This window comes from Gopherus evgoodei, chromosome 6, assembly GCF_007399415.2.
Source record: "Gopherus evgoodei ecotype Sinaloan lineage chromosome 6, rGopEvg1_v1.p, whole genome shotgun sequence".
NCBI classification, from domain to species: domain Eukaryota; kingdom Metazoa; phylum Chordata; order Testudines; family Testudinidae; genus Gopherus; species Gopherus evgoodei.
The window spans coordinates 50,916,240-51,187,035 of NC_044327.1; the positions used below are offsets into that span (position 1 = coordinate 50,916,240).

The 270,796-nt window shown below is 41.5% G+C and overlaps 2 protein-coding genes across 4 annotated transcripts; one reads left to right on the forward strand and one right to left on the reverse strand.

The window, feature by feature from the left end:
* Window positions 1–75,153: 75,153 nt before the first annotated feature.
* On the reverse strand, window positions 75,154–128,059 carry LOC115653150 (hippocampus abundant transcript-like protein 1). Of its 2 annotated transcripts, XM_030565959.1 has the most exons (12): window positions 127,801–128,059; window positions 106,371–106,466; window positions 101,730–101,792; window positions 99,301–99,428; window positions 98,092–98,206; window positions 93,449–93,667; window positions 92,063–92,176; window positions 86,481–86,552; window positions 84,596–84,708; window positions 82,662–82,759; window positions 80,303–80,460; window positions 75,154–76,832 (listed from the first exon to the last, which is right to left on the reverse strand). In XM_030565959.1, the coding sequence occupies exons 1-12, from the start codon at window positions 127,948–127,950 to the stop codon at window positions 76,635–76,637; spliced, it is 1,524 nt and encodes a 507-aa protein (XP_030421819.1). In that variant the 5' UTR covers window positions 127,951–128,059; the 3' UTR covers window positions 75,154–76,634. The 2 variants fall into 2 exon arrangements, with proteins under 2 accessions (XP_030421819.1, XP_030421820.1); XM_030565960.1 differs by lacking the exon at window positions 80,303–80,460 and having other exon boundaries at window positions 76,653–76,832.
* Window positions 128,060–128,192: 133 nt separating this feature from the next.
* On the forward strand, window positions 128,193–228,663 carry LOC115653151 (host cell factor 2-like). 2 transcript variants are annotated; one of them, XM_030565961.1, is made up of 21 exons: window positions 128,193–128,308; window positions 132,985–133,141; window positions 138,159–138,291; window positions 138,598–138,666; window positions 141,489–141,561; window positions 141,915–141,957; window positions 142,801–142,879; window positions 153,008–153,096; window positions 159,917–160,063; window positions 160,938–160,989; window positions 182,653–182,753; window positions 184,775–184,860; window positions 186,983–187,064; window positions 191,678–191,763; window positions 194,070–194,157; window positions 199,058–199,105; window positions 201,963–202,050; window positions 205,570–205,670; window positions 217,728–217,812; window positions 224,998–225,102; window positions 227,837–228,663. In XM_030565961.1, exons 4-16 carry the CDS (start codon window positions 138,605–138,607, stop codon window positions 199,096–199,098), a joined length of 1,029 nt encoding a protein of 342 aa, XP_030421821.1. In that variant the 5' UTR covers window positions 128,193–128,308; window positions 132,985–133,141; window positions 138,159–138,291; window positions 138,598–138,604; the 3' UTR covers window positions 199,099–199,105; window positions 201,963–202,050; window positions 205,570–205,670; window positions 217,728–217,812; window positions 224,998–225,102; window positions 227,837–228,663. The 2 variants fall into 2 exon arrangements, with proteins under 2 accessions (XP_030421821.1, XP_030421822.1); XM_030565962.1 differs by lacking the exons at window positions 128,193–128,308; window positions 132,985–133,141; window positions 138,159–138,291; window positions 141,489–141,561 and having other exon boundaries at window positions 138,605–138,666.
* Window positions 228,664–270,796: the final 42,133 nt, after the last annotated feature.

Sequence of the window (270,796 nt, forward strand, 5' to 3'; positions counted from 1 at the left end):
AAGCATGGAGCCCACACAGCTCTGCACTATTGTCATGCACATTGCAAAACGCAAGATGAACAATCCTCCTGTATTTGCAGAGCTTCAGGAAGAACTGCTGCAATGGGGCACGAGACTATTTTGTGGACAATAAATTGCTGCAGGACATAGCAAAAACCAATTGTAGATTGTCAGTGACATTCACGGAGCAGCTGCAGATGGTGGAGTGCTGTTTCTGAGCCTGAGAAGCAAGTACTGACTGGTGGATTTGCATTGTAATGAAGACTTGAGATGATAAGCAGTGGCTTCAGAACTTACGGATGTGCAAGGCTACATTCCTGAATCTCTGTACCAAGCTCGCCCCAGCCCTCCAGTGCAGGGATATCAAAATGAGACCTGCACTTACAGTTGAGAAGTGAGTAGCAATCACACTGCAGAAATTTGCAACGCCGGATTGCTACCAATCAGTGGGAAAGCATTTTGGAGTTGGAAAACCCACAGTGGGGACTGTTATCATGAAAGTGTCCAGGGCCATTAATTATGTTCTGCTACATGTGATTCTAGGCAACATGCAGGACATAATGGATGGATTTTCAGTAATGGAGTTCCCAAATTGTGGTCAGGCAATAGACTGCACACACGTCCCTATTTTGGCACCAGACCACCTTGCCATAGGCTGCATCAACAGAATGGGCTACTTGTCTATGGTTAGGGCTCCATGTTTGTCACAGAGGATGCGGAAGTCACAGATTCTGTGACTTTCTGCAATCTCCGGGACTTCTGCGGAGACCAGTGTAGCTGACCCCAGGGCTGCCCAAGCAGCTGGCTCTAGGGACAGCCGTACCAGCCGCTGCTAAAATGGCCCCTGGGCCAGCTGCACCAGCATCTGCTACCCCCAGGGACCGTCCAAGCAGTGGTCCCTGGGTGGCCAGTGCAGCCACTGCCAGCAGCAGTCCCCAGCACGTGGTGCCATGCCCCCCAGCAGCAGCACCCCAGAGCACTGCCCTTCCCCCCCGCCCCCCGCAGCAGTGGCCCCTGCTACACTCCACACCCCAGCAGCATTGCCCTTAAGATTTAGTCAGGGTTAATTATAGTTTAATTCATGGACAGGTCACGGGCCATGAATTTTTGTTTATTGCTCGTGACTTTTACTAAAAATACCTGTGACTAAATCATAGCCTTACCTATGGTTATGCAAGCATTGGTGGATCACAAAGGACACTTCACCGACATCAGTGTTGGCTGGCCAGGGAAGGTGCATGATGTTTGCATCTTTAAGATAGAGGGCTGTTCAGAAATCTGCAAGCAGGGACATTTTTTCCCAATTGGCAGATTACCATTGATAATGTGGAAATGTCAATAGTGATCCTGCAGAATCAAGCCTACCCCTTGCTCCTCACCTCAGGAAGCCCTACACCTTAACAGCACCAAGGAAAGATTCAATTACCAGCTCAGCAGGTGCAGAAGGGCAGCTGAATGTGCTTCTGGGAGATTGGAAGGATGCTGGTGTTGTTTACTCACCAGATTGTATTTCTGTGAGAAAAATATCCCAATGGTTATAGGTATCTATTTTGTCCCACATAATATCTGTGAGACAGAGAGGGAAAAGCTGTCACTGTAGTGGAGGGCAGAGCTGGAGCAGCTATCTACACAGTTTGAACAGCCTGACACAAGGGCTATTAGAAGAGCTCAACATGGAGCTATGCAGCTGAAGGAGGCCTTGAAAGAGCACTTTAACAGTGAGCAACAGTAATGCGGTGTGGTGGACTGTCCTCTATCTGGCCCTAAAGTTTTGGGGGATATGAAAAATTGTGTGGTGGTTGATGTACTTTTATTAATATAACTGTCTGTGAATGCACCTATTAATTTTTGCACTGCTTGCTGTCTATTTATAATGATTACACTGCTTGTCACTATCTTATGAGTTCTGTCACCCTATACAATAACAGGTGGTAGGTGCTTTCAGTAGTGCTAGAATTCTGCAGCTCATGTCGTATGTTGCATATTCATTAATAAAGATGAATTATTTACCAAAAAATAGATTTTTAGTGCTTACCAAAACAGTAGCAAAACAAACAAACAAACAAACAAACAAACAAAAACAATGGCAGTAGAAAACAAGGACAATAAAACCTTCTGAAATATATTAACATAACAAAACTTAAGGGAAAAGAACATTAATGTCCATTTCAGTTCAATTTGGCTACACATACAGCAACCGTTGTTCTAACACATCGTTGTATGTGAAGCTGTGGCTGTCCTTATTGTCCCTTGGCATGAAGTGCTAGGGGCAGATTATGGCAACTAATGTCAAGTGGAATGTTGTGGAGTGTAGGGAGGTGCTAAAATGGAATACTCCATTGGCTGAAAATGGAGGCAACCTGTGATTTTTGAACCTGCAGGTCAACAAGAGACTGCAACATCCATGTTTGCTGCCAGTGAAGCCTTATTATGTCCTAATGCATCATTCTGTCCAACTCCTGAGCCTTTCACCTGTCTGTGCTTTCCCTCTCCATATGATCTGCAGTATTTACCCTCCAGGCTCTCTGTTTACAGTCTGATGCAACACTGGTTTGCAGGATCTTGTAGAAGATATCCTCCCTTGTCCTTTTCTTTCTCCCCCTCATCATGGTAAGGTGATCCATGGATGTGGAGGGGGACCCCTCAAAATGGCAGCAGCAACAGATAACACACAGAAGTATCATATTTACCGTCAAACAGAAAGCAATGGAAACTTCCTTCCATTGCTCCCCAAAAGTTTTAAACAAGACATGCTTATTGACACGTCAGCTTTGGAGCACCTTTGCACAACACCACTGCAGCCCTGGTGATTATGGCCCAGCAGCGGTGTGGGGATTGGAGGAACAGGGGAAAATGAGGACTGGATTGTTCAATTGAATTAAACAATACATTTCAGACCCTAGTTCCATGGGTATGAATACAGGGCAATGGCATTGAGCACTGGAACTATTTTCCACAGGCAGTGGTGACTGTAGCTGATATTTCACTCCTGAGGGTAACAAAGGCACAGAGAGCCCAGTTGCTGCTGGCGTCCTGAACCCAGCTAGGCCCATATGCCACTAGCCGGTTTACTGACATGGTGCCAACCAAAGTCATTGTGGACTGGTGTGGGAAAGTGTCCTACCACAGAGGAAGAAATAAGGCAACCATCCCTGGAAATCTTCAGGAGAGGATTGCAGAGTACCTCCATGAAAGTTTCATCAAGATCTCTCAGAAGGATTTAATGGACATCCTTGTACCTAAACAAGCTGCTTCATGTGCCCCTTAACCCTACAGGGTAATAAAAACAGGTAACAACTCTACTGCTCTGTTGTTCTGCTACTTCTTCTAGTACAAGAAAAGTAGTGAAAAGTTGCTATCTGTGTCCTGCTACACTGGGGTCAGGCACCAGCTGTACATTTACACATAGTAATGGGAAATGCATTCACACATTTACCTGAGGTTCCAATGCAGGGGAAGGATTTGTCAATGCTTGGATGCTGGGACTGACTAGACTGTGGCAGAATCTCAAATAGATCCTGGCTCATGGTATAGCTAGATCCTCTGGTTGCATGTCCTTCTCCTTGCTGTTCACAGCAGAGGTTTGTCTGCTCTGCAGGGTGCTGGTGGGGTCTCCATGGAGCATAGGACACAGCTCATTGTAAAAGTGGCAAGTCTATGGCTCGGCACCAGATTGGTTGTTGGCATCCGTGGCTTTATGGTATGCCTGCTGCAGTTCCCTCACTTTCATGTGGCACTATTGCTAATCCCTATCATACCCCTTAACCTGCATCCCCCGTGCACTCTGCTCAGATATCCACATTTCTATGACTGCTCCGTAACAGTGCCTGCACAGACTCTTCTTCCCAGAGAAGCAAGAGATCCAATACCTCCTGTCTACCACAAGACAGGAATGCATCTGGAGCATGTAGCTGGCATGGTGGTTTGGGAAGTTGCACACAACAAGAGAGAGCTGCTGGGTTTCCTTGCCAAGCTGGAAAATCAGGGAAAGGCATTTCAAAAATACACTGGGTTTTTAAAACAAAAGGGTGATGGCTTCCAGTCTCCATGACCCCTGGGCAATGGAGTTCACAATTGTGACCAGAACAGTCAGAATTGGGCATTGTGGAACAGCTGCTGGAGGGCTGTTAGGGTCAATATAGGTCATGCAGGCTCTAAGCCACTGCATCGTTGTAACAGGGTGCTTATGTCAGCAAGAAACAAATCTGAGTGTAGCTACATGCACAACTGTGTCAATAAAAGGTGACTTATGTCAACTTATGTAGTGTAAACTGGGCCTAACACATTCTTTATACATTTCTGTAGCTGTTCCAACAGCTGCTGAGAAGGGTGTAGACACACTGACCTCTGACACAACATGGAAGTTGTCAGCTAAACTAAACATGGAAGCCGTCAACAAACAACTAAAATCCACCCTCCAAAAAAGAAGACTAAGTAAGAGGCAGCACCATTTTTGCAATCAGCCCTTAGTCAGATATAGATGCAAAGTCAGGCAACAAGAGTACCTGCATCCAACAGATGTAGGTCTCCATGGTGAATAATAAGGATGGGAAAACTATTCTTTTAACATAGGAAGCACTTTTAAAATTTCAAGAAAGGCTCAGTTAAGGGGACATCTTATTCTCTTTAAACACAGCTCTTCATTTTGCTTACATTTCTTCTACACCAACATTCTGTTTCCTCCTTTCAAGACCTCAACTGTTCTCACATCATGTTTATAACATTTTGGGGCAGGAAGTGGAAAATAACTTGTCCACTAGGAATTGTAGGAAGAACATATTTCCCCCAAATGTAACTTGCTCAGGATGCTGGAGTTAGCAAAGCTTCTCACATAAAAGAGTCATAGGATCTTTAATCACCAGACATGGTCAGAGCTTTGATTTTACATCTGATCTAAAAATTGGATACTCTGTGTTTTAACTTTAGGCAACATTAACACTAGACAATAAAATTACTCTTTCAAAGGAGCCCCGTAGCTCAGATGCTTTGTTCTGCAATTCACTCTTTGTCAGTGTAGTCTGCACGCACATTTGTCCTATGAAGCATGCAGGGCTTGACATAGAAATCAAAATCAGTAATAGTAGAACTTAATTGTACCAAACCATGCTAAGATATTGACAAGATGAGACACTTATGCGTCTTTAGCTGGCAATCACTGTGCTATGTTAAACAGAAAAGTAGGAAAGTGACTATACTCTGCTAAAACAACATGGAATCTGGTGGCACCTTAAAGACTAACAGATTTATTTGGGCATAAGCTTTCATGGGTAAAAAAGCCCCTCACTTCTTCAGATGCATGGAGTGAAAATTACAGATGCAGGCATTGTATAATGACACATGAAGAGAAGGGAGTTACCTCACAAGTAGAGAACCAGTGTTGACAAGGCCAATTTGATCAGGGTGGATGTAGTCCACTCCCAATAATAGAGGAGGAGGTGTCAATTCCAGAAGAGGCAAAGCTGCTTTTGTAATGAGCCAGCCACTCCCAGTCCCTATTCAAGCCCAAATTAATGGTGTTAATTTACTGCTGTACCAAATTAACTGCTGTTTCTCAGTTGCTGTGTATGTGAATGTTGCATGCAAGGGTTTTTACATAAATGCCACAGTTGATGTACACTGTTCTCAGAGAGCAGGGAATACCACATGGATTCTGATGTGACAAAACACTTTATAACTTCAAAGTTGGACAACTGATCACAAAAAACACCACAGCAACATGAAATAAAATAAGACATGAATACAAGGCAAAAAAAAAATCTGTGCATATATCCCACATGGGTCATTTATAGAAAAATGATTCAGCTGTCAATGGAGAATCCACTAGATTTGTGTAAACACTTTCTAGAAACCCCAGAGAAGAACACTTCTTATCACACATTGTTTACCAGTGTACTTCAGTTTAACAAATCTGAAATAAAATTCTTATTTTATAATGATATAACTATGAATCATTTATTACCTGATCTTAATGAAAAACTATGCAAAATTCCACATTTAATAGTAATTGTTATTTGCATTGTTTTTATGAAGCCCAATTAATAAATGAGGATCTATTCTATATGAGCATTACACTGAAATTGCTACTAGAACACAATATTATATATTACAAGCGTCTTCCATCTGTATAGGCCTGAACCGTAAGGAAAGAGAATCCCTTAGAAAGCAAATTGAACAATGATCTCTTCCCCACTGGAGCAAGGTATATGATGATAGGGACAAAAGCACTTTTTGGATTATTATTTTTTTTTAATTCAATGGAAATTTTTTCCCCCATTTACACTGCTACACCCTCACTGATTTCAACTGAGAGATTAATCTGGGGTCAATCTTTTGAGAATATGGACAATACGTTTGCATCAGAATGGAATTCTTTGAGGCACCTGAAGGACAGCATTGCTTTGGAGCACAGAAAGAGGAATCTGAGAATAGAAGCTTGAAGAAATTCCCTATTATAATGTAAATTTTCTATTTATTAAAATAAACATTACTTTCCTTAATTAATATTTTTAAATATAAAATGTGGTGCCAAGAAGATCTAGCACTTTAAAAACAAAAAACTTTGTCACTATTTAGAATAAAACACCTTGACTTCTTCTGTTCCTACATTCCAGACTTAGCAAGATAAGTGAACTTTACATTCCCTTTGATTAAACAAGGTATTTGTTAGGAGTTGTTTCTTTTTGGTTCAACTTTCATTTTATTGATTTTAAAATAAAAGTACAGTGCAATTCTTGATGCATGACAGCATAAAAATGCACAAGAGAATATTTCAAAATAAATTTAATAGTACACACCAATTCTGTCAAGTAAAGTCATACTAAAGCTGTGCCTATGGAAAGAATCCTCTTCCACAGAGTAATAAAGACATCTGTCAAAACTTATACTGTAACCACAGTTGGACATGTGTTCCCCCACAGAACAATAAAGAAACAGGAAGACATATGCACAGAGGTAGAAAAATAAAAGATTCTGGAAACAACTCTGTTTTAATAAATGATTTCAAGAGGCCAGTAGTTTTGAGTCAGAGAAAAGATACAAGTATGGATCAGTCATCCTTACGGTTTCTCGCGCTAGTGTCCTTCAGGCAGATAAAACTCTCTCATCCTGCCTTAATTCTTTTCTCTGTTGTTTTATCTCCTCCCATCCATCATGCTTAGTAAATGAGTGACTTATTTTTCATATATCAACTGGTATTATTGTTGATATTATGCCATTGGTGTGCATGGTGAGCTACAGATATTTTCCTTGATGCTTTGAAGGCCATTGTATTCTCATCTTCTCAATACTCTCTCCTTCTTAATCACTTGTGTTTCTGGCACAGATCAATCACCCATCACAACCATCTCTCTGGCCTATGTTTTTCTCCCACCCTGTTGTTTTGCTGAAGGTTTATATATTCAGCAGTATACCAGATTCAGCTTACAGTCAACTCTGTGGAAATGGGAGCTGGTTGTGTTCCCTTTGTTATTCTGGGTTTTCTCTGTGACTTAGGCTTGGTTTCCTCCACCAGGCTACCACGTGGATTGAATTGTGTTATCTTGTACGTATGGTCCAGTTTCTTGCCCTGGTTACACCATTTCCTCCCAGAACATCATAGTTCTGGGAGGAAATGGATCCCAGTCAGTTTCAGGCTGATCATATCTAAAGTTTCTTGGGCTGTATCTCCTGTTCTGAGAGTGGTGGCCTGTGTGAATCCTTAGAATTCTAGTTTCTGCACATGACAGAGCCTTGGGGGAACATAGCTGTGCTGCCTTTGCCACATATTGTGGCACCAGTTATGATTCTGAATCTCTAAGTCTCTAAGTCTTCCCCCGTCTTCGGGGGGAAGGGGGTAGATTTTCACAGAGGGAGTGGGGCATTAGTTCTCTCTCTTCTGTCTCATCTTCCACATCTTTTGAACTAATGTTCAGAATTACAGTCCCTTAGTATGTCACTGTCTGTAAAAATAATTTGACAAGCAGTTTAATGTTTCAGGGCTTATCCTTTTCACGTGATATCTTTTGTGATTATTATCAAATTCCATCTTCTGTGTAGGTATATCCTTGGGGAAGAAAAAACAAACACACACACACACTTAATTGAGTACTAGACACTTTGGGAAATTTGCTTTAGCCTTATGGATCCTCAGAAGTTGTTCAGATCTTTTCATATTCTTAGCCTACCTCGTGTCCATGCTGGGTTCAGCCTCTGTAATATCCCCGCATTATTTTTTCTCCTCTTCTCTTTATCTTGCATAGTAGATCAGCATTATTTCTAGAAAGGAGACATGTTCAGTATTAGCTGTGGCCATATGTAACTTTTTTGCTTTGATTGATTTTCCATGGTACCTTCCTTACTTAAAACTTCAACACTTTAAATTTTACTTGCTATTAGGTAAAAACTTGATTTAAAACACCTACCTTCATTCCAAGCAAACATACAGTTCAGTTACTATAAGAACTTAATAGCTATAGTACAATACTTCAAACCATAATTATTCATTAACAGGGAAGTGTAATGGAGCCAGCACCCACCTTCCGTGTGTGCCCCTTTTCTCTTGGTTATGTGTGAGCCTGCTTTTCTTTTTTGGTCTTACATCAGGGTGGCACCTACGTCTCAAGTACCCCCCAGCCATTGGTTCTCTCAGCTGGACTGCCACAGCTCAACCCTCCAACCGAGCTGCACATGCTGTCCCCACTTCTGAGGCATACAATCCCAAGTTTTTATCACGGCCCTTGTACGGGTCCATAGCTCTTAGGCTTCTTCCTAGAGGCACTGCCTTCTTCAACCACCCAGTGGGGGCCCATCTTGGTACCCGCAGCTGGCGGTGTTTCAGCAGCCCTCACTGGGCTCAGGCTTCAACCAGACCATCAGGGCCCATCTCAGTACCCTCGCTGGCCTGGCCAGGTTCTGTGCTCAGTCCCCCTGGTCTTCAGCCTGCCTGCACTGACGTTCCGCTGGTCCTGCTGCTCTTTCCACCAGCCGGGCACCTAGGCTTCAGCAGCCTTCCCAGGGCTTCAGTCCTATCTGAAGTGAGCTCGTCACAGTGAGCTGCCCGCAGTACTGCTGCTCTTTCACCCAGTCACCCAGTCTTCACTCCTTGAGCTCCACCCAGCCACTGACCTTCTCTGCTCTGCTGCTTGTCTTATATAAGGCCCTTCTGGCCCCAGATTGGTCACCTCAGCAGCCTCACTGATTGGCCACTCTTCTGCAGCCAGTCTAGGCTGCCTGGAGGACTTCTCACTGCTCTATTCTGGGACAGGGTGATGCAGGGCCATAAGGCCTCGAGCAGGAGGTGTCCAGACCTAGTCCAACCTGCCACAGGAAGAAAAAAGGATTTCTCCAGATCCCCAACATCCAGTGTTAAAGAATGAGGGTTCTGGGATCCAAACTAGCATCTTGCACATTCTTCGTGAACTCTGAGGATGGCTGCCTGAAAATCGCAGGAGATCAGTGATAGCAGGTCTCCTTCTTTCCCTCTGAAGGAGGCTGGAAGTGGCTCTTTCTTGTCACCCTTATAAAGGACCATAGATATCAGCCAAAAGTTGCTAGTCCCTCCCTGTCCATTTAAAAGCTTTGCAAGTTGTTCTGCAAGTACTGCGCTTTGTCCAGGGATAGAAGAGTGTGTGTAGAGCCTTCACCTTCAATGCACACTCAAAGCTATAAATTAAATGAAGGTCCACAGAAGGGGACTGGCTGAGACTTGCTTTGAAGTTCAGTAGACATGGGAAGCTAAATTTGCCTTTCCTTTGAACCTAGATCCACTAACACCATCATAGGTAAGAGAAGAACATGTCTGCAAATAGCAACTAATGGGGAAAGTTTTATATAATCACAAATATGGAAGTGATTTAAGTAAAAAATAATCTTTATAAAAAGGCCAAGACTGGTCTTGCCCTCTAGCTGAATTTCCCTAATAGTATATTTTAAAACTATATAAAATAACTTCATTAATAAGGCTTTAAGGGTCTAACATGAAACCACAAAACAATAACATTTTCAGTGAAGGTTGAAAGTTTACTATCTTTAACTCTTCTTCAGTTGTGCCTCTTTATTACATATACATTGCAAGTTGGGGGAAGGTCCTAGCCTATATTCCTTGGAATGATTAATGAGTTATTTAACACTTTAGTAATGAGAAATAAATTGCAGCATGCATAATTTTTAACTAAAATGATTTTTACTATGAGAAACAACCAGTCTTAATAAATAATAAGTAGTTAAGTAGTGCTTTCTATCTTTCAAAGTATTTTATAATCATTATTTTTATAACTATCAACTAATAAAACTTTAACCAAATTAGTACAGCTTTTTAATGTAACCTCATTATGGGACCTTAGCATCTAAATCTATATATAGGCTGCTTAATGAGTGTCTGATTTTCAGAGGTGTTAAGCAATGTAGGATGTATGAGATACATGAATTTATATGCCTAATTGTTGAGTTTGGAAGCTTGGGTCCAAATCTATCTTCCCCCATCCTCCCTAGGGTTACCATCCAGCTGGTATTGACCAGCCTGGACAGGTTTTTTATGGATTTGCCAGTTGCCAGAAAAATAATTTAATCTGCTGGAGGGGGGCTATGTCAGTCTAAAAACTTGCATTATTATAACAATATAGTGGTATATCTAATGTTAAAAGTTTCTGTGTTCAGCTAAAGATGCTGCAGTGTTCCCACTTCCACAGTTTAAGTGATAATGGATCAAACCTGTTGAAAATACAGCAGCTGTCTGTCCACCAACATGCAAGCACACCACATGTCTGTGCGCAAGAGAGAGTTTGAGTCACTGTAAGTGGCCATTGAAGGGCGGGAGCTGCAAAGTTGCCTGGGGGCTGCAGTGGGCTTGTCTTGGGTCGGGGGGGCACTGGGTTGTTTGTATTTCCAATGGTAGTAACTCTACTCCTCTCCCATCTGTAAAATGAGGTTGACAATATTTACCTGTCTTACAGGCTAAATGTTTTTGAAGTGCTTTGAGATCATCAAATAAAAAGTACTAAAGAAGTATAAAGTACTATTATTACAGGTTTAGGGTAGATACATTATTTTAAATGTTAGTGTATTTATGAATTAATAGGAACATTCTTTACACCCCTACTAAGACGCTATGGTTGGTCATCTAGAGATGCAGATGGCAAAGTTTGGAAGATACAGTTTCATAAAAGACATCTGGCTCCTTGCTAGACTTTAGAGACACCATTCATTGAAATTCTGGAGTTGCCTCTGGCTAGGTCACATGCTCAGGATGTTGTTCATTCGGACAGTTTGTACCACTTCCCAGAATGATATTCTTTCTGAATCATGTTATATTATTGAGAATGTGCATCTTCATACTGCATGCATTTGACAATACATTTAAGACAAACTCCTAATGAGATATCAGACCTTTAATATTTTTAAATGAAGGTACATATTTGAATATTTGTATTTATTTGCATGTGTGCTCTCTCCCCTGGAGCTGGAACAACACTAGATCTGAAATACTTATCGTGCTTCTGGTCCTAGATAGTAGCTATAACACAAAACCATCAGATCCTGGTATTTCAGAATCAATAGCTCCCTGAGAAAAAGTCTGATAAAAAAATCAATTATCGAGATATTCAGGTTTATCTGAATACTGAGATAGTTTGGTTCATTCAGATTCCTGTGCAAATCAAATGGACAGCCCATTTACATAACTTTGAATGACTTCATAACTTATCCTACCCTAAAAAGCAAAACTCCTGTCCAAAATAATTTTAGCACAATGGGCCAGTCACCAAAACCCATTTCTCATTTCACAATAGAGTAAAGAACCTTTTCTGACACCTGGATTTCAAAATTTAATGCCTTGTCAAAATGAATTTGTCACAGAAAAATTGTTCATATAAACACCAACATGTAATACGATGTCTTTGTCAACCGTTTTATGGGATCTGTCAAATAAGACCCACCTATTGGACCTGTGGGTATTTTCATCGGGCAAATATGTATCTATCTCACTAGAAGCAGACAGCACTTATCTTGACTATTTTAAATATCCAGAATGTTCACATATTTTTGACTTGAGTTAATTTCTGAGTGACCTCTGAAAGATTCTGAGGAAGTTCAAGGCAAAATGACAGTTTGGTCTAATTTTCTTTTTTTAAACATTCCCAGTCAAGTCCAGTGCTTCATGATGCAAGCTGATTACTATATGATACCAAAAAAAAGATTAATTACCTTCTGTGGGGTGATTTGTTTTTCCTCTTTCTTTGAGGCAGAGGCAGGGTACCAAACTTGACTGGTGCTTAGATGCTTCAGCAATGGGCACAATTATAAAAAGCTGGATAGAACAAATGATATCATAACTTTCTCAGAACTTAGAAAAAAGTATTATAAAATGTAATATAAAAGGATAACCTTTCCATAGAATGTTTAAACAGTTTATAGAATTGTTGCCTTAAAGTGGGGAAAAGGTAACTCTTAGAATAAATCAGGTGTGGTAGAGGGAAAGAAAATGGATACCCCTTTTTCTCATAAGTGCAGGTATGACCCCCTCTGGTATCTAATTACCTACTGGACCAATACTCCAAGTATGGTGTGGTGTATAATGAAGAGGAGACAGGTAAGTAAGGTGAAAAGCAAAGAGATGTGTGTTAGGGATAGGAATATAATTAATAGGGAAGGGGGAAAACCACAAACACAAACCAGTATTACAACCAATAACAATAGTGACAGTGACTTCTTAGCCAAGTACCTTATAACAGAGATTGATTTCTTCCTACTTAATCTAGGTGCTGAATTGTGTGCAGTGGTGGTGCTCAGGACCTCAACTATCAGACTAGTGGAAAGCCATCAAGGAGGAACTCTGAGGAGTCCAACGGATGGATGGTGATCTCTGTGGAAGAGAAGCCCTCTGGAGATGGAATAGCAGGATAAGGTAAGTGTTGAAGGTCTTCTCTGGTGTCTTCAGCATCGGCATCACTCTCGTTGATATGGTCAGAACCACAATGAGACCCATACCGCACTGCACACAGGCTGCTGCTTAGTTGGACAGCTCTGCATCCACACAGAGGTCAGTCTTTTATAGATGTTAAGATGGGAAAAATTGGACTGTTTCAAATAGCAATGCCAAGCAAATCTGAGGTGACAGAACCTTCACGGATTTGGGCGGGAAAACAGATGGAATGTCCAGAGCCCAAAGGCAGGAAAATCAAGTCCTGACCAGTTGGAGCTAGCTCAGAGTCAGTGCCCCTGAGGTAAACAAGGATGGAATTCTGAAGTCACATGTCACAGACTCCATTTTGTATTTTTTATTTCAATTATCCCAACACAATTCTATGGCAAGGCTATAATTCTCTACTTTATAGTTTGGTTTTAAAATTCTATGAGTGATATCATTTTCTATTAAATTCTATAGTTTCTGGATCAGTTTCTCTAGAAATCATTTAACGTCTATGGAACCCTCTTGATACCAACCTTAAATTCTGTAGAATATTTCTATAGGTTGGAATTAGAGAATACTATTTCTTTTTTACTCTTGTTTTTGACGGAGCTTGAAAGAGTCTTTCAAAGGGCTAAGATTTCTCCTTCCTTTATTGTTAGTTTTAGTAACCTTTGAGAACTGGGGTAACAATGAGGAATGGTGGGAATTTCATCTGTCCTCTATCTTGTTCTCTCCTATTCATAAGAGAAGCAAGAGCAACTTTAAACAGATAATTCCTTAAAAGGTGTCAGAGAGGGAGGACAGTGCTGTCATAAAGTGCTATTTATGAGCATAAATACTACAAAACTGGCTAAATTTGTCTTTTTTATATTGGGATAAACAGTCCAGTACCATAAATGAAATGTGAGCTCTCCTTTGCTGTACCATTCATGATCTCAACACTGATTTAAAGGCAATCACACTGTCTTTGAGAAAATAGTACAGCAGTCATGTGTTATTAAATTGACAGTGTAATTACCATGGTTTCCATTAGAGTTAACACTGCTGTAGTTGTTGAATAACGTGTATTACTCAGTAGCTATAGGCAAGGACTATAGTTTTGGTGGCACATTAAAGATAAAATATGCACAGAAAACTCAGTATTATATGGCATGATCCCTCTCTTTATCCAGTCCTGTCAGGATCACATTCTTATTTTATATTATATTAAATTTACTTTACACTGTTCTCAAATCATCAGTTTTTGTAAAGAAACATCCAGACTTTTGTAATAAAATGAATATTTTTATTGTAGACATTATCAAAGAGCAAAGCAAGAACCTTTGGCAGCTCGGAAGAGGTAGTTGGGACGTTTGATACTGGGGAAGGGGTGGATACAGTTTTAGTCCTTGGAAGTTGTTCGGTTTTGTTACATGGCAGAGGAGACTATAAACTTCAGAAAGGTTTGAATTCCTCACTCTCCACCCCAGCAATCATTTGTTCCACAGTATCCTGTCCTAATAGCTTCCATTACATCCAACAGTGATGGAGAAACACACTAATTTGGTTCTTCTAAAAAATGATTAGCAGTGAATTAGTTTGTTGTTTGTATCAATAAAAGTAAGCAGATATATGGAGCCAGATTCTCTCACACCAATTTAAATTATGAAAAATTCTACTCAAGTCAATGAAGCTATGCCAATGAGAGTTCAGAAACTGCTCTGTTACCAAATGGGTCTAGCATTCTCATTGTCCCATGTGGTTAAGTTAAAAGAATCGTTTGGCAAATATACTGAGTACCCACAGAACTTTGTGAATCTATGCTAAGTGGAGATGATGAAAATTCACTAAGTAAAAGTATATTGCCTACAAGAGCAAAATATTAGTATTTTTTAACTGCAAGATTTGCTTACCAGGTAAAATGTAATTGGCTATTAGTTGTAAGTGACATCACAAGAAAAGCAGCATGAGGGGAACATAACTGAGATCTTGCAGGTCTCAAAGGAATGTTGACCACAGATGTGACATCAGCGTAATGTAAAATATTCAAAATGAAATGATTGGTTGAGACTCTTGTTTTGTAGATGTTATAGCGCTATTGTTAAATAGAGGTCAGGTTGTTGGATCTCTTTTGGCTGGAAATTTGAGGCATAGTGGAATTTGTAAAAAGCTGACAAATTGACTTTTGTTAATGATTGGATACCCACCTGATTGGATAATAGGGTGAACAACAGACTGTTACTCTGGATCAGTATGCATTACTTTTCTGTTTGGGCTGTTTAATCTTAGATGCCTAATCTCTGATTAATAAACTGATTGACAAGACTGATGGTCAAGCTTAAATCAATCAAAATGAACCCAATTATTTACAGCTCCAGGAGAGCCAGTAAAATGTGTGGAATAAGGAAAGAAAGATTTATAGAGTAATTTTCCACCATAATCTTACATTAAATTAGCAATGTCATATCATTTCTATTAGGAGCTCCTAATCTCCACTGCAGGCACACAGGTTGTCTTACACTCCTTGCTGGAGTACAGAAACCAAGAGCTCTTCTGCATATATATGATCAGTGTAGAGACTGAGAAGTTGAAAAGCTCCCCTGACATCACTAGATGCACCATGGTGGAAACGATGACTTAAATGTGTGGAAGGTATCAACTTCACACACTCAGGAAGATGGGACTGGAACCTGGGGGCTGTAAATCCTACACATGCCACTAGGCTGCAGGTGAAAACCAATGCCATCACCAATCAAGTGTTGTGGATATCAAAACAGCTGGTGGACAAACAGTATCTCAGAAAGTCCAGCATCAGCTCCAGCAGATGATGTCCCTATGTACTCCTTTGTCCCAGTGGTCTGGCCATGCACAAGTGAGGAGATTGATGTAGCACTTGGTAAAGATGGCTTCTATCCTGAGAACCTATATAACCTAGGTCCACTGGCACAGAGATGGATAATGCAGCATTTTTCACTGACATTCTGGAGACCAATGAAACTCCCAGCATGTGGAGAGAAGCCTATGTCATTGCACTCCTAAAGCCTCGAAAACCTGCAGATGACCCTTCTAGTTCTAGGCCAATCTCCCTCTTCAGCATTGCCTGCAAGGTGATGGAGCATATGTTTCTGAACTGAATGAGGCCCACTGTGGATTTCAGTTTACCCAAAGAGAAAACTGGTTTCTGACCTCACAGAAGTTGTTGTTGTGACCAAGTCCTGTCCCTAACTACAAACATCTAGATAAGATTCAAACAAAAACTCAAGACCAGTACCACTTTAATCAATTACCAGTGGTATGAAGGATGGACTGCTACTGATATTGGCCAAAGTGATCCTTTTCATGCAGATTCTCTGGCTACTGAACACCATGCTTAGTGACCAAAGGATGCACATACACCTTGGAGATCAAACAAACAAACTACACACTTTGAATAATGGACTGTACAAGGATCTGTACTCACTCCATCACACTTCAATATATAAATAAGCAATATGTCTGAAACAAAGTTTGCATATGCTGATAATTTGGCACTGTCAACTCAGGCCCATAGCTTTAAACTTCTCAAAGAAACCCTTACATCTCACCTTAAGATCGTGGAAGAGTACTTCCAAATGTAGCAGCTGAGACCAAATCCAAGTAAACTGATAGTCTCTACTTTCCACCTTGACAACAAAATTGCACTTTAACCGTTGAGTTTTTTAATGAAACTTTGCATCCCCCAAGCCAACATACCTTGATGTCATTCTTGACCACACACTCACCTTTCATGACCATCGCAAGAAAGTATTCAGTAAAGCAAAGATTTACATTGACTTATCCAAAAGTTAGCAGCTGCCCTGCTGCTACAGACATAGTCCTTTACCCTGGTGTACCCTTGTACACTGGTATGGACAAGAAGTTTCCATATCCAACTTGTGGAAAGACAACTGAATAAGACCATACAAATCAACACAACAACTTCAAAATCAATGCCTCTACCATGGCTTTCTGTATTAGCTGGAGGTTCAATGTTTGCTATCTGTCAAGCACAAGAACTTAAACTCACCAAAGACTATCCAGAACTTCCCATCTGGCAGCCTATGGACAACATACCCCAACAATGCCCGAAATCACGAAAACCACCACGGACCACATGCGATCACCTCAAGTCTTTGGATCCATCCAGGGAATGGCAAAGTGTCTGGACTTCATCTACCATTCCAAACAAGCACATTATCATTGACCCAACAAGCTGCCCTCGCAGTTTCAACCTATCATACAGACTTTGGATCACACTGAACCATGTTTAAACAAACCGTGGAAGATGAAGCTACTTGATACAAAAGTGGAAAAAATCAAAGACCCCCCTTTGTGTGACACTGGTGAGAATATCCAGACCATCTAACACATCATAACCCAGTGCCCCAACTATAACCCATAACCCAGTGCCCCAACTATAATTCAAAGGTGAAATGGATGATATCCACAAATGGATTATGCACCTACATTTTCATCTATAGAATGTTGCTCTGTGGATCCCACAGGCGCGAGTGTGTGTGTGAGAGAGAGAGAGAGAGAGAGAGTGTGTGTGTGTGTGTGTGTGTGTGTGTGTGTGTGTGTGTGTGTGAGAGAGAGAGAGAGAGAGAGAGAGAGAGAGAGAGAGAGAAATTTCTATGGTGTGGTCACTGCTTTCTCTAGAACAGTGTTTGTCAATCTATGATCTGTTGACCTTTAGTGGTCTGTGAAGTCCTTTTTGGCACTGCAAAGAGTGAGACATTTTGAAAGCAAACAAATGATGGGTTTGAATTTGGAAGGGGGTGGGACTATGGGAAAAATCTCTTACAAAAATGGTCCACCAAGTGATAAGGTGAGAAAACCACTGCTGATACCTCTTTGGGCTTGACTTGAGCATAGATATCATTCATTGCACGCTTGGGGAAAGTTTAAGTATGAGGTAAGCTGTTTTTCCTTTGTTTTTGATGGTTTCTCATTTGTCAAATTGTCTGTTACTTTGCAAAAAAAAATTTCATAAAGTTTGTTTTGTTTTAAAGAAAAAAACACATTCACACAAAAACAGATACTATTCCATACTGTGCTTTTTTGTTTGGTTTGGGGTTTTTTTTTTGTTTGTTCCCCCAGCTTTCACCTGAATGAGTGTAATCCCCATGCAGTGAACACAGTAAGACTGGGAACTAGCACAGGATATTTTTAAACTAGGAACTGACCCAGATACATCCACCAAAATGATAGCACTTTTGATATTAATTTGATATTGAGCAAAAGATTATTGCAGTCAGTATCAAACACTAAGTGTTCTGACAATGTTATTTAGGGTAATTTACTATGCTGGATAGAAAGACAAGGTGATAAACTGATAGGTTCCATTAAAAAAGGCAGACACAAACACAGTGCCCTGCATGTAGGAGTTTCCATGTATATTCTTTTCTCTGGTATTGCCTTTGAGAAAGGCATTTGACAAGGCTGTGAGACTTTGTCTCACCTAATTTCCTTTGGCAGAGTGAGGCAATTTTTCTACATGATGATTGATCTCTGGGTTATTAGGATATTCTCATTTTAAGCTGCTATTGGGAAGACTTGAATAATTTACAATTTCTGCCATGAACTTGGCAGCACTTTTCAATAGTTGCTGATTTATTACACCTAACAAAGAACTGCTACAGTGGGTCGGTTAGTTGTCTAGTTTACACAAAGGCAACATGTAGTTAAAGAGAATGAATAGGTAGCATGAAGTTTTTAATTAACCAGTCATGAAGTATTCCTTTTAGGCACCTGTGAAGTGGTAACAGCTATAAGAATACAGTAACTCCTTGCTTAACATTGTAGTTATGTTCCTGAAAAATGCAACTTTAAGTGAAATGATATTAAGCAAATCCAATTTCCCCATTAGAATTAATGTAAATGGAGGGGTGGAGGGTTAGGTTCCAGGGAATTTTTTTTCACCAGACAAAAAATTATTTTTATATATTATATACAATATACATACACACATATATACACACAATAAGTTTTAAACAATTTGATAATGTACACAGCAATGATGATTATGAAGCTTGGTTGAGGTGGTGAAGTTAGAGGGTGAAAGAGGGTGTTATATTTCCCAGGGAATGCCTTACTGCTAAGTGATTAACTAGCATTCATTTGAGCCCTCAAGGGTTAACACATTGTTGTTAATGTAGCCTCACACTCTACAAGGCAGCACGAATGGAGGGAGGGGAGACAGCATGGCAGACGGAGACACACACCATGTGTGTGTGTGTGTCTGTGTCTGTGTGAGAGAGAGAGAGACATTGCCCCTTTAAGTACGCTGACCGCACTCTAAGTACCTTGCCTTTTTAGGAAGTTGAGACAGCAGCTGCGGCTAGCGAGCTCCCTCCATCCTGAGTCCTGTCATGTCTCAGTGGGGGGAGGGACAGCTGAACTGCTGGGCGGCTGCCAAACAGGAAACTTAGAGGAGCAGGGAGCTGACAGGGGGAATGCTGGTCCACCCTGGTTCCAAGCCCTCATCAACTAGCTGCAATGGGCTGCTTTTCCTACAAGCAGTGGACAAAGCAGGCAGCTACCAACAACGTTACATGAGAGCATTGCAGAATTTTAAACGAGCATGTTCTCTAATTGATCAGCAACATAACAACATTAACATTAACTTTAAGTGAGGAGTTACTGTATTTTACCTGAACTTTGCCCAAAACTCAAACCAAACTCATTTTCTTTGTTGGTTTTTTTTATTATTTTTATTTCATTAAAGATTCCCATCTCCTTTTCTCCTCTGCACAACCAAATGAATCAAGAGATGAAGAAGACAGAAGGACCCAATTAAAAATGGGGGGGAACCTCTACCCTGAATTAAAACATGCATCAAAATGCAGATCCAGATTTTGAATATCCCAAAATTCATATAAAAATCTGAATCTGGTTCTGAGTCTGGCAGCTTGAGCCAATCTCTGACAGTTCCAATTCGCTTCTCTAGCAGAGAAAGGTCTAAACATGAGCCAATGGCTGGAAGTTAAAGCTATACAAATTCAGAGTGGAAATAAGGAATACATTTTTGACAGTGAGGTAATTAATGATTGGAACAATTTAGCAATGTTTGTGACAGATTCTGTATCACTGAATTTTTAAATCAAAATATGCCCTAGAAATTATTTTGGAGAAGTTCTATGGCCTGAGTTATACAGAAGGTCAGACTAGATGATCACAATGGTCCCCTCCAGCCTTGGAGTCTATGAATCTAAGATTTTTCAATCATTCCAAGCCAGGAACGGTGCACATTGGAATAGATAATATCTAGTTGTGTGCATGGAGCTTGCAGAGGGTAATGCTTATGAAATGGTAGATGATATTGGGCTGGCTGGAGTGAGAAATGGGTGGCTGGGAGGGTGAGAACTTAGTTAAACAAAAGATACTAAAGTCTACGGCTGCACCATGTTTTCCATCCACCTCACCCCAACTTGTGGAAACAGATTACTTTCACTACATATTGTAACTGTCTTAAACACTTATGAATCAGTTACAAATTTCAGAAGGCAAGAATTTGAGCAAGAGATTTTATTACTATTAACTCTACTGAGAGATACATTTTAGTAATAATCTCTCATTCTCTCTGGAATAAGTTTCCATAACTCGTGTGTGCTGACGTTCAGAGCACAAGCACTTGTTTGACTTTGATCACCATTGGTGAGGTTTTTCTTAAAATGAATTGGGTTCGAGTAGTAAAGAGAAAAGATTTGTGCCTGACCGTTCAACTAATCATGTTGTTTGTTTTTAATTTATAATGCCAGACTTCATGGCAAGGGACACACAAATATAAATAAAAATTATTTGGATCATGAACGCTAAACATGATGACATAAGTTAATAATCAAATCTGGTTATCTCTGATGGCTTTTGCCTATATCATTAGTTCATAAACAATGTAATTATGCGTCTCTCTTTTACAACACAAACCAATTTGAATATAACTGGGCAGATATTGTATGTGATACACACACAAAACATTAAAAGATTATTTAGGTTGCAAAATCAAGCACTCAAAAATTAGTAAAATGGCAGAATAACATTTGCCTGTATGTATCTACCATGATGCAGACTTTCATTATGACCATTATATATATATTTAAAAGTATGTGGTCATATAATGAAAGTCAGCATCATGGTTAATGCATCATTAATATATATATTAATACATTTGGACACCATATCACAGCTCCTGAGAGAGAAAAATACGTGGGGAGGGAATCAGGGTTTTTTAATATCTTCAAAAGTTTTGAAGGTTCCACTCAGATAATGCTTCAAAAGCCTGTCTGCTCTATTTGTCTAGGTACCTATGTGGCCCTCATCACTGTGATAACCAAAAGGCTCCTCTGTAAGTATCAGTTCTGACAAGATTTCTACCCAGGTTTCTAATCCAAATTGTTTGGGATATATTTGGGTTAAGTAGACAGACTCTGCCCTTGGCTATGACAAACTCAAACATCTCTCTGGGATTGCAAGTATTTTGAAATGAGTTCTTCTTGCTTGCATGTATATGAAATACAATAACATGTATGTTACCAAATATGATTTTGTAACTATGTGCACTCTGACTCTGTTTGTTAAACTCATTGATAGGTAGAATTTATTGCTTATAATTTTCTAGTTAAAAACTCTGAACAATTTAGCTTCTTCAAAAGATTTTCGTTATTTTGTAGAATGTCTTTTTCCTTTCTTTTTTAATTTAAGCACATGTATACTTGTGTTTGGAACATTAAATTCATTTGAGTCTGCTATTATTTCTAATTTTATTCCTCAGCAGTTGTCTAATCTTTTCTTCTTTTCCCCTGATCTTTGTCCTCAGTTCCTTTTTAAGAACCCACTTTTTTCCCTTGTGTTCTCTCTGTCATTTATGTTTCTTGCTGGCTTTATTTTCCAAGCTCATTTCCCTAATCAGCTTCTTTTCTACCTACCTTGAGACTTTTTCTTTTATGTTGCTCTGCACTTCTTTGCTTCTCTACCTTGGCTTTGTCTTTCTTTCCTTTGATTGACAAACTTCCTGATATTACCAAATCATAAAAGTTAGGAGAAGAGATCCATCATGAGAGGCTAAATCATTTACCCTTTGCTTCACTTTGGTGAGGCACAAAGGAACTGTAAGGCTGGCTTAAACATCCATTTCAGGATTTCCCTAGGGTGGGCAAATCTACCAGCACAGTAGATCCTACCCCAGTGGAGAGCTGGTGAGAGTGCGAGATGTTACAGCAACCATTCCTTATTCTTTTGGGGTGCCATATTCCCCATTGGCAGCACACTGGAAGCAGCCATGCACTTCAAGCTCAAGACCTGCAAGTCTGAACAACCTATATGTGTGTTGCACAGTGAAAGGAAGGCTTATGCATGACTCCCACCACAAAACCAGACAGTGTGCGTTCTTGTCAGCCTCTCCTGTGAGGAATATTCCACTTTATATGCATAATTGTGTATTGGAGCAAGGACATGGACCTGAGTTTCCTACCTCTTGTGTGAGTGCCCTAGCTACTGAGCTATAGAGTCAGTCTGTTTCTTACCCACACAATACTTCATTATCTATATAAAGTGGAAAAATATCAGCAAAAGACATTGAGAAAGACCTACCCCAGAATAGCCACCAGTGCAGTAGTTAGGGCCTTCACCTGAGATGTGGGAGACCCAGGTTCAAGTCCATGGTCCAAACCAGGCAGAACAGGAACTTGAACCTGGATCTCACCCCTCGGGGAAGTGTCCTAATCATCAGACTATTGGCTGTCTTTTGTGAGGGAGAAGCAGTGTCTCTCTTTCCCCACATCCAAAAAAAAGTGGAAGTTGTCAGTTTCAGCCCAATGGAGACTAAGAAAACTTTTTGAGAAATCAAAAATTTTCACAGAACAGGAAAACTATGTCCCACCCAGTTTAGTTTCTTGCACATATCTCTAATTCAAGTAAGTGAGATAACAAGAACCAATCCAAATATTCACCCCCAAACATGAAAGAAAAAATCTTTGGGTGCAGAAGAGTTCTAGAACTTTGTATTGCCACATCATTTTCCCTCTTCCTCTTTCTTCACATATATTCTAACCCAGTTTTGATATCCCAAAGCCTTGGGATGTTCATATAACACTGAATAATCATGCAAACTCTGGGGTGCTCATTCAAAGCAGACATCTCAGCCCATTACTGATCTCTAATCTCTCCTTGACTTTGCCAAACTGATACGGAAGTCAAGTTAATTAACAGTGCTTAAACATGGTTAGATAGTTTAAATGGCTAGCCAGTGTAGAAAAGGCCCAAATGCAACAGAACCATTTATAAAAACTACATAGTCCAGGTTGCAGCTAAAGGCCTGATGTGCTTGACTATTTCCATTCATGACACCTATGACAATTGCTGGGCATCAGATGGTAGGACAGGGTTACGAGCACTCAAGTCCTGGTGAAGCTAATTTGGTCAGCTTTGAGGCTCATTTGATCTACGCCCAACTGAGATGGACTGGCCATGTAATTCAAATGACTGAGACTCATCTTTCAAGACAAGTCTTATCTTCTGTATTAAGCTCAGTAATCATAAGCATGGAGGGCAGATGAAACACTTCAAGATACTCAAACAAAATCAGCACAATATGAACATTTGAGACTCAATCTTTGAGTGATTCCATGCTGCAATGCCATAAGGGTCAGCATCACGACTTTGAGAAGAATCGCATGGTATAGCTGGAAGCACAGTGCCAGGCATAAAAACAGCATGCAGCTCAATCAACACAAATAGGCAAATGGCTCTGCAGCCAGAGCAGTAAATGTAGTTCTTCCTGAATTTGTCTATGGAGTCACATGAAGACCCATTAATACAAATTATGATTGTTGACATCATCCTTAAAATCAAGATGACCACCATTATCAAGGGCCTGATACAACACCTATTTGAGTGAATGAAAAGGCTGCCATTGACCTATGGGTCTAGACTCTAGAGCAAACCACAGTCCCTCAACTCATTCCTTAGGCTGGGAAAGCAGAGGGTTGGCCTCTTTCGATTATTTTCCTGTCTTCAAAGATGCAACTATGATAGGGTGCAGGGGTACTGCCATGTCCCCAGTGCACAAGGGTTATCTCCAGTTTCAATATCCCTTATGCTTGCTCAGGGGAAGAGTTACAAGAGAGTGGCTGTAAAAAGGCAGGGTTCTATAACTGGATGCTGAGGGTGGGGTGATCCTCAGGTTGTGAAATCTTTGTTACAAACTTATGGGGACTTGTTAGATTTATGCTGCTGAGTCACACCTGTCAGTTTAGTGTCATAAGCACATTTAGTGTGTTCTTTACCCACCCCTTCCCACAAGATATGGTATGTTGACTAAAACCACACTCAACACCAATCTCTGCAGCACAGTACCAGACATATATACTTCTAGCCATTTTCAATGTACATCTTGCTTTTTCTGCAGTTCTTCCACTGATTTTCAGTCCATATGACAGTGCTCCTTTCCAGGCCAATTGGAATTAATGATTCAAATATGACAGACATTGAACCAAATGCTTTACTAAAGTTAAACATCTTACATTTACTTCATTTATCTCATCTACTATTTCTACAATTTGATTTAAAAAAAATCAAGTTTATCTGGCTTAATTTGATCTTCAAAAAAAATCAATGCTCTTTATTATTAATGAGTCTGTTATCCTTTATTATTTGTTGAATGCTACTAGGCACAGAAGTTAGATTTGTCAGCTGATAACTGCCAGGAGCACTTTTTTTCCTCCCTTAAAGATCAATACTATATGTGCTATTTTTCCAGGTCTTTGATACCTCCCCAATCTCCATGACTTTTCAAAAATAATTGCCAGTGGCTCAGTAAGATTACCTAACTCCCTTACCAGCATTTTATCAATACATTGACAAGGTCTTCATTGCTTCCTAATCAGCCACACACTTCTCCTTTTTTCCTCGTTAAAACTAATTTTAAAAGAGCAATTCTGTAGCTCAGATATTTTAGTCTCACCAGATACTTTGTCTACTCTCTTTGTATATTAATGAGCCAGCATTCTCTCTCACTCTTCTCTTTTCATTCATAGCCATCCCACCCCAACCTGTGCAAGAGACTTTCTGGAGATGGGCAAGCTTCTAAAGAGTGGATTGCAGGTTCATTTGGAATTTGCATCTAAAAATTCATAGGCTTATCCAAAACTAAGAAAGCTCCAGTTCTTTCCCATTTGCTACTTGAGTGTATGTTTACATACCTAAAGATGTAGCCTGATTTTCCAGAGTACTGATCGTCCAGCAACTCCAAACTGAAACATGAAGTCTGTGGGAGTTGCGGGATATTCAGTACCTTTGAAAATCAGGCCATTCATTTAGGTATCTAAACATGGATTTAAGCTTAGCTTTGGGCACCCATTTATGAAAGTCTTGGTCTAAGAATGTTTTCCTCGTTCATTTAGTTCAGTATCCTGTCTCCATCCACAGCCAGTGCCAGATAGTTATAGAAATGTAAAAACACCAACATTGCAACTGATTTTGCATAGTTATAAATGAGAGAGAAATTATTTCCACCCCACAGAAACAAATCAGTGGTAAAAGAATGGATAGTTCCTATTTTATCCTAATGAGCACAACTGCAGATGTCATACAAGTGATTCACTTGTTTTTTAATCTTGGCAATTGTCAGGGTTCCCTCCCTACTCTGAACCCACATGAAGACCCCCTAAGCTTATTTCTATCATCTTGGGTTAAAAACTCCCCAAGGCACAAATCCTTCCTTGTACCTTGGATTAGGTAATGCTGCCACCACCAAGTGATTTAAACAAACATTTAGGGTGGGCCACTTAGAGCCCTACCTTCCCCAAATATCCCCCCAAACCTCTACACTCCTTTTCCTGGGCAGGCTTGAGAATAATATCCACACCAATTGGTACAGGTGAACACAGACCCAAACCCTTGGATCTTAAACCAATGAAAAATCAATCAGGTTCTTAAAAGAATAATTTTAATTAAAGAAAAGGTAAAAGAATTAGCTCTGTAAAATCGGGATGGTAAGTACTTTGCAGAATAACAAAAGACTCAAAAACACAGAGGATCTTCCCTCTAGGCAAAATCTTAAAGTTACAAAACCAGGTATAACCCTCCCTCTTAGACAAAGGAAATCACAAGCCAAAATAAAATAAGCTAATGCATTTCTTCGCTAGTACTTACTAATTCTAATTGAGTTAGATTGCTTGCTTTCTTGATCTGTCTCCGGCAAGCACACAGAACAGACAAAACAAAGCCTCCCCCCACCCCCTTATTGGTCCTTTTGGTCAGGTGCCAGCAAGGTTACCTGAGCTTCTTAACCCTTTACAGGTAAAAGGATTTTGTGCCTCTGGCCAGGAGGGATTTTATAGTATGGTATACAGGAAAGTTCTTACCCTTCCCTTTATATTTATGACAGCAATCTAATTTGATCTGTCTTGTTTGCCCTTCTTTAGTAAGTCCTCTAGTGAAGAACACTAGAGAAGTAGAAAGTTTTCTTATAAACTATATATTGTACTTGTTCCAGTAATTCAGCCTGGTCTCATGAAGACATCCATATTATTCATCCAATCTCCCAGAAATGTTGAAGTGCTGGGCACATGAGTCATGCATGGGAACGAACAAAGAAACAAGAATATTAGTGTAATTAAAGGAAAAAAATTGTAGTTTCTGAACAGCGTTTTTCATGCATTTAAGCATAAGAGGTCATCAAAAATTCTGTCTTTCAGATAAGTACTATTAAGTAGCTGACTCAAGACCTCACTATCAGTAATACTCAGTATGATTGGAAATAGACTAAACTACCAGGGGAAAAAATCCTACAGATAACTGAAGGAACTATTATTACCTGATGTAACCTTATACTATGCACCAAAGTTATTAACTCTATAGTCTTAATACCAGTTGAACTTTGCCTAAACAATTCATTTTCAATCTAGCTTAAAAAGAACTTGGTAAATAATTTCGTAAAAAAGAAAGGAATCTGACTCTCAACCAACTGAAGTGCAAACTAGAGAAAATTGAAGTTCCTTTAGATTCTTTACAGCAAACAGGAGCATGGCCTACTGCAGATTCTGATCCTTATGGGTGTAATAGTATTCTCCAGGAAAATGAGTGACATTAAAGAGGGTCTGTTGCTATGGCACAAGCAAAGGAAAGTCTAAGCTATCTCCCTCATGTATGAATATATATTCATGTGGAAACATAACAGATTTAAGGTTCCTGATTAACATGAAAAAAGGGGGTGGGGGAGTACTTTTGGAACTTTTACAATGATATTTTCAAAAGCACCCAGCATTGCTCTAACTCTGCTCCCAGTGAAGAAAGTGTGAGTTTTACTGTTGACTCCAGTGAATGCAGAGTTAGGCCAACACCAAGCACTTTTGAAAAATCCCAGTCTTAAACTATGAATGCATTCAAAGAGAGTTCAGTTCAGGATCTCTCTATCTCCATCCAATCCAGTCATGTTGTCTCTCTCTCTCTCTCCTAGACTTTTTATGCTTTTCTGCCTCCCTTCACACACACATACTCTCTCCTTCACCCCCATATCCATCACATACATACATTCGCACCCTGTGTTAACCAAAAATAATAGCTGCCTTAAGAACATATCAGACAATCCTACAGTTTCTAACCTTTCTGCCTGTTCTGATGCATTTATTGCCAAGTCTGGTCTAGATTTAATGTGTAAATGTTAAAATAAAAATCGGGTTCACAAATATCAGTACCTTACCCTGAAATGACTATCTGCAAAATTCAAAGTTTTCTTTACACAGGATTGCCTATAAAACTAAGTAAGTTTATCAAACCTTTGACATAAGCATCCAACGTTATGACAATTAAAATTCAGGTCAAACTCTCTATTGTAGTTCCAACAGCCACTCAGATTTATATTAGCCCCTTATCTCTGTTTGAAATAGATTTGCCAAGCCTGAAACAAATCCAGCTGTTTCTGCCTAATGGTTCAGAACACAATCCTAAAAGCCGCCTGCAGTTGTAGTTCAAAAGGGTTATCCTAACATATTATATCTAACTCAACCATTTCTTGTGCTAAGGGTAAACTTTTTAAAGTTATTTGTATATGTGAGTCATCATAACAACTTCAACCATATATGACATGAGTAATCTTTTGTATTACAGCTATACTGTACAGCAATCCAATAAAGAGAATAATAGTGGTAATGAATCTGTGCTACTGTTTCCCATTCCCTTGTGCATTTTTCCTTTAAAAAATATTTTAAAAACTCAAAGTATACATAAAAATCCAAACTTTTCCTACAACTTGTGACTTGTATGGCCAGGATACAATCACTGTTTCCTAATTCTCATAATGTTTTGGGATCTAACTCACCCCAATGCGCGCAAAAATGTCAAAAATTTTCATGCCAAATACATGTCTCTTCATACAGTATTCACAGACTAGGACAAGGTCATTCTTTCCACATTGTTTTATCATACTACTTGTGGTTTTTGTATAGCAAAAAAAATAAATAAATAAAAGTCACTGTAAAGGTAATGGGGTCACAGTTAGAACCCAAAACAATTATGCAGGTATTCCAGCATCAGATTGTTTTTATTTTGAGACAAATATATGATTATATGAATCTTTCAGCATTGTTTCTAGCATCATAGTTTCAGTGGATTTTGTTTTTAAAAAATGCACAAAAGAGGCCTGGGAGAGGGGGAGGGTCTTGTGAGACGCCAAATAACATTTACTTCATGTATCATTACAATTGTCCAGCAAATTCAGTGTCCTTGTAGATAACACTGTCAAACTGATTTGCTGGGAAGCCTACACTTGGTAGGAAGAGATTCTGGACAAGACAAAACTGACAGATGCATTTTTGACAGATGCTGTTGTTGTGGCAAAGACTCACTGTTGCATTGAACATGCACATTGCATGTCTGAAGTCATACACTGGCTTTTGTTGAACTGTACATGGCATAATAAATCTTTGCATAAGAGACGGGTGTTTCTCAGGGATGTGGGTACAGAAATGGTGAAACCACTGGTACAGAAAAGGAATATTGCAGCCTTGTCTCAGACTTCTAAGGAAGCAGCAACTAGTGTGCTGGGTACTTATCCAAAGCCTACGAAACAGGAAAGATGTAACATATCTGCTCCAGAGAACAAGACAGGTAAAAAAAAACACATCAAAAATGTGTGAAGTGTAAAAACTTAGTACATTCAGAACATGTCACCTATTTGCTCCATTTGTTCACAATAGTAAACCATTTACTGACACTTTGCTGTGTTTGTGCATTTTATATTGTTGCTGTGGCAATCTATTTTCATTGTATAAACATGGGATGAGTTAAACCCCAACACAAGTATGGTGCTTCTGAATCTAGGAAGGTTTTAACTAGTTCACAGTTCACTGGTTATATTAAAGTCAGTTTTAAATGCACCCCATGCCTTTTTTCCCCCAATCTTGACATAGTGAGGGCCTCCAATTCCTCAGTACAGAAATAGTTGGGTGATTTGGGGTCCAATACAAGAGCTAAGCAGACAAATTACAAATTCTCTCTCAAACAGTTAGAAACTTACTTTTTTTCTGCTTAAAAATTGGTTCAAGTGAATATTGTGTGCCCCTGAAATGTGAAAGATTGAATTCCTGTACCAATTCACAAAATAGACACTAACCAAGTTTAGCCACATTGCCTCAGCTCAGACCTAAAAGAACTACTTCCATGACTAAAAGAATGGTTTAAATTTCATCCCCATTCAGTTCTTGGCCTATGTTAAAAGTGCAACAAATTAGTACAACTTGTGGGGATGACTTGTGTGTTGAGGACACATTTCCATTAGTAATTAAACTGAGACTCCTTTCACATAGATCACTTTATAACTTTCAGGTAGGAATAGATTTCAGATTCTTCTTTTATTAAAGAAAATACTTAAAATCTTTAGCTCACATTTTTGGGTATGCCATTCGATCTGGGTTAACCTCCTTAGGTGGAATTTCTGTGACAACTCTCAGCATATTCTGAATTCTGCAAAATCGACAGTGGATAGGAAAACTGAGAGGAAGAAAGTCTTCCTTTTCTTTATTATTCACTTATAACAATCAGCCAAGAAAATTTCAATGAGATATAGCTTGTTTCAGTGAGAATCCTGGCAAAACAACAGTACAGAGGACAAATCAGATTCAGCCAGTGACTTCAGTTAGAAAGTGGACATTGACATTAGTTTTCAGATTACACAGATGGGGTTGATTGTACCTTATTATTTTCCCCCCTCACTGGTCATATCTATTTATTATTCCCTTTTACTACTTAATTCTGAGGGGCAGGGGTTGCAATAATTAGTTAGCCAAGCAAAGCAAGGTCCTACCCTCAACTTGATGGCATTTCTTTGTTTGTTCCAATGTAACAGGATAACTTTTCAATACTGCATGCAAGGGAGGGTGTTAGGGGGTGCAGGGAGTCTCTGAAATAGATGGAGATGGGAGGGTGCCATATAAGGAGCTTGTGGGAGTGCGGGGTAAGGGGAAAAAAAAATCAAGGAGCCCCTGATGTATACACTGAGCTTGGCCTGCAGAAGCAACAAAGTATGTGCCCTGCAAGTAAATATTAATTTAATTTATAAAATAAAAATATGGATTAAAAAGTTAGAAAGAGTTACAAACAAAGGTAAAAGCAGTAAAGAGTCCTGTGGCACCTTATAGACTAACAGACGTATTGGAGCATGAGCTTTCTTGGGTGAATACCCACTTCATTGGCTGGATGTCAAAGGTAAAATATACTTCCAATGACTAAGACCTAATTTAACAAGCACAGTTTTTGTTCATTGTAGGTTCCTTACCAGAGACTTTGATTGAAGTATCCATCTTTCCCAGCTTGCAAGAACTCTGGTCCATTGTGTCTGTCCAGTGATGGATACCATGAAAGTGTCTCTTCTTTCCTTATATTTTCCCAAAACTACTGTTTTGGCCTCAGACTCAGGATGACCTCATGTTGTCCGTCCCTTCCTGGGAACTTCCCACCCCCCTGCTGATTTGTATGTAAATAAGATTTTCCATTAATTTTCATCACACCTTGCTTAACTTCATTGGAGATATGTAGATAACTGTCTTTCCTCCTGTCTGTGAGGGAACCTGTTTCTCTCTGTGTTTGGTCACAGACTTTAAAGCATAATATCATTAAGTATCCCTATTTCTTCATATAGTGTAAACACATTTTTCACAATGATAATAATCACTAGTGTCATTAGCTTACAGAAAAGGCATCAATTGTGTTAGAAAAGTCTATCATTAAATCAACTGTATACAATATTATATTACTTATAATTTGAGGCACAGACCCCCAGTCTTTATAGCCCAGATAAATTTTCTAACTCCTGCTGGGGTGTAGATGCCATGCTGTCTTCTCCTCCGCTTGATAGCTTTATTTACCTTATGTGTATATTGACTTTTACTGTATCTGTCTGACAACCAGGCTGGTCAGAGAAGCAAACACATTCTATTATCTAGGGCTCTGGTACTCTAGCCAGTCGTTTGTAATAATAATCATTAAAATTGGTATTCTAATTGGTAATTAATTTCATAATTGGTACTTGGTATTCTAATTCATAATTGGTAGAGTAATTGGTATAATATAAAATATAATAAAATTTCACAGCCATTTCAAAATGAAAAATTCTGTTCCAGGAAGGTCAAAACATTTCAGCAAAATGCTTCATTTCAAGTTTTTCCTTAACAAAATGTTGAAATCAACACTTCACTGTGGAACATTTCAATTTTGATTAATTGATAATTTCCAATAGAAAAACATTTTGTTAGAAACATTTTAAACTATCTTACTAAGTAGAATTTTAATAGTAAATTGTTCTTGACAGGATATTTTAACTTCAGAAATTCCTCTTATAAAACTTTTAGCGAAGACTCTTGGAAACATTTCAAAGTCCCTAAGATACTGATTAAAAACAAACAAACACACATTTTAACATTCCTTCTAGAGACCAGAAGCATTCATTATACTGTCCCTGACTAATGAGGTAACCATAGTAGTTGGTTATGAACAGTTATAGGAGCTGAAAGTTAAGAGATAACTTGTTACATTACCAAAATCTGAAGAATCTACATGCAAAATCTAAAAGTTATTCCTTTGATTAAACTAGTAACAACCATGTCTAATGCCTTTTGTGATACTGATTTTATTCTAAACTGGCTCTGGAAGGCTGATACTCCTTCCGCTTAAAGAGAATTATCAAAAAGTTATCTCCATTATTATTTTTAGCATGGACATCTGGGGTCTCAATATTAACTTTAATCAGAATGTATGAACCCTAGCATTAAGCTGTAAGGTCCTTCTGGATTGTGGATGTAAAACACAATTAAATGAAAATCCTTCTATTATCTTTTCAGCTAGAGAGTCACATGAAAGATGAGTGCATATCCCTTGATGCCCAGAAACTTACTGACAGAACTTGATAAATAAGCAAAGAGTTTCTGTCTTCACTTTGGACTCATTAAAACCAGCTAGAAAGTGGTAGGATTTTGTTGTTAGGTGTGAAGAATTATGATGTAAAATTATTTTGACACTGCAGATAACATGTTTTAACAAGTAGAAGAGATAAATGTAGCAGCATTTTCATTATTATTACCATTATACATATTTCTGAAATGCCAATTCCTGTAGCACAATGATCCCCAAACTGTGAGGCATGCCCCCTAAAGGGATGCAGAGGAACCTTCAGGGGCACAGTAGGGACCAGGACAGCCCCCACGGGAGTGGGAAGGGAGCACCACCCAATACCTTCCCACCCCAGGTCTGCTCCCACCAGCAGCTGCATCGCCAACCTCACACCTGGCCGCATCCCCAGCCTCTCTGTGGCTCTGCTCCTGGCCCCACCCCCAGCCTTGGCTGTGGCTCTGAATTACATTTGACTTTGAATTACATTTGAAAAAAAATACACAGTTGGAATCAATGATCAAGAAAAAGAGAAAATCCTTTCCCAAGAATTGCTCAGCACACATGTTAACAAAGCATTGCTACACAGGTATCTTATTGGCTTTATTCCCATTGAAAGGCTTGTCTTCTGTGTACTGCTTGCTTATGTATAGACTTAACAAGGAACTAACAAGAAGAACTGGATGCAGGAAACATTTTTCCTGCCCTGTGTGAGATTCTGAATATTTTTCATGTCCTAAACTTGGACAAAAAGTTAAAATCTTCAAAGTTTTCACAGACTGATAATCTGGAAAAAAAATCAGATCAGGTCAAAAAATTTCATTTGGATATTTACTGTAGTGAGTCGGAGTGGCCTTCCTCCAATGCTGACAGGGAAGAACCACTCTCCACCCCTGGAGGGTGAAGCCAGGCTAAGCTCACCCACCTTGCAAGAAGCAGAAGGGCAAAACAGGAAGTATAAGAGGCCGTCTTTTTTGGCAGGGTGTCCTTATTTGGTGAAGGCGGTTTTCAGTGTGTTAAGGCGTATATCCCAGACTTTCTCCTCAGAGCATATTCTATGGTATCCGAGTGGATGGCTGTAGATAACTGATTTCTTGGTGTGTTTGGGGTGGTTACCGGATCTCTGAAGATAGGTGTAGTAAGCCAGGGATTTCTGTATATTGTTGTTTGTAGGGTTCCATTGTTGAAGCAGATTATGAAGTTGATGCTATTGTGGATATGTCTACCTGAGCTGCGAGCAGGGGTGAAAGTAGAAAAAGAGACTTACCGGTATGCAGCTGGGTTGGGGCCAGCTCTGGCCCCTGTAAGGGGCGGGGCCTTGGGCGGAAGGGGCGGGGATGGGGGGTTCAGAGCCAGCCCCGGCCCGCCCTATACCGATAAGTGCTTTCCCCTTCCCCAGCCGGGGTAGCAGCAGCAGCCGGGGGCTCCAGCAGCAGTTTAAAGGGCCCAGCCACCGCTACTGTCCTGGGCCCTTTAAACTGCTGCCGGAGCCCCTGGCTGTTGCTGCTACTCAAGGGCTCTGGCAGCAGGGCTCAGAGGGCTATTTAAAGGGACCAGGACTCCCCTGCTTCTACTGCCCCGGCCCTTTAAATAACCCCTGGAGCCCTAGGGTAGCAGTGGTGGAGTTCTTGTGGCTATTTAAAGGGCCCAGAGCAGTAGAAGCAGCGGGAGCCCCTATCCTTTAAATAACCCCCAGAGCCCCTCCGCTACTCCAGAGCTCCGGCAGCAGGGCTCTGGTAGCAATTTAAAAGGCCTGGGGCTCCAGCTGCTGCTGGGAGGCCCAGACCCTTTAAATTGCTGCCTGGGGAATCCAGGCCACCCCTTGCCAGTACGCCGTACTGGGGCGTACCAGCTTACTTTCACCTCTGGCTGCAAGGCTTGCAGCGTAGATGGACACATGCTAGCTCTGCTCAAGCCAGAGTACAAAAACCAATAGTGTGGACACTGCAGCATGGGCAGCAGCTAAGGGTAGCCACTTGGGTCTAATTTCCCCTACCCTAGGTCTGAGTTTGGTGGCTAACCCAAGCCACCACCCATGCCATGGTGGCAACACTGCTATCTTTAGTGAGCAAGCTCAAGCAGAGGTGGTGAGAGTTGGTGTGGTGGAGCTAAGCTCTGGGCTGCCTTCTCCCTGCCTTTTACATCATCTGGGAGCACCTCTCTCCACACTTCAGGCATGGGGGGAGAACAGGATCCTGGCTGAGAGGAGAAGGAAATAGGCTGAGCCTGGCTCCACTGCCTCATCCCCCCATGGTGCACTGGCACAAAGAGGGGGAGGAATGTTATACCAAGGAGGGGTTGTAGCAAACAGAGTCACAATTTCTCCTATGCTTGTAGTGGAGTGGGGTAGCTATGCACCATCCTTGCACAAGTTGTGGCCAAAAACCCTGAAAGTTTTAGCATTAGTCTGATTTTACATTGCAATGTGTGCATCTGGGAAATGGAACTGGAGACCCGTAATAACATAACCCTAGCCTGCAATGTTCTTTAGTTTTGCATTGAACATACTGAGTGCATGTAAGATCCTTATAACTTCAAGTAGTAATTATATCTTTATATGTTGAATACCATGTGTGGCAAGAACAGTACAAAGAGATGTCTGTTTCCTTTTAGATGCCAATTTTGCAGTTGTTTTCATTTTACATGTTTTCTGTCAGGTTATTTTAATTTACATCATTGTCCTCCATGGCATATTTCCTACTTGGTTAAGATTGTTCAACAACCACACTACAGGATAAAGAAGGGTAACATTTGCAATCAGAAGATTCATATTTTTGGTGATAACTACCCTCTGTGAGGTACAATCCTTTATAGAAAAGATAAATTTGTTTGGTGTAATAACCTTTACTAATATTAACAGGTAAAAGCTCTAGTGCTTATTCCATGTTGGTTTAAGGCTCTGCTTGCAAACATGTTTTGGTATCTTGTAATTTATCCATTTTATATTTAAGTAGGTTTGGTCCTGATCCTGGGATGTGAGGAGCACCTGCAGCTTTCAATAGGTTTGTCTCCACAAGGGAAATGTTATAAGATGTCCCACAGTTGCTAATGCCAACTGCCCATTGTTTAAATCAGACCCTGACAGGATTTGCTCACAGAGTAGAAATGTTTAGTTTAGAGGAAGCTGACTGAGGATTATCTTGGAACTGTGGAGAAAGCACTCAGGACCTTGTATGCACTAATATGGTAATAACTTCTTTGCCCCAACCCTGCTCCTTAACTTGTGGATCTCCCAGGATCCCTAGGAGTCAAGAAGTATTAGCATGGATATTGTTTGCCTCCACACTGCAGTCCAGACCCATTGGTTCCTGCCCAACTTTATAAGTAAAACTCCTGGAGAACCCATGCTGCCAAAGGCTTCACCAGAATAGCTGGTCCTGTAATCTCTAAAACTACATTCCAGAGCAAAGAAGAGGGAGCACTTCGACTGTATTAACATTGCCTCACAGTCTGGGAAAACAAAGAAGCTAGAGAAATCCAGCCAAGCTGCCCAGCCTGTAACCTCCAGGTTTTTGAAGCTAGAACCCCATAGAGCTCCTATGAAGGGGTTAGGGTAAAAGAGAGGCAAGCCACAGAGATGGAACTCCATCTCCCTCCCATGGGTACAGACTGCCTTCTGCCTAGGATGTATAGGGGAATGTGGAGCCCTTAATTTTCCTTTCACCAGAATTTATGTATGGCTCCATGTTTAGTTGATTCTCTCAAACATTTCATGGTGTGGAACAGGGATCAGCACATGGCGCACCAGGGTAAGCATCCTGGCAGGCCGGGCCAGTTTGTTTACCTGCCGCATCCACAGGTTCGGCCAATTGTGGCTCCCACTGGCCGTGGTTCACCTCTCCAGGCCAATGGGGACTGCAGAAAGTGGTGGCCAGCACATTCCTCAGCCCACACCACTTCCCGCAGTGCGCATTGGCCTGGAGCGGCAAACCACTGCCAGTGGGAGCCATCATTGGCCGAACCTGTGGATGCAGCAGGTAAACAAACTGGCCTGGCCATGTGCCAAAGGTTGCCGAGCCCTGGTGTGGAACCTATCTCAGTATAGTGTTCCAGGGACCACCTCCTCTACCATTCACCACTGACTGTACCATTTTCTCTTTCATTAGCAATCAACATCTCTGGAGCAACTACAGCAAGTGCTTACATGGAAATGTAATATTAGGAATATTTCATGTATTTTTAGCTTCTGATGAGATTTAGCAAATGGAAACAAAGAGGAGATCCAGCATCAAGATCTACATGGACCATCAGCAAGTGGGCCATGGGTCAAAGTTTGAGACCACTGCTTTAAACTATATATTATTCTGATTATTCTCAATACATTGGTGACTGAAATCCAGTATGTGGGCTTATTTTCTGACTACCAACAACTCGCACTGAAATTAATAGGAGCTTCAAAGAGTTCAGAAGATTTGAAAAATCAGGCTACTTTATTTAGGTGCCTAAATATGAATTTAAGAGCATAAGTATAGATATCTATTTTTGAAAACCTTGGTCAAGGAATATACTTCAAGTCAAAATTGTTATCAGTGCTTAAAATATTGTTTTCCTTTAAATATACTGCCTTCCCTCTTATGTTTCACTCTTCTGTGATAAGTGAGAATTTAGGAGAATTTTAGGGTCCATTTTTCCTGCAAACGATTTTCAACATGGTCAAAATGATAAATTTCTGGTATTTGGTATTTACAGGGTTTTTTAAAAAATCTAGTCTCAATATTTTGCTTTCATATAGTTAACTTGAATTATAGCAGATTAAATCTAAAACCAGAAACCATATAAACAAATATTATACACAAACGTATACAGACACCTGCATAAACATTCATATGTTAGCCTTCATGTTATCATGAATCTATTTAAATATATCCTAGGGCCATAAATGAGTAGCATCTAAATGCTGCATTATGTATGTTAGGAACAATCTTTTCTGATTTTTTTTAATGAATTTAGCTACCGCAATTGATCCCATTGAAGAAGTGATTTGATTATTACTATACGAGTACATGATAAATATGTGACAACAAATGTTCATGGAACCAATATGATCTCTAACATCACCTGAAGCCAACATCTTGGATAAATACCCTTGAGACAATTTAAAAATGTACATTTTTGTACACTGTAATCCAGAATGACTTCTTCAGAGACGTGGGACTAGGTTTAGAACTGAGTCTGCACTAACTTCCACAAGTACATATCCTGGAGCATGGTCACACCAGTGGACAGTCCACCTGATGGGGAAGTTTTTATGGCAAAGGATAGGCCACTGTTGCCCCAAAGCAAGCAACAGTGGCAGTGAGGGGGTTAACTATCTGCCCCTCTCTGCAACAGAGGCAGAGACTAGCTCTTTAATAGAGTCTAGTAAATATTTTTTTTACAGTATAGCTTATTAACATTTATTAATAAAGATAGAAAAATTGCCCTGTAATGGAGTGTACTCAGATTCATGAGCATCCCCTGGTCAAGTGTGTGCATACCTGCAGTTTTTTCTCAACTTTCTCCACTCACAGTGACCCATTAGCTGCTGTGCTTAACAGGCAGGTCTTTGGTGACTCAGCCCTCTGGCCACGTCACACTCTGCCTATGTGCAAAACAAACAATTCCCTTCCAGGGTACACAGTCCTAAATGTTCCCAATGTCCTGCAGCCCTCCCTGGGATCAGTCTTTAACCAGTCCAACTTGGCCTATTTTGCACCCTCTCTTGGTCTGGCTAGGTTGCAAGGCTCCTGCTCTGCAACTGAGCAACTCCTCAAGGGCTTCTTCCCTGGAAACTCCTTACCTCTACTTGAGTCCTCAGTGATCCCAGACTTCCTGCTGAGTCACCCCTCTTAGACTGAGTTTGTGGACTATAGCTCCCCACTGAGTCAGCCCCAGTGCAGCCCCTTCCCTGGGGTGCCACAGTTCTAATGCCTTTCCTTAGGGCATGGTCACTTCCTCCCAGTGGCTGGTGGGGGGATGGGGGAGATGGGTCCCAGGTCCCACCCACTGTCACAGGTCCCGATCCTTGAAGTATAGCAACCTTGTGCTGCATCCCTTTACTAATTGCTGCTTATGTTTCCCTGGGCCACTTCTCCATAGTCCATCTTAATTGAGTCCCAGCAGCCAGTCAGAAGCTCCTTCCTCACACCTCCAGTCCCTGCCAGTAACTACCTGCTTTTGCCCTGGCAGTCCCTGCAGACACCCAAGAGCACTTCTTGATACCCCAGTCTCTGACAGCAGACTGATCTCATGCTAGCCCTGCAGCTCCTTTTATAGGGCCTGCTGGGCTCTGATTGGCTGCTCCCTGCAGCCATTCTAGCCCACTTGGAGGACCTCTCTATTGCTCCTTTCCCGGGACAGGTGTGGCAGTACTGTGAGGCCTCCAGCTGGTGGCCTCTGGGCCTAATCCATCCCATCACATGGCCTAGGGCAGGTTATAATGTCAGAACAGCAAACAAATGCAGCTGAAACGAAAAATAAGCACTAAACTTAATGCTATGTTTTAAAAAAACAAAACAAAACAAAACAAAAACAAACAAAACCCCCTAACTTTTCACCAGCATGAGTAGTAAAAAATAAATTGTATTTTGAGGCAACAATAAAGTGCAATTAATCCTCCTCACCTGTGATTATTTTGCATATTTAAGAGCCAGTTAGCAAGGAAGAAAATTTCCATTTTTCTGCAACATCTTTTTTGCTTTAAAAATGAGTGCCATTACTCTGTGAAAACATATAAAAAATATACCATTTTGCCTCAGTGGGAGGAGAGTTTTGCTATCTCCTACTAAAAATCTCTGTTCATTTGAAGAAACTATGAGACTTCTTCTTGGATCCAAAGTGCAAATGCTCAGGAACTCAAAAAAAAATTTATTTCTGTGCTCAAGTATATGTACAAAGCCCTAACCTGCTTCCTGGATTATGCAAATTGAGTATCTGTATCTTAATTTACTTTTGGATACAATGGCTAAAATGAGGTTTAGTAGAAATACCTCACTTTCCTACTGAAGTGGCTTTATGGGTGTATTCTTGTACTAATAATGCCTATTAGGAAATGTAGGCTAAGATTTTCAAAAATGAGTGCCCAAAATTCAGTTTTCAAATCCATCCTTAAGCACCTAAATAAGGATTTAGAAGCTTAATTAAATGCTCAGCATTTTTTTAAACTATAGCCAAAATCCTCAGTTTGAGCTCTGGTTTTCCTAAATTTGCTAATTGTTGTCATAGCAGCCATCAGGAGTTTTGAAATAAGTCATCCTGCAATCTATTCCAAGTGTTGCTCTGCAGTAGGTGTGCTACCAAGATAGCATGAAGTTCAGTAGCCTTTGGCTGGTATGCAGATGTGGTACATCCTACAAAGTTCTAGCAAAAACAAAAACCCAGGAAAGAGTTAAACTGCATCTAGATCTTCCTGGCAGCCATGATACTAGAAAATAACCTCAGCAGCACCAAGGGTACCTCACAGAGGTGGAGGAGGGAAACAGTTCCATTTCCTTCTCTTAATTTTTGGCCAGCATCCTAGCCCGTCAGTCAGTGTTGAATATCAGTCCAGATTCTGCAAGTTAAAGCATACAGTACTACACATAAGTGGCAGCACAAAAAACAAACCACAAAAGAAGCAGCTAATTAAATCTAGCACATCTAAGACATTAGCATAGAAAATTCACAAGTATTGAGTAACCAGATGAACACTGCATGCTGGATTGGCTGCCAACTATTTTTTTTAATTGTCTTTAAATTTTTGAAACAAGACACCGGACCTACTGTACAATATAAGGATCTTGTATTATTTTTATACTGAGAGGCCCTATAAAAAGGTGGGCTCCTGTCCACTTCCTTACTGAAGTTTTCTTTCTTTTAATAACTGTCTCCTTCTGTCCTCACACAGAACAGGCTCAGGATGCTGTTTTGTCTGTGCATTTGGGAATGGATGACAGAATTATTTCTCATCTTCACCGTGGTATCTGATCCCTGAGGACAGGGTAGAAATATTTAACCCAATCCATGAGCATGGGAGCCAAGAAAGTAGGGTTCTATAGAAGAACCATGCATCTGACCACTACATGCCTCTTAATCTTCCCTGGATCCACTCTTTTGGCCTTGTGACCCTCACTCCTGTCCATTTTCTCATTTGTTGTTAATCATTTGTCAGCTGGGCTCAGTTATTCCTCCCCCCTCAGTTGAAAAAGTGGGTCCAGGCACCCATCCCAGTGCCCATAATACGTATCTGCCTCTTAATTCTAAAAGCTGTCTCCACCAGCAGAGCTCAATAGCCAGATTCTAATCTCATTTATACTAGTTTAAATACAGAATATCTATTTTATCTAAAGTATTTATATGATCTCCTCCCCCCATTACTGTAATATCTGAGCATCAATATCTCAATCTTCAATGTATGTATCCTCACAACACTCCTGTGAGGTAGGGAAGTCTTGTTATCCCCATTTCACAGATGAGACCCTGAAGCACAGAGAGATCAAATGACACACAAAAAAGTCTGTGACAGAACAGGCGTGTGAACGTGGGTCTCCAAAACTCCCAGGTGAACCACTGAGCCAGCCTTCCTTTGTAAGTGTCATGAGTGAAGTCAACTCAGATGCAGAATCTTCCTTCTACTCCTTAAGCTTCCTTCTACACATAAATATTATCAGAAGCTCAGTGATGGTGAGGGATAGGATGGTAGTTCCCGGGATTTGTCCTACGTGTATCCTTGGATGAACCTGAGCAAACATTATGTACTTCTGAGTAACCTTTTTTTTGTAGTGGTATGATCACCTGCACTTAAACAGTTGCTCATCTGTCACACTCTTTCTAGCTTTTCTCTTGTAGTAACAAGTCGGGAATTACAAAGAGAGGCAAAAGAAGATAAGCAAAAGAAAAACTGTAAATAGTTGGGAGGATGTTAAATAGATTTGGGATCCTCTCTAATTTTGGGGTTTTGTGTGTGTTTTACAAAGTTTTGCTTGATGTATAATAAAATTAGGATTGCAGTACACAGAAGGCCAGTTTTTGAAAAGTATTAAGTCTGCAATTGTGCATGTGAAATGTATATACAATACCACTCCTAATTGTCACATGAAATTACATGTAAAGATAACCAATTCTGGATATAAGAATGTGCAATTTCCCAAATTGCACATTTAGTCAAAGTAAATTGCTCATCTAAGCCTTATGAAAATCTCATGCTATGTAGTGCACTCTACATTGAGATATCTGCCCAAGTGAAGAGAGCGAGATAAGAACCAAATGGCAAGCTCACCCCAACATTTACTTGTGGATCTGTTTGTTGACTGAAGTTGGACAAACACCCCCTTGTGGGTTGCTGTTTTCCAGTGCAAATGTCTGTATTTAATATATCAATATTTACATAAGCAGAAGAGTCATCTGTGAAAATCTTTAGCACCCTCTACTGATAGAATCTATAGCAGCAGACAATATGCATACATCACCTTGCTCAGACAAGACCCAATGAAATGTATGTTTTATAATATTTGTTGCCAATTAAAGGAGTGAACTATTCTTGTATTACTCACTCAAAGTGTAGATTTGTTATAGAAAGATATCAAAAGGTGGCCATCATTTTTCTTCTGATATTTCTACTGTTTACTTGAGACAAAATTAAGTTTAAGGATGGTTTCAGATTCACAGGTAATATATTCCATTGCACTGGAGTGCAAGCAGGAAATGGTCCCTCAGGTCTTTTAAAACAAAGACCTGCAAAGTGCTATCATTCTGCCAACTTTCAGCCCTTTTAAATGTATATCTATGCTGTGAACTTTGTACCCAACATATTGTTTTCTCTCTTTGTATAGAAACCAATGTTGAACATATATAGATAAGAGTAATGATGTGATAAATAGAGATGTCACTTAATAGAGCAAAGCACCTAAAGTCACTTCTCACATATCAAAAACTACCTGCTTTCTAGAAAGAACAAGGCATCCTTGTGGCACCTCAGAGACTAAAATTTATTTGAGCATAAGCTTTTGTGGGCTAGAACCCAATTCATCAAATGCATGGAGTGGAAAATACAGGAGCAGGTATAAATACATGAAGAGATGTGATTTGCCTTACCAACTGTGAGGTCAGTCTAATGAGACAATTCAATTGACAGCAGAATACCAGGGAGGAAAAATAACTTTTGAAGTGGTAATGAGAGTGGCCCATTTCAGACAGTTGACAAGAAGGTGTGAGTAACAGTAGGGGGAAATTAGTATTGGGGAAATTAGGTTTAGGTTTTGTAATGACCCAGCCACTCCCAGTCTTTATTCAGGCCTAATCTGATGGCGTCCAGTTTGCAAATTAATTCCAGTTCTGCAGTTTCACTTTGGAGTCTGTTTTTGAAGTTTTTGTTGTTGAAGAATTGCCACTTTCAGGTCTGTTATTGAATGACCAGGAAGATCGAAGTGTTTTCCTACTGGTTTTTGAATGTTATGATTCCTGATGTCAGATGTGTGTCCATTTATTCTTTTGTGTAGAGACTGTCCAATATGACAAATGTACATGGCAGAGGGGCATTGCTGGCATATGATGCCATATATCACCTTGGTAAATGTGCAAGTGAACGAGCCCCTGATGGTGTGGCTGATGTAGTTAGGTCCTATGATGGTGGCCCTTGAATAGATATGTGGACAGAGTTGGCATCAGGGTTTGTTGCAGGGTTTGGTTCCTGGGTTGGTGTTTTTGTTGTGTGGTTGCTGGTGAGTATTTGCTTCAGGTTGGCTGGCTGTCTGTAAGAGAGGACTGGCCTGTCCCCCAAGCTCTGTAAGAGTGAGGGATCATCCTTCAGGATACGTTGTAGATCCTTGAATAAAGACTGTGAGTGGTCGGGTCATTATAAAACCTAAACCTAATTTCCCCAATACTAATTTCCCCTTACTGTTACTCATCTTCTTGTCAATTGTCTGAAATGGCCACTCTCATTACCACTTCAAAAGTTATTTTTCCTCCCTTGGTATCCTGCTGTCAATTGAATTGTCTTGTTAGACTGACCTCACACTTGGTAAAGCAAATCACATCTTTTCATGTATTTATACCTGCTCCTGTATTTTCCACTCCATGCATTTGATGAAGCGGGTTCTAGCCCATGAAAGCTTATGCTCAAATAAATGTGTTAGTCTCTAAAGGTGCCACAAGGATGCCTCATTATTTTTGCTTATACAGACTAACACGGCTACCACGCTAAAACCTGCTTTCTAGAGATAGCCAGGTCACCAACCAACATCAAACAATCTTGGCACGTGCAGAGTCTAGGTCAGTACCAGCTTCAAATCTCTAAATGAAAGAGCGGTGCTCTTTACTTTGGGGGCCAGGATGTTCTGTGGGGTTCATCAAGAGACTAATCTATCACTTCCAGTGTGAAATAATGTATTGACCTCTACAGCTGCTAAAAGGTAGAAGAGCAGATGCATACAGTCAGCATTTATTTTAAATTTTCAGAAGCTGGGATGCAAAGACTAAGCTCTGTTCTCTGCATTGTTTGAATACAGAAGAGGAGAGATTGCCAGCCATCTAAATTATCTCTGGATGGCTTGACACGTCTGTGATGATAATCAAAAGGAAAGACTATGCAGCAACCACTACTCTGTAACAAGGGATCACGGTGTCCAGTGCCTGTGAAAGCTTTCGCTTTAGCATTTTACTCAAATGCCATGCAGTCCTGGGAAGCAGCAGGCCAGATCAGCAAAAGAGGAAATGGCTGAGAAAGAATCCAGAAAATCATTATAGCTTCAAATATCCTCCAGCCTTTACAAGTAGTTTAAAAGAAATTCCAAATACCATGAAGTTCAATATCAACAGTGGTAATCAGAGAGTTAAACATCTCATTTTAAAGCCTACCAAAGAACTAACCCATTCTACCTGCAAATCTACTTACTTTACTCTCCTGTCAGTTGGATATTTTGAATCAACATAGGAAATATTGATACAAAATTGTAATTTCAACTTGTCAGTATCTTTCACCTTCAAGAGCAATGTAGAGAGATATAGAAATATTATCTGTTTCAGGGTGGTTATTAAAACACTCAGCTCAGGGCAACAGAAAACAAGAAACAATGTACTGTAAACCAAGAAATGAATATACAATGGGTTTTCATCCCTTTCATACTAAAATGTCAGAAAAAAACAAGTACAAAACATGACTGAACTGCAAATAAATATTTGTAGGTTATTTATTATTATTATTTATTTGTATTACAAATTGTAACACTAGCGATCCCAAACAAGATCAAGGCCCCACTGTGCAAAATGATGCAACACTTTCAGTGCACAGAATTCATAGTAATAAAGGGTGTTAAAACACAAGATCTGTTTGAGGTAGGAAAGGAAGTAAATGTGAATCTGAAGCAGCACATATTTCATTATTTAACCATACCTAAAGATTGTGGGACAGATTTTTAAAGATATTTAGGCACTAAAGATGCAGATAGACACCCAGTGGGATTTTTATAAGCAAAATCATTTAAATCTATATCTTTAAGCACCCTAAATACCTTTAAAAATCTGGCCCTGAGATACTGTATCTCAGATAAAATTTCTTATATAGCTTCACAGTAGCCTTTTTGCTGAAATCCCTTGAGAAGGGCAATAAAAGGAAATACTGTAATAAACGTAGCTGACTGTGGAGATGTATTTCAGATGATGCCCTAAAATTCAAGGTTTTGTCTGCCCTTCATGAATATGAGATAATAATGAACACCAGATAATAATGACTGTAGGGATTTTTAGCCCCCTTCACACTTTGCTCTGCATGTGTTGAAATGCTTTCCTGAAAAGAGATGGGATTACTTGGTAAAGTTAAGAACATACTTATGTGCTTTGCTGAATTCAGCCCTTAGTAAGTACATCAGGTGCTGGCAGAAGATTGAGGGCCATGTGAACCTTGCAGAGATTGTTGCTGAAATACTGTGCAGAAGCGGATTTTAAGAAAGAATTTAAAGTTGGTGAGGGTGGATATTCGGCACATGAAAAGAGGCATATTGTTAATGGATAAGTGACACCTGGAAGAAGACTCATGACTGGATTCAGAGAAGGATATAAAAATAGTGATTAGGATAGAAGTTTAGAAGGAATGAGAGGAAGCAGATATATGAACAGGAACAGGGTGTCAAAGGGGAGGCCAAGCAGTTTGAACTTGAAGCACAAGGCTGAGAAAGGGTGTTCAAGGGGAAGAGATCTAAAGAGTGGAGTATTTTACCATCTTCAAAGAATCTTTCAACCCTCAGATAGAATCTGGCCCCCTACACAGAAAACTCCCATTGACTTTAAACCACCATTTCCTGAAAATGTTGACGTAAAGGACCCAGGGTGGGATTTTCAAAAGTCCTAACTCACTTTGGAGCACAAATCCATTGAAAGTCACTGAGGTACTTTAGAAAATCTGAGTTATGCCTATTATGGAGAGTACAAGTTTAAGGCCTTCTGTGTCTCTGTTTTAATTTCTCAGATAATTCAGTTCATGCCTAGTACATATCACAAACTATTCTTCTTAGAAGAAATATGTATATCAAGTGAGTTTTACTACAGAACATGAGAACTCGAGCTAGAATCCAAGCAACAAAGAGTAAATGTAACTGCAGATATTTATTTCATTACAGTCCTGCCCAGATCAGACAATTACATTCAGTATCTCCCTAAATTAGCATTAATTAACTACTAATCTAAATTTCATAAAGGAGATCATTTCTGTTATTTAACAGTTCATATGCAAAATATTGTGCAACAATAGTGATTAAGAATCCTTCAGGATTTGAGACATTTAGAATCTGATTTATTCAGCAACATCTAGAGCAGAAGTGCATGTCATTTTAGACTATAATGCATCAGAGGTAAAGATGGACAAATCAAACACAGATTAGAAGTACAGTTCACGCTACCATGGACAATGGCAGATGAGCCACTGAGCTTCCAAAACGTGAACAGAAATTTCACCAGGTTAGACACTCTCAAAAGATTTCCAGTAGAGCTGAATGGGAAATGTTTTTTCTGTTCTGTGAATATTTTCAAGAGTTCAAAATATTTTCCCATTTCAGACTGGAACAAAAGAGAAAGCTTGAAAATATTTGCAAACCAAAAAATTAATTTCTCTCCTACTTTGGGTCTATCAAAATATTTCATGTCAATTTTGACCATTTTTGAAACTTTGTTTCAGTCTAATTAGCTTAATTTTTAACAGGTTTGTTTTCAATAAAAAACCTGATATTTTTCATTTTGAAAATATTGAAATTTTTTTTAACACCATTTTTTGAGTCTGGGAATTCAACAAACCCAACCCTATTTTGGAAACAGTTTCAGTTTCAATGACAAAAAGGATTCTTCTAAAAATTCCCAGCTAGCTCTAATTTCCAGATTTTGCCCCATGCATACATACTGTGCCTCATGGGTTTTTTAGTGCCTTTGGTTCTGATCAATGAACAAACCAGGAAATGCTGTAAGGAGATGCGTACAAACTTAGGATCTGTTCACTAACAGGAGTAATCGATAAAAACAAATATAAATTGAAGAATAAAGCATAGAAGACATCTCGTGCAACATGCTCTCAAAGAAATCTGTAGTACCATCAGGGATCAATGGTCAGATGGAAATTTGAAGTACATGAAATTTTTGGCCTATGCCATTTTTCTTGGTTGTAGACAGGAAACTGGTGGTAGGAAGGAGCAAATTGAAGATGAGTTTGGGCCTAGACCCTCAGAGAGTTGAGCACTGAGTGTGAGTATTGAGGATCAGAAATGAGGCATGGTATTGGAGAGTTCAAAAACCATTTAGTGAGGAGGGAATTTAGGGAGACAGGAAATTTAAAGACAAAAACAAGAAAAAACATGCAAGCAGTTTAAATGACTCTGTTCGATTTCTATCCATCACAAATGCAAGACAGTCAAACAAGACCACTGTAGTAGAAGTTCAGCTGTTGGACTTTGTTCCTCTAGGTAAGGAAAAAAGAGTCCAGACATCAACACACTAGCATGATAGCAGCATCAACTGTACATGGAAATGGGAAGTACAGAAATGGCACCCGCTGTAAAAGCTGCACCGCCACACAGTAACAAGCTCCATACAGACAGACACACTTTGATATGCAAACTAACTGTGGATGTAAGCTTTCCAGGGCTTGTTAGTAACAAAACTAATTTAAATGTGAAAATGATTTAAACTGTAACACTGTTCTTGCAAATCAAATCTCTCAGAACAGATCTGATCTACATTTCAGACAACTCAAAAAGGTGCCTATGTAAAAAAAAATAAAAAGTCCCTATGTCAAACATTTACTTCAAAATGTGCCTGTGTCATAAACAGATAGTTCAGGGTTAATAAAACAGGAGTACTTCATGTCTCTTTTGCCTGTAAAGAGTTAACAAGTCCAGTGAGCTTGGCTGTCACCTGACCAGAGGACCAATCAGGAGACAGGATACTTTCAAATCTTGAGGGAGGGAAGTTTGTGCGTGTGCTGTTAGTGTTTGATTGTTGTTCTCTCTGGGTTCTGAGAGGGACCAGACGTGCAACCAGGTTTCTCTCCAATCTCTCCGATACAGGCTCTTATAAGTTCAGAATAGTGAGTACTAGGTAGATAAGGGGAGTTAGGCTTATGGTTGTTTTCTTTATTTGCAAATGTGTATTTGGTTGGAAGGAATTCAAATGTGTATTTGGCTGGAAGGATTTTAATTTATACTTGTATACTTAGGCTGGGAGGGTGTCTATAGCTGAAAGACCCTGTACTTATTCCATTTTAAATTTACAAAGATAATTTTTACTGTTTTTTCTTTAATTAAAAGCTTTTCTTGTTTAAGAACCTGATTGTTTTTTTTTATTCTGGTGAGACCTCAGGGGACTGGGTCTGGATCCACCAGGGAATTGGTGGGGAGAAAGGAGGGAAGGGGGAGAGAAAGATTAATTTTCTCTCTGTGTTAGGATTACTTTCTTTCTCAGGGTGAGTCTGGGAGGGGGGGAGAGAAAAGGAGGGGGGAAGGTGAATTTTCCTCTCTGTTTTAAGATTCAAGGAGTTTGAATCACAGTGATCTTCCAGGGTAACCCAGGGAGGGGAAGCCTAGGAGAGGCAACAGTGAGGGAAAGCGTTTACTTTCCTTGTGTCAAGATCCAGAGGGACTGGGTTTTGGGGGTTCCCGGGCAAGGTTTTGGGGGGACCAGAGTGTAGCAGGCACTGGAATTCCTGGGTGGTGGCAGCACTACAAGTACTAAGCTGGTAATTGAGCTTAGAGGAATTCATGCTGGTACCCCATCTTTTGGACGCTAAGGTTCAGAGTGGGGACTTATACCATAAAAGCCTGTGTAATAAATAAATAAATAAATAAATAAATAATTGACACCTCATTGGATCTGACCCTGTGGTTATATAGTCACACCAACTGACTTTGGTGACAAACACTTTACTCCTGTTAGAGTCAAACTTAACTGCAAGAGAGCTAGGTTCTTAAAATTTTTGAAGCACCATCAATAGACGTGTTCACCAAATTCAATTAATTACACCTGTACACCCCATTAAAGACCAGAGGTTTGCTCAGATGTCACTGGGGGCATGAAGAATGTAGGGAGAATGTATATTAATGGTGGCAATGTGCAAGGCAGAAAGAAACAAGCTTGTCTCTCAGAACCCATGATGAATGTTCAGGGCTAGGAGTTAGTGGGGGGGGGAAAGTATTTATATTTGTGAATTGAGAGTATTTGATTTGGAAAAAAAATCACTAAGACGTTAAATATGGGGCCCCAACATGTCACTTTTACAGTCTCTTTTCAGAGTAAAACTGCTCTTTACTTTTTCACATCTTTCTTTTGTACTTAATTTTCCTCCATTTCAAAAATCCTGCCTGTCTTAAATCAGCAGAAGATAACTCTCTATAGAAAGGATCTCATACAGCAGCAGGGGAGGGTTGCACTTGATTGTTCTTCATATCTGATGAGGCCAAATCAACAGAGAAAGGCAGCAATTTTGCCAAACAAAAATGAGATAAAAAATTTTCTATCTTCACTATACTGTTTTGCATCACAAAGAGAAGTTTTTCATTCTTATCTCCAGCATGATGTCTTTTTATATGACAAGATATTTTACACAGATTTTATATACAGTACGTTTAACTCAAAATCTGTTTTCTCTCTATTAAACTTAAAATATATAAATAAATAAATACTCTTGAGTTATAGATGGACGGTCGAAGTCAAGCCTAGCATAAGCAGTCAGGACTCCTTCGGGGTTGTGCCTGCTTACACTAAGGGTTAATTTGGACCTGTCAGGGTCTCTTTCCCACTTTTTGAACTTTAGCGTCCAGTAAGTGGGGACCTGCCTGTTCCCTTTTAAGCTTAATTCCTAGCTTAGATCTTATCAGTCTGCCAAGGGGTGGACAGATAAGGACAGTAGGGTTGCCCAATTATCAGTCTGTCAGTCAAAGGCTAAATTTGCTGGACGTACATCCAATACCAGTTTGTGGTGGATCATGACCACGGACTGCAGTAAATGAGTTTTTAAAAAAGGATTTTAAAAAGGTGGATTTTGGACAGTTTGGTTGTTTGTCTGTATTGATGGATCTTCTGAAGTGAATGATGAGAATCTAAATTGAAAAAAGCATTTGTGATGTCCAACTTGGTGGTATTTTGAGGTAACGCTGTGTAAAAACAATGTGTGCTGGGCTGGGTCACGTTGACTAACAGGAGGTGACATAGAAAATTGCCATACTCATAGACTCATAGACTCATAGACTAATAGGTCAGAAGGGACCAATCTGATCATCTAGTCTGACCTCCTGCACAAGGCAGGCCACAGAACCCCACCCATCCAATTTTATAACAACCCCTATCCCAGGACCGAGTTATTGAAATCCTCAAAATTGGGCAACCCTACTGTCCTTATCTGTCCACCCCTTGGCAGACAAGCCCCCATGAAAATACTAAAACCAAAGCCCTAAACATGTGTTGTTGACAAATAACAGTTGCCACCTCACTGTGCCAACTCAGCAAATTACTTCCTTGTATTTTAGAACATTTGTAAGCAAGGCCCAATTCAACAGGATATTTATTTTGGTAACTTTAAAGGCATCCCACTGGCTGTTCTAACATGCTTAAGGTTATGTACATGTTTAAGCACTTTGCAGAAGCAGGGATTAAAGCATGGCAGTTAAAAGTATCTGAAGATGGTAAACTAAGTGTAGAGCAGTGTGTGGGTTGGGCACACAGTGTCTAGGAGAGGTTTTGGAGCATTTTTCTTTATTGTTTTGTACTGGATAGAAGATCCTTGGTATGTATTGGATTGAGTTTCTTCCACACTGATGAGTGAATGCCTTTTGCTGTTTTGCCCCATGAATAGATTTTAATAGAACATTTTTACACTCCTTTTCAAGTTTGCAAATCTCACAGGGAACTATAAAATTGTTCATTTTCTGGAAATAAAATTAATGAAACATGCTCATTTAAAATCTGCTTTATTTAAGGCAAAAATCATTGCATATATTAGACATGCCCAGATGTTCTGAACTGGTATAGACAACTGCATGTGCAAAAATTAGGGCTGTCAAGCGATTAAAAAAATTAATTGCAAATAATCGCATTTTTAAACAATAATAAAATACCATTTACTCAAATATTTTTGGATGCTTTTTTACATTTCCAAATATATTGATTTTAATTACAACACAGAATACAAAGTGTACAGTGCTCACACAAGACCTAATACAGTCTGCCGAGACAGTGGAATGTCAAAATGGGATTCTGAAAAATAAACCGGCCAAGATTTGTGCTGAGACAAACTTAAAGTGGCCAGATGCCTTCCCATTAGCATTGATGAATATGAGGGCCACTCCTAATCGAAAGACTGGACTCAGCCCTCAGGAGATTGTAACAGGACGCCTGATGCGGCTCCCAGTGGCACCTCCGCTGACCCTTGCCCAGATGGACATTCACTTAATGGATGACACAATGCTTAATTATTGCCAGACACTAATGAAATGTCTTTATACACAGGTGAAAGAAGCACTACCCAAGGATCCTGAGCAATCCTGCCATTCACTGGAACCAGGAGACTGGGTCTACATAAAGGTCCATCAGTGAAAGACCACCCTGGCCCCACGCTGGAAAGGCCCATACCAAGTCCTGTTAACTACCAACACCACTGTGAAGTGCCAAGGACTGACTGCCTAGACCCATGCTTTGCACTGCAAAGACGGCCCTCTCACTGATGAATGGGCTCTCTCTCCTTCTGATGCTGCTGTTCTTTCTGGACAGCAGGAGAAGAGGACAAGGTGAAGTGCTAGTAACCTCTCTCTTGTCCACTGACAGAACTACCATGTATTTGGATTTTGCTGGAAGACCCAAGTTACTACAGAGTGAAGTGCTAGTAACCTCTCCCCTGTATAATGCAAAACAATGATTGTTCCAAGAGAAAAGAAGGAACACTCACTCTGCCAAAACCACCAAGGTCCAGAAGTTCCTGACTACAAAAGACATTAAGAATTGGCCCTGGTGGAGAAGACAGAGTATTGTAAATTGGCAAGGAGGGACTTGTGGGGACCACGCTTAGGAAGGTGGGGTTGAATGGTAGTTTGGACTTCTTCCAGGGGAAAGGCTCTGTGCTTACGGACAAGTACCATTTGGATGCACTACCCTCCCTAATTGGCTTCTGGAGGATGAATACCAAAAACACCTTGCTACCACAAACATTACCCCCACCATCCCCTCCACCTTTGCCACCACCCCTGAAATTTACCCAGATACAGATAATACTGTATATTCTAATGAAACCCAATGGCCCAGACCTTCACATCTTAGCGATTTCCTAAAATTTTGTTCATAAAATTTATTTTTCAAAGTTAAGAATAGTTCTTATGAGCGAACAATTGAGGGGAGAACAAAAGGATCAGTGGAAATAGAAACATATGATATTGCTACAAATGAGCCCCAGGAATCAGAAATTGTGATTGATGGGTCCTATGATGGGACAGATATGATGGTCTTTCCTGGAATTTGCAGTATGTTAGATGAAAGAGGCCCTTGTTGTTATTTGGTCACCCAATTAGTGAATAATCAAACATATACTCAAAGAGTTTGTTCTGCCACTGGAAATTATACCTGTACTGAAATAATTCCAGTAACTAATAATTTAACCTGCACCATATTGCAATATAGCCCTTCCTATGCTATTTATGCTAATGCCTCTCAAAAGTACATAAAAGTATTTAGCCAAGTATTTAGATGTGGTATAGTATTTCACCAAAGAGAGATGTGTTAGGATATCGATGGACTTTGAATTTTATAGTTCCTAGAGTAGTACTAATCACACTGCCCTTATCCAGCTTCCAAGTCACCTCCACACAACCTAATGGCAGCCCCTCTTGAGCAATTAGGGTAGCACAGCAAAGGGCCTGGGTTTCCTCTAGAAAGAAGAGGGATGTGGCCAGACACTTATGGGATGCTGCCAATAGCGCAGTTGGGATTTGGAATATTTATAAAGGCCAACAGCATGAAGAGAAATTAGGCCAATTGGAAAAGACCACAGGCCTTATTACTGGAGCACAGTTAACCCAGGTGCAGGTTGGAGTTGGTGAATTATATGTTATGTCTGCCCTTAGTTCAATGACCCAGAAGCTGTTGACAGAGATGGTATTGAATATCACTGAGTCAGGAAAGGAATTACAGTGGGATCTGGCATGTTCAGAAATTCAGGATTTTCTGAATGACCAGCTCATGGCCATTTGGAGTGATCTTGAGCATCAGGTTTGGCCCACTGCCCTTACTAATGCTTCAGGAATGCCATCTGATCTGTTGCCATGGAGACATACTTGGAGATTTTCAGGGTGGAAGTGCAGATGCTCACAGTGCTCTTTCCAAGCATAAGGGCTGGTTGAAGGGGTGTGGGCTCCTACATACTGAATCCTGTCAGGTCCATGAGGAGGATGCATGTGGGATTGGATAATTCACCATGGTATTTGGGAAATTAAACTACCTGGTATGCCTAACCGATTTATAGTCAGTGCTCCTGGAATAACGTCCGACATTTGGATAGGGATAGGGAGTCAAATGGACACTTTGGCCATTAGAACCCCCACATCTTCAATGTGCACATAAACTGAAGCCCGGGGAGGTTGTCACTGTTTATGACAATGTTTGTTGGGAGGGTAGGGGACAAGGAATTACTCTGAAAGGACACCTGTTTTTCCAAGCTAATAACAGCTGTGTACATTAAGGCCACCACTTTGCAAGACATACATTTTAATTTCACCACTGCTGCAGGCAATTATATTATTTATTGGCCTGTGGATAGAATTTTACAATCAGCCCTTAGGTTCCAGACACCCTTTAATTGGATTGCCTCAGCACCTGATCGATTCCAAAATTTGCTTTTACTCCTACCAGAGGTCCAGAAAATCTCTGAATTACAAGGGCAAATTCATATGCTCCAAAATATATATCAAATTGAAAAATATATTTTCCATACAGCCTATAGAGTGTCTACTTCATGTATTAATTATGATATATTGTATTTTGTGACTAAGGTTATATAACAACACCATCATATTATTATAATAGGAATGTTAATGTTTTATTGTTGTTGTTTAGTTTAGGGTTAGGTTATTGTTGTTGTAAAGGATGTAATAACAACACCACCTTCTATGTTCATACTAACCATGCATTGTTGTTGCATCCAACCAAAACCATGAGGTTGAACCATTTGATCTAGAATCAGAAATACAAGGTTTGATGAACATGGAGGTTGAAGATTGATAGTTGTCTTGGAAGCACAAAAGCTGGGAGTGTGGAAGTAGAGAAAAGGATAAAGGGAATTTGAACGCAGATATTTTAGTTTCTAGGAATAGAGCAAGAGTCAGGCTAAAACTAGCTCTAATAACTCGAGATTTCAAGGCAGGGCCTGGGCAAGTGGAAAGTGAGTGGAAAAAAATGGTAAGAGATACTGTTGTGTTAGATAAGAATGGAATAGACTATAGCAGGAACTGCTGAGAAAAGTAAGATATCAGAAGGAATATGTATTAACAAGATGTGGTTGTTGATCATTATTGTCTGTAACAACAGGTATAAATGCTTGCCCTAATTATTTATCTAATGGAGACCTGCCTTGGGAGGGAGACACTTGCCCGTGTGTACTCTCCTGTGCATATTGCAATTGCTCGAAATAAAACTGCCTCTGGCTTGTTGCTTCAAACTCAGAGTGAGGACTTTGTTTTCCTCCACAGTACTTATATGAGGTGAATTGAATAATACTATTTCTTGTTTATGATTTTTACAGTGCAAATATTTGTAGTCAAAAATAATAATATAAAGTGAGCACTGTACACTTTGTATTCTGTATTGTAATAGAAATCAATATCTTTGAAAATGTAGAAAAAACATCCAAAACTATTTAATACATTTCAATTGGTATACTATTGTTTAACAGTGCAATTAATCATGATTAATTTTTTAATCACATTTAATTTTTTTGAGTCAATTGTGTGAACTAACTGCGATTAATTGATAGCCCTAGCAAAAATGCATACATAATTTGTGTGTGCATTTAGCACAATTGAGGAGGATATGATTACACTAACTGAGCACAATTCTGAAAGTTTGAGCTAGTGTGAAAAGTTGACTCAGCCCATGTTTAATACTATAGCTTTTTACCATATATGTGCATCCCCCTCTTGAGTATATCATGTGGATAAGAGAAAGGAAACTTGCTTTTGTACATCCTTATGTTATCATAGTTCCACATGTAAGAAAAGAATAGGATACATACCAGGAGTACTTCTAATCTCATCTGCCAGTAATAGTTATTGTGAGCTTTGGCCATAAACAGTGCTTTACAGGGAAAATGATAAGCTACTATTTCAATTCATGAGTACTGTATATGAAGAAAATCACAAGCATAGAAAAATTGCCTTTGTGATGGACTGTGGCAACATATTCTGCAGTGCACATTTCTGCTAAAGTGTCAACATAGCAGAAGAAATCAAAGTGGAGCTAGAGAACTCCAGGTGTGATAAGTGGATTTACTGAGATGAGATTGGAGAGCTATAACTGTCAGCTGTGTAGCGATCATCCTATGTATTATAATATAACATATGTGGGAAGTGTAATTTGGTGCATAAAAGACTTGGCTGGGAATCTGGAATATCCTGGAAGTCTGTCAGACTAAGACTGAAGTCACAAAAAGAGATAAAAATTGAAGAGCATTCACATTCATGCATCAAACAAGACATGTAGAAGGGGTTTGAATATTCACACAATCTGCCAAAGGAAGGAAGACCAGACATTTCACACCCAAACTGCTGAAAAAAAATGGATATCATCTGTATCTGTCGTCCTGTAGGTTTTTTCATATGTACTTTTCAGCGAAGACAAAAAAGCAGCATGAAAAGAGATTGTAAGCAACACTAGTGTGGTCATCATAGTATAACCCATTGCATTGAGAAAGTTCAGCATTGACACCATCACACAATAACTCACCCCAGATATTGCATGTATTTCAAGATATTGGGTTCTCTCAATTATCTTTTTGTTTGTCCTGTAAAATAGGATAAACTAATAGGCAGAAAGTTTCAGGGTGTCTATTGAATTGGAGGAGGGCAGGGGTCCAACTTTCCAGTCACTCCAAAAAACAAAGGTTCCCCTCAACTGGTCATTAATGCCCAAGACAGAGCCCTGCTTCACCCCACAGTGGGATGGTGTCAAAAGCCTTACTAAAAGTCAAGATACTGTATATCATGTCTACTGCTTCCCCCATCCACTAGGCCAGTAACACTGCCAAAGAAGCAAATCAGTTTTGTTTGGCATGATTTGTTCTTAAGTAATAGCCAACATGGATTTGTCATCACCCTGTTATTCTCTAGGTGCTTACAGATTAACTATTTAATAATTTATCTCAGTGTCTTTCTAGGTATCAAAGTTAGACTGACTGGTTTATAATTCTTGAGGTCCTCTTTTTCTATCTTTAAAAAGGAGAACAAACATAGTACCTTTGTCCAGTCCTCTGAGATCTCACCTGTCCTCAATTAATTTTCAGAAATAATCTCAAAAATTGATTCCTCTAGTTCCTTTAGTAATTCTTCCATTCTACTCCACTGATTGGACACAATACTTTAGTTGAGGCCTAATTCTGGGCACCACATTTCAGGAAAGATTTGGACAAATTGGAGAAAGTCCAGAGAAGAGCAACAAAAATGATTAAAGGTCTAGAAAGCATGACCTATGAGGGACGATTGAGAGGGGACATGATAACAATTTTCAAGTACGTAAAAGGTTGTTACAAGGAGGAGGGAGGAAAATTGTTCTTCTTAACCTCTGAGGATAGGACAAGAAGCAATGGGCTTAAATTGTAGCGAGGGCAGTTTAGGTTGGACATTAGGAAAAACTTCCTAACTGTCAGAATAGTTAAGCACTGGAATAAATTGCCTAGGGAGGTTGTGGAATCTCCATCACTGGGAATTTTTAAGAGCAGGTTGGACAAACACCTGTCAGGGACGGTCTAAATAATAGTTAGTCCTGCCTTGAGTGCAGGGGAATGGACTAGATGACCTCTTGAGGACTCTTCCAGTTCTATGATTCTATACCTAAGTCTCTTATCAAAACCCCTAAAATATGAGTAACTTCATGAAATATGTTCTCCCATTGTGCCATCTCTCATTCTTGCTCTGTGGAGTGAGGACTTTACTCTTCAGAGCTCCTAATTTGGTAATTTACACAAAGCACTAAATTCAGTTAAAAATAAATTAATTGAAAAGTTCTTACAAGTTTTTAAAAATAGAGGGGGAACGTTAGCAGGTGTTAGAACAAACACAGTCCATTGGCTAGAAAATTATGTTATTCTACTGAAATTTGTATAATAAAGACCCAAGAACTCATTCTTTGCTATAGAGGAGTCTTGATGGATTGGTAAGTTTCCATTAGCCATGCTATAATATGTAGCAGACAGTATTCAAAAAAGCACTCCAGAAAAACTGTGCAAGGAAACTTTTTGCATCTTTATTTGCGGGATCAGATTCAAATGAGTGGTGTTTACTTTTCAGGCCAGATAGTCTTTTCAGGAAATTTATGTTCAACTTATATCTTAGGAAGGTTATTTTAGCTGAGACATTCACGTCCATAAGACATCTGATCTTTCCAAAAAAGGAAAAGGAAAGTAGTAATGATAGAATATAGATCAAACTGAAAGCAAAGTGTAAATAATATGGTTTTCATTGTGTCATATGTTGTAGTTTGGTAAAATTCAAGGCTGGTGTGCTGCCAGGATGTCAGATAGGATGTGTCTACTTACAGAAAGAAAATGAAACCCCTGCATGTCTGTTTGCTTTCATATTTTCAGTCTTTGTTGCAGTGGAATGATTGCTCTTCTTCCCTTCCTCTAAAGCTTTGGCCTGGTTACTACTCTCATCAATGAGAGTGATGTGAGATCCAAGAGAACCAATAATTAAAATAATTGATTTTTCGGTTTGGTGGTCTAACTAAAAAAACTGAAAAAAATATTTTGGTTCAAACAAAACAATTTTTTGTTCAACCAAAACATTTTTTTCCTATTTCATTTTGTTATGTTTCTGGTAGTTTACCTTTTTTATATATTTTTTTTAAATCTAGCTAAATTCCCTAAATGAAATGTCACTTCAAAATGAAAAGTTGAAAACATTGAAACAAACTGTTTTGACATTAAAAAAGAGAGTTCCTTTTTTTTCCAGCCAAAACTATTTGCCACCCCCCTCCCTTGACCTTACTACACAAATAGTTTCATTCAACCAAAAAAATGCATTTTAGATGAGGAATAAACTATTTGCTGTAGGGTGGGGGCGGGAATCACCCATCTGTAATACAGAAGCGTTCCCTAGCCTTAGTTGAAAGAAAATATATAAAAATGTTGCATGGCCCTAAAATTACATATCTAACTGGCTTTATTATTACTAATAAAAGTGCAAGATTTCCAAAGTAATAAATATGGACTCAATATGACATTCTGTTCAGAGTTATTAACTCCCAAAGACTTCTGGGCTTGTCTCACTCCTCTTCATGTCAATTGCAAAATTTTCATTGATTTCAGTGAAAGCAGCACTTCCAAAGGAATTAAGTGTGTTAAACACTTCACAGGATATAGTGCTCTGATTTACCTTCAAGGATATAAATTTATGGACAAGATTCACCAGTACATTCCAGTTAAACTGTGTTTCTGGCTACTTTGTGCTCCCAGAGCCAGGGGCGGCTCCAGGCACCAGCACGCCAAGCGCGTGCATGGGGCAGCAAGCCATGGGGGGCGCTCTGCCGGTCGCCATGAGGGTAGCAGGCAGGTTGCCTTCGGTGGCATGCCTGCGGAGGGTCCGCTGGTCCCAAGGCTTCGGCGGACCTCCCGCAGGCGTGCCGCTGAATCCGTGGGACCGGGGACCTCCCGCAGGCAAGCTGCCGAAGGCAACCTGCCTGCCGTGCTTGGGGCGGTGAAATAACTAGAGCTGCCCCTGCCCAGAGCCAACTAATGAATCTCACCTTAGATTTCTATGATCCCCTGCATGAACTAAAGACATCACAGCCATCCAAAGCAACATATTTTCCTGCACTGCTTTTGGTGTGTGCGTTAGCTACTGTAAGCCAGAGTAGAAGTCAGACAAAAATGATCAAGAAATAATACACTGCAATTCTGGAAGATGGTACGGACAGAGAAGATTGGCAGTTCAGTGTAAGGTTTAGTCTTAAATACATATTGTATTGTTCAGGAATAAGAAAGAGTGACACAGATGATGCCTTTACAGACGACTATGTACGGGGTGTCTATCAGTGAGGAAGAAGGTCACATTGTACCTGACAAACCCAACTGTCTCGCTGTCAGTTAGATATCAAGATATCATTTTCTCTGATACATGAAGGAAATAAAACTAGCTCTTTCTACTTCCTGATATTCTATAGCCTCTGTCTGTGATGGTACAAAGAATAACTTAATAGAAAATTCTAGTCTGGCAGCCTGAAGGAGGCAAATACCTTCTGCAAATTTCCTTGTCTCGTATTAAAATTCAACCCAAGAACATTTGGTAGATATCTCCCTCATAATGCTCAATACAATTTTACTTTACTTTTGTTATTAGAAAACTGAAAAATTTTTCTTCTGATGCATTGTTACATCAGTCAGACTTAACTTGGGTCCCTGTAGGGATCTCAGACAGACCAAAAACCTCTAGGGATAACTGCTTTTCCAAAACTTTTATGATACGCTGGTTTAATAGAGTTTACCTAAATGTAGACAAACCGAGTTCTCAAAGCATCTGTTCCTAAAGGTTGGTATTCCTTCAGCAATACCATGCCAATGCTAGCACAAAATCCACTCTGCAGAAGCAGCATTGCATTTCTTGGAAATACCGACAAAATATCTTTCTTTACTGAAGATGTCTTGAATGCCCCTTTCACTACATAAAGGTCACAACATCAAATCACTAAGGAAAAGAGACATGCTTTTACGAGTGTGCTTACCTTTAAAACTTTGCAGTACAGTGAGACGAATTCATCCCTGACTTCAGTGAAGTGATACAAGGGATGAATTTGATCCCTATATGGGGCTTTGTTTTGTAGTCATCTTCATTCCAAACTGGCACAAATAGATGTAACAATACTACAAAGGATTCATTTTGCCCCAAACTATCAAAAAATCCTACGACAAGATCAAAAGAATAACTGCTGAATGCACAATGAGCAGTTACTATTAAAACAAGATACAAAATGCAGAAGATTAAATTTCTTGTATTCCAGAAACAAAATGCTACATACAGAGAAATCAGCAAAGCTACTTACAGCTGTATTTCAAGCTGAAGTTTACCTTGTTCCCTTTTAACACTTTGCAGGCATTAGTGAGTTCATTGTGTGGTCCACATGTGCATGAAATAAAGAAAGATACATCTTGTGGGGTAAATGTTCTAAAATGCTCATAATTCCCACACCAAAAAATAACTCTGGAAATCTGAAGTCCATTAACATGAGGAAAAAGTTCACTCTACACTATCATCAACACCGATTATCTTCGTAGTAAGACACTACTTTTGTTTACACTCCAGCCTGGGTAGCAGTATGGTTCAATGAAAAGGTCACTCAGCTGGAAGTCAAGCCACCTAGGTTATATTCCTGGCTCTGTCACTGACCTGCTGTGTGACCTTGGCAAGTCATTTCACCGCCCTGTGTTTCATTTTCTTGAGCTCTCAAATAGAGATGTTGATATTTTCCTTCCTTTGTACAGCACTTGAGATCCTTGGATGAACAAACAAACAAACTATTTAAGTGCTAAGTATTATTATTATTATTATAATAATCTTCTATACAAATAGGACCATATTTTGAAAACACAGATACCAAATCATACCCACCAACATAATTGTTTACACCAAACTTACATTTGTGTGAAGTAATTTGAATAATTGATGTGTACATAGTTATCAATGAATATATGCCTGCATCTATCCCAGGCCAATTTGGGACCCAACATTTGAAGAAATTAGCCATGAAGTATTCCAGGCTTAAAAGCAAAAATCACATGCATACAAACACGAAGTGGGATTTTCAGAAAGCACAGAGGATTGGCCAAAGTTAATGGTCATTTTACCATTTACTTCAATGGGACCAGAGTAAGGCACAAGCTGAACACTTTGAAAGTCTCACTTACAGTAGCAACAGCCTTTAAGTAATTGTAGTGAATGTCTCACATTCACAGCAGACTAACAGCACAGCGGTGACACAAGGTATCAGCCAAGGACAATTTGCCTCACTGTGCTCAGAAGCAAGCTTTAAATGGTTTTAAAGATAATAATAAATAATAATAGCATATTTTTTAAAACCACAATTCTAAAGTGCATTGGCTATTTTAATCCAAATTGAAAAAACTACATTAAAAAAACAGTGAAAGCAACATAACAGTAAGGTCTCCCGTCCTGTCCCAAGGGATGCCTTGGATGTGCTACAGCACAGGAATCACGGTCCCAAAAATGCAAGCTCTCAGTAGAAAAGCCCCCGACCCCTGCCCTTTCAAGATCCTACCCCAGGACATACTTGATAATCCTCAATACACTGAATTTTTAGTCTAGATGAATTAGGGAAATATATTTTGAAGGTCTAAATATAACTTTGATGCAGCATCAAAATGAACTAGATTTAATTGGTATTGCCAATACAGAGAAGGATTGGGATATCATACAGGAAGATCTGGATGACCTTGTAAATGGGAGTAATAGTAATAAGATGAAATTTAATAATGAAAAGTGCAAGGTCATGCATTTAGGGATTAATAATAAGAATTTTTGTTATAAGCTGGGGACTCGTCAGTTGGAAGTAACAGAGGAGGAGGAGGACCTAGGAGTATTAGTTGATCACAGGATGACTATGAGCCGCCAATGTGATATGGCCATGAAAAAAGCTAATGTGGTCTTGGGATGCATCAGGCAAGGTATTTCCAGAAGAGATAAGGAGGTGTTAGTACCATTATACAAGCCACTGGTGAAACCTCATCTGGAATACTGTGTGCAGTTCTGGTCTCCCATGTTTAAGGATGAATTCAAACTGGAACAGGTACAGAGAAGGGCTACTAGGATGATCCGAGGAATGGAAAACATTGTCTTATAAAAGGAGACTCAAAGAGCTCGACTTGTTTAGCCTAACCAAAAAAAGGCTGAGGGGAGATATGATTGCTCTCTACAAATATATCAGAGGGATAAATACTAGGGAGGGAGAAGAATTATTTAAGCTCAGGACCAATGTGAACACAAGCACAAATGGATATAAACTGGCTATCAGGAAGCTTAGACTTGAAATTAGACAAAGCTTTCTACCATTGGAGGAGTGAAGTTCTGGAACAGCCTTCCAAGGAGAGCAGTGGGGCAAAAAACATATCTGGCTCTAAGACTAAGCTTGATAAGTTTATAGAGGGGATGGTATGATGGGATAGCCTAACTTTGGCAATTAATTGATCTTTGACTATTAGCGGTAAATATGCCCAATGACCTGTGATGGGATGTTAGATAGGGTGGGATCTGAGTTACTGCCGAGAATTCCTTCATGGTTGTCTGGCCGGGGAGTCTTGCCTACATGCTCAGGGTTTAGCTGCTCACCATATTTGGGGTCGGGAAGGAATTTTCCTCCAAGACAGATTGGCAGAGGCCCTGGGGGGTTTTCGTCTTCCTCTGCAGCGTGGGGCATGGGTCACTTGCTGGAGGATTCTCTGCACCTTTAAGTCTTTAAACCACTATCTGAGGACTTCAATGGCTCAGACATAGGTTAGGGGTTTGTTGCGGGAGTGGGTGGGTAAGATTCTGCGGCCTGCATTGTGCAGGAGGTTAGACTAGATGATCATATTGGTCCCTTCTGACCTTAAAGTCTATGACTCTATACTATACACTATAACCATCTAATAATTTGTTCAGTTTCAAGTCTCAGAGCTAATAACAAAATAAGAAGAAAAAGGGTTAAAAATAGGCTTAGCATTTAGGAAACAAGGGTATGTGCCAACACACTTACTAAGAACAGAATGAATCAGCTATACTTAAAACACCTCTATCATTAACATTATGCAATCCTTGACTTATAATCTGATGCACAGTATGAAGAGTGAAGAAAAAAGAATTAGTCTTGCTGCTTGGAATGTTAAACTGCAGATGTGATCCAGAAAGCAATGTACAGTAGCCAGGAATATAAACTTAAGAAATAATGCACAGCTTTTGGGATGCTATAAAAATAAAATAAAATTACATACCAGGCAAATCTGAAGAAAAGTAATAAAAAACTTCAATAATTTAGTAGCTGGTAGGTTGCTAACCTGAGGCCAAGAGAATTATATTTTCCAACTCCAAGGCTTGCATTTTCAGATTCAGAACAGGAAATTAAAAGAAGACTCTCTCCCTTTTGCCATATGTAAATATATTTTAAGTCCAGCCAGGATTTAAGAAAGAAAGAAAAAGAAAAAGAAAAAACCCAGCAGCTTGATCAAAGCAGTCAGGCATAATACAGGATTGACAAGACCACCTGAACAGTACACATGACTAGTCTTGCACTCTTCATCCGTACATAGCAAACATAGAAGTGCCACAGCTAATATTTATGAAATATTCCTTCTGTCATTTCTAGAGAAACACAGCACTGACGGTGCTTGGATGCTGGATTTTAGCGTTCCTCTCACATCCGTGTAAACTTCTCCATCTGTGTGTGTGTGTTTGTATACACATCAATTGTGCTTTTTTACTCTAAAGCAGCAACTGCATTTTCTGTAGATTGAAAGACTTTATAGTATTTAAAAACAATTACAAATTCTGGAGTTTTGAAGGGTTTCTCGACAGAAATAATCAACACACGTTTAACAAACTTGATTACTACAAATGATTAAAAATAAAGTGCTGGAGACAGAATAGACTGTGAAAATACAAGCAGGCTAATGTTAAGGGCTCCTTTGAGAGTGGGAGATATTAAGGTTTCTTCTGATGTTGATGCTCCTTCAGAAGAACAATGCTCATCACATTATTGGAAAACTGAAGAAATTCCACTCTGCCCAAATAATACTGCCACAGGTGCATAAAAAGCTATTTTTTTATTCCGGTGTATAACATGTTGCCAGGTGCCAAAACAGTAGCTCTGACTCATCATCACAATTTCATCATTTCTATTGGGTCATTTGGCCCTGCTTTTGGCCAAAGGTGACCATGTAGATCCTACTAAAAGCCATTGCATGAGCAGTTCATTCCAATAGCAATATGTGAAAGCACAGGGATTCTTAGGAAACCCTTCCCCTCTTAGGCACCATATCAGTGAAAGAGGGACCTTTGGGATATGAAAGTGGTCAACATTTTATCTGCTATAGTTTATGACTCAATTATTTTCATTGCCAGTTGCAGTGGCTAGAAATTGAGTCAATTTGAAGCCATAAATTACAATGTGGCAATCAGAAGAGGGATAAACCTGCTATTTTCTAGTTACATAAATTTTGTCTCCTGCTTCACCCTGCTCAGCACTTTGAGAACATAAGCTGCCACAACATTGTTTGGCTTGATCTGTATTCACCAGGATGGAAATTTGAGCTTTTCTCACCTTCAGCAAAAGAGTATTTTACATTTAAATTTTTTTAGGACAATGAAATAAGTTATTCGTGTTTAGGGGGAAAATCATTAGGTTTTTATCTTTACTACAGTATTATTTCCCTTGAAATGCTGATAAGACCTCCATGGAAGTCAGGGTACAACTGTTAGACATATATGGCTTTTCTTTACTTCAGTACTATTCTGATGAGCTGGATATATTGTCAGAATAATGTCTTGCAGTTACAATGATTAAGTCCATTTCTGCACACACATTTCCTCAACAAACATGCTTTTCTACTTCGACATATGGACTCACAGACCATCTTAAAAAGAAGGCTTTTGTTAAAGAAAACAACTACAGACACAAACAGGCTTCCACACATCTCAAGTTCCTTTGTTCTCTTTGTTTATCAAGGCCATTGGCTAGAAATTGATCCAGCACACAGATACACAAAACAATATCCCGCAACATATTAATCTTTCTAAAAACAAATAATGCAACTCACCCAGGAAAAGTATGTTTCAGATAAAAGAACAGAAACATCAAAATTAATCTCAAAACATACCACATAATCAAGAGATCTCTCATTTTTCAGACTGGCAAGCATATAGTAATACCACAGAAAACCTATTAGGGAATGTGGTTAGGGTGACCAGATGTCCTGATTTTATAGAGACAGTTCCGGTTTTGGAGTCTTTTTCTTATATAGGCTCCTATTACTCCCTACCCCTTGTCCCAATTTTTCACATTTGCTGTCTGGTCACCCTAACTGTGGTATACATTTATCCAATTCACTTTCCAACACTCCACATTTTGTTAGCCTTGGACTAATGGCCCAACTCCAGTAAGTAAACTGTTGACTGGATGCTATTTTTATTTTTTGCTAGATAAAAGCATGAGACAGCTAAACAAAAGTTGTGGGTATTCACATACCCATTCACTTCAACAGATGGCAATATTTTCAACTAGAGATTCATCCACAGAGGAATAGCTTGCTTTAGCCATATCCACAGCTGCTTTTAGTTCCTCCTGACATTGCTAAGGGCATGCATACAAGTACAATATGATAAATGCCTCCCAGAACTTGTTATAATTAAAGGGTCACTGTTAACTTGAAACATAATCAATTTAAACAATGAGTGAAAAGTAATATCAGGTACTGTACTTGGCTCCTGAAAATATTGTTGGTTTTACAATCACGTTTTCCTGTTTTTCTTGTAATATTATTGTGTGAAAGATCCTTGTCTGAAGAGGGGATGGGAAATAGTGAAACTGACTAAACACAAAGTGCTGTCAAAGGTGTGATATAAATAAAAGGGAAAAATACTTTTTTTTAAAAAAAATTATAGGAATCTTTAATGTTGTAGACCAGTTATTATTAAAACCTTTGTTTTCACATAAACCTGACTTTCTGAAATATTGGGATTTTGTCAGGACAACACAGGCAACATTTTAGTTCAAAATGTTTAAGTTGCATGAGAATGAAAAATCAACCTAAACACTTTTCTCCATAGTTAAAAATAATATATTCTAATCACTTCAGCGAAGCTCAAGACTCCACGCACTCACAAGATGGGGGCCTGATTTCAGACAACATGTAACAAGAGAAGACTATAAACAATTTGAGGTGAAGAGTATCTGGAGGATAAGAGTGACAGTATATGATCATAGCTTGTGCATATTTCCAATACTCAGCATAAAACCATTTCATTTTTAAAAGAATCAAATGTCAGAAATCCACACTCTCCATCCCCTTAGCTGTTATCTGATTGCAAGCAAAAAGAAATGGGAGAGTATGCAATTGGAAATCAAACTATAATGGATAGGGAGGAAGGGGCAGTTGTTAAAAGCCTTGAAGATGAAGACAAGAAACTTGAAGTTGATGCAGTGGAGAGGGAGAAACTAGAGCAAGAATTCCAAAAAGGTGCTTGTTATAATTGAGATGACAGGCAAGTAAAATATTATAGCTTCAGCTTCATTTTGAATGGCTTAGAGGGTGGTGATGTAAGTAGTCTATACATAAAACATATGTTAAAAACCAAGCACAGGAAAAAAAAGAAAACCATAAAAATAATACCATAAACAAGTGTTGTTTTGGAACGCTGTATTTCTATTCACAGCACTTTAATTTACTTGTTAAGTTACACAAGAGCCTTAGTAGTGAAATATTCAAAAATGCCCAGCCCCACAGAAATCTAATTCTAAAAATAGAAAAAAAAAAAGGTCTTGAGTCAAACCATTATATATTATGCAATGAATCTGTAACAAAAAGAGCTGTATAACATTGCCAGCTAGTGGTCAGTTGACTTCAAAACAACTCAAATCCAGCAGTTTCAATATTTTTGAAATGTAATAAAAGCTTTGACTTTGTCGTTTAAGATGATGACAGTAAAAGAAATAAGCATCATTCTGCAGCATATTTGTCATGAGCTAAAATCTATATAGTGTAGCAACATTTGTTATTCTGAACTTTTCACTTCTTTTTAAGTTTTTCAACTCAAGAACACTGGTGTATTTCAAAAACATAAAACCATCAAATGTATAGAATGCATCAACATTTGTTAATGTTTGATTAAGATTAATTATTTCACTACCGGTCCCATTACTGGGCAATAAATTCTTACGCATGTGATTTTAATATGTATTTTTATGACTGTAAGTACTGGAAAAATATTGAATGCAAGGAAAAAATTAACTTCAGTGAACACATTCCAAACTCTGCAACGTAACACAAATGTGGAAAGGATACTAAAAGGAACTGGGAGAAGAATGAAAATACTCACTTCAGAAAGTAGTAAAGACAGATAATTCCTTCCTATTAGCAGTGTGTGTAAACACTATTCTATCAAATGGGGTAAGTAAGTATGTCAACACTGAATAGTATACAGTACAGATGGGCATTAGGGAGTGCGGGAGGCACAGGACAGTTTCCAAAGAATTTATTACAAGCGAATGCTCAGATCCTACAAATGCTTATGAACATGCTTAACTTTACTACTGAACATAGCCCTATTAATTACAATGGGACTTCTTGCTATAGTAAAGTTAAGCACCTTCATCAGTGTTTGCCAGTTCAGGGCCTAAATATTGTACGGCAGGATGTGCCACCTGCTACAAAATTAATATAAAGAAAGTAAATCGTCAGAGATCAACCTACAATCCACACAAAATGTAGAAAAAGCTTGCCTATCATGTGACAGAAGTCCTAACTTGGTCATAGGACTTTTTTTTTTTTTTTTAAGGGCAAACTCCAATTTACACCTAGGCTACCTCTATACTCTATAAGAGGTAGAGTCCAGGGGTGTCATTCCCAGCTCACATAGACATTCATGCTAACTCTTATCTGGGCTAGTGTGCTAAAAACAGTAGTGTAGCCAGGGGCGGCTATGTTTTTTGCTGCCCCAAGCACCGCAGTTAGGCAGCCTTCGGCGGTGTTTCTGGGGAGGTCCACTGGTCACACGGATTAGGCGGTGGTTCTGTGCGTGATCTGCTGGTCCCGCACCTTCAGGGTACTCGCCACTGAAGCCATGGGACCGGCGGACCTCCCGCAGAAACGCCAGCGAAGGTTGCCTGACTGCCTCCCTCACAGCAACCGGCAGGCCACCCCCTCGCGGCTCACGGTCCCAGGCACGCATTTGCTGTGCTGGTGCCTGGAGCCACCCCAAGTGAAGCTGTGGTAGGAAGGACAACTGCAGCAGCAGCATGGGCTAGCCACCCTGAGTACAAACCCATGCAAACTCTGTTGATACACACACTGAGGGCTGCTCATGCTACAGTAACTACACTGTTTTAAGTGTGTTGCATGAGAGCTAACACAAGTGTGTTTGTGCAAGCTGGGAATCACATTCCTACCAAGTAGTGCAGACATAGCCCTACAAGTGTTACTCTGTTAAAGTGGATGCTTCTTTCTTATTATAAAAAGAAAGACATGCTGTGCTAGTTATAATCTTCCATGGAAAATATATTCATACTGCAAATACAACCATCATTTAAAAAGAGGGTTTGGGTTAGTTCAATGAAATGTAAATTTCATCCATGCTCATGCAGATAGGAAACAATACAAGCTTAATAAGGCTATTAGGTGAGAGATACTGATGATATAGAATTTATTACACTCTGTGGGCCCTACTGAGCTAATAGCTCCCTTTGACTAGATGCATGATTTAATGAAACTAACTCATTTCAGATTTTGCAACTAGAACCTTCAAAGACAAACATAAATGCACCATTATTTCTCCCTAAAGTTCCCTCTCTTGAAGGCTACCTTTCAAAGTGTGTATGTGTGCGCACGCACAAGCGCAGAATATGATTATTGAGACAAAGGACATTTACAGCGTTGTAGCACAATAAGGGCATAGTCCCTCCTCACAGAAAAAGGAAGAAAATTCCAGACTTTAATGTCCAAACAAATTTCTGTGACTTTCTAACAAGATCTGAAGATCAGTGCCTCAAGGCATAGTCTAACTCGGTGGTTCTCAAACTGTGGGTTGGGACCCCAAAGTGGGTCACGACCCCATTTTAGAGGGGTTGCCAGGGCTAGCTTAGACTTGTTGGGGCCATGGGCCAAAGCTAACGCCTGAGCCTCTCCACCTGGTGTCAAAGCCTGTGGGCTTCAGCTCTGGGTGGCAGGGCTTGGGTTACAGGCCCCCTGCCTAGGGCTAAAGACCTTGGGCTTCAGTCCCACTCCACCCCACCCAACACGCCACAGGGAAGTGGGTCTTTGGCCCCCCATCCTGGGCCACTGGGGCTCGGGCAGGCTGAGGCTTCGGTCTCCCTGCCTAGGGTCATGTAGTAATTTTTGTGGTCAGAAGGGAGTTGCAGCACAATGAAGTTTGAGAATCCCTGGTCTAATTCCAATAACATGCTGGGTTTTGTTAGGGTTGCCAGCCTTCCACGACTGTCCTTGAATCTCCAGGAATTAAAAGATTAATCTTTAATTAAAGATTATGTCATGTGATGAAACCTCCAGGAATGGGTCCAACCAAATTGGCAAACTAGGTTTTGCAGATGGATGTACCAATTCCTCTGCTAGGATTTTCTCCTCTGATCAATTGTGCTTAGTAATGACTGCTACGATCTTTTTAGAGAGATACTGATGCCTTGAAGTAGTCCTGAGACTGCTGTGCAGGTTTAATGCTATAGTAGCAGAAGTCAGGGTTTCCTATTATTTTAATTGCTAATGCAGGTTTTCCACAGGGCTGCTGTCAAGGGGACTGATCACCTGAACCTTGACTAGTCAAAAAGGCCAGTCGAGGTTGAAATATCAACAGCGTTTTTACATGCTGCTTTAAACATTATGACTTAATAGTGTTTTCCCCAGATATTTAGCTCTTTTTATATGGCATGAAAATAAGCAAATACCATTGAACTTACCTGACTAAATAGATGGCAAAATTCTGGCACTACCACACAGAACTTACTCTCATTTTGAGAGATGAGCATTATATGCACCCTAGAGTTCTTGTCAAAACCTCACCAAGAATGTGCCACATTCTCAGGAATAAGCAAAAAGGAAACCCAGGGGAAACTATATCAAGAGCCAGACTAATAAATAAAAACCTTACTCCAGATGGAAGGAAGGAAGGTGCATCCTGCAACAGTCAGATGCAAAATGGCCACACTATGAATGCAGTAGGTTGGCTTTCCTAGATATAAAGGATCAGCTACCAAAGAACATGCTGAAAAAGGTTCCTGTAAGAGGGTGAATTGAAACTAGAAAGGTCAGTCAAAAGCAACCAATTACAGGAAAAGTTACTGTGGACAAAGGGGCTGGGTTCCCTCTTTTCTGAGAGTTAAGATATGGGATGGAAGGTTTTCAAAGCTGAAACTTGGGGTGTTTGGGATAGTTACATTATTTTCTTTTGATGTGTTACTATAACAAAACATCTAGATATGTTTTAGGCTTAGTTGGGAGTTTACCACTGCTTCACTGTACTCCAAATATTTGCCGAAAGTGCCTGTATTCTTTAAAAGTAAACTATGTTGTGTAAATTAATCTGGCGAATAATAAATCCCCTTCCTCTAGAAATGAGTTTGCATTTAAAAGGTGTGATTTTCCAGTGTTCTGCAACTTGTGTAGGCATTTATGCCAGTCCTAAATAAGAGTAAAATGCTATCTGTTCAGAACATTTAATCTACTTTGCACTGATGTAAATGACTATACAGGCAGCAGGGCAATGGAGAATCAAGCTCAACATGTAGTTCAACTCTGCAAACCATCAGGACATTATTTTTAAAAGTGACTTTTCAGAGAAAAACAAAAAGAAAACCACCACTTTGCAACCAACTTGTCTCTCAGTAACTTCTAGCTGAAATTTGCTCAGCTTTTTTTTTTTTTTTTTTTTTCCCAATCCTGAAAACTCATGGTGGGATATGAAAGTCAAGAGGTGCTCTTGCCTGGTCTCTCAAGTAACCCTGTGTATACCTCAAATGCACTTACTATACCTTAGGTGGATCAGCGCTTCTGATAATTACATGCAAGCTCAAAATAGAATGCAAGAATGACTTGCAAACCTCTCGTTGAGTTTGCAAAGTTAGCCATTGGGGGAAAAAAATCTTTTTACTTCAAAAATTTGCGTTTGATCTAGAGCCAGAAAGACAAACATAGTACCCCACAAGGCCATTTTTACCCCCCCTTTCAAAGTAGAACTACAGTCCAAACTGAATAAAAGCAAGAAAATTTAGAGCTCTTTGAGTTAGATACTTTTTGGCCTTCACAACTCCTTCCACGTATCTCAGAGATTGAGTTTTTACCTTTGTGATTCTCTTACTTAAATGAAAGAACAAGACCTCAGCCAACACTACTCAACACCTACAGCACTTTTTGATAACATCAGTACAAGGGAGTTTTACTTATTTCCACTAACAATGGGACAAACAAGGCAAAAAAGGTTGTTTTATTACCTTCACTTGTCAGGGTGGCACCAATTAGTTCATTCTTCCATGAGCACTTTATCCTGTCTGTGACAATCTTTTCATTCATCTGCTTACTGACATTCTCTGCAAGGCTTGGCTTGATCCATTACCATAAACACCCATTCTTCTTTCCTCACCTTCCTTGAAATCTGACTATAATTGTGTTGAACTGCTATATGTACATATATATAATTTAGTGCTTACTATCAACACCAGAAACTTAAGTCTTCCATTTAGGTATGGACTTGACATTTGATTGGAGCAATGCAAGCTTCCTCATGATGCAACACCTGTATACATTCATTGGGAAAGATCACTGCTGGAGGCAAAAGAGAAATTCAGGCTCAGTGCCAATTAAATCCTTGCCTACTCTACCAAGACTGCAAATTAGCATATTGTGATAGTAGTGGCTTCACTAAGAACATTGGCTTCAAAGAGGCCAAAAAACATTAATCAGGTGAGTCATCTTACGCTAGGGTTACGTTCAGCAGTCAGTGCGTAAAGTGAAAATCGCGTATAGTTAAAATTACATTGAGTGTAATGGTGGAAGAAATTGCTCACACTACAGGTACAGTATTTAAATTAATTTTCTCTTTCTTTGTTTTTGCCCACCGCACAAAGCTGAATTCACGCATGTTAAATACAAGTAAGATGAGACTTAACGTGCATGAAAAGTTCTTTCCCACAGTTCGCTGCAGGCACAAAAATCAAAGGCTATTTCTAAAACTTTTATCCCAATTCAAATAAATATTACAGGCCTGATTTGGCTATCCTTACTCACATTGTGAAGTACTTTAAGCCCAGATCCACAAAAGGATTTAGGTGTTGCAATGTCTTTCAGCTGCCTTGAAAAATCACCAGAATCCACAAAGCCTGCATTAGGTAGCTAAATTCTTCATCCAATGCCTGGGGAGAGTTATGCACTTGAGAATGAGATCTGTAAAAGCCAACATACTAGATAGGGAGCCACTTAAGCTATGCCATAGCAGATACTGCTGAAGTGCTGTGGACTAAGCCCTGACCCCCTTAGGGAATTAGGAGCTTAAGTCTGGACTAGAAGAAGGTGCCTATTCCTACTTGGGATCCACAGCCAAGAATCCTCTTCTAGAGTCAGTAGTCTTAGGCACCTCACAAGAAGGGACTTAGAACAGCAGCAGCACACACTTAATTCCATTGGGGGGGCAGGCAAGAGGCAGCAGACTCCCTTATAACTTTTAGCCCAGGATGTGGGAAGCCCCACTTCACCACCCAGCCTGTCTGGGTTGTGGGATGGAATGCACCTGAAAATTATAAAGTGAGGGGCTCAGCTCAAAAAGTTTGAGAACTGCTTAGGGCACAGACAGGGGAGGTAGCTTGGGGCATAGGCACTGACTACATGGGTGCTTTAGGACAGGACCACCCACAGAAAAAAATTAGTGAGTGCTTAGCACTCTCTACAGCCAACTCCTCCCCCTCTTTCCCCCCAGCACCTCCTGCCTGCACGATCATCTGTTCTGTTGCAGGAGGCGCTGCATGGAAAGGGGAGGCACAGGGATGGGGCATGCTCGGGGAAAGAAGTGGAACTGGGTGGGAAAAGGCAGAATGGGGATGGGAAGAAGCGAGGCAGAGGTAGGGGTCTTGGGGAAAGGGATGGAATGGGGGCAGGGCCTGGGGCTCAGGGAGGGGATAGCTCAGAGCTGTGTGCAGCAAGTCATGCACCTCTGAAAGCAGGCAAGGGGGTAGCTCAGACTGCAGGTACAGGAATAGCTATAGCCTGTGGACCAGGAGCCCAGGAGGGCCCCTCCATCCTATGGTCACTGCTCCCCAGGGTCTCTGCCACCCAGGAGCCGGGTCTCCCTGCCCAGGCAGGTCTTATGGCTGCCTGAGCAATCAAAGGGGGCTGGGAGCTGAGGAGCAGCCATAATCCTGGGCACCAGCAGCAGGAGACGGGGGGCTCCATGACAGTCCAGTCCATGGCACCAGCCAGAGCAGCAGCTGCCCCCTCCCATTGCCTGGCTACAGCTTCCCACCTCGAACCTGGCCAAGTGGGGAGAGGATGTAGAATTTTCCCCAAGATTGTCCCACTCTGGGTAAGGCCAGGGCTTGGGGCTCCAGAATTCAGACCCACAGCTCCCAGCTTTAGCCTCACAGATCTGCCCGCTCCTGGATGAGTTCTCTAACCATTGGGCTAAAAGTTGCATGGAAATTTTTCCCCCCCTGTGGCTGTTTTGTGTGAAGTTAGCACCTAATCCAGTAAGAATGCCAATCTCTACCTCATTTGAGCCTGAGGCTTAGAGGTGAGAGGCATCTGGAGGCAGCCATGCACATGACAAGAGGCAGAAACAAAGGTGCCTAGGGGCCTTTGAAAGCAAAAGTTTAGGGAACAAGTGAGTTTAAGCCCCACAGGGTTAGAATTAAGCTGACCTAGGTGGTTGAGGATGGCATTGGCACCTAAGTGTTTGTGGATCTCAACCTTACTGCAAAGAACCTGAGTGGGTCTTGCTCAGTACAGATACTTCTATCCTTATGTTAAGTAGTATTAGACCTTAATCTGGTGGAGTATCCAAGGATCACAACAAGGAAATCTTGTCATGTGAATTTCCTTATCAAGATTGTCAGACTTTGTTAAACTCCGTATTCTTGTAAAAAGGCAATTTCACATATCTGCATAGGGTATTATAATGCTATTAACTACTTACAATGCTCTAAAATAAAGATAAAATGTTGGTATTCCCCAACTTCAAGTGTTCAGGTAATCAATAAAAAAAAGAACAGGTGCAAGAAACATTCCATATGCCTGACTTTTTATTCATGATTTTTGCGCATGCCCTTGACAGAATTTTTCATGGGGGAAAAAAGTCTTAAAATAAGAAAAGAAAAAACAATCCTCTGAGGCAACAGTTAACAGGGGAAACATAGCTCAGCAAAGGACCAAAGGGGAGCAGCATAATCTCTGCAGTAAGGATGTTACAGTGCAAGAGAATGTAGACAGTTGCAGCTCATACCTACAGAGCACAATATGTTTGGTTTGCCAATGTAATCAGAGTCCAAATCTGTTTAGTCTTGTGTTTCATATTAATAGTATGTAGGACATGAAGATGCCCATATAGTTTTGTTCAATTAGCTGCCTTTCATTGTAATCCAGCAAATACTAATATGGGATAGAAGTCCCAGGTGTTGCAAGAATGATCTCCCATAGCTTTCAAGCCATAACCTAGGAAAAGGAATGACAATCCTGTGATACAAGCTTTAGCACTGGTCATCAGGAGACCTAGTTTCTATTCCTTGGTCCATCAAGCTTCACATGTGAAGTTGGCCAAATGCTGTCTGTTCCTTCAGTCTACATAAATGAGGTATAAACTTCTCAGCTTGGTGCTCATTACTGTAATAACTGACTACCTCACAGAAAGACTTTAAAGCCATAACCTAACACAAGCTTCCCTAAATCCAGCTTGCTGAATAGGATCCCCAAACTCTCAGAAGATACTAGCAAAACAAAAGGATTATGCTCATTAGATCTACATATACTTCACGCACCATTGGGACATGTAGTCAGACTGCATCCAACCACTGCAATCAAGCTCTCTCTCAAAATACAAGTTTGGAATTCAAAGACACCTGGTGTAGAAATTAAACACTCAAGCTAAAATATCGAGTAAACCACGAGGGCATAAAAATGAAAAATTTGAAGACTCAAGGAATAGAAGAATTTAGTATCCAACTAAAAAAATAAATCAAGTCCTGAGTATTTGACAACTCAAACTCATCAGATTAATATTTCACTGGTATCCGTCTTCTCCTACCTACTCTTTCCATATCTCTGCTGCACCCAATCACACCTTGTCAAACCTATATTGTGAGCTTTCTGATGCACAGAGTGTCTTATTACTTGTATGTAGAAAAACAACACTATGGGGCCCTGAAACTTTATATAATTTTGAATGGTAAATCATCTTCAATCTGAAGTAGGGAAAATGAAATGGAAGTAATAACTGCAAGAACACACACTTAAGACATGAAACCTAGAAAGTGTAAGTTGCAGATTTATTATGGAAGCTTAACTTAAAAACCAAACTGCATAGTACAAAAGGTCTGTTATCTCTGCTCAAGGTGGAACAAGTTTCAAAATATATAATTTTTTAAAATTTGTTCAGTCAATACACAATCCTTTACAAAAACTGTATATCTGTCAGTACCCTCACTGCATTTATAAATACAAGATTTACACAGCACCTTCATCTGGAAAAAATTAAAACTCCTTACAAATATCTACATATATTTCATACGTACAAAACATTCATAGGAGTACTTTGTTAAAGTCAGGTTTTGTTTAATGGTTCATTTACACTGCAACAAAATACATATAAATCTGTATAATTTTTCATAAAATGTCTAAAAATTAGCATAACACTTTGTAGACACTGAACTTCTTTAAATCAGCTTTTAGAAAACAACTTAATATGCTTATTTCCTTGAGATTCAGCTGGGGAGACACATTGATATGAAGGCTAGATGAGAATAAATGCACACTAAGTAGCATTTAAGGCAGGGGTGAAATTAGTGGAAGAGTTATTTTATACGGCAGATCAGTGACAAAATGCAATAAATACACACAAGTCTTGATATAAGTTGTCTCAGCATCCAGTTAGCCAGCCCCCACATAAACGAAGAACGTCTACATTTGTGGTGCTATACAGTCAGTCAATCATTAATAACATTTTCTACTAGCAAAGCACTGACATTATCAATGCTCACAGGTGCCAACTGGATTTTCTTTTCAGCCACTTCAGGTCAAACCCTGTTCTGGAATGTGGGTTAAAACTTGAATATGTCCTTCACTCATAGGCAAGTTTTACAGATTCCCTCTGTGAAAAGTAATTGTTTCGTTTTATCAATGCCCTAAGGAGTCTACTGGATTTTTTATTAGTATGATTTTAGAATATGGGTTCAGGAATTTTAATCTGATCTTTAATCATCTGCAATATTTCAGATAATAAAACTATGTAGCTTGGTCCCTCCCAAACCTAGAGGGGTTACACAGGGCCATACATCCAAAGAAAAGGCTTAAAATGCAAAACTTAACCTTTAACTATTTTGGCATGAACTGTAGTCTGCCTCAAACCTGCTTATTTTGTTTATAGTGACTATAGGGAATTGAATGTTCAAAATATTGTATTAAAGTTTATTCTCTGCAAGGTCTGTGTATTTAGGTTTTCAATCCAACATCAGGGCTTGAGATGGCATTTGCAGTTACATATCAGGTACAGGGGAAAAAAGGATTTGACCCTTACCCTGCCCTAGTACACAAAACAAAATACCACAGAAAGTGTTTGATAGTATGAACCCAAACTGGACACCAATATCCACAACAACATGTGATCTTCACTTGCACATGGCTCCATCCTCCCGTAAGAGACCAGAAGCTCACTGCATTCTGTCCTGTTTTCTGGGTTCACAGATCAGTGCATGAATTTTGATTTGCAGCCTCCTTTTTCAAAGCTAGCCCTCAGACACTGCTGTCTTGCAGCAATGGTTCAATGTCCTCATCACTGCCACGATCTGGGTTGTTGCTCTGGGCACTGCTGATGCTGTGCTTCCTGGTACAGCTGACTTTACTGTGCTCAGGAATGAATAAGGCAACCAGAAAAGCTAGAAGAACTGCACATGCTCCAAACAGGAAAGGTGGTCCGGGGATGATAGCTCTCTGCAACAAAACAGGCAAATCAGAAAAATATGAAACTGAAATATCTACTTGATTAAAATATTACATCACTGCATCAGGAGGTAACAGGACAACAATTTTTAAAAGCTGTTTACTAAATGTATATCAAACTGCATGCTCAATTTGTATATGCATTAAAACTAGAGCTGGCTAAAATTTTCAGTGGACACTTCACTCCCTGAATAAAAAGTTTCATTCAACTGAAAACTATTTGTGAATTCATATCAAGTTCAGATAGCTATGACTGAAAGCATTACCCTGAAGCAGTTCAACTAAAAACAAGATTAAAAACATGTTGTTTTCAATTTTGTTTCTTTATGATATATAAAGATGCTAAAGCTATTGTAAAAATACTATACTAAGCCCATCTTTCTTTTTTATTTTTGTAATTAACAGAAGTGTCAGATCTCTCTCTTAACCTGAAGAGTGTCACGTTAAGACGTCACCTCAGCTTCAGCTCTCTGGCCTTCAGCAAAGGGGGCCCTCCAAAGATTCTGAGCAGGTCTTCCAGCAAAGATAGGGAAATGAGGATGTGATTTTAAGCTCAAGTAAAGAAGGAAAAAAACACCATATAGAATTCAAGAGGGCACATTTTTGGTTTTCTTTCTTAGTTTACTCTTTAAAAAAACTGCAAAGGAAAAATCTTCAAACTACTCTGTCTCGTCGACCAAAGAGTCAGTAACAAGCATGTGCTGCATGGTCTGCACTTCACCGGGTTCGCATGTATTCATGTCATTTGAGTAGCCCCATTTGATCACGTTAGTCTTTGATCTACCCGGTTCAAGCATTGCCATGTTCAGCAGTCTGTATCTGCCCCTCGGGGAAGGTCCTCTTAGGGTTCCAAATCTATTTCAGTGCAATTAACAATTTTAAGGGGAGGGATAAAGAATGAAGAGCACCAAGTTTCACATCATAAAACAGTTTTAAGAATTGAATACAAATTGAATTGCAGTGTGGTGGGACGACTGCCATACCCCTACATGAGAGGGGGCTAAAGTAAGCCAGAGCAGCTGCACAGGCCAGCAGCCAATCAGGAAAGGGCTTACTGAGAGCCAATCAAGTCCAAGATTGGAGATAGCCAATCAGGGTTCAGCTTGGCCCTATATAAAGGCTGCCTAGGAGAGGCGCAAGCAGTCTCTTCCAGACCTTCAGAGGGGAAGGTCTGTCTCCTGAGTGAGGAGACCAGCACCTGGGACAGCGCATTGCTGGCTGCTACCTGCCAGGCTGAAGGCCCTGAGGAAAGGGAAAGCAGCCCAGGGAGAGAGGTGCAAAAGGGGACAGGAGGAGGGCAGGAAGGCTGCCAAAGAGTCCCTGGGTCGGGACCCAGTGTAGAGGGTGGGCCTGCCCCACCCACCACTTCCCCCTTTCACAAGCACCCAACCAGTGGATGAGGTGGTGATAGTGGACTGCACCAGACCCCTGACACTAGGGGTTAGACTTTGGGGTGTAGTTGACCTCGGTGGCTGGGGCGCAAAGAAGGACTGCTGATAACACCAGACCCTTGGAAGGGAAGTGTCCTGAAGAGGATGCCACCGAGCAGGAAGCAACGTGGGTCCAGACAACAAAGGAGCAGACGACGGACGGGACACCACCAGCAGCAGATGCCCCACCAAGGACTGAGCTAATTCCCAGAGCAGCCAGCAGGAGGCGCCACCGTGATGAGTCCCAACCCCGTCACAAGGAGGCACACATTTTTGCCACAGTTAACCCTATCAGCAGTGCAAACTGAAGAGAAGTTCACTACTGGGGGGATATGTTGAGCCAAATTATCTTCTTTCTATTCTTTATCTGTAAAGTGGGAGGCTAAGAACCACTGCTGTCAACCAAGTTTCAGTGGGTTCTCTCAGGCTGGCACCATCTTTGCAAGTTTCCAAGTCCTCCAAAGAGCTGCAGATAAATTTTTAAGGAGAAGCTTATATTTGCACAATAAGACTGTTCACAGGCTTCAGCTGACTTCCCTGGAAAGGAAATCTAACTTCTAGGATTAATAACCTGGACAGAAAATTTGATAGGGCTAAGCATCATATCACAAAAAAAAGGTGGTAAAGAAAAGTTCAAGCACTGGAAAAACAGTATTTTAACACAAGAGCAACTCTGTCTTAGATGGGAAAACACAAATGATATTGGAAAACCAAATCTGTCACAGAATGAGTGTATTTGGGGCCCAGTAGAGAAAGCAACCACAAATCTTTTTGATTGTTACTGAAAAGGCAACTTTTTACGGAATTAGACACCATATAATTTTTTTTTTTTTTTTTTTTTTTTTTTTTTTTTTTTTAAAACACACAGAAAAATGTTACAGGTTTCTCAGTCCAATCAGGGGAAATGGTCACTGAGACCAGTGGCACACATGCAGGATCCTAAAAGTATATTCTGCTTTGTGAAATCTTCAGAATGAAAGAAGCTCCACTTAACTAGAACCTTGCTCATCATCACTAATGATTGGAAGCAAACATGATTTTAAAATATTGACAATTCTGCAACAAAGTGCACTTTTAAAATTTATTCTGGCAAGTGTAGCTTAGTTTTATGTATGACATAGTAATGAATGGAATGTGGAATCTTCTATAAAGGAAATGAATTCTTACTAATGTAAGATCTTAATACATCAATCTACTGTTAAATATTTGATTTCAAGTGCACAGAGATCATTAGGCCTCTTGGAAAGACAGGGTTTTCAGGCAAGGCTCGAAAGAAAGAGTGAGGGCTGAATGGGTCAGGGTAAAAGATAGCATAGACAGCCAAGGGAGCAGTAAAAGACAAGTGAGACAGCTAAACAAAGCTTCGAAAAAAGAGTGAAGGGGCAATAAAAACACAAGATAAGCGGGGACACAGGCAAGAGCAAAAAAGCTTAAACTTTACAAGACAGACAAGGGGAAAGACAGCAAAGGCATTTCAAAAGCAACTACTTAGTATTACTGGAGGGAATCAAAAAGGGGTCAAAAGGTATTCATGCAAAACGTCAAAGAGTAGGGGCAAGTCTATTGAAGCATATTTTTCTCAAATGTCTACATTTAAAAAATGGTTGTGTAGAGTATGCTTCTCTTGTTATGATCACTCTAAAAACTACATGCCAAAGCCTTTTCATATTTGCATAATCAGGCCTGTACTGTCATGTTCATGAGGAAACTGGCTGCAATTAAACTGAATTCTTTTAACCTCCCCATCAACAATAAATCAGGCGTATTATTGCATTGAAAATCATAGCTGCACACAAAGTTATTCTTATGTCAAAAGAAGAGTATTAGCTCCACTGTAATAACTAAAAACCAAAGCTATTGCTTTGGCTCTAACATCTGTTATTTCCTTCTCTCTTCAAAGTGCCTCTTATGTAATTAAGAATAAAACTAAAGCATAGGAACAAATACCAGGAGTTGAAAACAAAGATATTTTAGTCATGCAAATTTGATATTTGTGACTGGAAAAAAAATGGAAGGTGGCCATGGATTTACCTCATCACTAGGATCCTGCATGGTGTTATCATCAGAACTCTGGACAGGTGCCAATTCATTGAGCTCCACATGGAAGAGAAAGAATATAAAGCCATAGAGAGCTGGTCCAAGGCCGTTACACAGACCTCTGATTCCAGTTATTATTCCCTGGACAACACCTGTGAAAGGAAAAGGTAACGATAGTGAACGCGGCAGCCTTTTCATGTACCATACATAAAAATAAGGGATGGTTAAACAGCCCAAAATTTCTCTAATTACTGTTTAATTCTATCATGTAATAGATTAACCTTACCTTCCACATGAGAGGGTTTTAATAAATGCCTTCAAGGAAGGTTAGCTGGATTTTAGTTAGCTTCCACATGGGCACAGTTCGCTCAATATATTAATGTGCTGCTAGCAACATTTTCAGTTTTGAAACTGAGGGGTCTGAATTAGAAGTTATCAAAATTTCCCAGCTATAATGGGTGAGCTCAGCCTCCATGCTCTTCCTAACTCAACTTCTCTCCATACTTATTCTGAATAAGAGGCTTAAGATTATATTTGCCTTAGCTAAAAGATAGTTCGTCTTGGTTATAAACAAACAAGTAAATTTCTACCTGCAAAATACTCCCCGTCAAGCTATGGACTAACATTTTGTTTCCCATCAGTAAAATCCTGCTCTTGTCTGATCCTCCTCAGACAAATCTTATTCCTGCTCCAACTCTGGGGTAGCTGAAGTTCAAAGTATTGAATAAATAAAGGTATGCCCACATTTGTAGCAGTTTCTGACGGATACTAATTTATGTATTATTACTTTAACAAGTGCCATTATTAAGCACTGCCTGTGTACGAGGGGATGCTGTATAAGACAAAAGAAGCCACTCTGTCTTGACGAGCTTACAAACTAAAGAGACAGACATGAACAAAACAGATCTTGAGATTGGTGTGAACTATTTTTCAATCACATGGAGACCATTTTTACTGACATAGGTAGTATAAAATCAGGGAAAGAGTGATTCTCATGAGCCGCTGGAACAAAAAGAAAGTAGGGAAGAATCCTTTTGGCTTTAGTGAATGAAAGTCATTTAGTTTTCTTTAGTTTCTGTTCAGTTTGGGTGGAACCATGTGTAATTACAATGGCTGTTTTCTCTCCACTAGATGGCATAACTTCACACTGGAATTTTATAAACCCTTTCATGTACAGCTTTCTAGGTGGCTTTGAATGAACAGTGCACAGCTTTATTTTCCCCTAACTTCCTCAGAACTCTAGGGTGACCAGATATCCTGATTTTTGGATCTTTTTCTTATACAGGCTCCTATTACTTCCCACCCCCGTCCTGATTTTTCACACTTGTTGTCTTGTCACCCTACGGAATTTTTCCCTGCTACTTTTAACTGTTTACTGCTTGAAAAAACTATTCCTTCCACAATACAAAAAACCAACAAGGACAATGCCTCATTTGAAACTTGGTTCACTCTTAGAATGTAATCACTGTAAAGCCTACAGAAAACTACCATCAAATGTATACAAATACCACCTTTCCCAACAGAAGACTGCCTCCTAGGCTGTATCCTTTATTTACTTTCTGTCTTGCCCATTCTACCATGCATTCCTCATTTGTTTGTTCTAGCTTTAGACTGTAAACCCATCAGGGCAGGGATTTGATTGTTAAATTTGCCTTTAAAGCACTACGGCACTATAGAATATAGCTCATTTTACCAGTATTAACTGCTGACTTTCACTTTAAAGCAAGTGCAGGTTTACTTCTTTCCCCAACTTTGGAATAAACATGCATGCACACAACCCACACCTTCTACCATGTCTTCATTATTCCGGCTTCCCTAGAGAGAGAGGTTATGAAGTTTGTCTTTTATATTTTTGAAAGACGCTTAGAGCAAATCGGGCCACCCTCTTTCCCTGGCAAGGAACAAAAAGAAAATGTTTCTTATATACATAAGGTAATAAATCAGACAATAGGAAAATGGGGACTCAGCTGTTAAGAGAAAGATGGTACTACTATACAAGTGCTGGTTGTTCAGAGTCATAGAATGATTTTTAAAAAGTGGAGAGGAAAAACCATGAAAGGTACTGTAACAACTTACTTTTATTTTCTAGCATCTTTAAAGGCAATTATGTAACGAGATGACTGCACTGTTCAGAGCAATGCTTTTCAGGAAATAATGAAAGGCACGTATGCCTGATGTGCATCCATCTCTCTCCACAATACCCAGAGACAAACTTTCATTCCTCCTGACAGAAACTAATTACCTCCTTTGTCATCTTATTTGAAGAGCTAGATAGGTATTATGGTTTAAGAAAGAAAATTGGTCCGAGGAAAAGAATTTTTCAAGCGCATCAAGACAAATTTACTGAACTTACCTTGTTGATCTGGCTCTGCATTTCGCGAAACCAGAGCACTGATTGCTGGAAACGTAATACTTGACATGGCTGCTACAGCTCCTGCTGCCCACATCATCCTGCGTTGATTGAAATACATATTTTGTTCAAAATATAAAGCAGCAATACTTTTAGGTACAAAAGGATTTCCCCAAATAAGCAAGAATACAAACAAAACATTTTCAGGTTCCTCAATTAGGGTCTGTTCTTAAAACTGTCACTAAACCATTCACCATTAAGTACCCAAAGATGTAATTTTTGTAATGGCTACGCATTTACAATTTAGTTATTTTCTTCTCTTACAATTTGTCAAACCTCAGAGTCTCTCCTATTTATGTTTTTCTGTGTTACACTGAGCTCATTGAAATTAATTGATTTGATTCAACCCAAGTTCAGATGAGGTGAACACAATATTATTGATGCTACCTTGTCCTCTGTTAGAAAAAGGTCATACCAAGGAGAAAATTCAGTAAATCTGCTGCATGGATAGGTGCATGCAAGGTTCTGCCAGGCTCCTTCAAAATAGCTACGTTTTATTAAATCCCATCCTGACTGAGTTTATTTAATATCCCTCAAGTTAACTGAATAGGGTCTGAGGTGATATTCACTATACGGTGCAGAGCACATATTAATAGGAGAATATGCATTTTCTAGTGTGGCTTTTGAACAGCTTGTCTTCCTGTTCTTCTACTTCACCATCAAATCCAGTTCCAGAATTCACCTCATGTTTTTGCACAGAGCCTAAAAATCTCTGTTTAGCTGCTACTAGGTAAAGCTGCTCTCTAGCTCATCTCACTTTCTACGAAGAGCTATGGTGAAAAAGTTGGTGAGGCGTTCTTCATTACAGCACAGAAGGGGTTGCTACTCCAAAAAGGAAAGAGCTTTTGCCTCAGTGGCCCTAACTGGTAGAGCTGTTTGGAAATAAGTTATGAAGGGGTTCTATACAGCACCTAAAGCTTAAAAACAAAAACAAAAAACCACCAAACTCCCCTCAAAACAACCTGTCACTGCATGCATCTGACACGGTAGGAGATGGCCAATAACTGGTAGACAAAAGCAACCTAATGAGAATAGCAAGCAGCCTGTGCTCCATAATAAGTTTGTGTGCTGAAACAGTGAGTTGGGCAAGCCAGACTGAACAGTCTTGCTGGTATCCAACTTCAACAGCAAGTTTACCAAAGTAAAAACAGACCAAACTTTTCCTAAAATGATACCTCAAAAACGCTCAATACTTTCTATAAAAGGGAAAGATGGGCAGAGATCAAGCTGGCAGCTCACATCTGCAAACATCCAGAACTGTTAACGGGAATCGAAGGACTAAACTAAATGGGCTGATATGGTAAGAAAACTAACTATTTGGATGACTAGCACTCTTGAATGTTTGTGGAACAGTAAGAGGCAAATAAATAATCAAAAGGATTAATAAATTCAAGTCCTTGCCATACATGACTAATTGCTACAAGCATCTGAAACAACGCTTAAAGGAATAAGTACACTGATTGCTCATCTAACAGACTAATCATCTGTTATCTCTTGTTGCTTCCTTTGGAGAGAGACAGGTTATGAAAGCTACTCTAAAGACTAATTTCAGAATGAATAAATATGATCACCAAAAACTTTTTTTTTTGCACTCTTAGATACACTTGCTTTTTTGTCTTAACTCAAGCAATCTAGCTAGCCTCAGGAAAAAAAAGGTGCTCGTTTTAAAGCACGGTAAGTCATAACTCTAGGAAAAAGTCAAGTGCAACTTAAAAATTAGGAGTCAAGTTATACAACAAATCAATGTAATGTATTTGAAGGACAAGTGTATCATGTTCTGAAAGAAAATAATGTTAAATGTTCAAAGTAGTGGGAGATTTTGGAAAAAAATACTTTAAAGCCCCATGAAATTTGTGCAGCTCAGGAGACATGCTTACCAAGGTTGAGATCCAAAACCATACCAGGTCAGTTGGAGTATTTGGAAGCCAAGGCCAAGGAGGACTGTATTCTTGTTCCCTATTGACCTCATCAGGATACTGAGGAACACGGTCTGTAAAAATAAGGAATGAACTCAGTGAGAAGCATTTTAAACTTGAGATCTTTAATACAGCTTCCACTTTTACAGGAAACAATCCAAGAGAAGCTCCACTATTGCTGTTTACATTCAATTAACTGAACTCTGACTGTTATGACATTTTTGTATTTAATAACCCAAACAGACACCTGATTTGATCCACAATTTGATGCATAGCTAGTACTCAAAGCATAACCAGAAACATTTTTAAATACCTTTTCAAAAAAGATAGCGATTTCCCTTCGTGTTAGTAACTGAGTTTATTACAAAATGTTAAATGTTAAGTATTGAACGCAGAACAGTGATTCTTTGGTTTTCTGGAATACGCAGATATCTAGCATGCAGAGGTTCTTCCTGTCATTTCCTCAAACTAGAGTTCAGTTTTAGTAAGTCTCACAAAAGGATTAGTCAGCCATCCCAGGAAATTTGAGAACAAGTTGACCTTGGAGCAGACGTTTATTTCTAGAGGGTTTTCAAGAATCAAAGATGGCTGCTTTGCTCACTGAAATCCAATGTTAAATCCCATTTTTTCTCCTGTATGCAGAATGAAGGACTGCATTTCACTCTGTGCCTTCTCCTGCCCTACCTCTCAGTTCCACACACACTCTTCCTCACTTCCACTGTGAGGGACACCCTATGGAGCAGGAGTCAACTGTGGGGGCACAGGAGCCTCAGCCAGTGAAGGCCCAGTGGTGATCCCTGTGGGAAGGGAAGCCCACTAATCCAAACCAGGAGACAAGTACTTCCCAATAGAGCTCTCTGCAAGGCAGGTACTGCCAACAGTGCATTGCGCCTGAGAGCAGAAAATATCCAAGACACTACTGGAAACCCATCTTACATACAACACTCCCAACACAGTAGGAGGGAAGCAAATCATATCTGTATTTCTGTAATACACCACAATTTTTCACTCATTATATCATTCTGCTATTGGTCTTTATTTTTATTCATTGTCTCCATATTTAACTGTATTGGTAGACATGAAAATATTTCAGTAGCAAAGTTAGAACTAAATCATATGCCATGTGAGTAGTCTTTGTGCGTGCAGGGCCTCAACATTTTAAGGGGCTAAATTTACCCATTTATATTGAGCTGATGTGCATTTTACAAATAGAAAAGTTAAAGGAATCCATTTCTATATCCCCCTCATTATTTGAAAAAAAAAAAAATTTTTTTTTTGTTAAATTGTGGGAAAGCAGTCAAGAAATAAGTTTTGTATTGTGTTTTGAAAGCAGTTCAGTTAGTTGCCATTTTAATCTCTTGCCGAAATAAGGGCCAAAATCTTGGTCCAGCTGTTGAAAGAATCCCATTTTAATAAGCTTGCACATCTCACATTTCTGAAACTAAGTTCCATTGATCCTGAGGCACACCGTTGTTACCAGAGGTCATAGAGAGAGGCAACCTCTCAGGAGGAATCTGAATGAACAGATATTCCTTTACTGAACAAAAACTATTCTGAGGCTTTAAAGGGTGGAAAGGACCTTACCTATACATAATTGCAACATGTCAAAAATGACACATTGGTAACATTCATCTGATTGGTTATACTCCTACAACTTTGGGGAAATATGTTCAAGAAATGTACCTTATTAGGTTGGACTCATTTAATATGTTTTTTTAGAGGAGTTTCATTATCGTAACTCTAACAGATGTGATTATATATGCATACTGAAATCCCTTAATTTTTCTTCTTTGTTTATCCAAAGAGTCAACAGAATTTCTAAAAAAGCTATTAGGATCACACTTACCTGAGCTATTATAGACAGAATTCCTACTACAGCTATGAATGCTGCTATGGTAGCAGGACCAAAACCTATCATCTGAAAGAAGATAATATACATTTATAAATACAGTAAAACAAATACTAGTTACAGATAATTAGTTAAAACAGTTCCATATAAAGATGGCATTTATAAACACTGGAACACAACTATTTCAGTAAGAACTACTGTATATACTCGTTCATTAGCCCGTTCGTTTATAAGATGACACCCCACCAAGATGGTTAGATAAAAATAGCAAAAACTGCATGACTCTTTCATAAGTCGACCCTGTATTTCAGGGGTTGGAAAACTTTGGCTCTCAGCCCATCAGGATAAGCCGCTGGCAGGTCGGGATGTTTTGTTTACTTGGGGCGACTGCAGGCACAGAGCCCCTCAGCTCCCAGTGTCCACGGTTTGCCATTCCCAGCCAATGGGAGCTGCAGAAAGTGCCTGCAGACGCTTCAAGTAAACAAAACGTCCTGACCCACCAGTGGCTTACCTTGACAGGCCAGGAGCCAAAGTCTGCCAATCCCTGCTATATTTTAAAAGCTGGCATCATAAGAAACACTCAAAAGTTTTGCTAGAATTATTTTAATGTAATCTAATGAAAAAACCTGTTACAATAATAACTGAACAAATATGTATTTGCCTTCGAAATGACAATCAATATACAAAATCAGTAAATGGATATTTAAAACAAGTAACTTAGAACAATAAGACTTTTAAAAGTCTTAAAATCTTTCAAAGTCTGAAACAGTCTCTGATTCACCAAACTGTTCATTAAACTTGGCTTCAGTCACAGTTGCACCTGCATTGTCATAGCAGATGTCGGGATTGTCGTCTTCAGAGTCAGATTCCTTCTTATCATCAGCCTCTGTTGTGTCATCAAATATGGCATCATATTCTGACCCGTCGAGTGCATTGCTGATACAGCATTTCCTAAATGATTTGTCTACCATTTCTGAGAATGGACACCCATGCGTCCTTGATCCACTTGGTGACCAGATTGATTTTGGGCTTCATAAGATTCCTGCCTTTTGTCAACTTCGCCATGCCTGAACACATCCATTCAGATCACATTCTGCATAGCCTGTCTTTAAAGGGTTTGTTCAGGCAGACATCAAGCAGTTGTAGAACTGAAGTTAAGCCTCCAGGCATTACAACCAAAGTAGTTTTCATATTTTTGGCCACATTTTTCACCTCATCAGTCTTGTGTGCCCTGAACATGTCCCAAACGATCATAGCCTGTTTCTTGAAAAGTGCTCCTGGTCTCTTATTCCACACTTTTTCCAGCCATTCAATAGTCCCACTTTCATCCATCCATCCCTTTTCATGTGCACGTACGATGACACCAGCAGGAAATTTCTTGTTTTTAGGCAAGGTTTTTCTTTTAAAAACAATAGGAGGGAGTTTTGATCCATTTGCCAAACATGGTAAAACCACCGTAAAACGGATTGTTTCATGGCCAGTGGTTTTAATTAAAACTGTTTTTTCACCAATACCTGTTACCATTCTGTTGCTCGGGAGATCGAATGTGATTGGTGTTTCATCTATATTTCCTACTTGTGACAGTTCAAATGCATATTCCTTTCAATATTTTATAATAAACCTTTGGAGAGATTGGATTTTTAATTCCAGATCTCTAGGCAGCTTTTGCACTATCTTTGTTCGCTGACAAAGGCAGACCATAACGCTTCATGAAGCGAGTACACCAATCACTGATGCAACAAACATTGACTGCTTTACTGTCTTGTATTTGTCGTCTTTCGACATTTGCAGAGCACGTAGATGAATTCCAATTCTAGTGACAATATACCCATTTTGTCGACACTTAACAACCCAATTATTGAGATCTTTATCTCAGGAAATGAAGTGCACCTCGGACATGTTTTTCTTGCTTCTTGGCATGTCTTTTAGTGGTGTTTTATTTTTTCATCATTCTCTTATTTGCTTCTCATTGATACAGAATTCACGAGCAGCAGTGCGATTATTGTTTGCTTCCGCATATTCAACAACTTTAAGTTTGAATGCTGCATAAAACCTTTTTCTTTTTATTTCATTGTTCATTTTAAATACTAGTATGAAAACAGATTATTATTATTATTATAGTTGTAGATTTTGTAGGACTTTATATGGTAATGTCACCTGCTTTATCACTGTCAAATTATTATTGTTCTTGGTTTATTTTAAAGCAGACCTGTAGATTGGCATGTCTGTAGGGATAACAGGTTATTTCAATTTTATTAAGAGATTCCATTGATTCTGAACGTTATATTTTCATATTGGCTTGAGACTTATGAAGTCTATTTCAAGCCAATCTAAAGTCAATCCACTAAACAAAGCCTTTGCAACTTTAAAAGGCTGCAGTATTGACATCAATAAATAGGTCGGAAAACTCTGGCTCCTGGACTGCCAGGGTAAGCCACTGGCGGGACGTTTTGTTTACCTGGAGCGTCTGCAGGCCTGGAGCCTCTCAGCTCTCTGTGGCCGCAGTTCACTGTTCCCAGCCAATGGGAGCTGCAGGAAATGGCACGCCCACAGCTCCCACTGGCTGGGAACAGCGAATCGAGGCTACAGGAAGCTGAGGGGTGCCAGGCCTTCAGACACTCCAGGTAAACAAAACGACAATGTATTAGATTTTCAATTCAATGATTCCATAGAGTTTAAAATCATCAAATTTTGGTATAGACCCGTTTATAAGCCGAACTCTGCCCTTTTTTACCAAAAATATTCTGCTTCTGAATGATTATATACAGTAGTTCACAGATATTTGTAAAGATACAACAGTTAAACATTTTCCTTAATGTTAGCACAGTATAGCCATATAATCAACACAAAACAAAGGACAGTAAAATGTTATGATTTGGTTGTGTGTGAATTTATTCTCATAAGAGGTATTGATAGCTCTGGAAACAAAGCTCTAGCCACATGTCACAGCTTGAGCTTCTCATAACTAGAGATCACCTCTATGGGCTGAGACACACAATTGAGTTATCTTTCTAATGAGACTGCCAATTAGTGCCATTTATGATGGTTTTTATGGCATGGGCACTTGTCTACTAGCAAATTGACTCAGACCACTAACTCCTTTCACATAAGTCAAAATAATTTCACATTTAGAATCTGGTCTCCACAATCCTGGGCAAATTTTAAACCTGTGGCAGAAACCTATTACCAACTCAACTCCATCCATCCTGCCTCCTAAAATCCTTACCACCTTTGACTCTTATTCATGGTACTCAGTCTGCTTCCCCTCTGCCTCCAAGTACTCCTGCTTCCTGTTATCTTAAAGAAATCCTCACTTGACCCCACTTCTATCTCATCTCCCTTTCCCTTCCCTCTATATCCAAGCTCCTGAGCAGACTATTCGCTGTTCCTTACCAATTTCTCCTCCAGCTCTGTCCTCAATCAAATCTGGCTTTATCCTTCCCACCATGGCAGTTCCCCCACTAAAAGGCAACAATGACTTCTCCAAGTTTCAAGAGTCACTTTACACTGATTCTCCTTCATTCATTTAATTTAATCAGCGAAGCACTTCTTGAGACTATCTTTTCCATGGATTTCTGTGACTGGATTCTCTTCCTGCTTTGCTGACTGCTCCTCTGTTACCCCGAATGGATTCTTTTGCTGCTTCCTCCGCCTCTGCACAATTCTGTCCTCTGGGGCATTTTGTGTTGCCTCCGCATCTTGCAACATAAATTAAGTTTTTGTCATGGATATTTTTAGTAAAAAAGTCAGGGACAGGTCACGGGTAATGAAAATTCATGGGAACTGTGATCTGCCCCTGACTTTTACTAAAAATACCCAAGACAAGATGGGTAGACGAGGGGGAGCTGAGAGCTCCGGGGTCCCATCGCTGCGGCTACAAGCTGCCAGGTCCCCCTGCCACCTCCAGCATCTGGGAGCAGCAAGAGGGACTCGTGGTGGCGGGGATCCCATCTGCCGCCAACAGTAGCTGGTGGCGGCGGGGGCCCCTCTTGTCACCCACAGGGGCTGGAAGTTCTGTGAACCCCCCTGCCGCAAGCGGTGCATGGGAGGAGCAGTGGGGATCCTGCCTGCTGCCTGGGACAGCCATAAGCAGCAGAGATTCCCTCTGCTGCAGGGTCCTCTGCCACCCAGGGTAGTGGGGAGTGTTGCAGGCACACCCTACCGCCCACAGCAGCCTTGAGCAATGGGGATTCCCTCCTATCGCCGGGTCCCCGTCGCCCAGAGGGATGGGGAGTGACATGGGTCTCCCTCTGATGCTCACAGTGGGGGTTCCCCCTGCTGCAGGGTCCCCCACGGCGGTGGGGAACGGTGGATCCCCCCACCACCCATGGGGGCGGGGAGCAGCGGGGGAGCTGCAGATTCTGTGACTTCCGTGTCCTCAGTGACTAAATCGCAGCCTTACCAATCATCTGCCCACCATTCTGACTTTATTACTCCCTTTGTCATCTCCATTTAATACCACTCCCTACGCTTCCAGCATCTTTCTTCCTATGCATTACACTCACTCTCACACCTCTGTGACTTAAAATTTCATTTTACCTCACTTTTCATCATTGACCACCACTTCTATGCCATTTACTCCTCCACTCAACATAAAAGTATCATAATATTACTCACTTTGTTTTTATGTTCTATCACCCATAATTTCTCTACCGTGTTGTCTATCAAATGCAAGAACGTTTGACAAACTGCTTATAAATGCACACAATTACATTCACTTTACAGAAAGGGTGCTTGGCATTCATATTAAATAGACATGATTAGGAAAACCCACGAAATTATGTTGCATGTTTAAGATTTCAGATTTGTGGAAAAAAAGCACACTTGAAAGAAACAGACTGATTATTCTTAAGTGTATAATTGAGTTGTGAACTTTCATCTAATGCACTAGAAAGAGTCATTGTGCTATGTAAAGATTAATAATCATTTCCCTGACTCACCTAGTCCAATTGACTATGTTCTCATATTTTCAGTGCTTTCAGCTTTAAAAGAAAATCTCTGTTCTTGCTGTTTCTCTACTGAAAAAGTAAACTTATACTGAGAGGCAGGCTAGAATATTCAGCCATCCCCAAGCAGCTATGCATAACACTAGGAACATAAATGCACTTTAAGAATAGGATCTTTTATTACTCAAAGAGGAGGGGAAAAGCAACAAAGGAGGAGCAATTCCTTATTTAGCTTCTTTTCATTAAAAACAGTGCTATTCTAGAAGCAAATACAGTAAGCAATGGTTCAATATTAAATTAAAACTAAACTTCAGTAAGACCTTTCCAGCACTACTTCAGAATTAGGCCATGCACTTGAAAAGTTTAGGGAAAAAAAAAAAGTCTTTAGATCACTGAAACCTACAAAAAGTTTTAGCAATAGTTTTACAATAATAGCAAGAATACTTTCCCTCAAGGAAATCTTGTAATTGTTATATACGAAGTACAATGGTTTCATAGTTTATGTACATATGATGCTTTAAAGACATAGTTCCCCAAATGGAATATAAATCTAGAAACAGAACTCTGGCAATCCTGATTGAAGTGTATCTTGACAGACTCTGAAAACATGACATGCATTCTTCAGTTACTTACCTGTCGCAAATAGAGAAAAAAGCTAGAATACTGGCCAGCCTCAGGAAGGTAGGACAGAAATACTGTGATACAGATCAGGAGGACTGTGGAATCTTTTCCAACTTTCTTCAAAGACTATCACAAAGAGAAGAGAAGGAAACATGAGCCAAACTGAACTACTCTGAAAACTCTTTGTACAAAGGGATAAAAACAGTAGTTCCCTTAAATGTTCCATTACTAATCCAAAGTGAACGAAATTCTATAGAACAGTTAAAGGGTCACTATTACAGTAAAAGTTATTTAAAAGCAGGTTTCGTTACTTGTCTAACATATCACGAAAGAATTTTAACTTGATTCTCGTCATTTGTTTGCTTACTTTACACTTTATTCACCACGGGCAACAGGAACAGGCTAGTTAGAGTCACTTTGTCATCCTGCACTAGTATAATATTGCAATGGCTAAGGGAAGGGACTGGCAAAGAAACAGTTAATGTAAATTTAAAAGATTTTCCTTAAATTAAAATATTATGAAAATATTCCCATTATTAGTTTTTCATATAGCCTAATATAAATTTTGGGTCTTATCCATCCATGTTGTCCATTAAATTTCGACACAGAGTCAGACTATCAAACCTTAAAGCTAGTTAATCATACATACACATTATTACTATCGTCATGAATTACTCCAAGTTTAAGCATTTACCACGTGAACGCTATTAAAGGGACTACTGCTAGTGATCAGCACAGATCTTACTTACTATTCTGTAGGTTCAACTTGCCATATCACAAAAGTACTCCTATTTCTTGTATCTTTCTTATACTTGCTCATTTCTGATAATACTGTATCATATTTTGAAAAACTATTAATAAACTGTGGAAACCAAGTCCCCTTGCTGCAGTTTTTCCAAGCATATCACTCATCCCTCAACATTTATAATGCAGTTTCTTTAGAGCAACTCCAGCAGGGTGATTTCATTAAGAACAATTCACTTTTTAAATCAGTAGTGTATGAATTCACCTATAGAAATCAGCATCCTTATGAAAGCAAGAGGCATACAATTAGTGTAAAAAGGTTGCATCAATTTATTTTTTAAAGTGAGTACACAGCAACATAAGAATTCAAACATTTTCCTTTCCATAACAATGTGTTAAATGAGTCCAGAGGGTGGAGATTTCCTTAAGATTTTCTACCTCCACTGTACTACCAGTATATGTAACAGCTTCCAAACGCATGAATATCCAACATGATTATTTTCATTATAGTTTACACCTCTTTTGCAAAAGAGGTGTAAAGATTAATGTGCATTAGGTTAATGACTAATTTACCAATACAATTAAATTATTCCTGTTGATTAAAAAGATGTAATAACAACTATTTTAAAATATTCATAAAAATATGTATCTTACTGCAAAAGGATCTGCTTGTTCCCAAGATATAGGGGCTCCCCATGAAGCAGGTCTCATTTTTTCAGGTAGAGATTCTGGTACAGCTAATAGGATGAAACAGATATCCAGGACAGCCACCACTGTGGCCACTAGTACTACAAGGTTATCTCCTTTGCTGGCAGACAGGTATGCTCCAATGGCAGGACTAGTTACCAAACTTGCTGCAAAGGTGGCGGAAACCTAAGCATAAAAACAATTTTATAAGTTAAATTGATTTTACTACTACAGCATACAATTAAGATTAACAAAGGAATTTTCAGTGGTTTTGAAAATACAGGTACTTCATTTACAAAAAATTACAGCTGGCCAGAAAATGGGTAGGATAAAAAGAATGAAAACCTCCATTTTCTAGAACCAAAACCTGGAAAGTTTCCAGTTGAAAAACTTCGATTTTCATCCAAAAATTCAATTTTCCAATAGAAAAAAAAATCAAAAGTTTTCAAGGAAGATAGACACTTTACACAGGAGTTCTAATTTAACTGAAAATGCAAGGGAAAAAATTGAGCCAGCCCTAGTCAATATGCACAACTTAAACTGCTTTAAAACTTTTTGAAATCAAGCATCCACATTTTGGGATAATTGTGATATCAGAATGTGTTATGCAAGGCCTTGTCTACACTCAGAACTTGTGCTCTTTGTACAGCAGGACTACATGCGCATCACTCTAAACACTAGACAAACAGGGCTCAGGCACTTTCATCGTTTTATGAAAATCTGTTGATGGCTGACAGCACTTAATGGTGCACATGCACCAGCGCTAAAAGATGGGTACCAATTTCTCTAGGGCAGTCACACTAACTCAAACGCAGTAGTTTATATATCTAATTCAAATCCTAAATTAACAAAGTTCATGATTTTAGGCTTACAGTATGTTTACAGTAAAAGTAGTGTTTTTCTTATGCCAATTAAGGGATTTCTTCTGATTAAAAGTTATCAGTTATGATATTTAACACCATGCTGCTTACTCTGTGGCAAGCTGAACCCACAACAAAACCCCTTTATTTCTGTGGCAAACTGGTAGCTCTTTGGTAGGCACAAGAACACTCAAATATTGAAGTTTTCCTTCAATAAAATATGAAAATGAATACAACTAATACCTTGTGCTGTGTTAATACCAATTCTAGAGCATACTGAAAATGAGGCATTGTATAACTGAATTTAACATAACTGTAGAAGCTGGTGCAGCGGGAAGATGAAGACCTGGAAGTTTTGAGAGCTGGGCACTCAGGAAGACAATGCATAGTAGTTATATTTAGAATTGTTACCGTTATAACCATGAGGGCTAGAACCTTAATTTTACATATTCTGGAAGTCACAGAAACATAAAAAACACAACTTACCACACTTATGTACAGTAATAAGATTGATTAGAAAAATGCATTATCCTACTAGAACAATTTATCTCATCTTAGATTCTATTTCTTTCTAGAAAATTGTACTGAGGACTTCTAAGAGGGTTTTATTTTATTTTTTTGACGGCCTAAGAAAGGGAAATGATCCCTGACTTATAACTATATCACATATATTTGCGCAATTTAATAGTATTAGTCCTTTTCAACTATGATTAATAAAATGAGCCAGGAAAGAACCATCAACTTTCTAATCTATTATTTTCTCTCTTTCATTACGCCTGTGCTGATTTTACAGCTAAGTCTTTTGTTCCCATCACTGCCAGATGGACACTTGAGCATTTTTATTCCTGGGACTTCTCGTTTGGTCTTTCTAGCTGATCTTTCAACAGCTGAAAAGTAAGAGAATATGGTACAACATGCCAGGGACTAGAGTCCTGAACTAATATTAACCTTGAAACAGACTCTCTTAGTGTAGGGATGAAGGGAGAAATGATTAAGTTTGAAGGCCCATTATACTCACCTCCAATCTTGAGCTATGCAAGTATCTACCTACACTGGTAGCTTTGAAGGAAATAGACAAATTTTCTCTACTCAGATTCAACTAGTAGAGAGTAGCTGCTTCCAAGTAGCTAAAATAGTTTAAATTCTAGTTGACCAGAAAAGGCTACTGCAAATGAAGTACTAGAAGGCTTCTTGTTATTTGAGAAGGATGACGACAACACTTGTGGCCAACAGCTACATGACCTAAACCCATCTTTAAGGCATATATCATGATGCAGAGATGCAAATAATTGAAAAGAGGTGTCTACCTGCCAAATATATGAAGCTCCAAACTGTTTGCATTCAATTCAGTAAACTAACACAATTTATCTATACAGTTGAATTTCTTGCTCAAGCCATTCACTTTTACCCAATGTCCAAACTACTGAAGAGAACTTCTTTTGCTATGATTTCTACTTTCTTGGAACTTTATGCCAAAATACTGAGAAGATACTTTGTGACATGTTTAAGGAAGTTACTGTTTTTCAGAAGCAGAAGTATACTATTATTATTGAAGGATTTCCTAATGCAAATGCATTAATAAAGTAACAGGAAATAGGTGCTCAGCCCCTCCCTGTACATCTCTGCTCCAATGAGTTACTGTTGCCAAAGAATTAAGCAGCAGCTAATGTTCACTTTCAATTTTAAAAGAGTTACACACTGTTAACCAGACAAGAGAGGGATTGTTTGATGATGTGCCCTCAGAAGAGGTTCCCTATTAAAAAGGGAGAATAGGAAAATGATTCGTTTAAAAAGATTAAGGAAACATACATTTTATCCCCCAAAATAAGCTGCAATGGAAGTTTCCCAGTCAGACCATTCTGTTAGGTCACAAACACAGACAGATTTGTTACAAGGTGCTGCACCACATGAATGTGGATTATACTAGCACTGTCTGGAAAAAAGGCCAATGTTGCCTCCAAAAACAGACTCAATAGTTCAAAGCAGCTAATTGATTTGGGGGTGGGGGGGCGGAGGAGGAATAATGCAGTTTATGGAAGTAGCATTTCTGTAGCTACTTATGCTCTTGAATTCCATGCCAGTTCAATTATTCAAAAAAGACGCTGAACTTACCCTACATCACCTCCATTCCTGAATTTTTTTTTAAATACATGTACAGTTTTTCCTGAACAAATGTGAGGAGGGCAGGGAAATTTTCTTCGTTTAATCATTAAGGTTCTGCTAACAGCTGAAATTACTAGAACATTTCTGATAGATCTGTGGCTTTGCCAGACAGCAACACCAAATTAAACAGAAGCCCACCCACCCTCCAACAAAACCTCAAACAAGTGGCTTTTACAGTATTCTAAGAAAGTAATCAAATTCAGGCTATTTAAGACCAAGGCAGAAGCAAGTTCCAGAATTTGAGGACCCTCAAAGATCACCTGGTCTGCACTCACTCTCTCTCTCTCTCTCTTTAAAAAAAAACAAACCAAAGGCCATTTGGCTTGAGTCCATCGATTGACTGCAGCTGTAGCAGTCATGTCATTAAGCTCTTGATCTACACTCTTGTCCAACTCCAAAATAAGCAGTCTCATTTCACAAGGGAGACTGAATCAAAGCACCTTTCCTTCCTTCCCAAAAAGGCAAAACTCACTTATTGGCTCAAGTGGCACATGATGTTATCCTGAGCAAGATACTTATTAGGAATCTCAATGAAAGACGCTGGCAGCATCACAAAGAAATGGAGGGGAAGAAATTGGTCATGCTCCTGCCCAAGCCACTAGGAATGGGCCCACTGAAAGCTGGATCAGGTTGAAGATTCTTGGCACAGGCACTTGCCTAAATGCATAAGAGGAAGCCTACACTTGGATGCCAAGGCTCCTTTTACACCAAGGAAGAGGATAAACATGGTTAGTCCACGTTAAAAACAGAAAATACAATTATGTCACTGCATGATGCAAACAGTAAGAATTAAGTTTACAGAAACAAAGAAAAATCAACTTGTTTTATAGAATTAATACAGATACCTCATGGTTATGTTAGCCTGCAAAGTTCACTGCAGACATGCGGCTTAGATAGTTTTTACACAGCAAGTTCATGCATTAAATTCTTTTGGTACAGTTCCCATAAAAAGCTTCATGAAGGCAAAGTTAAGAGTGAGCAGTCATGTCAGTAATTAAAGGGTAAAAATCCTTAGTAAAAACAGTTGCCAAGAAATTCAGAGTCAACGTTAACCTTTCAAGCATTAACTTAGTTGGTGAGTTGCTGAGCATTAAAGAAGGGACCATCATTTAGAGATACTCCTAGGAGGAAGCACTGCTATCAACTATTTACCTATAAGTTATATACGTACATACTCCCTATACTGTAGTATCTGAGTGCCTCACAACCTTTAATAGATTCATCCTCACAACACCCCTGTTGAGACGAGTATTAACTTCTTTTTACACAAGGGGCAAAGAGGCTAATTTGACTTGCGCAAAGTCACTGAGGAAGTTGCAGGACCTGAACAGAGATCTTCCAAGTCTATGCTAGTCTAACCACTGTACCACTCTTCACGCTGTAGTAAAAGGGCTGATTCAAATATTTCAAATTTTAATGTCACAAGGAATGGATCAAGAAACATATTTTCTATATATAATTAAATACAAGTTTTCTTCTTGATACAATCTCCCTCAAGGGCCATAGGTTAGAAATCAGTGCCCTAAAAACAGGTCTACTGATAATGCTTTAGTGTACGAGAATTCAAAATTTTTATATACATCTTACCAGTCCATAGGCAGTACTTCTCTCATGTTCTTGTGTTATGTCTGCTACATATGCAAATATTACAGAGAAGGTAACAGAAAAGACTCCAGATACTGAAATCATAGCAAAATACCACCTAAAAAGTGAAAAAGACAGTTAGAAAATACCTTCTATTTATCTTCTACTACAAAAAACACGCTGTTTATGCCATGAAAATATTTGTTAATATTTAGTCTAGAACAACTTTATATATAATTTAAAATATAGGTATCCATAACATTAATCAGTCTATAGATTAACAACATATATTGTAAAATAAGTGCCAACGACGCTGTCAAACATCAAAATATATTGATTTAATGAAAACAGCAGCATTTTCTTTTTCTAGAGAATTATGAAAAGAAACTCCCAATTTCTGACTGACCTCTAATGAAGGATAATGATTCCCATAAAGTTATCAAACTGTCAAGGAAAAGAGCAATATAGGCTATGATGAATTTTGGTTGTGAAGTAGAACTGTAAAAACTTAACAATCCACAGTTGCTCTAAAGTGGAAAAGTTTTTCTGAAAACAAATTACTCTGCAGTCACCTTTCAGTGAGTTAGTGGTAGTTAATCCCCATGTGTTAAAGTTAGACGCTTTCAAAATTGAAAGCATGATTTCAGGCTCTAAAACAGTCAGCAGGTGTAGCAAGTTCTCTTAATATCTTTGCTTCCCCAAAATACAGCAAATAAAGGGAAAGGGAAAACAAGGCAATACAATCAAAATGTCGGAGCTCTATAATCAGATGCAAAAAATGTTCTGCATTTTATACTTCACTCTATGATTCACCCATTTAGAACTACTACCATGAGATATTTATTTGGCTTGTACTAATAACCAACATACTAAATATACTTTACATTTCCATAGAAGTCTCAGAAAGGAAAAATGTAGTAGAGCATAGTGTTGAAAATTGTGTAGTGCAGTTATGTAATGCATTCTAAGCATTTTTAGCAATTACTGCTAGATGTGTGTGTACATAGTCACTAAATCAGTTTACAGGAAACATTGCTTCTTTAACACCCCTATACACAAAATCAATGTTTAGAACATGAACAAAGAAGTGCCAGGATGATTTAATCACATCTTGAGAAGTAAATCATTTTCTTCTTGCCTAATTATCCTTCTTTTCCAAACACCAATCTGCCTGCAATTGAGTTCACCACAGCCCCCTGCTGTACCACTTACCATGGACTTATCCTCATTAATGGAATTGGAACACATGTGAAGAAAACTGTAACAAGAAGAAAAGACTTTCTTCCCCACACATCAGAGAGAGCACCTATTAATGGAGCACTCATAAAGGATAAAAAACCCTGTAAGAGAAAAGAAAAAAAAAAAGGAAAAGAAGATTTGTAAATGTATTTTGAGGCATAAAAAGGTTTTTTGTAAAACTACAATTTAAATGGAACTGATTGAATTTGTGCTTTGATTCATAGCACATAGTTGTAGGAAACTTCACAGCTAATGATCAAGTGGTTTAGGTTTTATTTAATTTATAAGACAGGGATATAAACCTTCAACAAAACCTACATAAAAATAAAGCTTATTGCAGCTACAGACACTTATAAAACTATATTCTTCCACTAATTCTTCTCAACTCAATTATTCAACTCTTTGTGCCATCATAACAAGGTTGGTCTAGTGCCTGGAACTGGTTAGGCAACGGAACAACCTTTCCCCTGGCTTTGTACCAATCTTTATTATTTGCTAGGTGCTTAAACCCCTCAGCTATTTCAGACTAACTGATATTCTAGCTAGGATTCCTTCACTTTACACACAATTGGGTAAAATATCAAATACTTGACAAAGACCTCAGATATACAAACACAGGATTAGCACCTTTGCAACTATCAATAAAACCCTTGATAAAGAAAAAAAGTCTACAGTACTTAAAAGGATTCATTTTCTTCTTCTAATGTTATTTAATTTGGGGAAAATATCCTGGAGTAGGGAGAAAGCACAACAACTAAGAACACCAGTTTTCATTTAGTTCTTATTCAAAACAGTTTAATTTCACTATAAAAACCACATAGGACTAATTTCCTCTTGATTTCTTTGAGATGTCACAGGACAGAAGTGGTGGATTTACTTTTTGAAACACGGCCAATCTGTATTTTGCTACTTGATGTTTTCTGTAGTAGAATACGTTAACAGAATTATGTTTTGTATCTGTAATCTTTTTTCTTTGTCAATTGTTTTGTGTTTTTCTGGGTCTTTTTAAACAAAGGGTAGCGTGTCAGTGCTTTTAGGTCCAAGCATGATTCAATTAATTATATCTTAATGGCAGAAAAATGAATGCACTCTGATATAATACTTTAGAAAGTCTACAATTCAAAAACATGTAATGGAGTCATGGGCATGTGAAAAGTTAGTGTTTGCAAATGGAAAAACTAAACATTTCAGCCTTCTAAAAGAACAAGCGAAAAATTGCACGCTCAAATCTAGAGACAGAAAATCCTGTAGCCGCCTTCGACACCAGGAATTACATTCATTCATGGAAGGTAAGTCCCTCAATGACTATCAGTAGGGCCCTACCGAATTCCTGGGTGTGAAAAAACACATCACGGACCATGAAATCTGGTCTTTTGTGTACTTTTACACTATACTATACAGATTTTATGGGCGGAGACCAGAGTTTCTCAAACTGGGGATCCCAACCCAAAAAGGGTTTGTGTGTGGTGGGGGGGCTACCTAGCTCTGAAGGCAGTGCCACTGCCAGCAGCAGCGCAGAAGTAAGGGTGACAGTACCACAATAACCTTGCGACCCCTCTACCCCCCCTCCCCCCCACACACACAGCCCCTTTTTGGGTCAGGACCCCTACAGTTACAATACTGACATTTCAGATCTAAAGATCTGAAATCATGAAATTTACAATTTTAAAAATCCTATGACTGTGAAATTGACAAAATGGACCATGAATTTGGTAGGGCCCTGGCTATTAGCCAAGATGACTGGGACTCAACCCCAAGCTTTGGGTATCCTTAAGCCTCTGACTGCCAGAAGCTGGGAGTATACAAGAAGGGACAGATCACTCAATAATTGCCCTTTTCTCTTCATTCCTTCTGAATCATCTGGCACTGGCCACTGTCAGAATACAGGATACTGGGCTAGATGGACCATTGGTCTGACCCAATATGGCCATTCTTGTGTACATTTCTTTAAAAAAAAATATGAGATGCTGGTTTACCTGAGACAGAAGAAGTAATAGGGGGGAGAAATGAAAATATCTGTCACATGCTAGCACTGTTTATTAATTCAAGATTTGAAAAATAAGGGCATAGATACTAAGACTGGAAATATGAAAATGGTTCTAGTCAAGATTGTTAAACGTACCACCTCTGTTTGCAAAAAAAACCAAAAACGGTGTTTAAGTTTCCAGAAAATGCTTCAAATGTTAATTAAAAACAAACACAAACACCTTCGAACTGATGCATAAACTTGTAAAAAATATTTACGGATGAGGAAAAAAAACTGGTTTAGACATCTATTTCAATTCCAAGCATTCTAGACGTTACAATAAAAAATGAAGTGAAAAAGGTGACTGAAACATGGACATCTTCGTAACTCATAAGCACAAAAAGATTATGTTCAACTGTCTATTTCAGAGTCTTACCTTAACACCCTGAATAAGACCATTCATTAGAAATGTATGCTGAGGAAATGTTTCATGTAAGACCTAAAGAGAAAGAACATGTTAAAATGTAGGCTGTGTGTGAATTAAGAAACAAAATAAGGGAAAAGAAAAATGATGACAAAAACAATCCTCTCTCACTAACAAGGAGGGGACAAACACAACTTCATCAAGCCTTGTTAAAAGTTTATCAGACTCACAGAGGAACTCATAGGACTTGTCTACAGGAATAAATTGGTGTAAAATAAGATGTGAATTTAAGCTAATACATTTCTAGTCATATAATCCTTGAGCTGTCACCTATTCAAGGATAAAAGTGTTTTTCTTCTATTTAGCTCATGCTGTATGGGAAGGGATTTAAACTACACCAAGGAAAAAAAGCCACTCTTATCCTGGAATAAGTGTGCCCAAATAGGGGTTCACACTAGTATACCAGTATAGTTACACCAAAATACATAGTACAGTTATACCTGAATAATTGGCCAAAGCACTGCTATATAGGTGAACACGATTTTCAGTCTAATTTGATTATAATTATTCTTATTGGCAGGATGACAAACTATTTGAAAGGATGTTGAAAAATTAGTAACTTAGTGAGAAAAACATCTACAATTGTATAGCGAACTATACTGCAATGAGTACAGAGCCTGTTGGGTCTCTAACAGTTATGCAGATAGAAGCTGTTGCTCAAGGGGGAAAAAAAAAATCTAAGGTTACTAGTATAATTATGCATAAACCAATCATTCTTTACATACCAAGTGGATTTTTGTTATAGTCCCTGATTAAAGCACATTAACAATCACATGCCTGCCCTTGAACTAGTCCAGTAAACTCTAATGAGATGTGAAGAAGCTTGTTAGAATATTACCCGTGAGGCATTTTATCAATTGCTGTAACTTAGCTTTGTCTATTAGGAGACAAGTGTATATAAAAGTTTTATGGATTAGTGTTAGGAATAGAACTGAATGTTACTTGTTTAAACCAGCATAATTTTCCAAGATCTTCACAAAATCTCAAATAAAATGTATCCGTATATTTCTATACCAGGGTTGGCAACATCCATAAAAGTTATTTATATGTATATTGAAAACTACTGATATGAAGAAACATGACACACCAAAAAACAGCATTATGCCACAGTTTATGCAACATTAATAGCTTTCTTTCTAGAGATAATTTTGCTGATAGGATTATGTTTTTCATGTGTCTCCTTTTTTATTATCACGGCTATTTAAATCAACTTTTCATCAGTTTCTGATTTTAATTCACAAAACAGAAAATTAGGACTCCAGGTGGACAAGAGGGACAGCAGATCAGCTTTTAAAAAGATCCTAACTTCTTGCAAGTCTCTCTTGTCATAAAAATAAAGGAAGAAGCCCAGCAAAAGTAGAAATCAAATAATTGTCTTTAAACAGAGAATCTCAGCTTTTTTTCCTATGAAGCCATCACCACTCTGATGGAAGTCCCAGGCTTCTGTATCAACTACTTTTCTTATATTTAGTTGGTTTTGGTAGAAAACTGTAGAAAGTAAATTAGATGTTTTAAAAAACACTTTGATTTTACTAAATCTATGGGATTCTTTCTAACATAACTCATGGAGGACGGTTGATGACTGAGAGGACTGGAGGTACAAAGTAGCTATCTTTTAAAAAGGGGGGGGGGGAGAGAACCCAGAGAATTATAACCAGTCAGCCTAAATTTGATATCTGGAAAGATACTGGAACAAATTATTAAGCAATCAATTCATAAGTATCTAGAGGATAAGAAGATTATAAAGAATATCCAGCATAGATTTGTCAGGAAGAAATCATGCCAAACCAATCTCTTTTCACTGACAGAGATATTGGCCTACTGGGGAGGCTGTAGACATGATTTATCTTCATTCTAGTAAGGCTTCTGACAGTCCCACATGACATTCTAGAAAGCAAACTAGGGATATGCAATCTAGATGGAATTACTAAAAGGTGGGTGCATAACTAGTTGAAAGACCACACTCAACAAGCAATTATCATGTTCTGCTGCAACACAGGGAGGGGATACTTAATAGCATCCAGTAGGGGTCTGCAACTTTCAATATTTTCATAAATAACTTGAATAATGGAGTAGAGAGTATTCTTATAAAATCTGCAGATGATCCTAAACTGGGAGGGGTTGCAAACACTTTGGAGTACAGGATTAGAATTCAAACTGACCTTGAGGAATTGGAGAATTGGTCTGACACTAACAAAATTAAATTCAATACAGATAAATGCAAGCACTACAACTCGGAAAGAAACGTCAAATGCACAGCTACAAAATGGGGGATTGCCAGTTAGTAGTATTGCAAAAAAAGATCTTGGGGTTATAGTGGATCACAATATGAGTCAACAATGCAGTTGGGAAAAGGATAATATTCTGGGATGCATTAGTAGGAGTATTATAAAACATGGGAGGTAATTGTCCCACTCTACTTAGCCTCAATAAAGCCTCAGCTGGAGTCCAGTTTTGGGCACCACACTTTAGGAAAGATGTGAACAAATTGGAGAGAGTCCAGTGGAGAACAACAAACATGAGAAAAAAATTAGAAAACCTGAACATGAGGAGAGGTTTAAAAAAAAAAGGGGGGGGAGGGGGGTGTTTAGCCTTGAGAAAAGAAAACTGAGGGAGGGCAATGACAACAGGCTTTAAATATGTTAAGAGCTGTTATAGAGAGGACTGATCAATTATTATCCATGTGCACTGAAGGTAGGACAAGAAGTAATGGGCTTTATTTACATCAGGGGGAATTTAGGTTAGCTGTTAGGAAAAAACTAACTATAAAGGGAGTTAAACTCTGGAATAGGCTTCCAAGGAAGGCTGTGGAATCCCCACCATTGGAGGTGATTAAAAATTGACAGGACAAACAGGTGTCAGGGATGGTGTAGGTCAGCGGGTCTCAAACTTTTTTACTGGCAACCCCTTTCACACAGCAAGCCTCTGAGTGTGACCTCCCTAATAAATTAAACACTTTTAAATATATTTAACACCATTATAAATGCTGGAGAAAAAGTGGGGTTTGGGGTGGAGGCTGACAGCTCACGATCTCCCATGTAATAACCTCACCATCCCCGGAGGGGTCCCGATCCCCTAGTTTACTTGGTCCTGCCTCAGCACAGGCGGCTGGACTTGATGTCCCATCCAGACATAGGTAGCTTTTTGTTGTTAATATCGTTAAAAGTTAATTTAGTTACATTGAGAGTAACAGGACTGGAAACCTAAGCCCTCTATCTAAAGAGCCAGTATAACAAAAGTTATCAAATAAAAAGTTTCATTTCACTGTCATGACAATATGCACCACCACCATTCTTGGGGGGACCCTCCTAGGGAACAAAGTAATGTTGGTTTTCATGCCTCTTTGAATCCTGAATCTGTTGAAAGACGACCAAGATGTTATATGGACACTTCACTGAGAAACAAGACCGAGATACCAGCATCTCTTTGTCACTAAGAGGCCGTTTGATAATTCAGAGCATATCTACATGTAAAACACTACAGTGCATTGCTGTAGCACTTTAGCGTAGACACTCACTACAGCAGGGGTTCTCAAGTTTTTGTACTGGTGACCCCTTTCACATAGCAAGCCTCTCAGTGCGACCCCCCCCCATATAAATTAAAAATACTTTTTTATATTTAACACCATTATAAATGCTGGAGGCAAAGCACGGTTTGAGGTGGAAGCTGGCAGCTCGCGACCCCTTATGTAATAATCTCGCAACCCCCTGATAGGTCCCAACCCCTAGTTTGAGAACCTCTGCACTACAGTCACAAAAGGGTTCTCCCATCACTGTAATTAATCCACCTCCCGGACAGACAGTAGCTAGGTCACAGGAAGAAATGTTCTATCAACATAGCACTGTCTACAGCAGGAGTTAAGTAACAATAGCCACACCACATACCTCAGCATGTGGATTTTTCAGACCCCATCAGAGATAGTAGTTATGCCACTATAAGTCCTCAGTGTAGACCAGCCCTTAGGTGGTCTTAATATGGAATGAATTTACATCTCTAACCTGAAGACTCCATATCCTATTGCCAATCCTTTAAATGATCTAGCCATCTGGAGAGTACCTGCCTTCTATAAGGGTTTAAGCAGCTGTAAAATCTATTTCTAACATGAAGATCTTTAATAAATTTTACTGCAAATTTTATGTTGATAACACAAACAGTCCACATTGCAGCAAAAATTATAATCTTCCCTGCCCATAATTAAATGGTTATAATAGGCAAATAAAGCATACACTCAAGTCTTTATATTTTCAGTTAATTGTTCTTTTAAATACTTTTTGTTCTTATAAAAAATGAGACTCTGACAACACTGACTTAAGATGCAGCACTGTAGGTGCTCTAAATGAATTTCAGATCAAACTTGCAGTCCCTCTGACAGTCCAGCTGTGGTCCCATTTAGCAGAATACCAACTGTACAAATCATGATGGCTTGATATAAGCAAAGAGAGAGACCTCAAACTGCTTTATTAAGACACTGGGGAATAAAATAAAACTCATTTAAAACCAGAGCCCCCAGACAGTATGAATAGGATCTCCAAAGTAAACAAATTGAGCTGTGACATTATTATAGGGAAAGAGAAACAGATTGGCAATACTTACTTTTAGCATGGGAGTTGTCAACAGTCCCCAGGCAAAGAATTCCAGGAATATGACCACGACAGCATGGTACACACTTGGTCGACCAATACCTTGTTGCTAAAAATAAAGGGGTATTTAAATATGAATAATGGATATCTTTTGAAGTGACTCCTCAATTTACATAACATTTTGAAACAGTAATAAGCTTTCAAGGTGACCTACAATTTAAAAAACCCAAACACTTTAAAGGTGATCTGAATGAGCCAAGTAACCAGGGTAAGAGAAATTGATCACATCAACATAAAAAACCTTCCCTCCCAATCACTCAAGCCACCAGCCATTCCCCATTTGATACGCTGCTTTAGCTTTCCAAACCTAACAGCTATAGGCAGTATGAATGATTTGTGGAGCGGAATGAGCAGATCCAACAATGAGGTCTGGGGACAATGCCCTAGGAAGAAGCCAAGCTCCCACCCTCAGAGAAGGAGGAAGTCTCTTAGAGTTGTCTAAGACAGTGGTTCTCAACCTGCGGTCCAGTTGGCATGGCTGCAGCCCATGTGACATCCTCAGGGCCATAGGGGTAGTATTGGATGCGGCCCACATAACACATTGCGGGGCGCGTGGTAAATAGTTTGAGAACCACTGGTCTAAGAGTACTGCCCATGAACCTTCCTCAGGAGTTACTCTTTCATATCTGAAGACCGGCTTCCCCAACCTCCAGCTGATTAGAAGAAACATCTCCCCACTCTTAACCTTCCTCTGAATCAAGAGAAAAGTTTCTACTACTCTATCTCACCTCCAGTCTCCTTTTTTGGAGGGTCTTTCCCTGTGAATAACTCCATCTCCCATCTCTTCTTGTAGGTTACTAAGCAGCAGCAAAATTAATTTCTCCCTTCAGTTTCACCACTGTCCAGTGGTTTTTGTTCTGCCCAAGTGAAACTAATCATTCTTACAAGCTACTTAGGAAAGTTTGAGCAGCAGAGGCACTACAGTAGCCTATCTTCAGAATCAGAAAGGCAACACTGCAGAGCAACACATGCCTAATGGACAGAAAAATGACAAAAATAAATGCAAGCTTAAGTTCTGCCAGAAGTTGATGGCTTCGGCACCCTAAACAAAACAGGCAGAGCTGTCCATCCAAGTAGGTGATTTTTCAAGTCTTGCATATGTTCATAGAAATGACCAACATAGATCTTTATCAGCTGATTTCATCATAAACAGCAACATGACATGCTATATGTAGACCTTTAAATTTCTCTCATATAGTTTTCCTTTTGATATATTCAGCTCCATGGTATTAAAGGCACTAAATTACAACCTGCGCTTTGCTACATATAGAAAGATTACTATATTCCATGTTGAATAAATGCATTGAAGTTCTCAATCTCAACAAATTTGAACATGTGATTTGAGTTTTTTTCTGGCTCACTATTTCGATATATAATTTTTCAACTTGGAACAATTTACCTCATATCTTTAAATAAGCTCCAAAGACGACTCTCTCCAATTTTAATCATATGGTCATAAAAAGGTTTAAAACTCTGTCAAGAGAACTAGAGTCTCAAAGGATTGGAGACCCAGGAACTCATTGCTCTACTGGCTCTGATACAGACTCCTTCCCCTCTGTGGTCCCCCTGCCTTAACTATAACATCTGTAAAACAGTTCAAGTACCTACCACAGAGGGGGTGTTTTAAGGCTTCGTTAACTCATGTTTACAGAGCACTTATGATGAACACACATAATACAGTTATGGACTTACTGTTCCTCCTCAGCTCAATGGCTTTGATATACCAGGGGAACCTTGTGATTGTAAATGTGCTTTAATCAGGGCCTATAACAAGGCATTTTTATTACCATGTTAGTTCACTTAAACATTCTATTCAGAAGAACCATGCCATGGGTGGGATTTTAAAAGAATTCCCTAGAGTAGACACTAAGTATATAAATCTACAGTAATTGCTAACCTGACCATCAGATGTTATTAAATTATTTTTGTTTGCTGCTGCATACCTCTTCTCCCAAAAGCACATATACACAACAAATTAAGTTCTGTATCTGTCAAAACAGATTAATGCAGGCAAAAATCAGACATCCAGCTCTGAAATAAGGTACTCTGATAAATTATATACATAATCCACAACTTTATACTCAGACTTCCCGCAGCCGCAGTCTCTTAAATGCCAATCCTGCAATCGCTGCTGCATATGATTAACTTTACCACCACAAGCACTTCCATTTAAATCAGTGGGACTACTCATGGTAGAACAGTTAAGATGTGCCTAAGTGTTTTCAGGACTGGGTCTTCAAGTGGTTATACTGAAAATGTACACAGTAGTTGTCTGCATTAAGTTAAATATTTTAAGTGTAGTAAAATGAATATGCCACATCACAAAGCATTTCCATTACACAAAGGGAGAAAGTTTTCATCTCTTTCTTGCCACAGTCAAGATACTTCCAAGCCGTGTCTTGGAAATTCCCTACAGGACTCAGAATTGCAATAGTTCAGAGGAACTCCCCCTCCCCGAACATTGAGTTTAACAAGACCTCTAAAAGGAGAACTTCCCCAAAAAGGAGAAGCACCGTAGTAGTACTCAAAATAGTGAAACATATAGCTCTAGTATGTTGCAACAGAATGAGACAATTTGTGTAACCCAGTTTAAAAAATGAGAAGTAGGCTGAGACAGACGTAAGTAGGACAAATGGTTAAGTGCTTCAAAATGTAACAGAGCTTCAGGATTCTTGAAACTGGAAGATAAAAGGACAGGCTCCTCATCTCCAAATTTTGAAGGAAAACCAGAACATTGTGTTTTAGCAGCAGATGAGGAAGAACACATGAACTTAAGTGTGGCACTGGAACAATCAGTGATCTGGATAATCATCTGAACCATAGAGTAGATTATTTTCCTTGTTTCCATCAGAACATTTTTAAGAGTTAACGTTAAAAATTTAATGTTCCTAGTGACATGAAGAAAGTTCAGATATAGTATTTTCCTGCCATATCACGATTCATATTTCTTGTATAAGTTATTGGAATTTATGCAGAGAAAGTTTACGACAAGTGCTATGATAAAGATAAACCAAACCATCTTTCAACAAATTGCATTAGTCAAAGCACATAGCTGCAAAAATCAGTGAAGATGAAAAGTACATGTACATCACACAAAATCCCCCTCTCTCATTAATATCTAACAATGAACCAATTACTAAAGTTATTTGCCAGTCAGCATTGTTGGGCAAAATTAAGAAATCCTAACCTATCAAAGATGTTTAAAATATCAGAAACAAAAGCAAAGCTCCATTCCACCACACTTCTCTCTATGTTCCGTTTCCTCTCTTCTCCAAAGTTAAATTTCTGTCTGTGAAAGAGGACAGTAAATTCACAAAACATTCATTGTAATGTGTTGCCTGTGACCTGAGTGCTGCATTCCAAGAATGCCATCAAAAATATTTTCAACCAGAACATAGCTGTTCAACATGAACAAACCTGTTCCCTAGACTCCCAATGAAATCTTATAGAGGATAAATCTAGCTTGTTAAGACTTATATTGTATAAGAGGAAGAGCATAATTTGTAATTTCAAGAACACGTAGGAGAAGAGAAAGCTCTTTTTATTAGTGGTTCAAATACCATACTTTTAGCCTTTTTGAGGGTTATGTTTTTAGTATTTCTCTGAAAAAGTACTATAGCATGGTAAGTCTGATAACATGCTTCACTTTCTTTAACTCCTCGATCAAAGTTACAGGCTCCCGTTTTGGCAGCATTTGTCCCTCAGACAGCCTCATCGCAACCATTTACACATTAACTCTTTTCGAACCAATTTTCACACATTAAAATTTAACTTTGCAATATAATAACGCAAATTTAAGTATCAATATTGTTAACCATTTTACTTATCTTAATTGAATTGTCTAGCTAATGTGCTTATTCCATTAAAAAAACCTGCCTCTCATGTTTCCCATGCCAAAAGCCTTAAGTGTCCCTTTCCAATGTTATTTCATTTGTATTATGTTAGTGCCAAACGATTCCATCAGGATCAGGGCCCCAGAGTACTAGGTGCTGTACTCCTTCAGTGCACCTTTCCCATGCATGGCATCATTTGATTAGATGCTTTTAGTTCAACCAAAACCATTTTATTTTCATCACACTCGCCACTCAAATGTGGGCATCTATACTGAACAGTAAAAAAACATTAACTGAATTTAGTCTATGGCTTGGTCTACACTACACGTTTAAACCGATTTTAGCAGCGTTAAACCGATTTAACGCTATACCCGTCCACACGAGGCCCTTCATATCGATATAAAGGGCTCTTTAAATCAGTTTCTGTACTCCTCCCCAACAAGAGGAGTAGCGCTAAAATAGGTATTACCATATTGGATTAGGGTTAGTGTGGCCGCAAATCGACGGTACTGGCCTCCAGGCGGTATCCCACAATGCACCACTGTGACCGCTCTGAACAGCACTCTCAACTCGGATGCAGTGGCCAGGGAAACTGGAAAAGCTCCGCAAAATTTTGATTTTCATTTCCTGTTTGCCCAGCGTGGAGCTCTGATCAGCACAGGTGGCAATGCAGTCCCAAATCCAAAAAGAGCTCCAGCATGGACCGTATGGGAGATACTGGATCTGATTGCTGTATGGGGAAACAAACCTGTTCTATCAGAGCTCCGTTACAGAAGACGAAATGCCAAAGCGTTTAAAAAAAAAAAAATCTACAGGCTACACAGTGCTGCATGACAAATGTAACAGGAAGCCAGAGACTCAAATGGACGCTCATGGAGGAAGGGAGGGGGTACTGAGGACTCCAGCTATCTCACAGTCCCCAGTAGTCTCCGAAAAGTATTTGCATTCTTGGCTGAGCTCCCAATGCCTGTAGGTTCAAACACATTGTCCGGCGTGGTTCAGGGAATAGATCGTCAATTTACTCCCCCCTCCCCCATGTGAAAGAAAAGGGAAAGAAATCATTTCTTGACTTCTTTCAATGTCACCCTATGTCTACTGAATGCTGCTGGTAGACGCGATACTGCAGCAGTGAAGAGCAGTATCCGCTCCTCTCCCCTCCCTGGTGGCAGACGGTACAATATGACTGATATCTGTCGTCACCATCAGCCCGTGAGTGCTCCTCGCTTGCCTCAGGTGAGGTCGGCCGGGGGCGCCTGGGTAAAAATAGGAATGATTTCTGGTCATTCCCAGTAGATGGGACAGAATGGCTGGTAACCGTCCTCATCATAGCAACTGGGGGCTGAGCTCCATCAGCCCCCTCCCTTTCCTGTGTAAGGAAAAGATTCTGTACTGCCTGGACTAGCATAGCAGCGGGATCCTGGGCTCCTCTCCTCCGCACCGCTTAATGTCCTGCCTGGACTGTCATAGCACCTGGAGGCTGCCTCCTCCTCATTTTATCTCACTAACAAATCACTGTTTCTTATTTCTGCATTCTTTATAACTTCATGACACAAATGGGGGGGGGGGACACTGCCACGATAGCCCAGGAAAGTTGGGGGGAGAGGGAAGCAACGGGTGGGGTTGTTTCAGGGGCACCACTCCATGAATGGCATGTAGCTCATCATTTCTGCAGGATCTGACACGGAGCAGCTGTGCTCTCTGATACACTGCTTCTCTAGTACACTTGCCCCATATTCTAGGCAGGACTGACTATTTTTAGAAACCATAAAGGAGGGACTGACTCGCGGAGTCATTCCCAGTTTTGCTTTTGCGCCCCCGGCAGATCTCAGCCAGGGGCACCAATGATAGCAGCGGACAGTACAGAAAAACAGATAACCGTCATCTCATTGCCAATTTACACCGGCAGCAGATACAGAACGACTGGTAACCGTCTCTGCTATCAGGCAAAAGCAAATGAATGCTGCTGTGTAGCACTGGAGTATCGCCTCTGTCCGCGGCATCTAGTACACATACGGTGACCGTAAAAAAAAAAAAAAGCTGAACTGGCTCCATGGTTGCCGTGCTATGGCGTCTGCCAGGGCAATCCAGGGAAAAAGAGCCCAAAATGATTGTCTGTCATTGCTTTCCCGGAGGAATGACTGACGACATTTACCCAGAACCACCTGCGACAATGATTTTTGCCCCATCAGCCACTGGGCTCTCAATGCAGAATTCTAAGGGATGGGGTAGACTGCGGGAACTATGGGATAGCTACAGAATAGCTACCCCACAGTGCAATGCTCCGGAAATCGACGCTAGCCTCGGACCATGGATGCACACTGCCGAATTAATGTGCTTAGTGTGGCCGCGTGCACTCGTCTTTATACAATCTGTTTTATAAAACCGGTTTATGTAAAATCGGAATAATCCCATAGTGTAGACTTACCCTATGAATCTTAATTGACATTTGCAGGAACTTAAGTTTTTTTTCCTCCCTCTCCTGAGCATTCTTTCCCAGACAATAATAGAACGTATTGCGACATTTGGTACCAGCTAAGAGTGGTTATATATTTCCACTGATGTAGACATTGTATTCATGCACTATTTGTTATGTCTTTCAAAAGAACACATTGCCTAAATTAAGTGAACTGATAATGTGCTGTTAAGAAAATAAAGCGAGGAATTTGACAGTTAAGGGATTTCTTAAGGTGTAGCTTTTTACCTTTATGGATGATCTCTCACCTCTCCTGTATCCATACTGCTGTAATCATCAGAGTAGCAACTCACAGCACTGCTTCAAATACTCTAATCACCTACTCTGTATTTTTAGTTTCAAGATGCTTTATTTTTTTTTTAACAAATCAAAACACCCAGCTTGTGCTTGTGTCACTAAATCTTACCATTTTAAAGATTTTAATTTTATGCGCCTTCATCCAAATTATTCAGTTAACTAAGCTTTACAAACACTTCCCCGTACCTATTTTGGTACAGAACCAATAGTTGTATATGCAGTTGCTCTAAACAGAAGAGAAACTAGAATTAATACGATATTACCAAAATTCCTAAAGTCAAGATCTCCCACGCTAACTGCCATGTTCCACTTCCTGTTTCATTGCATACACCAACATTAGCTTACATTTAACAAAACAGAAGATACATTTCTAACTTGTCTGTGTATACTACAGGAGAAAACTTCTTGAATACTTAGTTTTGCATCCCTAACAAGAAAGAAACAAGGGGAAGGGGGAGGTCACCTTGAAATTCCCTTTGTTTTAGTTTATTTTAATAAATATCCAGTACTCTTTACAACCTCTTTAGACTTCTTCAGTGGAGTCCAGGCTTCTGCAAAGTTGCCAAAAGCTCCTTAAGCCTGGAGCCATGCAGTTTGACTGCACTTTCAAACCCCAGCATCCCTTGTTCCATGGTTATTATGTCTCTTCAGTTTACAATTTCTTCCTGTTTCAACAGATGAACTTGTGGATTCAGCTAACCAAATAGCTGTGAAGTTAAATATCAATGAATGTATCTCTCTGAGCTGAGTAATTCAGATACTAGAATTTTATCTTATTCCACTGTGCCCTTATATGTGGATCAGAAAAGGGATGGTGTTCCACAAAGAAACTAACATATCTTAACTTAAATCGAGATGAAGGCTCACTTCCACTAAAACACGTATAAGGATTCAGTCAATTATCCACAGCTAAGAAGAGGGGGAATGGGAGTGGCTGGTAATAATTTAATCTGATTAAAAGAAAAAATTTACAGTAACTCCTCACTTAAAATTGTAGTTTGGTTCCTGAAAAATGCTACTTTAAGTGAAATGACGTTAAGCGAATCCAATTTCCCTGTAAGAATTAATGTAAATGGGGGATCGTCCATCACTCTCACAGATCTAGGGAGACAGGCCAGTCCTTGCTTAGACAGCCCCCAAACCTGAAGCAAATACTTGCCAGCAACCACACAACAAAAACACTAACCCAAGAACCTATCCTTGCAACAAAGCCCCATGCCAACTCTGTCCACATATCTATTCAGGGGATACCATCATAGGACCTAATCACACCAGCCACGCCATCACGGGCTCATTCACCTGCGCATCTCCCAATGTGATATAAGCTATCATGTGCCAGCAATGCCCCTCTGCCATGTACATTGGCCAAACCGGACAGTCTCTACGTAAAAGAATAAATGGACACAAATCAGACAGCAAGAATTATAACATTCAAAAACCGGTTGGAGAACACTTCAATCTCCCTGGCCACTCGATTACAAAAGTCGCAATATTACAACAAAAAAATGTCGAAACCAGACTCCAACGAGCGACTGCTGAATTGGATTTAATTTGCAAATTGGACACCATCAAATTAGACCTGAATAAAGACTGGGAACGGATGTGCCATTACACAAAGTAAAACTATTTCCCCCCCTTCCCCCCGCCCCAGTTCCTCACATCTCCTTGTCAATTGCTGGAAATGGGCCATTTTCATTACCACTACAAACAGTTCTTTTTCTCTCCTGCTGATAATAGCCCACCTTAACTGATCACTCTCCTTATAGTGCATATGGTAACATACATTGTTTCGTGTGAGTGTGAGTGTGTGTGTGTGATATATCTATCTTCTTACTGTATTTTCCACTACATGCATCCAATGAAATGGGCTGTAGCCCATGAAAGCTTATGCTCAAATTTGCTAGTCTCTGTGGTGCCACAAGTACTCCTGTTCTTTTTGTGGATACAGACTAACATGGCTGCTACTCTGAAACTTGTCTTTAAGTGAGGAGTTACTGTATAACTATTTCAATATATATTAACTGCATTTCTCTTCCCCATTCTTTGTAGAACACTTCAGTTTTCAGATTATAAACTTTTTAAGGAAGGGACAATATCTTCCGAAAAGTTTGTTCATGTCCTACCATTCGACACTTCTGAAATGCAAAATGTTTAATAAAAATTGCTTATGCTCAGGTCTGCCACTAAACATTCACAACTCATTAAAAACAGATTCCTCGCTCCCATAAACATTATACAGCATGTACCACTCAACTTCATCATTAGTACAGATACAAGATTTTAATGACTCTCCAACATCTCTGCTTAGAAAAGATTTCTTCCATTTTCTTCTATTCAGAAAAAGAAAGCTACTATAAAGGAGTCACATGTGACCTAGAAAGGAAACCAAAGAGGCTAAAGAGTGATGGGAAAAAAGTTGAGTCTTGCTACATATATGGTGACATGTGCATTGGATAATTTGCATTGTCTTTTTTGCTTCCTCAGAAGCTAAACTTTACAGTAAATCATTTTGTAGGATGATCAGAGAGGAAATGCAATAAAATGAGGTGAAATGATATTTTGTTTCAGTAACATCTATTTTTGTGCCCAAGTGCCATCTTCTCTACTCTTAAAAACAGACATTACATGTTTTTCAGTCTCCTTATTTACTGATGTATAATCTGCCAGTCAAAAGATTTTTACAATACATAAATTACAATGGCCTGATAATACCACAATCATAACAATGCAAATCCTGATGATTTTTCTGGATTATTTTAATAAAATGTTCTGCTCCTGAAAAGATACTAGAACCGACGCTCCATAGCCACAAACAGGTACAGTATGGGCAACAACTATGCAAGCTTCCTCAAGTGGTCCTACTAACAACTCTCAACCCTAACCTTCAGGGACTATGTGTAGGGATGCACACAGTACCTCCTCCATGCTTCTTCAAATCCTCAATATCTCTGGAAAACTGACTGAAAGGGAAAAACCTATGATGGTAGTTGCTTCACTTTAGGCATTTCAGAATCCAAGTGAGACAATGAGGCACTGATTTCATGTAGTCTACCAGCCACTCAGAGATCAAAGTCTCTCTGCTCTGCTACTGAAACTGCAAGACATCCAGTCCTCTTTAAGTATTTCAAATTACACTGAACTTATCTACTGTGTGTTATCATTAGAAAGTAAATTTTCTACGTTGGTATAGGTTAGTGTATATTATTTGTAAACCACACACAATACTCAACATCAAATTCAGTGACAGTTACACACTATCATACCACTGTGCATTTTCAAGCACTGAGTTGTTTCAATTATTCCAGGCAAGTTATTTTGCCAGTGACTTCAGATACAATACTGGAACTCTCATTCAGTATACATAGTTTCTAGGCAGCATACCTCAAACATTGCAGGTAGGTGGCAACTGAAGTCTGACGTTTCAGATATCAAATGCTCACAAACAGTAGTTAAGTACTGAGTAGTCATTACTGCAAATTAAATGGCATGTGGATATAGCCATTCCCACTGGACAGAAAGAAATTTCAAGTAAGCTGAGTACCATTGTAATATGTACAACATAAGAAACTTGGACAGAACTGCAGAGCAAAACAAAGAGGGTCCCTAGGTGCTGCTTTATGACCTTGCTCTATTCACAGGGTGGTCAGTCAGCACAAATAAACTCCAGCTTGTACATCACGTGGCAGATTGCCTAGGGTGAAGCAAGCCACAGAGTGCACATCACACCAGTTGTTCACATTGTCCATTTGCTTTGTTGTCCAATTCAAGGTGCTGGTACTCATAATCAATGATTTTGGATCAGACTACCTCAGAGGCCATCCATTAAGACTGTTGTACCGAGTGGGGCCACAGAAAAAGTGTCCAGAGTAAAACTTTGATGAACTGGAGGAACAGCATTTTTTATGTTGGGTTCTAGACTGTAGAACAGGGGTCCAAGTCTTCATTCTTCACTCTAATTTAAGGTTTTGCGTGCCAGGAATACATTTTAATATTTTTTAGAGGGTCTCTCTCTACAAGTCTATATATTATATAACTAAAGTAGTGTTATATTGTAAAACAAACAAGGTTTTCAAAATGTTTAAGAAGTTTCATTTAAAATTAAATTAAAATGTTGATCTTACACCGCCGGCTCACTCAGCTTGCTGCTGGTTTGGGGTTCTGTTCACCTAGGCCAGCAGTGGGCTGAGTGGGGCCTGCGGCCAGGACCCCAACTGGGAAGGGTCTGGCAGCCAGAACCCCAGATAAGCAGTGGGCTGAGTAGGGCCTGCGGCCGGGACTCCAACTGGGAAGGGTCAGCTGCCAGAACCCCAGACAGGCAGTGGGCTGTGCGGGGCCAGCAGCCGGGACCCTAGATTGGCAGTGGGCTGAGTGGCTCAGCCCACTGCCGCTCAGGGGTTCAATCTGCCGGCTCCTGCCAGCCGGGATTCCGGCTGCTGGATCCGCTCAGCCTGCTGCCGGTCTGGGGTCCCAGCCCTGCCCTCATACAGTGGGTACCTACCTTCTCCCTGGCTCTGGCCCATTCTCTTCCTCTCTCTGCACTGAGCTGAGGGTGGGAGTGGACTGAGCAAAGGGCTGGGGGTGAAGGGTCTGGCCAGGAGCTAGAATGACGGAGGGGCCTCAGGGTTGGGGCAGGAAGTTTGGGTTTGGGGGCACTTACCTAGGCAGTTCCCATTTGGTGTGAGGGGTGCAGGTGGGAATGTGAGTGGGGGTGCAGGAGCCCCTTACCATGAGGCTCCCCATTCATCCGGAGCCTTGCTGCCGCACATGCGTGCAGCCCCGCCACTCAGAATGCTGGGCGCGCAGCAGCAGGGCTCCGAATGAGCGGGGAGCGTCTTTCTCTCCCCACGGAGCCAAATGCTAACCCGCAGGAGCACGCAGCCCCAGCCCCCAGAGCGCCGCGTGCGCGACGGCAGGGCTCCACGGGAAGGGGCCGGCGGCTTGCTGCATTCGGCACGGCAGCACGGACCCTGCAGCTTGCCACGTCAGCAGGATTTTTAATGGCACACTGGAGTCCCGGCAGGCCCCAGCGTGCCATTAAAAATTGGCTCACGTGCCATAGGTTGCCGACCCCTGCCTAGAACACTAAGAGAGCTCAAAATGACCCTGTCTGCACATTTTTAGAGCCCAGTATGAAATCTACCTTTCCACCAAAGCCTTTGAAGAACAGCGAGAGGTGGGAAGAAAGAAAACTCAAGTCCGAACAGCTGAATGGCAAAAAACAGACTACTCAGTTAATTTTTATGATTATTGTTTAATAAAATTCACACCCAATTACTGTATAGCAAGGGTTCTCAAACTTGGTTCACGGCTTATTCAGGATGAGCCCCTGGCAGGCCGCGAGACATTTTGTTTACCTGAGCATCCGCAAGCACAGCCACTCGCAGCTCCCAGTGGCCGCAGTTTGCCATTCCTGGCCAATGGGAGCTGCAGGAAGCAGCCAGGCTGTATAGCAACTGTCAATCTATAACCAACAGACAAAAGTTACAGAGATTAGATACTGACTGATATTAAAGATCATTTTTGAAGTACAGTATATACACAACATACAGAAAACAAAAAACAGTACAAAAACATTGGTTATGTTTCATAATTTATCTTTAACCATGACAAAAATGACAGAATTAAAGACAACTGCTAAATCAGTTTTCTGGGTTTACTTACACAGAAGTTTTGTAACAAGTTTCATTCTTTAGAAATAACAAAAATTTAATTCCAAAGTTTGGCAACATCTGTTTTAAAACATTTAATCAAATTTCCAAGGGGCTTAGATTCCCAAACTTTCCACAGCGAAAACTAGATCTTAATAGAAATTCGAGTCTTGGATCACCTTCCCTCAAGTGCATGGACTGATTCCCCACCCTTTTGCAATCAATCTTTGTAGCAACTACAGGAGTTGCTTACATGGAAGTAATATTACAAAAGTATTTACTTACATTCAGTTCTCTTTAATGCAAAAAGTATTTTGTCTTTAAGAGATTAGTCAGAATCTCCTTCTGCTCTTCATTTCATCTTTCCCAATCTCATCTTCCTGACTTCTTTATCCTCAATTCTACATGTGCAGGGAATAATGGGACGGTCTACAACTGCTCACCTTGTATATTAGATAGCACTGGCCTATGATTCTGAACAGATTCAGTACACCACTACCTGCAAAACTGTTCTTCCACTCGTACAAACAGCAACTTATGGTGAAAACTGTAGAGATTCCCACAATTCAGTAGTTGCTAATGAGAATGAGTAGCATAACAAATTATTTCAATAAACCCACTTTCAGTTTTGTACATGTCTCATCACTGAGCTTTATGGATTGGGAATGAAGTAAAAAAGCATTTCTTCAGCAAACAAATCCTGATCAATTTAATTTTTCATTTGCCAAACTGAATTTAAAATTGAAAGTGCATGCTGTACTTTAAAAAAGCAACTTCTACATAGGTTCTAAATATGCACATTCTTGAAATTAATAATGATTTTTAGCTCTTACTCAACTTGTTTCCCCAATCAATCATGCAACTTAGATATTCGCCTATACAAGATTTTTCTAAAAAGCCTGTCACTATAGTATTTAAGTGACAAGGAGAGAATTTTCTTAGGAAAAGACCAGAAGGGACCATTGTGATCATCTAGTTTAACCCCCAGCATAACAAACAGAATTTCATCTCATACTTCCTGAATCAAACTTACAACAGACTAAGAGCATATTTTGTAGAAATACATCTGTGATTTCAAGTGATGGAGAATCCACCATATCCTTTGTCAAGTTCCAATGGTCACACTATTTCAAAAAAGGCACCTTTTTGTATGAAATGGCTCACATCAGTTTCCAGCCACTGAATCTCATATCTGACAGCCACATTAAAGAGTCTTCTAGTACCAAAAAAATCTCCTCTCCATGTAGTGAGCTAATCTCCTCTTAACCTTTCCTCTGATTAAAGAAAATCTAGATAGTCTCAATATACAGCAGGTTTCCAGAGCTCTATTCTAGAAGGGTTCTTATACCATTTTCATTTTCATAGTATTCAAGCATCTTCCACAAACATCTGTCATGTGTGGTTTGTTCTCTCATCTTGCTAAGGGGAGAAGCGAGTGCAGCGGTATAGCATTTTGGTCTGCTTTTTGTGCTGCTGTTAGTTTATTTTTTAAATACGTACATGCTGCTATGTGTCTCTATTAGAGACCACAAGCTTAAAGAAGGGTATCTTGCACTCAGAGCAGAAGGTGGAGAGGCTTATGATAGCCTCTTTTCTCTGCACTTGGTTCCAGTTTCAGAGCAGTCCCTTAGCTGCCTCCAGCAGACTAGCTTTACCTTTTAAGTAGAAAGTATTATTCCGCTCAAGGCCTTGTCCACACTACTACGTTAAGTCGACACAAGTTACGCTACTCCAGCTACGCTTATAACGTAGCTGGAGTCCACATAGCTTAGGTTGACTTACTGCTGTGTCTTCACTGTGCTACATCGACAAGAGACACCTTCTCGTCGACTTACCTTAATTTTCTCGTTTCGGTGGAATACCAAAGTCAATCAGAAAGCGCTCTTCGGTCGATTTAGTGGGTCTTCACTAGACCTGCTAAACTGACCCCTGCTCCATCAATCACAGCATCGATCTGCTCTAAGTGTAGACAAGGCCCAAGATGTGGAGTTGTCAATCACTGTTGTCATCCCTGCATTTCAAGCAATCTGATCTACCCTAAGTCAGGCCCTGGAGTGCAGAGTATAAGAAAACTGACTTTTTTTTAAAAGGTTATTATTTTTATTTAAATTAGTTTCTTTAAATAAACTTCTTTTTAAAAAGAACCTTTTTTAAAATAAAATTTGAAATTATGACAACTTATGTTAAGTCCTAAACTTATTATAATTCACTAAAATCATTTAAATGAATGAAAACATACTGCACCAAGGAGCCCTCAAATTTTAATGAGTGCTGCTTTTTTAACTGTACATACAATCAGGGGGAGGGGGAATATTACTTTTGAGGTCAACTCAAGCTTTACAAGTATGTCACAGTGTCACACTAAGTATCTATATTTTTTTCAGTCTTCTCTTTTCTTCCCCCCGATGTAAGTACTTTCAGTTTGTGTTGTGCAAAAAGCTTTTGCCTCATTTGCTTTTGATTCACTTTAGCTAGCAATTGTACAGACAGTTCTCTTAATTTGGACCAGTTCATTCAAAGCTGAGAAACCAATTAGCTGTTGAAAAAGCGAGAAAGTTTGTTTTCCTCTTGAAGTCTATGAATAAAAACCAGGTGGGAGAGGATGAGATCTACACACGAGAAAGCAAGAATGACAATGGGAATTAAGCACCTAACTTGATTAGGCACTTCTGAAAATCCCACTAGGTATACCTGCATCTTTAGGCACCTAACTACTGATAGGGAACATAACCCCCCCCCCTCCTCCTCCTCCCCCCCCCCCGTTTTGTTAGATAAGCCTTGGTATGGTTCTCGTTAAAGAAGCTTTGCTTTGCCATTATTCTATAGTTAAATGTTTTTACTTTGTGAGCCCCTGTGTGTGGGCTGTGGGATTTAGTTGACAAACTATTAAAAAAAAACGGTTTGGTGAATCCCAGGGCCTGCATATGCGCTTATCAGCATAAAACTAGGTATAAAGAAACAGGGTATGAAGCACTGACAAAAGAGGAACTGGGTGGGGGACATGGGGTCACTCAAGTGCCAGCTCAGTTTTAAGCAAAATATAGCATGATAATTATTGCTTGCTTACAGTAACTGCAAGGTGGAGTTACAGAATGACCAGCTCACCCACTGCCAACATGCATGATAGGCGTTAAAATAGCTTGCTGATTTGCAATATTAATTTACCAGGAAAGGGCAAATAACTTGTGAAATCAATATGATGTTTTGCAGTTTTAACCTTTATAAGCGTGGTGAAAATTGTAAAGGGCAGAGCAGCCTACCTTTTGCATGGGGTTACGCTGTCTCTCCCTGTATGCATACTTGTAATCTTGTTTTATCAATAAAGGTGCCTCCGGCTGTCTGATCCAAAATCAACTGGGTGGTGGTCTTTTCCACAACACTACCTTTGAAAATGCAGCCCATGGTGACCAGAAACAATCAATTCATTAACTGCATTTAATATTTCCTTTGTTTAATAAATCAATCTTAAATGCAAAAGACATTTTGTTAAAACTCCTATGCATCCAGCACATTTAAGATAGTTTTATTTAACTAATAAGAATCTTAAAAGGTTAGCTTTGTGCATTTTTAACAGGAATTCAATTTCCATCTACATGCACCTTGATATAAATCATGAGTAAAAAATTATCTAGTAAGAAAAATACATCATTCACTGTTTTCTAACAGAAATAATGTAAAAAATTACAAGTGTGAATAAGTATGTGTTCAGTTATAACACTGCTTAAATAAATGCACACAGAGAGAGAGAGAGAGAGAGAGAGAGAGAGAGAGAGAGAGAGAGAATGTACCGTCCTGGTTAGCAAATATTAGTATCAAATTTAGTTTAAAATTTGTGCTGGGTTGCAAGTAAACAAGTTTTAATGGTTATACCAACCAATGAGAATAGCAACCAAGAAGCGAAAAAGCAAAACAAAATTAAAATCATTTTAGCAGGTTTCCTGCTTTCTGCTTTAAATAGTTAAAATCAGTTATTTAAATACCTGATTTAAATTAATGCACCCTGACTGCATTGTTGAAGAAAAGGACTGAGACCTTGAACTTGACTTGATAGTCTATGGGAAGCCAGTGCAGAAAATGGAAGACAGGTTTAACAGGCTCATACTAGCTTGTGTTGCTGTGAAGATGCAACGCAACTTTCCATACCAGCTGTCATTTCCTAGTCTGATGGCTTTATGCCCATGTATACCATCCTGCTGTAGTCCAAAACTTCAAGCTTCAAGACATTCTTGTAGCTCTTCTCTGAATCCAAACTAGATCTTTCAACGTTCTTGTTGAAGTGTGGACACAGTATTCCTGTAAAGATCTCATCAACACTGCATATAGATGTACACTCCTACCATTTATACATTCAAGGATTACATCAAACATCATTGCAACATCTGCACTGACCTAGCATAGTGCAACTTTATTAGAGACTAATAGACAGAGTGAGCATTTCCAGTGTAGTCTGATCACAAACTGCCAATAGCCTTGTAGACATCTTTGTAAAAGGGTTGATTGTATCTACTGAACAGAAAATACAAGCAGGTGTGGTTAGCATCAGGGCTTTGGAGCGGAGCCCAGAGCTGGAGCACGGACCAGTAGGTTTTTGCCTGAGCTGGAGCGGAGCAATTCAAAAATGTGACTGCTCCAAATCCCTGCTTAGCATATGGTTGACAGCAGAGCCTGGGATGCGTTACAAAAACCAGTCTCAAGTAAATATTCAAAAGGAGGAGATGGCAACAAAATAGACCCCTGTGGGACTGCATATACAAGAACCTTCAGGGGAATGGGAACAGTCTCAATCACCACATTCTGGGTCCTCTTTGAGAGTACTGACTGAAGCCTTCATATGGATGTGCCATCTACTCAAATGCTGTCACACTGTGTGTTGAAAGCTGAAGTGAAGCAGTAAGAGCACTGACTGGCCTATACCCATGGGACCATCTCCATATCAAGTACCAAACTAAAGACTGACTGCAAAGAGCCCACATAGTGAATTCTAAATGGTGTGGGACTTTGGAGGTCAATCTATAATTATTAGGACTGTCAAGCGATTAATTGCACTGTTAAACAATAATAGAATAACATTTATTTAAATATTTTGGATGTTTTCTACATTTTTAAATATACTGATTTCAATTAACACAGAACACAAGGCGTACAGTGCTCACTTTATAGTTTTATTTACAAATATTTGCACTGTAAAAAGCAAAAGAAATGGTATACTTCAATTCACCTAACACAAGTATTGTAGTGCAATCTCTTTATCATGAACGTCTCAGCTTTTTAATAGCAAAAAAAAATTATTCATTGAAAGAAACAGAGCTTCAGAACAAAGCCAAGAATAAAGCGCTGTTGGAAAGCCCGGAACAAGGACTTAATTTATCATTATGGCTATGTTTTGACGATGGCATTCAAAAACGTCTCACCTCGTGACGGAGCAGCAGCTCCTCATTGGTATGTCAGGGGTTAAAGCTACCCTGGGGAGGCTGCGCGGGAGGCATCCAATAAGGAAAAGGCTTGTAGTGCCAGCCAATTAGGGGAAGATTTATTGGAGGAGCCAATCAGGCCAGGCTGGCCCATATAAGAAGGGGCTGCTGAGCAAAGCAAAGGCAGTTACTTCCTGGAGATTGAGGGAGGAGGCCTGATTGCTTAAAGGGCTGGAGCACCATGGACAGAGCAGTGCTAGCCAGGGTCAGCAGAGTCTGAGCAAGCTCCAAACTGACTGTGGCCAAACTGAAACCCTGACACGAGGGCAGAGGAGGTGTTGGGGTTGCGAGGAGGTGGCCCAGGGAAGAAGATAACGCATTTGGAGGGGGGGGGCAGTACATGGCTGCCGGCTACAAGGTCCCTGGGTCAGTGGCCAAAGCAGCAGATGGGCCCATGCTCTCCCCCCACACCCTGCCACTGAGATGAGTGGCCAATGCATGGACTGCTGTCTGCCACCGAGATGAGTGGCTAGAACCTGGACTGCAGATTGCCACTGAGGCAAGTGGTTGGACTGAAGACTGGCGATTCCCCAGAAGGGGGGAAAGAACCGAGTGGGGCACAGCCTAAGGGCTTTGCCCAGAAGAGGATGACGGGGTCTGGGGAGCAATGCAAGTTTTAGATGTGGGGACAGGAGTGACGATGGGTGTGACATCAAGTAAGGAGTGCACACTGCTAACTTTGAGCTAATTCCCAGGACGGCGAGCAGGAGGCACTGCAGTGGTGAATCGAACCCAGTCACACACCTGTAGAGCCACTTTCTTGTACTCTGCTATTGTACTTGAATAGAATGGCAATATTAGTGATACTACAAGAATAATCTGTAGGTGAAAATGGATAATACGTTTATAGTTTTGTCATAAAACCAGTTTATGTGGAAGCTGTAAAATTTCCGTGTTAGAAAACAAATATCTGAATTATTACTAATTCAGAAAAAGTTACAGGCATATTTCCTCCTCTGCACTTAAATTTGTAAAAGGAAAAACTTTGTTGCAGAATAGATCACAGTAAGTCAGTATTGAATAATAGTTATTTTGCTGTTGGTGTTACTAAAAAAACTTCCTTAGTTGTCAAATGTGTATTATATGAACGTCCTCCATGGTTGCAAAACTTAAATTAATTTACCATGGTATTGATTTTAACTCCGTACCATCAGAAGGTATAGTACTGCCAGCAGGCAATTCTGTAGAAACCAACCCAATGTCCAGCCAAAGTGTCAATTTAATTTTAGAAGACAATTAAAGCTAAAATTATTAAGTTTATAGCGCCAGCATAAATGTATTTAATACCATTAGAATTCACTTAGTTAAATGACTACAGACTTCTCATATTCATTTCAAGGAAAACAAAACTGATTTTGAAAAGGTCACATTCACTGAAAAGTTTGTGTGTGTCTTATTTCTACAATATAAGAGAACAATTAAAACAAACTTCAATGAAGCAAGACTTAAATAGGGAAATTAATTCCTGACACGAAAAACCTATTTTCCAAAATTGAAAAGATTAAGAAACTTGCACAACAAGACATTTACTTCCACATACTCTTCCACTTAGTCAAAACAAATCAGTTTAAAATCCCTTGTCAATTCCTCTGTCCTGCAAGCATGGCATCTACTGAAAAACCAGATCAAGTAGCTGACTAAAACATTCATTTCAAAGTATTTCTTCATTTATCAAATGCCAAAAGGCAAATTTCTGACTTCAGATCAGAACACTGCAATCTTCCTAACCTCAAAAAGCACTTTGCAAGCACACGCTCATAAAGACAAGACTTGGTCCTTATTATTTTATCTTGAATAACCCCATTCAATAAATGCTCATCATACAGAAGTCTAGCAATATGACAATCATATGGCTTTCAGCTGAGATGACCTAAACTGACATGACATAAAATACCGTAGAACCTCAGAGTTATGAATGCCTCTGGAACAGAGGTTGCTCGCAACACTGAAATGTTTGTAACTCTGAACAAAACGTTTTGGTTTTTCTTTCAAAGTTTACAAATGACCATTAACTTAATGCTGCTTTTAAGTACCTTAATTTAAATGAAACAAGCACAGAAACTGTTTCCTTACTTTGTCATTTTTTTAAAGCTTTCCTCTTTTTAGTAGTTTACACTTAACACAGTACTGTACTTGCTTTATTTTTGTTTCTGTGGCTGCCTGATTATGTACTTCCCATTCCAAATGAGCTGTGCGGAAAAATTTCACCCCCTGTACAATGCATGTAGTTAAATTGAGCTAAGCACCAGATCAGACACCACTAGATCAACAGAACTACTCTTCTATGACTTAAATCCACTTCTCAAAGAGGTGGTAGTTATTATATCAACAGAAAAACATTTCCATCCCTGTAATAAGTGTCTACACTATAGATGTGCATCTGTAGACATAGCCAATAGGCTGCATCAGGTTCACAAAGAAACAGGGAAAGAAAGACAACTAGAAAGTGCTGAAACAAAAATGGGCTGAGAGATTCAGGAGCAGATCTATTACCCGGAAGCAACTTTTAAAGAGACTGGATTTCAGTTGACAGTATCTTTTAAAATAGATAATAGATCTATGGGTTCAGCTTGCTAGAAGAGGCAAAGAGAAGTTACCACATATTCACACAAATTAGAAATGCCAAGAATACAAGGATAAACACAGGAAGGGATTAAATATCCCTTATATACTATCTACCCAGGGCTCACCCAAACTGCAACTTCCTTTATCTGAAACACAGTAATAGAAACTCAGACCAAAGTTCCGCAACTCAAGGCTAGTTAGGGAAGAGCAGCAGGACAACTGCAGAAGCCTTCTGTACAACTTTTCAGCCAGTACAACAGATTGTGTTTGACACCAAAGTCACTCAGCACCAACTATTTACAACATTATGATCCACTTGACGAAAAGAGCTGCAAAACCCACTGCAAGTTAAGCAGAGTTTTTACTCCAAACAACTAAACATTTTAACCTACATTTGGTATGTGGAAGTTCATTCACAGTGAAGTGAAAACTACTATAAAAGACGCTGTTAAAGACACTCCCAACTTCAGAAGAGTTTATGCAATACATCCGAAATACAAACTGGATTTTCTCCATGCACGAGGCGTCAGAGGGTTACTTAATTATGCATGCGGTGAGCCATTAACCAATTCTACTACCAAAAATCATTTCTGTGCCTATGTCCTAGAAAGTAAATTCAAATTATTTCCGGTTAGCGCCTTTGTAACCCTCAAAGCCAACTTTTAAGAGTAAGAGGCATAGAAAGTGGCCCCGATTGACTATTTTCTGTTCTCATGACGAGGAAACAAGGAGGCTACTGCCCTGGCTCTAAGTAGGGACCGGCTACTTATTCCCCCCAGGCTGCAGACAATGGAAACACTGAACAAAGTAAGGCTGTTAGGCTGGAGACCTCCGCGCTACAGGGCTGCCCTGCACAGGGGGAGAACGGATCGGCACAAGGAGCCCCACGGTCCCGCTGCCCTAGCACAGTATCACCGCAGCCAGTGCTGCATCCCCGGGCACGGGAGATGCGGTGCGAGCCCCTGGCCAGCGGCACCACTCCTCACCCGCTTTTGAGAACCTGACCCGCCGCCGGGCTGGGCAGCACCCGCCGGGAGGCGGCGGGCAGGATCTCACCCACCTGCCCCGACCACAGGCGCCCGCGCCACGCACTCACCGCGCTGCTGCCGCCCGGTTTCAGGCCGATTCTCTTCACCAGCATGACGCAGATGCCCCGCTTCTCGCCGCCCTCCCCAGCTGCTGCTGCTGCTGCTGGCGCCTCCGCCTCCCCTGCCGGGGCTGGCGGCGGCTCCGGCTCGGGGCTCATTTCGCTCCCATCCTCCAGGTGCAGCCGGGACGGCAGAGCGGCGGGGTCGGCGGCTCGGGGCGTCCTCCCACCGGCACCTTCATCTGCAGCCGCGGAGGGGGAGGGGACAGCACTCCTCTGCCACAGTGACCGCCACTCCCACGTGATTACCACCGCTTCGCTCCAAGCCCCCACCGGAAACTACGTCACTGACCCGCTCCGCAGCGCTTCCGGCCTGCGGCAGAGGAGGGCGGGGCCGGAGCAGCGGAGCGGGTCGTGTGGGTGGGTCCTAGCACCGACCCATCCACCAGCGCGAGAGAGCCGTCCGGTCACGTGATGCCGGCGCCTTTCTGTCTTCCCGCCCCACCCCTGCCGTATGGTTAGTGTTTAACCCTCGCGTTGCCGTAGAGCTGCGTGCCCAGCCAGGTCCGCGCCAGGCAGCCTGCTCGCAGCGCCAGCTGGGGTGGGGAGCATCCATTGCCCAAGGTCACCCAGCCAGCAGGCCAGTGGGGGACCGGGAATAGGACCGAGGTCCCCTGAGTCCCAGCCCAGTGCACGCCCAGCTATTAGACTTTACCCCTTAGACCTGACGTCACCAGTCCCTCTGGGTGACTTGCATTGCACCCCGGGCTGTGACTTGGCAGAGTGGGGTGGCCTTTGGAATGGCCACTAAGACAAACATTCGTGGGACATAAGGTTCCCAACTGTCAAATCACACAAACCAAAACACCCTTCCCATGCACCGTGCCCCCTCCCTTTCCCAAGGCTCCGCCCCACTCCATCCCCCTCCCTCTGTCACTCGCCCGCACCCACTTTAACCAGGCTGGGGCAGCGAGTTGGGGTGCGGGGAGGAGTGCAGGCTCTGAGCTGGGGCTGAGGGGGTTTGGAGTGTGGGACGGGGCTCCAGCCTGAGCCTGGGGCAGGGGGTTGGGTTGCAGAGGGGGTGCATGGTGCGGTCCAGGGCCGTCCTTAGGCATAGGCAGAATAGGCAGCTGCGTAGGGCCTCACACTGCCTGGGGGCACCACTCTCCAGGCAGCCCAGACAGTGTAGAAGCAGGGCTGCTGGGTCCTAGAGAGAGCTGAATGCAGCACAGTCTGAGGAATGGGATTGGCTGCTGGGGTCTCTGAGAAGGGGTGGGGGTAGGGGTTGGGAAAGGAGCTCACCTGTGAGTGTGACTCTTTCCCCCCGGCTGAGGTCAGGTGAGGCTGTGGCTCTGGAACCAGTATCCTTTGTTGTCTCCCATAACATCCATTCTTCTCCCCCCTGCCCCACGGAGCACCCCCTCCTTTCTCCCTCCTCCCCTCTCTCTCTCCTCCCTCCCCTGCCTCAGGGCTGGGTTGAGTGAGGTGCTGGGGGGGAGGGGAGGCTGGCTGGCTGCTTGTTGAGGAATGAAAGTGAAAGTAACTCACTTCCTGGGCAGGCAGCCAGAATTGGAATGTCACACAGGACTTGGCTGGGGTTAGCCAGATGTGTGAAAAATCAGGATAGGGGATTGGGGTACAGCGATCAGATATCCCTATTTTATAAGGACAGTCCCAATTTTGGGGTCTTTTTCTTATATAGGCTCCTTTTACACCCCCACCCCCACCCATCCCTGTCCTGATTTTACACACTTTCTATCTGGTCACTCTAGGTGGGGGTAATTGGTGCCTATGTAAGACAAAGCCCCAAATATCAAAACTGGCCCTATAAAATCAGGACATCTGGATCTGGCCACCCTAGCTGGGGAGCGCCTCTCCCCTAGGCTGGCAGCTGCCAGCGATCCATCTCATCCGGGGGGAGCTGCACAGGGCAGGATGAGCTGCTGTGGCTCCATGGGTGCCCCGTCCCTGAGATCAGATGCTGTGCTAACTTCACCATGGTCCATAAGGCTGGTGGTGGTGCCCATTGGCGTGTGATTGGACCTGCGGGTTTGCTGCTGCTGTTGCAACTCTGCACCCCAAGAGGTGGATTTTGGGATCCTGCAGTTTTCCACCTATCTCCTCCTCTACTGCAGCTGTTGGACCAGCAGGCTGGGGGGTGAGCCAAGCATGAAAGCAGTACTGTGTTGCCATTTAGGTTGTCATTTAACAGCTTTGTTTGCCAAAAATTCTTGCTAACAATCCTGAATCCAATTTCAATATTTTTTTTAAATAATCAATATCTTAGCCAAAAACAGAAAATTAAGTTGTTGACAATTATTAGTGACAGGTTTGGTTTGAGGCAGGGAGTGGGCCAGTTTTCATCAGAGAAATAAAAAATGTTGACTGACTTTCCTATAGCCTGTTACTCCTGATAAGAGCCCTCCAACAACTGTAATATGCTCATCTCCTTACTAGTGTATAAAGCAGGGGTCGGCAACCTACGGCACACGTGTCAAAGGTGGCAGGTGAGCTGATTTTTGATGGTATGCAGCAGCAGGCTGAGCGGCTCAGCCCATCACTGCTCTGGGGTTCTGGCTGCTGCCCTATTGCCAGCTGGGATACCAGCCATCGGCCCCACTCAGCACCTGCTGCTGGCCTGGGGACCCCCAAGGAACCCCAGGCTGGCAGTGGGCTGAGCAGGCCAGCTGAACCACTCAACCTGCTGTCAGCCTGGGGTTCCATTCACTCAGCCGGCAGCGGGCTGAGCGGGCTGGTGGCGGGCTGAGCAGGGCCGGTGGGGGGTTGAGTGGCTCAGTCTGCTGCCAGTCTAGGGTGCCAGCAGCACTCAGCCTACTGCTACTCTGGGGTTCCGGCTGCTGGCCCCTTGCCAGTCAGGAGCTCAGCCGCCAGCCCCACTCTGCCTCCTGCCAGCCTGGGTGAGCAGGAGTTGGTGGTCAGAACCCCAGACCAGCAGCGGGCTGAGAAGGGCCTGGGATCCTTGTCTAGGGTTCCAGCCACCAGCCCCGCTTAGCCCGCTGCCAGTTTGGGGTTTCATTTACTCAGCTGGCAGTGGCCTGAGCAGGACCGGTGGCCAAGACCTCAGATAATAACAATAGTTTATTTATATAATATAGACATAGAGAGAAACCTTCTACAAACATTAAAATGTATTACTGGCACGAGAAACCTTAAATTACAGTGAACTTGGCACACCACTTCTGAAAGGTTGCCAACCCCTGGTATAGAGTGACCATATGTTGTACTAAGATTCTCCTGCTTTTTTTTTCCCTTGTGAGTCAGTATAACTTTTGCCAGCCCAGAAGTTGGGCAGCCAATGTTTTACATTTTCACAATGTTTTCTCCAACTTTCATAAAGTAAATACATAGTTAATATGAGTTAAAAAGGCCAGGGACACTTCTTTGTGAAGAATCTGTACAGCAGATCATGCCCATAGACGATCCAGAAAAGAAATTTGAGGTTGAATTTTTTAATGTTGTGATGGATAAAGCAGTATCTGCTGTTGATGAAGTACACCATGAACAGTTTGGATTTTTGTACGACATAACTAAATTCAACGAAATAGGAAAACAAGAGCAACTAATGACAAAGTGCAAGAATCTAGAGAGCCTCCTGAAGCACAATGATAGTTTTGATTTAAATGGACTTGAACTGTACGAAGAATTGAGTACACTGTCATCAATGTTGCCACATGCAAAATCGGTGATGGACATTGTACAGTTTATTCATACCCGCAAACTTGTTGACATATATCCTAATGTGTACATTGCCACTCGTATTCTGCTGACAATTCCTGTAACAGTAGCATCAGGAGAATGGAGTTTCTCAAAACTAAAGCTCATTAAAAACTATCTCCGTCTACAATGAGTCAGGGACGCTTGACTGGTCTTGCTATTCTTGCGATCGAACAAGACACGACTTTGTCTTTGTCATACGATGACATTATTACTGATTTTGCAGCCAAAAAAGCCAGAAAGGTTGCTTTTAATTAAAAACAAATCTTTGTTTCAATACCTCTTCATATAAATTTCCAATAAAATTTTGATAAATTAAAAAATATATATTATTTACATCATTCTGTCATATCAGAATTTTTTCTATAGTGCTGTTTCTTTAGAGCTAGTCCATCAGCATTACAGTGTGCTTAATTAAGTTAAACTGGTTTTAATAATGTGAATGTGGCAAGTTTTCCAATATTATAAGCTTATGTTTGTGTTGCTAAGAACAGATCAGGCACAGGGCCACCAGTTTAATAATCTCGCCTAGAGCACCATAAACCCTAAGGCCGGCCCTGGTGCGGACTCCGGGCGGTTGACACTTACCTTGGGCAGCTCCTGGTTGGGAGCACAGTGGGGCTAAGGCTACAATGTTTCCATTGTCTGTGCCTGTGGTCGGGGCAGGTGGGTGAGATCCTGCCCGCCGCCTCCCGGCGGGTGCTGCCCAGCCCGGCGGCGGGTCAGGTTCTCAAAAGCGGGTGAGGAGTGGTGCTGCTGGCCAGGGGCTCGCACCGCATCTCCCGTGCCCGGGGATGCAGCACTGGCTGCAGTGATACTGTGCTAGGGCAGCGGGACCGTGGGGCTCCTTGTGCCGATCCGTTCTCCCCCTGTGCAGGGCAGCCCTGTAGCGTGGAGGTCTCCAGCCTAACAGCCTTACTTTGTTCAGTGTTTCCATTGTCTGCTGCCTGAGGGGAATAAGTAGCCAGTCCCTACTTAGAGCCAGGGTAGTAGCCCCTGGCTGCAAGCATTGCCCCGGCAACTCCCATTGGCCACAGTTCCCGGCCAATGGGAGCTGTAGATTCGGTGCTTTCGAGAGGAAGCCTGCCTTAGCCCTGCTGCGTCGCCGGACATTTAGCACCTACAATCTCCTGTTTTGTCCTCAGTAGCCTCCAGGAGATAGAGCCTGATTCCGGGAAAGTCCTGGCAAATTGTAATAGGATGGTGCCCTAATTCAAATGTGGCCCATGATGTGAACAAGTGACAGTGTGAGAGCTGTTGTAAAATGCCACACATCCGACCGGACTCCCCAGGTTGTGTCAGACCTGTAGGGCAATCAAGTTACTGCTGCTTTGATGTTGTAACTTTCCATTACTGGTCTCCTAAGAAAATACTGAACAGACTCTCTGCACCATGCCTTCTGGGTCCCGTAATGGCTTTCTCTGTCCACCTGTGTTTCAGCTGTCTCTCTTCCCTTAGAATCCACAGCATCTCTTCCTTTCTTTTCCTTTCCTGAACCTGTAAGAGAGTGTGCCCTGAGGTGGGTGAGAGAGAGAGAGAAATGGGCCTTTTCTCACAGATTTTTCCTACCACCCTTCTGTCCTGTTTCAAGACCACCCTATCACTCCAAGAGAAGGTGAGGGCCATGAACTTGATTGTGCTTATCTGACTGCTTCTCTTATCCATTTTGCTGAGCAACTTTAAAAAAACAATGTATAAAAAAAAGAAGAAATAAATTACTGCCAAGAAACTAGTGAATGTTTGTCTTATAGGCTAAGAATGTAAGTTGAGTAATTAGGAAAGCATTAAATGCATTCTAAGAAGTTCTTACTACTGCCATCACTATGCCCTCCCACTTTTTACTGGCTTTACGGTGAATGAGGGTGGAAAGAGGGCGAAGAGAAGCGAATGGGGGGTGGGGTCTTAGGGGGAAGAAGCAGTGCGAGGTCAGGGCCTTGGGGAAGGGGCAGCATGGGGACAGGGCCTCGGGGACAAGAGGCAGCATGGGGTGGTCAGGGCCATGGTTTGGGCACCAGTGCCCCCACACACACACTCTTAGAGGGCTTCTGCCATTCCTGCCTCATTTTGTGTGTGTTCATTTTGTTGTGTTCTAAGTAATGGGATCAGACTTTAATAACAACATCAGCAATGACAGATCCAGCTCATCTCTACTAACTTCTCTTTTAATCATAAATGCAATTTTAGCAATCTTCTGACCCACTTGAAGTCAATTGGATGTTTGCTATTGATTTCAGTGGTGCCAAGATTTCACCCCTTATGTTTATTAGCACAAGAACTTCAGGGCACTCATCACTTTTGAAACTCAAGACATTTATTTAGATATGAAATTATGAGTTTAACTTTAGGCACTCTGTTTAGAAAACTTTGGCCACAGATGTCTCTGCCTTCCATTTCAGGTTTATAATTTGTATTGCTTGAAGTCATCAGTGTACTTCAAAATTTTCAGTGTTATCATAGCCTCGCTATGGACATGATCATATACTGAAAGATATGAATGGAAAGATTCTCACTGGCTACCTTCAGTATTTGATCAGCCCCTATGAAAACAGGTCCTAAGCAATTAGATTAATTTCAGAACAACAGTACAGTCCATTCTCTGCACTCAGTCTGGAATTTGAAGTTGTAAGGTTTTTTCCATGTCGAAATGATTTTGGTATCAGAGATTTTGGTGTGTTTTCCTGACCAATTACAGTCTATGGCTCCATCCTGCTAGGAGCTCAGCATTCTGCATGAAATCCTGCCCCATTTAATCAATGGATATTTTGCCATTGACTTCCATGAGGCCAGGACTTCACCAACTAGTTCTAAATGTAGCACAGCACTAAAGCACATGCTAAGCATGTGCTTAAGAGCTTTTCTAGATCAGGGTGAAAGAACTGAGTACCTTGCAGGATTGAGTCCTACCTGTTTATATATGTAAATTTCAAGTTTTCTATAGTGCTTGTAACTAGTATCTAAGCACTACACAAGTAAGTTAGATCTGTATTGTGATGAAGTTTGTAGTGGACTTCATGAAGTACTCTGCTCTTTGCTTATCTCTTCCAAAGTTTTCCAGGAAATTCTATTTAGAAAATATAAAATTATCATTCTGGTTACAGTGGAAAAGCTTTATCCCAAAGGAGGGCCTTTCAGTGTGTTCTAAAAAGTGGTTGGACTCTAGATTGGTCTACTTGTCTTCTGGTAGCTCATTCCCTAGTTGAGCCCCTTCCTCCAAGAATATTTTGTTTCTAGCTTCCATACACTTTGTTCTGGGTTTATTAGCTGCATTTTTCTAGAGGACTATAGCACATGATGGATTTTTGGCTGATTTTTGTTGGCCTTATAAATCTGCACTTTTTTTGCAGACTGCCAGAATAATAATTATTTTTAAAGTCTCTAATCTTTATGGTTGTGAAGATAACCTTTAAAATATAAACCAATTCTGTGATAGCTGGCTAAGTTTGCAGACAGGGAGGTATGATGGCTACTCGTTCATTTCAATGCTGTATTAACGCTATAACCTAAGATGATAATTTACGTCTGCATTGTTAACTATTGTTGCTTATCAAAGCGCAGAAGAAAAGCAAAAAATAATATTAAGACAATCTATACAATCTTCTACAAGATATGTCTTGGTTTAATGTCCCAAGTGGGTCACGCTTCGGACAGCATTAGCACCATTTTCCCCCAGTTCAGCCTTAGAGCACAGCTGTCTTGGCAGGCCATGAATGGAGAAGATATCATTGATTCTCTGAACTGGCAAAAAAACACAGATTGAGAATCCATAGAGGAAGCGAAACAAAGCAGTGATGTACTCAGCTTCAAGTTACAATACTCCAGCCTGGACCTGATGAACATGTCGATCATTGTGGCCTGCTCCTCACTCAAAAGTCTCCTGGCAAAATGAAGTTGGAATTAGAGATCCATCTTTTCTCTTCCACCTTGCAAGAAAAAGAGCAAGGGGAACATAAGAAATGGATACATTTTTTCTTCAACACGGAAAACATGTATGCTACCCTCATGTATATCTGCTCACCTAAGTCTTAACAAAATTTATGTAATCTGAGTATATAAACACATGACGTCTGTGATCTTGGTTGCTTCCACAGGGCAAGAAATATTTATTTCCTTCTCCCAACGCTGATGAAGGTGCTCATAAAGCAAAAATGACCGATTAAATAGCCAGTACTGATTGTATGTATATATAGTGCCTAACACGTTCTGATCCATGATCGGGCTACCACAATGCAAGTAATAATAATAGGAATAAATGTATGTTCTTTGGCCTCCTCTGCTGGTTGAGTTTCAGAAGAATCTCATTGGAGCATGGCCTGGATGTTAATTGATGGAATTTAGATAAACATCTAACGGTATAAAATAGAAATGTAAGATTAGCAAAAAAACCTATTGTAGGTGCATTAAGATTGTTATGAGAACATTTACTTTTGTATTTCCTAACTTGTGATTGTTTAAAATTATAACCTTAATATTATGTGAACATAAGGGAGATTGTTTTTGATATTTAAATGCTGAACCCACTGTGGCTGCTACTGCAGTCTAAATAATAAATAATGTAATTTCCTTGTTTCTTTTTTGTGCGTTTGTTTAAGAATAATGAAAAATAGGTTCATTATCTCACCTAAATTTAGTAAAATTAAATTAAGTTAGGGGTAAATCACTAGTCTGTTTACTTATTTAAAAAAGAAAACAACTGAAAGTCTTATCTTTCACACAGAGAACTGCAAACAGGTTTAAAAAATGCATGAGAATTAAAACTAACCAAATAAGAGATTATAATGTTGTGATTTTTACCAATAATAAGACCCACTGGAAAAAGCAATAATTTTATTTAATACCACCTGTCAAGGCTGAATCCCCACTCTGTCACTCCAAGTGCAGAAGTGGTGGCCCACAAGGATTTTAAAAATTAATACTTGCCACTCCAGGCTTGTATTAAACTCCCAAGGTTACAGCTTCTCTCTGACCTTGGCTTGGTAAACGCTGCCCTCCCCCAAATGCAAAAAAAACCCTTTGAATCCAGGAAGGGGCACTTGGGAATTCCTCCCTGTGGGGGTACCCTCAAGCCCTTTCACCCCCCTCCAGGGAAGATCTGAGAAAGAAAACAAAGGAAATTAGCTGTGGCTATCAGCTAATCAAACAACATGCACAAACCTCTTAGGACACTCAAAATCCTATCCTGTTCTTGAAAAAAGTAAATTTTATTAAAAACAAAAAAGGAAAAAATACATCTGGATCTTAGGCTTTTCGCTAGATCTTAAAAGAAACAAGTACAAAAATTAAGCACCCAAAATAGCTTTCTTCGGGGTTCAGCTTAAAGGTTGCAAGCAAACGTGAGGGGTTAGCACAGAGGAGATCCACACGCCAAAATAAAGAAAATAAACCTGATCTCATCTAGCTAAACATTCTGATCTACTTACACATTTGGAGTTCAGATAAGTAGTTCTAGGCATGATCTAATGATTTATGATCAAACCTGGCTTCAGCTGCTTATAGCATGGCTGTTCTGTCTCTCCAGCCCAGAGAACAACAAACAAAGAGAAAGTTTCTTTCTCCATTTTAAAAAGTTCTAGCCTTCCCATTGGCTCTTTTGGTCAGGAGCCCACTTTTTTTTCTCTTTACCTGGGGGACTTTTTAACCCTTTACAGGTAAAGCAAGTAAAGAACAGCTACCAGGAGGAATTTTACAGTTAACTGGCTGGCTGGGTGTCCATCAAAGGGAGCTATCCCCCCACTTTATTTATCACACCACCTGAGAAATGTCAAAGCTCTATTTTCAGCAAGATACTTAGGCACATGCATTCAGTCTGCAGTCAGTGCATACAAGTCTAATTCAGTATGAATTGTGGGAAACAAGAGCAGTATGTAGCCTTAACAATGCAAATTACAGTACTTGCATTTCCTGATCTCTAAATACACCTATTATAGCTAGGGGTCTCTTTACCATTATCGTTATTTATCTAACATGCTTAACAATTAATCACAGAACTCCCAAATTGCCAATCTCCTTCATATAGAAAAGCAATAGAATGGTTGTATATATTGAAGAATTAATTCTACTGAATTATTTAATTCTACTGAAACAATGAAACAAATAGGATTTTATTTTTAATTTTGTGATCTGGAATGATTTCAGTGAAAATCATAATCACATATCAAAACAGCAACCAATATACAGTGCAATTCATTTTCATGAACTTGGACTGAGTGAAACTGCTTCTAATTTAGTAAAATGAAAGTCCTAACGTTTCAATGTATTACAATTTCATTTATACTGAAACTCTGTATACAAGTCCAGATCTTTTCTATTTTATGCAAGAGTTCAAGATTTGGTGGTAGACTTATTTCACTGTGACAGGTTTCTACTGTTTTATAAGGTACTTCAGACTAACTACTCTCAGAATAAACAAAGAGCAGAGTCTCTGATAAATTAACCAAATACTGTATTAAAAAAATCAGCTGCTGACTACAACTCCGATGGTTCATCACAGTGCAGTACAACATGTGTAACAGATGAATGCAGCATCTGTAAAGTATCTGTTTAACCTGCCATGTGTTTCAGTAACCCGGAAATAATGCTGCATCAGAGAGATAACGTAAGGTATGCATGTCTCTCTGTGTACCTGTGTGTCATAGCAACAGCCACCAAAGTAGGTAAAGAATGAACTGGAGCTGAATAAATTAGACCAGAGATTAATTTCTGGCAGCATACTGAATTTACAGAAAAAGCCATTATCTCCTACACGAGTGCAAGAAACACGCACAACAGGTGAGTGAAATATAGGGTTGCTGATAAGTAGAAGAATAACAAAAGAGGAGTATACTTCTGAATCATTCATTGTCAATATTTAAGCTTTTTCTTATGCCAAGTAGAGTTTTTTAGCTTGGAAAACCTATCAGAACTACTATGCAGTATATGAAATACCATAAACAAATATTACATACAACTGATTAATAAAAAAATACTGGCTATCGGTTTTCTTTTAAATCTATTCTTTTTAAATACCTGTACAAAATCAAGAACATTCATACATTTTGGAATTTTCTTACTGACTATATATATTTTTCTGAATAGTTCAAAGATGGCATTAGCAAGTGGACATTGGATTAGAAAAGAAGTAATTGGAGACTCCCCAAGTCCTAGGTATGTTATAACGGTAAAAACTTACTATTGTCTATCAGTCTCCTTCAAATACCATGTTTTCTGTTTCACTTTTAGACAGTAAAAGTGTGAGTTGGATTTAGTTCATGTTGCTGCACCTAATTTGGCCTATGAATAAGAAAATCTTCTGTTATTCAAACAGTGTTTTACATTGTCTAACTGCCCTTGCAGTTTAACATTAATTAAAAAATCACATATCTTTCAGATGAAATATAAAACTGAGATTCTGATCACTTGTGATTACATAAGATCCCATAATACAATTTTTGCACAGTTAAGGATTTTAACCTGGCTATTTTGGTCAAATTCCAGTTTGGGTAATTATGTTTTATTTCCAAAATATTTACTTCAACAATATGTGGTATTACTGGTACAGAATAGCTGCCATATTGCACACTTCCCTCCTCTGCAGAAGGACTGCATTTAAAAGATATATAGATATAGATATATACACACAAATCATTCATCCACTAGTCACTATTATACAAGCGGTTTGTAAAGTGCTTTGGGATCCTGCTAGATAAGGGCTGTATACGCAAGGTGATTATGATAATGATTATTATTATTTCACTTCACTCATTATAGCAGAGTACCTTAGCTATCCATCACTCACTGAAAACTCTCAATTTCTTTTTAGCTATTAGATATCAGAGCACTTTATTTACCTCCTAAAATTTAAAAAAGTTCATGGCGTTAAGCAGATGTGCTTAATATATTTTAAAATGTGCATATATTGTAGTAGTATAAATACCCATATGCACTTTACTCATTTTTTCTTTCCTTTCTACTAATTAAAACACATAGGAAAAAGCTATACTGTCTTTTTGTTTATGGTGCTGGACACTATATTAACACAATAGACAATCACTGACCAAAACAGTTTATAGGCTAAGGCTCAGTTCTGCAAAAAATTGCACCAATGCTTAGAGTTAAGTGTGTGAATAGTTTCATTAAGCTACTGAAATGCTTAAGTGCTTTATTAGATTGGGGCTATAAAGGTCTCATCAGGGCCGGCTCTAGGGGTTTTGCCGCCCCAAGCAGCCAAACAAACAAAAACAAAAAGCCACGATCACTATCTGCGGCAATTCAGCGGGAGGTCCTTCACTTTAAGCGGGAGCGAGGGACCCTCTGCAGAATTGCCGCAGAATACCTGATAGTGCCGCCTTGCTCCAGAGTTGCCGCCCCAAGCACTTGCTTGATAAGCTGGTGCCTGGAGCCGGCCCTGGTTCTAATATCACTAATGGACTGTGCATGCAAACCCTTACTTCAGCTCAAAATTCCAATAGGATTCTACGTAGAAGATAGGGTCCGTGTGTGCAAATGTGTTTACAGGATTAGGCCTATAGTTTTCAAAGTGGCAAGTAATATTCCAGCAGAAACTGAGGAGGATATCATTCTATCCCTGAACCAACCATTAATTTGTTTGAGAAATATTAATGGGACATATCAATTCTAGATAAAACCAGGAGACGAGTAAGGGAATTGTAAAAAGGAGCTTCTTCAATGACAGGAGGAGAATTTATGGACAGAATGTATAAAATTAATTCTTTTCTTGACGCTAATGGTCCATCACCTTATTTATTGATTTAATAAAACTAACCACACGGGCACTTGGTGAATTTTTTTTTTAAATCTACTGAAATTCTGTGAATATTTTTGTTTGGTCATTAATTTTATAACCTTTGTACTTGGATACTTAACAGTTGAAGCTGTGCTGGGATCTTCTTTATATTTGAACAATTCATCTCTTGAAAATAACTATGTCCTTGGGCTTGGCAACTAAAAGGGCACAATGGTGATAATAATCTCAAGGATTTTTTTTATTTCCTCTTCTTGTCTGCAACAGTGAACAATGCTGCTTCATGTGTTTGAAGTGCCAATATTCCAGTCACACAGCAGAATGTGCTTTCTTCTATTTTTGACAATCATGTTCTCTGTTTACAGTGCTCTCTCCTGGATTGCTTAATACCAGAGAAACTTTTCTTGTATTAGTTTCAGTTTTTCCTTGACATTGGAAAACCCATGGAATAAAACAGTCCTAAGAGCAAGCTATATCTAAGTGTGAATAAATAAGACTGAAAAAATTACAAAGAGCTTCTAGTGTCACTATTAAAGACCTGTGGAGATACTTCTGGAAGTGCTAGGCCAACCACTAGTATTATCTGTAGAAAAGGAAGAGGTAGATTGAACACCAAAGCTTCCCCAAAGTGGAGATGAGAGGGGGATGGAAGACACACTGCTTCTGAGTAAGAAGGGCTTTTGTCCTTACCTATCCATCCTATTATCTTGTTATGAGATTGACCCCCTGCCCTCACTCTGCCAGTGAGAACAGCCTCAGTAGTTCGCATCTCCCAGAATTAATTTCAGGCTCTCTCCCTTACTGTTGCTTGTGTGTCGGAAAAATCTCCACCTTCAGGTTCCTCCTTAAAACTGACCTCTGCTGCTGTGCATACAGAAAACTAGCATTGGATAATGGCTAGGCAGGTGGCAAGCTGTGATTCCTACTACTGATTGGCTATGAATTGTGCCCTATGCTTGTTTGTACCAACATCCTAATATTTGATATCCCATCCTCTTCCTCCTCCCTTTCCTGACATGTATGTAATTTAGGCAATAAACTCTTTAGGACACTGATTCTTGTACAGCATCTAGCACAATCAAGCCCTGACCTGGCTGAGATCTCTTGTTGTTACCACAATATAAATGGCAAATAATCATAATGAAGAGCCCTGATAAAAGAAAAAAATATTGCACAGTCATGTCAACAACTCAGATTATTCACCATTGTTCTGTTTCATTTTTAGGCATGGACATGCACTGACAATGGCAGGCAACATAGCATTTGTATTTGGAGGCTGTTCCATTTATAATACTTTTGTAAGTGTAGCTGGATATCATTGCCATAATTTATTGAACTGTTAACACTGAGCAATTTGTGGTAGAACTGTATTCAGTTACATCATTTAGTGCTTTTTATTTTAAATCTAGTTTTACTGTTTGTTGTTCTGAATTCAGAAATGTTTTCTTAAGAATCGTTGCAGAAGCATTCCATGTAGTGTGTGCTGTGATGTGTTTCAGTACTACATCCACTGCTCCCTGGTAACAATCCATGTATTATTTCTTGTACCAGTCACTGTTCAATTAAAAGAGTTTTCCCTACTTTGGTGGCATTATTAATATCCTGAAAATAAATATATCAACTTCAATTTCTTTCTGTCTCTCTCCCCTAGGATGATCAGCGAACATATTTCAATGACTTCTACATGTTGACAAGTGAGATATTTTTCATCTTTTGTGGCAGACAAAACTCAAAGGTTTATTCCTCTTTTTGGAGTTGCACATATTTCACTGTGATAGGATGATTATTTGTGATACCTATAACGTGTTACCATAAAAATAGTGAAGGGTTACTGCAAAAAGCAGTGAGACCAAGACTAAAATTGCTTAACAATAGTTTAAAAATTATTTCAGGTTTTCTTCCTGTTCTGCTAGATTTGAATAGATGTACTGAAACAAAAGCTGCATAATCATAATTCTCCATAGATTTGAATGTACTTGATATCATCAACCAACATCTCCTCACTTAGAGTGTTACTGAGAGAGCTTGTTTAGATATATTTGCTCTTCTGATGTGATTAATTATTTCTTTATATTTTTGGAATAGTGATATTAGTATAATTTGCAGCTGCCAAATTACTAGCACACAGAATACCCAAATTCATGAATGAAGTTTATCAACTTGAGACTTGTACTTCTTGCAGCCAGACATAGTGCAAAGGAAATGAGTTTGTCTTGGAAGGACAAAGAGGAAGGGTAAGGGACTGGTAGCTCAATGTTTTCTTCTTGCAGCTGGTGGACACTCCATGGCTCACTATGGGCATCAGTTACAGGAAGTAGCACAATCTTTTTCTCAAACAAAAATTAAAAGATTGCAGGGAGAATAAGGCAAGTCTATTTTTAAAAGTGTACTAGTTGTAAATGTGCGTTATGAGAGAATATTATTGAGAATTTGAAGCATAACACTTTTTCAAACTTGCTTTTCAGTGTGTTTATCTAATTACATTTTAGAGAATGATAATGATTTTAATAATTGAACATATCCTTATCTATCAACAGTTACTCCTACTGATTTGACTTGGGAAAGGATACCTCATGATGGACATATTCCTTGTGCCAGAGAAGGTCATACCCTTTGGTAAGCAAAGAATTCAGAACTTTCCTTGCCATCAGTTCGATAAATTTTTAGGTCATTCTCTCACACTTCCTCATTATTTGGACAACATTTTGTTCACTTAAGTAATGAATCCTTGTAGTATTACTCCACATGCTAATCAGCATCTTTTGAAAAATTAAATCACAAGGGAAAAAATCAAATCTTTCCATTTCAAGAGAATTTCTAAAAAGCCTGAATTCTGGTAGTAACTTAAAATTGGAGATCACTTTCAACAATTATTAGAATAAAAAACTAAACAGGTTGTTACAGACAGCTGTCTTTCTATAGACAAAGCTCCCAGAATTCAAAACTGGATATAGCATCAAGCAACACACAGAATCATGAAGAATTAAATAAGGATACACTATTAAAGAAATTAAAATAACAAAAGCTAGTAGTGTCAATAGAAGAATTTACTCATCAGTAAATATATTGGTAACATTCTGGATTGTTCAAGTGCCTAAAAGTTGTGTACTGCAACTTTCACAGGCCAGCCTATTTAGAGGAAAGTTTACTTAATTCTGCATTCCACAGCTGCAGGATGTGGAAGATTTCCCACTCTTGATTAGCAGTTGTGGCAAATTTCAGCTTGATGGGACTGCAAGTTTTCTTCAGCCATAAGAGTGGTTCATCAAAAAATTACTTGATAATTCAAAAGTTTGTGGTTTTGCACAAGATTCACCCATAAGTAAGTAGAGGTCAACTTTAGAAATGTGTGTTTCACATTTTTATTTGATAACTATCAAATTAGATAGTAATTATGCTTCTTTCCTGCAAGAGCCTTTCCTCACTGCATGTAGCTATATACCACAATGTGGACACATCCATCTTTTCACTGTGGCATGTGGCTACACACTCAGGGTCGGCTTTAGCAAGTGCGGGGCCCAATTCGAACAGTTTCGGTGGGGCCCCGGCAGGGATGACTAAAAAACCACCTCTCATTTCTTCCATATATTTACTTTCCATGACTGTATACATAACAAAATTACATACATTACATCATATTGTATATGACTCTTTTCTTACTCCCACTTGGGTACTTTCTACCAATATCTCTTGCCCATATTGATAGAAGTCACAACATTCTAAAAGAATATTCTATGAAAGTGAAAATTTATATTAGAAAAATTTATGTTTCAATAGTTGTACAACTGATTTTCTTCAATAATGTTTATTTTATGCCCCTCCTTTTCCCCCAGCACCGCCCACCTCACAGAAACAAACCCTCCTTCCTCAGCGCCACCCTGTCGAAACAGCTGTGGGCCAAAGAGGAAGGTTTGGGCAGGGGGGGGGGGAAGAAGGGGAGAGAAACTGCACACATAGGCAAAAAGTATTCCATTCTATTCATCCAAGGAAGTGGGCTGTAGCCCATGAAAGATTATGTTGAAATAAATTTGTTTGTCTCTAAGGTGCCACAATTACTCCTGTGCTTTTTGCAGTTACAGACTAACACGGCTGCTACTCTGAAACCTGGCACACACAGGGTGACCAGATCACAGCAGTAAAATAGGACCCACCCCCTCCCCGCTCGGCCCCACCATCACACCCCTCTTCACCCTCTAGTCCCCCACTGACTTGCTGCGTTCCTCCTAGTTCAGTCCCCCACTCACCACCTTTCACTTTCTCCCTCTCCTGCCAGAAACCCCCATGCCTGCCCCTAGAACCCCTGCTGGCTCACTGCTTGCCTCTTTGCCCACCTGCCGCTTGCCCACCTGCTTGCCCCCGACTCGCCGCTGCACCACCCCCCTCCTCCCCCAAGTATATAGCCTCATTCAGAGACCCAGGAGTCACTATATTACTGCACACAGCAGTCAATGCAGTTGTAGATATACAAAAATGCATAATGCAGAGATTTAACTTTTACATGACTTTGTATTGAACCTTGGTAATGTTATAGCGGGCCCCTAAGGTAGTATACAAGGTAAAAGAAAAATGTCCTTTTGCTAGAAGTAGAATAAGATCTTTCTTCCACTTCATAATCAATTGCCCTATTGAATGAATGAGGAAGGTGTGGAAGGCAGGCACCTCCAGACAGCTGCAACCCTTGGAGAGGGGCTGGGAGCCAGACCAAGGAGCTTTGCCCAGGGCTGAGTGGTATGGAATTTGGGTGCTGGGTGCAGGCTCCAGGCTGGGGCATGGGGTGGGGTGCAGAAGGGTGGAGGGGTGCTGGCTCTGGGAGGGAGTGTGGAGGGGTGGGTGCAGGCTTTGGGACAGAGTTTGGGGGCTGGAGGGGGGTGTTGGGGGGAAGGGACTGCCATGTGGGGGATGGAGCTGCCCCTTCCCCAGTGTTTGCAGGAGTGCTGGCTGAGGGGAAACCCAGTCAAACTCTGGTTTTACTCTTTTGCTGATGGGTCACTTAAACCCCTTACAAACTCCTTCCTACCTCTCTCACTCTCCTTTTCTACTGGGCTTGTTTCATCTTTTCGGTGGAGGCAGATGAAAACCACAAACTCCAGTGAGAGCAAAAGGCTGGAAGACTAGACTGAACCCACCACCCAGCCTAGTCCATCCCAGAGCCCAGGACTGAGGGCAATGTCCCCCCACCCCCAAGCCACCTGCTTCCACTCCTGGCCTCTCCCAGCGCTGCCAGTGATTCTGTGTGGCTGCATCGGGTGGGATTTCAAGTGGACCCCTCAACCCCCCACTAAATTTACCCCTGTTTTGCGACCACTCTGCACCAAGAGCACCTTCCTTCCCTGCCCTAGAGCTGCTGGATGGCCAGAAAGCGGAGCTGGGCGTTTGATTGATCTAGATTATCATGCCCCACCCAAAAAACCTTAATATCCACACAGCTTTGGGGGGGGGGGTGTTTGCCACCCCCCCAGCCAGTCTATTTTATTGTGGCAGGGCAAATGAAGGAGCCATAGTTTAATGGAAATATTCAGCCCCTACAGCGGTCTTGCAGCAGGGGAAACAGAGTTGATGGGAAGGAAACTGGTTTGGATAGGAGCCCCAGTCCCCTTCCTTTGCAAAATAATTTGGAGAGGGAATCAGATCATGCTGTGCCTCAGTTTCCCCTTCTGCAGGGAGATGGGAGGAGATAAAAGTCTCAGCCTGCTGTGCCATGTTGCAGACCTTTTGCATTCTCTTCTCTTGCTGTATTTGATTTCCTCCTCCAAACCTCCTTCTTTCTCACCTGGAGTTCACAGCACTAAGTACCGGCTGGGGCGCTTTTTTCCTGGGTTACATTACATGATCCCAACTTTAGTTTTGAAACAGACACAGGCAGGCACAAACTCACCCTCAAACAGCAACACCACAAAAACCACAACACCAACCCAATATTACAAACCTAGGGGGAATGACGGTCAAACACTCACCGTTGGAAGCCCCAGCAGCTGTTCAGGTGGGTGAGGTCCACTGCAGAGATTCCTGTGTCTCCCACCGGACCAGAAGCTCCCTTGGTGTCTCCTCCAGGCGACTGTTGGGGGGAGGGGAGGAAGGCTGCAAGCACATGTGCCTTCTCCCCCTTCCCCTCCTGACCTGCAACACCCAGCGGCTGTCTCTGCCTCAGCCCTCTGCCGGGCAGCATCTCTCTCTGCCTAGTAACAGCTGCTGCTTTCAGGAGATGCAGAACTTTGCTTCCGGGAAGCTGGCCAGCACAGGGCACGATTCAAGGGAATCGGGCAAATCGGCCTAAAGCCGGCCCTGTACACACTGCCACAAGTGTAGACATTGTTACTATTTACTATGTTGGCTATCACTTGGTTTCCAGTGTAGTCCTCTGCTATTTAGTGTGAATGGGAGCAAAACTGCAGAAATCTCATGTGGCTGAGAAGGGAACTATGGGAAAGGCAATTGCATAGTAGCATTTTCCCCTACAGGGTAACCAGCAGCAGCCACTGCATGAGCATTTTAGGAAACTACTCTATACGGCAATTCCATCTTTCAATAAATATGGAAAGGTTCCTTCCCCCCTCTGAACTTTAGGGTACAAATGTGGGGACCTGCATGGACACTTCTAAGCTTAAGTACTAGCTTAGATCTGGTAACTCTGCCACCATCCAGAAATTTCAGTGTCTGGATCACTTCTTGTCCCCCGCAAAACCTTCCCCTCCCTGGGCAGCCTTGAGAGGCTTCACCAATCCCCTGGTGAGTCCAGATCCAATCCCCTTGGATCTTAAAACAAGGAAAAATCAATCAGGTTCTTAAAAAGAAAGCTTTTAATTTAAGTAAAAAAAAATCATCTCTGTAAAATCAGGATGGAAAATACTTTACAGGGTAATCAGATTCGTATAGCCCAGAGGAATTCCCTCTAGCCTTAGGTTCAAAGGTACAGCAAGCAGAGGTAAAATCCTCTCAGCAAAAAAAAAAAAAAAAGGGAACATTTACAGGTTGAGAAAACAAACATAAGACTAATCCGCCTTGCCTGGCTATTACTTACAATTTTGAAACATGAGACTGATTCAGAAAGATTTGGAGAGCCTGGATTGACGTCTGGTCCCTCTTAGTCCTAAGAGCGAACAACCCCCAAAACAAAGAGCACAAACAAAGACTTCCCTCCACCAAGATTTGAAAGTATCTTGCCCCCTTATTGGTCCTCTGGTCAGGTGTCAGACAGGTTTACTGAGCTTCTTAACCCTTCACAGGTAAGAGGCATTAACCCTTAACTATCTGTTTATGACAGCATAGAATGAACTAAAGAGGTTGAGTTAATGTTGCTGGGACCAGCATTATTTCTAATTATATACTCCAGTCGCCCAACAGGAGAACTCATTCAGTGCAGGCAGTGACCAAAAACACTATGAATTCCATATTTTTTTAATAATTAACACACAGGCAAACATTTTCAAACCTGAATGCCTAAAGGTAGACTCTTAGATAAGAGTGGCCTGATTTTCAGAGGTGCTGAGCAACTTCAGTTCCCATTCACATCACTTGTGTTCCCAAGAAAAAGTGTTTGTTCAGTGACCTGTACTTCTCTTGACTTTAGTAGAAGCTGTAGGTGCTCAGCAAGTCTCAAGATAAGGCCTTCGTTTTTAGCTTAAATTTAGGCACCAAGTTTAAAAAAGTTGGGCACAGTATCTCTGTAAAATAAGTGCCAGATATCCTGAACAATGTTTTTATTGGATTAATTTAAATGACAGCTAGCACCCAGAGACCCACATAACATTTGTCTAAGTTATTTAAGAATGAGGACATGAGGGATCACTCAATTTCAATATCAAGAATCATATTGAGTATAGAAATGTAGGGTTAAAGGGACCTTAGAGTTCATCTAGTCTAGGTCCTGCCTCAAAGCAGAGGACAAGTATACGTTGACCATCCCTGACTAGGGTTGCCAACTCCGTAATGTTTATAAAATGGACACTCCAGCAGGAGTGCCGGAACCTCCTCCACTCCTCCTCTTCCCCCCGCCCCCACCCTGCCTCTTCCCCAAGGCCTTGTCCCCCATTCACTCCTCTTCCCTGCCCCCATCACTTGCTGCTCTTCCCCACCCTGGCCCGTGTCATAAGGTACTTGACCGTGGAGCCAGGTCTGGGAGCTGCAGACACCCAATGCAGGTAGGAGGCAGCCCCGACTGAGTAGGGGATGGCACAGGTGATGACTTGGTGCCTCCCTACCTCCCGCAACCTTAATAACCAGACTGTGTGTGTCCGGTCAATAGATACCAGCTATTTCCCTCACAGCTGGATTTCCACTTGAGTCATTCTTGGATTCTCTGTTGTGTGATTATTTGGCTCTCTTATGTATTCCTTTATAATTTGTTTAAAGATAAGAGAAAATTTGTTTATTTTTTTGGTATCTCTGAAGGGATTAAAGGAACAAAACAGCCTCTGAGAAAGAGGGAGTGGCAGCCCAGTGACATTCTTCTGTCCCTCTGAGTAATCAGAAAACCCTCCATGAAGCTCATACCCACGTAGATATTTGGGGATGACATGGGGCAGAAAGGGAGATCAGCTACTTTGCATAGCATGTTCCCCTTAATTACTGGCAAACTCCCATGTGAAAATTCACAGGGTACTTAAATACTGGGCAGACCAATATTAACTCTCTCCTGGGCCTTCTAGGCCCCCTCAAAGAATAGGTAAAGCAAACAGGTAAGGTGAGCCAATGGTAACCTTGGTCCTTAGAGAGGATGGGTCATCACAAACAGTCTGGCTAAGTGTCCAGGGTTGTCCAAGGCTGGCCTGGGTCTGTGCTAGCAGACTCAGAAAATAAAGGAAAAAATGCCCTAAATATATTTTAAACTGTCATTTTAAGGGTCCAAACTCCAATTAGGAACGTTCTCCTTAAAGGAGCTTGCCTGTTTCTGGAGAAGGAAACCCAGGCTTCCATCAGCTGTGGGATGTTTGGAAAGAGTCCACTGGAAAGACCCTAGGAGGCTCCTTTGAGGCCTTTTAAGGAGATAAAAATATCAAACAGCCTTATCTGCAGCCCTCTTCAAGTAGCGATAGAGCAGTCTGCTGTCCAAATAGCAGTAGCTCTGATTCTTTTCCTCCCTAGGCTGTTTAAATAGCTGCCTTACTGAATCCAGGTGGAGATTCTCTCTCTTCCTTGGCAGGCAAAACAGATTGTGTGAGAGGTTCCCCTTCCCCTGTAGGAAATTAACCCCTTCCCTCACTGCTGTAGTGTGCATATGTACAAGCTGTCCGAGAGGAGCTCAGTGATGTGCCTCCTGGATGCCACCACAAGGATTTATGGGATTGGACCCTGGGTTCCTTGCAGCTGGGTGAGATTTGCAGGCTGCACCCCACATCCCTCCCCAAAGCCACAAACCCCTCCTCCCTGAGAGAAGCACAAGGCACTAACTCCAAGTTCTAACTCATGAGACCAGAGCCTTAACTGGCATATCTCCAGCATTAATGTCAGTGCCATTTTACAACAGTGGAGGATGTGGCCCATGGATTTTTTTAGTTATTTTTCCTACCCTGTGTTTTTTCCCCAGGAGAGGAACCCCATACCAGCTGCTAACAGTATTTTCTTTCTTCTGTTTGGAGCTCATCAGTACATTCTGTAGGGGAATTAAGAGTGTGGTGGGGGAGATCCCCAGCCCTGTTTACTTTAAACAAATTTGCACTGGTATAACTACATCAGTGTACAATGGTGCAAGCCCCTAAAGTAAACATACTGCACAGATATGAAAGAGTTTTCACCAGTGCAAATTCTCTGATGTAATTAGGGTCCTAATCTCAATGCCTGACACTTAAGGAAATGCACATCAGTAGAGCAAGCTACACTTTAGTATAGAAAATAATCTCATTGAAATAAAAATCTGGTATCTAAGAAACAGAAACTTGCCATATAAGATATCCCACAGCAAAACTCTATCTGATCACATTTGTTAATCATTTTGGAATCACTAGTAAGGATCTTTAACATTACCCCTGACTTATGTCATTGCCTATAGACTAGGCTATAACGTGCCTTGCCCATTGTGACAAAGTTCCTCCTCTACCTTGGTGGGTCCTGCTCTTCTTGGCAGATTTGCTCACATCAGTGATCTTCCCCTCTTGTGGAACCCACAGTCTGGGTCAATTCCTCCTGTGTCTGATTAGGAGGTTTCGGGGGGGGGGGACGACCCAGGCCCACCCTCTACTCCAGGTTCCAGCCCAGGGCCCTGTGGATTGCAACTGTCTATAGTGCCTCCTGTAACAGCTGCATGACAGCTATAACTCCCTGGGCTACTTCCCCATGGCCTCCTCCAAACACCTGCTTTATCCTCATCACAGGACCTTCCTCCTGGTGTCTGATAATGCTTGTACTCCTTAGTCCTCCAGCAGTACACACTCACTCTCACTCTCACTCTCACTCTCAGCTCCTTGCTCCCAGCTCCTCTCGCACACTCCTCCTCCTCTAGCTCCTCCCTGCCTGACTGGAGTGAGCTCCTTTTTAAACCCACATGCCCTGATTAGCCTGCCTTGATTGGCTGCAGGTGTTCTAATTAAAGTAGCTATCTCCACTGCCTTCTAGAAAGATCTTAATTGGCCCCAGGTGCCTTGATTAACCTGGAGCAACTGCCATTTGGTTACCAGGGTCCTATTGGCATCCAGCGGGGGTGGGCGGGTGAAGCCCGCCCACTTCTAAAGGGCCTCCCCCCAGCCTAAGGGGAGGACCCACAGGTCTGGGACACCAAATAATTACGGGGGACAACTAATGAAAAAAAAACAGGATCGGAATTGAGGTCATAGGGCTAAACGAAGGGAACCCGATGGGGACACCGAGCAGAGAACCCCGGACAACGCCCACTGCTCTGGTTACCAGGGTACTAGGGATTTGTTTAGCCTGGGGCTAACATACCTGTTTCTCAGTACTTTACTGTAGCCATCTGGCCTTGCCCCATCACACCATATAGAGACCATATTAATTCACCACAGAAAAAAATCATTGTCAGAGAAAAATGGAAGTTTTATCCTCTAAAAAATAATAATTCAGGACACTCTGCCCTTCAGAGAATTTCAAAGCTCTTTACAACATCAGTTAATTAAAACTCACAGCATCTTTATGGAGTAAGTTAGTATTATCCCCCTTTTTACAGTGTCTCACTCTTGTTAAGTGGTTTGACAAATCTCTGACTGAGTGAGGAATAGGGCTTAGGAGACTTGCCTCTGAGCACCTTCTTTTGGACCACATTCCCTCCTTTATTCTTTCAGTCTGGGTGTATTTATTTATTTGTCATCACAATATACTTGCAATTTAGGAGTTTGTAGTAAATAAGTACAATTTGCCTTTTCAGAAATGTTTTATTTTGTTGGTTTGGAACTCACTTAATGTGATACGAACATACTACAAACAAACAAAATACCTGAGAGACAAACAATTGTATGGCAGGGAGTCCTCATTGGTAAGAGACAAGTGGAAGTCTGGCTGTGAAGAAAATAACTGACTTCACTGTATTTTAAAATGGTCTCTACTTGAGGCTTACATTTGGCCCCATGTGGGTCATCAAAGTGGACTCTTTAAGTTTGCCTGATCCTGCAAGGTAAATAAACACTGATATCCAAGATACAAAAGACTTGTGATTTGGCTTAAGTTAATTAAACCTGCTGTTCTGAAATACTGTAATTATCAAGATTCTTGGCTCAAGAAATCTAGATTTTCATAATAACATCCATTAATTCATCTTCATGTATGTGAAGTTCGTTAGGGATACTGGAATGCATTGGATGTTAAATACTACCTTGTTTTCCAAGAATGATAATGAAGCATTATAACAAGGTTTGTATCCATACTTTAATCCAATAAGTGACATACATGTCTACCGAAAGTGCTGTTTAGTTGCAATAACCTATATAGAACAGTTGGGAGTATGCAATAGGTAGATAAAAGTGCAGCACAAAATCCTTTTTTAGCAAAACCAATTCTGCAGAAATAACCACTGACTAAAAAGAAATAATTTGCACTTTATTAACATCTTTTATCAGAGCATTATATCTCAAAAGCATTTCAAAACATTAACTATCAAGCACTGGTGTCAATAAGATGATATATGATATTTGTTTGCTGCCACTTTCATATTCTCCATTAATATTAATACAATGTGAAAAAATAGAAGGAAATTGTGGCTGGAATACAAACACTCATATTAGGCAAATCTGAGAAAGAGCCACATGGTACCATTTTAACAGTGATGATGAATAAAATTTCAAATTATTGCATCAACATGCTTTTGCTTTCTAGGTTTTTCATTTGTAGATGAATTTGCTTTAAATCCATAGACATGTTTCCATTTTGGGGTGAAAGGGTACTGCCAACTAATTTCCTCAGTTAAAAAAATACTATCCAATTCGTTTTTAGATGTATCATGAAGCCAAAACAATACTGAATATTTTAGTTATTCAGTGATGGAGTGGGAAGAACTTTTTACTAGATTCTTGGAATCAGAGGACATCTTTTTCTACAACAGTTTTAAAGTCTGTGGACCTAAACAACTTGACGTTGTACCTTTTAGTAAATCTAAACAAACAGCATAGGCACAATTAGTGGGGAGGTAAAAACTTTAATTGGAATCCAGATAAAATTTTATTGCAGCATACAAAATACAGTTTAAATATGTGCATTGCTAACAGGAATTAATCAAAAAATGTGATGGGTTTTCTATGTAATCACTTTTAATAATTCAGGATATGTTTTATGAACCAATTGTAAAATCATTATTTTTTATTACAGTGTAGTAAGAGGGAAGATATATTTATTTGGAGGGTGTTCAACCCCGGATGCCAAAGAATGCCTTCCAGGAGTCTACAGCTTTGACCTTAGTGAGTAGGAATATAAGATTACATTTTGTGCTATTTATAGTCCACTAAGGTAATGACAAGTCTAAGGGACCATTATTCAAATTAAAGCAATATGCTGCTTTCATTATGAAAACTTGCAATGATTATTTTAATGTATTAATAATCAAGACAGCCCCACATATGACTCCTAACACCTCTATCCTCCTCCAGAAATGGCATCCTTATCTTTTCTATGGAAAAGACTGTGCTCTTGCAGATTGAGAGCTGTAATTATCTTAGAATGAGAGGTTTTAGAAGATGAAACCTAAACAATATCTGCTTTAGAATCTGCATTTATAGTCCATCTTTTATTATTGGCAGAAATATTTATTAGACCTAATCCCACAAAAAAATTGAGCTAATTCTGTTGTTTAATAGTCAGTTAACTAAATAAAGATGGTTGTCAATGGATTTACTCTGTTTTTGCTATGTAGCTGTTACTCTAATTCTAGATTTTACTTTCCCATGACCTGTAGAGAAATAAAAGGAATACAGTTCATTTGAGTGTGCCTCTTTGAGGTATTAGAGAGGCAAAGTGGATAAGTAATATCTTTTATTGGACCAATTTCTGTTAGTAAGAAAGATGAGTTTACACAGAACTCTTCTTCAGGTCTTTGAGGTATGTCTTCTTACTTCAATCCCTGAGGCCACGTCCAGACTAGGAATTAAAATCGATTTTAGATACGCAACTTCAGCTACGAGAATAACGTAGCTGAAGTCGAATTTCTAAAATCGAGGTACTCACCAGTCTGGACGGCGCCGCATCGATGTCCGCGGCTCTCCGTGTCGATTCCGGAACTCCGTTCGGATTGATGGAGTTCCGGAATCGATGTAAGCGCGCTCGGGGATCGATACACCGCGTCCAGACTAGACACGATATATCGATCCCCGAGCAATCGATTTTAACCCGCCGATGCCGCGGGTTAGTCTGGACGAGGGCTGAGGCAATGTGATTAGTGGTTGAGATTCCCTGCTGTAAACTTTCCAAGTGAAAGGTTAATTCTGTACCAAATGTCAGTTCATGATGCACTGCATTTCAAGTCAGACTAACTATTCCACAAAGGAACATACTTCTAGGCAGTGAGCTAAACCTGGGCAAGACCCTCTAAAAGTTATAATTTTAAGCATTCATACACAAACAAATAAAACTTTAATGGCTACATTTTGAAAAGTTAATGTAAAAGTCACTTTGCCAGACATGTTGTATAATGTACATTATATATTTGGCTTGGGCGGAAGTGAGTTTTTTCTCCAAAGATTAATGCACATTTTCAGAGTATATTCACATTCCTTAGGCAGAGGCCACTAATATAAACACTATCTATATCACTTTGTACTGTGTGATCATTGGATTATTTATTTTGAAAAGTAAAAAACATTAAATAGTAATCAAAATTCAACAGTAAGGGTCAAACTTTCAAAATATTATGCACAAACGTGCACAAGCACCTCACCTAGATATGCTGATACCCCTGACTTCAGAATATGCATTAGGGTAACTCACACAGATTGCTTTGTATGTGACCCCTAATTTGCCTACACACATTAGGGGATTTGCACAAGATTTTGGAAAGCTTTCTGAATTACTATGTAATTTCGCTCAAAATCAAGAGCAGAAGTCAGTAATTACAAATATATATTACTGATTTGGTCTATAAAAGCATTATTACAATAAACCTGTGTAAGATTGTTTGGTAATACTGTATAAAGTTGCTGGTAACGGAGATGTAACCTATGATATATGTACTCTCTAGAAAAATGATTTAACACTGCAGACATTTTATATGGCTTCTGATGTGTAAATGATATAAACCTTTACCAACCACTCTCATTATTTATTTTTCTTTGTTTTGCTATTCTGCAACAATAACACATTTTTAAAAGTCTTTGGATTTTTTGATAAATAAGCTTTATTTATTATTTTTTTCAAGTAAGTAACAATGGAAATAAAGGAACAGATAATGGACAAGGTGTGTACAAACCAAATTCATGATGTAAATTTACAAAACACTGAAAATAAAAAGTGCAGTCTCAATCAGACAGTTTATCATTATTTGAAAAGATGCGTTTAGCATATAAATACATTTTGTGCTAATGTTTAATAAGTGAGTTAAAGGCCTTATATAAATCTTACTGAAGTCAATGGGATTCTTTCCAATGACTTCAGTGGGCTTTGGATTGACGCCTTGAGAAATAAAAGTAAAGTGAGTATGTGTTGGGTGGGGGAGGGTATAGTGTATTTGTGGGAAGCCACAGAGAGATATGGTAATGGAATATTTTGCATTAAAACAGTTGTGAGGATAGAATAACAAGGGAGGTGATAATGGACAGGAGGAGCCAGTAGGAACCTGTTATGTGTAGGGTGACCATACATCCTGTTTTGGCCAGGACAGTCCCTTTTTTAAGCCCTGTCCTGGCTATCCCAACTGTTTTCCAAAGGGAGGCATTTGTCCCATTTGCTCTTGCTGACTTGATCAGTTGGCAAGAGCAAACAAGACAAATGCCTAGTTTTGTCAAAAGTGGGGTGTGGTGCAGATGCGGCAAGCGGAGATGCCAGCTCCACTGTAGCATGGAGACAAGGCTGGGGGAGTTCCAGCATGTTCCAGCATGCGGCGGGGGGCAGGGGAGCACAGGATTCCAGCAACCAGGCAACAGCCTCCTGAGGGGGCCACCCGCATAGTTCCAGTGACTTGGCAACAGCCTCGGGGTGGAAGGCCAGGGTTCCAGTGATGAGCAACAGCATCGAGGGGTATCCCATTTTCTCTTTGGGAAATATGGTCACCTTAGTTACATGATGTATTTCATAGTTGAGTATGATGGGCTGTACTACTCATCTGGAGTCTGGGAACTTTGAGACTGGGATAAGGGTAACTCCTATAGAGAATGCTTTGGTATGTTTTATTTTGGAGTTGGAGTTGCTTGGTTTCCTTAGAGAAGAAAGGCCACTCACTCACAGAAGGCTTTCCTGGAGCAAGGATGTCTTTCAAGTATCTTCCAGAATAGGGAGAATAAGTCTAGGTTGCTTCTCCTTATCATTAGGATTAAAGATGCAGGTTCTGTTTTCTACTGTGTGAGAGTAAGTAGCATTAAAATCTTTCCAATCGCTACAGCTGATTATGGCATATAAAGTAAGAGGTGTGAGAACACATTTTTCAGATACAGTAACATGGCACTGTGCTCACCAATGCCAAGAAGACAACAATGTGGAGTAGAGCTGGTGAAGTTTAGAGCTTATGCAGAAGTTTGTCCAGGTCAGGGAATTTTTGGCAAAGAATCATATAAATATAGGGCTGGAGGGCACCTGGAGAGGTTACTGAGTTCATCCCTTTGCGCTAAGGCAGGATTAAATAAACCTAACCATCCTTGAAAGAAGTTTGTCTCATCTGTTCTTAAAAACCTCCAAAGACAGAGATTCCACCACATCTCTTGGAAGCCTATTCCAATATTTAATTATTTTTCTAGTTAGAAATTTTTTCCTAATATTTAACCGAACTTTCCCTTGGTGCAGATTAAGCCCATTATTTCTTGTCCTACCTTCAGTGAACGTGGAGAACAACTGAACACTATACTCTTGATAACAACCTTAACATAGTTTAAAACTAATCAATTCCCTTCTCACTCTTCTGTTCCCTTGATTAACCATGCCTAGTTTTTTAACCTTTCCTCATAGGTCAGGTTTTCTAAATCTTTTATCATTTTTGTTACTTTCCTCTGGACTCTCTCCAATTTATCCACATCTCTCTTAAAGTGTGATGCCGAAAACTGGACGTTCCAGCTTTGGCCGAGTGCTAAGTAGAGTGGTACAATTGCCTCTCATGTCTTCCATACAACACTTCTGTTAGTACACTCCAGAATTATATTAGCCTTTTTTTCATCTGTATCACATTATATGCAATCTGTGATCTGTTATAATCCCCAGATCCTTTTCTTCAGTATTACTGCCCAACTAGTTATTCCCCATCTCATAGCTGTGCATTGATTTTTCCTTCCTAAGTGAACTACTTTGCATTTGTCTTTATCAAATTTCATCTTGTTGATTTCAGAGCAATTCTCCAATTTATCAAGCTCATTTTGAATTCTAATCCTGTCCTTCAAAGTACTTGTAACTCATCCTGCAAATTTTATAAGAATACTCTCCACTGCCTTATCTAACTCATTTATGAAAATATTGAATAATATCAAACCTACAACAGACCCCTTCTTCATTCCACAGTGGGACTGTGTCAAAAGCTTTACTAAAAATCAAGATACTATATATCATGTCTACTGCTTCCCCCATCCACTAGGCCAGTAACGCTGCCAAAGAAGCAAATTAGTTTCGTTTGGCATGATTTGTTCTTAAGTAATAGCCAACGTGGATTTGTCATCACCATATTATTCTCTAGGTGCTAACAGATTAACTGTTTAATCATTTATCCCAGTATCTTTCTAGGTATCAAAGTTAGACTGACTGGTTTATAATTCTCCAGATCCTCTGTTCTCCTTTTTAAAGATAGGCAAACATAGTACCTTTCTCCAGTCTTCTGGGATCTCACCTGTTCTCCATGAATTTTCAAAGATAATCTCTAATGGTTCCAAAATTAATTCTGCTAGTTCCTTTAGTACCCTAAAATGAAATTCATCCAGCTTTGCTGACTTGAATCCATTTAACTCATCTAAATATTCTTTAACCCGCTTTGGCTTATGTTCCTTCCCCTTTGTTGTTAATATGAATTGTGTGTCACCATTAACCTATTTAGGGAAAACTAAAGCAAAACAGGCTTTAAACCCTTCAGCCTTCTTGATGTTATACATTATTAGCTCTCTATTCCCACTAAGTAGTGGACTTACACTTGATTTCATCTTTCTCTTGCTCCTAATGTATTTATAGAACCTCTTCTTATTGCTTTTTATGCTCCTTGCTAGATGAAACTCATTTTGTCTTAGCCTTTCTGATTTTATCCCCACATGCTTGTGCACCTCTTTTGTGCTCATCCTTAGCATTGTCCATGTTTCCACTTTGTATAGATTATTTTTTAATTTTCCAATTATTAAAGAGCTCTTGATACAGCTATATTGGCCTCTATTTTTCTCTCCTTCCTTTCCATCAGGATTGTTGGCTGTTGTGTCTTAAATATTGTCTCTCAGAAATTGTCATTTCCCCTGAACTTCTTTTTTTCCAGTAGATTTTTTTTAGTTCTCTAAGCTTGCAAAAGTCTCCTTTTTGAAGCCTTATTCTGCTGCTCCTTCCTTTCCTTAGAATCATAAAATATATCACTTTCACCCACATTGCCTCCAGATTCACAACCAATTTCTCCATTAGTCAGAATCAATCTAAAATGGCTGCACTCCCTCAGTAATTCCTCCACCTTCTGAAACAAGACGTTTTCCCCAACACATTCCAATAATTTATCGGACATTTTGCATTTTGCTGAATTACTTTTCCTACAGATGCCTGGTTAGTTAAAGTCCCCAATTACTACCAGGTCTTATGTTTTTGCTATTTCTGTTATTTATTCTAAAAATGCCTCATTCATCTCCTCCTAGTGATTTTGTGCTCTGTAATAGGACCTCTACCATCAGGTCAGTCCGTTTTTCTTTCTCCTTTTATCTTCAACACACACTCTCCCCATCTTAGTATGACTATAGACTTTCCACTGGTCTGTATGACAGTGAAACAGGAAAATGGTCAAACCTCCAGCAGATTGTATAATCTGTGTGTTTGTCTATCTGTAGTTTGCTAGTCTCCAATATAATCTGCTCGGTACTGTGTTTTGAATGAGGAATAGGTGGGCTGAAAGGTGGAAATTTTATGTTCTGCAATTCATCCCCTAATGAGTTGTAAATATAGTCAGAGAACTTAAATATATTATCTGTCTCCTTCCCCCCCCCCGCCCCCCCCGCCCCCGCTCCTCCAGTCTGTGAGTGTCACTTGTTTTCTCCGGATCTTTCTGATCCTGCAATCAGATCACATGGCTGGACCCCAGCACCTGAGCAGAGTCTCCTTTCACTTGCACGATTTCTGATGCAGGATCAGGACAAATGTTCATCTCAGAATCTTCAAATATCTCTTCCTCTCCTGCTGATTTTTGTAGAAGCAAAGTTCTGTTTCTTCCCTAGTTTTAAGACTAGACATCTGCCTCCACAAATAGCTTCTTTGCCAAAACATAATCTTGCCATAGTTTTATAAGGCAGATATATCATCTGAATATTTACCTATTTTAGAGTTTGAAACAATAATTCACTGCGTGCTTGATTGTAGAGAGCAAGACACACACCTTACTATATGTACACACACACACACCTGCACAGTCTTCACAGACTTTGATACCAGCCATGCAGGAATGAGTGTGCACTACACAGCTGCTAGTCTGCCTTCAAAGCAGGTGCACAGAAAGTGAACAGAGCATTAGCTACCCACCAATGTGTCAGCCAGTGATGCTGAGCCAGCATGGAGAAAGTGGATAAAAAATTCAAAATATTCCATTCTTTTGGAAGCAGAGGTTTTGTTCCTAGAGGAATTAGGCTATTGAGACACATACAAGTCACCAGATCCAGGGAGTGGAATTGGAAAAAATCTAAAAAACTTATATTTAGAAAAGGGCTAAAAATCATCATAGTCCTGCAGAGACTCAAGGAGCATATCTGCTCTGTAGCCCTCACATGTGAAAAATGTTGACAAAGTTGATGGTTTTTGTCATAGAGCTGCTGTGCTGAGGAGAATTTGTATTGTGTGTAGAAACTAAAATGGAAAATGTTTGTTTCCCTTTCTACTTAGTGAAAGTAGAGGAAGATTCTCTAAAATTTTGGTTTGTTGTTTTAGGTTCTTTAACATGGCAGAAGGTAAAAACTAATGGCATTGCACCTCAGACCCTCAGACACAGTTCAGCAGTAATAGGGGAAAATATCTATGTCTATGGTGGAGTTCATTACGGAAAAGCTGTTGATGACCTATATATGTTCAGTACTGGTAAGTAAATCTACTCTGTTATAAAAAATCATCACTCAGATTCTAGGAAAATATCTTTGAGTCCCACTCTTGCAAAATCACAGATAGAATATTTTTTGCACAAAACAATGCAGTTTCCAGACCAATGAAGAATTCCTGCATTAAAAATCTAAACATTTTACCAGAATAAGGACAGTGGGTTCTATATATCATAAACTTGACCAGCTAAAGACAGTTTACAAATTAGTTTGAAGACTTACATTCATTCCTCGTACTAAGATTTCCAAAAAAGGCTTCAACTTAGCCTTCATTTCTCTGGGCTCATGCAGGTACATAGATGTCTAAATGATAGTATCTGCACCCACAATTAATTGCAGGTACAATTTTTGTGAACCTAAATTTGTGCCTTCAAAAATGGACGCCAGCCTCAAAATCAGGTCCTTTCATTTTTTATTTATTTATTTTTGCATATGCCCTATGAACAATTTCTTAATCATCAGTAGCTTGCTTGTTGTATTTCGTATTATGCACAGGAGGTGAGACCCAAGAATGAGCATATAGGCCAACATTTTTCAACTTGGGCACTTAATTTTTTTTTAAACGTTGGCCATATTGCAAGTAAAATACATACTACTTTCCTATAGCGGACTACAAAACTACAAAATCTCTCTTACACCTCACATTCTATTCATGTGAATTACTGTGCTCTGAAAACTAAGCGGCCATACTGTGCCAGCAATTTTTAAGCAGGACTCATGACTGCAGTCCAGAAAAAACAATTATATGTTAAATCAATTGGATTTTATGTATTACTGTTAGTTCAGCATATTAGTAATGACTTGTTTGCATTGCTGTTACTATATCCTGTCATTTAAAATTCTATATTATGTTTCAGTATCTCTCAGCTGGACCCCAGTCAAAACCACTGGTTCAGCACCTGGTGCCAGGTTAGTGATTTTCTAAGACTACCTTCATAGAGAATAAGGGATTAAAGGATTAAGTCTAAGCAGGTTTCTTACCTATATTCAGTTTCCAGTGACTTCAACCCCTCCTTGATTGAAGGACCCATCTTTCTAAGCTTGCAAGAGCTCTGTTCCCTTGAGTCTGTCTAGTGATGGATGCCCAAGCTGGCTTCTATCCTTGCTTTTATCTTCAAAAGTTTAATGATCTTCATGCTGATTTTCCCTTCCTGTGGGTTTCCCTGTATGTAAATAGGGCTTTCATTGCTTTGATTCCACTGTGCTTAATTTACATAGGAGACAGATAGGTAGTTTCCTTATGCACTGTAGACTGGGCTCTGGTCTTTGTTCATGGGAGACTAGTAATATATTTCTTCCCACTTTGGGTAGGCCATGGAATAGGGACCACAGTGTCCATTGCGAAACTATAAAATGCCTCTTATATTACAGGCAAGAGGTGGAGACAAACTTTCTAGGGTCCTGCAGGTCTTTTTTCTTTTTTGAGATAATTCACAAGACCTGCAATAATCTCCCACCTCATTCTGTGTCTCTGACCAGTAGATATATTTCTTTAACCTCTCATGGGTTCTCTGGGCCCCTATATGACCAGCAAAAGGACGTCATGGTGCTGGGCAGGTACAACCAGCTGCTTGTCAGGTTTTCCAAGGCTTTCCCCCCATGGGAAATTCTCTGCATAGTCTCACTTCCTTTTCAAAAAACATTTCCCCATTTCTCTTCAGTGAGGGATCCCTTCAGGACATATCCCTTTATGCACCCTAGAGTAGGGTCTGCCCTTCGTTTATCTGCAAAACACTGGCAGCTGAGCAGATTATTCACTACCAGGGGTTAATTCTTCCCATTCTCCAGCTCTATGAACACACTACTTTTCTTTGCTATGCAAAAGCTGGCCTTGGCACCTCCCACGCTTGAAAGCACATGTACTGAGCTAGGGCTGTCCCTTTCCCTGACAGCTGTTTCTTTATCTGCACAATTCTCTGAGATCATGGGACAATTATTCCTTTTTACTATGAGTTACAATTTTAACAAACTTGCATATATTAAGAATATCATTTCCCACCAGCATTGCTATGGGAATGCTGTCTAACTACCCCAGCTTTCAAGATAACTTTCGAGCCTTCCCAATCCAAATGCATTTTAACCAGAGTTACAGGGATTTTATATTTCTCCAATGTCAGGAGCTCTACATCCTCACCAGGTAACATGTTAGTTTTTTCTGACCATGCTTTCCCTGACCAGAGAAATTTGTGCACCACCATTGTCTCTCCGGGCTGTGAATTCCCTGCAATTTACTTCAGCAACCTTGATAAACTCCAGGTCCACCTCCTCAGCGTCAGACCTCACAAAATTAATCAGGGACTAAGCATGCACCTCTGTGTGTCATAATCGGGATGTGGGCAGTAAAACCTAGCGGTCAGAGCAGGTGTCAGGTCTGGTCAGGTACCAGAGGGCCAAAATCCAGGACCGGCCAGAGGGCAGAACAAGACCCAGGCATCAGGAGATGGGCAGATTTGGAAACCAGTCTGGCGTATCTTGCACACAGGTCTGAAGCTGATTTATTGGTGGCATGCAGCAGAGGGCTTCCGAGAACTCGGCCAGAGTGAGAGGCATCTCTAGCCGGTCTCAGTCTCCCGCATTGACCATTGGGAGTCCATCCCAGAGCACTCTGCAAGAATCAGGGTCGGTCAGATCTGGGGACAAAAGGCCTGCATAGAATTCCCTGGCCCTCCCACGCGTCTCCTCCAGATCTGTGAGGGGGTGCTGTCCTCTGCCAAGAGGCAGGTGACGTGCTTCTTGGTCCCCTACTTTTCTCCAGGGCGTAGAAGAAGTGGGAGTCACGATCCATCTCCCAAAGGAGGTGGATGCAGGATCGGACAAAGGCACCCCGGGTCCAATGGTCCTCGAGGGCGCAGAGCTTCTCCTACTTCTCTTGGCATGCTCCATAGAGGTATGGATCTTTGGGACTGGTGGACAGATACCTCTCCAGCTCTAAGACCTCCCTTTCCAACCGCCCTATCGCTGCATGCCTCCATCAGCTGGCGCCCCAGGTGTAGTCACAGCAGAAGAGCCAGGGGCACACCTTCCCCATGTCCCACCACCGCCATGCTGAGGGAAAGGCACATCTCTGCCCTCACCAGGCCAGCCAGAACTCCCAGAAGGCCGCCATGAAGCCCACATCCTCCAGTCTGGCTTAAGTACTGGTGCCAACCTATCAGTGGGCGGTGAGGAACTGCCACTTAGGTCCTGCTGGTGTTACTTCCTGCAGAGTCCAGCCTCACAGAGTCCTCCTGCCAGAGCCCAGCCTAAACCTCCTGTGGTGATGTGGAGGTTTCAATGGCCCAGGTACCCCATAGTACCAAGTTCTAACAGTATGTTAATAATCACAGTATTAACCTCGGTGGAGGCTAAGTGTTTTGGGGGGGGGGTTAGCTTAGAGCAAAAACGCTCAGTAGAGTTACCCTGATAGCACCCTCTTTGACCATTCTTCTGCACAGAAGGTCTGTGAAGGGGATTTCTAGGAGGGGAATGATTCTGGGAAGGTGAGTGCCTGGGATCCTCACTGCCCTCCACCTTCCCAGTGATAAAAGAAGGCCCCCTCTTTACACCAAGCTTCTGCCCGTCCTTCTCTGTCTTGCACTCACTGGACTTTTGGGCTCGCACAAAGGAATCAGGATGTCATCTTCCTGTACAGAATGTAAAGATTTATCCTGTACTGTGTCTCTAACTTCCCCAGAACGTTTGAGTGAAGAGATCAAACAACTGGACATAGTTCTCAGCCCTTTGTCCCTTTGTCTGTTCTCATTTGATCACACATTTTACAGACACACTCGCTATGACTCATGCCAGCACTTTTCCTGAGATTTCTGAATTTCAACCTTTACACCTCAGTGGTCATTTGAAATCTTTGCAAGACAGCTTTTTTAATTCGGGATATTGCAAAATTTGTTCAATTGGCATTTCATTAAATACATTTAAGGTTTTATCAGACAACCTTGCAATCAGTATGGGGACTTTCTTATGTTCTGAAACTACAGTATGATTCTCACATAACCTTTCAAAAGTGGTAATGTGTTCTTATACAGTCTGCTTCTTTATGTGAAGGGCAGAGTTTCTCCCAGGTAGGTGTTCCTTGGATTGAGGGAGCACTTGGGAACTCTGGGATCTTCCCCTGCTTGTACATTGTGCTCTGGGCATGCAGCTTTTCCTTCTCTTCCAGCTCCACGGCATGTTGGTGAGCAGCTATTCTGCTACCAGGACCCACCAGTGTGCTTCTTTTTGCTGCTGCCTTTCTGCCTCACTCTCCTTGGCTCTCATATCTGCTTCCCACTTTTGGTGTTCACACTCTGTCTTTCTGTTCATCTAATCACTTTTGGTGTTCACACACCTCTCCCATCTTGTCATTCTCCAACCTGGCCTGCAATAAGGGCTAGTCTATACTAGAAGCACTACGGTGGCACAGCTGCACTGATGCAGCTGTGCCACTGTCACACATTTGGTGAAGATGCTTTATGCAGATAAGAGAGAGCTCTCCCATTGGCAGAATAAAACCACCTCCATGAGAGGTGGTAGCTATGTTGGCGGAAGAAGCTCTCTTACTGGCATAGCGCTGTCCTCATCACTCGGAGAGGAGGGCGGGGGTGGCTTATTCAGACCCCTGAGTGATATACGTTATACCGACATAAGTAGTAGTGTATACAAAGCCTATCTTTGTAGTTGCTGACCTTCCTGTTTTCATCTTTACGTTTGTTCTATTTCTCTTACCCAAAATAAACAAACAGAAAATAATAAAACTGTAACCTTTCTTTTACTGTTCCCAGCCTTCATACTTGAGAGTCACTTAAAATTGTTACACCAGTGCTTAAAGTCTAATTCTCAGTTAAAATAGCAAGCTGTATGTAAACCTTGTTTTGACTTGTTGTGGAAAATCGACCACATGGTTGATTTTAGATTAGACAGCCTGAGTCACCTTTATTTCATACAAGCATATATGCAGGGAGAGACTGCATAGACCCCCATGCAAGAGGCAGGCTGATCTGTCCCATGCAATTTATAAAGATTAAAACCGCAAAACGTCACATATAAACATACCCATATTTGGGTTATATTGCTAACACTGCAAATTAAGATTAATATTTTACCGTATCTGGCATAAAATATTGCAAGTCAGCAAGCTATTTCAACATGTTTTATGTGTTTTGGCAGTTGTTGCGCTGGTCATTTTGTAACCCCTCCCTGCGGTTACCTTAAGTAAGCAATATTTGCCACGCTATACTTGCCTAGAGCTGAGCTGGCACCCAACGGACCCCTTGTCCTCCTCCCAGTTCCTCTTTTGTTAGTGTTTCATACCCCGTTTCTTCATACCTAGTTTCTTCACACCCCAGTTTCTTCATGCCCCAGTGCTCGATATGCTGATAAACAAATTGTTCTTATTTAGCATTGGTTTAATTAAAGCCTGAGGCCTGCATATAGGGGCCTGTAAAAACAATTGCAAAGCTTATTTAAAGAGACGGGGGGGGTTATGTTCCCTATCATTCCCTCCTTTTGATGCCTTTTATGGCATCAAATTTTTAAACGTGGATGTTTATTAAATCTTTAATTTTTACTGGTTGCTTGTTGTTCGTGGATTGAGGCCATTTCCTCATACGTGGGTATATCTGGCATTTGGCAGGCCAATTCCCTAAGAAGGACTAGGGCTACTTGGTCAGAGGTTACCTTTGGAGTAGGTGACTGGTGAGGGGAACAACAAGGGGGGAAACATCGTCTACAACAACAGCAGCAGAAGCATATACTGATTAATATAGAAATTATTATAACTCCCCAGGTGATAATGTGGTGGGGTTGGGGCTGCTGGAAGGTTTTGGTTATAAAATACAAGGCATCATACTTAGTGCAAAGAGTTGAAACTTTATAGGCTGTCTGAAAGGTATTTTTTTTACTCTGGTACATGTTTTGGAGCTGGTGGATTTACTCCTGCAGCTCACAGATTTGTTGGACCTCCGGTAGGAGGGAGAGTAAATTGTGGAATCGATCAGGGACCAGAGTGGTCTAATTAAATGGCACCTGAAATTGGAGGCTCACCTGCACATTCTTATCGGCGGGCCAGTAGACGACATGATTTCCTGAGGTCGTGTGCAAATGAAAGTGTACATCCCACAAAATAGCATTGTTGACATAGACACAGCCATTATTAGCCTGGATAAGTGGCTGTGCATCAATGGTTGTTATCTGTCCGCTACCCTCCCAACAAATATGATCATTAATAGTGACAATTTCTTCTGGCTTAAGTTTTCGAATACACTGAAGCTGTGGGGGTTCTAACGGCCAGAAGGTCCATTGATTTTCTAATCCTATCCAAATATCAGGTGTTATTTCTGGGGTGCCAGTCAAGAAATGGTTAGGGCCATCGGGCGGTCTCACTTCCCATACATCCCGGTGGATGACCCAGTCCCACATACAACTTCCCCAAGGATCTGGAAGGATTTGATATGTGGGAGTCCACACTTCTTTTGCTGGCCCATAGGCCTGAAAGGAGCACTGTGAGCACCAGCATTTCCATCCAGAAAATCTTCAAGTGTGCCTCCAGGGCCACAAATCAGATGGTATGCCTGAGGCATTTGTAAGGGCAGTGGGCCAGGCCTGGTGCTCAAGATCACTCCAAATGGCCATTAGCTGGTCATTCAGGTAAACCCGCATCTCAGAACAGGCCCGATCCCACCGCAATACCTTTCCAGCCTCAGCGATGCTTAAGATTATTTTTAGTAAATCTTGGGTAAAGGCACGAAGAGTGGAGACAACACGCAATTCGTCCACACCAGCCCGGAGACCACTTACCTGTGCCCCGGAAATAAGCCCTATGGCCTATTCCAATTGTCCCAATTTTTCATCATGCTTTTGATTTTTGTAAATATTCCAAACAGAGGTGGCACTATTTTTCCCAGCCTACAAGGAGCCAGCTAAGACCCTCCTTTGGCGGGAGGATGCACCCCAAGTCTGCTGCTGTACTAACCCAAGAGCAGCCCCTCGGGAGCAATTGGGGCAGGTAGCAGTGATCTGGAAGTGGGATAAGGGCAGGGTAAATTTGATAGTTCCCAGCCTGGCATTAAATATGGTCCATCTGAACCCACCAGGGTTTCTTTTCCTAGAAGAACCATACCATAACTGTTGGTTATACACTCGGATAACTCTTTTAGAGGCCTCTAATTTGTCATATGGGCGGGGGAATACTGTAACAGGGTACAGGCTATGTTGTTGGTTACTGGAATAGCCTCTAAACAGAAAAACATTCCCATGGCCAGGCAAGTCCTGTGGGTATATGTTTGGTTGTTTACTAGTGAGGCTACTGATTGGCTAATATTTAGAAAAATATTACTTTCCCATCCCCACCCAAGTTCATTAAGGAGGAGAGATTAAGGAACATTAAAAGTTTCATTTTCAGGTAGTTTTGGCTAGCTTCCGCAAGCTATTCTTCGAGATTTCGTAGTCTTAATTCACTTAGCTGTCCAGCAGTGAGGCCACAAGGGAGAGGTTACTAGCACAATCACCTTGCTTGCTTGGAGGCTTTATTATGTTCTCAGGTGGAGAGGTTGTTTTTTTAACAAGGCACAGTGGGTCTGTCAGCAGACAAAGGAGAAGTTACCAGTTCTTTTATCTTGTCTTTCACTCCTGCCATCCAGAAGGAGCAACAACGCCAGAAGGAAAGATAGACCGGTCATCAGTCGGAGAGCTATTACAGTGAGAAACATGGGCAGGTAGTCAATTCTTGGCACTTCACAGTGGTGTTGGTAATTAACAGGATTTGATAAGGGTCTTTCTGTATGGGGCCAAGGCAGTTCCTCGCTGGTGGACCTCCATGTAGACCCAGTCTTCTGGGTTCAGCGAGCGGCAGAGCTACTGTATATAAAAAGACCTAACATTTCATTAGTGCCAGGCAATAATTACGCATTGTGCCATTTATTAAATGAATGTCCATCTGAGCCAAAGCCAGCAGGGCACTGTCGGTAGTTACATTGGGTGCCCTGGTAGAAATTTTATGAGGGCTGAGTGCGGTTTTTTAACTGGAAGTGGCCTTCTAAGGGCATTTGGCCATACTGGATCTGTGAAGCTGCACATGACTTAGTTATAATTTGTCCAGTAAAATTAGGTTTACATTCACTGTTGCTACTCACAGGTATGCCAAAGTTTTACAACAGTTTTGGCATTTGCCTTTTTACAAGGAAATACATTATTAAAACTAACACATACTTATAAGAGCAGCATTTTGGCATGTTTATAAAGTCAATCTGAATATTTACAAAGGGTCCCCATGGAGTGGGGTGAGCTGCCAGTCTAGTCCGGACTGGCTTTCCACTGTTGTGTGCCAGACAAATAGGGCAAGAATTACAATATTGTTGAGTCATGATTGAAAATTTGGGGGCATACCAATGCCATACCACTGATGCAATCATCCCTCCTTTGCTCACGCGGGCCAAACCATGGGCCACGCAAGCAGGGTAGGGGAGCAACGCCCGGGGCGCAACCAGGCGACCATCTGGAGTGCACCACAAGGCATCCTCAGGTTGTGGAGAACACCCATTTCGTCTCCAACCGTCCTACTCCTCCTCAGACGCTGACTCTTGCAAAAGCACCAGGTCACGAGGGGATGCAGCTGGAGAAAGAGGTTGCAGCATACAAAGACAAAAAATTTCAGAGGGAGCTGGAGACCCAGAAAGGGCCGCTTGCCTGGCAGCAGTGGCTGCCAGGACATTTTCGCGCATAACATTATCACAGGGCTTTTGATGGGCAGAACATTTAACAACAACAACTGCAGACTAAAGCTAAAGGGCAGATAAAAGGGCATTAACATAAGGGTCATGACTAATGGGTGCTCCTCCAGAGGTAAGAAATCCTCTATATTTCCAGAGCTGCCCATAATCATGCACCACTCCGAAGACATATCTGGAATCCGTATAGATGGTAACAGACTTGCCCTCAGCTATGGAGCAGGCCCTGGTAAGGGTGACCAGTTCCACCACCTGGGCAGAGCTGGCCTTTGGAAGACAGTAGGCTTCCACCAGGCCGTGGAGGGCACAAACTGCATAGCCAGCTACAAGCTGGCCCGAGGGGTTCCTAAGACATAAGCCATTCACATAAAATAACTCAGAAATCTGAAGCGGAGTGTCCTGCAAATCAAGCCTGGGAGAAGAGAGCCCAGCAGTTACTGTTAGACAGTCATGGGGTTCACCATCCCCCTCGTGGGCAACAGAAAGGCCAGGTTAAGCATAGGACACCTAGTTAAGGTAACATTAGATGCATTCAAAAGAAGCATCTTGTATTTAGTGAGCCTGGAGTTAAAGAGATGTTGAGTTTTCCCCTTAGTGAGTAGAACAATAACAGCATGGGGAACCGCAATAATCAAGGGGCTGCCCAGCACAAGGGTAGCGGAAGATTCTACAAAGGCCGCCACAGCAGCCACAGACCTAAGACAAGGAGGGAAGCCATCAGCTACTGGGTCCAAAGAGGAACTAAAATATGCAACGGGTCTCTGCTTATTTCCATGGGTTTGCGTGAGGACCCCTAGGGCCATCCCCTCCTTTTCATGACAATAGAGAGTAAAGGGTTTTTTATAATCAGGGAGGCCCAGTGCTAATGCTTGGGCCAGAACATGCTTAACCTGAGTGAAAGCCTCATTAGCCTCTGATGTCCAAGGAATGAGGTCTATGACCTTGTCTAAGGTCAAGTCTTGCAATTACAACATTTAAACATTTGAATAAAATCATTTTTACAAATATTTTTGCTTATTGTAGGCAAAACTGAGGAATTACTCAAATTACTCCCCATATTTTCCTGTATTTGTTTTATAGCCAGGTTAAGTTTTAATGGCTTCTACCTTTTTAACTTCTGCCTTTGAATACATGTTGATCTGAAATGGAAAGCACAATCCATTTTGGCTTCTCTTTGGCAACATGACCGTTGATTACACAGAGCCACCTTAAGGCTTAGTATGGGGTACTTACTACAGCTTCTATCTGCTATTTGTTACCAAATCAGATTTAAATCTTTTACCATTCTTCTGGTCTTGACTGCCCTGTTGCAGCCACAACTTTGGATTGTTTTCTTGTTTAGTTTTGTGTTCTGGCAAAAGTATTTTTTTGGTTTTACAACCCAAAACATCACCAATTTATTACAAAACATAGATTGTACACACCAGGAGTGTTCTTTAGCAAATTTGATTAACTTTGCCATAGTCAAATGATTTTACTTAAATAACCTTTTGCTGATTATTCACAAACATTCTCAAAAAACCCAAGATTTTTCTTTTATTTGTACTTAGTTTTATTGCTTAATTTTCTCCAATAACTACAGCGTTAACTTTTAACTTCTTTTTCTAACTTCCTTAAACCACGGTTGCCGTTTGTTTCGGCCCGATCCTTTTTTCTTGCTGTATTATTTTTCACATGGTCACAGGCATTATTTCACTACCAATTTAACAAGGAGGGTGGGCTTTTTGACTAAACCCCCTCTTACCTATTTATGCACACCTATTTACATACATACATTACATCTAGATGCATCTTGTCTAATAATTAATGTTTCCTCTATGTCCGGACTGAATATAATTTTCCCTTGAGGCAATAACAACCCCTTAGCACCGCTGCATTGTAAGGAAGGATAGTAGCAGGGCTACAGACAACAGGAAAGACAGGGAGAACAACAGTATGAACAGCACAGTAAAATTCCTTCCTCGGTGTAGTTTGAGAGAGGGTTTCACTACACTTTTGGGAAGTGGTCTTGCTGGGTTCAGGCAACTTTTAACCTGGTCGGCATGATCGGCTCACAATGCCCACAGGGAGGGAGAGACCTTAACCAGCAGTTCCTGTTGCAACGAGAAAGGGCTGGGGTTGGTCTTCTCCCTTAGAGTGTCCTTCTGAAAAACTGCCAGGACCTCACTGTGAGCGGGATCAGGCACATCTAGATACACACCATTTGAGGTACAACCGATTGTACAATTTAATTTATGCAGCAAATCTTTTCCCAAAAGATCATCAAGTAAACAAGAACTGAGGAGGAAAGCACATAAGGACCAACAGAAACAGTCAGAGGTGAAAAAGTGGAGTGGGGCACAAGAATGTTGCCCACCCCTACCGCTGGTGGAGCGGTCAGGGTGGTAGGGACATTCACTTTTCCAATTTAATTAAATTATACAGTTCTGTGGGAGACCAGGGTGCATACACAGACACCAAGTTCTCCTGACCCGAAGCACCAATGCCTGGGAATTGGCGCAAGGGGAACATTTCCTTAGTAGGGGGAAACACTGTTTGAGGGATACATATAAGGGCTTTTAATACTTAGGGCACTTGATATTCTTTACCCTTGGGGCTGTGGGGGCTGGGCAGCAGCTCTCTGCCCAGTTCCCAAGACCATAATATAAGTATATGTATGTGGCGGGAGTGCCCTTCTCTTGCATGGGAATTTGCTTAGATTCCCTCTTGCCCCCATTGTGGATACCTGGCAGACAATTACAACCCAGCTGACAGGCATCCTCAAAGGGCTAAATATAAAACACTTAATAGACAGGCTATCACAGTGGACAAAACGTACAAAATACATCACATTTACCATGTGCCCTTTTGCCCCTGTCACCATTATTCAGGGTGTAACTTACAATCATTCCAGCATTCACACCTACAGGCTTTTAGCTCCAATTACTGGCAGCTAGTTTTACGGCCTCTCCACTGTCTGCCTATTGCTGACAGGAGCCCTGGCCAACCTTATTTTTAGGGCCACTCCAGGGTCACTCACTTTCCCGGGGTCCATAGTGGCTCCTACCTTGGGGTGGGTTCCAGCTGACCTATGACAGACACAAAATAACCTTCATAACACAGGAATTGGAAAGGATATATTTATTTTCATTGTGCGGTATCATTTTCTGTTTCTTTTTACCGATTAAAATACACATTGAACTGTCCCTGGGGCACGGTGTTGGCAAGAAGCGCACCTTGCAGGTGCATGATCCTGTCAAGGTCGAAACTTCCCTCCAGGGGAAACTGCAGTTTCGGATCATTTTTGGTATACCAATTCCATTTTTGTAAATATTTACACGTTGACGGACTATAATTTACATACATATAAGCAGCAGGCGTGCCCTTAGGTGGAACTGGAATGTCTTTTGACCCTCCAGCCTCCATTCTTATCGCAGCTGGCTTTCACTCAAGCCTCTCACACAGGGAATGCTTACTTGGATTGCCACAGCTCTAACACCGATGGCCCTTCAAACCTGCCCTTGGCAGGGAAAAGGGAGTAGGTTTCCGTGGACCGGCACCACGGCGGGAGACCTACAGGGAAAGTGGTAGAGGGGGGTGGGCCTCCTCAGGGACTTTTACCCTAACAGAAAGCCCGTGGTCCCCGCACACCTTTCGTCAGCCCAGAGCACCAGCCTTCAAGCCAACTGTGCCTCTGCAGCTGTCGAGTTGGTGGTGCGGTTTTCCGGGGCTCCCCTTCTCTCAGAGAAGGGAAGGGAGCTTATGGCTCCAGGGGAGCAAAGAAAGGGACCCTGTGTCCTTTAAAAGACAGTACTCGAAGAGCGGTCACAGGGTCATGGGGATATGGAAGGGGAAAGGCAAAGGAACAGGGAAGCATGCACCCACCCCAACTGGTTAGCCCCTTACCAAGGCCTGCCCGTCCGGGTTTCACAGTCTCTCCAAGCTTAGCTGTGTGGCTTGCTTTCGAGACACTTCCGGTTACAAGCTTTTGCTTCGCAGGAGGCTCAGGGCGTCTTCCCACAGCTGTCACTCACACCGGCTGCACGGCCTTCACACTCAAACAGGCACGTTCCTGGCACAGACGCCAGGGCAAGAAACCTGCCCGGGTCCCGACCAACCTGGTCGGAAGGGACCCCCGATCAACTTTCGCGGATCAGGATTCTCCGGACCGAAAGGAGCACGGTCCGTGGGTTGCCGGCTACCTCATCACCTCCAGTGACGTTCCGCGGGGAACAACCAGGTCCCAGACCGGTATCTGGACCTACCAAGATCCCGATGGCCAAACAGGACCAACAAAATCTGGACCGGTATCCGGATAACTGAACCCAAAGAACCCAAAGAAAAGGGCGTCAGGCCTGTCTGGTGGATAAAAGTTCAAATCCAGCTTGTGACTTACCCCAAGCCAGAGCCTACGGGCCAGTCTTCCACCAAACCCCAATAGAGATTTCAAAAGGTCTCTTACCTCTCAGGCGGGCCCAGGGTTTGGGAGGAGACTGTCCGCAGTCCTTCGGTTCAGGGGAGTCATCTGTGGATCCCGAACGAGCCCCCAAATTATTGTGGAAAATCGACCACACGGTTGATTTTAGATTAGACAGCCTGAGTCACCTTTATTTCATACAAGCATATATGCAGGGAGAGACAGCATAGACCCCATGCAAGAGGCAGGCTGCTCTGTCCCATACAATTTTTACCAAGCTTATAAAGGTTAAAACCGCAAAAGTCACACACAAACATATCCATATTTGGGTTATTGCTAACAGTGCAAATTAAGATTAATATTTTACCTATCTGACATAAAATATTGCAAGTCAGCAAGCTATTTCAACATGTTTTATGTATTTTGGCAGTTGTTGTGCTGGTCATTTTGTAACCCCTCCCTGCGGTTACCTTAAGTAAGCAATATTTGCCACACTATACTTGCCTAGAGCTGAGCTGGCACCCAAGGGACCCCTTGTCCTCCTCCCAGTTCCTCTTTTGTCAGTGTTTCATACCCAGTTTCTTCATACCTAGTTTCTTCACACCCCGGTTTCTTCATGCCCCAGTGCTCGATATGCTGATAAACAAATTGTTCTTATTTAGCATTGGTTTAGTTAAAGCCTGAGGCCTGCATATAGGGGCCTGTAAAAACAATTGCAAAGCTTATCTAACGAGACGGGGGGGGGGGGGTTATGTTCCCTATCAGACTATTAGGCCTGGTCTACACTATGCGTTTAAACCGATTTTAGCAGAGTTAAACCGATTTAACCCTGTACTCGTCCACACTACGAGGCCCTTTAAATTGATATAAAGGGCTCTTTAAATCGGTTTCTGTACTCCTCCCCGACGAGAGGAGTAGTGCTAAAATCGGTATTACCATATCGGATTAGGGTTAGTGTGGCCGCAAATCGACGGTATTGCCCTCCAGGTGGTATCCCACAGTGCACCACTGTGACCACTCTGGACAGCAATCTGAACTCAGATGCACCGGCCAGGTATACAGAAAATGCCCCATGAACTTTTGAATTTCATTTCTTGTTTGGCCAGCGTGGAGCTCTGATCAGCACAGGTGACCACACAGAGCTCACCAGCTCAGGTAGGAATGCAGTCTCCTGAGAATAGAAAAAGAACTCCAGCATGGACCGCATGGGAGGTACTGGGTCTGATCGCTGTATGGGGAGAGGATTCAGTGCTAACAGAACTCCGTTCCAAAAGACGAAATGAAAAAATATTTGAAAAATTTTCCAAAGCTATGATGGAAAAAGGCCACACCAGGGACTCAGTGCAGTGCAGAGTGAAAGTTAAGGAGCTCAGACAAGCCTACCAGAAAACCAAAGCAGCAAATGGAAAGTCTGGGTCAGGTCCGAAAACATGTCGCTTCTACGCTGAGCTGCATGCAATTTTAGGGGGCTGCACCACCAATACCCCACCCCTGTCCGTGGATTGCAAGGTGGGAGTTGTAATCTCAACCATGGCTGAGGGGGAAGATGAGGAGGAGGAGGAAGAGGAGAACGACCTTGCAGAGAGCACACAGCACTCCGTTAGCCCCAACAGCCAGGAGCTTTTTGTGACCCCAATGGAATTACCCTCCCAGCCCTCCCAAGCCACTAGCCCAGACAGTGAAGCCACGGAAGCGACCTCTGGTGAGTGTACCTTTGTAAATATAAAACATGGTTTAAAAGCAAGCGTTTTTTAATGATTGATTTGCCATGAGGGTTTGGGATGCATTCGCGGCCAGTAAAGTTACGGAAAAGTTTGTTAACATGTCTGGGGATGGAGCAGAAATCCTCCAGGGACATTTCCATGAAGCGCTCCTAGAGGTACTCCAAAAGCCTTTGCAGAAGGTTTCTGGGCAAGGCAGCCTTGTTCAGTCCACCATGGTAGGACACTTTACCACGCCATGTATGTAGCAAGTAATCGGGTATCATTGCATGACAAAGCATAGCTGCGTATGGTCCCAGTGATTGCTGGCATTCAAGAAACATCCATTCTTTATCTCGCTCTGTTATCCTCAGCAGAGTGATATCGTTCATGGTAACCTGGTTGAAATTCAGGAATTTAATTAAGGGGACAGAGATGGCCATTTTCCTCCTGGGCTGTTGCTTAAAAGAAATCCTTCCTTGCACATAGCCAAGCGGGGGGAGGGGAGGAAGGATAGCGCTGAGCTTTTTTACGTTTGGCTAGCAGGAATCTTCCCAACTACCGGCCATGTGGTGGTGGGGGAAAGGGGGGTGATTAGCAGTGATCTTCCATGATACCAGCCATGCAGTGGGGGGAGGGGTAAAGCAATCATCCTAGAGAACTGGATGGGGGAGTGGCTTCTGCTGCTGCATGTTAACAGGAAAGAAGCATCAGAGGGCACTGTGTATATGAAGGCTGGAGAAGCCGAAAGACAATGGCTTACCATGACCGCATGCAAGCTGAATTCTGATGCCCAGACCTGCATCTGTGAGATCTGTAACACCAAAGCCACAGACACTCAATATTAAGATGCAAAATGCGACCTTGTAGTGAAATCACATGTGCTATGCAAGGTGAATAGGTTTGTTCACTGTGAAAGAGTATAACCATTGTTCTGTAAAATGTATCTTATTAAATACTTCTCTCCCTTTTTTCCCTCCCTCATGCAGCTGCACATTTTTCAAGCCTCCCTACTCCATCCCGAAGGCTATCTCAGATAAGGCGGAGGAAAAAGAAGACGTGAGACGAAATGTTCTTGGAAATCATGGAAGTAACCACAATGAAAGAGCTCATCTGAATGAGTGGAAGGACGTGGTATCAAATTACAGGAAAGATGCCAGTGAACGTGAGGACAGGAGGGATGCTCGAGATGAGAGGTGTCCGCAGGAAGATCAGATGTGTAGGCAGGAAGATCAGAGGTGGAGGCAGGAAGATCAGCGGTGGCGGGATGCAACTCTGGGGCTGCTGCGTGATCAAACTGATATCCTCTGACGTCTGGTGGATCTTCAGGAAGAGCAGCGGGGTCACAGAGTGCCGCTGCGGCCCTTGTGTAACCACCCTCACCACTCACCATGTTCCATATCTTCCTCACCCAGACGTGTAAGAACGCATGGGGGAAGGCTTCATGCACCCACCCACTCCACCCCCGTGGACAGTCCAACCAAAAGGCTGTCATTACATAGAAATGTGTTTAATGGCCTTTTCCTTCCCTCCTATCCTCCTCCCAAACCACACCCGGGATACCTTGTCAGTTCTCTGCCTCTTTTAATAATTACTTTTTAATAATGAATACACTATTTTTAAACGATAGTGACTTTATTTCCTTAAGCAAGCTGTAATCGAATGGGGAGAGTGGGTTGCTTACAGGGAAGGAGTCAATAAAGGGGGGGCGGTTCATGAAGGGGAAACAAACACAGCAGTCACACCGTACCCTGGCCCGTGATGAAACTTGTTTTCAAAGCTTCTCTGATGTGCACCGCTTCGTGATGTGCTCTTCTAATCGCCCTGGGGTGTCTGGCTACACGTCATCAGCGGCCAAGTGATTTGCCTCAGCCTCCCACCCCACCATAAAGGTCTCCCCCTTACTCTCACAGAGATTGTGGAGCACACAGCAAGCAGCAATAACAAAGGGGACATTGGTTTGACTGAGGTCTGAGCGAGTCAGTAATGTGTGCCAACAGGCCTTTAAACGGCCAAATGCACATTCTACCACCATTCTGCACTTGCTCAGCCTGTAGTTGAACAGCTCCTGACCACTGTCCAGGCTGCCTGTGTATGGCTTCGTGAGCAATGGCATCAAGGGGTAGGCTGGGTCACCCAGGATAACGACAGGCATTTCAACATCCCCAACGGTTATTTTCTGGTCTGGGAAGTAATTCCCTTGCTGCAGCAGTTTAAACAGAGCAGTGCTGTTAAAGACGCGAGCATCATGAGCCCTTCCTGGCCACCCCACGTGGATGTTTGTGAAACATCCCTTGTGATCCACCAGTGCTTGCAGCACCATTGAAAAGTGCCCCTTGCGGTTTATGTACTGGGTGCCCTGGTGCTCCGGTGCCAAGATAGGGATATGGGTTCCATCTATCGCCCCATCACAGTTAGGGAATCCCATTGCAGCAAAGCTATCCACTATGACCTGCACATTTCCCAGAGTCACAACCTTTCGCAGCAGCAGCTTAATGATTGCTTTGGCTACTTGCATCACAGCAGCCCCCACAGTAGATTTGCCCACTCCAAATTGATTCCCGACTGACCGGTAGCTGTCTGGTGTTGCAAGCTTTCAGAGGGCTATTGCCACTCGCTTCTCCACTGTGAGGGCTGCTCTCATCTTGGTATTATGGCGTTTCAGGGCAGGGGAAAGCAAATCACAAAGTTCCATGAAAGTGACTTTATGCATGCGAAAGTTTCGCAGCCACTGCGAATCGTCCCACACCTGCAAAACTATGCGGTCCCACCAGTCTGTGCTTGTTTCCTGGGCCCAAAATCAGTGTTCAATGGCTAGAACCTGCCCCATTACCAGCAGGATCTCCAAAGCGCAGGGGCCCACAGTTTGAGATAATTCTGTGTCCATGTCCTCATCACTCTCGTTGCCGCGCTGCCGTAGCCGCCGCCTCCTCCTCGCCTGGCTTTGCAGGTCCCGGTTCAGCATCGACTGCACAAGAATGCGCAAGGTGTTTACAACGTCCACGATTGCAGTCTTGATCTAAGCAGGGTCCATGCTTGCTGTGCTATGGTGTTTGCAGAGTTCACCCAGGAAAAAAGGCGCGAAATGGTTGTCTGCTGCTTTCACGGAGGGAGGGGTGAGGCTGTACCCAGAACCACCCGCGACACTGTTTTAGCTCCATCAGGCACTGGGCTGTCAACCCAGAATTCCAAGGGGCGGGGGAGACTGCGGGAACTATGGGATAGCTATGGGATAACTACCCACAGTGCAACGCTCCATAAATCAACGCTAGCCTCGGACCATGGACGCACACCATTGAATTAATGTGCTTAGTGTGGCCGCATGCACTTGACTTTATACAATCTGTTTTACAAAACCAGTTTATGTAAAATCAGAATAATCCCATAGTGTAGACGTACCCTTACACTGTCACCTTCTTCGGTACAATCCAGACTACTGAGGAGCTGTGCCATCTCATACCCGGTACTACAGAGTGTCTCAATGTTTGCTACTGTAGCTCTGTTAGCAACAAGCACGCAGGTCACACTCTGAGTGTCTGTGTATTATGCAGCCAGCCCTGGTTCAGCAGCCCTGACCCCAGCAGCCTGTCTACAGCCCCTCAATTTTTATAGACCAGTAAACCTTTGAAATGGATTCTCCTAAAGATTACCCCGGAAAGTAAAGTTTATCTAAGCTGTGAGGAAGGTGATATAAAGTCTAATGGTGAAGGACGCTCCATGTTTTTTCTTCCCTTCCTGCTGTTTGCTAAAATGCAAATCGTTCTGTTTCCTTCAGTCTCCCCCTCTCACCACCTTCTTAATTTGATAGCCCTGTTTACAACATATATATGTAAATTGCCCATATTCTTTTTTTTAAGGCAGACTGTGCTTATGCACTGCTTGTGAAACACATTTTAAGAATATAATTCTGGCACATATCATAACTCTTAATACCCACCACATACATACATCGCACAAAAATATTAATGATAAGTGAGTTATTAGTTTTCAAATGAAACCTCAGAAGGCATATTTTGTACAAAGATTACTACAATAGTGCATAGGCTATGCATAAGAGGTGCTTCAAGTCACAGGTATGTTTTTAAATTAAGGGATTTCTAATATAGCCATGTGATTTGAAGCAATCATTCAAAGTACTTTAAAACCAGTAATTATCATGGAAATAAAATATTTCTCATACATTTGCATTTACCATGAAAAAAGCTTTACTCTAAAAATCACAAGTTCTGCTTTATATATCAGATGCACAAAGAATTGGTTGTAAATAGAATTTATTCTGACCCTGGCTCTGTATCTATATTTTGATGACATGGAATTACTCATTGCAAAGAAAACAAGTAGGTGGGGAATTAGTAAATAGGCTTAAATCTTTGCACCTGGGCAAGGCTTGATTAAATAGACTTCCCACAGAGGAGTTCTGCAAGGCCTTGGAGTGCAGCATCCTACTTAGGAATGTGTGTCACACACACACCCTGCCCTCCATTTGCAGCAGATCAAGCCTCCATGAAGTAGTGCTCCACAATTCACAGCTTCCTTTACAGCTGTCCACATCCTGCTCCTGCTGTTTACTATGAACCAACAAGAACCTGGCCAAAGTAAATAGATTAGGGTACCTTTAAAAGTTTATTTTTCCTCTCAGCCAAAATGTTGCACGTTATGATTGAGATGCATTGGCAGGGCTACATGACTGTTCACTAAGTGTCTCTTCCCTGCCACCAGTGTCACTTTCGTTAACACCATAGAAACTTTGAGCTCCAGTTCTGAACTAAGCTCCATGGACCTTCACACCTGCATGGAGACTCAGTTAAGGTCATTGGAATTCTTTAGCAATGGTCTTATCTACACTCAAAAGTTGTTACAGCTTTAACTATATTGGTATAGGGCAGGGGTAGGCAACCTATGGCACGCGTGCCGAAGGTTTCACATGAGCTGATTTTCTGTGGTACTCACACTGCCCAGGTCCTGGCCACCAGTCCAGGGGGCTCTGCATTTTAATTTAATTTTAAATGAAGCTTCTTAAACATTTTTAAAACCTTATTTACTTTACATTCAACAATAGTTTAGTTACATATTATAGACTTATAGAAAGAGACCTTCTAAAAATGTTAAACTGTATTACTGGCACGCGAAACCTTAAATTAGAGTGAATAAATGAAGAGCCGTCACACCACTTCTGAAAGGTTGCTGACCCCTGGTATAGGGTTTTCCATGGCCAGGTGGCCGAGTAGCTGGTCTTTCAATCTGTAAGGCCAGAGAGGATGGTAGGGCGACCCAGGCCCTCCCTCTCCACTGGGTCCCAGCCCAGGGCCCTATGTAGGTCTACCCCTAAACAGGAGAGTTGGGTCTGCTCCCCAGTGTGTGTTCCGTGGGTTACTTCCTACAAGTCTCTTTAGTTTGGGGCATGGCCCCACTAGTCCAAATACCCATCAGCCAGGGCTTATTTGCATACTCCCCTTGGCAGGGGAACATTGACTTGCCTCAAGTGGCTGTGCTGGCTGGCAGGTGACTGATCCATCTCAACCGGCAGATATCTCCTGCCATCTCACCAGTCAGCCCCCAAATGAGCCAGCCTCCCTTCTTTTCTACCCCCTACAGACCTGGTATTGGCTGCAGGTATAGCAGGGTAGGGCTAGCTGAACCCAAAGATGTTCTTTAATCCCCACTGTGCCAGATGGCAGTTTCTTTGCTCCCTCATAGGGCCCAATTCTGCAATTGATTGGGCCCTAAAAAAGGTGCAGCAGATGCTTACATGCTAACAGTTGAAAGATAAGGTCCTAATTCTCCAGCCCCTCAATATCCTTGTTACTCAAAATTTGTGCTCTTGTCAATTTCATTTCCATAATTTTTATCAAAATTAGTAGTTATAAAATCCCAGTTTTATAAAGGTTTTGTGATCTTCCCTGAGACCTTAAAAATTAATAAATCAGGGATTTAGGTGTATCGCTGGTGACCTGCATAGGAAACTATATCCAGTTTGTATCTTTCTCTATGCTGTATAAAAAAGGCTTGAAAGTCTTGTAAAATTATATGTCTGTTCTTTGTATTAGCAATGCAGTCTTGACTGGGCTGAAAGACTTTACAATGCCTGGAGAACTACTGAAATGGTGACATCACAACACCCCAAAGAGTGCAATTATGGGAGAGAGATTTAGTTAGACTGTTTAAAACCCTTTTGGGGGGGTGTTTTAGTAACACCTATTTAATTCCAATGACACATTAACATTTGGAATTAAGGGAGCATTTGTTAAAAGATCCAGCACTCTCTTCTATCACCATAAACATCCCCTATGCCTCCCAGTCAGGCTGTCAGGCTTGACAGTCCTGAACCCTTGTATTTTTATGGTGAAAAGCAAGTACTAACAAAGTAAATAATAAAGAAGGCATTCGAGCAGTCTTTATAAAGAAAGAGACATCAGACCAATTTAAAAAAAATACTTCACAGATCACATTTAGGGTTAAATTGATTCCTGTGGCTTTTATATTTTAATAAAATATTTACAGGCTAGACGTTTGAAGGTATTCAGGTATCTAAAGCTGCAGATAGATGCTTAGTGGGATTTACAAAAGTGCCTAACTCCTATTGATATCAATGAAAATTAGGTGCCTGTGTGCTCTTAAAATCCGACTGGGCATCTATCTGTATCTATAAGCCTTTAATATACCTTTAAAACTCTGGCCCTACATTACTTTTGAATACTGCAAATTCTTATTCATGATGAAAGTATGATATTGTAATGATGCTACTCATACATTCACTTTTAAGTCCAGCCTATTATATTCACATTTTGGGAAACTTTTTGGACTTTAAGAAAGCCAAACATTTTTTCATTGCAAAAACTCTCTCCTCTCTGGATTGGAAAGAAATGAGAATCAATATGATCAATGTGAACATTTTTAAAAGCTCTCTCCTGCCAGAATTCTCCTATCTATGATTTTAAGGCTGCTCTTTCTCCTTTAGGATATAATTTAGTGTAGAAATTTTCATTCTATAATGCCAATTTAAGACACGGAATTGTTGTATCTGAGTTACTATGAAGAAATGATTTTTCGGATGTACAACTGTCTAGTCTTCGTTAATTATGCTTTAATTGGAAAATTATGTTTTTTTTTCTTTTTTAACCAGATGATTTCTTTTGTACAACGGATTTGTTGTAGCCTTCTTATATCTACATTTATCTGTACTGGCATATAACAGTCCCCAAGGATCACTTGAGAACCTCATGCCCTGCCCCACCCCTGACATGTCCCCTTCCTCTCTGGTCCCAAAATGTCCCTTACGTAGGATGGGGCAAGAGGAGCTCATGTAGGGCTGATTACTCCATCCCTGTGCCAGCACACTTCCTGCCATCCCTCAGGTTCAGGGGATTGGAAAGGTGGGGAAAACCACCTAAGCCACCCACCCCACCTCCATTCACCAAGCCCCACTTTAGTGCACCTGGAGAGCTGGGAGTTTAGCCCAGGATATTGAAAGGTGGATGAGGGAAGCTCTCTGGAATGAGAAGGAAAAGTGGTTGAGTTATTTATAGATATAATGCACACATGCACATGTGCAGCTACAATATGGAAACAAGAGCTAATGCTTCTTCAGAGAAGGGGAGGAAAGCACAGATGTTGTAACACCACACTGCTAGGAGTGCAACAAACAGGATATATTTTCCCCTGTGTTGTTCTGACCTGTAATGAGTAGAAGTCTGGCTGCTTCTGGTTTCAGTAATTTTGCTTACTTAGTGAATGTTAGAAAAACTGTGGGCTTCAAATGTTATTTTATTCTTTCCAGGTCAGGCCATGCTTTTGCAACAGTTGGACAAGTAATATACATGTTTGGCGGTTGTTCAGGTGAAAATATTTACTGCACTGATGTGCACGCATTGGATACAGGTATCTTTTAGAATTGCAGATGATTTCCTTCTTAGTACATTTTATAGATATATAAAGTATGATAAGAGAAGAGGAGTATCACAGACCTGTCTTACAGATCCCATGGTACTATTTCTAACCTCCCAGCAGGATCCAGAGTTGGTGCAGAATTGCTCTGCAGCCAATACTCCATTCTGAGGACAGGATAGGCCTCTTCCATTGATAGAAGAACTGGAGAATCTGCACAACAGTAGGTACTTTAGTCAGACCCCCAAAGAGCTGCTGCATGTAGCTGTGCAAGAGCTTCTTCTGTACTGGACTCCACACAATGCTGAAGAGCTTGCACCTACTTTGTGAACTCTTGGATTGTTTCTTCCTGGCCCTTGTGCTGCAGACCTACTGAGGTTCATCTCTATTAGTGGGCACCTACAGAGGAGGGGAGAAAATTTTGACCTTTGTGTGAAGTATCATTTTTGTTATTGGTTTTTGAGAGATGCGCGACGAATATAGTCTTAAATATAAGCTTGTAAATAATACTGAAAAGGTGAATTCACAACAGAAAATTAAAGCCAGCCAAAGTATATTGAAAGAGTTGCATAGTTTATTTAATTACATTTGCTTTATTTGTAAATCTGATAGGCCTGCAAAATAGAAATCCTTAAAAGCGTCATAGAAACAGGCACACACTGCTGGAGTGTAGATGAAAATTTATCCCTTTTTCTTTCCTTCCCACTTAAATCCATCCTCACCCACCACATTTACTGTCTTCAGAGGAACCACACAGGGTAAATTGAGGTACTTGCTGGGAAATTCTCATGGTTCATTTCAAATATCTTCTTTCCTAGGTTAGATATGAGCTAACTGATATGAAATAATTGTATGGCCTTGTCATGCATTTGGATATTGCCTCATGAAAATACATCTAGTGTATTTACAGCTGCAACCAGATTCAGGGACAACCCAAATTATTAGGAGGGGCCAGTCATTAAATTATTTGTCTGGAAACAACTGCTTCTTTCACCTATACTGAGTCAGGAAAAAAGACATTAGAAACAAGCTACTATCTCAAGCCCCTCTTGTGAACTGTTTGTCTTCTAGGATAAGTTAATTGAAATTTCCCTTTCTCAACTCAAACTTGAATTGTAATATGTCCAGATGGAAATAGGCCATTTTTGCAGAGACCTTGGCTTTTTCACTGTAAAGGGAGTTTTCCACCTGCAAAATCAGCTTTATTTTTATCAGAGGTTTGAGGTAAAACTGCATGGGGGCAAATTGGATGTGGCCTCAGTATGGTTGCAAGGGGCCAGGTGTGGCCCCTGCACAACTACATAGGGCCAGAGGGGGGAACAAGACAATTTACCCCTCTCTGCAGCTGTGCAAAGGTTACACACAGACCAGTCCCTGTGCTCCCTGCACTTTGGAGAGCACAAAGACAGCCTAGCCTTGGTCTCTGCAAAGGGAGGAGGGAGGAGTCAGGGCTGTGATCCCACTCCCACTCTGCATCAGTTTGTGGAGTGGAGCTAGCACATAAAGATAGCAGAATGCTCACCTTTTATGTGCAAGGAGCATCACCGGAAATATTGTGCCAACCTCCCAAGTGCTCCTTCTGAGGCATTGCTACTTGAATAGCCTTCTCTTCAGGACAGTGACTGAAAAGCCACAATCTAGCTCAAAATGTTTCACTCCAGCTGACCTGCAAAATATATTTTCCCCTCACATTGTTTTTTCGGCAGTGAGAGTTGGTGGTTTTGCACCACCCTGTCTTGTTAACCCATGAACTGTAACTGTAACTTCCTTTGATCTATTAGCCTTTCAAGTAATGCTTCTTGCAACAATTTACTGTGCTATCCCACCAAGTTTTCTGCTGGTGAACTGAACAAATTGGAAGAAAATAAATCTGATCCACCACAAGTCCATTTTTGCCACCAGCTTTTAGATTATAGCTGCACTTTAAAAGGCTGTAGTATGTAAATATTATGATTTTCAGATAGCAAGGGAAATCAGTGGAAAATATATAATTATGTGAGACTCTTTTCCAACAGGTTTGTTAACCTGGCATCATTGTGGAGTCAAGGGAGAGCTACCCAGTGGAAGGACACATCACACATTTACAGCACACCATGACAAGGTATAGACCAAATGTCATTTTTCTGTCCTGATTTACTTTTTCTGTAATTCCAATATGGAAGGAAGATGCAGGAATGTCTCCTTCTCAACACTTCTTAGATATATACTCTTAAAGAAGGTGTAATGAGATTTCACCTCTAGTTTTTTCTAAGCAGCAGTATGATCAAGAAGTCTAATACAGGAGTAGGAGTCAGGAACTTCTGAGTTTGAATTCTGGCTCTGGTACTATATGAGCTTATAGTGCCCTTTAAATTTTGTCTACTCAGTTTGAGGCCTCATTTTCAAAGGTGCTAAGCACCCACAGATCCCATTGACTTCATATGGAATTTTGGGTCCTCTGTGCTTCTGAAAGTGTCTCAAGATGAACACCAAAAAATGGAGACATCTGATAGAAATGGCCACTTTAGAAAAAGTTGATCTTAATATCTCTTCCCTATTTTCCCGTCTGAGAAACAGGGATAATAATACTTACTTACCCCACACAGGTGCTGTCAGAATATATTCATTAATTCTTGAAAGTGGAGTATATTTGTTCTTCAAATGTAAAGCCATATGCAAGTGCTAAGTTTTCAGTTGGGATTTCCTCATAAATATCACTGGCACAATGTGATCCATTTGTTGTATAGGTCACTTGTTCAAATTTAGCCCAGATTACTAGTTTGAATGTTATTGCTCTCTAGCTTTTTGGTCTGTGTGAGTGAGTGAATATCCGTGATCCAGCTGCCAGTGCACAGGTGCCCACATCAATAAACGTCACTACAGTCGGCAATCTCATCAGAGAGACTCTAGATCAGTGATGGGCAACCTGCGGCCCATCAGGGTAATCTGATTGTGGGCCGTGAGACATTTTGCTGATGTTGACCATCCGCAGGCACAGCCCCCGCCCCGCAGCTCCCAGTGGCCTGGAACAGAGAACCGCGGCCACTGGGAGCCAGGGCTGGCTCTAGGGTTTTTGCTGCCCCAAGCAGCAAAAAAAAAATAAAGCCATGATCGCGATCTGCGGCACTTCGGCGGCAGCTCTACCGCCGCCGCTTCATTCTTCGGCGGCAATTCAGTGGCAGGTCCTTTGCTCCGAGAGGGAGTGAGGGACCCGCCGCTGAATTGCCACCGAAGAGCGGGACATGCCACCCCAAGCACCTGCTTGCTGCACTGGTGCTGGAGCTGGAGCTGCGGGGGGCTGTGCCTGCAGACAGTCAACGTCAGCAAAATGTCTCGCAGCCCGCAATCAGATTACCCTGATGAGCCGCAGGTGGCCCGTAGGCCACAGGTTGCCCAGCACTGCTGTAGACTGAATGGGCATGGAGGCTGAACAAACCTCACAATTCTTGTGGCATTCTTTCCAGCACAGAGCTCAGGACCAGTGGCAGAGCAATGGTGATTCCTAGCACAGCCAGTGCTTTTTAGTAGTGCATAAATGAAGGAGTTCAGTTTGCAATACTGTCAAGCGTAGAAAATAAGTTTCATGCAAACACTATGCTCACTTTTAAAAATATCATTACTTCCTGCATGACTTGCTTATGTCTCATAGTTTCCTCTGTGCCACACTGCGCAGGTTGCTGAAAGAGTGCTGAATGCCGTATCTTTTTCTTTCTAAAGTCTACCATGCTATATGCGCCACCTTCTGGGAATCCAACAACCTGGATGTGGAGCGATAGTACTGATTCTCTTCCTTTTCCCTGCAGTCTGAAACACCTCTTACTTGCAAATTCTGCAGTATTTTTGCATTCACTAATATGTGGACAATGTTCAGAATGCCCAAGAATCTGTCTATTTTAAGGTTTTCTATAGCCTCATTAGTGTAATAACACAAGCAGTAAATCCATGGTAAATTAGTTCCACATAGAGAGAGCCCACTGGATTTCAATTACATTGTCTACTCTTCTCTTTCCTTAGTAAGAAGAGTTAATAAAAAATTAGGCTCCCCCACACACACTTCACTTATGTTTTTTTGTTTGTTTGTGTGGTGGGACAGGTGATCTCTGTGTGTTGAGAGGAGAGGGGAGTTTTCGTGTTGTTTTTCTAGATACATACGGTTAAATTGCAAGGAAAGAGACTTTCCATAAGATAATATTTTGAGTACAGACTCATATATATTGTATTACAATTGTAGTTCTTGCCAACAGGATATCTATTTGTTTGGAGGAATATGTGAGTCTAAAGACGGTAATAAAACACCAAAGAATGATGTAATGAAATTAAGCCTAGGTGAGTAAAAATGCAAAAAGAGGGTTGTCAACCCAATTTTTTAATCACTGAATAGATCAAGATACTATCCAGAAGTATCCTAAAGCTAAATGGCTGCACAAGGACATAGTATTGTAATAAAATGAACCTGAGTACATCTTTAAATATGTGTGGAGCTACATAAAAATACATCCAAAGGCACAAATGTATCTCTGTAGTCAATATATGATCAATCATTTCATAATTTACTGAAAATTTGTAAGATTTAATTAAAAGTTGTATAATATTTATACACACATATATGCTCCAAATCTAACACCACTCTCTATCCTCTTAAAGATGTTATCACGCCTTCCAGTTTTGCCTTGAATCTGTAATGTAAGGTTGCGCAGCACTTTATGGCTTATGTTAGGTTGCAATGTTTCTCTAGACAAGCTCTGTAAACCACTTTAATTCAAGACTTTTTGTTGCCCAAGAGATTGCAGGAAATGCTGCCTTTGTTATCTTTTTGATCATGCAAGCCTCTGAACCTCTCCCTTCCATCCCTTGGTGAGCAGTTACTCACCCAAGTGGATCTGTAGAAGTCCTTGAGACTACATCAGCAAGTAACTGCTCAAGAGCAGGAGCAGGAGGTTCACAATGTGACCTACAGTGAGGCCTGGTCTACACTACGCGTTTAAACCAATTTTAGCAGAGTTAAACCGATTTAGCGCTGTACCCGTCCACACTACGAGGCCCTATATATCGATATAAAGGGGTCTTTAAATCGGTTTCTGTACTCCTCCCCAACGAGAGGAGTAGCGCTAAAATCGGTATTACCATATCGGATTAGGGTTAGTGTGGCCGCAAATCGATGGTATTGACCTCCGGGCGGTATCCCACAGTGCACTACTGACTGCTCTGGACAGCAATCTGAACTCTGATGCAGTGGCCAGGTAAACAGGAAAAGCCCCGCGAAATTTTGATTTTCATTTCCTGTTTGGCCAGCGTGGAGCTCTGATCAGCACGGGTGGTGATGCAGTCCCAAATCCAAAAAGAGCTCCAGCATGGACCGTACGGGAGATACTGGATCCAATCGCTGTATGGGGAAACAAATCTGTTCTATCAGAGCTCCGTTACAGAAGACGAAATGCCAAAGCGTTTGAAAAAAAATTCTACAGGCTGCACAGTGCTGCGTGACAAGCGTAACGGGAAGCCAGAGACTCAAATGGACACTCATGGAGGGAGGGAGGGGGTACTGAGGACTCCAGCTATCCCACAGTCCCCAGCAGTCTCCGAAAAGTATTTGCATTCTTGGCTGAGCTCCCAATGCCTGTAAGTTCAAACACATTGTCCGGCATGGTTCAGGGTATAGCTCGTCAATTTAGCCCCCCCCCCCCATGAAAGAAAAGGGAAAGAAATCGTTTCTTGACTTCTTTCAATGTCACCCTATGTCTACTGAATGCTGCTGGTAGACGCGATGCTGCAGCAGTGAAGAGCAGTATCCACTCCTCTCCCCTCCCTGGTGGCAGACGGTACAATATGACTGATATCTGTTGTCACCATCAGCCCGTGAGTGCTCCTGGCTTGCCTCAGGTGAGGTCGGCCGGGGGTGCCTGGGTAAAAATAGGAATGATTCCTGGTCATTCCCGGTAGATGGGACAGAATGGCTGGTAACCGTCCTCATCGTAGCAACTGGGGGCTGAGCTCCATCAGCCCCCTCCCTTTTCTGTGTAAAGAAAAGATTTTGTACTGCCTGGACTATCATAGCAGCGGGATCCTGGGCTCCTCTCCCCCACACCGCTTAATGTCCTGCCTGGACTGTCATAGCACCTGGAGGCTGCCTCCTCCTCATTTATCTCACTAACAAGTCACTGTTTCTTATTCTTGCATTCTTTATAACTTCATGACACAAATGGGGGGGGGACACTGCCACGGTAGCCCAGGAAGGTTGTGGGAGAAGGGAAGCAATGGGTGGGGTTGTTGCAGGGGCACCCCCCCGTGAATGGCATGTAGCTCATCATTTCTGCGGGATCTGACATGGAGCAGCTGTGCTCTCTGATACCCTGGTTCTCTAGTACACTTGCCCCATATTCTAGGCAGGACTGACTCTATTTTTAGAAACCATAAAGGAGGGATTGACTCGCGGAGTCATTCCCAGTTTTGCTTTTGTGCCCCCGGCTGATCTCAGCCAGGGGCACCCATGATAGCAGCAGACAGTACAGAAAGACAGATTACCATCATCTCATTGCCAATTTACACTGGCAGCAGACGGTACAGAACGACCGGTAACTGTCTCTGCTATCATGCAAAAGCAAATGAATGCTGCTGTGTAGCACTGGAGTATCGCCTCTGTCCGCGGCATCTAGTACACATACGATGACCATAAAAAAAAAAGCTGAACGGGCTCCATGGTTGCCATGCTATGGCATCTGCCAGGGCAATCCAGGGAAAAAAGGGCGCGAAATGATTGTCTGCCGTTGCTTTCCCGGGAGGAAGGAATGACTGACGCACTTTACCCAGAACCACCCGCGACAATGATTTGGCCCCATCAGCACTGGCCTCTCAACCCATAATTCTAAGGGGTGGGGGAGACTGCGGGAAACTATGGAATAGCTATGGAATAGCTACCCACAGTGCAACGCTCTGGAAATCGACGCTAAGCCTCGGACCATGGATGCACATCACCGAATTAATGTGCTTAGTATGGCCGCGGTGCATTCGACTTTATATAATCTGTTTTATAAACCAGTTTATGTAAAATCGGAATAATCCCGTAGTGTAGACGTACCCTGATTTGGCAGGGCTGCAAAAGCCATTCTTTAGGACAGTCAGATTTCAAATAAGATTTCACATGTTGTTCTAAACAGGGACATACCAGGGAGTTGTACAATACTCATGTTGGGCTGCAGTTAGTGACTGCTTAGCACATTTTTTCTAATTGTTTTCCTTAAACAGAGAAAGAAAATGTTACACCTGTTTATAAATTCATTGTCATTTAGTTTTCCATGTTTTGTGCAGAGAAGCTTTTTAACCAACTTTTTGGTTTAAAATAAAAAAGTATATTTAAAATTAAATCGTTTCAATGACATCTTTAAAAAGTTAAATCTGAAAATACACTAGATCACTTTTCTGTGTCTTCTTTCAAGGTGAATCACTGCAGGACACTAAGTAAAACGGAACTTTATGAGTGTAATTTATTATAGAGCCACAGTGTTGGTGAGAATTAGGGGGAGCAAGGAACTACTGGAAATATTTTCAAGAAAATTCATGCAACTTTTTTTAACTAGGGGTTTTGTTATTGTTGCTGTTGTTGTTTTCCCATGATTTCACACCCCAGAATTTCAGGTGACTGAAAACTATTTGCATGGAAGCCTGCAAAAACTTGAAAAGCTACTTTTGCGTGAAAATTCATCCACATGAATTTTAACAAAGTTGCTGGAGGAAGTTCCTTCCAAAACCCACATGATTGAATGGATTAAGTACAGCAGGACTGAACTGTGATCTGCTGGTGCTGAGTTGTTATTTTCAGAAGTTCTACCTTCTTGGCTATAATGCAGTATGGCAAAGGGCATGATCAGACAGGGCTCAGTCGCTGTGCTTTATGGCGCATACATAACCCCGTATTGTGAAATCTTTATACATAATTTTGTATTGGATCTACCAGAGTAACAACACAAATAGTGCCACAGAATGCAACTTCTACATCGTGTGTTCTTTGTGTCCTTTGTCACATATCATCACTCCTATCACATATCTTTTTTGCTTGACAATACATATCATCACTTTTTGTTGTGGCTCTCCCTTTGTGCCCTAAATTATTGTTTAGAGTTGTTGGTCTTGAATCAACCCTGAGATATTTTTTACTTCTATCAGCTTATTCCAGTGAACAAAGCCTTTAATGGCAGGAAGTCTACCTGGAAGTAGGATTGAGATTCAAAACACCTGTAACTCATGCGCTGCCTTGAGGTCCAGAGCCAGATAGCAATTATGAAAGTTTAAAGCTACCAAACACTTGGAGTGTTTTGTCACAAGGGTGTGAACTGAGTTCACGGTGTGTAGCTAAACAGATGCCATGTTCACTCCATAGATAGCTGCATTTCATTGATGGGCAGAGATCCCTGTATATGGAAGTGGGAAAACACTTTCGGATCACTTGAGATTAAAAGCCATTATATAAATGTAACAGATTTACTGCATTAACATTATTATCCTCCTTGACATTCCAAATAGACTTTCCTGTCATCTCCCATCCTTGGAATGTTTTTCTTAGCTGCTTATTTTGAGTAAATCTATTTTAAGACATTAACTTGGGTATACATTTCTTTTTGGAATGTGTTTGGCTTTAGTGATTTTGATTTTTCTGAGGTCAATCATTAGTCTTTGGAAGACTGAAAGATACCTGTCTGAAAGGGCCTTTCTACTTGTCATTAGAGGATTACCCAGAATTCTTTGTTTTGCATTTTCCCTGTGGCTTTCACTACTACTGTTCTTTACTTGGCAGCTCCTATAATTATACAAATATCTTAGGCTTGCAAGTGCTTCATGTGTAATACTGAGAATATCTAGGGCCTAATTTACTGCAAAGACATGTCTGTCAATGCGTTGACAGTAGATATGTTCTATTTTTGATTTCTGTCTTTTATATTTTACAGCAAAGATGAAATGGAAGATGCCACTTTATGTAGGGATCCCCCCTGCTTGCAGACACAACCATGTAGCATTTATTCTTCATAGCCATGTAAGTGAATGTAATGTTAAAGCAGAATTCTGCCACCCCTAAACTTTACTAACTGTGTTTCATCCTTACTGATTTAAAGTGCCTACCTGCAATCTGTATTTATTCAGGCAACATACAGCTTGGCTGTTTCTTCAGTTCTTAAATGTATATGTAATCCCCCTATAGACCTACATTTTAGTTTTCTATTTTCTATTAAGTCCCATGTTGATTTTAATAATTATTTTCAAAACACAATTTACAATAATTAAATAGTTGCATTTAACAAAATAAAAACAGTTTATTAATACATGAAACAATGTACAGGAAGTCCAATAAATCAAGGTATTTTTCCACCCTTAAGGGCAGTAGCAGGAGCAGAGTGAAGTATGAGCAAGGCTTCTTATGGATTGTTGTCACTCACCACACTGTTTCAAGTATAAATGTAGACTTCCAAGTATTCCGCTCAGCATCTTTTTAACTGTGAAAGAGTTCTCCACAGGAGCTACACCACAAAGGCTGTTGCTCCAGCTCTTCTTCACATCCCAGCAATATCTCTGGATATCTTTTTCTCAGATTCTCTCTTGTTTTTCAGTGATTAAATTTCAAAGGTCTTTGCCTTGAGCATTTCAATACATTTTTGCAGCTGTTCATCAATTGTTTTTTCAGTGCTCTGGTGGCTGACTCTGGCACCTGTCTGAAGCTCTGGCACTCCTGGTTTCTTGTGCTTGACATTGTCTCTGCACCTCAATGCCTGTTTTGGTGCAGCTGCATTTTTTTCTTTGTACTTCAGTGCCTGTGCTTCTAGTGACTCAGTGCTACTGTAGTACCTCACCACCCATATTTCTCAGTGGTTTAACCCAAACTTTGCATTTCGGCTTGGCTTCCATTTTGGCATTTAGCATTTGCTTCACTATTCCACATCTTTGGGACACTACTTAATGTAGCAATTTGTCTATTAGGTATGGTGGGTGCTTCCCTGGAGGAGACTGCATCCTTTTCCTTTTCACAGGAAGTAACTTCTAACATGGAAGGAAGGTTGCTCAGTAGCAATTCATGTGAATGAAACATAACTGATGTCTGTGATGACTGATGATCTTTGTGCCATCTGTCTTGGAGTCAGCCACAACATGCATAGGTGACAGATATTCTTGCAAATATTACCCAAAGAACTTTAAAAAATGTTCAGAATGACTCCAAGCACTCTTTGATAAACTCCTGGGGTACTCCTGTAAGTCCAAAACAAGGCTGTCAAGGTGTGTCACATCACAGGCTAAACCCTTAAGGCATAAAACTGAGTTGGCCAAGACCCCTGAGCATTAGGACTCAGCATTGGTGCTGTGCTGGTACAAACTGACCTCTATGTCACGTCCATTGTAGCCTTTTCTTCAAAGTGGCCCACACAGTCACCTCTAGCATTTTGCGGTTCCACTAAGTATCGGTTCCTGAATGCACTCGAGTGGTCTAGGAGCTTGATCTTGCAGTGAGATCAATGACAAAGCTCACATTGACTCCAGTGGTGCAGGATCAGGCCTTCAGTCCTTGACGTCAGTTGTTCTGAGCTCCAGCTTCTCAGGTAAGGAGGGACCCTCCACATGAGAGACTGCGGTAGAAGACACTGATTGCAGGCCAGCAGCGCTCCCCTGTTGAAGCTGCTAACTAGGCAGCTCTATAGTGTGGGCTCTAAACTTTCTTTTTCAGGCAGTAAATATAAACTAAAAGGTGTTTTTGTGTGTATTTTATTTTATTTATTTAACACTTTCCACCCAATAGTGTTGCCAATGCATTGGAGTGAGCAACAGAAATTACTCAGGACTATTCCTCCATGAGATTAGATGGTAGATTAGTTCTTGCCAGCACAAGAACTGTGAGAACAGCTAAGGAGACTCTTTTCTGAACTACTGGAAGTCCCAAAATGAGCATAAAATCACTCTCTGGGATGAGCTGCTCCTCTTCTTCCAGAGGAGCAGGGAGATTGGAAACATCTTCTCTAGAGGAAATTAGGGAGCAACTTCTGTAGGGTCCTGCATAGATCAGGCTGAGCATTTCCTCTTCTTCTCTGGGGCAAGGCAGGCAGATTATGTCAGAGTCTTCTATGTGGGGATCCCAGGCAGTGACACAGTCAGTCATTTTCCATGTAATGGAATTATACAGTTTTTTCAAGAAGAGTTTTACTGTATTCGATTGAAGTGAGCACCAGGAACCATAAATACAGAATGTACTATACTAAAGGGCCTCTGCAAACATTAACTGATACATTAATGTGATTATGCAACCCTGTCATTATTTTGGTTTGCTATTGATCTCACTTGCTTTTTTATTGTTCCCAGCTCTATATCTTTGGTGGCATGAATGAGGAAGAAGAACTCAATGATATAATGGGGATGAAATTGATAAACCCATCAGACAGACAACCTAGTAAGTTTACTATGAATTTGGCAAATTCTAAACTTATTGTTAACTTGAAACCAATTCTTCATGTCTCTGTCCTTTCCCACTCCCATCTTATGCCAAATTCTGTGATAATATGTCTACAGAAAGACATTACTATTATGTTTGCTTAACATAGGTTTCCAGAGCTGCTGTTCACTCCTTAAAATGCTGTTTAATATATCACCTAAACTGACAGTCATGATCTCTGGAAAACATACACTCTATCTGGTCTTATAGGGCCAAGTCCTCTGAGGTGCTGAGTGCCAGCTGCGAGGAACTCAACTCCTTTGACATTCATTGACTTGAAGATCAAATAGCAGTATGCATGTTTTCTTTCAGTTAACTTTAGTAGGAGTTAAGAGCTCTTATCACCTGGTAGGATCACATGCTCAGGTATTACCTTATTTTACACTGTAAAATAGTACACTAAAATGTGCTTAGTCCCTTAATACCATAGGATTGGTTTTCCACCTATTGGGTTATTACTAATGTCACTTCACACATGGTATAAAGTTAAACTCTTACTTTTAGTCTTTTTTAAATAAGAATAATGGTAATATCAGCTAGTTGTAGTCATAGATCCAACTAAAATATTGTAAGTGTAACAGGATGCGGCCCTCTGCTCACTTCTGTGTTCTTGTTCAAATGACTGTAACAACTCTGGTTTGTAAACACTCACATATAGCTTATTTGGGTTATCTCAACCACCACCTCTTTTACAGTCCATGCAGCAATTCCATTTACAGTGACATACAAACCTCATCCCCCTTTTGCCAGCAGGAAGAGAGGATAGAGATCTTGCCACACAGAGATCTCCCTTTTACCCAGCCCTATTCCTATCCCTTATGCCATTCTCATTGCCCCTTCTCCTTGCACTTCCTTCCTGTGTGCCATTCTACTCTTTCAGTTAATGGGTTAACTAGCTTGTTAGCGCCCCCAGCTCAAACTGATCTAGTAATTAGCCCCAGCTTCACAAGAACATAAGAATGGCCATACTGGGTCAGACCAAAGTAGCCTAGTATCCTGTCTTCTGACAGTGGCCAATACCAGGTGCCGTAGAGGGAATGAACAGAACAGGTAATTACCAAGTGATCCATCCCCTGTCACCCATTCCCAGGTTCTGACAAACAGAGACTAGGGACACCATCCCTGTCCATCCTGGCTAATAGCCACTGATGGACCTATCCTCTATGGCTTCCATCAGTCAGGTCTTCTTTGGGGAAACTACTTGGACTTAAATTGACTAGAGTGCTGGTTCAGCTGCTGGTTCTCATCACTCTGTCACAGTAAGTAATAGTTCATCTAAAATGTGTTTTCTTATTAAATGTCTAAGTAAAACGAGCACAGTAGCTCATAACAAAAGGAGCACTGGCACTAACACTAAGGTAATCCTACCACATGATCTTGTTGTCACTTACAGGTAGGATTTTTCTTCTTGCGCAAAAGCCCCAAGTCAGTCAGGGGAAGTTCTAGAAAAGACTGTACAATGGCCTTTCAACCAACCTTGGCCTATTGCATAAAATGTTGCCAAACGTAACAGACTTTGTGTCAAACCTTAGTCCCAGATTTGGACCTTAGCGTCCAAAATATGGGGGTTAGCATGAAAACCTCCAAGCTTAGTTACCAGCTTGGACCTGGTACTTGCTGCCACCACCCAAAAAATTAGAGTGTTTTGGGGCACTCTGGTCCCCCTGAAAAACCTTCCCTGGGGACCCCAAGACCCAAATCCCTTGAGTCTCACAACAAAGGGAAATAATCCTTTTTCCCTTCCCCCCTCCAGGTGCTCCTGGAGAGATACACAGAAGCAACCTCTGTGAATCTAAGCAGAAGGAGTCCACCCTCTGTAATTCCAATCCTGGAAACAAAAGCACTTTCCTCTTCACCCAGAGGGAATGCAAAATCAGACTTCCCCCTGACTTCTTCCTCCCACCAATTCCCTGGTGAGCTGCAGACCCAATTCCCTGAAGTTCCCCACTAAAGAAAAACTCCAACAGGTCTTAAAAGAAAGCTTTATATAAAAAGAAAGAAAATACATACAAATGGTCTCTCTGTATTAAGGTGACAAATACAGGGTCAATTGCTTAAAAGAAAGATGAATAAACAGCCTTATTCAAAAAGAATACAATTCAAAGCACTCCAGCAACTATAGACATGTAAATACCAAAGAAAAGAAATCATATAACTCACTATTTGATCTCTTTGTCCTTACAACTTGGAAACAGAAGATTAGAAAACAGAAATCACTTCTCAAAGCTGAGAGAAAAGCAGGCAGACAGACAAAGACTCCGACACAACTTCCCTCCACCCAGAGTTGAAAAAAAATCCTGTTTCCTGATTGGTCCTCTGGTCAGGTGCTTCAGGTGAAAGAGACATTAACCCTTAGCTATCTGTTTATGACACTTTGTCTAACAGTTACTATAAGCATTTGATTATAATGTTACAAGGACTACAAAAGTATTTTTTTCTCCTGCTGATAATAGCCCACCTTAACTGATTACTCCCATCAAAGTTAGTATGGCAACACCCATTTTTTCATGTCCTCTCTATATATATATATATCTTCCTACTGTATTTTCCACTGCACGCATCTGAAGTGGGTTTTAGCCCATGAAAGCTTATGCTCAGATATATTTGTTAGTCTCTAAGGTGCCACAAGTACTCCTCGTTCTTTTTGCTGATACTAACACGGCTACCATTCTGAAACCTGAACTGATTTTAATTCATGACATTACTAAAAGCTGTTTAAAAATATCTGAGAGAATACATTTTATTTTACCCATAAAAGGTGGTGTGAATCGTTAATGCCTACAATTCTCATTTTGTGAATTAGGAGTCTTAATTAACAGCATCCCAGTAATATGTGTCTACCATATTTCCAGACTAGACAGCATATTATGGAGTGAGCAGTGTTGTTTTCACAATTACAAGATGTCATCACACTATCCCATTTTGTGGGTGTCAGCCTAGTAATGTACTCCACCGTCATTTGTACACTGTGTGACTGGTGACCTTTTCACCTGCATACATCCTCACTATCCCTTTTTATAATTGGCAATAGGTAATTCTCATCAGGGACAGGGTTTAGTTCAACATTACAAATTTTTGTTTTCATTCAAAGCTCTGAAGCTTTTCCAGTATCCCTTGGACAGTCCCCAATTGGGTCAGTTTCCCTGCAACACAATTCCTCCTCCAACAAGCCCCATCTCCCCTCAGCTAGCAGCAGGATCTTCAATGGTATGAAAAAGGACTCTTCTCTCCCACGTTGGTAGCAGGCCCTCTTGGTGAGGAAGGTCCTCTGTGGCCTGTCTGGCTGATCTCTTTCAGTGGCAAGTCATTTCTGGGGAGGAGGTTGCTGTGCAAACTTCTAATTTGAGGTGTGGACCTCTATCTTCCCACTGGAGGCAGTAACTGGGTGGCAAGACCCTGAGGTCTAAGTGATGCATTTCTCTTCATACTCCATTACACTATGGAATTGCCTTGGGCTTTCACCCCAGAATGCACAATGTGTGCTTCTCAAGTCGGAGAACAATTGAAATCTCATGCTTGCTGCATTCTGGAGCTCAAGTTAATAGTAAAGCCTGGCAGTGTCAGGAAGTGGAAGAAAGCTGCGACAAATAAGATTGCAAGCCACTGGGCATATTCGCTGGCTGGGGAGGGCACAATTAAGCTCCCAACAACTATTTAGGCTAAGACCCATCTTCAGGATTGGCTTTATTTTCAAATCTGTCTGCTGTCCTTGACTAAGAGTATGTCCATGCTGCAAATAAAAACCTGCAGCTGGCCCATGCCCACTTACTCAGGCTGAAGGGCTGTTTCATTGCTGTGTAGACTTCCTGGCTCAGGCTGCAGCCCAAGTTCTGGGAACCTCACACTTTACGAGTCTTAGAGACCAGGTTCCAATCCGATCCTGGAAGTCTACACTGCAAAGAAGCAGCCCCACAGCCCAAGCTCTGGGAGCCCCAGTCAGCTGGCACGGGCCAGCCGCAGGTATCTAATTGCACTGTAGACATACCCTAAAAAGCAGGAAGCATTATATCTGCCTTACGGTAGGTCACATATTTGGTACTAGTCATGTGCCCTGCCACTGCAGCTCACGGTTTTAAAAGGCTCAAGGACTATCACAAGTTTCCTGAGGGTCTGGGACATGTGCATGTTCACCAAGGCCCATCTTGCATGCATGCAGAGGTACAGATGTTTCCAAGTGTTGTGTAATAAAATGCGAGAAAAGAAAATGAAGAGTTGGGGAGAGAGAGAGAGAGAGAGAGAGAGAGATTGAGAGAGAGAGAGAGAGAGAGAGAGAGAAGCAAGAGCCCATCTCAGCTGATCTCAGTCCATCATGCTGGTACAGAGAGGCAATTCCTGATGTAGCTAGAATACAAGTAATATAGGGGTTTACTCTTATTCAATATTTATATTACAGTAGTACTCAAAAGCCCCAAACAGGATCAGGGTCCTATTATGTGAAGCCTTATATAAACCAAGATGTGGACACAGTCCATGTCCTGAAGAGTTTAATATCAATAACTTAAGCTGCACCTGAAAGTGAATAGGGATAGTCTTTGGAGGGCTTGTATAATGTGTTCCAGGCAGCATACCTATTCCCAACATGGCAAGCTGGCAGCCACATTGTGTATCAACTGAAGTTTCAAATGATCTTGAGTGTGTAATTTTTGCTATGCTAACATTTTATCACTTCAAAACTTGTCTTGCGGAATGAACATTCATAGCAGTTTAAAAAGCTATACATGTTGTTGTAATTATATGGTCTCAGCCAAAATACATTATAAAAATAGTAGAAAGATCCCATAATGGTTCTGATCTATCACTTCACCTTGTTCATAAAATGTGTTAATAGACTAATGGCAAACTGATGTCTTAATTTCAGTAATGAAGGAGATTCTCTCAGAATTGGAATCCAGGGAGTAAGCAGCAGGTATTCTTTATATTTTTGTTTCTTTGCTTTCTTTCCTTCTAGGGAAAGACAGGAAGATTGAATATTTGTGATTTTTTTCATATTAGCTCTGCCTTGACTGAGCTGGCCTCTCCATGTAGTACAAAGTATTTTCTGTCTATAAATCATCGTAAATATGTGATTAGTTGATTTTTTTGAACCTGGCTAATCACTAATTGCCCACATTTCAGTGACAAATACAATAGCCCGGCTACATAATCAATTCCCTTGCTACTCAGAGAACAGCATTTTCATAGGGATAGAGGAATAGGCTGATATTCAGATGTGGGTCCTATTATTCTGGACCCTTAATACAAAGACTGTCTGCCTTTACTCCTCTTCTTCTCTGGTTATCAGAGACTATGTCTACACTGGGCCTGTACCCAAGGTCTGGCTCACATGCATGCATCTCATATTAGCTAAGCCCACCACCAGAGTCCACACTGCAGAGCTGCACAGACGCTATACCCCATGTAGCCATGTCCTTACTGACAGTGTAGCTACATGGCGTTTCATATACCTGAGTGTTCTCGCCATCTGGAGAAGCCCTAGTATTGGTTTGTGGGAGAACTTGTCTGTTCTTCTCAGACCGCTGTGCAGAAGTGCTTTCAGCCTGCCATATTTTAAATGCTGTTTTTTGTGTGTGCGGCACTTGCAAGTTGTGAATGCTGTTCACTTCTATCCATTCCAGTCCAGGAAAAGCCTGGGACCAACTGATCAGCTGCTCCTGTTTGCAAATGAATGGTTTATATAGCAGAGCAGATGTTCAGCAAGACACTGGATGGCATTTCAGGAGCACTTTCTGAGACAAAGGAAAGCAGCTGAACTTGGAGGAGGGTTCATTCACAGCAGACTGGACACAGCTACTGAATGCCATAATTGGTCCTTATTTAATGTATAGACCGGCATATCTGATGCAGGACAACTAGCATAATGTGGTAGGACCACATGTGTCCATCTTGGATACCATGTGGTGTCAGCCTGGGGACACGGAAGTCTGAGGACAGGGTGGATGCCCTCTGGGAGTCTCCTATGTACCTCCCTCTGTCCAGGATACACAATAAAGAGTATTTAAAACTAAACTTTTCTCAGCTTGATCCATCTTGGATATCACATAGTGGTGGTGGCAGCTGGAGTGAGGGCGTCCGGAGAGAGGGAAGATGCCTTATTTATGTTACCATCTGCCTGGGCTTCAGGTGGTCAGGCTGATGGCCACAGGATCTTTAGAGGAGGAGATGAAGGGGCACACAAAGTGACTAAGTTTAAGATTTATTAACCAAATAATAGTGGTGAGGGCTGGGCGCGCCCCACATCACTCAAAGGCAGGAAGAAAACATGAGTGCCCGAGCGCTAACCCCCTTTCCATACTTATCCAAGGCTGGCCAAGCCTGGGGTAACGTAAGAAGAAGTGGGGAAAGGGTTAGATGAGAGTTCTGCCCTGTGCACAGGTCATCTAGGGTCGCTGTAAATCTCTGTCTTGCTTCAGCTCTCAGGAGGTTTTAAGCCCTAGGTTCTTCTGGGGTCAATTTCGTCCTGGGACCCCCGTCCCCCATGCTCTCTGTGCCAGTCTGAACCGGCCTTCCACGCCTCCCTTGGCTTCCCCAAAACACACCAGTTTCAGGGGTTGTGATACTGTTGTGTTCCCACTCGCTGGCCTTCGCAATCTATAGTTTTGCAACCCCTTCAGTTCTATCGGCTCAGTTCTCCTTTATCACGGCTGACGGGTTTGTGATACAGGTTCTGGCTGTTTAGCAGCAGAGAGCTTGTTTGTGTGCACTGGCCTTAGGCTGCAGTTTCGTTCCTTATCTTCGTTCCTTATCTTTGGATCGTCAAGTTAACCCGTTCCTTCTCCCTTCCTTCCCCTTCGGCCCCTTGTAACCTGCAAAGGAATCTTCCATTCCACATTCACACTTTTAACCCTTCCCAAATACTTCCCAATGCATATAGAGGTGTTAGCAATATACAATGCTGGTGCTTACCCAGAGGACCCCATTGGGGGGAAGGGGGGGCATTTTATTGTGACACTATGAGAGTTCCTTGTGTAGTGCCCTCCACCCAGGATAAACAAATCTGTTCCTGGAACATAACATCCTTCTCCACAGCAGAACAGGGAATTGTGTGCATGACAATGGAAGAATAAGTAGACTCAAGGACAGGTGACCACATCATCGCTATGACCACACCACACAATGACCAGGTAGCAAGGTGGGTCATGGGTCAGTGTGCAGCCTTACCTAGGCCCCCAGACAGGTTTGCCAACTCCATTTCTACACACCTTTGAACACATATCTCAGGGATTTGAGTGTGAATGACAGGATTGTAGGAGGCAATGACTAGCGATTTGACACACAGAAAGCTGGAAATGTAGACATACTATCAGAGAACATCTCTTGCCACCCTGGCGTCCATGTGAGCAAAGACACTCATCTGTCTTCTCAGCAAGGATGCTGGTGATATTCATTCACCTCCTGAAGACTTAAGGAGGGAAGACCTGAAATAGTAGATTGAGGATATCAAGTAGAAAAGATACTGGATACGGGTAGAGGAAAAATAGAAGAGTCAAAGATTACACTAATGCTGAAAGATGAGTTCGCAAATATTGCTGTTGTTTCGCAAATGTATTATTTATTTCACCCAACTGTAGCATATAGCTCTGTGCTTAACAACTTTGTCCCCTTAAACTAAATCAATATTCTAATACCTGACCTCAAATAACTTCCAGAACAACCAAGAGAAAAAGAGAATTCACTTCCTTTGCAGCCATTTTTATTTGTTTAGAAAGTGTTTAGTTTCAGGATCTTTATTAATACCATGATTTTGTCTATGTGTGTGTGTGTAGGTTTACTCCCACCAAAATACCCAAAGTGAAATATGAATTAATGGCATCACCTTTTCCTGCCATAATGGAGTCCCCACCTGCAACCCCAGTAAGTATCTCACCTCAGTTTCACTAGATCTAAGGAGGTTTGTTTCTTTGTGTAACATTGGAGCTGTGGTTTGTTCAGAACACTTAGGAAATGTGCATCACCTGAAACCTAAGCAGTAAGACGTGACAGGATATGCTTCATGCTATACAACATTATCCCGCAGGTGCCTTGTGAGGAAACAAAGCTAAGGCAAGCGTTCTGAATCTCTTGGGCATGATGTTGCACCTTATTGTGCCTCTGGCTAATTACAAAATGGCTTCATGAAAGAAAAAATATTCCTGTTTGCTTGGGGTTTAGTTGGCTGTTTTTTTTAGTGTGGATTTTATATAGATCCTTCCACTGGAGGAAAAAAGTCAAATAAACAAACATTTTAAGAGCCAGATCTCTCTTTCACACACACCCTGACTGGAATGCCCAAAAGGGAGGCGAACTCATGAGGTGACCCTGGCAGAGATTTTCTTGAACAGCCCTTAAGGATTTGTGGAGAGGAATGTCTGTACTGAGAACAGGAATTGTCTTATGGGGGTGACTGCTGCATTGCTGCTTCTTCTACCACCCCCGGGCAACATAATTTCTGCAGTTACTGGCTGGGGTCCCCCTGTGGCAGCTCAGTAGCTGCTGCAGAGGTGACTCAAAGGGAGCAATATAGCTCTCAACTGTAGTGCTTCCACCTAGCTGTCTGTAAGGCAGTTTGCAGTGCCTCAGAAAGCAACACTTCCCCTCTTCAGCTTTTTGGTCTTGTACCATGAACTCAGCAGCATTCTATCCATGATGCAGAGCTCCAGCAGAGAAGCATTAGGGTTGCCAATTTGTTTGACTGTATTCCTGGAGGTTTCATCTCATGACATGATCTTTAATTAAAGATTAATCTTTAATTCCTGGATACTCCCGGGCAATCCTGGATGGATGGCAACCCTAAGGCTACGTCTTCACTACCCGCCGTATTGGTGGGTAGCAATCGATTGCTCAGGGATCGATATATCACGTCTCATCTAGACGCAATATATCGATCCCCGAATGCGCTTATATCGATTCCGGAACTCCACCAACCCGAACGGAGTTGCGGAGTCGACATGGGGAGCCGCGGACATCGATCCCACACCATGAGGATGGTCGGTAATTCGATCTTAGATACTTCGACTTCAGCTACATTATTCACGTAGCTGAAGTTGCGTATCTGAGATCGATTTTCCCCTGTAGTGTAGACCAGCCCTAAGAAGCATCCACATTCAGTAAGGAGTGGGGGATGGAGTGACAGAGGAAGTACGGACGCTCCTCAGCTTCTGCAGGCATTCCATTCCAGAACGCCTTGCGTAACTCGAATTTTGCAAAAGTCGGGAACATATATCCGACCATTATGCAAAAACAAAAACAAAAACAAAAACTTTCTAGCTTATGAAATTTACAGATCCTTTTCCACAAATGCAGATTTGTGTAAGTTGGGTTTGCATAACCTATGGAGCCTCTGTTCTCCCTCTTCTATGCAGCAAGTTCAAGCGTTCCTGCCTGGCCTTGTTTATACTAAGCATGAAAGTAAGAAAAAGGGATCTGCAGAACCAGAACCTATTTTAATAATTTTGTTTATTCTGAAAGAGGTTTCTCTTCCTTTCTCCTTTGACTTAGAGGAAATGGGGGGTTAAACACTGAACATATTCTCTTTTGGGGGAAGCTGCTAAAGTGTTTGAGGCCTGGTCCACACTACAGCGTTAAATCGATTTAAACAGCGTTAAATCGATTTAACACTGTACCCGTCCACACTACAAGGCACCTTTAAATCGATTTTAAGGGCTCTTAAATCGATTTCTGTACTCCTCCCCAACGAGAGGAGTAACCCTAAAATCGATATTACTATATCGATTTAGGGTTAGTGTGGACGGAAATCGAAGTTATTGGTCTCATTCTTTTACTGAGCTACCCAGAGTGCACCACTCCGGAAATCGATGGTAGCCTAGGACCATGGACGCACACCACCGAATTAATGTGCCCTAGTGTGGACGCGTAAAATCGATTTTATAAAACCAGTTTTATAAAACCGGTTTTAATAATTTCGATTTTATGCTGTAGTGTAGACGTGGCCTGAGTATCTCCAGGAGGAGTAAAAGAGAGAGAGAGAGCTCAATGGTTTGAGCATTGGCCTGCTAAACCCAAGGTGGTGAGCTCATTCCTTGAGGGGACCATTTAAGGATCTGGGGCAAAAATCTGTCTGGGAATTGGTCCTGCTTTGAGCAGGGGATTGGACTAGATGATCTCCTGAGGTCCCTTTCAACCCTGATACTCTATGATTAATTAGTTAAATAAATAAACTGGAGAGAAAGCTCTGAGGGGGGACATAATGTATTTCATCTTTCCCACCTGACAGGAGTATCATGTGAATGGCCTCCACTCTGAGTCATCTCTTTTGTTGCTAAAGTTTTGATCTGAAGGTATTTTTTTGGCCGGGGACAGGAGGGAGGGAGGCTCTTTAAGGTCCCAGTTCAGTAAAGCTTTTAAATACGTGCTTAAATACTTGGCTGAATAGGGCTGGATGGCTGAATTGGGGCCTAAATTGCTCCTTCTATTATTACTGTACCTTGCACAGTAATGTTAGCAGTTATTTTCAGATTATGGGCTAATAGACTCTTTTAATTTGGTACAAGCCATTCAGGTCAATTTTATGTATTTCTTATGGTATCACATGAAAAAATTGAGCATGCCAGCCCCATGCGCAACCTGCTTTGGGGGATATAATTTGAAAATTATTGCTACAGTACAATTACTATATAAACTATTTGCTGTAGGGAACAATTTAAATGGGTCACATGTTCCTTGAATCACTTGCTATAAAGATTTCCCAGATTACCCAATAACACCATTACTTAGCAAATAAATTACTGGGTTCTTAATTTATGTAGTAAAATATTTAATTATTGATTTAATTGCCAAGTAAATACATTGCTCAGTAAAGGAATTTCCATTACTAAACATTATACTACAGAGTATTTGCGAAATGGATGCATTATTTTATTACTATCAATAATTTCAGTGTAGGATTCCATCCCCCCTGCAGATGATTTGAGATCAGCCTTCAGAAGAATTTCAGCCCTGTCTCTGAGACCAGTGGTAAAAGCCAATATGTGCAGGCCACTCTCCTAGAGAGATTGAATAACTAATGCTGTCAACAGGATTAAATGAGGAAAATTTTAGCAAAACAAATTTATTGTTTAGAACAGAAAAGGTAAAAATCACTGCTGAGCAGAGACAAGGTGGAAAAATGTGCAAATAAATAACTAGAGTAAACCAAAAATCACAGCTGGCATCCCACTATGAAATAATGATCAACATGGGTCTGTGTTGTAGTGAAATCTATCATCTCTTATCATCACTGAGAGAAAAACTGGTAGATAGAACAGTAGGTCTTGATGGGAAAACTCATAGATGACTTAGACCATTATAGGTTTAAGGGGAGATGCTAATAATCATTAAATGCCTTCTCTTCTTCTGTGATTCTCAAGCTGTGTTAACTTATGACTTTCTACATAGGCAGCTCAACTCAGAGATTTCATTTCTGTACGTAACCAAGCAATGGACATGATCACAAGGGCCTTTGCCTTGCTGGACTTGGAGTTTCAAAAGCTAGACACGTATGTATTGTTTAGAGTCTCTAGAAATTTTCTCTATGTGTTTTGTGGGAGACGGGGGGTAAAAATCTCTTGAAGGGGGTAAGGATAAGGATTATTATGGGAACCAATATTTTACAAGCAAAAAATAACATAGAAATGTCTACAAATGTAAAAGTTCAGCACAATGATTCAGCTTTTTAAATAAAGGGCTGCAAGCTTCATTATCATTAAACTGTTTTCCCCTCCTTGGAGCAGTATGCATCATATGGCTGTGGCTGCTGCCAAAAAGATAATGTGATATTCAGAAACCTGCAAAGGGCATAATTGCTGTACTGTTTGCTCACAATTTGTTTAAAGTTTAATATACAATATGTATTTTAAAATTTGGATGTTAGTTATTGTATCATGAATGTCAAAGTATTTTAAGCAACTTACAGAGAAACATGAAAGAGTTACTGTTAGGCCTAGTTCTAGTTCTCAGAGCCCGATTGCCCCTTCTGGCAGAAAAACAATACAAAAAGGGACTCAGATGAAGGAAATTTCCTTAAGGATTTTCTTGCAGAGATCCTTCCCTCTGGTTGCTTCACTAGGGGAGTGAGCTTATCCCCTGTGGTACAGGTTGCAGGAGCCACCCACAAATCTGAAGGATTCCTGGGAATTGGATCAGAGTCATCCATGTGGATAACCTGTACTTCCACAGTTGTTTGAGCCCCCAGTGGAATCCTGTGCTCCATCCCTGGCAGCACACCATCACTGTAGCTATGTTATCAGGGACTTGCCTGCCCCTGGGAAAAAGATAATACAGCCCCAATTTGTATCTTTTCAGGGCTATACTGGGGGAGGGGATCCACCCAGGTCCACCTATTCTCTGTACCTTTCTCGAGCCCTGTGCCTACACAGTGCCCTTCATGTGGTAAAGATGAGAGGAATATTACCCAATTTTCCCCTCCTTCTTCCTGAGAGGTGGGATAACCACCCTCAGTTCTTAGGGGATGTACCATCCTACAGAGATAATTAGTTGAAGGGCCTTTTGTCTTTGCACTAATTTTCTTGTTACCTACTTTTTGGTTTTGTTTTCAGTGTTGTTCAGTGCTTATTTATTTTGGATGTTTAATTTCCTTTTAGAGCCTTCTGTAGCAATGGGCGTACCACACAAAGTTTGGAGGTTCAGATCAACAGCGCAAAGTTTAATGCTGATCATTAAGCTTTTCTAAAATCTTTTTGGTCTGAAATCTTCTTGGTTTTTGTATAAAGTAAAGTTTTTTTGTACCAAAGTACAGAACTCTCCTTTCTTCTGCAGAATAAAGCAACCTTTCCTTATCCCTGTCTGGCTGTCATTGACTCTCAGCTAGGCGGACCCGACATTTCAGTAACAAGACCTTGAAAGATCAAGCTCTGGCAGGATTTTCAGTATTTACTACAGCTTTAGCCTGGCTAGAAATAGCACACAAAAAGTCTTTCCCATGGTTTTCCAGTTCCTGCTGTCCTAGCCAGAATCACAGTGTACACTTTACAGAGATGAGTGATAATTGTGTTGGGAAAGGGCCCAAGGGAAGGCTGACTTGCTTCTCCTTCCCTCTGGAGTTCAAGTGTTCAAATTGCCATTGGATTTATAACACAGCTGCTGGAGTTCTGTGAATGAGCTGCTACTGCTGTGAGTAGTGTGTGTCTGGGCAGGTACTGGTTGCTGAGGTTCAGCAGCTCCCTGCTGGATTTGAGAGGCCTTGTTCAAGTGCAGCCAGGTTCAGTAGACATCAAGCCAAATAGTTCAAGATCATACTACATATCCCATTGACAAAAAATTATTTTTTCTTTCAAAATAAAACCACAAGGAAATTGTACACACAAAACTAGCGTAAATGCATTGCTGAAACTGGGAAATCAGACCTCCAGAAGAGAGGAAATGCAGGGTTAAAGTTGGAAACCTTAACTCTGCCCCATCTGCTAATTCCTTGTTAATGTGATACAAACAGGGATTTCTTATAACAGCTCTGTGTAAAGTAAGGTTTGATTGCGTAGGAATGCACAAGCAGGGAGAGAGGGCAGGTAGAGAGGTGCCTGTTCCTTTGAAGGTCAATGGGGACACATGGCCAACCAACTCTGTTCCAAAGCATGGCCCTGCTCAAGCAAATTTGTGTTTAGACATCTGCCAATGATTGTATCCTAAAATATCCCAGCTCAGTATCACTTCTATGTCCCTATGGTTACCGGGTACCATTAGTTTCAACTTCTGCTATTGAGCAAGCTATTCCTAATTCCCCAAAATCTAAGGGTAACTATCAGGCCATTTATCTATGCCAAGGGTCACATATTTGACTATACTTAAATTAACCTGCTTAAGCTAATATCTTACTGTATACAGACCTGTAGGTTTCTTGCATTACAGCTTAGTATAAAGGCTAGGGTAGCTCTGTGGGCTACACAGTGGAGCTGAAACAGTGACAACGTTTTAGCAAAAGTATTCTAGTGTAAACACAACGTAAGTGGTGGAAAGTTGTTTGTTTGGCACATTTAATATAATTTTTAGAGTGGACAATAGGAAGCAATCCTGCACAGACAAGGAGCTGAACTAGAGATAATGTAACAATTAGATCTTTTCTGTCTCTATTTTCTCTGACATGTCTAGATTGTAAGCATGAAAAGGGGTCATTTTTTTAATGAATTTGCCAGGGTGCCATTTAGATTTTAAAGCTGAAATCTAACAAACTAGGTTTGCCAGTTGGGTAAGTTATTTTTATAATCCAGGGAGTGTTAGCTTACCAGTTTTAATGCTGGGTTCTTTCCAGGTCAATTTTTAACTTGAACAGTATGCCTTAAATTAGGACACTTCACACTTGCTTATTCTTAAACTGTTGGTTGGCTATTTATTTACCCAGAACCTTATTAGTATACAATCAGCAGTTCACCACTCAAACGTAGACACAACCAATATTCTAGGTGTGTACTACGCACACAATACAGTCTTGCAACAAAATTAGCACTGAGTAGAGTTGAGGCTCAGCAGTTCTATTGAGGAACAGTGCAAATTACCAAGATTTCTTATTACATTTACTTATCAGTTATGTAGTGCCTAACACATTTATCACACTTCCAATGATACACTTGTCTTTAAGGCACTTTGAAGAGTGTGGGTAGTATGGTCCAAATGGATTGGTCCAAAAAAGACAAGTTATTGTTTTCAATCTGACTTGGTTTATAGAGGAATTAAAATTAAAAATATGGTTGCTTGAGAGAAACCATTAGGCAATGTGGGCTCAGCAAAATAATATACAGTTCTTTGTGTTAAAGAAATAGGAGTAATACAATCTCTGAATTGAAATCCCCTCACCACTTTTTATCCCTTGAGCCCTGGGATGGGGGAGGGTTGTTTCCACAAGGCTGGTCTGGTCTGGACATAGGCCACATTTTTAGGATTCCAAAGCTTCTTGTTGGATTCAGTCAACTCTCTTGAGCACATGGTGACCTCAGTTTATATACCCTAGTTTCAGGACTAATTGGAAGGGGCCACACTCGAATTCCTGATACATGCCAAGTAGCTGCTTAGATTTCAGCTCTTATTTTCTCTGATGCTTTCATTGGTATCCAGTAGATGGCACTGGTGTATAACATATTTTTTTAATCCTTTTCTTATCGGAGGCTTTTTAAGTTTGATTTATTTCAAGGATTGTTCTTCATTATTAGCCCCTACTATTAATTGGGATCCCTTCTCCTTCTCCCCACCCCTCTTAAGTAATCCTTGGAATTTCTGAACATTATAGATGACAGTTTCCTAACTCAAAAGGTGTTACAGCCAACATGGGGAAATTCTATATTCAGCCTTGTCCTAACAAAGAGGAAAAGACCACAGAACTAAAAGTTATTGGTAGCTTAGTGTGCAGGTGACCATGAGTTGATCATATTTATAATGTGCCAACAGAATAAAGTCCAGACCAGAAATATGTATACGCATCAGCTGAGTCAGCTTAGCCCTATTAAACCATCATATATATAGTCCAGACCAGAAATAAATAAATAAACACACACATATATATGGTGCTTTAATATAGCTAAGCTGACTCAGCTGGTAGAATTTAATCAGAAAAAATTGCATCATTTAAGAATGCCTTACTAGATGCTCAAAAAGCCACAATCCCATAACGGAGGAAGAAGGCTGTGCTGATTAAAAAAAAAAAAAAGCTGGTTTAAAAGGGAAATGAAGGCAGCTATAAAAATAATAAAATAACAATATATAATGAATGGAAGAAAGGGAGAGTTGATAGTCAGAAGTTAGGAATTGTAGAAAATTGATAAGGAAAGCCAAGGGACTCGAGAAATGTATAGCCAACAGACAAGGACAATAAGGAGTTTTAAAAATATATTAGGAACAAAAAGAATCCTGACAATGGAATTGGTTCATTATTAGCTAGAAATGGAAGAACTGTCAATAATAATGCATAAAAATCATAGAAAAGGAAAAGTGTTCAATAAGTACTTTTGTTCTGTATTTGAAGGGAAAAAAGATGATGCAGTCTCATATGGTCCTAACACTCTTTCCATTCCACTAGGGTCTCTAGAGGATGTTAAAGAGAAGCCTCCAACGTCAGACATTTTAAAATCAGCAGGTCCAGAGAAATTGCATCCAAGAGTTTTAAAAGAGCTGGCTGAGGAGCTCATTGGACTTTTAAATGTTGCTTTTTCAATAAGTCTTTGAGCACTGGGGAAGTTCTAGAAGAATGGAAAAAAACTAATGTGCCAATTTTTAAAAAGGATAAACAGGGTGACTCAGTTTAACTGTGGGCCTGTCAGCCTGATGTCAATCCCAGGCAAGATAATGAAGTAATGATATGGAACTGGATTAATAAATAATTAGAGGAAGGTAATGTAATTAATGCAAATCAACGTAGGTTTATGGGAAATAGCTCCTGTGAAACTAATTTTATACCTTTTTGATGAAATTACAAGTTTGGTTGATACAAGTCATAGTGTTGACATAATATACTTAGATTTCTGTAAGGAGTGTGACTTGGTACCACATAATGTTTTTGATTAAAAAACTAGAATGATATAAAATTATCATGGTATACATTAAATGGATTAAAAACTGGCTAACAGATAGATTTCAAAATGTAACTATAAATGGGGAATCGTCATTGAGCCGGCCTGTTTCCAGTGTGGTCCTGCAGGGATTAGTTCTTGGCCCTATGCTATTTAATATTTTTATCAATGACTGGGAAGAAAATATAAAAGTTTGCAAATGACACGAAAATTAGTGAAGTGGTTAATAATGGAGAGGAAAGGTCACTGATACAGAGCTATCTAGATCACTTGATAAACTGGGCACAAACAAATAATATATGTCTTAATACAGCTAAATGTAAATGAATGTAGCTGGAAACAAGGAATATTGGCCATACTTACCGTATGGGAAACTCTATCCTGGGAAACAGTGAATCTTTTCTGAAAAAGATTTGGGGGTCATGGTAGATAATCAGCTAAATATGAGCTCCCAGCGTAACACTGTGTCCAAAAGAGTTAATGCAATCCTGTGATACATAAAGAGGGGAATCTCGAGTAAAGAAACTAGAGGGTTTATTTTACTGCTGTTTTTGGCACTTGTGAGACTGCTGATATAACAGTGTCCAGTTATGGTTCCCATAATTCAGGAAGGATGTTAATAAACTGGAGAAGGTTCAGAGAAGAGTCACAAGAATGACTAAATAATTGGAAAACATGCTTTATAGCGATAGACTTAAATAATTTGATCTTTTTAGCTTAACAAAGAGAAGATTAAGGGATGACTTGATTACAGCTTTTAAGTACCTGCATAGGGAACAACTATTTAATAATGGACTTTTCAGTGTAGCAGAGAAAGGCCTAACACGATCCAATGGCTGGAAGTTGAAGCTAGACAAATTCAGACTGGAAATAAGGCAGGCATTTTTACCAGTAAGAGTAGTTAACTATTTGAACAATTTACCAAGGGTTCCAGTGGAGTATCCGTCACTGGCAATTTTCAAATCAAGATTGGATATCTTTCTAAAATGTATGCTCTAGGAATTATTTTAGCAAAGTTATGTGGCCTGTGCGGTAAAAGAGGTCAGACTAGTTCCTTCTGGCCTTAGAACCTATGAATTTCTCTTAATATATCAAAGGTATCCCTTTGTTTACATATTTTAGTCATCTTTCTTCCTTGTGCCAGACAATTGCTATTATTTTGAGACTACAACAATTATTTACAATGAAAATCCCATAATCTTCTAAATCTGAAGGGGACATTGCATACATTCTATGATTATACATTAGCATTTCACATTATTTGTGACTTACACTAGAACAAGAGATTTTTTCCATATATACAACAAGGAGTCCAGTGGCACCTTCAAAACTAACAGATTTATTTGGACATAAGCTTTCGTGCATAAAAAAATTCACTTCTTCAGATGCACTGAAAAAAGGAAGTTACCTCACAAGTGGAGAACCAGTGTTGACAGAGCCAATTCAATCAGGGTGGATGTAGTCCACTCTCAATAGATGAGGAGGTGTCAATTCCAGGAGAGGCAAAGCTGCTTTTGTAATGAGCCAGCCACTCCCAGTCCTATTCAAACTCAAATTAATGGTGTTAAATTTGCAAATGAATTTTAGTTCTGCTGTTTCTCTTTGAAATCTGTTTCTTGAAATTCTTTTGTTCAAGTATAGCTACAAGGACACACCCTCAGAGCCCTGATCAGGGGTATTGTATCTGCTATCCAAGATCCATAAACCTGGAAACCCTGGAGATCCCATCATCTCAGGCATTGACACTCTTAGAGTGGGATTATATGGCTATTTGGACTCTCTCCTCAGACCCTACACTACCAGCACGCCTAGCTATCTTCGAAACACTACCAAGTTCCTGAGGAAACTACAATGCATTGGTGTTCTTCCTGAAAACACCATCCTCACCAACATGGATGTAGAAGCTCTTTATAACAATATTCCACATGAGGATGGACTATGAGCTGTCAAGAACACTATCCCTGTTGAGTCCACAGCACACCTGGTGGCTGAGCTTTGTGACTTTGTCCTCACCCACAACCATTTCAGATTTTGAGACAACTTATACGTTCAAGTCAGTGGCACTGTTATGGGTAACTGCATGACCCCACAGTATGCCAACATTTTTATGGCTGACTTAGAACAACGCTTCCTGAGCTCTCATCCCCTAGTGCCCCTCCTCTAGTTGTACTACATTGATGACATCTTCATCATATAGACCCACGGAAATGAGACCCTTGAAGAATTCCACCTGGATTTAAACAATTTCCACCCCACCATCAGCCTCAGCTGGGACCAGTCCACACAAGAGATCCACTTCTTGGACACTATAATGCAAATAAGTGATGGTCACATAAACGCCACCCTATACCAAAAACCTATGGACCGCTATACTTACCTACATGCCTCCAGCTTCCAGGACACATCGCACAATCCATTGTCTACAGCCAACCCCTAAGATACAACTGAATTTGCTCCAGTCCCTCAGACAGAGACAAATATCTACAAGATCTTTATCAAGCATTCTTAAAACTACAGTACCTACCTGGGGAAGAGAGGAAACAGATTGACAGAGTGAGACAGGTACCCAGAAGTCACCTACTATATGACAGGCCCAACAAGGAAAATAACAGATCACCACTATCATGTACAGTCCTCAGCTAAAATCTCTCCAGCACATTATCAATGATCTATAACCTATTCTGGAAAATGATCCCTCACTCTCACAGACTTTGGGAGGCAGGTCAGTCCTTGCTTACAGACAGCCCCCCAACCTGAAGCAAATACTCAGCAGCAACTACACACCACAGAAACACTAACCCAGAAACCAAACCCTGTAGCAAACCTCATTGCCTACTTTGTCCCCATATCTACTCTAGTGATACCATCAGAGGACCCAACCACAGCCACACCATCAAGGGTTCATTCACCTGCATGTCTACTAATGTTATATATGCCATCAATGCCCCCTCTGCCATGTACATTGGCCAAACCAGACAGTCTCTATGTACAAGAATAAATGGACACAAATCGAACATCAGGAATGGTAACATACAAAAGCCACTAGGAGAACACTTCAATCTCGCTGGACATTCTATAACAGATTTAAAAGTAGCTATACTTGAACGAAAAAAACTTCAGAAAGAGAAAGAGCAGAACTAAAATTCATTTGCAAATTTAACACCATTAATTTGGGCCTGGGAGTGGCTGGCTCATTACAAAAGCAGCTTTGCCTCTCCTGGAATTGACACCTTCTCATCCATTATTGGGAGTGGACTACATCCACCCTGATCGAATTGGCCCCATCAGCACTGGTTCTCCACTTGTGAGGTAACTCCCTTCTCTTCGTGTGTCATTATGGAATGCCTGCATCTGTAATTTTCACTCCATGCAGCTGAAGAAGTGGCATAGGTAATCCACCTCCCTGAGAGATGGTAGCTAGCTCAACAGACAAATTCTTCTGTCAACCTAGCGCTGTCTGCACTAGAGCTTAGGTCAGCTTAACTATGCCACTCAGGGATATGGACCAACACAACTACAACAACACTGCATCCAACTTGGTAACTTAGGGCTAGTCTACACTGGCAATGCTAAAGTGCTGCTGCTGCAGCAGCAGCACTTTAATATGGCTTGTGTAGTCATGGCAGATCGCTGGGGGAGAGCTCTCTCAGTGCTCAAAAAAACAACCCACTCACCATGAGGGAAGTAGCTACCAGTGCTGGGAGTGGTGCCCTGTCTTTACTGGCACTTTACAGCGCTGAAACTTTCTTCACTCAGGGAGATGTTTTTTCACATCCCTGAGCAAGAGAGTTGCAGCTCTGTAAAGTGCCAGTGTAGACAAGCCCTTGGTGTCCTTTTGGGCTAGGTTGGGTGGGAGAAAGAGGTTTTATTTATATGCAAAGTATGAAAGATTCTTGTTAATCACCTAGACAATACTCTCATTTGCCATTTTAGTTTCTATTCTTGACAAGAGGAACTCCTGTCCTAGGCTGATCTGTGGGTACTTAGATAAAGTGTCTCAAATGATGTGAACAATTTTCTTAGGCCTTGGCTACACAGGCAATTTACAGCACTGCAACTTTGTTGCTCAGGGGTGTGAAAAAAAAAACTCCCTGAGCGCTGCAAGATGCAGCGCTGTAAAGCGCCAGTGTAAACAGTGCCGCAGCACTGGGAGTGCGGCTCCGAGCGCTGCAAGCTAATCCCCATGAGGATGTGGAGTACGTGCAGCGCTGGGAGAGCTCTCTCCCAGCGCTGGTGATGCGACCACATTCACACTTCAAAGAGCTGCTGCGGCAGCACTCCCGTGGCAGCGCTTTGATGTTTCGAGTGTAGCCAAGCCCTTTGTGGCTTTGCTTCTTAGGTGGATCCTATTTTGGGATAAACAGAGGTGGATAGCTTTTTTTAATTTTTGTGGGCCAGAAGGAATCAGAAAGTATTGCGCATTTAAGAGATATCTGTTCTATATATCCCTTACAAGTTTCTATTATACATTTATTGTTATTTTAAACATCCCATTTTCTAAACAAGGTCACAGAAAGAAATAAAAATATTGTTAAAAATAACTTTAAAAATGTGTTTAAAAACTACAAATCTGTTTTTAAAAATTGCTGTGCCATTAAAATTGGTTTACACTTCTTCATAACTATTTTAATATTCTCAAAATATCTTTTTAGGAAAATTAAAAAATAGAACAGAAAAAGTACTGGAGCTGAGGGAGAGCGCATTTTCTTGGTTCATTTTGGAGTTAAGAGCCTTCATTTTGGAATGCAGAGTTTCTCAGAACTATGATAATAAGCTTTCATCAGATAGTTAAAAATATATAAGGATTACTCCTTGCAAAAATTTAAATCTTTCTCACCATATGTCAAGAGTGTGGATAGGCTGTGTGTACCCACTACACTTATTTTGTTACTGCACGCAAAAAAGACCACTAAAAAGATTATTGTTATTTTATATTTTGCTTTGTTTTGTAGGGATTTCAAGCAAGGAACTATAAAAGCATAGATCCTACTTTAATCAACAATATAGATGTATTTGTAACTGTCACAGCACCTATAAGGGACTTCTATAGTTCAAACCTCTGGCTTTGATCCTGCAATTGACTTTGTGGATGGACCCTTGCCTGTGCGAGGAGCTTCTTTGATTTTAATGAGGAGCCACCTTGTAGAGGGGTTTGGCTGGGGCTTGTCCCTCTCCGGGGCGGTGGGGGACCACACCGCCTCAGTACTTCCTTCCAGTTGTTGATAGGGAATTAGCCTGGCCATGGGAGTGTCTCGCTGTGGCAGCAGCAGAGGCAAACACAGTTACTCATACCCGGTCTGTGATCAGCAGCAATAGTGAGTCCAGGGCTCAGGTCCTCAGGCAGGAGCTGAGCAACAGTTTATATAATTAGCAGGCCCCAGCCTGGGGTCAGGGCCACAGAGAGTCAGTGGCTCAGGCCCTCAGGCATGGGCTGAGCAAAGGTAGGAAAACAACCAGCCCAGGCTATCAGCTCAGAGCGGCTTGGGAGAGGGGGAGACTGCCACCGAGAAGTTGGGTGGCAGGGGGGACGCAGGCCCTCCCACTCCACTGCATCCCAGCCCAGGGCCCTAGCAGTGGCAGAGGACCCGCTGCTGTGTCAGTGGGGATCTTGGCTACAACACACTGACATAGGCTCTGGCAGTGCTGCAGCTAGACTATGGTCAGCTGCTCCCAGGCTACTTCCTAACTCTCCCTTTAGAGGTACCACAGTCCAGATGGTGTCCTCCAGGGGGTCAAGTACCATGGGCTTCTCAGGGTAACTGGCAAGGGGTAGGCTTGGCAGCTCCTCCAGGCTCTGGTCACCATCAGGCATTGATTGGGTGGGCCAGTCTTTGGGTCTGCGACCAGTTGCCAGGGTCTCCAAACCAGGAGCTAGGCCACAGGCATCTGGCCTTTCCAGTGGCTGCTTCTCCAGTGAGCTCTGAGGTTGGTCTTTTATACTTCCTGTCCTGCACCTTGACCTCTCGAGGGCTGGTGCAGGACTCGCTGGCTCTGCCCACTTTGGTGTCCAGAGGGACTCGTCCCCCTCTCAGACACTACCTCGCTACACACCTGCAGAGAGTTCATTGTGGAACTGAGGCTTTAGATCGTAATCCTGCAAACATTTATGCATGTGCTTAATTTAATTGTACCGTGAGCAGCCCGACTGAAGATAAAAGGCTATTCAGAGTAATAAAGTTAAGCACATGCAGAATTGGGCCTACATCAACAAGGCTGCATGAGAATATTGCCATGAGACCTGGGGAAAATGCCTAAATTCACATTTTTGAAACTTATCCTGCTAGAAACTCCACCATGTTCACATCATGGCATTTCCTTTCTCTTTTTGCCTCAAGTAGGGTGACCAGACAGCAAATGTGAAAAATTGGGATGGGGATGGGGGGTAATAGGAGACTATATAAGAAAAAGACCCAAAAATCAGGACTGTCCCTATAAAAATCGGGACATCTGGTCACCCTAGCCTCAAGGGAAAGGGGTCTCTAACCCAACAATTGAATGAGGCCTACTGAGGCCTCACTTAGGGTTCCTTGGGGGAAACAGGCTGCAACTGTGTAGATCCTGTGCTGTAGCATAGAAAACTAGACCCTCCCTGGAGTATCCTGGATCCTCAACTCTGTGCAGTGTAATTCCTTAAGGAGCTGTTCTTTTGCTATTGCTTCTCCTCCCCAGAGTCTGCAGTCTCCCCACGTATCTCCATCCGAGGGGATAAAAGGAGTGAAGGAAGTAAGTTTGGAGCAACATTAATTCCTGGGGAAATTTCCACTTGGAAATTTGTGTGGTTAGGAGGGAAACTGGGTGTGTTTAGGGGCTTCTCTAGAAGTGTGCCCTCCTAAACCACAGACCACTAACACCTGGTATTCCAACACAGTCCTGATGAAATAATTCTATCTACATTTATGATCTATATATAAAATGGCATATTGTGTTTTTAAAACAACTGAAGTCACCAACATCCTTGGAAAACACGCCTTTTTAATTTGGCAATTTCATTACTTGTTTGTTTTTACTAAACATATTCCCCCTCTCTCCCAATTTACTTTACAGTGAGAAGGCTGAATTAGTTCAGGCCACAACTGCTTTTCAACAAGAAAAGGAGGCTTACAACAAACAATTCAGATATCAACAGCAGGTGGGTTTCTGTATTTATAAAAGATGTGGTGAAAAAGTGGCTGCATGTTCATAGATGGAATTTATTTCTTCAGCAATTACATATTAGCAAAGTATGGGGATGTAGCAGGGTGGACTACTGCTCTGGCCCTGAAAGGGTTAAAACAGCCCTGGATAAGGGCTGGGGCTGGAGAAAGGAGCCTTTTAGGCTGGGCTGATTGGGGGAAGTGGTGGCAGCTGGGGCCACGCCCTAAACTGAGCAACAGGCCCTTATATAAGGCAGAGAAGCCAGGAGCACAAATAGTCTCTCTCTGCCTGTAGAGGGAGAAGGTCCTGGCTGCAGGGAGCTAGTATTGGGGTTGCAAGGTGCAGCCCAGGGGTAGGCCAAGGCAGCAGGTCCAAACCCTCCTTGCCAGTGATGAGTAGACTGATGCTGCAGTCTGCCCCAGGGCGTGGGGCTAGACAATGACTGGCAGTAGCCATACACTGAGGCAAAGTGGGAATAGAGGGTGGGGGTTCCCTAGGGAGGGAAGACCCTGAGAACAAGAGGTCACTGTCAGGGGGCAGCACCCTATGTAAAAGGGCACTGGGTCCAGGGAGGGACACAGGGCCAGTAGCTGGAAGGCGGATCACTGGCCTGCAGAGGGTGCTCTGGACACTGGACTGAGCTAATTCCCCGAAGCAAGCAGCAGGAGGCGCTGTGGGGGTGAGGCTGCCCAGTTACAGGGGACACAAAAGTTAAAACATCTCTTGATGCTAAGTAGGCTTTACTTGCACAACTCTGGTGTCGATAAATTAGAGAGGGTTCAGAAGAGTGCACCAGGAATGATTAAAGATTAGTAAAGGTCAATCTATTTAGTTTAACAAGGAGAAGGTTACGAGGTGACTTGATTACGGTCAAGGAAGTATCTACATGGGGAACAACCTCATCTTTTTTTAAATGGCTAGTTGCAGGATAAAAAGGGGAATGGCGATTAGCCTGCAGAGCTGCCCTCTCCCCTACTTCATTTTCCCAGCTATAAAAATCTTAGCTGGCAAGAAATCAGAAATGGAGACTGCATCATTTCTTTTAATTTCAAGAATGGAAACAGGCAAGTTCACAAACATCTTGGGCCAGATTAACCAGGCTGCAGGCCCCTGGAAATAGAAAGTCCACTTGGAGCTGGGGCACAGCATCTCTCAGGAACTAACATTGCCCCAAAAGTGGAAATGGCCATCATAGAAGAGAGCAAGGACTGATCAGCTGAGAGTTGCAGGGATTCAGCTTCTCTCCTAAGCAGTTTCCTGCAGAGGAGCTCCTGTACTGCCCCAACAGTAATTTAAAGCTGTTTTGCTCTGGAAGAACTGTTGAGGATAGCAGTTGCACTGCTGCCTGCCTTTCCAGAGCAAATCCCCCCTCCATTGTTGCTGCTTTTGCCGGTGTAAGGGATGAGCTTTTCTATTTTTGTGTTTATCACCATGACATGTGGGCACCTGTTTTGCACCCCTACCCCATCCCCAAAGGAGTGAATCTGTCCCTACTGTAAGTGTGCAAGAGATAAGACAGAAAACGTAGTAACCATCAAATTACACTCTGTGGGAAAGTATTAGATCTACACAGTCATTGTAATATGTCTCTACATAACTTAGCCAGCTGTTATGTCCCTTAGCTACCAAATTCCAAGACATCCTGCTGTTCTTCTGAAAGATGAATAGTCTGTTTTTCCTGTAACATTCTACTCTGCTTCTCCTGTTTTGTAGGATTCAGATTCCTCTCTGTCATGTAGCAGCATCTGCATATATTTGTTATTAAATGAAATCTTTCATGTTGATAGCTTACTATAAAGGATGCTTTCACCCACCACTTAGAGTGTAAGTGCCTGGTTTTGGACATTTAAAGTGTAGGGTGTCTCTAGATCTTGACCCTACTGCTCTATCCATGGTTCCTAATTCCTGGTAATTCACAGCATTTTCTTTCCTTTGTCTGCTCTTTCTGCTAACCTAGAGATGCTAATCAAGGCTCTCCACATCCAATCCTTTTCAGAACAGTACTGCAGGCAGCAACAATTTCATGTGCTTTATGGCAACCCAGGCACAAATCTATCCAAGAATCTCATCCATATATATGATAAAGTCATGCTCAGAATCTCTTGTCTCCAGCCTGGTTGCAACAGATTATTTCACCTAGGTTTATCCCACATGCAGATGACTTAAAATTTTGGGAGAAACTTGACAGGCAGGGTTGCCTTGAAAAGCAAGTTATTTACAGTGTATTCAGCTGCTTCCTCCCTCTAGTCCTGTAAGGCCTGTCAAAGCATTTGCTTTCCTTGAAGGGAGAAGATCTGAGCTGTTGCCTGCTAGTGGGAAGCCTGAACTGACGACCTGATCTATAATATTTGCCTTCTACCCAAATCTTGCAAGCCGTTAAAACTGTTCTGTGTCTTTCCTTTACCCAGTGCCCATTCCTCTATGACTGGAACTGAAGGAGACTCATATCATTGGTCCCCAGCACCCAGTCTCCACAGTACACCTACCCACACCACACTGAATCTGTAAGTCCCTCCTTCCCATTTTGGGCTCCTTTCATGTCTGAGGGCTTGGCTACACTGGCACTTTACAGCGCTGCAACTTTCTCACTCAGGGGTGTGAAAAAACATCCTCCTGAGCGCAGCAAGTTTCAGCGCTGTAAAGTGCCAGTGTAGACAGTGCCCCAGGACTGGGAGCCATGCTCCCAGCACTTGTAGCTACACCCCTCATGGAGGTGGTTTATTTAAAGTGCTCAGTGCTGTGCTACTCATAGACTTTAAGGTCAGAAGGGACCATTATGATCATTTAGTCTGACCTCCTGCACAATGCTACGGGAGAGCTCTCTCCCAGCACTGCACTACGACCACACAAGGCATGTTAAAGTGCTGCCACGGCAACGCTTTGATGTTGCCAGTGTAGACTAGCCCTTTTTGTGATAGTTTAGTGCCTACTATATACTGGTCATTTTCCAAACATTCAGAAAGGGCAGCTCTTGCTCCAAAGAACTCACTGTCAAAGGGTGTGCCTACAGTTAAAACATTACAGCAGCACCAAAGCAGCAGCACTGTAGCACTTCAGTGTAGACACTCATTACAATGACGGGTGAGGGTCTGCTTTTCTGTAGTTAATCCACATCCCCAAGAGGCAGTAGCTAGGTTAATGGAAGAATTCTTCCATGGTCCTAGCACTCTCTACACCCAGGATTAGATTGGCAGAGCTATGTCTCTCAGGGATGTGGCGAGGCGGAGCTATTCCAACATAGATTTTCAATGTAGACCAGCTCTTGCTCTCTCACTTGCCATAGAGCCCAAAGATAGTCATGGCCTCAAATGCCAGCAAGGCGTACATGGTACTCAGCTCCATGTCGTCTTTATTTAAATGTACATAGGATATTTGGGAGATGGTGCTATCTGGCTGAGAGAAATGAAAGACAGCTGGGTGAAGCTGAACCTGGGCAAGATAAGGAAATGCTAGTGAGAAAAGGGGAAACTTTGAAGACCTAGAAAGAAACCCCTATGGTCTGACTCCAGATTGTTAAATTGGTCTGCAGTCTCAGGCACTCCTCCTGGTCTCCTCACTAGTGCTGGACACAGAGATAGTGATACCCACACAAATGTCTTTATCCATCTAAAACTAGCAATAAGACTGCATCCCATTTTACTTAATATAGACCAGGCCATAGGAATCCATGCCTTTGTCACCTTACAATGGACTATTCCAGCTCACTACTCCAATATTAAAACAGCTTCAGTTAGTCCAGAATGTAGTAGCCCACTTCTTCAGCAGGACCAGCAACTGAGAGAGGTGCTCGGCGCACTATATTGGCTCAAAGAATGTGGGAACTTTTAAGACCTTTATTACCTTACATCAGTGCCACTTTTCTCTTTCTTGGTCATGTTAGCTAATTCCCAAATATTTGCCTGACACTGCCTTTTGCAACATAACACAGAGATGGAAACCCTTGCCCATGCCTTGTTGTCTGAGGTGATAGTGGGGCGGCTAGGTTCCAGAACTCTTTTTTCCTTCCATATCCCTCGCTGGAGTTTGCAGCATGCTTTTTCATGTCCAGGACTAGGACAGAGTGGGTGAACCTTCCCCACACACAGCAGCAAATTTCTTAATGAGGACAAGACTGATTAAAAACACAGAAAGTGGAGTAAGAATAAAAAATAAATTGTTTGGGTTACATACCTAGATATACGGTTTGCATAAAATAAATCAAGTAAGATGCTCTCTGTATCATGTTCCAAAAAGCACTGTGTGGCTTAGAGCCCAGAGTCAGAAATCCACTCCCACCCTGTTCCAAGGTGAAAGAGAGTTTCCCTTCCCTTTGTTCAGAGACCTCTCTTTTCCCTGCCCTGCAGCTTGCCTGTCTAGAGATGCCTCCCATTGTCTAGTGTTGTAGCCATGTCAGTCCCAGAAACAGGGTGGGTGAGGTAATATCTTTTATTGAATCAGCTTCTGGTGGGGTGAGAGATAAGTTTTGGAGCCTCAACATAGAGCTCTTCTTCAAGACCTGAAAGAAGATTCCATTTTAGAGGGTGGCAACTTCATACTTCCAATTTGTATTGCCCATCAAAAACCACTTTACTTGATGGACAGAGTGCTCTGTGAAATGCAGTCTTTCAAATGGGTAGTTAAACTTTTGAAAGGTGATAATTAACAGCTATTGGAATCTCAATAGGACATCTCTTAGGCATTAGCTCAACAAAACAGCAAGTCCAAAACCTATTTTGTAAAAAAAAACAAACCTAAATACCTAAAAAAAAGGTATCAGGGGAAGACTTGTTTGGAGACTGGGGATAGCCACCCTAGATAATGGGCGAGACATGATAGGTGAGATAATATCTTTTTTATGACCAAGTTCCAACTTCTCTTGAGTGAGAGAGACAAAGCTTTCAGCTACACAGAGCTCTTCTTCAGGTCTTCCCCTAAGAACTTTTTACGTACTTATTTAGTTTTTTACCCAATAGGTTTTGGACTTGCTGTTTTCTCTAAGGTTTTGTTGAGCTAATGCCCAAGAGATGACCTATTGAGAATCTAATGGCCTTTAATCATCACTTTTTAAAAGTTTAACTACCCATTTGAAAGACTATATTTCATAGAGCAGTCTGCCCATCAAGTAAAGTGACTTCTGATGGGCAATACAAATTGTTCACTGAATAAGGTCTGGCTGAGGAAGAGTCTTTCTAAAACTGAAACTCTCCCCTCCCCAGATTATAAATATTACTTCGACATGTTCAATCCATCACAACTCTCCAGTGAAACAGTACAAGATATTGTACCTCAAAGAACACCTTTCTCTTCATGATCTCCCTCAACTACTACATTTCTCTGCCACCCTCTGTGAAGCTTGTGAGAATGAAGGATTTCTTAGTAACAGGCCCAAAGCTTTGGAACTCATTAATGGAGGAGCTAAGAATGAGCTCAAATCTCATTGCCAGCGGGATAAAGTGCAGTGCTCACATATTAGAATGTGCTATCCCACAGCAACTATACAAAGCAAAGAAAAATAGAGGAGGAAAAAAGAGGGAAAGAAGAAGGAGAAAAAAGATGTAACAGGAGAGAGAGGGAAGAAACTGAACAAAGCATCATCTGATATAGAAATTCCTGTCTCCAAAGCAGAGAGGGTGTTATACTTGGATACTTGATAGATATCAGATAACTATTACTTGAGTCTATTTGAACACAAAGACGAAATACGCACCTTTTAACTTTTTACAAGATTAGCTAATTAGCAAGCAGCACAGTAGTCTCTTTGTTTCATAAATCACAGACTGTTTTAGGTAACAGGTGGGACCAACTATTGAAGAGCAAATCATCCCAGGAAATGTAGATTTTCTTAATGTGAAAGTTTAAAGTGCAGGAGTAAAACCTGAGTCAGGATAATATTTGTGAAAAACTGAAAAGCAAATTTCCTTCCTTCCTTCTGACCCCCTGCTCCTCATTCAGACACTCCTATGCTCAGCCAACTACCCGGCTTCCCCAATACATTTTTATGAGCTTTTCTTTCACTCTTCTTTCCCCTAGAAAACCAGCAATTCCCAGGCTGTAACAAAAGTCCCACCTTTCCTGGAGAAGGGGCAACAAACATCAGCTCTCCCAGCCCCATTTATTTTCTTTTTCAGAGCTTTCAGCCCCCACTTCTGGCATCTCCATTGGCATAAGCTGGCACAACTCTATTGATTTCAGTGGAAACCAAGCCAAATTCAGCTCTGTCTTTAAATTGTTGCGCTACACTGGAAGTTGACTTTGTATTTGATCATGGGCCTTCATATCTATTGCATTTCAATTGTTGCACAACAAATTTGCTCAATTTACAAATAGGAAAAATATGTTCTAATTGGCAAGTCTGCAAACTCATCCTTTAACCTGAAAATCAAATTGAGCTCATACTAGCTAAGAGATCACCAGCTGCAGAGATCCTATAACTGGAACTTATTTAACCACTCTGTTGATGCAGGTGCCAGAATAAAATCAGCTTGTTCGCTCAGTTTTGTTAGCTCTGCAGGGCTAACAGGAGTAAGAAGTTGTACAGATTTATCTTAGTCAGTAAATTCAGTTGCTATGACACTAAATATCCGCTGGAATCTGGACCATTAAGTAAGAAGGTGCCATTTTGTATAGGCACTTTTCAAAGCTGGAGTACAGAAGCCAGTTCACACAACTAGTCCTTACTTGGACCATCTAAGCCTTGAACAGTGTCTGTACTGGGTGTCACCTGTAAGTGACGTGACAGGCCATCCTGCCCTTCTGTGATGTAGAAGAGGTCTCTAAGCTAGCCTCACACAGTGTGGGCCAAAGTCTACAAAAGGGGTATTGGATTTCACTCACAAGTAGCACCATTCAGGTGCAAGCATAGGCCTGCTAAGTGTTATTATTCACATTAGCAAGACTTATTTAGATGAGGAAACATCTGCAGAAATAACTTACTGCATTTGTCCCAGAAAACAATGTTTTTTATTATCACTGGTTAAACAGAAAAATGAACAAAATATAGCTTAGGGAGACTGAAGAAATGTAAACATGTCCTGAAATTTGGAAGAGTCCTAGGATGTGAGTATGCCTTTGACAGCTATTTCCTGAAAGATGCACTGGACTAGATACTGGCTTGTCTTTTAATGTCTGTAATGGAACATGGACAATTTTAAAGCCAGTACCACAAAGCACATCTTTTAATTTTTGTTTGTTTTTAAACCAGGAGCTGCAGGAGATGCTAGATAAGCACAAGGCCCAAAATGAAGCCTGGCTCAAAGCCAGAGCAGAGGAAAATGACAAGGAAAGGAAAGAAATATGTAAACTGAGGGTAAACTTTTTCCAAAGTAACATACAACTGTGGGCATAATTGGAGAGTCCATTTGGATCCTTTCTATATGTGTGGTGGGCACAATTCTTATAGCAATTGTGAAATAAGCAAAACGTGTTTTTTTTTCTTGAACACCATGTATGAAGATGATACATCAACAACAAAACCATTGTTACCAAAGTATTCTAGAAGGAAATGTTGAATGAATCATCGACTGCTAGTTCTGGATCACATTTTTTAAATGCTTTCAAATAATTTGTTTTCCCCTTCAGCTTTTTAGTTACAGTAGTGTTGCCGGCACAAAGTGCCTGAGGCCAAGCAACAGTGGTTTGTGACCCAGTGTGCTTCACGCTAATAAACACACCAGGGTGGAGAAGCACAACACAAGTTTATTTGAGCTCAAATAAGGTGCAAGGGAGAAATAATCTCAAATCCTGCACACCCGCACACAGGCGGGGCACTAATATTTATACCCACTCCCCCTTGTATCTTTCTTTTGTACTTTCCCACTGTGTGGGCTACTTTCTCATGCATATGGCCTTGGCCATAACATCTGCTTTCCATCTATCTTATCTAGTATTAACAGTATCTAGTACTAACCAGCCCTGCTAACTATGGCCTTATTGTTTGGCAGTCGGCACATAACACAGGTGGTTACAGTCAGCACATAATGCAGGAGGTTACAATCAGCACTATAATGCAGGAGGTTACAAAAGTTTGGTAAGGCTAACACACAAGCTTTTAACATGGAGGTACTTTGGTTCACACAGGCCTAGAGCAAAAAGACTTCATCGACACTCATGGTCTTCCATCCTCCCGAGTTACCTAGATTTCTGCCTAGTGACACCAACAGTACCTAAAATACATAAACATGTTTCCAGCAACCAAACAATCAATTTTTGCATGAATGATAAACATGTTTTGCTTCACTGTTGCTCTGTTTTAGTTCTGATTTACCTTTAAGAATTCCTGTGGTAAGAACTGAACAAAAAAAGTCTACTTTTAAAACAGTTAACAACCCCCCCTGCCCTATACTTGTTTATTTTAAAAACTTAAAATAAATTTTTGTCCATATAGAGCCAGTTTTAATAATTATCACAATGATTTTCTTATTAATGTAGCTTTGTTTGTTTTTACTGCATGCAAACATTCTTTTTATCATCCTCCTCAGTGGCCCAGTCCTGCTATCCCCACTCAGAGCCAGATTCTCCCCTGTGCTTCGAGTAGAGAGAAGTGCAAGCAGATTATAACTGAGTCAGGGCCACAGAACGTGACAGCACCAGCTCTGCAGTATCTTCTCCTCTCCTCCCCCAATTCGGGAAACTGCAGAAGCCTTTTTCCTAGACTGTGCCAGGTCAGACCTCTGAGGTATTTGGAGGTAGGGCCAGGGATAGAACTAGGGAGCAGGTGCAGTCTGGAGTGTGCTGCCATGCTGAATCCATGGATTATCTATCCAATCAGGTATTAACATTAATAACTAGGGGCTCTCCTTTATGGCTATTCTTGTGAAGCTGCAGGGGGTGTCAGCCAGCAGTAGAATGAATCCTGAATAAGAAACTGGCAGGAAGAGGGGAGCCCTGTGCATTAGCTGTGTGAGACCCTGGACTTCTAGAAATCTCAGGAAGTAAGGAGACCAAACCCTCACTCCAACCATTACACAAGGGGAGAGCAAGCCCAGCCTTCTGATGTTACAGTGAGGGGGGAACTTAGGGCAACCAGACAGCAAGTGTGAAAAATCAGGACAGGGTGGGGGGTAATTGGAGCCTATATAAGAAAAAGACCCCAAAATTGGGACCGTCTGTATAAAATCAGGACACTTGATCACCCTAGGGGAACTGCACAGCTGAAACTTGGAGATTCCTCCTGCTACTAAGATAAAACACGAGTTTGGGAAGAACATGGTTCTGAGCCCCTACTCAGACAGAACCCTCACTGGAGTTGGGGTTTGACTAAGGAATAACAGATGGTAGTTATAAATTCTGCTGTACAACATGCCTGAGCAAGGCCCACTTATGCTCAGAAAGTATAGAGCATTTGGCTGAAAGTTTCTGAAGTTTTGGCCCTGCTGATAAGGCAGGAGAGGGAGTTAGTTGGTAGGTAAAGAGAAGGACTTAATAGCTTTCATGGGAATTAGATGCTCTCTGTGGAATCATCCTTCACTCAGCCCATAGATTTCCATGCAGAAACTAGAGTTGGAGGTAATGCTGTTAGAAACATAATAATTCTTGCTGGGTCCCCTCTGACTGGTTTCTACTAAGTAGCCTCAGGGGAACTCAGCCTGCTGGAGCTTTGTTACTGAAGGGGAAGGCATAATAGAGAAATACAGGAAGCAGCCATCCATCTGGGCTTTTTTTGTCACTGGGGATCTGGAAGTATTTTTCCTGTGGATTCATTGGATTTATTAAGTAGGGAGGCTTCACTCCCTGCCCACTGCAAGCCCCAAACCCTTGCCATGAGAGGGGACAAATTCCTGCAATCTATATGGCAAGCCCTTGAATTTTCAGTTTGATCTGGCCCTAAATTATTTTTTCCACTTGGCACTGAGCTAGTTGGATTTTGTTGTTTTGGTTTTTGAATTTCACTTGACTGAAAGAGAGTCTGGTCATAGCTGTGGATCTCCAGCACTTATGGGTTTTTTGGATTGGAGGGTGGAGGGTGGGGACATATAACATTTTTTATATTAGTTGCCAGGACTGGAGGTTTAATCTAAAGCGTGGTCTCCTGCCTTTTGTAGGAAGAGATTCTTCATGACCAGGAGAGGCTAAAAGAAGAACAGCAAAACGTTCAACAGCGCAATCAGCAGCTGCTTTCTATTATGCAACAATTTAAAGGAATGTGACCAGTCTGCTGAATAAAGCCTGAACCACATGATCAGGATCATAGCAACAATACAACCCTACTTGAACAACTGAGCTCTTATATACTAATATAAAAAAGATCCAGTTACTGTGCATGTTGAAGGACCATATTCAGTTATTGTGAAAAAGAGTTTAATCTCCTTAGGTTCTCTCATGAGCACTGGAATGATATCTCAATTAAATTTCCACCCACTACCTTTCTTGCATTTTCCATTTTTGATTCAATGTTTTTTTTTCAGATTTTTGAAGAATTATCTCCTTGCTTTGTCTGAGCTTAAAAAAAGAAGAAAAGGCAGAACACTATGGCTGCTCCTATGAAAGCTGGACCCACGGAGTTTTATTTCAGGGTCATGCGGTTAAGATTAGGATGTCATTCATATACCAGCAAAAAGAACAGTGCAGTCGTCAAGTAGGACATTCTTGTTACAAAATATTTAATTTTTTTTTTAACAGTGGGAAAGAAGACAGAAACCATCGCTAGGATAATATGATTAGATTTTATGGCCAGATTCTGCTTACAGTTAAACTGGTATATCTGCAGAACAAGTCTATTGACTACAATAGAGTTGCATTGAATTCATACAGTGGGAAACTAAGAACAGAATTTTGAAACTGAGCTTTGCATTGGAGGGACCAAATATTGACCATGTTTAAACAGCTTATAGGAATAAGGCAAAAGATTGTGTTTGTTGGGTATGCAGGAATTGTCAAAGGTTTTCGGCATTTTGTTTTCAGCTTGATTCATAAAAAGGAAAATTATTTCAGTCATCTGCTTCTTTGTATTAAACTGTTTCTCCTTTTTAAATTTCAATGGGCTGCTTTATACCATCAGTTTTCAGGCAGAACTCTCTAGTGATTGAAGTCAGTGGGGAGTTCTGCTGAAAAATTGCTGGCACTATATAACCCCCCCCCCCCTCTTAAAAATCATTTTTTCAACAGACTAATTGTTAGTGTTTGTAGAGGGAAAAGTTGGAAATGTTACACCATATTGGTAACATTCACACCCAGTTTCAGAGGTAATGTAGAAGTTAGACCTCCTTATACTCATGCTGTAGTACATTCATGCCCAAAGCGTAAGTGACTCTAAGATGGTATAATTTACACACTGTAAAGAAAGGAAGTGTGAGTAAAAATAGGGGAGAAGTCCTACTTGAATTTATGCATTCTTACATCTTTCTGTTAGTTGGTTTTCTTGGAACACTTCTGTGTGGTCCCCAGTATCAACTCAGGCCTGGTCTACACTAGAAAATTAGGTTGGTTTAACTACATCAGTCAGGAGTATGAAAAGTCCACACCTTTGAGTGGCGTTGTTAAGCCAACATGTAGCCAGCACTAGGTCAACAGAAGAATTCTTCCAAAGAGCAAGCTAGTGCCTCTTGAGCATAGGTACTGGAACTAGAGGTACTGGGGGCGATGCCATGTCTCCTGGCTTGAAGTAGAAATAACAACCCAAATACATGGCTTCTGCCTACAGCATTCCCGCTACAAAAATTGTCCCAGCACCGCTGCTCTTGAGATGGATTATCTACGCTGATTGGCAACAGGTAGTATCTATACTGAAGCACTACAGCAGTGCAGCTGTAGCATTTTATGTGTAGACAAGCCCTCAGACTCAAATGGCCTAAATACAGAGGTGTTGTGAAAGGGGGTGATGCAATTAAGTTACATGCTGGAAAATGGGTGTGAGTCTGAGTAAGTCAATCTAAGGAAGTAGAGGACTGCTGGGGTATTTTTCATGCTCTGACTCAATGACTTGCAGAAAGCTAGCCTGCCAATAAACAATAATGAGTCCTTCAAAGCAGAATAGCCTAAAGCAGCTTTCTGTTAGTATGTATAAATACCAAATAGCATAAAAAATGGATGGCATAGCACTTGGCCCCCAAAACTAAACAAGGTGCTATTCAGCCTCTCTTAGTATCTTGCAGTTTGAATGCTGGGATATATCTGAGCGGAGGCTGTTGAGTAAATAGATATATGTAAGATACATTGTTATCATACTGCAGCTATGGAAGGCACAGGCATCAGCTCAGTGAGGAGGAATTCACTGGGTCTTAATTCCTCCTCAGACAATGAAATCTCAGGCACTATCCCCCACCGCATGAGCAGCTGCCAGGAAAATAGACCACATTCTTTACCCATTCCAATTTTACTTGGAGTGAAAAATAAACTGTCCTTTGGATCCTCACTCCCACAGCCATCTGTATGACAAGGCTGCTCCCAAGCTTTCCAGATTACCAGTAGCAGCAGGACTCAGGAGAGTCTGGAGCCATCCTGGTCAACCACAGCAGCAGGACACACAGAGATCACCTGACCTCTTGGACTTCCCCCTCTCCATCCTGTTTCTGTCAGTTACCATTGGGCTGATGGGCCACCCCTTATGCTCACCTTGCCTCCCCCCAGATCCCTCCCATGCCATCCTTTCCCCCCTTTGCAGTTTGCTGCTTCCCCCATGTCACGCTGGTTGCCCAGTGGCCTCCCTCCTTGCAGTTCGCTCCCCCATATCTTGCATGGTCCCCCTTGCCTCACAGTTCACTGCCTTCCAATTTGTTACCTGCCTCCCCTGTCCACCACTCCACCTCTGTTTCCCCTTTATTGTTTATTACCTACCTCTTCCATCCTGCCCAGCTTCCCTCCTCTTGCTACTTTGTTGCCTGTCCTGTCCAAGCTCCTTCCCCCTTACTGTATGTTCTCTGCCTTCACTATTCTCACCTGTACTATGCACCTGCGCATTCCCAGTGCTTGTGATTCTCCACCCCCATTTTGTTTTTACCCTCTCCCCATCCACTGCACCCTTCACATCTACATCTGCGCATTGCTACCAGTGCCAGCTGGTGGAGCTAGTTTACCCAAAACTGCCGGCTGTGACCCCCAACTTCTTTTTTGGTTCGTTTTAATTCCTTTCACCACTATTTTCTGTTTGCACCATCCTGCCACCACTCATAGTCTAGTGAAGAGGAATAGTTAGCATCCATTTTCCCTCCCTCCCCTTATAATTTTTCTCCCCAACCCCCACTTCTGTGGTTGTTCCCATCACCTGTCCTCAATGGTGGATCCCAACTCTGCCACACGTGAGGCTTCTGCTTTGACGGTTTCCTCCATGGAGGAAAGAGAGGGAGGAGACTCAGCAGGGAGGTTCTCTGGTCACCACTGTTGCCCCATCTTGGTTTTCTCTCCACCTCTGTGGCTACCACCACCAACACTAGGACAATGGCAGCAGCAGGGATCCCACTGCTAAAAGTCCTACCACTACCAAGGGAGCCCCCCTCAATCAGCAAAAAGGACCAGGGTAGGAAAAAGGGCAAGAGTCCTCCCAGAAGTCTCCTTCCATGGTGGCAGCTGCTTCTGCGATGACCCTGCCATCGGTCAAGCTTCCTCCTCCCCTAAGAAGAAAAACACCACGAAGAGAACTGGGAGGTAAGGTTTCCAACTGACACCCTGGAATCATGATGACTTCCACTTAACTATGCTGAATTTATGATATAGACTTGTCACAGGCTGACTGGCCCTTTAAGGAGAGCTGGGTACAGCCCCACCTGTAACATGCTTAACTCTCTTCCCCAGGTGGGGAAAATGAGTAAAGACATATGGACAGGAAAGTTATGTAACCAGATCAGGCCTTCTGAGATAAGAGAGAAGCATGGGGAGAGTCAAAGTGATACTTCAGGGAAGATGGCATGAGGTTTGGAGCTTGGAAGAGACTTTAAGGTGCCCAAGAGGGGCTGAGGAGAAAAGACCATCCCTTAAGAGGGAGTAGGTCCAGTTTAAGATCGGGGGTGAGCGTGGAAGACTGTTTTTGTGTTTGTTTTGGACTTGGATAGCCTACAGCTGTGGACTTCCTTCTTTAATGACTTACCCAGAGGACCAAGTCGTTGCAGCAACTAAATCATGCTAGAAGGTTAGGAGATCCAACCTGAATGAGGGGAAGCTGAGGTAGGAGCTATCCTGAAGCCAGATTGGGTACTAGGTGGTGTTGTGATGAGACCCCCATTGTGAGACTAGAGAAAAGTCAAAATGGGAAAGGGCTGTACTGCAATGGCTGCTTAAAATCAGATTATATAAGACCTTAGAAAACCATCACTTCACTACCTCTATTCTTTCAAGCAAAAGGACACCAGACTCTATATGAAGATAAAAACCAGGTTCCAATTTATTGCTAGCAACTAAGTAGCAAAAAGCAAATATATAGTCTCTTTATTGTTCTTTGGCTAGAAAACTCATATACTACATCCTGAGACAACCACCTAAGCAGTAACACATTTCATAAATGTTTAAAAAGACAGCATAAGTGATTAGATATAAATATAGTAAAATACAGTTACAGAAAACAAGACATATAAACAAATATATTATTTTTAATTTTAGTTAAAACACTGCCTTTTATGGGTACAGAGTACCTTAATACTAACATCGACCTGCGCTGAGACTACTCTCACAAGCAGGAATCAAGCTGCAGCAGTTTCAGAGTTAATATTGTAGCTCTTGGCTGAATAAGAGCTGCTGGTAAGTGTGAGTTTTAAATATTTCTAGGAACATGTTTATGGGCATGCGTATGTCAGAGTCTACTTTTGCCTTTCTTCCTTCCAGACAGGATATCATGGTAGACAGTAACTGGTGGTCCGCTGGGCTGTTAGGCTCTTTTCGCCATTCTTGTCTCCATAACAGTGATTGCCCGTGCTTCAGGCTTTTTCTGGTCGGGTCTGTCATCTCTCCTTGCATCATTCTAGGATTTGGTTAGCCTGATGACTCATAAATCTGTATCAGAGGAGTAGCCATGTTAGTCTGGATCTGTAGAAAGCAACAATGAGTCCTGTGGCACCTTAAAGACTAACAGATGTGTTGGAGATGTATATTCATCCACAAAAGCTTATGCTCCAGTACATCTGTTAGTCTTTAAGTGCCACAGGATTCTTTGTTGCTTTTCATAAATCAGTGAATCCATGACCCACTTCACCCACTTCCTTGTTTTGCAGTTGTTATTTATAATCCTCAAGGTTGCAGTATAGCTTCCCTGATGCTTTTAGGCTACAAAGTGCAATAAAAAGGGGGTTTATATCAAGATAACTAACTTGAATTAGGTATCTTGATACAAAAGCCTAGCTGAGACAGGCACATGTGATTACTACTTTGATGTGGCTAGTTAAAGTCAACACAATGTCCCCTATTTCCCCCAGTTGGGGCTGGCCTCATCTAACTGTATCAAAGTAAAAACTACAGACCCTTGTCTCGGCTAGAATTTTACATCAAAATAGCTAACTTTCTGTAAATACACATTTTTCTTGCAGTGAAGACATAGCCATAAACTATTCACCGGCTTGCCCACTAACTTACTGAAAAAGAAGTGGAGCCCCTTTTCAACCTCTTGGCCATGGGAATGTTCCAGTTGGGCATAGAAATTGTGATAGTCAGGTATGCCTATGATGCAGATTTGCTTCTTCACAAAGAGTGTACAAAGTCCTAGGCTTCTGAATACAGAAGGAATTAAATAGCATGAAAAAGCTCTGTTTGCTCACAGGGCCACAAGCACTCTTTTTTTCAGCCTGCACCCCTGACCCAAACATCTCTCTGCAGATTTCTTCCAGGTTCAGACAGCATGTTTTCACCCACTCTTCCTGTCTGTCTGTGTCATTTTCTGGTCCTTTGTTCCGGCTATTCTCTCCTCTCCTCCCCCACATCCCAAAACAATACTTTGCAAAAGTCCTTTTTTGTCCACAGTCCAAAACTCCTGTGTGGGTTCACATAAACCTTTTGTCTTAGGGAAAGGCCTATGATTAGCTTACCCCTTTCAGTTTTGTGCGAGACAAGGCAGGTAAGGTAATATCTTCTATTGGTCCAACTCCTGTTGGCAGAAGGGACAAGCTTCACAGAGCTCTTCCTTCAGGGTCTGAAGAAGGTAACTAGAGTGTTCAAGCTAAATACAAAGTGGGACAAATTGCTATGCATAAGGGACTCAAAGCAAATTCTCTGGAAGGTTAAAATTAACCATGTGGCTGTTACCCAAAACTATATCTCCAATAATGTGTATTTTAATAGATTACTGGTAGCTCAGTAGTATGGGCATTTCTTTTGTTTTCTAGCTTTTTACATTACTCCTACAACAGTGTGTTGAAATCAGTTAATTCTTTCTTTAAGGCACAAAAAACCCCTCACCTCTCAGGAGAAGGAGGCATTAAGTCAAGTTAGCACCTTCCCAGTTCCAGGCTATTCCTTGGGATTGAGTGCCTACTGGCATAATTTACACTGCCCCACGGGGCTAAGTGATTACATCCTGTTCCTTCCTGGCTGTGGGTAGCAGCACTGCTCAGAATCTCCACAAAACCGTGTCTCCACACCTGAGATGTCCTCCTGCCCCTAGCCAATGCCCTGGGCCAGTGCTTGCAAGGATGTCAACAGTAGATGACTCCTCGGTCCCTGCACCCTGGGAATTGTCCCCTGACTGGATCCAGGACTTTTTAGAGCCCATTTACACTGCTCTGGTCCTTGCCTCCAGCATAAAGGAGCTGGGGTGGGGATCTCACCCTCAGCAAATCACTTGGGTTTAGTATATGAACCTCTCCTTCATTCATATTTTTAATTATTTTAAATGGTGGGGTCCATTTATGGATGTAAAACCCAACTTTTTTTTAGTTATTTAGGCTGTGAGTATAGAAATACATGTTTGTATTCATTTCACTTTTAATTTGTTGCTTCCTATCACTTAGATGAGCAAAACAATTTTTAAAATTACACTTTGAAACAAAAGGGTCTCTTTTTTTCCACAGATTTTTAGAATAGATTTAATATGTACTGCCATGTTATAAGTCCCTGAATACAAGAGTTTATCACAGAAACACCAACAGATGCTCATACTGTAATTGGAAACTCTAACTGTAATAGAATTATTAAGTTGAAGCCCTTGTCAATGATGATCAGGTGCCAAACTCTGCTGTTATACTGGCATACATTCAGAATAATTATTGGCTTCAGGGAAGTTACTCCAGATCTACACCAGTGTAAATGAGCACAGAATTTCTTTAGATATGCATGTTTTAGAAAATTAGATCATAAAGCTCTTGTTTGTGCTCCAAGTGGCAACAATAGCAAAACTCTCACTGACTTCACTGGTGCAAGATCAGGCCCTAAATGAAGAAGTAATTTGGTATCGTTTTAATACTAGCAAAAATATTGTGCTACTTTAAATAGAGAAGAAATTGCAGGTGATAATAAGAAATCCTGGAGTTCTATGACAGTGCAATAGCTATCATCATAATGTTCTACTAATGTATCATTAGTAACCAATTATATTTAAACTGTTTTTACTTTGTTTGGTTTTATGCAATTAAATTTCTTAAATGGATCAAAAGATTAGTTCACTTTAAAAGGTGCATGGAGAAAAGTGTGTGTGAGTGAGAGATAGAGAGAGAGAGAGAGGAGCTACCAAGAGAGCTCTTTTTACATAACAGCACTGATCCCCAGTTGCTTAATGTGAAGGATAGAACATCCTCCCCTAGCATGGAGTGTGACTAATGGAAAAAGAATCCTCAGGAATTAACTTTGATTGTTAGCCTCTACCTCCAAGCAAATAATCATAAAGGGAAACATCCTCTTCAGAAGCCATTACTAAAAACTTCTTGATTGTCCATTGTAGATGGATGTTATCCGCTCAAAGTAGAGATTTTAATAGGCAATACTCCTTAATACTAAGAGGAGCTACACAGTTGAAAAGCCCCAAACTGAGAATTATAGATAAGTGACAGCAACTCTGTAGTAAGGTTGCAATAGAGTTTAAAGCCAGTTTTCAAATCTCTCTATAATCCAGATTTACTATCCAATTCCAACACACTATGCTGTGTAAGAATTGGGTAGTATTCCTTCAAATAACTTGTGAGCGCCCACTCTGTGATTCAGAAGCCACCAGACACCCACCAGAGAAGCAGTGTGTATACGTAGCTAGGCCTTACATATTATACATGTTTAATAAACAGAGTTATTTGGACCCCCTTGTGCCTGTGTGCTTCCTTCATGTTACATTTGGAATGTAAAGAGCAAATAACTCTACTCATAGTCATAGATTTAAAGCCTAGGAGGGAATCATTATGATCCTCTTGTCTCAGCTCCTGCTTAACACAGGCCATGGATTTCATCCAGTACTTTCTGCATCTAGTCCAACAACTTGTAGTTCAATTTTACTTTATTTTATTTTTTTACAGATGTATCCAGTCTTGATTTACATCTCTTGATCATTTGTTCCAATGGTTAATTTCCCTTCCTGTTAAAACAGCAGCTTAATTCCAATTTCAACATTGCTGAGTTCAACTTCCAGTCATTAGATCTTGACCTTCAATGTATTAGATTGAAGAGCCCTCAGGTATCAGTGTGGTTGATTAGTCAGAGAAATGTCTTAACTTTGCATTTTTCTTATCCAAGGTTTCTTTTTTAATGTAGATGCAATGCTCTTGTAAAGGGGTTTGTCAGTTGGGTTGCTTATACTGTAATTCTTGTGTAAAAGATGTGACTCTGTGTTTCCTGGTTTTTTGAATGTTTAAATTTGAGGAATTAATCTCTCCCATTCAGGAAGTGTAGGGGGAGGCAACACACTGCTGTATGGCAGCAATTTTAACTCCATGTTTACAGGGGTTTTGGTGAGTGATTCTCCCCCTAAGTCGGCCGTCCTGTTTGTTGCCATTGTTTAACTAGGAAGGCATTTTTCCTTTTTTTTTTTTTAAATCATATTTTTAATGAGGCATAGAATTCAGGGCCACATGGTGAAGAGCTGGGTGAAACCTCTCTGTTTTGATAGTTTGAAAAGTTAGTCCATGCAGCCATGTTAAACTTTGAAACCACATACTCAAAACTTTTTGCTTTCTGTTTCCTTGTTTTATAAATCTGGGTTTTTTTAAGTATAACCCATTCCCAAATGGGTATTATTGATATTATTCTGCCATCTCCCCCTCTAGCCCTTTTCCTTTTGTCATTTTGTCCATCATTTTTTCTCGACTCCCCTCTGTCCTGGCTCAGGGTTACCTGCACCTGTGTCCTCTTTCTGCTCTCTCTAGTGCACTGTTCCCTTCTCACCCTCCCCCAGTGACTTTACCTATGGTCAAGGTAGATTTCCAGTTCTCACACTCTTACACCAGGCTTTTGGCTACTGTACCCTGTGTATCAACCATGCTTATCCTGCAGGTCCAACTGAGTTTGGACACCTGCGTTTCTTCCATTCAGGAGTCTATGAGCAGTGATATACAATGCTGTTGGCATATCTATTAGGCTTACAATCCTCTTGTGGTAAACTAGGTGGGCTTAACTTCTTCAGATGCTCCAGAGTGTTTGTCTTGTTCCCCTAAACAACTCATCCCCCCTCTCTTAAGAAGGAGATCCTCCTTAAATTTCCAGGAGTATTTTATTCTTCTATGTTCTGGAGCTTTGTCCCTTCTGGACAAAACTGGTTATGCACGTTGGCTGGAGAGAAGGCAAAATGCTCAAAGCTAAGAGGTTGGGATATTGTCCCTTAACCTACCTTTCGGCAAATGCTTGAAGGTTGTTATCTCAAGCTAGTCTTTGCTCTTCTTGCTTGTTTTTTCTAGCTGCACCCTATTGAACTAAACCAATATATTCATTCAGTAAAATTTGTACATTTGTACATTATTTCAGAGCAGCTCCGCTTCCATAATGTCTTCTTCCTGGATTCGTACCTTATCAAAGTCATAACCAAACACCTCAAATATGCCAGAGGTAATGACACTAATTTCTGGATTACTTTCTATATGCTAAGGTTTATTAAAATTGTAAAATAAATACAAGTTATTAAATATGCAAAAACACAGAAAGGAAGGAAAAAGGCCAATGAATTCATATACATATTCTAGGTCTCTCCTGGTCCAAAGATGCCTTTAACTTCAGTGGTCTTTGGATCAGGTCTTAAATTTCTTTTAACAAGCAATGATTATGACAGTTTCTCTTCAAAACCAGTAGGCTGTGCTTGTGAAGAAATTTTCTAGCTAAAGCACAGCTGGTACTAAAGTGCCCCTGTTATGTTCTAATAAATATAATGTAGAGAAACTCTTGCACTTTCAGGGTTTATGGGCTAACTAAAGTAATTATACAGTAACTCCTTGCTTAATGTTGTAGTTATGTTCCTGAAAAATGGGACTTTAAATGAAGCAATGTTAAGTGAATCCAATTTCTCCATAAGAATTAATGTAAACGGGGGGATTAGGTTCCAGGGACATTTCACCAGACAAAAAACTATATGTTACATAGATGTACACACAGTATACTTTTTAAACAAATGATGTAATACTGTTCACAACTATGATGATTGTGAAGCTTGGTTGAGGTGGTGAAGTTAGAGGGTGGAAGAGGGAGGGATATTTCCCAGGGAATGCCTTATTGCTAAATGATGAACTAGCACTTGGCTGAGCCCTCAAGTGTTAACACATTGTTGTTAATGTAGCCTCTCATCAAAGCAGCATAAACATGAGGGAGGGGAGACAGTATAGCAGACAGAGACAGATACACACTGCCCCTTTAAGTAAGCTGACTCACTCTTAAGTGCATTATCTTTTTAAGTGGATCAGGAAGTTGAGAGAGCAGCTGCTGCCCCAAGCGCTCTCTCTGTCTCTCTCCATCCATGTCCCCTCCCTGCTCTATATGGAGAAGGAGTAAGCGGGGTGCAGGAGCAGGGGGACACCCTGACATTAGCCCCCTCTGTTCCTCCCTGCACAGCAAGCAGGAGTCTCTGGAAGCAGCTCCAAGACAGAGGGCAGGAGCAGCACATGGCAGTGGGGAGAGGGACAGCTGAACTGCTAGCAATTGATAGCCTGCTGGGCAGCTGCCGCACAGGGAACTTAGCTGATGGGGGGCTGCTGGTCCACCCTGGTGCCAAGCCCCCACCAGCTAGCTGCAATAGGCTGCTTTTCCTTTATGCAGTGGACAAAGCAGGCAGCTGCCAAACCATGTTAGAAGAGAGCATTGCACAACTTTCAATGAGCATGTTCCCTAATTGATAAGCAACATAACAACGTTAACTGGGACAACTTTAAGTGCAGAGTTACTGTGTAATGCTGATAAACTCCAGTTGTCAGGGGATGGGATTGAATCTTGGACCTACAGAACTTAGTGTATGAGCCACTACTCCATGAGCTAAAAGCCAGTTGGCTGTTAAGCACACTCATTTTATCTCTCTCTTTAAATGGTCTCGGTGCCACTAGATGGGACAGAACACCACATCCAAAAGGTGTGTGCGTTACAATTAGTCTAATTGTAGCTCCCATGCCCTATAATTAATTAATAAAACTCTTTCTAGCGTGTTCCTAGTCAAGTAGTTCTAAGGGCCTTCTTCCCACTTCATCATTTAGGAAAGTTTTGTATAGTTTTGTAGATGATTTTGGTTAAAGTGGAGCTGGAGGAAACTGGAATCCTTCCAGGAATTAAACATTTTGCTTTACTGAAGACTAAACAATTTATTTGAAGGGTTAGTAAATTATCTGGAGTACAAATAATCCAGTTCTTTACCCATACCTCTGTACCATGCAGAGATGGGATCTCTTGTCTTAAAAATCACAGAGTAAAAGAATAAACTGTAATTTATAACTGAAGAAAGGAGGCGTGGCATATACACACTGTCCTGCATTGTAAAAATCTAGAACAACAGGCAATTATACTTTCTGCCCCACTTTCTTCCTCCTACTTTCTCTTCTCTCCCCTTTGCCTGTCTCTACTGCCACTCTCTGAATAGACACTACTTGCTGATGAGATTGTGAAATCAGAAGTAGATTAGCTAGTCATCAACTTCTTCCTTGTCCTCTCCTTCTTCGATGTAGTCAGTGGTTAGCCTCGGGAACTGCCTGCCCAGACTCCTGGATTCCCTTTTCAGTGGGGCCACTGTTCACTAGGTGACCCTGGGCAAGTCAATTGATCTCACTGTGTCTTAGCTTCCCCGTCTATAAAATGTGTATAACTCATAGGGGTGTTCTGAGGCTTTATTAATGTTGGTAAACTATTCTGACACAATCAGATGGCAGGCACTAAGTAAGTGTACTTTTTCCTTCTTCTCTTCCCCTGACCCTTCCCCACCCTTTATTTCACTTTCTTACCATCACGCAGTACAGGGACAGAAATCCTGGTTCCATTACAGTCAGGCCTTGTCTACACCACAAAGTTGCAGCGCTGGTGAGGGAGTTATAGCGCTGCAACTTAGGAGGTGTACACATCTGTAGGGCATCACCAGCGCTGCAACTCCCTGTTTGCAGCGCTGGCCGTACAGCCGTTGAAACTCGGGTGTAGAGGATCCAGCGCTGGTGATCCAGCGCTGGTCATCAGGTGTAAACACTCACCAGCGTTTTTCTTGACCTCCGTGGAATAAACAGGTATCCCAGCATACCAGAGGAAGCCTCTCTGGTAATCAAGCAGGTCTCCTTCCCCGCGGTTTGCAGGGGGGTTCGGGGAACGCGAGAGCAAACCGCGGGGAAGCAGGTCTCCTTCCCCGCGGTTTGCTCTCGTGTTCCCCTAACCCCCGTGCAAGCAGATCTCCTTCCCCGCGGTTTGCAGGGGGGTTCGGGGAATGCGACAGCACACCGTGGGGAAGGAGATCTGCTTGCATGGGGGTTAGGGGAACACCGGAGCAAACCGCTGGGAAGGAGACCTGCTTGCACGGGGGTTCGGGGAACGCGACAGCACACCGCGGGGAAGGAGATCTGCTTGCACGGGGGTTGAAAAAACACCGGAGCAAACCGCTGGGAAGGAGACCTGCTTGCACGGGGGTTGGGGGAACGCGAGAACAAACCGCGGAGAAGGAGACCTGCTTGGGGGGGGGGTGTTCGGGGAACACTGGATCAAACCACGGGGAAGGAGACCTGCTTCCCCGCGGTTTGCTCTCGCATTCCCCTAACCCCCCTTGAAGCCGCCCAACAGCGCTGCAGTGTGGCCACATCTAACACCACTTGCAGCGCTGGTTGCTGTAAGTGTGACCACTCTGCAGCGCTGGCCCTATACAGCTGTAACAACCAGCGCTGCAAAATTGTAGATGTAGACATACCCTTAGTGATAAAAGCAGCAAAGAATCCTGTGGCACCTTGTAGACTAACAGACGTTTTGGAGCATGAGCTTTCATGGGTGAATACCCACTTCCTCAGATGCATGTCTTCTGAGGAAGTGGGTATTCACCCACGAAAGCTCATGCTCCAAAACGTCTGTTAGTCTATAAGGTGCCACAGGATTCTTTGCTGCTTTTACAGATCCAGACTAACACGGCTACCCTCTGATACTTGACACCTTAGTGATAAAACTCCCATTGACTTATATGAAGCCAGGATTTCACCCAGTGAATTGAGTTATCTGCATTTTAATAGTATTACAGCTTAAGAGGTTTGCTCCAAACTGATCTCATGGCACATACAGAACATTGGGATTTAAATAAGAGTCCATTCATCTAAATAAAATCAAAACTACAGATGTAGTTAGTGCGCATACCTGCATATGTAACTAGAAAGCTAAACATTCTTGTGGTAGATTTATGTGAGATAACTGTGAACAACAGTCCTTTGTGCCCCTCTGATGGCTATTCAAAAGAGTCTGAAGCCTCTTTGCACTTCTCATAACAATTTGAATGTATTGTAATTTCAGCATTTTTGCTCTAAGTTCTGTGCATTACTTCCATTTATAAGGGTGACTCTTTTGTTAGATCTTTTCAATTTCCACACAATCCGTAGACATGTTTTGATCACTTTAGGGTTCTTGACAGGATTCTCTCCCACTCTTCTCACTTACAAGAAAGGGAGAGGGCAGCAAAGTGGGCACAAAAGAAGGTGAAGTTGCTTTACACAATAACGATTACAAGTAGCAAGGGCAGCAATAGGATCAGTGAAACAAACAGGGACAATTTTAAACTGGCTTTAAAAAGGAAATAACTTCAGGGGGAAATGCAGGATACTTTTGCTAACTCAAAGGACAGAACAAACCTATACAAGCCTGCTGGCCTTGAAGTCAAAATGCCTCATTTTTCTGACTAGGATACATGAAAGGATGAATATGATTAAGTGATAAAGCATAAAAAAGCAATCTTTGTCTGGCCCCCATACTCCTTCACATGGGAATCGGAGCCCACGTATGCTTTCGGCTTTAATCTTGTGAGATCTCACATTTGAGATCTATATTGGCCAGTACAAGATATCCCATTATTCATACTGTAATTGCTCTAATGAGTTCACATTTTCTTCACATGAGCTATGATTTCTAAAAAAAGTAAAGTAAGAACACAGAGAACTGCTTCCTGCTATGGATTTGTGCTAAAAATGTAGCTACAGGTACCACTGTGACTGGTTACTTGATCCATACAGAATTGCTTATAGAGATTCAGGATTGGTGTTTACAGTAAGAACCAACTTCAATACCAATGCCAAAGACTACCAGGAGGATGTGATGGTGGAAAGGGCGCATGGTGCTAGAAAGAGGTATAATGGTGGAAAAAGCTGAGTAAGTTGTAACATAGATCATGGATGCATTTGACACTACAGTAAATTGCTGGGCTGTAACTGGGGGATTGATGGGGAGCTGACCTCACCTGAATGTTATTTCTAAGGATAATACAGGGCCACTAATGCCCACCCTAAAGATCATCCTCTCTGAATTCCTGAACAGCCAGCACAGACTAGTACTGCCCATATTGGCATTCAAATCCCAGTTCTCTACTCAAAACCAGTGCTGCAATGGAACTTCAAAAATGCAGACTGGGCCCTTTCACTAGGAATGTGGACAATACAACCTCCCACTTTCCCCCAACACAAAAGACTTTTGACCATTTTACTGAGCTCCTAATCTCCGCCACAAAGAAGAACAACCTCCTCCTCTTCCCCCCAGGGACACATGTCATTGTATACTCCTTGGTGGACTGCAGAGTGCCAAGAGCTCCTCCACAAATATGATGAGTGAAGAGACTCAGAAATTGGAAAAGCCCTCCTAGCATCAGTGGATGCAGCAAGATGGAAACAGTGGCTAGAGCAGATGCGCTTGGAGCCTGCTGCAACACCTGGGGGTTGCAAATCTCTCACTTGCCACTAGGCTGCAGGTGAAAAGCAATTCCATTGCTGCTAAATTTTTATTGACATCAAAACAGCCCATAGACGAATAGTATTACAGCCAAGTTCGGCATCAGCTCAAGCAGGTGATGCCCACATGCTCCATCATCCCAATGATTTGGACCATTCACAAGTAAGGAGATTTATTAAGCCATTGTAGCCACAAAATTGGGAAAAGCATCAAGAAAAGAAAGCATCTATCCTGAGTTCCTGTATTGGGTCCTCTGGCACAGTAATGGATGATGTAGCTTTTCATCCTGGAGACTGGTGAAATCTGCAGTGGATGGACAGAAGTCAAGGTTATTACACTCCTAAAGCCTGAAAAACCTGCAGATTACCCATCTAGTTATAGTCCAGTCTCCCTCTTGAACACCACCTACCCTTGTTCTGAACCAAATTGTGCCCATGTGGATGCCAGCCTATCCCAATAGCAAGCTGGTTTTTGACTGCACAGAAGTTGCTGCGACTGGGTCCTGGCCCTCATTGCAAACATAAAGACTAGATTTTAGTAGAGGGAGGGGTCAGAGAAAGAGATAAAAGCAGGAGAAACAGACAAAGAGAATGAACAGAAAGCCAGCTACCCTGAACAAGCACAGCCTCTTCTAGAGCTTGAACTCTGGGGGTTAGTCCCCGTCCTGGGTTTTCACTTTCCCTCCATTCTGCTCCCAGAGAGTTGACTCCAGACTCTCTTCCTATAGTCTCTCTCTGCTGTAAACGTCCTGGCTTTATAATCCAGCCTATTCCAGCCCAGCCGAGCCTCTTATTCAGTTAAATCTGGATCTCCCACCAGGTGTAACCAGACACCCACTCTAGCCCCTCAGGCCCACATTAACTCCTTCAGGGCCTGATTGCGATACACCCCCCGTCACATTGTATTAGGAAAGCTAAGGGATGAATTTCACACCCAGCAAATACAACAAAGTGTTCCACATACCGCACGAGAAGCAAATTTAAGATAAAGAATCAAAACACTTGAGTCAGCCCTACAGCTTGAACTGCTGTTTATTTCCTGGACTGTTAGGCGATCAGGGGAGGTCCTGGATGACTGGAAAAAGGTTAATATAGTGCCCATTCTTAAAAAAGGGAAGAAGGAGGATCCAGAGAACTACAGGCCAGTCAGCCTCACCTCAGTACCTGGAAAAATCATGGAGCAGGTCCTCAAGGAATCAATTTTGAAGTACTTCAAGGAGAGGAAAGAAATCAGGAACAGTCAGCATGGATTCACCAAGAGCAAATCATGCCTGACTAACCTAATTGCCTTCTATGATGAGATAACTGGCTTTGTGGATGAGGAGAAAGCAGTGGATGTGTTATTCGTTGACTTCAGCAAAGCTTTTAATACGGTCTCCCACAGTATTCTTGCCAGCAAGTTAAAGAAGTATGGTCCGGATGAATGGACTATAAGGTGGATAGAAAGCTGGCTAGATTGTTGGGCTCAATGGGTAGTGATCAACGGCTCCATGTCTAGTTGGCAGCCGGTATCAAGCAGAGTGCCCCAAGAGTCAGTCCTGGGGCCAGTTTTGTTCAATATCCTTCATTAATGATCTGGAGGATGGTGTGGACTGCACCCTCAGCAAGTTTTCAGATTACACTAAACAGGGAGGAGTGGCAGATATTCTGGAGGGTGGAGCTAGGATACAGAGGGACCTAGACAAATTGGAGGATTGGGCCAAAAGAAATCTAATGAATTTCAACAAGGACAAGTGCAGAGGCCTGCACTGAGGATGGAAGAATCCCATGCACTGCTACAGACTAGGAACTGAATGGCTAGGCAGCAGTTCTGTAGAAAAGGACCTAGGGGTTACAGTGGCCAAGAAGCTGGATATGAGTCGATAGTGTGCCTTTGTTGCCAAGAAAGTTAACGGCATTTTGGGCTGTATGAGTAGGGGCATTGCCAGCAGATCAAGGGAAGTGATCATTCCCCTCTATTCAACATTGGTGAGGCCTCATCTGGAGTACTGTGTCCAGTCTTGGGCCCCACACTACAAAAAGGATGTGGAAAAATTGGAAAGAGTCCAGCGGAGGGCAACAAAAATGATTAGGGGGCTGGAGCACATGACTTATGAGGAGAGGCTGAGGCAACTGGGATTGTTTAGTCCACAGTAGAGAAGAATGAGGGGGGATTTGATAGCTGCTTTCAACTACCTGAAAGGGGGTTCCAAAGAGGATGGCTCTAGACTGCTCTCAGAGGTACCAGATGACAGAACAAGGAGTAACGGCCTCAAGTTGCAGTGGGGGATGTTTAGGTTGGATATTAGGAAAAACTCTTTTATTAGGAAGGTGAAGCAGCACTGGAATGGGTTACCTAGGGAGATGATGGAATCTCTTTTCTTAGAGGTTTTTAAGATCAGGCTTGACAAAGCCCTGGCTGGGATGATTTAGTTGGGGATTGGTCCTGCTTTGAGCAGGGGGTTGGACTAGATGACCTCCTGAGGTCCCTCCCAACCCTGATATTCTAATATTTTATGACTACTGCTGACTTGTAAGTTATCCTAAGTAGTTTCTTGATGGAGGTTGGGGAATCTATCAAAAAAGGCAACACAGTTACCAGGTGTCATAAACAGATGGTTAAGGGTTAATGTCTCTTTTTCCTGTAAAGGGTTAACTAGCAGTAAACCTGGAACCCCTGACCAGAGGACCAATCAGGAGACAAGATACTTTCAAATCTCGGTGGAGGGAAGCCTTTTGTTTGTGCTTTCTGGGTTTTTTTGTTTGTTCTCTAGGTTCTGAGAGGGACCAGACATGTATACAGACTCTCCAATTTTCTGAAACAGCCTCTCCTGTTCAATTTAGTAAGTACCAGTTAGAAAGGGGGTTTAGTCTTTTCATTGTTTTCTTTATTTGCAAATGTGTATTTTTGCTGGAAGGATTGTATCTCTGTTTGCTGCAACGTGTACTTGTGCAGGGGGGAGGATTCTCTCTAGTGTCTATAAGCTGAAACACCCTGTAACATTTTCCATCTTGATTTTACAGAGATAATTTTTACTTTTTTCTTTCTTTTATTGAAAGTTTTCCTTTTTAAGAACCTGACTGGTTTTTTTATTCTTGTGTGAGACCCAAGGGGAGGGAGTCTGCACTCACCAGGAAACTGGTGGGAGAAAGGAGAGAAGGGGGGGAGGAAAAACCTGATTTCTCTCTGTGTTAGTATCTTTGTCTCTCTCTCAGGGAGAGTCTGGGAGGGGGAGTGAAGAAGGAGGGTAAGGTGGATTTCCTCTGTGTTTTAAGATTCAAGGAGTTGAATCACAGGGATCTCCCAGTGTTACCCAGGGAGGGGAGAATCTGGGAGGAGGAAAGGAGGGGAATGGTTTATTTCCCTTTGTTTTGAGATCCAACGGGTTTGGGTCTTGGGGTCCCCAGGGAAGGGTTTGGGGGCCAGAAAGTGCCCCAAAACACTATATTTTTGGGTGGTGGCAGCTCTATCATTTCTAAGCTAATAATTAAGCTTGGGGGGTTCATGCAGGTACCCCATCTTTTGGACGTTAAGGTTCAGAGTGGGGAATCATACCTTGACACCAGGTGAGCTACATTTTTAGGCTCCTTTTAGCCTTTCTTGAGGGCACCTCTCAGATGACTGACCTGACTTCCTGCACCTCACTGCAAGGGTGGAACAACATGGTGTACTTACCCTTATACAGGAGCACTGGGCTGTAGCCCACCTGTTCCCCAGCTCTGTTAACCCATCAGGCCCAGCTGTGTTTGGTACCTGTGAGTTCTTTTCCTCTGAAAGCCTGTGACAGTGGTTGATTAAAGTGAGTCAAACAGCTTTTTCTAAACAAAGCATTATATATTCTTTCACCTAGCAATCAGAGCCAAGAGTTAAAACAATAAAAGCCTATCTGTATATTTTCTCCTTACCTAAACCCTAATCTTTCTTTGCGAGTTGTGGTATGTTCTCCTCAACACAGCATCTCCATTCAGCCCATGCACCTCCATGTCTGGGCTGGAGATGCAGACTGTGCTGTGACAACGTGCTCACTGTGTCTCCCTCAGTCTTTGTACCTCTGTCAGCCTGCTGACAAGTCACTCAATCTTCCCTAACACCCCAAACCTTCCTGACAAAACTAGCATCTTTAAGGTTCTAATACTTCTTCTGATCTCAGGTTTGGCCTGGGAAGAGTAAACTTTGCCAGTCTAGTGGATGCTGGGCTATGGATATTTCCCACTTGATAGCTTCTCCTTTGATATTCCCTATGATAGCACCTGACCTTTGCCCTTATTTTGTTTCATGTTGGTTTCCTCCTTATAGCTTCCTTTTAATTTAACTAAAAACGTTCAGGCAAGGTAGTAGCACACAGATGAACAGAGGTGCACATGATTTGAAAAAAAGCACATCCCTCATCCATATCACTCCTGCATTAAAGAAAGAACTACGCAGGGTCACTTCTCAAGTGACGAGAGACATTCTGGCACCTACTTCCTGGATGGAGCATCCATTATAAACTTTTCTGATTTCAAACTTCATACAGTAAGTAAGACTTCCCATACCCAAATAAATATACATTTCTCACTACATTGTACAAATATTTTCCCTTGTGATCCTCTTTGCAGCCTGCTTTTGATTTAACTCTGTGCATTCAGGTAGAATAATATCATACAGGTAAACTGAGATGCACCTAGTATTTATAAAAAATCAGATACATAGCTCCTTCATTCTCCACATCAGTATTTGGAAAAGTGGCTGAATCATTGCCTTTTGAATATTTAAATAATTTAAGTAATTGTCTCAGATTCTTAATTTACTATTGCTGAAAAATGTGAGTTGACCTAAATATAATTTCATAACATTAATAATGTTTAGATTAAATTATTATATTGTGTGCTTTTCCTTTACATTTTCCGAGTATATCAATACAAAGTGATTGACTCCATACAGTTTGTCAGTCAGTAGGATATATGTTTGCTGGAGTCTTGAAAGAAGCAGGATCATTTTTAATGCAAGTTGATAATATTACACACGTCATTGTGGGGGAGTGGCAATGACCCCTATACTGAAGTTGCCTAACATTGCCTAGAACTTCCACAAAAGACTGATTTCAACCTAGAACAAATATTTGTATCCTGGAATAAACATTTGTGATGTGTCCACACTATCCTTTATAACCATGCTAACTACCTTGAGTTAACTGGAAATCCATTTACTCAAGGTTAAAAACAAAAACTCAACGGTAAGTCTAGATCTGAGGATGGAGCCTTATTGGGTTTGTTTCTACTACATTTTTTTACATTAAGTAAAACTTGGATAACAAAATTAGATAGTGAAACTGGCAAGACTGAATCTTGCTCACCAGCTAAATGCCATTTTGTTTGGGTTCACAACACCATAGAAAATATAAATAAAGCAAAACAAACAAAAAGCCACCTGTGTTACATTAAAATATACTAAATTGTCCTAAAAACATTTTTCTTTATATTAACTTTTTGAAAATTGTGTGTGTGTGACAGAGAGAGAGAGTGTTAGTTGGGCTTAAATGAGATTTAAATGGTTCATAGATCTTTGTGCTGGCACCCACAGAGTAACCTTAATAAACACTAACATAGGAATATTTTGTGCTCTGCCATTCCTTGAAAAATGTCCAAACGTATCCATGTGAATGTTGACTTCAATAGTGTTACATTTATGTAAGTGAGGTGGATAAAAAACATTATGGTTTAAAATAGTACAGCTGTGACAACTTAATATTATTTTGTTTCACCCAAGGGGAATAGAGTTCTCTCAGGTTCCTTCTGTAACAAATGTTTCTGCGAGACAGGGTAATAAAATCTCAGCTGTTCCTAATCAGACAGGACTTCCTTCATTTTTCATCCAAATTTCCCAGTCCCATATAACTACTATTTTCCCACTGTTGTAAGTTACAAACATCTAAGGTGTTAACTTAATGTCCTTTAAAAATATGCCTACATTATGAATCATAATAGAACATCTCACATCGTAAACAAGAAAAACTCGTCGGAGAGAGATCATTTTTTTATAAGAACAGATTTAAGAATTTTATTGAGATGATATTAAAAAAAAGTGAACGGTACAGAGTTTAAGCATAGAAGTTTCTGGTTATTGGGAATAACATACAGATTATCGAGGGTGCAAAGTTTGGTTTAAGATCAGGTGGCATAAGGAATACATAATCTGTAATATCCCCAATTGGGGGTAAAAGGTTGATGGGTCAAAGTACAGACATTGAGATATGAGGGTATGAAGTTCATAAAGTGGCTATGTTCGGGTGTGGAGTATAATGAGTGGATATGATGATGAGGATGGATTGACCCTCATTTGGTGAGACTTAATGTTCAGGGAGTTTATGGTTCCAGTTAATATGATCCAATGGAGAAAGTGTCTTGATCCCTTTCTCATAGTCGAAGAACAATGTCACTCTGGCTCACGCCTCCTGGTACTGTCGGTGGCCAGTGATGTGCTCGACGTAGATGTCCCTGGATGGTGTCTGAGACGATGAGACGCAGCACGAGCCGTGCGTAGCATCGACCGATCCCGCAGGTCCGCAGCACTTGCTCGTTGCAGGGGTCCCACGTGCCCAGGGCTCTGACAATCAGGGTGCCCATCTGCACCTCGTAGCCCTTCGCTCTCAGGGTGTCAGCCAGGGTGGTGTACTTTTCCAGCTTACAAGCTTAGGCTTTGCAAAATGCTGGGGTCCTGTTCTCAAAGGAGACCGTGACATCGACGAGGATGATCTTTTTCTGGGCCTCGTCGGTGACAACGACATCAGGTTGTAGGTGGCTGTCGGTACCAGGGATGGTGTAGTTCACCAAGATCTCCCCCAGGCGTGGTGCGATGGCTTTCACCAAGCGGTTCTGGATGGCGTTGTGGTGCAGCTGTCAGGCTCTGGAGTGGGGTTTGCAGCTGCACAGGACGTGGGGCAGGGTCTCGTTGGAGTAGCCACACTTCCTGCAATGCTTGTCTCGGTTCCTGTGGTGGACAGCTCCGTTGACTCTACATAGTGATTCTCCCCTCATTGCCTGATTCAGACCAAGTTGTTTTTGCAGTAAGAGGCACAAGTTCTTTTTAAAAGTAATAGGGCATGATCTTCCACTTATCACTCAGGAAAAATGTCTGGTTTCAATAAGAACTTTGCCCAAATAAGAAGAGTAGGACTGGTTCAAATGATTAAATATAGAATTATAGGCCCTGATCATGCAAGTATTTAAACATGTAAGTAGTCCACTGACAGAGGAACTATTTACCTGCATTAAGCTATTCATGAATGTATTTGCAGATTTGGGACCATATTCTGTATCTCTTCTAGGACTAGAGAAGAAGTGGTTGAAATGGCTTGTAAAACATACTTCAGTAGCAGGATACTTAATTCAGTCTTTGCATTTGTATGCCTCTTATTGCACATTCTCTCCTATCTTATGAGGAGTTGGTAGCTTTGTAAGACATGAATGTTTCATCCTGTTGTTCTCTGTGCAATTCTGCAAAACTGAAATTGATTGAAGAAATACAGATAATCCCTTTGGTCAGCTTAAACTGGAGCAAAAGAGAATTTCAGATAAAATAGTAGCTATCCTTGTAAATCAAGGACAGCTGAAAAGCACAAAGTGTACTCCTCCATCCTAGGCAATGTTATTTTTCCTTTGGCTTCCGCTACTTGTTCTTGTGGTCTAATTGCCCCATGTAAGAACCATATCAAAATGTGTCTTCCCTTTCAAGTATAGAATGCCTTTCTTTCCTATTGCCATTTTTAAATTGTGGTGTCTGTCAAAGGTATTTCTCAGCCATATGGGTCAATGAATTATGATTATTCTCTATGAAACTGACTTGTGACTAATAAAAGGCAGGCAGAATACTTGGATAGAAGTATTCTTGAAAAGCAATGCACATAACTCTATTTCTTGTCTATCTGTTTTAAAGCTTTTCATTTCCCTTTTTGGGATAAATTAATATATTCCCATTTTAAATATAAAATATATAATTTTCAAAAAATATATAGTACAACTATCCCCAAATTCCAGCAACTGTAGTTCTGATATTAATCTAGTGCAACTGTATATGTTGGTATTTATTTTTATAGTTTTGGTTCCATGTTCATATCTGAAAAAAGAAAAAATGAGCAAAATTCTGTTCTGTCCCACTTGTTCAACTTGTTCCTCTCAATTTAGTGGGAATCGCACTCATGTGAATAAAAGCATAAGTTGGCCCACTACCTCTTGTTCACTTCCAAGCCAGTGTCTCTCTTTATATTCTCAAAAGTCTCATTTGTCTTTCTCCGTCTGTTTATCCCTGCAGTAGTAATAGCTTTTGGATGGGATTTTCCAAAAGTGTTCAGTATTGTTCCTAACTCTGCTCTCACTAATGTCAATGGAAATGGATTTAAATTGCATGGGTGCAATTCCAGCTCAGCAGGAATTGACTTCCATGGAAGCAATCAGGACAATACTGACTGCTTCTGAAAATGTTATCCCTTTGTTCTCTTGTTCAATTTCTTTCCCCTTGCCCAGCTACACAAGCCTTCCCCTACAGTTCCCTCCACAAAACTAAGCTAGAAAAAGAAGTTTCAATGCCATTTCATAATTATTTCATCACAAAATTTTCTTGTGGTATCTCAAACCCTCCATTTTCACTACTGGTAACCATCACCAACTAACCATTATTCATTGGCATCTCTTCACAATAGATTCTACACAATAACTGCCCTAAAGAATGGTGTGGCATCACTTTCCTGAATATAACTAATATATTAAATATTTTTAAAATCCAGGAGCACTTTCATGACATAATATGAAGAAAGAGTGGAGAATATAATCTTTCAGACTGACTGTCTGCTTTCCATGATCTTAATTTTTGGTGATGGGTATATTGGAAAGTAGTGAGACCTACCTTTTATTTCTTCTTTTTGTGACACGACCAGTCCTTTGCCACTTCAGAACGTTCAGATTTGTAAAGATGTCTTTTATATTGGCAGGCTCACTTGCTCATGTATTTGTTCTTTTGTTTTGATCTCACTCTCTCTATAATGCCTCTTTTTACTTCACAGTTCAGCTTTTCTGAATCACTTTCTTCCCAAGTGCCCTTGTTTCTGCACTATGTGTCAAGAAACCACACTGTTGTGACAACCCATTTGATCCACAATTAGGGATCTTGCAGTTCATAGTAATAGTCATCCTTTTGAAAGACTCTCCATTGTGTGTTCTCTTTACCTCCTCTTACAGATTAGGAGAAAGCATGTAATTTTCTCCAAGTAGACATCTGTCTTAATAGCTTCTAATTCTTTCTCATCAGATATGATCTTTTCTTTCACAACATTTACACTAAATATGTTTGTCTTCTGCATATTCATTCTGAGCCTGTTTTCTTACTCTTTGCTCAGCAATCTATTGCTTCAAGGTCTTCTGGGATTTCAACAAAGTAATCTGTAACACTGTATGAGCTGACTGCTGTTCTCTGTTGTTCTCAGTGTCACTTTTATCTTTAAAGGGTTCTGAAGATCTTCCTTGAGAAGAAGGGAAACATTTTGGTGAGTTACTGAAAATAATAAAGTAAGAAATCTTTTTTAAAGTTTGCCCTCTCTGGTATGCCTCTGTGAGATGAGACTAGCATTGGCTGTCCCTATTTTCAAGATTAGTTAAAACAAACCATGGTCAGGGCTAAACCCAATTAGATATACATCAGTTTCAAAAACTAATTCAAGTTGTTCTTTAAGGATGCATAACCACTTAAAACCTTTTTTACTTGGTTCTTAAACAATGTAGTAACAGAATGTTTGCCTTTCTAAAGCACAGCGAAGTAGGCTGCCCTGTACTGCTAAGGCATATGTGCTGTGATATTCCGGCAGGCTTGCATGAGTCCTATGACTCGGTGGTACTTACTAAGCCCTGTTGATCACAGTGTTATTCTGATTCCTGGTCATGGAGGTAGGCTGAATAATAAAATACAAATATTAATAAGGATATGGCTGAATTTTATAGTCACCAAACTTATTCACTTAGATGTAACTTCTTCAACAAACTTCTCTAGTGATTTGGATGTGACAGGCTGCCAGTAGTGAAATAACCATAGTTATTTTAACATCTGTGAATGAAATGTATTAGCACTACTGTTCTTTGACTTTCTGTACAATTCACTTGTCTAGTTCTCACTTTCCATTATATTAGTCTATTTCCTAAAGATTTTTTATCAACCCAGCTATGTGCTCTGTCATAAACAGATAGCTAAGGGTTAATGTCTCTTTCACCTAAAGCACCTGACCAGAGGACCAATCAGGAAACCGGATTTTTTCAACTTTGGGTGGAGGGAATTGTGTGTCTGAGCTCTTTGTTTTCTGGCTGCCTGCTTTCTCTGAGCTTTGGAGAAGTAGTTCTGCTTTCTAATCTTTTGTTTCTAAGTGTAAGGACGAAGAGATCAGATAGTAAGTTATATGGTTTCTTTTTTTTTTTTGTATTTGCATGAATATAAGTGCTGGAGTGCTTTGATTTGTATTCTTTTTGAATAAGGCTGTTTATTCAATATTCTTTTAAGCAATCGACCCTGTGTTGTGTCACCTTAATACAGAGAGAACATTTGTATGTATTTTTTCTTTCTTTTTATATAAAGCTTTCTTTTAAGACCTGTTGGAGTTTTTCTTTACTTCAGGGAAATTGAGTCTGTACTCACCAGGGAATTGGTGGGAGGAAGAAATCAGGGGAGATCTGTGTGTGTTGAATTGGCTAGCCTGATTTTGCATTCCCTCTGGGTGAAGAGGAAAGTACCTTTTGTTCCAGGACTGGGAACAGAGAGGGGGGAGTCACTCTGTTTGGATTCACAGAGCTTGTGTCTGTGTATCTCTCCAGGAGCACCTGGAGGGGGGAAGGGAAAAAGGATTATTTCCCTTTGTTGTGAGACTCAAGGGATTTGGGTCTTGGGGTCCCCAGGGAAGGTTTTTCAGGGGGACCAGAGTGCCCCAAAACACTCTAATTTTTTGGGTGGTGGCAGCAAGTACCAGGTCCAAGCTGGTAGCTAAGCTTGGAGGTTTTCATGCTAACCCCCATATTTTGGACGCTAAGGTCCAAATCTGGGACTAAGGTTATAACATGCTCACCTTCATAAAATTGTGGCTGGCCCCTATGCTGGGATGCAAACAACAGGTCATGGAAGTATACAAGGAGTTTCTCTCTACATCTTGCAACACTGATCATAATTACAGCCATGCTTTTTTGAGAGCAGGCACTGTTTTCTGTTAGTGCTTCTTCCAAGCCATCCTAAGGGGTTGTATCCACAGGGTGATCAATGCATGGCAATTGATCCACCAGGAGTCGATCGCTCTCTCGTTGACTGTGGTACTCCACCAGAATGAGAAGCATAAGGTAAGTCGAGGGAAGAGTGCGGTGTAGACACCACAATAAATCAACCTAAGGTATGTCGACTCCAGCTATGTATTCATGCATCCATTGAAGTGGGCTGTAGCCACGAAAGCTTATGCTCAAATAAATTTGTTAGTCTCTAAGGTGCCACAAGTACTCCTGTTCTTTTTGCAGATACAGACTAACATGGCTGCTACTCTGAAACCTACTAAGGTAGACAGTGCTACAGCAGATTTCCTCATGGAGCATCCACTCTGCTATGATTCTGCATTCAAATAAGCCCTGGTTAGAAATCCTTTGGTGTGTTCTAATTGCGTTTGTTTGTTTTTATTTTCCCATGCAGAATGCTTCTGCCTTGGTTGCCTAATTTCCTACAGAACATCCCCATAACAGCACCTTCTCCCCACACTTAGATCAACCTCCCTGGGGAGAAAGAGGGGATCTTGCTCTTTTTTGACCACAGCTACTGGAACAAGTGCCTCATGTGACCCCTGTATTTTGTTTAATCCTATTACTAAAGTATTTACTATTTGTTATAAGTATTTGTTAAATATGAAAGAGTTATTTGATATACCATAAATGGCTGCTAAGGTAATTTAGTTTTTTGGTGCATGTAATAATTTGTAGCATGCACTTAAATACTGTCCTGAGTAGGGATGTTTTCCTGAACTGGAACCTAAGGGTCTGATACAAGTCAATAGAAAGACTTAGCCTATGGTGCTGAGGACCTTCTATAAAGTGATGAGCCCCTCACCTTGCACTGAAATTTGCATTATGAACTTTTTTTTACAATACCAACATATTGGTTCCACTTTAGAGGAGATGGTTAAGAGTTAATTATTCCATCCAAGGTATGAAATAACTTGTGCTACTAAAATGAAACAAACTCCAGAGATGCACAATATTTAGTCTGAAAATACATCTCTAACGTGAAAAAAGAGAGACACATCTAAAGTTAAGCATGTCTGGAAATATGAAAGAACCTTGAAAACATCAGATAAGCATTCATGCTTCTAAGGAGTCTCAGCTACAGTAAGGCCATGTCTACACTACAGACTTTGGTCAATGCAAGTTGTATTGGTGTACAGCCATCGAAGTCTGTATACTACTTAGGTGTGTGCATACTTGGCTGCTTGTGTCAGTGCTGCACATATTCATCAGGGGCACTTGTGTCTATGTAAAATGCAGTGCATCATGGGAAGGTATTCCAGTGTCCCATGAGCTGCTATCCAGCACAATGCCTTTTGAAATACTTTTTGCAGTACTTCGTGAGATAGTGATGACCTGCTCAGGGATCTCTGGGAGCGAGGGATCAAATTCTCAGCATGCAACTTTCTCTGTCCCATAATGCCATCCATATCCCCATAATTTTTGCACTTCTTTAAAAAATCCTACAAAACCCTGAGGCACTTTTCAGTGTCTGCCATCTCTGACAGAAGTACAGAGCCAGCAGAGCTCTGCATTATTCTCATGAACATTGCAAATACAGGGTACATGACTCTCCTGTATTTGCAACCCACAGGGGCGACAGGAGGATTTCTTTGAGGACAGTTTCTGAAAGACCTATCAAAAAAAAAAATTTAAGATTCTTGGTGATGTTCATGGAGAAGCAGCTGATGGTAGAGCTTTGTTTCTGGGCCTGAGAAATGAGTACTAATTGGTGATCAAATCGTAATGCAGGTTTGGGATGACAAGCAGTTAGTGAAGAACCTTCGGGTCCAAAAGGCCCCATTCTTGGATCTGTGTGCCAAGCTCACCCCAGCCCTCGAGCACAGAGACACAAGACTGAAAGCTGCATTGACAGTGGCAATCACACTTTGGAACGCTGGATTGCTACAGGTCAATGGGAAATCATTTTGGAGCTGGAAAATCCATAGTGGGGCCCATTGTCATGGAAGTGTGCATGGCCATTAATTATCTCCTGCTATTCAGGATTGTGACTCTTGACAGTGTGCAGGAAATAGTGAATGGATTTTCAGCAATGGAGTGTCCAAACTGTGCTGGGATGATAGACTGTCCACACATCCCTATTTTGGTACCAGCCCACCTTGCCATAGAATATATGAACAGAAAGGGCTATTTTTCTATGGTTATGCAAGCACTGATGGATCAATGTGGGTTGCGCAGGAAAGGTGTATGACACATCTTTGGGAACGCAGGACTGTTCAGAAAACTGCAAGCAGGGACATTCTTTCCCAATCAGCAGATTACCATTGGCAATAGGTGTAGAGATATGTTTGTAGCAGATTATAATTTACAGACACTCTTTCCTAAGGGACAAACTGGTGGGACTGCATAGTGTTGCAGGTCTGGGATGATTCCCAGTGGCTGTGAAACTTTCACATGCATAAGGGCACTTTCATGGAACTTTATGGCTTGCTTTGCCCTGCCCTGAAGCACAAGAATACCAAGATGAGAGCAGCCCTCACAGTTGAGAAGCGACTGGTGATATCCCTATGGAAGCTTAGAACACTAGACAGCTACCAGTCAGTCGTGAATCAATTTGGAGTGGGTAAATCTACTGTGGGGGCTGCTGTGATCCAAGTTGCCAATGCAATCACTGAGCTGCTGCCATCAAGGACAGTGACTCTGGGAAATATGTAGGTCATAGTTGATGGCTTTGCTACAATGGGGTTCCCTAACTGTGATGAGGCGATAGGGATATGCATTCTGTCTATCTAGGGACCAGAACACCTTGGCAGCCAGTACATAAACTGCAAGGGGTACTTTTCAATGGTGCTGCAAGCACTGGTGGATCACAAGGGACGTTTCACCAACATCAAATATGGGATGACTGGGAAAGGTGCATGATGCTCTGATCTGTTTTAACAGCTGCAGGAAGGAACTTACTTCCCAAACCAGAAAATTACCACTGGGGGATGTTGAAATGCCTATAGTTATCCTTGGGGACCCAGCCTACCCCTTAATGCCATGGCTCATGAAGGCATACACAGGCACCCTGCACAGTAGTAAAGAGCTGTTCAGCTATAGGCTGAGCAAGTGCAGAATGGTGGTAGAATGTGCATTTGGATGTTTAAAAGCACGCTGGCACAGTTTACTGACTAAGTTAGACCTCAGTGAAACCAATATTCCCATTGTTATTGCTGCTTGCTGTGTGTGCCACAATATCTGTGAGAGTAAGGGGGAGAGGTTTATGGCAGGGTGGGAGGCTGAAGCAAATTGCCTGGTGGCCTATTACACGCAGCCAGACACCATGGCTATTAGAAGAGCACAGCTGGGCACCCTGCACATCAGAGAAGCTTTGAAAACAGTTTAATGACTGGCCAGGCTACTGTCTGACAGTTCTCTTTGTTTTTCTTTGATGAATACCCACCCCCTTGGTTGACTGTACTTCCCTGTAAGCAGGGCCGGCTGCAGCTTCCGCCCACCCCCAAGTGGCGGGAAAAAAAGAAAAAAAAAAGAAAGAGAAAACCCATTGAGCTGCCACTGAAGTGCCGCCGCCCCCGACGCAGACATGCTGCCCCAACAATGGATAGGCTGCGGCCCCTTTCTATTGGCTGCCCCAGGCACCTGATTCCTTCGCTAGTGCCTGGAGCCATCCCTGCCTGTAAGCCAACCCACCTCCCACCTTTGATCACCAGTTTCAGAGGCAATAAAGTGATTATTGTTTCAAAATCATGCATTCTTTATTAATTCATCACACAAATAGGGGAAAAACTTGCAAGGTAGCCCAGGAGGGATGGATAAAGAGGGAAGCACTGGGTGGGGTGGTGGATGAGGGGAAGAGGGAAGGACAAGGCCACACTACAGTTCAAAACTTATTGAATATCAGCCTTCTGTTGCTTGGGTAATCCTTTAGGCTGGAGTTGCTGGCCTGTAGCCTGCCCTCCTCCCCATTCTTGAGTATCTGGGTGAGGAGGATATGGATCTTGGGGAGTAGGGCAGGCAGTTATACAGGGGCTGCAGCGGCGGTCTGTGCTCCTGCTGCCTTTCCTGCAGCTCCACAAGACACCTGAGCATGTCAGTTTGCTCCCCTATTAGCCTCAGCATCGCATCCTGCCTCCTCTCAGTATGCTCTTCCCTCCTCTCACTGTGTTCATTAAGTGCTTTCCTGGACTCTGCCATAGTTTGCCTCCATGCAGTCTGCTGAGCTCTTTCAGTGTGGGAGGACTGTATGAACTCTGAGAACGAGTGCGTTTTTTTCACTTTCTAATCTGCACTAGCCTCTAGGACAGAGATGATGGGGGGAGGGTAGAAACATTTGCAGCTGCGGGAGGTAAAAAAGGGAGAGTAGTATTTCAAAAAGCTAAGTTTTAGAGAACAAAGGGAAGACTATTTCACACTGAAGCAAGTGATTCACATTACATAGCACATGTGCTTTTGCTACAAGGTTGCATTTTGCCTCTTATATTGAGTGCATGCCTGTCTGGTGTGAGTATCACGCACGCTCAGCTGGGCAACAGAATTCGGCTTGCAGGCAGCCATGGTAAGGCAAAGGGTTTTGGCTTCTTCAACCTTCATAACTGTGGGAATGGTTTCAAACAGCAGCACCCTCCTTTCCCATATCAAGCAAAGCCTGTTGGGTTGGCCATTTAAAAGAAGGGGCTGCGGTTTTAGGGTGAATGTGCAGCACAATTCAACTCCCCCCTCCCCCAATTCTCTGCAATGATTGCTTCACCTCCTGCCCCTCAACCGCGTGGCCAGTATCAGGGAAGATTCCTGTCAGCCAAATGCGAATAGCTCAGCATGAAAGGGCCTCCCCCAACCACGTGGCTAACAGAGGGGATGATTTATTTTTAGCCAAAGGCAAACAGCCAAATCCCAGGCTCATTCACTGCAAGGTTTTGTTCTGCAATCAGGGCCGGCTCTAGCAATTTCGGTGCCCCAAGCATGGTGGCACGCCACGGGGGGTGCTCTGCCGCTCGCCGGTCCCGCGGCTCCGGTGGACCTCCCACAGGCGTTTCTGCGGAGGTTCCGATGGTCCCGCAATTTGGTGGAGCTGCCGCAGGCATGTCTGCGGGAGGTCCACTGAAGCAGCGAGACCAGCGGACCCTCTGCAGAAGTGCCTGCAGGAGGTCCACCGGAGCAGCCTGCCGCCCTCCCGGCAACTGGCAGAGCACCCTCCACAGCGTGCCACCCCAAGCACGCGCTTGGCACTCTGTGGCCTGGAGCCGGCCCTGTCTGCAATGATTCCAGACTACTTGCTACTGGTTTGACATGGTAAATTAATCATTAAACACGCTTGCTTTTAAACCCTGTATTTTATTTACAAAGGTACACTCACCAGAGGTTCCTTCTCCAGCTTCATGGTCCAGGAGCCTGTCTTGGGAGGGTTTGAAGGGTATTGGCTCCAGGATGATGATGAACTGTACTTCCTGGCTGCTGGGGAGAAGGGATTCTCCGCTTGCCTGCTGTGCGCTACCCTCAACCTCCTTCTTCTCATCTTCCTCATCTTCAAATTCCTCATCCCTGTTGCATGAGACTCCCCCTAGCAGGTGTCCATGGACAGTGGTGGGCTAGTGGTAGGGGCCACCTCTAGAATTGCATGCAGCTCATCATAGAACCGGCATATATGGGGATCTGACCCGGAGCTACCGTTTGCATCTCTTGTTTTTTGGTAAGCTTGCCTCAGCTCCTTAACAATTTCATGTGGCACTGCTGTGTGTCCCTATTGTAGCCTCTGTCCATCAAGCCCTTGGAGATTTTGGCAAATATATTGGCATTTCGTCTTTTGGAACAGAATTCTGCCTGAATGGATTCTTCTCCCCATTCAGTGATCAGATCCAGTAGTTCCCGTTCAGTCCATGCTGGAGCTCTTTTGCAATTCTGGGACTCCATGGTCACTTGTGCTGATGAGCTCTGCATGGTCATCTGTGCTGATCAGCGCGCCATGCTGGCCAAACAGGAAATGAAATTCAAAAGTTTCTGGGGCTTTTCCTGTCTACCTGACCAGTGCATCTGAGTTGAGAGTGCTGTCCAGAGCGGTCACAATGGGGCACTCTAGGATAGCTCCTGGAGGCCAATACCATGTAATTGTGTCCATCCGACCTGAAATTCAACCCAGCCAGGTCAATTTTAGCACTAAACTCCTCACCGGGGAAGAGTGCAGAAATCGATTTTAAGAGCCCTTTAAGTCGGCAAAGCAGGCATGGTCATGTGGACGGGTATAGGGTTAAATCAACCTAACACTGCTAAATTCAACCTAAACTCGTAGCGTAGACCAGGGCTAAGGGTTAACACAGGTGATCAGTCTTTACACTATTTTAATAGGTTGACCATGGCTCTGTGCCATTTGGGGAGGGGATTTTACTGTGTCACTAGGGCTTATGTCATCCGGAGAAAAATGTGAGTGTAGATACATGCACACATAGGTCAACGCAAGGCAACTAACACTAGCCTAACTTTGTAGAGTAGACTAGGCCTTAATTACTTTTCCAAATTAAGCATGTATGTATTTTTCCTTCAGTGTAAACTCAAAATGGATTGATGCTTTGATTATTTTCTTTGTATATAGCCTGGATATAAATCTTAAAAAATGGGCCTTAACCAGAAGTAATGATATCATCTTAATTATAATAGTATGACAGAGCTGCACAAACGTAATAATGTGGAAAGATCCTATAACAGGAACAGTGAATAATCAATAAATTAGAGCAAATTGTTCAACACACACACACACACACACACACACAAGATTAAAGCACAATTTAATGAGGCATGATACATTTTATTATCATTTTAAAGTGCTCTGAAATAGTTACAAAAAATCATGGAAGGCAAAAACATAAGCTTTATCTATAAAGATGTTTTTCTCATGTCTATATAGAGGGAAAAATGCACTTACAATTTTTGTTAAGAATCTTCAATCAGTATTTCAGATGCTCCTCTTCTCCATCATCAGTACTATGTCTCTGAAAGAAAAGAATTTTCATATTTTCTTTGGAACTATTAGGATGTGAAGTAGGGTGGTCATCTCTGTCTCTCTGAGATTTCTTTACCAGTGTTTTTTTTTTCTGCTATGTTTCTTTTTATATTATCACTGTTAGACTCCCCAGGGGAGCTATAAAACACCAAGCACAGAAGGTACATGTCTCTCAAATGTTTCCTAGCCTGGTGTTCAACAAAAATTCTCAAGGTGGAAATAAATGTTAGCTGTGTGAAAATCAAGTTGCTAAGATTACAAAGTCATTGTAAAGGAAATAAGGAAGAGGATACATATACCTGAAATATACTCCTACTTTGATCTTTACAGAATTTGTCCCTGTTTGCATGGAAACCACCAAAACAAAAGCCATAATTTGTCTGTCAGCAAGCAAATAACGTATAGTATACCTGTATTACAAGGGTCACTCATTCAGGACTACCTCTTGCTATGAGTGGAAAAAGTTTATTGAAAGATGAGACCCCTCTGCATGATCGGGGTGGCTCCAGGCCCCAGCACGCCAAGCACATGCTTGGGGCGGCATGCCGCGGAGGGCGCTCTGGGCAGGCTGCCTTCGGCATCATGCCTGCGGAGGGTCCGCTGGTCCCACAGCTTCGGTGGACCTGTCGCAGGCATGCCTGCGGGAGGTGAACCGGAGCTGTGGGACCGGCGACTGGCAGAGCTCCCCTCGCAGCATGCCGCCGTGCTTGGGGTGGCTAAATGTCTAGAGCCACCCCTGTGCATGATGAATAGTCACTTACGTTTCAAAGAGGTGTCTGGATAATATCAGTGACTTTCTCTCCTGACACTTTTATTGGATTATTTCTTCACTAGCTTGTCATTAGCTGGTATCTGTTAAGGGCATGAGAAGACCATTTATTTACAAAAGGGGATAACGGAATAACGGTGCTGGAAAAAGTTAAGGATTTTGTTAGTAGGAGACAAAATAAACCATGGCAAAATGGCTAGTTTTGCCAGTACCACTTTCTAGTGTAGACCAGGCCTTGATGGGACTGAACATCTGGCCTTATACAATGTATATTTTCTGCTATAAATCCACCACTTCTCTGGCATTTGGTCACTTTTGGAACTCGCTCCAGTCTTTTGAACTCACTGATGGATGAATTATAACAACACAGAATGAATGTGAATGCTTAGGTTCTAAATGCAAGTCATCTTTAGTTGATTTTTCCCCCCTCAGGTTCAGGGATTCTCTGTTTTTCATTCCAGATAAGGCAGTGAGTTTTTGCAACCTTATTTCTCTGGGGGCTGAGGCTGTTGATCTGAAGTCATTTGGTGCTGGCAGAGAAGAGAGATTTTGGAATAGGCAGAGCCTTACAAACACACTTGCTCATTCACAACAAATAGGGTTGCCAACTGTCTGATCACACAAACCCAAACACCCATGCACCGCCCTTCCCAGAGACCATGCCCCTGCTTACTCCAGCCCCCCCTCCCCTCAGTCTCTTGCTCTCCCCCTCCCTCACTCACTTTCACTGGGCTGGGGGGCAGGTAGGGGAGGCTGGGGGAGGCTATGCCTCCCCAAACAGCCAGACGTAGACCGGCCCACACTCCGCCCTCAGGGCCCCGCTTCGGCGGTGCCTCTTGGCTCCAGGGGCTGGGGCTATGCCGCCCCCTTTCCGGGACTGGGGGTGGGAGGGCTGCAGTGAGACTGTGCGCTCTCCCTCCTGGCGCTCCGGGGCTAGGGGGCTGTGGGCACTAGCCATCCTGGGGCGGGGGCCGGCAGCTGCAGTAGGGGAACTCTGGGTTCTGGGGTGAGCAGAAGGGGTGGGGCCTTGGGTGGAAGGGGCAGGGCTGAGGGCAAACCTCCCCCAGCCAGTAGTTTACCTGATGCAAGGGGTTGGGTGTGGTCAGAGGTTTTGGGTGCTGGCTATGGGAGGATTTGGGGTGTGGGAGGGGACCAAGGTGGGATTTGGAGTATGGGAGGGGGTTTGAGGTGCAGGATCTGGCCAGGCAGTGCTTATCTCAGGTGACCCCTGGCATAGGCGGCGACTTCTAATGGCTTTGGTGAGTGCTCGACCCCCTCTGTCCCCTCTCTGCCCTGACTCCTCCCCTGCCCTGCCCCCTGTCCTGAGTGTGCCACGTTCCCACTCCTCCTTCCCAGAGCTTACTATAGGTGTTTGGCAGTGGCAAGTGCTGGGAGCAGTGGGAATTCAGCACACTCAGGGGAGGGGGAAGAGGCAGAGGAGGTGAGGTTGGGAGCTTGGCTGCTGGTGGGTGCAGAGCATCCACTAATTTTTCCTCATGGGTGCTCCGGGGCTGGAGCACCCACAAAGGCGGCACTGATGGATCCCAGAAGCGGCAGCATGCCCAGCAGCAGCTCCTAGGCTCAGGGGTGGCCAGGCAGCTCTGCGTACTGCCTCTACTTGCAGGCACTGCCCCCAAAGCTCCCATTGGCCGAGATTTCCTGTTCCTGGCCAATGGGAGCTGCAGAATCAGCACTCAGGGTGGGGGCAGCAAACCCTGTAGAAGGGCTCGGCCAAGGCTCGTCCCTCCGCGGGGCAGTGGGGTATCCCACCACCTTGCACTAGTTTACTCTGGGCCCAAGCCCTGGGTCAGGGCTGGCCAGTAAACAGTCAGAAGCTTGGGCCCTTAGGCAGGGGCTGAGCCAATAGTTCAATATGAGCCACTGATCGCCATATTTGGGGTCGGGAAGGAATTTTCCTCCAGGGCAGATTGGCAGAGGCCCTGGAGGTTTTTCACCTTCCTCTGCAGCATGGGGCACGGGTCACTTGCTGGAGGATTCTCTGCAGCTTGAGGTCTTCAAACCACAATTTGAGGACTTCAGTAACTCAGATATTGGTTAGGGGTTTGTTATAGAAGTGGATGGGTGAGATTCTGTGGCCTGCATTGTGCTGGAGGTCAGACTAGATGATCATAATGGTCCCTTCTGACCTTAAAGTCTATGAATCTATGAGTCCTGGCCCTAGGTCAGGGCGGGGCAGCAAACACACAGTCAGGAGGTCAGCCTTCTGAGCGTCTGGTGCAAGGGGGAGACTGCCACCTGTGACTGGAGTGGCAGGGAGGATGCAGGCCCACCCACTCCACTGCGTCTCAGCCTGGGGCCCTAGCAGCGGCAGAAGACTCGCTGCTGCGTCAGTGAGGATCCTGACCGCAACACACTGACATTGGTTTTGGCCCTGCTGTGGCCAGGCCAGGATCGGCTGCCTCTGGGCTACTTCCGGACTCCCCCTCGTAAGGTACCTGGGTTTGGCTGGCATACTCGACAGTTTCCAGCACCATCGGTTCCTCCAGGTAACTTGTGAAGGGTAGGCTCGGCTGCTCCTCAGGGAAGGGGCGAGGAGTAGGGGCTGCTCCTCCTTGGGGTAGCTGGCGAGGGGTGGGCGTGGCTCCTGCAAGGGGTAGCTGGTGAGGGGTAGGCTCAGCTGGCCCGACCAGTCCTCGAGTCGGCCGCAGCCTGTGGGCGTTCCCCAACCCAGAACTAGGCCACAGGCATCTGGTCTCTCCGGCGGCTGGCTTTCAACTGAGCTTTGCAGCGGGGCTTTTCTACTTCCTGTCCTGCGCAATGACCTCTGGGGGGCGGGCGCAGGACCCACTGGCTCCGCCCACGTTGGTGCTAGGGGAGGCTCGTCCCTCTGCGGTGCTGTAGGGGAATCCCACAGCCCCGCTACAAGACCCGTTGGCCACCCGAGCCTAGGAGCCGCTGTCACACATACTGTCTGCTTCCTGGAGCAGTGTGGAGCCAGGGCAGGTAGGGGGCCTGCTTTAGCCTCGCTATGCAACCAGACTTTTAGCAGCCTAAAATCTCCCAGATTGGCTTCAGTAGCCTCTGGGAGATCAATCCTGATTCTAGGAGACTCCCAGCAAAACCAGGAGGGTTGGCAACCCTAACAGCAAATAGGGCATTTTCCTTTGAAAGTCTGGCCTTATTCACTTGCTTCTGCAGAATGTATGGTCTCCTTTAAAAAATAGACCCCCAGAGCTGCAAAAGTATTTAGGCTCCTAACTTCCATTAATTTCAATGAAAGTTAGGAGCTTAAATACTTTTGTGGACTGGGCCAGGGCCCTTTTGGCTGTGAAGATCTTCTGAATGTGAAAGTCACTTCTGTGATTTTGCAGACTGATATCCTAAAATACTAGAGAAATATCAGCTGGTTCCATTCATATCACTGAGGTATTATTTCTGAAGCCTGCCACAGTGCCACTTAATGAGTCTGTATATACTACCAAAAACAACTGAATCAGGGAACCCCAGTACAGCACAGTTAGGCTCTATATCCATGACATATCTTAACTATGCTGTAACCAGGCCATGTAATATCCATGTTGGTAGTAGACACCTGTTTTTGTAGTGCAAATGGGCACCATGTCAGACTCCGTTTTGTTACACTTATAAGAAGCACACGGAATCTTTGTAAAGAGGATTAGGCAATACGCCGCATTTATTGAGAGTACAATTTAAGCATTAAAATCAGCATATGCTCCCGTTCTCTCTCTCTTTCACCCCCCCCCCCCAAAAGGTTCTGTATGTGGATTTCATAGTTACACACACACCCCAAAAGGTTGTGCAGGTGGATTTTACTATTTTTTGGTCAGTTCCAGTGGCCAGATGAAACTGCACACGAGGGCGGGGAACTGGGCCTCTCTTCGAAGCTCCATTGTTGATGCAGAACGAATCCAAAGTCCCATGGCAATACACCCTTCTTTATAGTGATAAGTTCCCATATAAGTCTATGGGCCTTGCTGTGTCACACCAGAGATGTCACTCATGAGGTATTCAAGGTTGCTCTTAATTAGCATTATTTTGAGTTGTTACTGGGAGGATCTGCAGCTGTTTCTAATCTCATCCTTTTGGCTCAACTCCTGATCTCATCCTCGGGGTCTATGCCTTTGCTTTAGGGTCGTCAATCTGCCATTCGTGTGATTGATGATAAAGTTGGTGCCTCTTGGCTCCTCCACTCCCTTCTTAACCATCCAACCCAGTTGTCCTTTCTCATTCTTCACTCACACCAAACAGTAAATAAAGCAATTGCAATGATAGAACTTCTATCCTTCTAAGAACAAATATTAACACAATCAGCAAAAAATAAACTCAGAACAATTTCTTCTTACTAATTCAAAGCTAGCAAAATGGAGTATAAGGCAAAATAAGCAAAATGGAGTACAATGTTACTTGAGACAATTTCTTCCCATTAGGCTTTTGGCCTACATTGTCCCCCCTTTGACCCTTTAATATCAATATATTACATGGGTCACATCTTGTATAATTGCTTTAAGGCAATGTATTCTGAAGCAATTTGGACTTGTGGTTTTAATTTGAGGTACATTCTCTTAATCCAACAGCACATAAAACACATGACAAACATTCCTATTAGTACAAAGAAAACTATTATGGGATGAATCACAATATTTAAAACTGATGTCCATGAGAGGGACCAGTCTCTAAAAATGTCTTACCAATGGTGCACCATCATTTGTTGAGCTTGTGTGGATACTTTTAGAATTTTACTTCCTTTGTGCAAAATAGCTAGACTTCATGTTAGTACTTTTGTCCAGGTTGCTGCATTTCATTGACTCATTAGCTTATTCCCTGCAAGCCATTGGTATGAGCTGATCCAATTAACCCCCAAAGAAAAATTAAAACTCAGGGCATTATTGGCATCTACTAGTTAACATCCATATCTTCATGAACCAGAAAATAGTAAGTCGTGGTGGGGGTTCACAATATTGTTACATTGCACATATGTTGTTATAAAGGTGGCCTTTGAGCATATTTTTCCTACCATACAATTTTTTCCAATCCAATATTACAAACAAAATTCTTTCCATCATAGTATACTTTGATGGTGCTATTATCCAACTCATCCCAAGAGCATATTGCTAAATTTTGTTTTGCACAGAGCAAGGTTCCTCTAAAATCAGCAAGGTGAGGCATATCCACTGTCAGGTAGTCCATTTTTCACATAATTTATCCTTAGTTTTATCCTTCAAGACTTATATGTGGAGCTTCTGGAAGACTTCAACCATTCCTCTCCTATCCAAACCCTGTATGTACCTCAAACACTAAAAGGGACTTGGATATATGTTTGTCTGGCTAATGATCTAGAAAATGACTTGTTAAAGGTTATTAGTTAGTTAGATTAAGTTTGGGTTCTAACCTCAAACTTCAGTAAATTTGACCCCTAGCCCATGCTCTTCTTCACTCCCCTGAAATGTGACAGAGCTGCTTTTGTGCCTTGATACTTGTGTTACAGTGTCAACAACAACTAAATCATTTTGCCATACTATCTCTGTCAAACACAAGCTTGCAAAAGTTCAGATAAGGCATAATGAGGCTGTGACACCCTATACCTCAAAGTACTACTTTGTAACTGCTATATTCATTGTTCAAATATGGTTGTGTTATTTTATGCAAAGCATGCCTTGTAAGATATCATATGAAAGGTCATGATCTGTTGAAACCAATTGTTCTGTCAAAATATGTATATCATTAGTGCATATGAAGTTATCAGATGATATTGTGTCGTTGTTATTTAAATATGCTGTAAATTTGGGAGTCGCCCACTGCTAGTTCTTCAGTGACAACAAAGGGAATGACCCATGTTGACAATAGGAGGCGCTACTACCCCTGAAATGGATCTTTACTGGCTCCTGGTGGAGCAGATTACTGTGGTATCAGTGAAAAAGGTCCACAGTAATTATCTTCAATACACAGCGGTATATTGAGAAGGAATTACACAAGCAGTAAAGGGTTATATTAAGCACATAACTTCTATGTTAGACATTAAGAACTATACATTAAGAGCTATACGTTCCTCTTAACAAGTCTCTCTTTCACAAACATACACAAACAGGCCCTGGGCTAGCCTCACGCAGTTCCTGCTTGGCAAACAGAGAAGGTGGTTACCAATTTTATATATGGCTTCTTTTCTCCTGGTCTGTTCTTCTCAGCTCTCTGGTCTGTCTTGGATTCCCTCCAGGCAAGGCCCTCATTGCTTGAGAGCCCTCTGGTTCACAGTTCTACCTGAGCCCACAGAGCTACTCTGTCTAGCAATGTTGCTTCTTCAAGAGGTAATTAAGGAATCCTAACCACAGTAATTTACTTTGCTTGATTCTTATACTCATTTTCCCCAAAGCAGACACATCTTAAAAGCATGTCCAGTGGGCGTATGGTTACTAATTTTTACCTGATCAGTATTTTAGAAGGGGCTGGGTGGTGGTGGTACCGAATGAAGATCACCCCATGTTTACTTACTCATCATTCACTCTCTCTGCATGACATTCCTGCTGTAAGGTCACTATAACCAGGTGGACCTGTGCTCCATGCTGGAACTTTATACATGTGATATTTACTTTTGCATGGGCCCATATTTGCTGACTAATAGGTTCAACATCGATCGTACACACAGTCTTTGCCAAATTTGCTTCTGCTTAAAGGGAACCTGCTCCCAGGATCCTCTGCAGCCATTCAGCCATGTTTAAGTCATGTCAAGTTATGCTCTCACCATTCATTCAGCGTGGCCACACCAATTTGGCACCATCCCAACAACCCACACCCAGGGGAGCGTTAAATGACCATTAATCAGCAGGGAAGTTGTAAACAAGAGATTTATAATTTTGTAGGAGAGTTGCGCAAGCATCACACAATGGGGTTTGCTCAACTCTGTGACACAGCAAGGCCAACAGAACATGTCTGGACTAGTACTTTCAGGACTGAGGATATAAAAGAAAAAGGGACAGTGGCATCATGAGATTACTTCTCCCTCACCTATGCTGAAGGCAACAAGAACAGTGGGAAGACAAAGACTTGAGCTGAGGAGACTGTTCCCAGGCTGAGAAGGAAAGTCAATCTGTTTATTAAGGACTGTAACCTGCCTGCAACATCCAGTGCAGTGAGAAAAACTGCTTGATACAAACACTGCTAAGTCTAATAAGGTTTAGGATTAAGACTGTGTACTTACTTTTTATTTCCTTTGATTACTATCTCTGACCTTTATGCCTACCATTTATAATCACTTAAAATTGACCTTTCTGTAGTTAATAAACTTATTTTAATGGTTTATCCTTACTTGGGGAATCTGCTCAGGTTACAAAGGCTGATACATGTCCACTTTCCTTTGATGAAGTGGCAAGCTAATTAATAAGTTTGCAGTGTTCAAGGGAAGGCCTTGAGCAGTGCTAGACGGTATATTTCTTGGTGGAAGGATGGGGGCTTGGGAGACTTGCTGATGTTTCCCTGCGTATAGTTCATGAGTGGTTTGGAGAGCATTCATGCAACATAGCAGGGTGTGCCTCTACATGTTGGTGACTGAGTGATAACAGTGTCTGAAAGGGTTTGCTGCTTGTCACTGGCAAAGCATTGTGAGAGACAGTCCAGGCTGGAGAATTAAGGGGACACAGCGGTCCCACAATTCCAGGTTGTACCCCTGAGATCCCATCACAGTGCTGGTTCAGATTACTGCCTCAACCATTCACCCAGTTTCATTATTAGAGCAATGATTGTTTGGCAGAGAAGAGTATGTTCGATCAGCTGATGTTCTCCGTGTATTGCTTGCATTTGTAAGGCTGTGAAAAGGTCTTGATGTTATATTCTTGGATGAATTAGCAGGGGAAAATTAACTACGATTGGGTGCTAATGTGTTCTTATTTCTATACGGTTTCATCTGAAATCTTTGTTTTCATTTCTGGCTGTATGAGGTTTATGTTTTCACACTTGTTTATGCTGAGTAATTTTTCTGTCATAATAAATGTTCTTGACTTTTGTCCTCTCGAAAACTTTTATCATGACTTTAGCTGTCTACTTTGTGCAGATCTCATAAATTAAATAGACGGGTCATACTAATGTTTGGAGTGATTTTCAGGGAACTCGGAAGTGCTACAGAAAGTGATGCTCATGATTCAACAGGCGACACTTTCACCTGCGAGTCTAGTGAACTGTAAAACAATGGTCCTATCCACTGGATTATATGTCACTTTCCACAAGAGGTGTTGCCTCCTGGCTGAGTCATAGGTGAAATTCAAGGCTCTCAGAGGGAAGTTTCCCCCTGGGAGCTGAAATTGGTGATGTGGAGTCAGAAATTTCATAGTTAATTTATTTAAAAAATTTACACAAGCCCTGTTTCTTTGGACAGTAGTAGGAACAAACTGCATGTAGACAACTCCCTTTTGCAGGGATTCCAGGTAAGGAACCACTTCCAGGTCCCAAGAGCTTCTCTTCAGGTGCTCATGCAGAGTTCACACCAAACTCAATATGACTGTTCAACATCCCTTCATTCAGCTCTCAATCTCTGAGTTTGAAACCTAAGATCCCTTGTCAGCTGACCCTTGCACTCCGGGACCCATACTACTTTGATTCCCTGAATATGACTTTAATAGCCTAGTACAGGGTTCAATAGAATGACATGAATAAGACATGTTTGGTGAAGTCTTCAACCTCTTTGGGAAGATGAACAGAAAGATAAGGTTTCAGAGTAGCAGCCATGTTAATCTGTATCCGCAACTGTCCGTAATGGGCTATTTTATCACTACAAAAGTTTTTCTCTTAATTAATTAGCCTCTTAGAGTTGGTAGGACAACTCCCACCTTTTCATGTTCTCTGTATTTGTATATATATCTCCTTACTATATGTTCAA

Bases quoted from the DNA above. Each gene is read 5' to 3' on its own strand.
- LOC115653151 (XM_030565961.1), top strand. From the start codon at position 138,605: ATGGCATTAGCAAGTGGACATTGGATTAGAAAAGAAGTAATTGGAGAC. The intron at 160,064-160,937 runs GTAAGTAAATCT...ATTATGTTTCAG, and splicing joins CCTATATATGTTCAGTACTG to TATCTCTCAGCTGGACCCCA. The intron at 187,065-191,677 runs GTGAGTAAAAAT...TATATTTTACAG, and splicing joins TGTAATGAAATTAAGCCTAG to CAAAGATGAAATGGAAGATG.
- LOC115653150 (XM_030565959.1), bottom strand. From the start codon at position 127,950: ATGAGCCCCGAGCCGGAGCCGCCGCCAGCCCCGGCAGGGGAGGCGGAG. The intron at 106,467-127,800 runs GTGAGTGCGTGG...CTTTATTTTTAG, and splicing joins AACCGGGCGGCAGCAGCGCG to CAACAAGGTATTGGTCGACC. The intron at 101,793-106,370 runs GTAAGTATTGCC...CTTTCTCTTTAG, and splicing joins TGACAACTCCCATGCTAAAA to GTCTTACATGAAACATTTCC.